The 229,108-nt window shown below is 37.4% G+C and overlaps 5 protein-coding genes and 1 non-coding gene across 10 annotated transcripts in view; 2 read left to right on the forward strand and 4 right to left on the reverse strand.

Annotated features, from left to right (window-relative positions):
* Positions 1-10,598: 10,598 nt before the first annotated feature.
* Positions 10,599-10,670, reverse strand: Trnae-uuc (transfer RNA glutamic acid (anticodon UUC)). Its single transcript has one exon. It is a non-coding gene; the product is annotated as a tRNA-Glu (tRNA).
* A 10,069-nt stretch (positions 10,671-20,739) lies between these two features.
* Positions 20,740-31,237, reverse strand: LOC106067682 (5-hydroxytryptamine receptor 4-like). Of its 2 annotated transcripts, none has more exons than XM_056023059.1 (2): positions 31,084-31,237; positions 20,740-23,103 (listed from the first exon to the last, which is right to left on the reverse strand). In XM_056023059.1, the coding sequence occupies exon 2, from the start codon at positions 23,077-23,079 to the stop codon at positions 21,427-21,429; it is 1,653 nt and encodes a 550-aa protein (XP_055879034.1). In that variant the 5' UTR covers positions 23,080-23,103; positions 31,084-31,237; the 3' UTR covers positions 20,740-21,426. The 2 variants fall into 2 exon arrangements, with proteins under 2 accessions (XP_055879034.1, XP_055879033.1); XM_056023058.1 differs by having other exon boundaries at positions 20,740-23,446.
* Positions 31,238-46,868: 15,631 nt separating this feature from the next.
* Positions 46,869-185,846, reverse strand: LOC129925029 (calmodulin-beta-like). Of its 4 annotated transcripts, none has more exons than XM_056023063.1 (7): positions 185,692-185,846; positions 132,679-132,804; positions 130,820-131,023; positions 74,651-74,681; positions 51,511-51,654; positions 50,486-50,725; positions 46,869-47,343 (listed from the first exon to the last, which is right to left on the reverse strand). In XM_056023063.1, exons 3-7 carry the CDS (start codon positions 130,835-130,837, stop codon positions 47,270-47,272), a joined length of 507 nt encoding a protein of 168 aa, XP_055879038.1. In that variant the 5' UTR covers positions 130,838-131,023; positions 132,679-132,804; positions 185,692-185,846; the 3' UTR covers positions 46,869-47,269. The 4 variants fall into 4 exon arrangements, with proteins under 4 accessions (XP_055879038.1, XP_055879036.1, XP_055879039.1 ...); XM_056023061.1 differs by lacking the exon at positions 185,692-185,846 and adding an exon at positions 147,164-147,372; XM_056023064.1 differs by lacking the exon at positions 132,679-132,804.
* Positions 159,278-178,727, forward strand: LOC106069723 (calmodulin-A-like). The gene is made up of 6 exons (XM_056023066.1): positions 159,278-159,444; positions 167,313-167,340; positions 169,172-169,315; positions 170,764-170,870; positions 174,977-175,112; positions 176,662-178,727. The coding sequence occupies exons 1-6, from the start codon at positions 159,442-159,444 to the stop codon at positions 176,694-176,696; spliced, it is 453 nt and encodes a 150-aa protein (XP_055879041.1). The 5' UTR covers positions 159,278-159,441; the 3' UTR covers positions 176,697-178,727.
* A 4,759-nt stretch (positions 185,847-190,605) lies between the features above and the next one.
* LOC106055346 (calmodulin-like) lies at positions 190,606-202,714 on the forward strand. The gene is made up of 5 exons (XM_056023067.1): positions 190,606-190,855; positions 197,356-197,386; positions 198,018-198,161; positions 200,593-200,835; positions 202,355-202,714. The coding sequence occupies exons 1-5, from the start codon at positions 190,853-190,855 to the stop codon at positions 202,381-202,383; spliced, it is 450 nt and encodes a 149-aa protein (XP_055879042.1). The 5' UTR covers positions 190,606-190,852; the 3' UTR covers positions 202,384-202,714.
* Positions 202,715-205,316: 2,602 nt separating this feature from the next.
* LOC106055362 (calmodulin-A-like) overlaps positions 205,317-229,108 on the reverse strand; it is a 49,005-nt gene continuing 25,213 nt past the window's right edge. Inside the window, exons 2-5 of the mRNA XM_056023065.1 lie at positions 217,492-217,522; positions 212,917-213,060; positions 211,473-211,715; positions 205,317-209,591 (exon numbers count right to left, since the gene is read on the reverse strand). Of these exons, the coding sequence (XP_055879040.1) occupies positions 209,563-209,591; positions 211,473-211,715; positions 212,917-213,060; positions 217,492-217,522 (447 nt within the window). The 3' untranslated portion in view covers positions 205,317-209,562. The remainder of the gene's footprint in view (positions 209,592-211,472; positions 211,716-212,916; positions 213,061-217,491; positions 217,523-229,108) is intronic.

The following is a 229,108-nucleotide window of genomic DNA, read 5'->3' on the forward strand; positions in this document are numbered from 1 at the left end:
ACTGACGACATAAACTGATTGTTAAGCAAATATCTTACTCACAACAAACACACGTCTTTACCCTTTCACGTCTCCAGATCGTCTGCCGTCCTTAACATAAATGATGACAGACCCTGTCGTGATTTCATCATTCTCCAAAAAAAAAAAAAATGAATGCTCCCTTTCTTCACCTTCACCTTGGACACACAGACACACACAGACAGACACACACATTCCACAACACCCCTTCCAAATGGATGCGCCACTGAAAGTCTAAATTCGTGCTTCTGCCACTAATTGTTTTCAAACCCCCCCCCCCCCCCCCCCACAGATTTGTTCTACTCCCCACAGCCAACAAATACACACAGTCAGTTCTTTTTCGCAACGAAGCCAAGCATGCATATATGTTGTTTGACCACTTGTATATCTACAACACACACTGAGAGCACAGGTCAACCCCACCCTTCTCTACCTCACTCCCTAGCCGAACACACACACACGCACTCATTACGACAGCATCACACACATTCAACTTACTGCGAGATCAAAGGGAGCTTATCTGAAATTACTGATAATTATTTCCTTCCCCCTTTCGTGCGTTTCTTCTCTCGATTTGATCCCCACTAAGACTTGGGAGCTGATTACATGTCCAGCAACCAGGTGAAGACACGGAGTTAGTTTTGTTTTTTAACTCAACAGCATTCAGTGGCGAAAGTGGAAGCAAATAAATCACAGCACAGAGCTGCCTCTGCCTGAACTAATGTTCAAATGAACACAAACACGTCTCAACACCGAACCTTTTGGGAAACACTGTTCGGAGTTACCAAAAAAAACTTTCCTAAATGATGAAAATATATCAAAGAAGACTTTTTAGTCAGTGTGTCTTTGTCAATTCTCTTTGTTATGTGTATTTTTCATTATGTTATTTTTGTTATGAGTCAATTGTCATGTTATCTTAAATATGTTATCTTTTATATTATCTTTCTTATGTGTTACTTCTTAGGTTGTCTTTGTTATGCGTTATTTGTTATGTTATATAGATATATATAAGTCGATTGGCACATTGCCACTTTCCAGACAGTGTCGTGTCTATTCAACCGTGTCAAATCCTTATCGCAGGTATCCACCGAGACACTATTCTAAGAGACACTCTTCTTAGAGATGCCCTCGCATGTATCCATCGAGACACTCTTCTAAGAGACACTCTTCTTAGAGATGCCCTCCTAAGAGACATTCTTCTAAGAGACACTCCCCTAAGAGACACTCTCCTAAGAGACACTCTCCTAAGAGACGCCCTCCTAAGAGACACACTGAAATAATGTTTAAACGAAGCACTGGGAAACAAAGTCCTAAATTCGTGCAAAGCAACGTGGATTACCTCCCATGTTTACTTTCAGTTGGAAAATAAGCTTAAAAAAAAACTTCTTGTTGTTCCAAAAGTGCTCTCGTACTTCAGTGGCATTCAGTGCACCTCCATTCTGTTATACACTCCTATAACATACTCATTCATCCATGGCCGCACACCTATCGTATTATACTTTCCAAACAAAAAATTTAAAGAAAATTTTTATTTTTAGAAAATTATTAAACAATGACTTTAAGCTAAATTGGCATCATTTTTCAAAACTGAATCTCGTAATATAACTGTAATGCCAACAACTCAACCGATGCTATGGCTTAATAAAAAAATCATTTGAATTAATATTTAAAAAAAGAGAAGAAGAATGGTCCAGTATTTCCCATCACGCTTAGTCTCCACATCTTGCGGCTTCCATCCGTCATATTTTTACCAGAAGCACCTATTCCCGGAAGGCGGCGTGATGCAATACTTGTTGCCAACTCTCTATTCAATAGCTCTTCTTAAAAAAGTAGTTAGAAGTAGCAATAAATGATATTATTACTAAATGTGCACTGACACTACACGAAAAGCGCTTTAGATACAAAAATTTTTTTTTTTCAAAATGATGACACATTGAAACAGTGAGTAGAACAGAAGAAAAATAGAAGAGACACCTAATCGGCTATAAAAATCTGTGTAGTTGGCATCGCTGCACTACAGTGAGGTTACAGAAGTGGGGTAGATGTCTGGCTACGTTTACGACTAGCTCAGGTAGAGGCGGCTATAGTAAAGCTCTACACTCACCAACATTTGCTCTTTATTTACTGTACAGTCAGGGGCGGAAACCTCTCCCTGCACACTGCATCTGTCTGTCTAGCCGATGTTTACAACAAAAACAAAAAGAAAATAGAGAAACAGACAGGTTCTGGTGACGACGACATGACGAAAGTAGGCCTACAACAAACTTTGAGCCCATTTATCTCTAGGATATGAGGTTCTTTTTGATTATCGGAGATGGTGCTACAGATGAAAGTGGAAGAAAAAAAAATTGTTTTGTTAATTTAATGACAAAATTATAGTGTATTTCAACTAACGTTTCAAAATCTGTAAAAAAAAATGTATTACAGATATTAGAATATACCAAATATAATACAATACAAAATACACACACCCAAACAAATCCTTCACACATACAAACAAGTTTTCACACACACTCAAACTAGTCTTTCACACACACACACAAACTAGTCTTTTACAAACACACAAACTAGTCTTTTTGCACATATACACACAAAATCTTTCACACACACAAAGTAGTCTTTCACACACATATACAAACAAGTCTTTCACACACACATACAAACAAGTCTTTCACACACACATACAAACTGGTCTTTTACACATATACACACAAAATCTTTCACACACACAAAGTAGTCCTTCACACACGTACAAACAAGTCTTTCACACACACATACAAACAAGTCTTTCACACACACATACAAACAAGTCTTTCCCACACACATACAAACAAGTCTTTCACACACACATACAAACAAGTCTTTCACACTCATACGCACATTTTCTACAACCACACAATCACAACCAGCCGCAAAGGAGCGAGCCTAATTCTTAAGTAAGTGAAACTACGGCCCGTGGGCAACATTCGACCCGTGACATAGTCCAGCCTTCAATACCTTCTGTCCACATAACAGTGTGACTCCATAAAGAATCGGTGCCATCGTGACCTTCGTGATTGAAGACGGCCTCAGATCCATTCGACTCACTGAAATTTTTTTGTCTGTGATGTATTGGAAACGTATATGCCCCCAGAGGACCTGATTGGTTGGACGCCACTATTCTAGTCCAATAATTTTTAGTTATTCAATTTCAAACATTTTTTTCTTGTCGACTTCAAGGGTCTAGTGCAAACGTACAGTCGGCAACGCCAGGAGGTATCTCAATGTTATCTCTTTGACAAATATTTACAAACTTGTACATACTTATGGGAAGCTGGGGGGGGGGGGGAGTGGAGTAGACCAGAATCGTTCCCAGCATTCCTAGTCATCTCCTGTTATCATTCGAGTACATGGGTGCACCAGGTCTGTTTGTCTACAACAGCGGTTCTCAACCTTTTAAGCTCGGCGACCCCTTTTTACAATCCCCACTCTGCGGCGACCCCCATCCACACAGTAATAGAAGAATAGACAAAAACCATCCATATTTTCGATGGTCTTAGGGCGACCCCTGGCAAATCGTCAATCGACCCCTGAGGGGGGTCGCGACCCACAGGTTGAGAACCCCTGGTCTACAAGGATATAGATCAGGTCAGCGTGTGCATAGACAATGATAGAACTTCCTATGTTCTTCAGGAAATAAATCAAGTCATATGTTTCGAAAAGTTCCCTGCACTCCCAGCACTTTGAGGGAGCGGCCTGTTGAGAAAGTGAAATGAGAATTTCTTTTGTGTTTGTTTGTTTGTTTGAAGGATTCCTAACATTGATATGACGTGAAGAATAAAAAAGGGTTAGGGTCTATCACTTTCATGAGTGTGGATTCAGGGCCGGCCTTAGACAATTGGAGGCCCTAGGCGAAGTATATTAGGTGGACCCAAATGAAATAAAACAAACAAATAAATTTAAAAAAAAACAGCGAAAAAATAAAATTACGCAATTTAGAAAAAAAAACTGCTTGTCTATAAGTAAATCGATAAATACCAGAAATTCATATATCGCAATTTCCATAGTAGCTACACGAGTAAACATAGTCCTCGTGCTCTTCTGTGTTTGAGATCTGATCCAAGAATCACAATTTTTTGATATGTTAAAAATTAACCTTACTGGTGGCAAAGTGGTAAAGCGCTTGGTTTCCCGACCGGGTTCAAATCCTGGTAAAGACAGGGATTTTTCATTTCTGGATCTATAGGACGCTTCTGAGTCCTGACATTTTTGGGGGAAAAGTAAAGACGGTTGGTCGTTGTGCTGGTCATATCACACCCTCGTTAACCGTGGGCCAGTAGAACATGACTATAGTTCTTCGCAAGGTCTGAAAGGGGGACTTTACAGTGGGAGCCCTAATAAAAAAATATAACAAATAGACTGGATCACTAGTCTGGGGATGTTGGACTAGATCTGGTATATAACATCTCTCTCTCTTTATCTAGGACTTAAAAAACGGGTTTGACAAATCTTTTGTGAAATCTACGCGAGAATTTATTCGATCTAAATAGAGCCTAAATAGTTTGTTACTTTACAGCTGCAAGTAACTGCAGCTTTGTGGGGCCCAAACTTGCCATTTTGATAGTATTAATTTGTTAAACGCGGACACATGGCACCAAACACACAATGAGGTCATCGTATTATTTTATTTAGGCTTATTAAAATGTGTTCTGTTTTACCTTACAAGAATTAAAATGCCTAATTATAGTACTTTTGAAGCGGTTTAAATTTTAATTATTAAATTCTCGTATTTAGTACACACAGTGCACAGCTACATTCCAGTGCGACACTATGAACTAATTCGGACTGGTCACAAGTGGTTATTAGCGACACGGTTGACAGATGGCTGCCTGGTCGTGCGGTTTGCGCGCTGGGCTGTCGTTCGGTGGTACCCTGCCCGCTCCCAACCCCTGTTGTCCTATGGGAGGTTTCGACTAGGAAGTAAATTATCTTTCAACTCTGAAGGAACATCTTAAACATGTAAAACATTTTACAGCGTACAATAGGATGACCAGTTGGGGGTGAACTGTATGTTAGGTCAGATCACAATAGGATGACCAGTTGGTGGTGAACTGTATGTTAGGTCAGATCACAATAGGATGACCAGTTGGGGGTGAACTGTATGTTAGGTCAGATCACAATAGGATGACCAGTTGGAGGTCAACTGTATGTTAGGTCAGATCACAATAGGATGACCAGTTGGGGGTGAACTGTATGTTAGGCAGGTCACAATAGGATGACCAGTTGGAGGTCAACTGTCTGTTAGGTCAGATCACAATAGGATGACCAGTTGGAGGTGAACAGTATGCTAGGTCAGATCACAATAGGATGACCAGTTGGGGGTGAACAGTATGCTAGGTCAGATCACAATAGGATGACCAGTTGGGGGTGAACTGTATGTTAGGTCAGATCACAATAGGATGACCAGTTGGAGGTCAACTGTATGTTAGGTCAGATCACAATAGGATGACCAGTTGGAGGTCAACTGTATGTTAGGTCAGATCACAAAAGCGCGGGAGTCAATATTCAAGTTCGATAAAATATTTAGTGGGTCACTATTAGTTGTACACGGTTGTTTAGCCTTTGATCATTGTTATTATTATGGTTCTTGTATCCACTCTATATCTACACTTCATATTTGTTTCATGTTTGCGTATAAAAGTATTAAACTCTAGAAAATCATAACCAACACTGTGTTATTTCATTGTGTACTTGTAGTAATTGAACTATATTAACGGCACCTCCGAATCAGCATATGCCAGATGATTGTGGAGAAAATGCAACATAGCTCTCTCTCTTCAAGCGCAAGTGTGAGATTTAAAAAAAAAAATCCACCCAGTATTTTTATTTTTAAACTTAAATAGACCGCCGATGGACAACGGCTTTGTCTGCACGAGATGCTGAAAAATATACAGGTAGCAATTGGGTCTGCGTAGCCATGTGAAGCACTGCAGTAACTGCACTCCTCCTTAACCTTTGGAATCGGAGACATTGCCATCATTACTTTACTTCCGTTTTTGTTTGCCGATTGAACAATGAGACGGTGCAAAGGTCAATTTGATGGCTCTAGAAACAAAAAGTATTAGAAAAAGGGGGGGGGGGGATGTCACTTGTAAGCACGGCCTTTGGCATGCGGTCGTCCCTCATACGGACATGTGTCCTGCCCAGACTGCCCACTGTAGCTGTCGAACTTTAAGAAGTCCCTCACACTGTCCATACCAGCATTCAGTGGCGTCACTAGAGTTGGTGTCACCCGGTGGGGAGATAGAGAAAGATAGAGAGAGAAAGTTATATATATATATATATATATATATATATATATATATATAGAGAGAGAGAGAGAGAGAGAAAGTGCAGGGTATCTCATGGAGGTTCCTGTTTTCCTGTCGACAAAAGACTGAAGCCTGGAGCTGCTCACTTAGACATCGAGGCACCCGACAACCACCCAGGGGCAACACCTATGTTATGGCAGTTTGTTCCAATGACAGAACAAAGTAAATTAAATTGACAAGTCTTGGTGGTGCCCTTATTGACACGATGAGCCTCAACACAGACAAGTCTTGTGATGCTCTTATTGACACAATGAGCCTCAACACGGACAAGTCTTGTGATGCCCTTATTGACACGATGAGCCTCAACACGGACAAGTCTTGTGATGCCCTTATTGACACGATGAGCCTCAACACGGACAAGTCTTGTGATGCCTTTATTGACACGATGAGCCTCAACATAGACAAGTCTTGTGATGCCCTTATTGACACGATGAGCCTCAACACGGACAAGTCTATGTTCGTACACTGAAAGTCTGCATTCTGAAACCTTAAAGGCAACAGCTTGATATGTAAAATACTTTCCTCCTTTTCTCTTGCCTAATATCAGCTAAGTTAATAATTACTTGTTAATTGTACATCCGAAATCTGGATAAAAATGTGTATTTCTTTTGCTCTCGTGATTCAAGAAAGGGAAGATTAATCTCACAAACAAAACGAAAAAAGTATTGAGGAGTTAAGGTACTTGTTCTAACTCTGTTATGTGAATAGTTTCAAATCTAATTTATACGAGGCATTGTATCTAACTTGTCAATGTAATAGATTAACATGCGTGCCAGCGGATGGAATGGTTGTGGTTAGGTCTGGAGCATGTTATAAAGTGTTAGTGGTGTTAGTTATCTTGTTGTTATTGTTGCTATTATCCTTGTTTTTTGTCGTTGTTGCTATTGCTGTTGATATTTTCTTTTATTATAGTTATTACTTACCATCTTGTTGTTATACTAGTTCTTATTGATATTGTTGTTACATTGTTGTGGTCCCCACATATACTGTCAATATCACTGTAGTTATTGTTCATTATTTTCGTAGTTGATATAATATCTGTTGTAGTTTTTGTTGTTATTATTGTCGCTATTGTTTCATTGGCGTTCTTATTGTTTCGCCCTGTCGTCATTACACACACATTTGAGTTTTATTTTTGTTTTATTGCGTGACGGACATCGACGAGCTCAAAGGTGGGGTGGGGGGTGGGGGGGACTTGAGAGAGGGGAGGGGGTTGATTATGGAAGAAATGGGTTGTTACATAGATTGTAAAATATTTGTCACAGATCTGAAAGAGAAGAGAGAAGGAAAGAGAAAAGAAAGAGAAAGAGCAATTTTTTTTACATGAGAGAGAGAGAGAGAGAGAGAGAGAGAGAGAGGGAGGAGAGAAAGATTGGGAAACGTCAAAGAATAATAAAAGGAGAGGTTAAAAATTGATAGACGGAGAGAATGTCAGAGAGAAAAAGAGAGACTCTCCTAGGATAAGTAGAAAGAGAACTATAAATAGTAACTTTTAAAAAGAGAATAAGAGAGAACAAACGTAAGAGAGTGACAGTCAGAGAGAGAGAGTCAGAGAGAGAGAGAGAGAGAGTCAGAGAGAGAGAGTCAGAGAGAGAGTCAGAAAGAGAGAGACAGAGAGAGAGTCAGAGAGAGGGAGTCAGAGAGAGAGAGTCAGAGAGAGAGAGTCAGAGAGTGAGTCAGAAAGAGAGAGACAGAGAGAGGGAGTCAGAGAGAGAGAGTCAGAGAGAGAGTCAGAGAGAGAGAGTCAGAGAGAGAGACAAAGAGAGAGAGACAAAGAGAGAGAGAGAGAATCAGAGACTGAGAGCCAGAGAGAGAGACACGCAGAGAGAGACAAAGAGAGAGAGAGTCAGAGAGAGAGAGAGAGTCAGAGAGAGAGACAGAGAAAGAGAGAAAGAGAGAGAGTCAGAGTGAGAGAGAGCCAGAGAGAGAGACAGAGAGAGAGACAAAGAGAGCGAGTCAGAGAGAGAGACAGAGAGAGAGAGAGTCAGATAGAGAGAGAGACAGAGAGAGGGAAAGAGAGAGAGAGAGAGGAAGTGAGTTTGTTAAAAGGAGAGAGAAAAAAGAGAAATGAAAAGAAAGCACAAGAAAAGAGAAGGAAAGATAATATTTAAACAGCAATAAAAGAAAAATAGAGAGTTAGAAAAGAGAATAAAGAGAGAAAGTGTATAAAAAAAAGGGAAAATTCGAAATAGAGAAGAGAAAGAATAAAAGTGGAGGAGAAAGAAATGGAACTAGAAAGTAGGAATGTGCTTGAGAAAGAGAGAAAGAGAGAAAAAGAGAGCGACATGCGGTAAAAAAATAAAACTAGAAAGAGAGAAAAGAGAAAAGAATGAATCGGTTCAACATTCATAGAATGGACGAACGAACACTCTCCTTGTGATCCGCCATCTTGGTTTCACTATTTCAGATCGTCTGCTATGAGACCTCGCTACGTAAATTCCCGCCGAGACGATAATATCATCATTTACTAGGTAAATATAACCAGTTCCAATAACACCACACTGTGGTTATCAAATAACACTGACATTTATAGCTTTGTTCCCCACCTTGGGATTTTTTCCCGCCTTTCTAGAACTCTCCAACAGACAAAAACCAGAAAAAAAAAAACCCAATCCCGAACTAAAAGGCGTCTTGGCATCGCTTGTAACAAGGGCATTTATCCTTCTCGAGCCTACGTGATTAATTTTCATTACCGGAGAGTGGCTCCCCCTGCGAGACGAGTGGACTGTAAACGGGTTTCACTAGGCCGGCCGGCCAATGTTACTGAATCAATAGAAAGGCATCAATTTGTTGTGGCTTACTCCGAGATCCTTATCGCTGTGTTGGATAAAGGACTGCGCTGAATGGGTGAACTTTGAACTGAACATGTGATGTCATGGCTTTTTGGGTTCTTTATATATATATATATATATATATATATGGTTCGGTTTTTATTTATTTATTTTTATTTTCAAAATTTTCATTTATTTATACAAAATCATCAAACTGCAACGAATTCAGAACAACGCCCCTCGAATAGTCCTAAGAAAAATAAGACGAGATTCTGCTATGAGAGCGAGAATGGACTACAAGGTGGCCACACTTTGTCATCAATGTATTTATTTAAAAAAATGCCCTTGTACCTTATAAATAGGGAACTGATCACTCCATATGTCCCTCAAAGAGCCCTGCGCTCAATGGACTTCTAATGGTGCCGCGTTTCTCCCTCAAAAGCTACGACCTGCGGGCCTTTTCAGTGCACGGAGCAAAGGTCTGGAACTCACTCCCCCATCGATCTCAGACAGACAACATGCTACACTACATTCAAGAAGAACATTAAGTTGATTAAGACCTATCTGTTTGAAACTTTTTTTAAAGATCAGTTTGTCATTTTGGCTCTCGTATTTATGTTGGTAATGTTATCACAGCGCCTTGAGCCTAGCCTTTGTTTGTTAACAGAGCTCTGTAAATTAAATTAAATTATTATTATAGACACATAGAAAAGTAAAGAAAAGAAAGATATAGTTTAAAAACAAGTACTGAAGTACATAAAACTTAAATGTATTTAACTGTCTAGACTTATGTTACAATATGCGTCTTCGGTTTGGGCCCCTCAACGCAGGTATAAAGAAACTAGAACCGATACAAAATATAACTGTCAATTTATAACAAATGGAAATACACATTTGATTAGAGTAAAACTATTTGTAGCATCACTGATTTCAGAGACAATTTGGGCAGAAGACTAACATTAAAAAAATGAAATGCAGCAATAATACATAAAACACAGAACCCTAATTTACAAATAAAAAAAACAAAACAAAATCTAATATAATACTCAAAAAGAAAAAAAAAAGGCACATTTCTTATTTCATATGCTATGATATATTCATAAAAGTGCTCCTTCTTGCCTAGTACTATAAGAGCATGCAACGGGTTGCTTTAGTCAGCCAGGAAATCCAAAGACTCTCCAGAGATTTCGTCTCTAACACACAAAGGAACGTCTGAATTTTATAAGGTAAGAATTTGTAAAAAATTTCTCTCAATAATCTCATTTCAGATTTATTCCGCCATCACTCCTACCACCCTATAGACCGGTACAAAGAGAAGACCTTTCTAGCTGCTTTCCTCAATCAAAAGTTAACCTCAAAGGAAAGAAATTATTTTGTAATGATGATACCATTATCTACCTTTTTCTTATGTAGTGAAAGATGCTAAAAATAATTTTAAGCTATGAAGAAAAAAATTATGTTCCCATGCCGGGAATCGAACCCGGGCCGCCTGGGTGAAAGCCAGAAATCCTAACCACTAGACCACATGGGATTGAATGTGTGGTCAATGTCATTAGTATCCTTACTTGCGTGAACAAACTTTTTACTTCACTTTTAAACAGCAGTCGCAACTATTGAGCTATTGAATGGACTAGCTCAGTCACCACTCAGTGCGACATAGAGATAAATATACTAAGCGCTTATCTGAAACTAAATACGTCTGAAGTTAAAAAAGAGATGGTTTGTTAGTTAATTGGTTAGTGTTAGTGTGAACCTATTGGGATGAATATGTAAAGGGATCAACAACAACTTTCCCTGATGTCATAAAAGCATGGAACGGGTTGCCTGAATCAGCCAGGAAAACCACTGACTTAGCGGAATAGTCTCTAATTAATACGCACAACTAAATTAATTCATGGATACGCGTAGGAAGTAATTATCATATATTTTGAAAAAACGTGTAAGATATATAAGATATAATGACAATATACTCCTTCTTCCATAGCGGTATCAGAGCATGAAATGGGTTGCCTGAATCAGCCAGGAAAACCAACGACCTGCAGAATTTTAGTCATTGATTAACATGCATGACAAGATTGACGGCTAGGGACATGTGTATTACGTAATCATCTCCTTTTTTCAAAGTAACGTCTGTCTGTAAGAAAAGATAAGACTTAACAAAAGATAACAAATATTCAGCCATTTTAAATGCATTGAACCGAGACCAAGCGTCACAGTAGGCCTCAACTCTGACCTGTGACGTGCCAATCTGTGGTCAGTGTAAACCATGAAGCTTGTTGCCAAGTCACAGATCAGTACGTCAGACCTGTGATGTGGCAACGGGCTATTGGTCGCCAATACTTCGCATAACTTTCTCATTGGTTATTTTATCTGAATGAGCTGGTTAAGAAATAAAGGCCCGAAGCTTGAGGACCTTTATCTGCTAAAAGGCTTTCACCCAGAGATGAGAACTTTGACCCTTCCATTTAGCTTCAAGGATCTTTAAAGGTCGAGATATTCACAATATGGGAGGACACCATTGTTAGGGAAGTCTTGTCACCTTGTTTGCTCTTACCGAAGTAAAGGTGGAAAACAACAGCTTTATGACCTTGAACTAGTGCACCTTTGTGCACCATATCAACAATGGTCTTTCAATGGTCAGAGTTTTGTAAATAAACTTGAGGGCTAGTTTCAAAGGATGCTAGAACAGTCTGTAAAGTTCACATAAGAAAGAAACATAGTTTTTATCTGTTTATTCTGAGCTTATTATACGAATGTGGAGGCGCGGTGGCAGAGCGGTAAAGCGCTTGGATGTCCCTGGTTCGAATCCTGGTGACGACTTGGATTTTTTATTTCCAGATCTTTGGGCGCCTCTGAATCCACCCAGCTCCAATGGGTACCTGACATTAGTTGAGGAAAATGAAATTTAAATTTATTATACGAATGTGGCGGCTGAGCGGTAAAGCGATAGGCTTTAGAACCGGATGTCCCGGGTTCGAATCCTGGTGAATACTTGGATTTTTAATTTCGAGATCTTTGGGCTCCTCTGAGTCCATCCAGCTCTAATGGGTACCTGACATTAGTTTAGTAAAAGTAAAGGCGGTTGGACGTTGTGCTGGCCACATGACACCCCCGTTAACCGTAGGCCACAGAAACAGATGACCTATCATCATCTGCCCTATAGACCACAAGATCTGAAAGGGGAACTTTACTATTATACGAATGTCGCAAAATCTACTTCAGATAATAATATACGACGTTATAACTAATATTTACCCCCTGAAATGACCGACACCCATTCCCACACTGAGTTTTAGTACAAATGGAAGAAAGGGCCAGAATAAAATGGCTTTGTCAGACACCTCGATCAATACTCAGCACTGCTATTGGACATGTCAGATTTAGCTGACAGGAGTAGCCGGGCTCAATGCTCTACATTTTATCACAATTAAAAAAAAAATCTTTTATACATGTTTTTTTTTTTTTCTTTTCATGCTCCAGGATATAGAATAAACTCAATGACGTCATGGATCGTTGCGTATTTCAAGGGTAGTAAAAACAAAAGTTGTCCTAGAGTTATCTAACTTAGCTATTGACAAACAGATACGAACATAGTGTAGTGTATAATCAGATTTCAGTAATAGATGAAGAAATGATTGAAGCAGGTGTTTCTAAATTGTTCATTGAGTCGTGATCCTACAAACGTATGAGGATGTTTATATATAGCAGTATTTATGTGTTGTGCAGATGTGGCACACAAGCACATAATCGTAACCAACATTTGCAAATCATCTAGAAAAAACGAGTGCTTGTAATTTACATAAATATTTGATGTTTATCTTTAATACATTTTTGACAGCGTAGAGCTGTACAAGATGGTAATAGAGCAGATAATATGAAAAAAAATATGGTATAGAAAATATAATAATAAATAAATGTCTTCGATTCCGAACATTAATGATCAGTGCACTGTTTCAAATGCCTACGCACACAGGGCCGGCCTTAGGCATTCACAAATTAGGAAGCCTCATAGTGCCTCCGATTGGTGGGGGCCTCGAAACGGACTCAAATAATTTTTTTAGAGAAGAATTAAGAAACTTATGCCCAATGGAGTGCACTAGGTTTTAAATTTTATCATTATAAATTCTTTTTTTATGTTTATTTTTTACTTTTCTATTTCATTTCGCCTAGGGCCACCAATTAGGCCTACGTAAGGCTGGCCTTCCTGCAGGTTTTAAGGCCCCTCGTGCAGACAAAGCCATTGTCCGGCGGCGGTCTATTAAATTTTTCTTTTCGTCTTCTGCGCCTGTCTTCCATCAGGGTGTCTCTGTGGGTCTCAAATGTGTCTTGCAGCTTTTGTAACGTGATACAGTAAAAAAAAAACAAAAAATAGGTATATTTCCAGGAGAAATTAAAGACGTAAAATAGACTCGAGACAAATTACGACAATGATGCAATGTTTAATCCTGGGTAGGTCCAAAGCGTTGTAAGACAACATGGAGTCTGGATCTGCATAGATCTCAGACAATATTTTTAAATGCAGCATTATAAAATTATGATCACATTTCCTTAGAGTAAAGAATTAAATTTTTTTTTCTTTTGTTCATTCGCCTCTTTCTCCCCTTTCACTGCTTATTGGTTGTCTTACTTGGGTTTTAATGTAAGTCTTGATTAGATCGTCGTCATTCTTGTCTTGTTTTTAAAAGTAACGTCAATATTTTATAAGACAAGATAAGAGTTCATATCTTGAAGTTTGTGGTTTGGACAGTTCTACATGCAGCCATATGATCATTTAATATGTCCACGGAGAACTTCGAGCCAAAGAAAAAAAAAATTTTTTACCCAGAAATCTGGCCAGAACCTTCCACCTAAACGTTGCTATCTCATCGCGCCCCTTGGGGGTTTTGACATCAGTTTCGTCGCGAGCGCCCTAATCGATAGTCGCTATTGTCCACTGCCCTCATCTTTTCATAGTTGTCCCTGTCCCTCCCTTCGTTGCCCCCACTCCCACTTCACAAACCACTCCCCCCCCATCCACCAAAAAAAAAAAACCCACTCTGTTCCCAACCGCACTGCGACAATCGTGGTGACGTCAGCACTTCCCACAGCGCGGCAGTTTCTATGGCAACACGAGGGAATGCAGAAGTGGATTGGAGGCAGCTGCCCTGGCCGCACCCCCCCCCCCCCAAACGCATCCCCCGAAAAATCCACCTACCCAGTCAATTTAGTATGATTATGATTAGAGTTGATTTCTCTCGCGCGCAGGCCGCGTGCTCATTGATTTCCGCAACGGACTTGCTTCAGGGGGGGAAAAAATAATATCAAACAAACTAAACGGAACGCGCGTCACGTGATTGAAACGAGATCTCATTAAATAAATGTGTAAGGGGAGAGAGACAAGAGAGAGAGAGGGGGGGGTGCTGTGTATGTGTGGTGGGAGGGGAGGTGGAATTTAGTTACATTTATCGGCGTACGGTTTCGTTGTATTGTTCTACACTCCTACAAACAAAAAACGACCTAACATTGTGACGCGTACGTTGCTGTAGAGAAGGGGGACAACCGCTTGCTAAACATACCACAACCGCAGCGTTTTACCAAAGCTGTCACAATGGCTTCGCTGACGTCATAAAGAATAAGCACTAGGATGTGAAATTGCGAGCAAGGCTTAGAGTTTAAAAAAAAAATCAATGTATGACCTGGACACAGGCCTTGGACACTAGCACCGGACACAGGCACTGGTCACAGGGTTCGGATGAAACCTTTTTCTTTTCTAATAAATGTATCAGGTATCCTTAGAGCATTCTGTTTGTGAGTTCTGCTAATGCAGTATTTTTTATCTACAATATTTATAAAACTATTATATAAAAGATTTATATCAGACATTGCGATCTATGGGGTCAGATGATGTGAAGGTCATCTGTTTCTATGGCTGACTGTTAACTTGCGTGCAGGGTTACCAGATGTCCGGCAAAAGGAGGACAAGCCATCCTTTATGAGGTCGTGTCCTCCTTCCGGCAGGCATCAACATAAGATTTACACTTAAAAGACATTAAAAATTACAAAACAAACAAAAAAAAAACACCTTCTGAATAAAACTTTAAATAAAAAACAACACACCGTAATGAAGTCAAAAGGTGAATAGGTTATAACAACATTAGTGGTGTCAGAAGGTGCGCGAAAATCATACTACAAGGAACAATACAAGAAGAAGAAAGGCTGGCCGACAAAAAAACAGACAATCAACATTTCATTGTATTGCCATTAGCTTCCGGTTGATTGAACGCTAGAGAGTAATGGAAACAACTGATTGACAAATGACTTCTGGTACCGTTCCTTAAATGTTCCCTTGACTCCAGGATATGTAAAAGGTCAAATAAAGGTGATAGTGGTCGACTGATCCATCTAGATGGCCTTGATGTAAATAAAAATTACTTTTAGAAATATTTAGAAGTAGATAAAAGGTCAAGGTGTAAGTTTAAGAAACTTCAAGAACATACTATTAATGACGTAACAATCCAGAAAAGTGTTTTAGTGGAACCATACAAGGAGCGTAGACCTAGCTAGCGGGGGTCATAGTTCCATTTAGTCATTGTTCATTATTCTGTATTCTGTAATGGATAGTTATTAATCGTCAGTATCTTCAGTATGCTTTATTTATTCAATGATACTAAACACAACATGCCAGTCAAGTTATTATTCTTTTTTGCACAAGTGATCTATCTATCTATCTATCTATCTATCTATCTATCTATCAACCTCTCTATATTTATCTATATATAAATATATAGGTTCCGGTACTCAGTGATGAATTGTCTAACTTTTAACTATTAATAAATTTATAATAAACGTTAAATGTTAAAATACAAGAAAAGTAATATTTTTTCCCCACATTGAAACAGGTGCCGGTACGCCGTACCCGTGCGTAGGCCTACGTCACAAAAAATCCATGTATATATATAGCGTAGCTAGGGTGGCGGGAGGAGGGAGGAGAATTTGAAAATCCCCTGAGAGGTCCCCATACTAGGGATTCCCCCCCCACTCCAAATGAGTGTTTTTTTGCATTAAAAATTAAATATTAAGCAAAATGCAGGGGCCCCCAAAGAAGTCAAGCCCCACCCCCGGCTCCCAAACGATGGAAAATTCATAGCTACGCCTCTGATATATATATATATATGGCTTACAATCAAGCTCAGTTCAGTCAACAAATAATCTAGTGATAAACAAACATTTTATATATATATATATGATATATTCATCTGTTTGTTTCTTTTCGTGTGTTCCAGTAGCGGTATAGAGGCATTTACAGACTCGCGTACACAGGGCCGGTCCTATCAATTGCGGGGCCCTATGCGAAACGGATTGCGCGGGGCCTATTCTGGGTAGGGATAAAGATAATAAGTGAAAATTAAGATTTTGCATTAATAAATAAATTCGTATTTGCATTTTATACATTCTTAACTAAGTACAAAATCACGATCAAATTAGCTTTACTTTACGAGTCTTGTGTGTAGCGAAGTCATACAGTAGATCATAGAAATTCTGTTTCCTACATAGATCACGCTCAATAGCAAGAATTGCCACATTGTTCAATCTCTCTTCGTGAATTGTTGACCTTAAGTAATTCTTGATTAGTTTAAGACGCGATAAACTTCTTTCACAAGATGCCACAGTTACAGTTCAAATCTCAGCTGCAAGGAGTAAATTGCAGTGGTCACAATTCTGTTGAAACATTTTATCCTGTAGCCATCTTCAGCTTTTCGATGTGTGAAGTTTTCCACAGATTTATCATGCTGCCTTTTCTTTTGACTTTTGGCTGGAAAGATTGCAACAACATCCATGTTTCCAGCCAACTTCTTTTTTGCTGTCACAAGAAGAAACAACAGGAAGAAACTTAAAACGTTCATACACAACCACAAGCTCTTTCACATTAACCCTTATCTGAGAGATACCGATAACATCTGCTCGTTGTGACTTATGCCTGGAGTACAATCCAATATCACTGCATTCTTGATGTCTCGAAGGATAGAATTCACAACAGCATCAGCTACTACAGTAACGAGTTCGTTTTGAATCTTCTTTCCCAGGTAACAATCATGAATTTCTGCATTGGTAACTCGTCGAAGTTGTTCCCCATTACTGGATCAAACTATGCGAGCAATTCTACTAGACCAGGAAATTCCCATTACTTGGCTCTTTAAGTCTTTCAATGGTCCATCTGAAAGCTAAATTACAATCGCAACTAGTCTTTGTAAAACTTGGCTCCAACGTTTAGTCTCAGACTAAAGCATCTCCTGGTGAACTTTGTCAATGACTGCTTTTTTTTTTTTTTTTACTTAGTCTTGCTCCAGCTTCACAGCAACTGGTCATGGCGTCTACATGCCTTTGCGATTTTTCATGCTCTGCTAGCCTTGTGGTACAGCTTTGCCACTGGTCAAATCCTTCGTTTAAAAAGGAACTTTTTTCTTTTTCCAGTAGACGACAATAGAAACAATAGATCTTGTCTGTTGACACAGAATATATCAGCCAAGGACGCAAAACACTTTCACCATTACTCAGGTTTGGTTTGCAATGCACTTAAGAGAAATGTCTACCATCCTTATTTTTCGGAAAATTCTCCAAAGTAATCTCAGGTGGACCTTTATGTAATAAATAGTCAATACAAGATCTTTCCATTTTTTCTAGACACATGGCAGGATAATCCAGATTTCTCAATGAATCGACCACATTTAGCTCATTATCTATAACTACATGTTGATCAGTTATTACATTATTGCCTTTATTTCTTACAACATGTTGATCAGTTGTTAGTGTTACATAATTTTCTTCTTCTCTTAAGTCATTCACCACTGCAGTTTTTGCATTCTACATAGAATCTGTTTCAGTTGTCTCACTAGAAGTGATTATTTTCGAGTTTTTGATCGTTTTATTGGAACTATCGTTTCATTTAAAATTCGCACTATTATTATATTTTTATTTAAATATGAAAACTGACAATGCTTTTTTTTTTTATTAGTGTAAGATTTGTGCTTTCCATATAACAGTTTTGTCTAATTTTCAGGAGATTTTAAAAATAATTTCCACGACTTATTCGTATATTTGGCTTCATTATGCAATTACAGATATACTTAGCGCGGGGCCTATGAAAGCGCGGGGCCCACTGCGGCCGCATAGGTTGCAGTGGCTTAAGACCGGCCCTGCGCGTACATCATGTACTTTGAGCTTTGGGTAGACAATACTACTCCTGGAAGTGGTAACACCCTGAATCATCCCAAAATGCAAAGAAATATTCTTCTATACTGATTCGATTTTCTATCAGTCTTAGTTTCATTAAAGCTTTTAGGAACTTATTGTCTATCAAAGTATTCAACAATTTTTCTAAATTTTAGCGACCCTCAGAATGTCGAATTCTCTATGACTTCAGAAACCACCTTTAATCTCCGTATCCAACGATAAATTGAGTACTTGGCAAGGGGGCATAATTCAATTAAACCTTGTAACACTCGCTGCTCTTCTGAATTCAAAGATTAAAAAGAAGTCATGTTTATAACAGCAAACTGTGTAATTACAATGAAGACTAGATCAGTGAGACAAGAAGTCGTCTTCTTCCAATACGAGGTAATTTATAGAGGGCCGGCTTTGGGCTTTACAAGCAAGAACTTTGCGATTTCATCCATATGGGAACACACACACGTAAAATATATCATCACAGAACTGGAAGGATGTCGGATTACCAAAAAAACGTCGGATTATCAAAGGTTCGCTGTACTTCAAACAGTATAAGTGTAGGTGACAAGAAAATTATATTTATGATGTTATAAGATATGCTCTGAGACTTTCATGGGCAGAGAATCAAGAATAGAAGAAAAAGAAAATATATTTATTTAAAAAAATATAAACAACAATATACAGCTTTCACACGCGGTACTAAATGACAATTTAAGCCTACCGACATCCTATACAAATATACGTCATACATTGTAGGCTTACGTCATCTCACTCTGTATGATACAATTTAGTTATTTCTCCCACGCCCATGCACAGATCAAGTTGAAACTTTACACAATTTTTTTTTGTAACTTACAAAATATGAGCCAATAAAGAAAAGTGAGCCAGTGCGTTAATCAATTAGTAGTAATTGATTAATTGTGTTTTATATAGAAAAGGGAGTATATTCCTATAGTATTGAGATATATGGCAGTGATTTTACGGTTCTTTCCTATAGAAAAGCCTTTTTAGAAAAAAAAAGATATTTAAAATATTTTGTTGCTTGTTTTTTTTTTAAATTGCGTTCTGTGCATTGCTCCGTTCTGGACAGAGCCCCCCCCCCTTCTTCTTTTCTCCATTAACCCTTAAAACGCGTGTGGTAGTTTAGCCTGTAAACATCATACTTGTAATTTCATTTTGTATGCACTACTTGTAAAACTGCTCAGCAATTTAAAGGTTAAAACAGCCCGCATTTCGACGCTTGCCGAACAAAGTTGTGGCCCGCAAAGACTAGGCCGAGCTACTTTAGCAGCTTCATTCATTTGTATTTGTTCAATGTGCTCCTTTCCAGGGGCGGACTGGGTGTTAAAATAGGCCTAGGCATCTCTATACAATCCGGCCCTTTAATTGTATATCATATGATGGACATCCAATTCTAGGTCAACCTGTCCTCAAAATCATTCTGTTAAGTTTGATAATGTATCGATAACTGAACGCATGCATACAATGAACTTTTTATCTTTTTAAGAAATATAGTAGGCCTTATGTTGCTTTTTAATCGCTAAAAATGTGGGCCCTAAAAAGGATGAGGCCTACTAGCAGCACTGTCTATCGATGCAGACTATTATATTATTTCGGAAAATGTGTTACATTAAATTAACATTACACTGTAGAGTAATTTTTTGAACACAACGCTCAGAGTGCCCCCTTTACAAGAGAATATTATAAAACCTTAAATAATTTAAAACGTTCTATAGTGGTATTCTAGGTGACCCTACCGGCCCATTTGGGTACCGGCCCACCGGGCATTTGCCAGAATGCCCATATAGCCAGTCCGCCCCTGAGTCCTTTCTCTGCTTCATTCCCCCTTTCTCAGTCGTTCGTGTTTGTCTGTATGTTTAGCAGGGTCGTCATCACCAACTCACAGTTTGATTGGGGGGCTAGCCGCCTTAACAATAAACGTGATGAAAGCATGGGTACCCGGACTCCGACTGAAAGCACGGGTTAACGTTTTGAAGCTAATATAGAGTTTAGGATATTTTGATGGAATTTTTTTTTTTTTAATCGGCTTCTACAACAAAGGGTCTCAAGTGGGCCCTTATTGGTCATAAGTCACGGGCCCTGGAGCAATTTATTAACCCTTACGGCAAAGTCAGTGGGCGCCTAATGGTCTAAGCCCTGGGTTCACTTAACCCCTTCGCGCCATAGATTTCACGACACTATTGTTGAAACTGGAGATATACTTAAAATCGACTTCTTCAGCATTGATTATAAGGTGAAAAAAACGTGAGATTTATTTTTGTTCTTGTCATAGTTTTTACACTATCGTCAAACTCAAAAATATATATTATTGTATAAGATAAGATAAGATAAGATAATTTTTAATGATCCAATCAAATGGAAATTCAGTTTGACTACAATTGATAACTTCAGCGTAACTACTGTAACAATAACATTATAGATGCAAATACGAACGACATTCACACACGTAACACATACACACATACACAAGTAATGAATACCAAATGTATACTTCTTTAAAAATTAAAAATAAATCAATAGACAAATCACAATAAATACGAAATGAAATTAACAAGAGAAGCAATTGAGGAAACATTTGTAATGTCATTTTAAAAGGTTGTCTTCCTTAGAATAAAAAAACCCCACTAAGTTTTTGACAAGACTCTATTAAACTGATCAAAGCTATAAACAGATATATAATAAATTATTATTATTATGAGAGAATAATTGAGTGGTGAGGACCATTAATTTTTATATTGTAGAGAGACCACAGAGCAGCATTTCCAAGGCTGTAGGGCTCTAGTACTTTAAGTGTAGTTATAAATTCATGTTTGAACCAGTGGCGTCACTAGAGTCGGTGTCACCCGGTGCGGTTTGCTCAGGGAAACGTCATTAGATCCACGAGGTAGGATATTTAACTAGCTCCCGCAACATTATCAACAAAACTTAAGAACAAAAAAACAACAACAAAAACAACAACAACAAAAAAAAAACAAAAAAAAAACAAACAAACAAACATGAAGATAAAGGAATCACTTTTGATAGAACTTTGCCTCTTCGTTTTAGACGCCATCTTTATCAGATCATCTCCGTGGTTTAGACAACCTCAACATGGCTAAAATTGCTTGCCGCACAGATCTCGTAAAGCAATAAAAAAAGGGATTCATGGCCGAGTTCAGGTAGCCCATCCACGAGAACAGCAGATGCGGCCAAGTAGCCATCTTGTAGCCACTGTAGGCATGCGCAAAGTTGTAAACGCTGAACGGAAGCCAGCAGACGGTAAAACATACAACCACGCATCCAATCGTAGTGAAAGCTTTGCTTGTTTTAATATGCTGGTTGCTTCTCAGTCCTGACGAATAAGCTTCCGGCTTGTCACGTGACTTTCGTTTCGCGCTCTCAGCGGAAATGACGTATTTAAGGCGACTTCTGCCATTTACTGCATCACTGCTGCCCGGGCAGATGTAATTAGGCGAAGACACTGTAAAAATCGCTATATCCGACTTGGTGAATGATAACCCCTCGTCATCACTGGCATCTACACAGCTCGGGGCATGTTTCGCATTTTTAAAGCCTTTCCTCATTTCGCAAATTAAGTTTTGATTTTTAGATTTGCTGTTTCCAGTTCTCAATGCTTTGAAGTTGTGAGCAATGGAATCGAAAATAATTGTATCAGTATCCATCTCCCCAGACTCCTGCTCATCTGAAAGAACAATCTCTTGTTTACTTTGTTCCACTGTTTTTTTTGTTCCCAAACCATACGACAAAGATGTTGAAGTTCCATCGTTTGCTTTAAGCGGTTCATCGGTGTTCCCAATATTTACAGATTTGAGAATTCGTTCTAGGGTAGCGCCTTTAGCGTCATTACATTTATCACCGTCTGTATTTTCTTTGCTTGGTAACCTTCTTTGTAGTTCTATACCATCCCCTGAATGTGCTCTCTGTGTCATGTGACCTAATCTCTGGATAAACCCCACACGCGATTTTGGCTTGGCTTTGGAGCTTGTACTCACTGTTCCACGAGAGATGGGCTTTTTGTCTAGTCGACAAATTTCTACCGTCACGAGAAAATACAGCACGAAAATAACGAGAAACGGCATGAAGAAGTCTAATATGGACACAACAATCAGGTAAGACCATTGGTAAATTGGTGTGCAGATACCGACCAGTTCTGCGCAGCTGAGCAGCCAGTCGATGTCGCTATGATGCCAACCCCCTGACATCAGAATTGTGCTAATTGTAGTTGGGAATAGCCAGGACAGGGCAACGAGAGTCAGTGTTGCTTTTTTAGACATCAGGCGGTACAAAAGAGGTTTGCAGATGGCAATGTATCTGTCCAGAGCCATTAAAGCCACGTGATAGATGGACACCGTGCATAGCACCTTGTCCAGCCAAATATAGAAGAAGCAGAGCTCCTTGCCCAGCACCCAGCTTCCGTTCTTGCCGATGACGTAAATCCCGATAGGAATGTTGATGAATCCAATAATGGCATCGGTGACGGACATGGAGACAATGAGAATGTGACATGGCGGGCTGTTACTTCTGCCGGAAGTGTGGAGGCCAGTTCTCGGCGACTGGGCACTAAGACGACAGAGCGCCAGAATAACTGTGAGATTACTGATACACGTGCAGGCGGCCAGAACACTACAGGTCACGGCCAGTGCAATGGTCACAATTCGACTACTGGTGATGTCCACTTGTCTAACCCCTTCTGGACAATAGGTAGAATTGTTCATTTCTTATGACGTAAATGAACACATCTGGAACAAAAAAATAGTTCGTGTGTTATGAACATGTTCAGGCTTTCACTGTTTGTAACATCATCAATTGTTAGAATTGTTTATAATGTTGAAAGTCTAAGCTGCTGACAATTGATTTAATTTTGTTCAGCTTGTAATCGAATCTCCCAATTCGTTTTTCTTACAACGTTTTAGGAGAAATCGTATCGAAGGATCATCCATTGTTAATGGAGTCGACTCTTTTTTTGTTGTTGCAACACTTGCAAGTATCGATACCTTATAAAATTGTAAAGAATGGATAAACTATAACCCTTTCTTTAGGTGTTGGGGCGTTGTGTACAAAGATTGAATTTGATCCATCGACCTAGATTCAGGAAATGAAAAAAAAAATATAACATAAAATGTGTATATTATATACATCTTCATTTCTGCAAATACAGACTCTATAAAATGTAAGAAAGCTCTGAAATATAATAAATGCAAAGATCACTTCACCCATGGGCGTAGCTGGGGGGATCTTGGAGCCACACTTTAATCATGGAGGACCTCAGAGCAGTGGACATTAGGTGTGAAGAGGCTTGACACATTGCCATAGACAGATTTTTGTGGAAACAGATAGCCGCCCAATGCGCCGAACGATGTGGGAGGATCTAAGTCCTAAGTAAGTAGGAATAGCAGATTAGGTTTTGGAACTAAAATTTTGGTTATAGTAGGATAATGCACTGTAGACACCTTAGAATATGCATTTTTTTGTGTTTTAATTACCGGAAATAGTGCCTGGCTCCGACCCGAACCCCGCTGGGGGAGCTCACAGAGGCGTGTCTACCGTTTTTCCACTAACTCCTCAAGGGTACATAAACGTCTTCCGAAAGAATGAAGGGTCAGAATGTAAGTAAGACTAATTATTTACACACACACACACACACAAAATCTAGCCATCAAGTATGCATCAGTACATTTAAAAACAAAACAAAACATTCTTTTATCGGTACTACTTTCTAGAAGTCATTACATTCAATGCACTTCTGAGGCGCTTATTTAGACTTAGTCCTCCCGCGCCATTCCACTCAGAAGTCGATCTCAATAGTAATCATTACATTACCATTCATTAGTTATATCGCTTTTTTGTTATATTTCTGTTAGAACTATAATAACAATAAGTAAATCATATAAGGATTTCATACACTTAAATTCTTACAGTCATTAGCTTTTGTTTTCCATTTTTTAGTGTACCTTTGTGGGGCCCCTATTCGTCATGGCTAGTGTTCATTGAGCCCGTTCGCACCATGGATGCTACGCCACTGAATATAGGCCCGTCCCAGCCCTCCTTACTTCTGAGCTGGGCTCCAAAAAGTGTATTGTAAACGTCAGGGAAATGCATTTCAGAAGAACTCAACACTGGGGCTCCTCTCAGAGGCTTCACAAAACATAGAGAGATTATATGTGAACTGATAGAATAAGATGAAAAAGAAAGGTATGTCTCGCGTTATGGTTCCACACATACACACTAGCAAAAATAGACGAATGACAACAAGATTAAGCTGAATATTCACAGATTGTGACAGATGGTGACCTGATTTTACTCGTGGTTGCCTAAAGGTTTCTAGGCAGAACAAGGGGAGATTATAGAAATGTTGATAACAGAAAATGGAAACGTACAATGTTATTTACAGAGTCAAGAAGTTTGATTTAAATGTGTACTTGTACAGAAAGACAAGTTTTGACATGCGATAACACCACATACTATAGATGTGATTAATACTAGACTGACATTTTGTGTAAAAGCGAATCGCAATCACCGAGTATGGCTGGATGTGATTTAAAAAAAAAAAAAAAAAAACAACAACAACAAAAACTATTTAATGCATTCACTTGATTTACTTGATTCAGCCATTTAGAGTCAAAGTGAAGCATAGGGCCACATCAGTACTTCGCCCTCGTACACTGTTCACTGTCTCTCGGGTCCATGTCCACCTTGTTTTCTTTTCTTTATGTTGCTCTCCTCCATGTTTACTTTGGTCTCACAGACTTTTTCTTCCCATGTGTGTGTTCCAGTTCAGAGCCGACATTGCAACATTTTCCCTTATCCTCCAACATGGTCTGCCCAATCCGGTTCCATTTGCATCATATGATTTCCTGCTCTATTGGTGTTTGCTGGGCTGTTTCCATTAGATAGTAGCTTGACAATAGTTTGGGCCATTTAACACCCATTATATGTCGTAAGCATTTGTTGGTGAATGCCTAAAGCTTGTCTGCATAGCTACTTGATACTCTCCATATATTTGCGCGAGGCCCCCCACAAACCACGTGGCGGTGGGTGGCTTCTCACTTCGCCTACGCTTTGCGCCGCCTCTGCACTAGCGAAATATTTATACAAGGCGCAGGTTTCTAGGATTTAATTCAAAATGTGTATGTGTGATATGCTCACGAAATGTCAGGATGGACGCTAGGTTAATTAAAAAGAAATCTTTAACTGCCTTGTTCGTAAGCCGTCTCCATCTTTGTTTCTCTCTTCTATGTAAATGTAAGCAAGATGGCGCCTAAGCTGGTCTTTAAACGTTTTGGAGAGTCACCTATGTTACGCTTATCAACTATCAGCTTGCCAAAGTAATTGCCCGTGCGCAAGGTCGTTCCTAATGCAGGATATATGCTCTGCCTAGCGCAGCGGTTCTCAACCTTTTATGCTTGGCGACCCCTTTTTACAATCCCCCACTCTCCCTCGACCCCCCCCCCCCCCGCAAATACACACAGCAATAGAAGAATAGACAAAAACAATCAATTTTTTTCGATGGTCTTTAGCGACCCCTGGCAAATCGTCAATCGACCCCCAAGGGGTTCGCGATCCACAGGTTGAGAGCCCCTGGCCTAGCGTAAGTGTAGAAATATAAGCATCTTTTTACGCCACTGATTAGGAAGGAATGCATTTTTGCCTTACTTCTTTAGATATCTTCTATAAGTCTATTTAAAATGAATTTGAACTTAGATGAAATAATCGTTGGCAAGTGTACAGAAATCATTTTCTCATCAACCAAAAATGTTTCAAGACATATGGAGAGGTACAAATACTGCAAGGTTGGCAACAACATCACACTGACTGTCCAAAAGCCTAGCCTTGCTCTGGACTTCACACACCGTGCTGTTTCTGACTTCGCCCTCGAGCTGGTCACATTGCGAGGTAACGTAAAGTGAAGGGATTCTGACACACTCGCTCTTACATAGTGTCTCTACTGGCCTTCTCGAACCTTCTTGACAACTCCGGTTGATCTTTTTCGCCGCGTGCGTAATATTTACGACATTGGTCCTTGCCGAACTGGCGTGTACTGTCACTGGTCACGGTTGACCGCTCGTCCTGCGCTGGACTGTGGCGATTTGGGTAGGCTAAAAACAAACAGCACTACCCCCATCTGTGTCACCACCAGGTTTATAACAAAATTATAATGTTTGTTTTAAAATTCATTCCCCCCCCCCCTAACAAATTGAACGAAATAGTGAAGAATAGTGGTGCATTTAATATTTTAGTGAAGGATACATCTGTTTAAACTAAATTTCTTTGATGCCTTATAATGAGAGGATATACAATGAAAAATTTTTTTTTATTAAAATAGTACAAGCTTAAACATTTTATTATTGTGTTTTAAATACATAAATTATATATAATTTGTTTGTTACAATTTTTATAATATGTAATGCTAAAAATAGAATTTATATATGTTCTGATAATTTTTCTACTTACTTTAAATACATTTTTTTTTTGACGAAAAATGCAAAAATTTGCTATTAAATTGTCCATAGAGTTCTCTATATCATTGTACTACGAAAATAATCTACCGAAAGGTCATCGTCAAAGGCTGATAACTGATGGAAAAAGGATGTCATCTATTTATAAATTAGATAAAAATTACCAGTGTTTCAATTTTTAGCGGCTCCCGTAAGGGGAAAAAGCCGCTATTAGGTTTGTGCAAAATGTCCGTCTGTCCGTCTGTCACACTCAGATCTCGAAAACTAGAAGAGATATGAAAAATATTATTTCATCATTAAATGCGGCTTGAAAAGTTTAGGTGCAACGGCTACTTTTGGTTTTCTAAAAGCAAACCGTTTAATTTATAAAATTAATTATGCAAGCGATTTTTTCATAAAAATACACCAATTCTAAAACAATTACGTAAATGTAAGGGAGGCAATGTTACAATATGCTAACAAAGATGGACAATTTTTGTGTATTTTCAGTATCACAAAGTCAAATATATTTTTAAAATGTACAGGAAATGTTCACAACAAATATAAATAATAGTTAACAATGTTTTTCTGGTCAACTAGCTGCTAAAATTAAAAGAAAACATTTCTGTTTGTTTATAAAGGCTAATAATGCACTTTGTATGTAAATATCACGCACATTTTTTTAAATGGACTTTAATGCAGCGATTTTCGTGCAGTAGCGTAACGTCGCAACATGGTCGCCTGCTACACCAATTCCTTAAACTTTTTTAAAAAATCAGATTTTATTTATTTTTTGTTTAGTGCCCCCATCCGAATAAAAGAAGATTATTTTTGTACGTTTTGTCTGTTGGTCGGTCTGTCCGTCACGATTAGATTAAAAAAACTAGAACTCTAAAAGCTATTGAAAATCTGATTTACCCTTTAATGTTCCTCCCGTAACATCTCAATATTTTTAAGTATCTAAAAATTGATTGTTCCGGATTTTTTCTTTTGCAAAACTAATCAACCCCAACAAATGTTTGTTTGCTCTTCTAATTTATATTACATTCAATTTCCATGCTTAAACGTTGCAAAAACACATTATCAATAATATGTTGTTCCGTTTTTTATGTAGATCCACGGGCTTCTAATCAGTTTCGGGTCTAATTTCATTTCGTTTCTGTAACTCTTCGTTCATATGGCCCGCGACACGAATGTCGGAAATGAAAATGGCCCTCAGGTGGAATTAGGTCGGGCACCATTGCTCTAGAGTGTTTCGTTCTGTGACAACGAAGGGAAGAGGTTAGCACTTTGAAAGATGCAAAGGAAGCTGCATTGTCTTCAAAAGTCTCGTTTACAACAGATGACTCCAGATTTCTCAGAGTGGTGATGGGGCCTTATCGTAGTAAGTTAGATTTCGTTTAAAATACCATTTGACACTGTGTCACTAAAGTCTACTATAGGTATTGCATTTCAACTCAATTTAATGTTGTTAATATTGTAATAAAAGTTATATTTAGTTGTTTTTTTTTGTTCCCCAAAAAAGCTTATTTAACTTATCTCACGTTTGACAGATTAAAATATGATACGACAACAGCGGCTTAGATTGTCTACCAGCAGTTTGGTGCTACCAGCTATAGGCCGTCCATAACACTATATAGTTGTATATAAAGTGTTCATGCCGTGGTCATGTTTCGATTGATAAAACTAATATAGTAGCGATGTGATTGTATAATATCATAAATCCTTAATAACACCAACCACTATATTTTTTTCTGTAATTAACAAGATTGTATGTGCTAATGTAAAAGAAAAAAAACTTCATTCCTAATATGAACCACTCTTACATAGATGTATTGCATCAAAAAGTGGGGGGGGGGGGGCTGTATTTTAATGAACCTTTTGCTTGCACATTTTATTTTAAAAACAATGATTCCCAATAAAAATTGGCTGTTGCTCAAGAAGTTTTCTAGATTTAACATTTCATGTCATCGGAATTTCAATATATTTTTTTTGGTAGTCACTGCAATATAAACTGGACAGAGTGACAACAAAGACAGACAACACTAACCTAATAGCTTTTGCCACTTTCGGGGACCGCTAAAAAAATCTACAACAGAATATTTAAATTTCAACTTTTATTTATTATTTTTTTTTTTTGATAAAACACCCATTTGAAAAATGATTTTATCACTTAGAAATATAGCTTTGCATTGAAAATAAATAGCGATAAATTAAATTCATGCATAAAATCTTTACATTTAAAAGTCGATATACTTACATTTAAAAGTCGATCTACTTACATTTAAAAGTTGATCTACTTACATTTAAAAGTCGATATACTTACATTTAAAAGTTGATCTACTTACATTTAAAAGTCGATATACTTACACTTAAAAGTCGATCTACTTACACTTAAAAGTCTATCTACTTACACTTAAAAGTCGATATACTTACATTTAAAAGTCGATCTACTTACATTTAAAAGTCGATATACTTACATTTAAAAGTCGATATACTTACATTTAAAAGTCGATATACTTACATTTAAAAGTCGATATACTTACATTTAAAAGTCTATCTACTTACACTTAAAAGTCGATATACTTACATTTAAAAGTCGATCTACTTACATTTAAAAGTTGATCTACTTACATTTAAAAGTTGATCTACTTACATTTAAAAGTCGATCTACTTACATTTAAAAGTCGATCTACTTACATTTAAAAGTCGATCTACTTACACTTAAAAGTTGATATACTTACATTTAAAAGTTGATCTACTTACATTTAAAAGTTGATCTACTTACACTTAAAAGTTGATCTACTTACATTTAAAAGTCGATATACTTACATTTAAAAGTCGATATACTTACATTTAAAAGTCGATATACTTACATTTAAAAGTCTATCTACTTACACTTAAAAGTTGATATACTTACATTTAAAAGTCGATCTACTTACATTTAAAAGTCGATCTACTTACACTTAAAAGTCGATCTACTTACATTTAAAAGTCGATATACTTACATTTAAAAGTCGATATACTTACATTTAAAAGTCGATCTACTTACATTTAAAAGTCGATCTACTTACACTTAAAAGTCGATCTACTTACATTTAAAAGTCGATATACTTACATTTAAAAGTCGATATACTTACATTTAAAAGTCGATCTACTTACATTTAAAAGTCGATGTACTTACATTTAAAAGTCGATCTACTTACATTTAAAAGTCGATCTACTTACATTTAAAAGTCAATCTACTTACATTTAAAAGTCAATCTACTTACATTTAAAAGTCTATCTACTTACATTTAAAAGTCAATCTACTTACACTTAAAAGTCGATCTACTTACATTTAAAAGTCGATCTACTTACATTTAAAAGTCGATCTACTTACATTTAAAAGTCGATATACTTACATTTAAAAGTCGATCTACTTACATTTAAAAGTCGATATACTTACATTTAAAAGTCGATATACTTACATTTAAAAGTCGATATACTTACATTTAAAAGTCGATGTACTTACATTTAAAAGTCGATCTACTTACATTTAAAAGTCGATCTACTTACATTTAAAAGTCGATCTACTTACATTTAAAAGTCGATCTACTTACATTTAAAAGTCGATATACTTACATTTAAAAGTCGATGTACTTACATTTAAAAGTCGATATACTTACATTTAAAAGTCGATGTACTTACATTTAAAAGTCGATCTACTTACACTTAAAAGTCGATCTACTTACATTTAAAAGTCGATATACTTACATTTAAAAGTCGATATACTTACACTTAAAAGTCGATCTACTTACATTTAAAAGTCGATATACTTACATTTAAAAGTCGATATACTTACACTTAAAAGTCGATATACTTACATTTAAAAGTCGATCTACTTACACTTAAAAGTCGATCTACTTACATTTAAAAGTCGATATACTTACATTTAAAAGTCGATCTACTTACATTTAAAAGTCGATGTACTTACATTTAAAAGTCGATGTACTTACATTTAAAAGTCGATGTACTTACATTTAAAAGTCGATCTACTTACATTTAAAAGTCGATATACTTACATTTAAAAGTCGATCTACTTACATTTAAAAGTTAATCTACTTACACTTAAAAGTCGATCTACTTACATTTAAAAGTCGATATACTTACACTTAAAAGTCGATCTACTTACATTTAAAAGTCGATATACTTACATTTAAAAGTCGATATACTTACATTTAAAAGTCGATCTACTTACACTTAAAAGTCGATGTACTTACACTTAAAAGTCGATTTACTTACATTTAAAACTTGTGGCTATCAGAGTAACACAGCAGTTGAACAACACTTATCCAATTTTTCAACCTTCGCTAGAGTTGATTTTTATAATTTTACAAAGTGACAGAAAAAACCTAAGCTCCAGGGGAAATCACCCGAGGGGTAATTAAATCGTCTGCTTGTCGTTCTTCTGAATACAAATAACCAGTGTCCAGCTCACACACACCGTTGTATATTTTTTTGGGTATGGGAAGGCGGGGGAAGATGGAGTGCTCAGAGATTATTGCCAAAGTCTACCAAAGGGCGATGGTAAATTATTCATGTTCTATGTTATAGTTATATCCAGAAGAACGGCAGCATTAAAAGTGCAATGGGACACAATCGGCAGTGTTAATCGCTTGGTATCAAAGATTGCATGATTTGATATTCAATGGGGAATGGACACTTTCTGTAATGTCATATACAAAATGACATGCACATATGTATATATGTATCCTACATTGTGATTTATAGGGCAGAGGATGTAATGATCATCTGATTCTGTGGCCCACTGTTAACTAGGGTGTCATGTGGCCAGAACAACGACCACCCGCCTTTACTTGCCCAAACTAATGCCAAGTATCCATTAGAGTGGGGTGGACTCAAAGATCCCAAAATTAAAAATCCTAGTCTTTACCAGGATTCGAACCCGGGATCCCTGGTTTGGAAGCCAAGTGCTTTACAACACAGCCACCGCGCCTCCATACACCTATGTATATAGACATATTCAAAATGATATACTATGACTTCTAAAATGGTCAAATATAAATACACACACGTAAAATGACTTCTGTATGTTTAGATTGGATATATCGACATTAGGTACCCAGAGGGCCGCCCCCCGAATAAATAGACTGAGATATGAGTCTTGTACTTAGAGTAAAACATTTGTATAAATATTCTCTCTTATAAAGAGATTATAGTCAAGGCAAAAGACGAATGACGGTCGACTGATCATGAGTGGTTCCCCAACGGTTCATCAGACTAAAGAATAGGTGAGGATGAATATCAAATAATTTCAAACCATATGAACAAAAATATAAAGAAAAGGTATATATAAAAAGAATAAAGTTACTTACCTACTTTTATGGATGCAATAGGTTACGTAAACCCAGTCAGACTTCTTATCTTATCTTATCTTATCTTATCTTATAAAATACAGACGTTACTTCTAAAAAAAAAAAATGATTGCGTTTTACGCATGTTCCTAGTCCATCTAGTCATGCATGTTAACCAATGACTTAAATTCTGCCAAGTCACTGGTTTTCCTGGCTAGCTCAGGCAACCCATTCCATGCTCTAATAGCACTAGGAAAGGAGTATTTGTACAAATTTGTCCTAGCATATGGAACGAGGAATGTGCCTTTATCTTTGTGTCTTTCAGAGTATTGTATTAAATTTTGTTTTTGTATTTGTTTTATATCTAATTACTTATTACTACTTTACTTTTGAGTCTTCTATCCTGAAGGCTTTCTAAATTTAGTGATTTTACTAAAGGTGTTACTCTAGTCAAATGTGAATATTCGTTTGTTATGAATCTGACTGCTCTATTTTGTGTCTGTTCCAGTTTTTTTTTTTTTTTAAGGAAACCTCAGCATTTGTGCTATTTATTTTTAGCTTTTTCTTCCTAGGAATCCTTGAGCCCTAGGCCTCTTTTTTCTTGCATCTTTTAGTGTATTTCTTTCACCTCCTTTTTGGGCTCATTCCTCTTTTTTTGGGCCTCTTGTTGTTTTTTTTTTGCTTTTTTTTTTAAATTTTATTCAAAAGAAAACACTTAACATATTATTTTATATTAAATAATAATACAAAGAATATTTTTAAAAACAAATTGTATGAAGGAAATAGTTAAAAAAAAACACATTCCAGGATTTCCATCATGATCATTTAATAACTTACGCTAATCAAAAGCGACACATTGTAAGCATAGAGCTCGTAGTTTATCAAAAATAATAAGATAAAAAATTACATGGAAACGATTTCAATACTGGCTGAAATAGGGCATACAGCTAGGGTCCAGAATACAATACTGGCTGAAATAGGGCATACAGCTAGGGTCCAGAATACAATACTGGCTGAAATAGGGAATACAGCTAGGGTCCAGATTACAATACTGGCTGAAATAGGGAATACAGCTAGGGTACAGAACACAATACTGGCTAAAATAGGGCATACAGCTCGGGTACAGAACACAATACTGGCTGAAATAGGGCATACAGCTAGGGTCCAGAATACAATACTGGCTGAAATAGGGAATACAGCTAGGGTCCAGATTACAATACTGGCTGAAATAGGGAATACAGCTAGGGTACAGAACACAATACTGGCTGAAATAGGGCATACAACTAGGGTACAGAACACAATACTGGCTGAAATAGGGCATACAGCTAGGGTCCAGAATACAATACTGGCTGAAATAGGGCATACAGCTAGGGTCCAGATTACAATACTGGCTGAAATAGGGAATACAGCTAGGGTCCAGAATACAATACTGGCTGAAATAGAGCATACAGCTAGGGTCCAGAATACAATACTGGCTGAAATAGGGCATACAGCTAGGGTCCAGAATACAATACTGGCTGAAATAGGGAATACAGCTAGGGTACAGAACACAATACTGGCTGAAATAGGGAATACAGCTAGGGTCCAGATTACAATACTGGCTGAAATAGGGAATACAGCTAGGGTACAGAACACAATACTGGCTGAAATAGGGAATACAGCTAGGGTACAGATTACAATACTGGCTGAAATAGGGAATACAGCTAGGGTACAGAACACAATACTGGCTGAAATAGGGCATACAGCTAGGGTCCAGAATACAATACTGGCTGAAATAGGGTATACAGCTAGGGTCCAGAATACAATACTGGCTGAAATAGGGAATACAGCTAGGGTACAGAACACAATACTGGCTGAAATAGGGAAAACAGCTAGGGTCCAGATTACAATACTGGCTGAAATAGGGAATACAGCTAGGGTACAGAATACAATACTGGCTGAAATAGGGCATACAGCTAGGGTCCAGAATACAATACTGGCTGAAATAGGGAATACAGCTAGGGTCCAGATTACAATACTGGCTGAAATAGGGAATACAGCTAGGGTACAGAACACAATACTGGCTGAAATAGGGAATACAGCTAGGGTACAGAACACAATACTGGCTGAAATAGGGAATACAGCTAGGGTACAGAACACAATACTGGCTGAAATAGGGAATACAGCTAGGGTCCAGATTACAATACTGGCTGAAATAGGGAATACAGCTAGGGTCCAGATTACAATACTGGCTGAAATAGGGAATACAGCTAGGGTACAGAACACAATACTGGCTGAAATATGGAATACAGCTAGGGTACAGAACACAATACTGGCTGAAATAGGGAATACAGCTAGGGTCCAGATTACAATACTGGCTGAAATAGGGCATACAGCTAGGGTCCAGAATACAATACTGGCTGAAATAGGGTATACAGCTAGGGTCCAGATTACAATACTGGCTGAAATAGGGCATACAGCTAGGGTCCAGAATACAATACTGGCTGAAATAGGGAATACAGCTAGGGTCCAGATTACAATACTGGCTGAAATAGGGAATACAGCTAGGGTACAGAACACAATACTGGCTGAAATAGGGAATACAGCTAGGGTCCAGATTACAATACTGGCTGAAATAGGGAATACAGCTAGGGTACAGAACACAATACTGGCTGAAATAGGGAATACAGCTAGGGTCCAGAATACAATACTGGCTGAAATAGGGAATACAGCTAGGGTCCAGATTACAATACTGGCTGAAATAGGGAATACAGCTAGGGTACAGAACACAATACTGGCTGAAATAGGGAATACAGCTAGGGTACAGAACACAATACTGGCTGAAATAGGGCATACAGCTAGGGTCCAGATTACAATACTGGCTGAAATAGGGAATACAGCTAGGGTACAGAATACAATACTGGCTGAAATAGGGAATACAGCTAGGGTCCAGATTACAATACTGATTGAAATAGGGAATACAGCTAGGGTACAGAATACAATACTGGCTGAAATAGGGAATACAGCTAGGGTACAGAACACAATACTGGCTGAAATAGGGAATATAGCTAGGGTACAGAACACAATACTGGCTGAAATAGGGAATACAGCTAGGGTACAGAACACAATACTGGCTGAAATAGGGAATACAGCTAGGGTACAGAACACAATACTGGCTGAAATAGGGAATACAGCTAGGGTACAGAATACAATACTGGCTGAAATAGGGAATACAGCTAGGGTCCAGATTACAATACTGGCTGAAATAGGGAATACAGCTAGGGTACAGAATACAATACTGGCTGAAATAGGGAATACAGCTAGGGTACAGAATACAATACTGGCTGAAATAGGGCATACAGCTAGGGTACAGAACACAATACTGGCTGAAATAGGGCATACAGCTAGGGTCCAGATTACAATACTGGCTGAAATAGGGAATACAGCTAGGGTACAGAATACAATACTGGCTGAAATAGGGCATACAGCTAGGGTCCAGAATACAATACTGGCTGAAATAGGGCATACAGCTAGGGTCCAGAATACAATATTGGCTAAAATAGGGCATACAGCTAGGGTCCAGAATACAATACTGGCTGAAATATGGCATACAGCTAGGGTCCAGAATACAATACTGGCTAAAATAGGGCATACAGCTAGGGTCCTGAATACAATACTAGCTGAAATAGGGCATACAGCTAGGGTCTAGAATACAATACTGGCTAAAATAGGGCATACAGCTAGGGTCCAGAATACAATACTGGCTGAAATAGGGCATACAGCTAGGGTCCAGAATACAATACTGGCTGAAATAGGGCATACAGCTAGGGTCCAGAATACAATACTGGCTGAAATAGGGCATACAGCTAGGGTCCAGAATACAATACTGGCTGAAATAGGGCATACAGCTGGTCACTCCTGGTTTAAAGGCAATTATTTTATTTGTTTCTTTTCGTTGACTGTTTCTATTTCGAATGACGATCCCCCATTTTTTTTTCACCGTATGTCACTAGCCCCATTATTCTATTTCTAATGCTTCTAAAGGACTTCTACTAACAGTTTGAGGAGTAGACAATCCTAAATGTAATGATCTGTTTTAGATACAATAGAATGAAGTGTATTTGTTAAGGTTATTTCAGCCGATCACGTTTAAAAAGACCTTTAAAAGGGAGATAATTCGTACCAATCTTCTGAAATAAAAATAATTACACAGTTTTCTCCCCTTACACAGACATGTTATGCAATTGTTAATAAATGTCATTAGAAACAACAAGCAAAATAGATTTTCATACATGGCGGAAAATCTAAAAGTAGCGAGCTTTCTGGTGCATCCGGAGTACAAAATAAATAGAAGCGTTGATCAGTTATCTTTTTACAAAGTTATTTGATTTTTTTTTTTCTGTACAGTTTAACATAATCAAGAATTTTGGACTTATTGTGTTTGTGACTATGATTTAGTTGCCAATATCTAAGTTTTATTTAGCGTCCTTGACATTGTATAGTTTATCGTGCGTGTCAGTGTTTGTCCAATGTAAAAAATATATATATAAAAAAAAAAGGATTATATAAGGTGAAATTGCATAAATTATTTTGAATCCAGTTATGTGATGTTTTGGCACTATTGGGAATTTGGCGGGAAAAAGTTATTTGTTTCATAGAAGAGGGAAAGTTTTTTTTGATTTAGAGTTTAGAGGTAATGACGCGACGAATTAAAAAACAAGACTAGGTTTTTAAGAAGAATAGCGAAATGTCCACAGACTACTTTAGACGGCTTTAGAGAGAGGCTGGTTTTATGAACGTAGAGATTCCGCGCGTTATTATGAAACTTCTTGTTCGACATTCGCTATCAGCCTCGACTATCTTATATTGTTGGCCTTTCGCCTGTGTTATTTAATTTCGATATTTGATTGTTACCTCCGTTTTACGTATCTGCATAAGACACAGCACGGTAGCGCCTAACAGTAATTAATTTTTAATAGGTTTAAGCTAACAATAATACATTTGCGCGATTGGGAAATACATTTTTTTAAAAAGTTACAAAGACAGTTTGTGTGGAAACACAAACTGAAAATCGGCCCCCGAAGTGGTCCACCCAGGCAGGTAAAAAGGCAGGTTTCAGAAAGAACATCAGAATGAAATTCTATCAAAGGCAAATGACAGAGAAGAATGGAGAAAGAAGGTTGACAGATCTTGTGTGGTGCCCAAGCGGTCTAGCAGACCAAAGGATAGGTGAAAGTGAATGTGAAGTCTGATGTGAACCTTGCCTAACTGATGTCTTATAAGGAATATCTAATTGATCTAATTGTTTTGTAAAGGATCAAGCACTTATTCAAATCCTCAAGAAAAATACATTTCCGTAAAGAAAAAAAAAACAATTTTCTGACAAAAATTTAAAACCGTTTGCATAAATGTGCTAAAAATATGGTAAATAGTCACCTCCCTTACTAAACTCCTTCCGTGTTTGTTACTATTAATAGTGAATAGTTGTAAAATGGTGTATTTTTTTAATGAAAATGCTGCTTGCATGGTATAAACTATCATGATGTCGCATTTTCATATCTTTTCTAGTTTACGAGATCTAAACAGGACGGACGGACGGACAGAAAAATCACACAAACCTAACAGCGTCTATTCCCCTTTCGGGTGCCGCTAAAAAACTTCTGTTTATTGCAATTTTTTGTTTCTCAACCATTTTAGTGGATCAGTTGGGACAGGGGGAAGAATTCTAGTGTCAACTCGAGGAAAAATCAGAAGCCAGCTACCTTCAAGCAGGGTGCAGCACACACGGAGACACAACTTTCGATTTTAAACTGCATTGGTGCCGTAACAATTGTATGAAGTGGGCGGAGGGGAAATGATGATTAGTCGACAAAATTTCGACCAAAGCCCAGGCGTTTTTTTTTAATCATCCCACCTAAAGTTCTATGAGATGAATCAACGTTGTTTTACTACAGAAGGTGACCAACCTATATATTATCTTCAAAAGTGAGATTACAAAAAGGAGATAATTTGTGCATAGCTTTATGGAAAGACAAAATACAGAGTTTGTTTCCGTTAGTAAGTTTCCCTTTCAGACCATGCGGTTTATATGGCAGATGATGTAAAGGTAATTTATTTCGTTTAACTAGGGTGTCATGTGGCCAGCACAACGACCAACATTTCCCAAACTGATGTCAGGTACCCACCAGAGCTGGGTGGATTCATGGGCGCCATAAGGATCCCGAAATGATAAAATTACAGTATTCACCAGGATTGGAACCCGGACCCGGGTTCGGAAGCCAAGCGCCTTACCACTCAGCCACCGTGCCTCTTGTTCCCTTGTGTCCCATTTAATAACGTACGCTAATCAAAAGCGACACATTGTAAGCATAGAGCTCGTAGTTTATCAAAAATAATAAGATAAAAAATAATACATGGAAATGATTTCAATACTGGCTGAAATAGGGCATACAAATAGCAGTCTTAATAATAATCTTAAAAACAGTTAATCAAACCAAAGTCAATCTGCCCCAGCACACACCGCTGTACGTTTAACAATTAAAAATGGTCTTCAATAGTAACATTTCTGTTCACTTCGAGGCCACTATAGGGAGTCGCGGTGGCTTAGCGGTAAAGCGCTTGGGACCGGGGTTCGAATCCTGGTGAAGACTGGGATTTTTAATTTCGGGATACCCAGCTCTAATGGGTACCTGACATTAGTTGGGGAAAAGTAAAGACGGTTGGTCGTTGTGCTGGCCAAATGACACCCTCGTTAACCGTAGGCCTCAGAAACAGATGATCTTTACATCATCTGCCCTATAGACCACAAGGTTACTATAAGCAATATATATACTATATATTACTCATGCACTGAGGCACGTCTATAAATAGCAAAGATTTTGGTGTATTCAGTGAACAGAATATTGACTCCCTAGTGCTGTCTTTATATATATTGTGATATGCAAGCATTACAGTTTATACCATATACAATTCAGCCCCAATCTGTCCATTAAAAAAATATTTTTTTTTCTAAAGGTTTTGACTTTTTCATGATAGGTCAGACCCCGACGTGCTTTTCCCAAATAAATTAAAGGAGTGGTGTGCGAAACGCTTAACAAAAAAAAACGCACCACAAATGCAAAGATTAGAAACAGGATTAATTCAATAATTGGACCCCACTGTCAAAAAAAACAAAAAACCCAAAAAACTCTATGACAATATCACAATGTCCACAGGGCTCGCAAAGACATTCCTTCAGGGAACAGAACCTGGAAAAAGAAGAATAGACAGACAGAGAAAGTGATGGGAAGAAAAACATAAAAGATTGGACGGTTCTGTCTTTTAAAGAGATTCTATCCAAGGCAAAAGACAGACAGCAATGGAGAAAAACAGTCAGCAGATCTTGTGTGGTGCCCCAACGGTTCAACAGACTAAGGGATAAGCGGAGTGAAAAGCGAGACGCGCCGAGTGGCATTCATCGTACGTCTACATTTGGTCACATAGACATTCACATTCATCCATACCTACATCCACATTTGGTCACATAGACATTCACATTCATCCATACATACATCCACATTTGGTCACATAGACATTCACATTCATCCATACCTACATCCACATTTGGTCACATAGACATTCACATTCATCCATACCTACATCCACATTTGGTCACATAGACATTCACATTCATCCATACCTACATCCACATTTGGTCACATAGACATTCACATTCATCCATACCTACATCCACATTTGGTCACATAGACATTCACATTCATCCATACCTACATCCACATTTGGTCACATAGACATTCACATTCATCCATACATACATCCACATTTGGTCACATAGACATTCACATTCATCCATACATACATCCACATTTGGTCACATAGACATTCACATTCATCCATACCTACATCCACATTTGGTCACATAGACATTCACATTCATCCATACCTATATCCACATTTGGTCACATAGACATTCACATTCATCCATACATGCATCCACATTTGGTCACATAGACATTCACATTCATCCATACATACATCCACATTTGGTCACATAGACATTCACATTCATCCATACCTACATCCACATTTGGTCACATAGACATTCACATTAATCCATACCTACATCCACATTTGGTCACATAGACATTCACATTCATCCATACCTACATCCACATTTGGTCACATAGACATTCACATTCATCCATACCTACATCCACATTTGGTCACATAGACATTCACATTCATCCATACCTACATCCACATTTGGTCACATAGACATTCACATTCATCCATACCTACATCCACATTTGGTCACATAGACATTCACATTCATCCATACATACATCCACATTTGGTCACATAGACATTCACATTCATCCATACCTACATCCACATTTGGTCACATAGACATTCACATTCATCCATACCTACATCCACATTTGGTCACATAGACATTCACATTCATCCATACATGCATCCACATTTGGTCACATAGACATTCACATTCATCCATACATACATCCACATTTGGTCACATAGACATTCACATTCATCCATACCTACATCCACATTTGGTCACATAGACATTCACATTCATCCATACCTACATCCACATTTGGTCACATAGACATTCACATTCATCCATACATGCATCCACATTTGGTCACATAGACATTCACATTCATCCATACATACATCCACATTTGGTCACATAGACATTCACATTCATCCATACATACATCCACATTTGGTCACATAGACATTCACATTCATCCATACCTACATCCACATTTGGTCACATAGACATTCACATTCATCCATACATACATCCACATTTGGTCACATAGACATTCACATTCATCCATACCTACATTCACATTTGGTCACATAGACATTCACATTCATCCATACCTACATCCACATTTGGTCACATAGACATTCATCCATACCTAAATCCACATTTGGTCACATAGACATTCACATTCATCCATACCTACATCCACATTTGGTCACATAGACATTCACATTCATCCATACCTACATCCACATTTGGTCACATAGACATTCACATTCATCCATACCTACATCCACATTTGGTCACATAGACATTCACATTCATCCATACCTACATCCACATTTGGTCACATAGACATTCACATTCATCCATACATACATCCACATTTGGTCACATAGACATTCACATTCATCCATACCTACATCCACATTTGGTCACATAGACATTCACATTCATCCATACATACATCCACATTTGGTCACATAGACATTCACATTCATCCATACATACATCCACATTTGGTCACATAGACATTCACATTCATCCATACATACATCCACATTTGGTCACATTGACATTCACATTCATCCATACATACATCCACATTTGGTCACATTGACATTCACATTCATCCATACATACATCCACATTTGGTCACATAGACATTCACATTCATCCATACATACATCCACATTTTGTCACATAGACATTCACATTCATCCATACATACATCCACATTTCCTTATACAGACACCAACAACATCAACCATAGTTTATATTTCTGTCGATACACAGAAAGCAAAAAAAAAAAAAAAAATTAAAAAATTAATAATAATAAATACCCCAAAACGCATACACAAACAAAATACAAATATAAAAAACACACACACGCACAGTTTCAACAAGAATAAAACTCAGATTCTGTGTCTGTATTTTAAAAAAGTGTTTAATCATGAAAATCTTTTTTTTAATATGTGAGAGTAAAAATCGAAGAAAGAAATACAATAATAATTTACAAGCGAACATATTTCCAATATTGACCAATGTACACATTGCGAACACAACAACGTCGAAGTCACATCTACATTTGTAGGAGCATATAATCCAATGTCCCGAAAAGCACACAAATATCTATTGCGTCATCGTTTCATTTTTACCAGTCAATATTTCCACGTTAGTGTGTTTGGGTACTCTCAATCAATTCAACTTCCATCTTGCGCTTTAAAAGTAGTTCTATTTAATTTACTAGTAAACTTAAAACGACTGGTGTTCTAATCACTTGTGGATCCAGTGACTGGGAGGGGGGGGGGGCGGGCGATGGCCTCCTACTCGACCAACCCCCATGCAGGAGGGAAGGATTTTTTTAATTTAGAGAAATCACATTTGTGTATAGTTTTGTTCCCTATCTAAATAATATTTACTTATTATTTATATAATAACAAATCTTTATATTCCCCCCCGCCCCCTTTTTTTTTCTAGTTTCTTGGCCGATTCTGTAGGGTGGGATGGGGGCGGAAGATTGTATCTATACTCCGCCACTAGACCCTGACCTTTTTGCGTGGGTGGTACTGTTTAAATTTTGTTAAGAAATCACAGTTTGTGAATAACAAAAATATTCATATATCTGTATAATAATAAGGCTTGTCTTCTAGATCTATTGGGTTTCATATGTTTTCGTGGCCCGCGGTTAACGAGGGTGTCATATGGCCAGCACAACGACAGCAGCCTTTACTTTCCCCAACTAATGTCAGGTACCCATTAGAGATGGGTGGACTCAGAGGCACCCTAAAGATTCTGAAGGTAAAAATTACCAGGATTCGAACCCGGGACCCCAAGTTCGGAAGCCGATCGATTTACCATTCAGCCACCGCACTTCCTAATCATTAGTAATAATTTAATAAATATAAAATAGAGTGAGGATCCTAAACTGATTCATCGTTTTCATTCTACCGCCTTATCTCCCTTTCTAGTGGTTAAAGTCCTGGGAGGAATCCGACAGAGCCTGTGCTGTATGGCAGCGACGATCTGTTGGAGGTTGAGGAGGTCAGACCAAGCAATCATTGGGCAGTGTTGGACGGAGCACTGACCTGTTGATGCATACCTTGCCCGGTTCCGTCCGAACTACGACTCCCCGATGCTGTAAATGTAAACAAGTGCGCCGGAGCAGTGTCGCATATTTTGCAGGAGTGTCCCCAGATCATGCAGTTAAGGGGGGACGTGTCTGAGCAATCACTCGATTGGTATGGAGGCTACTAGGTATTGAGCCGTACTACCCAGTTTCTTGCCATACCACTGCGGGAGTATTGGCCCTTCTTGCTCTGTATCCTTTCGGAGCTCATCTCAGGATGCGGTAGTGGTTCTAACCCCACATCTCGGAGCTCATCTCAGGATGCGGTAGTGGTTCTAACCCCACATCTCGGAGCTCATCTCAGGATGCGCTAGTGGCTCTAACCACATATCTCGGAACTCATCTCAGGATGCGCTAGTGGTTCTAATCACACATCGTTAGCTTCTTTTCATTGGGTATTTTAATATGACCCTGTACTTAGAGTTCATCTACTAGCAGTCTAATTGTCTTTTGGAAGTAAGGTCGGCCCTCTTGGTGTAGAATGTAGAGCCTTAGTCTAAATTTCAAGATAAAATCTACAGTCTTTCGAGTATATTTAGTAACACATATTTAATTTCATTGACATTAACATAAGCTAACAGAAATAAAGAGAGACACAGAAGCACTTAGATTGCGCGAGGTTAGAGGCGGAATATCTATAAAAATCTGAGCTTAAGTTTTTGTTATGTTATGTTGTTATTAATGTAAAAAAAACTCAAAGCTGAAACATTTACTTCTTGAATGTTTATGCTTTAACTCTTTCTCTCCTAACTGACGATACCAGCGTTGATTCCACCAGAATGTGGTAAATAATTACGGAGAGAAAGAGTTAAGGATTTTACATAAATCAATTACACTCTTATCATGCCTACTGCTATACACAGTCATTTTTTTTTAAAATTAATATATTTTAATAACCAGCATTTTTTTTTTCAATTCATTATGCAATGAAATTAATGAGATCCCAATAATAACGTGGAAATTTAGTTAAATATATATTTTAAATAATACGTTTTTGTTTTGGTAAATTAATGTTTGCATATTTATATTACAACCACTCGCATCATCACATTAAACTAGCCGCTAGGTTGTGAACTGAACAAAGATTGTTTGACTTTTAAGACATTATGATTTCCTATAAATGATAATACTATTGAGATACATCGGGCCGCGTGACTTAATACAATTACACATATTTTATGAATCAAAAACATTGTTTAATGAAAGAGTCAGTACACTGATGACTACAAAGTAAATTAAATGGTAAAACTAAAATGTTCGCTTAAAAAAAAGCGATATTTCAATCTAAATGAAATTCAAATGGAAGTGACTATCCAGGTTGATCAATAACACCCATGTAATTGTTTCTAATCACATCTAGTAAGTATGTCGATTCTTCAAAATAGAAGACACAGAAGTATTCCTACCACTGATCTCAAGGTATCTCACAGTATAATCAGCGTGCATCAAGTTTATACTCCATTGATCAGCCAGGACTGGGGGTCTCATGGGTGGACTTCAATAGGTGCATCAAATGGTCAGCCAGGACTGGGGGTCCCATGGGTGGACCTCAATAGGTGCATCAAATTGTCAACCAGGACTGGGGGTCCCATGGGATGGACTTCAATAGGTGCATCAAATGGTCAGCCAGGTCTGGGGGTCCCATGGGATGGACTTCAATAGGTGCATCAAATGGTCAGCCAGGACTGAGGGTCCCATGGGATGGACTTCAATAGGTGCATCAAATGGTCAGCCAGGACTGGGGGTCCCATGGGATGGACTTCAATAGGTGCATCAAGTTTATACTCAAATGATTAGCCAGGACAGAGAGTCCCACGGGATGAACTCAATGGGTGCATCAAATGGTCAGCCAGGACTGAGGGTCCCATGGGATTTCTTCAATAGGTGCATCAAATGGTCAGCCAGGACTGGGGGTCCCATGGGATGGACTTCAATAGGTGCATCAAGTTTATACTCAAATGATTAGCCAGGACAGAGAGTCCCGCAGCGGGTGCATCAAATGGTCAGCCAGGACTGAGGGTCCTACGGGATGGACTTCAGTATTTGTGGAATTCAGTACTGAACCAAAGGGACGAAGTTTGATGAGTTAGAACTGGTATTACATTCAAGCCAAAAAAAAAATAAATTGTTCACTTCTCTTCAAATGTCCCACACTTTTAGTTGTAAAATTGGGCACGTAATTCTTTCACGTCTGAAAATCTAACATATTTTTGATATTATTAATCTTATTTAAGAAATCCTATACTGTTTAATTCAATAAGAATTTGGTCCCATCAACGTTGTCATGGCAACTAGATCTAAATATATCCAGTTTGTCATGGTAAAGAACGTGTATATATATATATATATTATGAACATTTTTGCAATATAAAGACACAATAAAAAAAGCTTTCGGGAAACATATATATATAGTAAACAGGGATAGAATTGTATATTAAATGTAATATATAAATATAAATTTGGGATAAATGTTTAAAAATATTTTTAAAAATCTTTGAAAAAGTTATGTACATGAAGATTTAAAAAAGTGATGAAAAGTTGAATTGTTTGATGCTATGACTTATTTGAAGTCTGATGTAATGAGCTATTTGATGTCTGATGTAATGAGCTATTTGATGTCTGATGTAATGAGCTATTTGATGTCTGATGTAATGAGTTATTTGAAGTCTGATGTAATGAGCTATTTGATGTCTGATGTAATGAGCTATTTGAAGTCTGATGTAATGAGCTATTTGATGTCTGATGTAATGAGCTATTTGATGTCTGATGTAATGAGTTATTTGAAGTCTGATGTAATGAGCTATTTGAAGTCTGATGTAATGAGCTATTTGATGTCTGATGTAATGAGCTATTTGATGTCTGATGTAATGAGTTATTTGAAGTCTGATGTAATGAGCTATTTGATGTCTGATGTAATGAGTTATTTGAAGTTTGATGTAATGAGCTATTTGAAGACTGATGCAATGAGCTATTTGATGTCTGACGCAATGAGTCAGTTCTTTGATGCCTGATGCAATTGATGTCTGATGTAATGAGTTATTTGAAGTCTGATGTAATGAGTTATTTGAAGTCTGATGTAATGAGTTATTTGAAGTCTGATGTAATGAGTTATTTGATATCTGATGCAATGAGCTATTTGATGTCTGACGCAATGAGTTATTTGATATCTGATGCAATGAGCTATTTGAAGTCTGATGCAATGAGCTATTTGAAGTCTGATGCAATGAGCTGTGTGATGTCTACCTAAAATAATGTTAAAATGATTGTTTGTTAGCTGAACTGTTGATGAAGGTGCACTATTGTTTGGCGGTAGTCACAAGGCCAGAAGGAAGTAGAAATCAATGTTAAAACTGAAGCGCTAGACACACGTGTAAACATAATTTAAAATAGATTGTTGGTGGTTCTCTTAGATGACTACGCTGGCCCCGATGTCATGGTGGAGATGATATTTCAGGATCCCACGTCTCTGATCAATATGTCAGTGGGTAGGTGATCCTTCAGGATCCCACATCTCTGATCAATATGTCAGTGGGTAGGTGATCCTTCAGGATCCCAAGTCTCTGATCAATATGTCAGTGGGTAGGTGATCCTTCAGGATCCCAAGTCTCTGATCAATATGTCAGTGGGTAGGTGATCCTTCAGGATCCCACATCTCTGATCAATATGTCAGTGGGTAGATGATCCTTCGGGATCCCAAGTCTCTGAACAGCTTGCTGTGAGTCATTGGAATGACCTTTTTTAAAAATTGTTAACTGTCTAATTAAACACACTGAAAGACACTAACAGCCGAAATAAAAATACCCCGACCCCCCCCCCCCCACAATATAAGATTAATGACATGGATGTAGAATGTCTGTCGTTCATTTAAAAAAAAATGAAAAGACTCCAATTTGTGTCCAGCCTGCTTTTTTTTTTTTTTTTTAACTTTGAGATAATATGATAGTTTTATAACATCGAAATTTACGGATTATTGCTTTAAAAATCAAGGGGTTGATAACTTTAACTCATTTAAAGAGAAATACGGATACCGTTAAAAGAACCCCAAGAATCTCTCTCTATATTACTGCCCTTACAGTTATAACTAAAACAATAAAAAGCGGTTACTCCCTTTAGAGAGTAGCATCTTAAGTCAGAAGGAATTGTTTTACAAAGAAAACATTGTAAAAGTTACAAAGATACTGGAAAAAAGTGCCTAGAATGTACAAAGGCGGACTACAGTGGGTTAACTTTACTGGCGTCCTGGTGACTTGTGTGGTGGTCATCTGAGGTCATCATTCGAATGAATTCTGGGAAGAAGAAAGGAAATAAAGTATTAGTGTTGTTTTCTTTTTAATCATTGGTTAAGTGGTAAAGCGCTTGGTTTACGAACTGAAGGATCTATTGTTCGAATCTCAGTGAAGATTGGTATTGTGAAATCCATATTTTAAGGTCACCCCAAACTGACATCCGTAAGGGCGGTTGCTGATTGGCCTCGCCTTACGACACCCTCGTTAATCGTCAACCATAGAAACAGTAGAGCTTTACATTGTCCGCCATACAAATCTCGAAAGGTCTAAGAAAAAAATACACTGACACTTTTCTAATATCTTTGAGGTACAGAGAAAGCTACAGGGTCGCCCAGTATGGATATAACAAAAACATCAACTATACGAAGTCTTTTAGATTATGTCTATTTGTTATTAAAAAGCTTTATCTGTCCGCCTGGTAAAAACTTTGTGTACATGTTATTTCTCCCACACCCAATCTCGGATCAAGCTGAAATTTTGCACAATTATTTATTTTATCTGACAACACAAGAATAAAAAATAAATAACCTATTAGAATTTCAAACAAGGAAAAGAAATTGTACTTGTCTGCAGTGGAGGTATAAGCTAAATTAGTCCCCTTTACAGGACGTCGTCTGAGTCTTAGTGAACATAAATATGAAAACTAGGACGAGACTATAGAAGCAATTAATAACTACTCGTCGACCCGCGGCGTAGCATACGCGCTATTTTGCAGGGCTAGTCTTAGGCCACTGCAACCTATGCGACCTCATTTTCATAGGACCCGCTCTAATTCTAGGTGTAAATTATTAAATTAAACTATTTTATAACTTATAACAGATTTCCCGAGGCCTCCTGATTTACCAGGAGCTCCTAGAAATCTCATGAAATTGCAAAATATACGAAAAAGTCCTAGAAATCTCCGAAAATTATTAAAATCTTTTGAAAACTCATACAAATCTCATGAAATATATAGACGAAAATTTTCATTTTGGGGTGTCATCCACTATGGAAAACGCCAATAAAAAAACGGCACTATGCAGTACCCGTAATTGTAGAATCTGGTAAATGAGGCTTATCGCACCTCAAACTGATGAAGAATTAATTGAGGTTAACTATTCTCGTAGATAGATAGAAATATGGTAAATCTTGCTAATGAGCGTGATCTATGTAGGAAATAGAATTTTTATGATATACTGTATGACTTCGCTACACGCAAGGCTCGTAAAGTAATTCTGTACGTAGTAAAGAATGAATAAAATGCCAAGACGATTTTATTTTCTTTTTCTATTTTCTAACCCAAACTTGGCCCCGGCGAAATCCGTTTGGCATAGGGCCCCACAATGGTTAAGTCCGGCCCTGCTATTTAGTGACGGGTGAATACACAGTATACACAGTTCTCCCCCACCCCCTCCTTTTTTTTTCTCTTAGTCCTACTTGCATAATTAAAAGAGTGATCTTTCCATGACTTCTTGGTGGTGTCCAGACAGTTGAGCCATGAAGAGAACTATATATACAGAGAGATGTTTTTAAGCTCTCCAATAGCAGAGTGGTTACAGTGCTGGCCAGAGAAGGCTTGAGCCATGAGTAAGAATTTAGGTCGTTTTCCTTTTTTTTTTTGTTTGAATAATAATCATTTTTATTGTTGGTCAAGATCTGTTACAAATTTAATTACATGATTGATCCAAACTAATTGATACAACTATGCATAATATAAGTTTTGTCTTTGTATATATATATATATATATTATATACATATATGCAGGGCCTTTTTGTGACGGTACGCACCGGTACGGCGTACCGACACGTTTTTGAAAAAAATATTACTTTTCTTGTATTTTAACGTATATTATTAATTTTTAGTAGTTAAAAGTTAGGTAATCAACTACTGTGTACGGGCACCTATTTATTTTTACAAAAGACAGTACACTGTGTATGTATTATTCTTTTTTAAAAAATATTAATGGCTACTCCGTTCTACTTCGAGTTTGAATATATCTGAATATATTTGACGTTTTCTTCCTAATGTTTCATACATCACACGCCACGCCAAGTATCCAGCACTCCAGACTCTCATCTGCATAGAATATTTTATGGATGGTCATCCACCTGACTAAACTGGTCACTTGACTTCTGGTGAGTAAACTGCTAGTACTTTACCAATTTTATCAATCTGTGGTGGGTATATACTACAAAATCGAGTGATGTTCATCTGTAATTATACGATTATTAAGAGCGCTTTGTAGTAAGTTTGAGTTTGTTACTGTTGATTTGTTCAACTCCCCCCCCCCCCCAGCTAAGTGTGTGTGTCTATTGTTTGGTGTAATGAACAAATTGTAAGACAAATTTCCATACGGACAATAAAGATTATTAATATTATTATTATTATTATTATTATTATTATCGCCGTGTTTATGACTCGGAGCAAGTTTCACCGTGCAGTTACGCCCCTTGTTGTACACCTCTTTTTGTTCTATGGTGCAGCGTGGTGCGCATGCGGGCATGAACGCGCTGACGTCACAGGAGAATGAAGTCAGAGAGGTGCAGAAATCAATGCACGAAGGCCAGACTCTAGTATATTCATGGTTGTATTCTTGTTTTCTAAAGTGTTTCACATTTTAATTAATTTATTCACGTATTTTTTTCAAGAATGAATAATTCTGCTAAGTTTCAACTTGATCCGAGATTGGAAAATGATAGAAAGGCGTGTACCAGACAGACGGAAAGATTTTCTATAAGCTTTGTAAGAAAAGTATTCATACCACCACCAATACCTGCTTTCAAATAGCTTATTTCAGCATTTCTCACCTTGATACTGCAACCAAAGCATGTCTTCAAATAGCTTATTTTAGCATCTGTCACGTTGATACCGCTAACAATCGAGAACAATCTTTATAGAAGGCCTCAATACAGACCTGCAGCTTCAAAACATGCGAGCAGTTGAGACCAATAGCTTTTTGGCACGGCGAACAGATCTGTGATGTGGCAACGAGCTATTGATCTAAACTGCCCACAGTTTGTGACGTTGCAAGTCAGTGGTGAGGCCTTCTATAACCATTGGTCTCGCACCACTGCCTGCCTTAAAATAGCTTAAATCAGCATCTCTCACCTTGATACCGCCACCACTGTCTGCCTTAACAAAGCTTATATCAGCATCTCTCACCTTGATAGTTGATTCGCCCATCCCCGTCCATATCTGCCTCCCGGATCATGTCCTCCACTTCCTTGTCGCTCAGCTTCTCCCCAAGGTTCGTCATCACGTGTCGCAGCTCAGCAGCGTTGATGTAGCCGTCTCCGTTCTTGTCGAAGATCTTGAAGGCATCAGTGATCTCTTCCAGTTCGTGTTTCTCGGACTTCTTGGACATCATGGACAAAAACTCGTTAAACTCAATAGTTCCGTTCCCTGAAGATGGAACAGAATAATTCTGGGAATGTTGTGAAAAAAGAATTCTGGGAATGATGAGACAGAAGAATTCTGGGAATGCTGGGACAGAAGAATTCTGGGAATGCTGGGACAGAAGAATTCTGGGAATGCTGGGACATAAGAATTCTGAGTATGATGGGAAAGAAGAATTCTGGGAATGCTGTACAGAAGAATTCTGGGAATGCTGTAACAGTAAAATTCTGGGAATGATGTGAAAGGAATTCTGAGAATGATGTAACAGAAGAATTCTGACAATAATGTTTTCTCAATAGTCTTAATTATTCAATTACAATAATTCGCAGCTCAGTTGAAATTTACTTTATACTTTATATATATTTTAATTAAAAAAAACATTAATAAAATACCTTTTTAAAAATTTAACAAACCACCTTTCGTTTAACTTCGTTTTTTTTTTTACACCTTTTCGAGTTCTCCGTATTCCCACTTTTATTCTCTCATCCACTTCCTGTTTCACTTTTATTCTCTCATTCACTTCCTGTTTCACTTTTAGATGAATCCCTAACGCCAAGGGTGTTAATGTAAATTATTTCAGACGACAGGTCACAGCAACCAAGTTAAGAAATAATTGTAAAGATATTAATACTAGGAGGATTATTAACCAGAAATTCTCCAATAGTTTGTACTAAAACTTTTTAAAAAACTTTGCTTTATTTTTTTTTAATGTTTTGTGTGCAGACCGATGCCCCTTTCATGTTTAATTAGTCACATCCTCCCTCACAGTAATTGTCTAACCTTCAACTTACCATCTGCGTCTACTTCGTTGATCATATCTCTCAGCTCTGTTTCCGTGGGGTTCTGCCCCAAAGACCTGAGGACCGTCCCAAGCTCTTTAGCAGTAATCCGTCCGTCCCCATCTTTATCAAACATGTAGAAGGCTTCTCTGAACTCTGGGGACACACACACAATGGAGTCAATGTGCTGGACAGTTAGGACACACACACAATGGAGTCACTGTGCTGGACATTTAGGACACACACACAATGGAGTCAATGTAATGGACATTTAGGACACACACACAATGGAGTCAATGTGCTGGACATTTAGAACACACCCAAAGACACAATGGAGTCAATGTGTTGGACATTTAGGACACTCACACAATAGAGTCAATGTGCTGGACATTTAGGACACACACACAATGGAGTCAATGTGCTGGACATTTAGGACACACACACAATGGAGTCAATGTGCTGGACATTTAGAACACACCCAAAGACACAATGGAGTCAATGTGTTGGACATTTAGGACACTCACACAATAGAGTCAATGTGCTGGACATTTAGGACACACACACAATGGAGTCAATGTGTTGGACATTTAGGACACTCACACAATAGAGTCAATGTGCTGGACATTTAGGACACACACACAATGGAGTCAATGTGCTGGACATTTAGGACACTCACACAATAGAGTCAATGTGCTGGACATTTAGGACACCCACACAATGGAGTCAATGTGCTGGACATTTAGTACACATCCAAAGACACAATGGAGTTAATGTGCTGGACATTTAGGACACTCACACAATGGAGTCAATGTGCTGGTCATTTAGGACACACCCAAAGACACAATGGAGTCAATGTGCTGGTCATTTAGGACACACCCAAAGACACAATGGAGTCAATGTGCTGGATATTTAGGACACACCCAAAGACACAATGGAGTCAATGTGCTGGACATTTAGGACACACCCAAAGACACAATGGAGTCAATGTGCTGGACATTTAGGACACTCACACAATGGAGTCAATGTGCTGGACATTTAGGACACATACAAAGACACAGTGGAGTCAATGTGCTGGACATTTAGGACACACCCATAGATACAATGGAGTCAATGTGCTGGACATTTAGGACACTCACACAATGGAGTCAATGTGCTGGTCATTTAGGACACACCCAAAGACACAATGGAGCCAATGTGCTGGATATTTAGGACACACCCAAAGACACAATGGAGTCAATGTGCTGGACATTCAGGACACACCCAAAGACACAATGGAGTCAATGTGCTGGACATTCAGGACACACCCAAAGACACAATGGAGTCAATGTGCTGGACATTTAGGACACTCACACAATGGAGTCAATGTGCTGGACATTTAGGACACATCCAAAGACACAGTGGAGTCAATGTGCTGGACATTTAGGACACACCCATAGATACAATGGAGTCAATGTGCTGGACATTTAGGACACTCACACAATGGAGTCAATGTGCTGGTCATTTAGGACACACCCAAAGACACAATGGAGCCAATGTGCTGGATATTTAGGACACACACACCTGGAGTCTGGATTTCAAGGCCTATCACTAGAATTCTATATATTTGAGTAGATGTATAAATCCGCTTTATCATGAGTTATTTCGTGGGTAGGGGGAATCGAGGTGGGGTAAAAAAATGTTCCGTTTTTGTTTAAATCTATCACTCATAAATTATCCAGAGCAAAATAATCGCTTTAACTAAATAGTCACTAACTTCTTTTTACAAGTAATCTTAATATTTCATTAGTTTTAATTGTTTTGTTAATTTAAAAAAAAAAATTGTTATAAAAATTATTTGTTTAACGTGGAGCCTTTTCAATGGAAGATTAATTTTTTTTCTTAATTCTCTTTTTCTTGATTAAAAGGAAGATCAGCTTTCTGATATCCATATGGGCAATGTGACTGACCAACGGTTTGTGAGGGCATGAAATCTTTATACCTTTGCGCTTGAAATGATCCACCTCAGGGCATTTAACATCCACTGGTCAACGCTCCTGATGTAAAAAATCATTTTAATATGTTGTCTGTCCAACCTGAGCTGTCACCCAGGAGCTCGGAAGGGGGGGGGGAGGGGAAATCCCCAGAGGTTGATATTTTTAGCTTCGATGAAGTGTCCAGAAGATGTTTACGATTCATTACGCGGACAAATGATAAATTCCTTTCTAAGATGGACTTTGTCAGGGCAGTGTGGGGGAATGGCTGACAGGAATTAGATGGGCCCAAGATAAAGTAGAGGACGGGAGAAGAAATATTCGTTGTGTCCTGTTGCTTTAAATAGATGACAACTCAAAGGGAGGCTACTCTACACAAAACAAGCAAAATATTGTTGTTTTTTTTAAATACCTTTTGAAAAAAAATGAAAAAGGCTTATCTAATGAGAAGAACTCCACATTTAAAGCCACATGTCTCAATGCTGTAAGATTTATTTCCCTTATTCTATGTTAGACATCATTAATTAATTAATTTCCACAATTTGATTAAATAGTTGGTTAAATTTTTCAAAAATTGGTTAATGTTTTATTGTAGGACAATGGATAATTAAACTAAATTTCAACATAATCCAAGACCTGCTAACTATTGTAAAAAAACGCAAACTTAAAATATACGACCATATTTCAAGATCCACGGGGCTCGCAAAGACCTTCCTTCAGGGAACAGTACCAGGAAAAAGAAGAGGAGGCAGACAGAGAAAGCGATGGGAGGACAACATAAAAAAAATGGACGGGCCTACCATTGATAGATGTTTTAAACAAGGCAAAAGACAGGGAGGAATGGAGAAAGACGGTCGACAAATCTTGCCTGGTGCCCCAACGGTCCAACAGACTAAGGAATAGGTAAAGGTAAATCCAAGAATAGGGGTGGGAGAAAAAACGTGTTCAAAATATGGACCAGAGTTAATAAAAGCTTTGTAATAAACGTAACTCTTTTGTCCTCCAGAAAGAAAAATGTAAATGACCTTGACACTCTGGTCTAATTGTTGGAACAACTTTGCATAAAATGAAAATAGAATGACCACGTGTTTTCGGGTCACGATGGGTCAGCCAGTTAAAAAGGTCAGAACGAACGACATCATTCTTGCAATTTATATAGATAGCTTGCACAGTCTTGCACAGTTGCACAGTCTCAACGGTCTCAACCTTTTTAGCTCCGAGACCCCCTAATACAATTTTTCACAAGGAGGCGACTCCCAACAGTAAATTTTTTCTGGTCATAGGTCTAGGTAAATGTGATTTAGCTAATGATATAAAATGGTTTCAATTTAAAAAAAAAAACATGTATACTTTCAAACAAAGATGCTACATTCACTAAAAGTGACCTCAGTATCCTCTGGCAGTATGTCCTTTATTTGTCACAGCCTCTTTACTTATTTTTTTTTCATTGAAGCTTGACGATCGTTTCATAATTATTTTTTTGGGTAATAATGTAATTTGAGTTATGTTCTATTCTTTTACCATAACTAATGTAAATCTATATCCACTATGGTACAAATACGTTTGTTACAACACATTAAGTAGAAAAAATAAATTCCGATAAAAAATCCCCCCCCCCCATTTTCCAATGGTTCTTAAGCGACCCCTGGCAAATGGTCATTCGAACCCCATAGGGGTCGCGACTCACAGGATGAGAACCCCTGCTATATACTATGTTGCCTAAGGGTACATTGTTCTACCAAGTACTTCCTCTTGTGCTGTATTCTATTTTAACCAACAAATCAGACACATTTATTATATCACCTCATTTTTTGTTTATAACATCAAGATAAATAAAATCATGATGAAAATATAAATATCATGGCTAACGCTTGGCTTCCGAGCTTGGGGTCCTGGGTTCCAATCTTGGTGAAGACTGGGATTTTGAATATTGGAATTTTTAGGGCGCCGCTGAGTCCAGCCAACTCTAATGGGTAACTGACTTTAGCTGGGGAAAGTATAGGCGGTTGGTCGTTATGCTGGCCACATGACACCCTGCTCGTTAACTGTTGGCCAAAGAAATACATGACCTTTGTATCATCTGCCTTAGAGATCGCAAGGTCTCAAAGGGGAACTTAATTTATTTCTAGTAAATCATATTTTTAAAACAAAATTTAATTAGACAAATTAAAAACTGTCACACCTGGAGACAGGGGCGGCCTTAGCACTGCGCGGGGCCCTGGGCGAGTGTCATGTGCGGGGCCTTGTGTGAGTGTCATGTGCGGGGCCCAGAGCCATAAGGGTAGACTATATATACCGTACCGCATCACGCTAACGTGATAATCCGTCATAAACGCTGTAACAATAACAATTCAGAATATCCGCCTTGAACGCTGTGGGCCTTATTTTTGTAACAAAACATAGAAAATTACGTAGGCACTGTTGGCCTACTATTGGCCGCGTGAAGTACAATATATACTGTATTGTAATAGTTCTGCATTTTAAAAAAATTCTTTGAACTAAAAAAAGTTTTTAAAAATACTCCCATGGCCGCACGCTGTCTAGGTACAGTAGCCGATTGGGAAAACAACAAACACATAGGCTGAAGCAAACAATTTCAAATCGTTTATTTCGTATATAGACATCGATGTCCAATTGGATTTTATTAGAACAATGTGTAGTGCTACCTCCTAAGGCCTCTCTAACGCCTGGATATAAAGCTATATGATTAGTGGATAAAATAATTAGGTAGACATGTCTTTACATCTTTGTAATTTGTTTCACAGAAAAATGGGGGGGGGGAAGTACACAGCTAAAGGACTTTAATAATATGTTTGGGGTTCTGAATAAACATACAATTATGGTACTGCATGATCGTGTAATAATTTAGTGGACTTTCCTTAAAATATGTCACAATCTATGTAAAGATGACATATAATAAACACTCAAGAGTATAATGGAGACGAATGACACGTTTTTTGGTGTCATTTTTCAGACATAGGTTGAGAGAACAAAATGTCATTTGCATAATAAATTTTCAATAAAAACATAAGCTGTTCTGAATAATAGCGTCCGAGAGAAAGGGAAATAACTGCCTTCATCCAAGAGCAAGGGAGATAATTATATTAGTGAGGCGCATAATAAACAAAATGTTTTGACCAGGAAAACGCTATCCACTGTGACGCACTCTACACGAGAAAGCACGCATAGATATCTGAATATTCTGCTGGCTAAATGAGTCGGTAAATCAGCTTGGCTTAACGACTATGTTAAATCTAGTCTCTGGCGACTATGTTATATCTAGTCTCTGGAGCACCGACAAGTGCCGATGACTGAATGATGCCATAGTCACGAGCTCGGCAAGAGTATTTAAATACAGAACTTTTTATTGTGTTAGGACGCCAGAAAAAAGTAGATAGAAAAATTACCATATGCCCTATGAGAATAGAGCGTAGTGTTTAATCAATACTCGGAGGGAGAAAAATTTTTAGTCAAGAAATAAACAAGATGAAAAGATTAGTTTCGTGATCAAGTATTGTAACGCTAATCGCACGAGGGTGGTCTAAGCATAGACCTTACTACAAGAACACTGAATTCGAGTTGTTGTTGTTTTTAACAAAGCCGTATAGAAAATAGTGCCTTTGCGCATTTTCTCGCGCATCATGCACTGCCGATGAAAAAAATTATAAACACAAAGAAGGATTATACGCCTCGACCGCTCGCGTGTTACTAGGAAACTTGTTTTGGCTCTTTTCAAACAGATTTGAACAAAACTCATCTGTTTTCAGACATGCTGCTCGTAATGCGAATTTCGTAGGAACCGTGCAATGGATGGAGTGCCTTGTTCGTGCGTTATGCGCACTGGGCTGTCGTTCGGATGGTCTTAAAGGTCCCGGTTTCGTATCCTGACAGCTGCCCGCCCCTGTCGTCCTGCGGGAGGTTTGGACTAGGATGATATTGTCTTCAAATCTGAAGGAGCATCCGATACATACGAGTAGCCAATTACTCCCATTTGAGTTTGTAAATGAATTGTAAATATTAACAAATGCCATTCTTATATATTGCGAGGATAATTGGTCAACAAAATAAATCACAATGTTAGGGAAACTTTAGGCTCAATTAAATTAATTTCTGGGTTTCTGATGTTATTATGTACTATAAGCTAAAAACAAATTAACATAGACCAGGAGAAACTATATTTCATTATTAAACTTTTGTTTGAAGTATTTTTTGTGTGTGCCCAAAGTAGACATCTTTGTAATTTAACTCTTTCTCTCCTAACTGACGATACCAGCGTTGATTCCACCAGAATGTGGTAAATAATTACGGAGAGAAAGAGTTAAGGAATGGTTATAAATCGATTCATATTTACCGCACGCCAAGGGAGGTCGTTTTTGGCCCGCTTTAAAAGGACGGCTAAGAGACACATACACCCATAATGTTAATTTAGTTCAAAGAGATGTAAATGATAACAATGTGCATGATAATAAGATAAGATAAATTTATTGGCCCAAACAAATGGAAATTCCGTTTGACTGCAGTTGTCATCCTTAGCATTAGTACTATTCTCTGAGGCATTTTTGCAACTTGCTGGGGGGAAAGGCTGGGCGGAAAATTTGCGAGAGCTGGGCTGCCCACACGTCAACACGCGCCTCTCTTCCATACTGACCGGGTCGAAAGGGATGGCAAGCCATCGCAATTTGGGGTCAGGTGGCTGCATTAGTTTGCCAGAGAGCAGTAGTCTTACCATTGTCTCCCCGCCTACGGGGCTCCAGGACCGGATTTTCTGTTCGGGTTTACTCCCTTAGTCTTAGACCTTGAAGGGACACACACAAGGCAGTGCGACTATTGACCTAAAGCTAGGGGTTTGGTTTGTGGGCAGCAAGGCATGTCCGCACGCCGACGGGCCATGACTGCCTCACATCTTGGGGCCAAACCTCCTCCGAGACCCTTGCAGATTCACCTGAGGCTTTACAGCCTCAGTTTCCCTTTGACATCACGAGGAGGTACTGCATATGGGACCTGCTGTGGAGAGGCTATGTACTGGCAAGAGAGACTTACAAAATTGCTCCCCCTTTCACAGATGCTAGCCAGCGGTGGCAACAATTTCAGCTACCACACTAGACGCTTGACACAGCCTTTGGACTGACACCACGAGGAGGTACTGCATAGTACTTGCTGTGGAGAGGCTATGTACTGGCAAGAGAGACTTACAAAATTTCTCCCCCTTTCACAGATGCTAGTCAGCGGTGGCAACAATTTAAGCTACCACAATAGACGCTTGACACAGCTTTTGGACAGCAATTAGTACTATAACAATAACATTATAGATGCAAACACGAACAACGTTTATATATGTTGTTGTTGTCGTTTTGTTGTTGTTGTTGTCATTTTGTTGCTGTTGTTGTCATTACCAACACACTTTTCCCTCTCCTGGTTAATTCACTTGTAGTCTACAAATAGTGAAGTTGACTCAAAGCACAGTTCAAATAAATATACAAGTTTCACATACAAAGAGATGCAAAAGGGAGTTTGTGTTTCGCACAAACTTATGGGCGTCCCTTGAGGGCGGGTCAGTGGTACAGAAGATGCGGATTAACCAGAAATGCCTATTATTAAATTTAGTCTCAAGCAAAATGTATATCTGTGCATAGAGATTGCCTGCTTTGTTTTAAAACCAAGGCACACACTCTCATAGGCATTTTTTTAAACATTGAAAACATCATATTTGATATATACCACTTTGACTAAATGCAAAATGGTGTAATTAAAAAAAAATCTTTTAATTATGGAATTCATAAGTTAGAAAACATTTGCAAGAAAGCAATAAAAAAAAACACATGACATGCAGTCAGAGGCGTAGTGAGCTAGGTACATTATTGATGCCCCCTCCCATTTTCAATAACTATCACATAGAAATATAGGCTGCGTGTGGCGCCCCTCCCCCTTCGAGGATGGCGCTCGGAACATCCCGCCCCCTTGCCCCCATCACTACGTCTCTGCAAGCAGCAGCCGGCGCCTTCGACATACACGGGTCACGGAGGTCACGCTGCAGCACTCCATCGGTGTACTCAGAACGAGGACATCGGATTATGATCACTGAGTATTTAAAGTTTGAGTCACTAATCTGTCATGAAAATTTTTTCGAGACTCGAGTCCCGCAACATGCAAGTATAATAAGGTGTATACTAAGGTGTATGTGTGCTAATAATCATCATTTAAAAGCAAAGATTCAGTAGATAGGTACTGAAACCATCAGATGTGATGGATTATTCACAAAAAATGTGATCTAAGAATAGCATATCAAAAACTAGTAAATAACTAACCGGGAATAAAAGTAAATACACAAATATACTTGCACATTAATACATGCATAACCATACACACCTACTCTTCATACATATTTAAACACAAATTTCTTTCCATCTACCTTACACCGAATATCGCACTATCACATATCTTTAACACCATTTTAGGATTACTGATTGAGTACTGCACAACCATTTAGAAAATCAAAATAAATATTTTTACACCCTAGAATCAGTCAGAACAATTTTAGTTATATATTAATTCTATTTAACATTGTTTTCATTATGGAATCTAATATTTGGGTCTATTTAAAAAAAAATTGTAACTTCCTCTATATAACAATTTAAAATTGTGTTCTAAAAATGGTGTATACTTATGAAAAAACAACAACAAAAAAACTATGGTTTCTAAAGTTAATTGTCAACTACACGTACAAATTGTTTATAAAGACTTCCTCCTTTCGTAGTTGGAGATGTAACAATAGAAGAGTACTGTACCCTTTATATGTAAAATTCAAAACAGGTTCTAGTGTTTGTGACAGACTTTAAAACGATGCGCAAAATATTCCTGAACGTCAATTAATTAATTTCATTCTGTAATAAAGATGTGCGGGAATACCCGCTGACGTGTCTTCAAGATAGAGATGGTGTAGATCTCCAAGCCAAATTTCATTACCAGATTGATATACTTCAACAAATTTATAGAGTTTTCATCGTGTGGCCAATCAGCTAATAATTCGTTTCCCAAAGATATACATAAACTTTCAATTTCTAAGAAAATCGTTATAGCCATATCGAAACCCTTGTAAGCCCAGGATTTTTCAAAGCTTATGTCAACTCCCTCTGTCTGTCTGTCTGTCTGGTAAAAAGCTTGTACACGTTATTTCTCCCACACTCAATCTCGGATCAAGCTGACATTTTGAACAATTATTTTTTTTACATGACAACACAAGAATCAATAAAAAATTAACCAATTTGTTAATTTACTATTGGTAAATAATTATTTTGTTTGGTATCGAACAAGCGTGAGAAATCGTGTTTCACAGATGTGGTGAATTAGTCCCCTTTATAGGTCGCCGCTCTAAATTGAAACAAACAATATTATAACTATACAATCTTCTTTAGTCGTAAGTACCTCACTAGCAGAGTGGTTAGCACGTCTGCCCGAATATAAGTGATAGGATCATGGCGTATTGAAAAAGCTAAAAGCATGAAATATCGTCAAACAAAAACAATTGGTAAAAATATTATTAATCGCACAGATTAATTGTTGTTGGTTTAGATCTATTAGAAATTTAATTACATGACTGATCCAAACTAATCGATACAGCCACATTTCGTATAAGCTTTGTTTTTTTTTTTTATAAAAGTATTTTAACTCTTGTTCTTCTAATTGGCGATACCCTCGTTGATTTGAGATCATTAAATTAAATTAATGGTTGTTGTTTTTTTTTTTTAAACTTTAGGCTATTTCTTTTGTGTGTAGAGCGTACACTCCCCTTGATTTTAAACCAAATAAAACAATATCTGAAACGAAACAAAAAAGGTATTGAAGCTTAATCATAACAGGGGAGTGAAATACTACTGAGCAAAATAAAGAATCCAGTCGAAACGAGGAAAATAGTTACGGAGAGAAAGAGTTAAGATGTTTTTTCTTGTTTCAGTAAGAGAACCACATTTTATGAATCTGTCTGTGGGTATTGAATGCTATAATTGACATGACGCTGAAATTAGACCTTAGACCAGCGGTTCTCAACCTTTTAAGCTCGGCGACCCCTTTTTACAATCCCCCACTCTGCCGCGACCCCCCTCTCTCCACACACACACACAGCAATAGAAGAGTAGGCAATAGCAATCCATATTTTCGATGGTCTTAGGCGACCCCCTGGCAAATGGTCAATCGACCCACAAGGGGGTCACGACCCACAGGTTGAGAACCCCTGCCTTAGACTAATGACGCACACATCATAGAGTGTGAGGTCTCACTTTTTTTTCTCTCTTGTTTCTATGGAGACGTAAACATAAATATTACATATGGCGGTGATAGAACAATGTCCATAGCGCTGAGGATAAAGTCTATGTGGACATAGGCAATCCCGTGAGGTATTTGCCATTTGGAGTCCTTCCATACTGGATGGTCAATGGCCCCTTAGGACTCGAACAGAGATCACAGCAGGAGAACTGAGAGCTGGGTCGAAAGAGGATGATGATGTATGGCAGCGGTTCTCAACCTTCTAAGCTCGGCGACCCCTTTTTACAATCCCCCAATCTGCCGCCCCCCCCCCCACACACACACAGCAATAGAAGAGTAGACAATACCGATCCATATTTTCGATGGTCTTAGGCGACCCCTGGCAAATGGTCAATCGACCCCCAAGGGGGTCGCGACCCACAGGTTGAGAACCCTAACGAATGGGAACAACAGATAGGAAGTAAACAGAATAGCTCAGGCGGGTGGCCAATATGCAGGAAACGTAGAGCATGTGGCACGCCGAGAAGTTTTAGAGGTCAAAAAATAAATTTTGGGGGACATTTTCTGTCGGAGATGAAACGAGCATAAGAAAAAACAATGACATTTGGCTGCTGTGTTTTTCTCAAGTCAAGTCTGGGTTTTGTTTTGATGTCATGGAGCGTGTGTTCATATTTCTGATGTGACTGCAGTTGAATCTAGGGTGGATAATTTGGTCGTATAGGATGCTGTGTTTTTCTCAAGTCAAGTCTGGGTTTTGTTTTGATGTCATGGAGCGTGTGTTCATGTTTCTGATGTGACTGCAGTTGAATCTAGGGTGGATAATTTGGTCATATAGGATGCTGTGTTTTTCTTAAGTCAAGTCTGGGTTTTGTTTTGATGTCATGGGGCGTGTGTTCATGTTTCTGATGTGAGACTGTAGTTGAATCTAGGGTGGATAATTTGGTCGTATAGGATAAACATATTCTGATGTAACCACGAGGAAGTCTGTAGTAGTTAAGGTTATTAATGCAGAAGTGAAAGTTGAAGGAGAGTTGGAGAGAAGAGACAGAAAGAAATGTATTTTTACTAAGTTTTTTATGAACTCACTCAGTCTGTCTGTCTGGGTAGAATCTTGTACACGTCATTTCTCCCACTTACCCATCTCGAATCTAGTTTAAACTTGGCACAATCACTCAATATCGATGACAACAAGTGAATCGATGTAAATAATAACTAATTAGTTAATCAATAAGTCTTAATTTATTAATTTTGTTTGATACAAAGACGGTAGGGCCTACTAAGCTAAGGGGAGATAAGCCTTGTGTAGAGAATAAGGTCATCGCTACTTTAAAACCCCCCACAAAAAAAAACAATAAGCTTTAAAAAGAGGCGCATTGGCTGAGTGGTACAGCGCTTATATTTTATTTATCCGGTGTCAGGTCTTTGTTTATTTCATTATTAAGTATTAATCTGTAGTGTATTAAAAGTGTAAATTGAATTACAATGTGTCTGTGTATTATAATTAATTTCTAACTTGTAATATTTTAGGCCCAAGTTTAGCCTGACAGCCACACCATACACACCCAGTTGTACATATACTAATAAACGATGTGTATGATGATTTAAATAAAAACTATAAATTTAATCCAATAGTATTTATACAATGAATATGAGATATGATCAATGATAATGATAACAAATACAAGTACATATAATTTGATATGAGAACTTCAATACTTGTAATAGGATTACAATAAATACTTCTTAATTAGTATTTAAAGGAAATAATATTAACCTTATCAATGATCCACTTCAAGACAAAGATTCATTAATCAGGATCATTACTATACAAATGTTCATGACAATCCAAATATTCAAGACACTGTTCACCGACAATCAAACATACAAAGTTCATAGAAGCATCACAACTTCACAAAGCACCACCGGGTCCACATGTAGTAGCCCGTAATCTGAAACCTCAGACTCGAACGTCAGTCCCGAAACTTAAGATGAAAACCTGTAACCTAAAACTGAGATCTCACTCCTGAAACCTGAGACCCTATAGAAAGATAAAGAACAGATTCTTCTAATCTTCTAATCTATGTACAAAATACGAATACAATCGAATCCAAATAAAAATAACTATACAATGTGAAATAAAACTCACCCTAAGCAGGGGTCAAGATAATCCCTTAAGATTATCTACCAAGGACAACGATAAGGTTATCCAATAGCAAATCCAAGGAGAAATTCAAGAGCTGACCAAAATATAGCTTGCTTTAGTCTAGCAACATGGCGTGAATGCACCAGACGAGCTAAGACAAAAGACTACGTCATAAAAAAAATATGACGAAGCAACAAGGGGAGATCACTTACTGCACACAAACAATACCCGTGAAAATGACGTCATAAATAAATGATGTAAACAGCGCTATTAAAATGTGAACATATTTACTATGCAACTAATGCAATAGGTGCGACATCCGGTTTCAAATCCCAATAAAGACCCGGATCTTAATTTTGGGATTTTTAGGTCCTCTGAGTTAACCTAGCTCTAATGGGTGTCATGTGGCCAGCACAACGACCAACTGCCTTTGCTTTTCCCCAACTAATGTCAGGTACCGATTAGAGCTGGGTGGACTGACAGGCGCCCAAGGATACCGAAATTCAAAATCCTAGTCTTCACCAGGATTGGAACCCTCGGGACCCCCGGCTCAGAAGCCAAGCACCTTACCGCTCAGCCACCGCGCTTCAAGACTGTTTATATACTGGGTATAGATGATACTTTCAAATCAAATATGAACCATATCGTAAACAATGAACTTTCTTTTGTTCCAGAGCCATTTTCAAGGCTTAATTCACTCTGAGAATGTTACCTCAATATCAAGGGCTTTTAAACGATGGCGTATTCTTAATTATTGAACGGAAGTGCTTGACAATGACGTCACGACGAGAGTACATCTTCAATACAAATATATCAAGCTACGATACCCAGAAGTACAACATCGGACAATAATTACAACTGCTTAAAAATGTGTCAATTCAAGCCTATTCAGTTCTCTTCTACACCTAGATCTACCCATAACGAAAGTTATAGTAAAAGAAATTGTCACTATCGGTATCAATAGAAAAAAACAAAATACACCTGAGAATGTCTAATTTAACACGTTAGAATAGAATCACACACAACATATTTCAATAAAAAACAAAGTTTATCTATGAAGTAGAACCGCAAAATCGCTGCCATATATCTCAATACTGCAAAAACAAATAAAACAAAACTAATTAACTGATTCACTAATTTGTAAATTTTGTTTTTATTGATTCACGTATTAGGAATGGGAAGTAGGAGAAATAACGTGTAAAATATTTGTGACAGACAGATAGACGGAGTGAGCTAATACAATCTTAGGCGACCCCTGGCCAATTGTCATTTGACACATAAAGGGGGTCGCGACCCATGGATCGAGCACCGCTGCAGTAGATCAATAATCCTAATTGTACTTTACCCAGATCAAACAAATACTTCTAGATAATCAGTAAATGCTTCTCACTTTAAAGTTTATCATGCACACATAAGTAACATTGTTACAGGTAAACAAGGAAGTAACCCCCCTTCCCTCCCTCTCCACTCACAAACCATATCAAGCGTGACTAAACCAGTCATGACACTGGCCACGTGATCTGCGTCACGCACGTTGCGCCCCCCCCCCTACTCTTTCCCCTACATAGGAGAATGTTGACCATTTCAAAGGGATATAATCCTGGCATCAAGGATCAATATATCACGGCTGACAGGTTTCGTTGATAGTTGATGACTGTTGTTTGGTAAGCTCATTGTTCACATAGCCTATAGTGTGTGTCTCACAGCAAAAGGCAAAGGTTCAGATTCCTAATAGGAAATTTTAACAGACTGGTTCATAGTTGTAGTTAACAACCTTTGAGAACTCCCCCCCCCCTTTTTTTTTTATTCCCATTGCCCAGCAATGGCTGGTCAGAGTTTGGCTGTGAATATATCAACATTTAATTTGAATGGTATAATGTGTGTGTCTCTGCATAGGTTCTCATTTAGAAGTTATTGGCCAAAAGCTATGGTACCATTAGAAGAGATTGGTTAAAAGCTGTTATACTCTTAGAAGAGATTGGTCAAAAGCTGTTGGACTCTTAGAAGAGATAGGTCAAAAGCTTTTGAACCCTTAGATGAGATTGTTCAAAAGCTGTTGGACCCGTACAAGAGATTGGTCAAAAGCTGTTGGACTCTTATAAGAGATTGGACAAATGCTGTGTTACTCTTAGAAGAGATTGGTTAAAAGCTGTTATACTCTTAGAAGAGATTAGTCAAAAGCTGTTGGACTCTTAGAAGAGATTGGCCAAATGTTGTGTTACTCTTGGAAGAGATTGGTCAAATGATGTGTTACTCTTAGAAGAGATTGGTCAAATGATGTGTTACTCTTAGAAGAGATTGGTCATATGCTGTGTTACTCTTAGAAGAGATTGGTCAAATGGTGTGTTACTCTTAGAAGAGATTGGTCAAATGATGTGTTACTCTTAGAAGAGATTGGTCAAATGCTGTGTTACTCTTAGAAGAGATTGGTCAAATGATGTGTTACTCTTGGAAGAGATTGGTCAAATGCTGTGTTACTCTTAGAAGAGATTGGTCAAATGATGTGTTACTCTTAGAAGAGATTGGTCAAATGATGTGTTACTCTTAGAAGAGATTGGTCAAATGATGTGTTACTCTTAGAAGAGATTGGTCAAATGATGTGTTACTCTTAGAAGAGATTGGTCATATGCTGTGTTACTCTTAGAAGAGATTGGTCAAATGGTGTGTTACTCTTAGAAAAGATTGGTCATATGCTGTGTTACTCTTAGAAAAGATTGGTCATATGCTGTGTTACTCTTAGAAAAGATTGGTTAAAACTGTTATAATCTTAAAAGAGATTAGTCAAAAGCTGTTGGACTCTAAGAAGAGATTGGTCAAATGCTGTGTTACTCTTAGAAGAGATTGGTCAAATGATGTGTTACTCTTAGAAGAGATTGGTCAAATGATGTGTTACTCTTAGAAGAGATTGGTCAAATGATGTGTTACTCTTAGAAGAGATTGGTCAAATGATGTGTTACTCTTAGAAGAGATTGGTCAAATGATGTGTTACTCTTAGAAGAGATTGGTCATATGCTGTGTTACTCTTAGAAAAGATTGGTCATATGCTGTGTTACTCTTAGAAAAGATTGGTTAAAACTGTTATAATCTTAGAAGAGATTAGTCAAAAGCTGTTGGACTCTAAGAAGAGATTGGTCAAATGCTGCGTTACTCTTAGAAGAGATTGGTCAAATGATGTGTTACTCTTAGAAGAGATTGGTCAAATGTTGTGTTACTCTTAGAAGAGATTGGTCAAATGTTGTGTTACTCTTAGAAGAGATTGGTCAGATGCTGTGTTACTCTCAGAAGAGATTGGTCAAATGATGTGTTACTCTTAGAAGAGATTGGTCAAATGCTGTGTTACTCTTAGAAGAGATTGGTCAAATGATGTGTAACTCTTAGAAGAGATTGGTCAAATGTTGTGTTACTCTTAGAAGAGATTGGTCAAATGATGTGTTACTCTTAGAAGAGATTGGTCAAATGATGTGTTACTCTTAGAAGAGATTGGTCAAATGTTGTGTTACTCTTAGAAGAGATTGGTCAAATGCTGTGTTACTCTTAGAAGAGATAGGTAAAATGATGTTTTACTCTTGGAAGAGATTGGTCAAATGATGTGTTACTCTTAGAAGAGATTGGTCAAATGATGTGTTACTCTTAGAAGAGATTGGTCAAATGATGTGTTACTCTTAGAAGAGATTGGTCAAATGATGTGTTACTCTTAGAAGAGATTGGTCAAATGTTGTGTTACTCTTAGAAGAGATTGGTCATATGCTGTGTTACTCTTAGAAGAGATTGGTCAAATGGTGTGTTACTCTTAGAAAAGATTGGTCATATGCTGTGTTACTCTTAGAAAAGATTGGTCATATGCTGTGTTACTCTTAGAAAAGATTGGTTAAAACTGTTATAATCTTAGAAGAGATTAGTCAAAAGCTGTTGGACTCTAAGAAGAGATTGGTCAAATGCTGTGTTACTCTTAGAAGAGATTGGTCAAATGATGTGTTACTCTTAGAAGAGATTGGTCAAATGTTGTGTTACTCTTAGAAGAGATTGGTCAAATGTCGTGTTACTCTTAGAAGAGATTGGTCAGATGCTGTGTTACTCTCAGAAGAGATTGGTCAAATGATGTGTTACTCTTAGAAGAGATTGGTCAAATGCTGTGTTACTCTTAGAAGAGATTGGTCAAATGATGTGTAACTCTTAGAATAGATTGGTCAAATGTTGTGTTACTCTTAGAAGAGATTGGTCAAATGATGTGTTACTCTTGGAAGAGATTGGTCAAATGATGTGTTACTCTTTGAAGAGATAGGTCAAATGATGTGTTACTCTTAGAAGAGATTGGTCAAATGTTGTGTTACTCTTAGAAGAGATTGATCAAATGCTGTGTTACTTTTAGAAGAGATTGGTCAAATGCTGTGTTACTCTTAGAAGAGATAGGTAAAATGATGTGTTACTCTTGGAAGAGATTGGTCAAATGATGTGTTACTCTTAGAAGAGATTGGTCAAATGATGTGTTACTCTTAGAAGAGATTGGTCAAATGTTGTGTTACTCTTAGAAGAGATTGGTCAAATGATGTGTTACTCTTGGAAGAGATTGGTCAAATGATGTGTTACTCTTTGAAGAGATATGTCAAATGATGTGTTACTCTTAGAAGAGATAAGTCAAATGTTGTGTTACTCTTAGAAGAGATTGATCAAATGCTGTGTTACTTTTAGAAGAGATTGGTCAAATGCTGTGTTACTCTTAGAAGAGATTAGTCAAAAGCTGTTGGACTCTAAGAAGAGATTGGTCAAATGCTGTGTTCTCTTAGAAGAGATTGGTCAAATGTTGTGTTACTCGTAGAAGAGATTGGTCAAATGTTGTGTTACTCTTAGAAGAGATTGGTCAAATGCTGTGTTACTCTTAGAAGAGATTGGTCCAATGCTGTGTTACTCTTAGAAGAGATTGGTCAAATGCTGTGTTACTCTTAGAAGAGATTGGTCAAATGTTGTGTTACTCTTAGAAGAGATTGGTCAAATGCTGTGTTACTCTTGGAAGAGATTGGTTAAAAGCTGTTATACTCTTAGAAGAGATTAGTCAAAAGCTGTTTGACTCTTAGAAGAGATTGGTCAAATGCTGTGTTACTCTTAGAAGAGATTGGTCAAATGCTGTGTTACTCTTGGAAGAGATTGGTTAAAAGCTGTTATACTCTTAGAAGAGATTAGTCAAAAGCTGTTGGACTCTTAGAAGAGATTGGTCAAATGCTGTGTTACTCTTAGAAGAGATTGGTCAAATGATGTGTTACTCTTGGAAGAGATTGGTCAAATGCTGTGTTACTCTTAGAAGAGATTGGTCAAATGTTGTGTTACTCTTAGAAGAGATTGGTCAAATGTTGTGTTACTCTTAGAAGAGATTGGTCAAATGCTGTGTTACTCTTAGAAGAGATTGGTCAAATGATGTGTTACTCTTGAAAGAGATTGGTCAAATGATGTGTTACTCTATGAAGAGATTGGTCAAATGATGTGTTACTCTTAGAAGAGATTGGTCAAATGTTGTGTTACTCTTAGAAGAGATTGGTCAACTGCTGTGTTACTTTTAGAAGAGATTGGTCAAATGCTGTGTTACTCTTAGAAGAGATAGGTAAAATGATGTGTTACTCTTGGAAGAGATTGGTCAAATGATGTGTTACTCTTAGAAGAGATTGGTCAAATGCTGTGTTACTCTTAGAAGAGATTGGTCAAATGCTGTGTTACTCTTAGAAGAGATTGGTCAAATGATGTGTTACTCTTAGAAGAGATTGGTCAAATGTTGTGTTACTCTTAGAAGAGATTGGTCAAATGTTGTGTTACTCTTAGAAGAGATTGGTCAAATGCTGTGTTACTCTTAGAAGAGATTGGTCTAATGCTGTGTTACTCTTAGAAGAGATTGGTCAAATGCTGTGTTACTCTTAGAAGAGATTGGTCAAATGTTGTGTTACTCTTAGAAGAGATTGGTCAAATGCTGTGTTACTCTTGGAAGAGATTGGTTAAAAGCTGTTATACTCTTAGAAGAGATTAGTCAAAAGCTGTTGGACTCTTAGAAGAGATTGGTCAAATGCTGTGTTACTCTTAGAAGAGATTGGTCAAATGATGTGTTACTCTTGGAAGAGATTGGTCAAATGATGTGTTACTCTTAGAAGAGATTGTTCAAATGCTGTGTTACTCTTAGAAGAGATTGGTCAAATGCTGTGTTACTCTTAGAAGAGATTGGTCAAATGATGTGTTACTCTTAGAAGAGATTGGTCAAATGTTGTGTTACTCTTAGAAGAGATTGGTCAAATGTTGTGTTACTCTTAGAAGAGATTGGTCAAATGCTGTGTTACTCTTAGAAGAGATTGGTCTAATGCTGTGTTACTCTTAGAAGAGATTGGTCAAATGCTGTGTTACTCTTAGAAGAGATTGGTCAAATGTTGTGTTACTCTTAGAAGAGATTGGTCAAATGCTGTGTTACTCTTGGAAGAGATTGGTTAAAAGCTGTTATACTCTTAGAAGAGATTAGTCAAAAGCTGTTGGATTCTTAGAAGAGATTGGTCAAATGCTGTGTTACTCTTAGAAGAGATTGGTCAAATGATGTGTTACTCTTGGAAGAGATTGGTCAAATGATGTGTTACTCTTAGAAGAGATTGGTCAAATGCTGTGTTACTCTTAGAAGACATAGGTCAAATTCTGTGTTACTCTTAGAAGAGATTGGTCAAATGATGTGTTACTCTTAGAAGAGATTGGTCAAATGTTGTGTTACTCTTAGAAGAGATTGGTCAAATGTTGTGTTACTCTTAGAAGAGATTGGTCAAATGATGTGTTACTCTTAGAAGAGATTGGTCATATGATGTGTTTCTCTTAGAAGAGATTGGTCAAATGCTGTGTTACTCTTAGAAGAGATTGGTCATATGATGTGTTTCTCTTAGAAGAGATTGGTCAAATGATGTGTTACTCTTAGAAGAGATTGGTCAAATGTTGTGTTACTCTTAGAAGAGATTGGTCAAATGTTGTGTTACTCTTAGAAGAGATTGGTCAAATGATGTGTTACTCTTAGAAGAGATTGGTCAAATGCTGTGTTACTTTTAGAAGAGATTGGTCAAATGCTGTGTTACTCTTTGAAGAGATTGGTCAAATGCTGTGTTACTCTTAGAAGAGATTGGTCAAATGCTGTGTTACTCTTAGAAGAGATTGGTCAAATGTTGTGTTACTCTTAGAAGAGATTGGTCAAATGCTGTGTTACTCTTAGAAAAGATTGGTCAAATGCTGTGTTACTCTTAGAAGAGATTGGTCATATGCTGTGTTACTCTTAGAAGAGATAGGTAAAATGTTGTGTTACTCTTAGAAGAGATTGGTTAAATGCTGTGTTACTCTTAGAAGAGATTGGTCAAATGCTGTGTTACTCTTAGAAGAGATTGGTCAAATGATGTGTTACTCTTAGAAGAGATTGGTCAAATGTTGTGTTACTCTTAGAAGAGATTGGTCAAATGTTGTGTTACTCTTAGAAGAGATTGGTCAAATGCTGTGTTACTCTTAGAAGAGATTGGTCTAATGCTGTGTTACTCTTAGAAGAGATTGGTCAAATGCTGTGTTACTCTTAGAAGAGATTGGTCAAATGTTGTGTTACTCTTAGAAGAGATTGGTCAAATGCTGTGTTACTCTTGGAAGAGATTGGTTAAAAGCTGTTATACTCTTAGAAGAGATTAGTCAAAAGCTGTTGGACTCTTAGAAGAGATTGGTCAAATGCTGTGTTACTCTTAGAAGAGATTGGTCAAATGATGTGTTACTCTTGGAAGAGATTGGTCAAATGCTGTGTTACTCTTAGAAGAGATTGGTCAAATGTTGTGTTACTCTTAGAAGAGATTGGTCAAATGATGTGTTACTCTTAGAAGAGATTGGTCAAATGCTGTGTTACTTTTAGAAGAGATTGGTCAAATGCTGTGTTACTCTTTGAAGAGATTGGTCAAATGCTGTGTTACTCTTAGAAGAGATTGGTCAAATGCTGTGTTACTCTTAGAAGAGATTGGTCAAATGTTGTGTTACTCTTAGAAGAGATTGGTCAAATGCTGTGTTACTCTTAGAAGAGATTGGTCAAATGCTGTGTTACTCTTAGAAGAGATTGGTCAAATGCTGTGTTACTCTTAGAAGAGATAGGTAAAATGTTGTGTTACTCTTAGAAGAGATTGGTCAAATGCTGTGTTACTCTTAGAAGAGATTGGTCAAATGCTGTGTTACTCTTAGAAGAGATTGGTCAAATGATGTGTTACTCTTAGAAGAGATTGGTCAAATGTTGTGTTACTCTTAGAAGAGATTGGTCAAATGTTGTGTTACTCTTAGAAGAGATTGGTCAAATGCTGTGTTACTCTTAGAAGAGATTGGTCTAATGCTGTGTTACTCTTAGAAGAGATTGGTCAAATGCTGTGTTACTCTTAGAAGAGATTGGTCAAATGTTGTGTTACTCTTAGAAGAGATTGGTCAAATGCTGTGTTACTCTTGGAAGAGATTGGTTAAAAGCTGTTATACTCTTAGAAGAGATTAGTCAAAAGCTGTTGGACTCTTAGAAGAGATTGGTCAAATGCTATGTTACTCTTAGAAGAGATTGGTCAAATGATGTGTTACTCTTGGAAGAGATTGGTCAAATGATGTGTTACTCTTAGAAGAGATTGGTCAAATGCTGTGTTACTCTTAGAAGAGATTGGTCAAATGCTGTGTTACTCTTAGAAGAGATTGGTCAAATGATGTGTTACTCTTAGAAGAGATTGGTCAAATGTTGTGTTACTCTTAGAAGAGATTGGTCAAATGTTGTGTTACTCTTAGAAGAGATTGGTCAAATGATGTGTTACTCTTAGAAGAGATTGGTCATATGATGTGTTTCTCTTAGAAGAGATTGGTCAAATGCTGTGTTACTCTTTGAAGAGATTGGTCAAATGATGTGTTACTCTTGGAAGAGATTGGTCAAATGCTGTGTTACTTTTAGAAGAGATTGGTCAAATGATGTGTTACTCTTTGAAGAGATTGGTCAAATGCTGTGTTACTCTTAGAAGAGATTGGTCAAATGCTGTGTTACTCTTAGAAGAGATTGGTCAAATGTTGTGTTACTCTTAGAAGAGATTGGTCAAATGCTGTGTTACTCTTAGAAGAGATTGGTCAAATGCTGTGTTACTCTTAGAAGAGATTGGTCAAATGCTGTGTTACTCTTAGAAGAGATAGGTAAAATGTTGTGTTACTCTTAGAAGAGATTGGTCAAATGCTGTGTTACTCTTAGAAGAGATTGGTCAAATGCTGTGTTACTCTTAGAAGAGATTGGTCAAATGCTGTGTTACTCTTAGAAGAGATTGGTCAAATGCTGTGTTACTCTTAGAAGAGATTGGTCAAATGCTGTGTTACTCTTAGAAGAGATTGGTCAAATGCTGTGTTACTCTTAGAAGAGATTGGTCAAATGTTGTGTTACTCTTAGAAGAGATTGGTCAAATGCTGTGTTACTCTTAGAAGAGATTGGTCAAATGATGTGTTACTCTTAGAAGAGATTGGTCAAATGCTGTGTTACTCTTAGAAGAGATTGGTCAAATGCTGTGTTACTCTTAGAAGAGAAACATAAGGCTAAAAGTTTTTGTTTGTGCTTTTAACAGCTGACACGTCAGCATGAATTTCTATTGTAAATGTTTTTATGTCCAACAATGTATACTTAAAACTGGGCTATTCAACGCAACCAATGTTCCTGGACATCATGTTGTGCATAAGACGTGTGTTCTGAGACAAGGTTTAAAGGCTGAAGGGTCCAAAGGAACTTTATTAATATAACCGTTTTTTTCTACATTATTGTTTTCCAGATACTAACTTTTTTTTTAGGAATGATACAAAATTTTAAAATCTTTAACTTCAAAATAATTTCATCTTTAAATCACAAGTATTTCAAAATACAAGAGGTTAGAAGTTTGATATATCAACCGGATTGCCTCCACACACACTGGATTAGGCTTAATGTTATGCTCTTTAAAAAGTATAAGGGTACTAACTTTAAAAAAAAACCAATCTACATGTTGTGCTATAATAAAATGGTGTATACTTCTTGAAAATACGTGTCAAGTTTAAGTTTAGGTAATGGTTAACATGTTTGTGCATTCAATTTTATGGATTAATAATGGGGATGTCGAAGATTAAGGATAAGTAAAGTGTTTCACATGACTACGCAAACCCAGTTGCAACCTGCATATTTCCCCGCAATTATTTGGTAAGAGAGGGTTATCTTACGCTGCGCAGGGCACGTATCCCGTATGTGCGAGGAACGTATGCAAAAGTCTTTTTTGGTGAGCTAAAACGGAAATGCTTTAAAGACCAGCTTAGGCGCCAACTTTCCTTAGCTGACATAAAAGAGGTCACCTCGGAAAGAGACAGCTGGAGGTCACTCACAAAGGCCGCGGGATACACATTTGAGACCGAAAGAAAAATAGCTGCTGAGGACAGACGCAGACGGCGAAAAGAAAATCTTAATCAACCATCGGCAAACAATGGTTATACTTGCCCTGGATGACGCAAAAAATGTAGGTCACAGCTGGGGCTGCGTTGTCACGGGAAATACTGCAATCCTCGTTAATCTTCGGACTCGAACTCAAGCCTTATATTTTAAGATGGTATAATGTACGTTAAACCTTAGACTTGGGTGAACTCAGGAGCTCCCTCAGTTTCCACTTTAAAAAAATAATAATTTCAGCTTAAAACAGGATTCGAACCCAGAACCAAAAATTGGCCACCGCAAACCACTAAAGATATTGCTGTAAAAATATACATGCATATTGCTATCAATAGAACTAACCTTCGATTTGATCCGCTGACAGTTGAGCAACCTGCGAAAGAGAAAAAAAAAAGTCTTTGATTACAACATTGACTGCAAAAGTTGATCTAGACGAGAAAGCCACGGCTAACGCGCCCCCCTTACCCGAAGAGTACTGGTTTAGGCGCCAGTTACTCCCTTCGCTCCTTCTCCCTGTCAGTGAAAACTGTTCCGCCGGAACCATTATCTGAGCCACATGTGAAGGCCAGGAGTTGGGCTCATTTCATGATGTCTCTGTCTATCTGTTAAATGACTTTTTAACATATAATTTCTTTTTTTTTAATTTATTATTTTATTAATTTTAACTATTTGAAAGAAAAATTCTAGATATTTGCAAAAGCATGAACTTTTTTTTGTTATTTGACCCCTACCTCCTACCCAACCTATGCGCACTTCCCCCTTTTTAAAAATTTAATTAAAGTATTTATCTATGGTCAAATAGATAGACAGATTTTTGTTTTCTTTTGAATCAAGAGAGTATTGTTAACGGAACGGTTTTAAACAGTCGAACTACCCTAAAATCATCTCCTGATCCATTGCTTTCATCAGATCTAGGATCGGCGTGTGTTGTGAGTTCAGCTTCACGCGTCAACATCACGTTGCCACGGCAACGTCACGACAACTACAATGGACAGCTGCAGTGGAACACGATGCAATCCCCACGCGACGGCAGCAACGTTATGGTCAGGCCGTCTCGCCCCCCCCCCCCCCCATGTGTGCATTCGGGTATAACGGAAGTCCGGAAGAGGGTGAAGGACGCTGTCAGCCGTGTCTGATAGGATTTGATAGAAATCGGCTTTTGGGCCGGAAGTACCCTTCCAGAATGCGCGGGCAGATATTTAATTAAAAATTCCTACTTGTTGGTATTAAAGACACAGCATTTGAAAATCTGAAATATTGGATGACCCAACAATCCATTGATAAGAGGATTTAAAAAAAAAAAAACACACACAAATACATAATATATATAAAAGTATATATAAAATATCGCCGTCATAGTCGAGCAATAGGAATGGCCATTCTTACACGATACTGTGGCTGCTACAGAATAGAAATATGAAGAATTTGTTCGTAAAAAGCACGGCTTTTGGTAGCGCTAATAGCAATTGGGCCGTCTCCTGAACACTGCACACATCATGGTCAACCCAAGGGTAGCAATGGACGCTGCCATCGAGGAGCCTTTGGGAAGAACTTGGCGTGAAGAGCTCGCGGTCTATTCATTTCCGTTACAAGAAATCCTCCCTTACGGTCAAGGGGATATTAAGGACGTCTTAGGCGATTTGATTTAGAAAAAGACTTTTTTCAAGGCGAACCAGATCCATCAACTGTTTAAAGAAGAGGTTCTGAGCATATAGATCGAGTAGGGACTAGGATCTACATCTTGTTTGAAAGAGGACATTCGAAAGTATTACTTAGAATAACGAACTAACATTTATGGATAAAAAAAGAAGATAAAGAGAGAGAGAGAGAGAGAGAGAGGGAGAGAGAGAAAGAGAGAGAGAGGGAGAAGGAGAGAGAGAGAAAGTTAAAGGGAGAAAGAAAGAGAGAAAGTTAGAGGGAGAAAGAGAGAGAGAGTGAGAGGGAAAGAGAGAGAGAAAATGAGAGAGAAAGAGAGAGAGAGAGAAAGAGAGAGTGAGAGAAAGGTAAAGGGAGAAAGAGAGAGAGAGAGGGAGAAAGAGACAGAGAGAAAGAGAGAGAGAGAGAAAGAGAGAGAGAGAGAAAGTTAGAGGGAGAAAGAGAGAGAGAGAAAGTTAGAGGGAGAAAGAGAGAGAGAGAGAGAAGAAAGGAGAAAACAAATGTGTAAAAGAAATAAACAAGTCCATATTAATTTATAAATGTCATTCTCGTTCAAATATTTCAACAATAAACAGAATTATGGAAACAGCTTTTGACCTTGTTAATAAAAAATGACGTACGATATGTAGGTTCAAAGATTTATATTTTTAACTACAGTGGACTTCATTGTAAAAGAAAAAAGCTCCACTCCTTGAGTGACCAAATACTTGGTCAAGCTCCCTCTTTCTCCCTAACACCCAGGACACACCAATCCAACATAATTTGAAATGCTCCCTTGATTTGACGTTAACACCCAGGACACACCAACATTTTGAAATGCTCCCTCGAGGGCAATGAAGACTTCAAACTAACGAGGCGAACACGACACTTGCTGTGTCTCCAAACTACGAGACAAAACACTAAACACTAATCTTCGACTGAACATGACTTCACCTACATATTCTATAAGTCTTTTTTTTAATTTGTGGCTAACAACACCATTCCCCACTTCCCACTGCTTATTACGTAACCTAATTCCAAGACAATATCGTCACCCACTCAATTTACAATTGAAATAAAGTCGTTAGACATCTTAACGTGAAAAAAAAATAATTGGCATTTTCTCTATATACAAAACTCTATTATTCTCTTGTACCGGGTTATTAAACGATCATATATCAGTCCAAGGACGAACGCTTACAACACTATATTACGTTTGGTTGCAGGAAAATAAGGAAAGGATCAAGTATAAACCCAATTTCCCATTTCCCCACTGCAAACAGAATGCGCTGTTTTATTAGAGAAGATCAATATTTAGTATGTCCGTTGCGTGCCTGTTGGTTCTCAAATCACTGATCAGCCCAAACTGGCATGTTACAGCGACCCACCATGGAAAGCAGGAATGTCCGTGCTATTAAGAGAGTTAAGAGGATCTGACCATTAAACGCCCACGTAAGTCTTTCAGGCCTGCATCAAGGTCAGACCGTAAACAGAGAGATTACAGAAACTAAGGTCACAATTATATAACACTTGACCGAGAAAAAAAAACGCGGGGGGGGGGGGATGAAAATCATTGCTTGATTCTCCTGGGCAGTAATACTGAGGCTTGATCATTTTCACTAGATCTGGGTATTTCGAGTGATGACGTTGTTCTTTAAAGGAGGGAAACAAAAGACTTATGTGGACCGGGACTTATGTAGGCCATTGGAGCGAGTGGGCTGTGGGGTATATGGGAGAAGGTTTCAGGGTTGCCTTTCAAAAACAATTATTAATAAAAAGCTGCTTGAATCGGACTTTGAAATCCATCCTCCATCACCTGCGGAAGGCCGACTTGTTGGCCACTGAGCTATTCAACTACTTATAAAAAGTAGGTTTTATAGTCTATTGTTAGTTAAAAAATTTTACTGTACAACCTAATTCTCTACACAAGGCTTACCTCCTCTTAGCTAAGTAGGCCTTACTGTCTCTAGATAAAACAAAATTATTTTAACTAATTGATTAAAACTAATTATTTTTTTTAATTAATTCATGTATTGTCATCGAAAAGGCATAACGTTTCGACTTTATCCGAGAATAGGAATTAGAAATAGCATGTAAAAGATTCCACCCAGATAGACAGAAGAAGTTGATATAAGCTTTGAAGTTACAATGAGTTGATAGAAGCTTTGAAGTTACAATGAGTTGATAGAAGCTTTGAAGTTACAATGAGTTGATAGAAGCTTTGAAGTTACAATGAGTTGATAGAAGCTTTGAAGTTACAATGAGTTGATAGAAGCTTTGAAGTTACAATGAGTTGATAGAAGCTTTGAAGTTACAATGAGTTGATATCAGCTTTGAAGTTACAATGAGTTGATATCAGCTTTGAAGTTACAATGAGTTGATATCAGCTTTGAAGTTACAATGAGTTGATATCAGTTTTGAAGTTACAATGAGTTGATATCAGCTTTGAAGTTACAATGAGTTGATATCAGCTTTGAAGTTACAATGAGTTGATATCAGCTTTGAAGTTACAATGAGTTGATATAAGCTTTGTAATTGCAATGTTTGATTGTCTTATAAAGTAAAACAATGTAAAAAAAAAGGAAACATTGTCTCGATAATTTTTTTTTGTTTTAAATCAAAATGTTCAGTTTATTAACTGCTGATAAATGCAACATATGAATAAATCAACATAATAGCCCCTACTATAAACAGCTAAATTTGACATAAAAAAAATATATTGGGAGAAAGTAATTGATAAAAACCAGATTAATTAGGCACAAAGTCTGTGTCGTTAGTAAGCTCTTGGTGAATTTTGTTGAGACTCAGTTTAAAGCTAATATTGTTGTCCTTTTAGTTTGATTTCAGATATTCCTGCACAGGACGTGCGAATGGCGTGTGACCGAGATGAGAACAACAACGAGCGAGGAACAGTGCACAGAACAAAGGTCACATCAAAAGCCTGTGATAAATCGCGATGGATGCGTGTCTCTCTCCTGCCTGTTCGACTTCCAGAGAACACTGATTCCCCCCAGGTCCGTGGTAGTGTCTTCTGTGTGGGGAAATAGCCTACATTAGATTGAAAGTCTATGACAGCTTGGAGAAAGGGGTGAGGTGGGTGAAGAAAGGTGTAAACGAGTGACGTCAATTATAGTGTGATGTTTCGTGCCAGAACTAATAGATCCACACTTTTGTATCAAACTTGGCATAGAGAAAGTATAAGAGTACAAAATCTAAGAACAATAATATAAAAAAAAACTTTCTTTTTTAAAGAAAACAAAAAATTTTATCAAGTGTAATTGTATCAATTAGTTTGGATCAGTCAAGTAATTACATTTGCAAACGCGACACGAAGCTCTTCAAATAGCAGCTGGGAAGAGGTGGCACTGGATAGATCCACATGGAGAGAGAGCATAAAGGAAGGGTCATGGATTGCAGATGTCATACCCACAGATGCAGAAAGAAGGGTGAAAATGCAACGGCGCCTGGTGATTACATATGCCCAACCTGCGATCGCAGCTGTGTATCAAGGATTGGTCTCTTTAGTCACACAATAAGTTGCAAAGGGAAAAGATCGTCTCTCGAGACGTAAAATGCCACAGAGAGACTAACAATAATAAATCTGTAAACATTTTTACGAATTGTTTTTGTTTAGCGCAATTTCATGCTTTTAGTTTTCTCACTATGTTAGGGCTCTATCACTTGTCTGGACAAGTTGTGAAAACAGGGAGGGGAAAGAAAGGGGGGTATCTGTGTGAATGTAACCGTGATGCATCTTATATTTAATAAGAAACGTTGTACGACTTTACTTCTAAATCTAGGACTCAAGCCTTCGCACGCCAACTCATTAACCACTGTGCTTGTGAAGTGCTTATGAAAATCAAAGGTTTTATTTTTATTTATTGTTAGTTTCAAACTTTTGAAACGACGACCGAAATTTTCTGCACAATGTATAAAAGAAACTAATTCAACTTATACCACCACATCTGTTAAGTACTATTTCTTTCCCGTGTTCGATACAAAAAAAAAAAATATATTACCAATAGTTAATCAACTAACTGGTCAAATATTTTTAATTGATTCTTGTTTTGTCAGATACAAAGAAAAAAAAATTGAAAAAATTTCAACTTGATCCGAGCTTGGGTGAGGGAGAAACAACATTTGCAAACGTTTCACCTGACAGACAGACAAACAGACAGAGTGAGTTGATACAAGCTTTGTAACAAACAGCTGCAAGAGCTGTTGGTAGAAGCGTTGTAAAAGTACGTAGTATGCTAGTTGATTTAGTACTAGCCAAGATTTCGAAATCAGCTTTCAGCTTGACAAAACAGGAAGTGTATAGGAAGGTTTTGTTTTCAATTAAATGTGTCTGTTTTTATTTTTTTTACTAAGAAAATCTTTATTTACAAATCTTAATCACGTGACAAGGTGACGCGTTTAGCTCAAATCTTATCTTTTAATCTCCCTTTGCTTTAACATACTTCATGTATGTCTTTTTCACAGTGGTCAAACGGTAAACGGTACCCCCCCCAACCCCGGGGTGACATTTGCCCCCCCCCCCCCCCCACACTTTCCATGATTCCTCACATTGGTATACAAGATGCGAAACCATTAGCGTGAAGGTTCCCGCCCCTGAGTTTTGTTTTTTTCCTCCTGGCGGCGGACCTGTTCCTGATTCAGAGTGAAGCAGCAACCTACAGAAACCTAAAAGAAAATTCCTGCCAGGCCAACATCAAACAGACAGACGTAGTGAATGAATATAAGCTTTGTAAAAAATATGTGCTACAATTGAAATGCTGAAAAATAGAGTAAAGGTCTCTTATAACTTTATAATAGACGAAGTTTAGTCATCGGTTACGACAATTAGATCCCAGATTTATCAGTATATAGACCTACTCTTGTTTTAACATTTCAAGATGTCCTAAAAGCAATTCCTTTAACATTCGAAAATGAGCCCATCTCTGTCAATCCCTGCCACCTCTGTCAATCCCTGCCACCTCTGCCAATCCATGACATCTTTCTCAATCCCTGCCATCTCTCTCAATCCCTGCAATCTCTCTCATCTCTGTCATGCTTTTCATCTCTGTCATGCTTTTCATCTCTGTCATGCTTTTCATCTCTGTCATGTTTTTCATCTCTGTCATGTTTTTCACCTCTGTCATGTTTTTCATCTCTGTCATGCTTATCATCTCTGTCATGCTTTTCATCTCTGTCATGTTTTTCACCTCTGTCATGTTTTTCATCTCTGTCATGTTTTTCATCTCTGTCATGCTTTTCATCTCTGTCATGCTTTTCATCTCTGTCATGCTTTTCATCTCTGTCATACTTTTCATCTCTCTTGTTCCCTGTCATCTCTGTCATGTTTTTCATCTCTGTCATGCTTTTCATCTCTGTCATGTTTTTCATCTCTGTCATGCTTTTCATCTCTGTCATGCTTTTCATCTCTGTCATGCTTTTCATCTCTCTTGTTCCCTGTCATCTCTGTCATGCTTTTCATCTCTGTCATGTTTTTCATCTCTGTCATGCTTTTCATCTCTGTCATGCTTTTCATCTCTGTCATGCTTTTCATCTCTGTCATGCTTTTCACCTCTGTCATGCTTTTCATCTCTGTCATGCTTTTCACCTCTGTCATGCTTTTCATCTCTGTCATGTTTTTCATCTCTGTCATGCTTTTCACCTCTGTCATGCTTTTCATCTCTGTCATGTTTTTCACCTCTGTCATGCTTTTCATCTCTCTTGTTCCCTGCCATCTCTGACAACCAATGACTTTTCAATGACAATGACATTCAGTTGAATGTATCTACGGAAATCTAGCGAGTATTCTAATCGATAAAAGTTTAACAATGACTCAATACCACAAGAATCACATGCCTGTTCCGTTGGGCCTGATCTGTCCCGCGAGTCCAAGTTGGCTGACCTCTGTCCTGGACTATCATTATTGTAGTCTCTTTACGTCAAATGTAACAAGGATTTATTGCCTGAACCCAGGACACTCATGTCATTTTATATGCAAGCCACAGAGCTCTGCTACGCAGACACACGTACACAAATGAACTGACACTCAGAACAAACACACACAGCTAAAAAAAACCACACCTACACACATACAGATAACAGAAAAACACTGACACAAAGCTGAAAAATCATACACCCAGAACTCAACAAATAAATAAATAAACGCTTACATAAAAGCATTTACAAACACTCAAAAGAGTTAAACTTATAGAAAACTGAAGTAAACACTAACGCACAGAATCGAACACTCTCTCACAGAGAACTGAACAGACAAAAAACTGAACCACTCATACACAAGACAAAATTGAGCTAAACATTTAGCGTTAAACACAAAATATGCACAAACAGACCTAAACAAACACATATTGCAGAGTATTAAACAAACACAGAGAACCGAACATATACACAGAACTGGCTAAACACACACAGGTAACTGAACACGCACACGGGTAATTGAACACACATACACAGGTAACTAAACACACACACGGGTAATTGAACACACATACACGAGTAACTAAACACACACACGGGTAACTAAACACACATACACAGGTAACTAAACACACACACAGGTAATTGAACACACACATAAAGAGCTGGACAAAAATACATCCAAAACTGAAGAAACAACGATACAGATCTAAGCCAAAACAAATATAGATTTGAACTAGGTCTATCCCCAAAATAGATTGTATGGTGGTCTACTAGAGGGCAGGAGAGCTACAGATCGTCCACTCCTAAGAGACATTGATGTAGGTGTTGTTACCGGTCGTTGACTTGTAGCACCAAACTGCTGGTAGACAACTAAACCGTTGCAGGCGTTATGAATCTTAACTAGTAAAACTTCAAATAACTTCCTTATGTTAACAAACTAAATAAAAATTGATTTTAGACAGAATGGAAGTTGTAGGGAATCAAATAAATGTAGGCTACTAGATTTTAGTAATAATATTTTGTAACCAAATCTAACACACTACAATAACACCTTTCAGTCTCACGTTCTGGAGTCGTCTCCTCTAAGATCAAGTGACGACAACGCCACTTTTGTTGCATCATTCACAACCAATCGCTATACTCTTGCCATTGTCACCATAGAAACACACACACACACACACTCCATAACAGTATGTCAGCGTGACATGAAGCTCTTGAATATCAACACCAAAGATAATGGATGGTGAACACAGCAGAAGTATGAAACAGGATGTATCAAGGATTGGCCTCTTTAATCACGTGACAAGTTGCAAAGAGAAAAAAAAACAACTCGCCAGACGCAAAAATGCCACACAGATCTATATCTAGATCAAAACCCATATGTCCGTTTTTTTTATATTTTAACCAGAATGTTTTACATTTCAACAGTGTTCAATCTTGATATAGATTCTCTATAGCCTATCATATTACACAGCTTATCATGCTACACAGCTTAACATACTACACAGCCTATCATAGACAGCTTATCATAGTAGACAGCTTATCATACTACACAACCTATCATACTACTTAGCGTATCATACTACTCAGCGTATCATACTACACAGCCTATCATACTACACAGCCTATCATACTACACAGCCTATCATACTACACAGCGTATCATACTACACAGCATATCATACTACACAGCCTATCATACTACACAGCGTATCATACAACACAGCGTATCATACTACACAGCCTATCATACTACACAGCCTATCATACAACACAGCGTATCATACTACAAAGCCTATCATACAACACAGCTTATCATACTACACAGCCTATCATACAACACAGCGTATCATACAACACAGCTTATCATACTACACAGCTTATCCTACGATGATGTCAAACGCAACGCTTTATTATCTTATCAGTGCAATGCCGATGGAATGATGAGGAGTCAACATAAAAGTCAAACAACGAATGACCCGATGAGGTCATTGTGACCTAATGACAACGCTTCCATTATATTTTTGCCGGATTGAATTACCAGACCGAGAGGTCAAGAGAGGTCAGGAAAGAGAATTTCTAAAAACTAGCGGATATGCTAAATGGAACAAAAAAAGATGTTTATTATCTTAAGAGATATTTCTTGCAGACCACTTCAAAAAGAAAAAAAAAAAGACTCCGTGGACTGGTTATTTAAGGCTTTCTGTCGTGCCCTTCTTTGAAATGTTATCTTCTCCCAGGTGACCTGAGCGGGTTATCAGCTGTGATGTTTCCTCCAGGACTGACATAAGAGCAGACACAAAAGTTCATTACACACAGGCGTTAAGTTCCAGCGTTCTCTGAAGACATCTCCCATGGCTTGGTTAAAAGCGAAGTCTTCCTGAGTGAAAGAGAAGTCTTCCTGAGTGAAAGAGAAGTCTTCCTGAGTGAAAGAGAAGTCTTGCTTTTTGGCTGGACTCACTAATTCTTCGTTTATAATATCTATCTATCTATCTATCTATCTATCTATCTATCTATCTATCTATCTATCTATCTATCTATCTATCTGTCTGTCTGTCTGTCTGTCTGTCTGTCTGTCTGTCCGCCTGTCTGTCCATCCTCTCTCTTCCTCTTTATCTAGTCATTATATATGACTAGTGAGAAATATATATATATATATACATGGGTGTAGCCAGTTCAACCCCAACACTCCCGAAGTGAAAGTCCCTCCCACGCAGAGGGGGGGGGGGTACGAATTTAGTAACTAATTTAGTAACTGATTTTTTGCTTTGATTCTGTTTATTTTAGGAGAGATTTTAATACTAAACCATCAGTTGCCCCAGCGCAGCTAAGGAGGTTTTGAGCTTAAAACCCCCTACCAGGGGGTTTTGCAGTCAAATTCCCCACTTCTATAAAAAAAAAAAAAAAAAAAAAAAAAAAAAAAAAAAAAAGATTGCAAACGATAATTCCCAAATTCCAAGAGCATAGCTATGGAAGATTTTGATTTTAAAACCCCCTCCCAAATTAACGATAAAACTATCCATGCACCAGTCACCAGATTCTATGAGCGTAGCCAAGAGGGGTTTTGTGTTTAAAACCCCCTCCAGGTGGGGTTTAGAGCTAAAAACCACCTCTTCAATATAAAAAAAAGCAAATTACACACCCAAAATTCTATGAGCGTAGCCAAAGGGATAGAGTTTCAAATCCTCTTCAGCTGGGTTTGATGCTTAAAAATACCTCATCAATAAAAAAAAACAACAAATTACACACTCAAATTTATAGAGCGTAGCCACGCCAAGGGGTGTTTTGAGTTTAAACCCCCCTCCTCCAGAGAGCTTTTTTAAAATTTTAAACCCCTCCTGATGGTTTTGAGTTTAAATACCCCCATACAGAGAGTTTTGAGATTGAAAACCTCTCTCTTCAATTCTATTTTAAAGCAACTACAGAGCGTAGCTAAATGGGGTTTTAAATAAAAAAAAAACAGAAAAACTTCACAGATATTTTACTTTAACCACCACCCCCCCCCCCCCCCAAAAAAAAAATGATTTTGACGATAAAACTTCCCTTTTCGATATAAAATCTAAAACAAACTATAGTCACCTAATTCCAAGAGTGTAGCCAAGAGAGGTTACAAATTTCTACCAGTGGCTGGGCTCCATTAATAAAGTGCAGTGAATAGTCATCAGCCGAAATCGAAAAACACTAAATGTGGCTCAACAAAGATGGCTAAGACGGATTTTAGGAGTCAATTATAGAGATCGGGTCTAAATCAAGGAAATCCTATGCCAAACTGGGAGTCGACCCCTTAGTAGGGTTGTGAAAGAGCGTCGCATGAGGTTTTCGGGACATGTTCTCAGACAAAATGAATTACGCATAATAAGAGTTGCGATATCCTAGTACAACTTGGCGCCACACTTTAATGGAGGTCCTTAGAGCAGGTGGGAAGAGGCTTCAAACATTGCCAGTGACAGATTTTTGTGGAAGCAGCTTGCCGCCCAATGCGCCGAACGACGCAGGAGTATCTAAGTCAGTAAGAATAGCACAAAAGGTTTTTGAAATAAAACTTTTTAATAGCAGGATAATATACTGTAGATACCTCAGAATATACATTTTATTGGCTTTCAATACCGAATATAGTGCTTGGCGGCAGGGCTCCGCCCCGCGCTGGTGGAACTCACAGAGCTCCCCCAAATCCCCTTGCTGGTAAGGTCGGGGAGTCTTCAATTTTTTTACTAACTCCAGAAAGAACCTATTCTAGGGTACATTAAACGTCTTCAGAAAGAATGAAGGGTCAGAATGTAATAAAGATTAATTATGTACACACACAAACACACACGTACGCACGCACACACACACATATTTTTTTTTGCCCGGGGGGGGGGGAGAAATCCCCCAAACCTTACCCCCCCCCACCTCGAAAAAAATCTTGGCTACGCCCATGTATATAATATATATATATATATATATATATATATATATATATATATATATATATATACTGTTACCTAAGATATTGAAATTGATGTTGTTAGTTTAATTTGAGATACTCATATTCCGAAGCGTTTCATATTTCGAGGCATCTCCTAATCTGTGGCACATTCAGCAGACAGTCGAGGGATCTCACATTCTTGGGCCTCCGCAGCAATGGTCAATTCAATGCTTTTAACCAAATGTTTTCCAGCTGTTGTCTTCCAATACCTTTGAATTCTGTTGAATTATTTCGTGTCATTGTATACGGAGATCTAAGTTTTACAATTCCTTCACGTCTCGTTCCTAGTCTCGTTCCTAGTCATAGGTGTTATCAATCTTCTTGGGGAATACATTTTTTTAGCTTAGAATTTATAACAATGAAAATGACATTATTTTTTAAAATTAACACTTTCTCTGCCAATAAAACACATGAATAAAATATTCTGATAGCATTCCGGTGTTTCATAAGCCGGAGAGCTCTCATGAGGGTCGCGGGACAAACTTTGGGACCCAAAGAAGAGCACTTGTCGAAGAGAGGCGCTGACTACGAAAAGAAAATTTAAATAGACCTCTGGCGGACTAGGGCTATATCAGCATTCCACGTGGCGAAATATGAAGGTCACAACTGGGCTTGTGTGGTCACGTGCAATACTGCCATAGTCCTTAAACAGCGGACTCGAAGACAATGCTTAATCATTAACTATTTAAAAGCAACAATATGTATCGACTTTTATAATGTCCAGGTATATAAAATGCATTGTTCTGTTTACTATTAAAATATACAAGTCACGTGGTAATAAGAGTCAGGGCTAACAAAATGCAAAAAGATTTATTTTGATCCACCATTTTTCCAGAACAAACTGAGAGTGTGATGAGCTAAATATAGCTTTTAAATCCCCAGGGGAAGTAAAAAAGACAGTCACGAGAATCTAGTAATTTTGTAGAAGTATTTTATATAACAAAGTAAAAAAAAAAGAAAGGGGGCTAAAATGACAATCCAAAACATTGAGTTAATTGATATAATGTCTCGGTGTATTGGTTATTTTAACTGATTTATATAATGTCTTTATACGTGTACTAGAGTGTTAGTTTATTTATTTGACGACTGACGTTTGTAATATTAAAATAGGTAAATTCTCCAAAGCCTATTTATATTGATTATATACATCTTCATAGCTCTCTAGCATTCGCTAGAGTATGCTCCACTCTTTACACTATGTAGCTTCTTTAGCATTATATAGCAGTACAATCCATCGTGAACATCTCCAATAATCCCCAGGCAAGACCAGCGTCACAGCACACACACACACACACACACACACACACACACACACACAAACACACATATATAAATAGAGTGTCTCTTTATTTTCCAACTTGTTTGGTTCTTTGTTGTGTTTAAGCAGGACACAAAGTACTCTCCCTTGAAGTGAAGGAACTGATCAAAAACACACCAAAAAAAAAACAACACATGAATATTTTGAGAACCTTTGTTTCAAGTTTGTATCATTGTCTGCAAAATACCAAAGTGCAATGACATCATGTTCTATTTTTATTGACACCAGAAACTTAACTCTGTGAATAGATAGAAAACAACAACAACGACAAATAACAAACAATCATGAAAGTATTAGTGTCATGTAGCTAGATATGAAATCATGTATAGTGTAGATTTTTATTGAATCACATAAGTTCTTCTTTCATTCATCTAGAAGAGCATAGAACACTATATTTTATAACTACAGTTACAAATTGTTATGTAAATTATGTATGTATATATATATATATATATATATATATATATATTATACCTTGACCTACTGATTTCTTCACTCTAATTCAATCTGAAATTTAAATATTCAGAAAGCTGAAACAATATGTTGTTTTGTAAAGCAGTTACAAAAAGTAAAGTATTTTTTTAACCCTAACCTATATAACATATAATACTAATAATCACAATAATGTATAGTCCGAGTAATTGAATATCGAAAATAAGAACACACTCGTCTCAAAATTATTATTTTCCAGTATTAGATCCAGAATCTGGGTCTAGAAAGATCTAGGTAATTAATCTATTTAAATGTAGAATTTTAAATCAACAGGGTAGAATTATCATTATATTTCGTCCTCCCAATGGAAACTAGAAGAAGAATGACTTTGTTTAATAGATTTGCTTTATATATTAGATTTGTGTGAATATGATTAATTCTGTGATTACTAGCCTATTCTATTTAAATTCCTCAAAATGGGTTTGCATTATTTCTTAACTTTCAAAACTAAAGATCATTACTTTTGTAACACAGAGCGACTTTCTAATATAAAGGGCGACTTCATTTACAGCTTGAAAAATAACAAAAGTTGCGTACATAGCAATCGGATATGAATTTGTCTTTCTTGTCCAGTCTATGTATAATATATTTAGGTCTGTGGTTTGACGTCTTTTAAAAAATTGTCTCCCTTTAAAATGTTTTTAAATTATTTTTTGATCCTCCGTTGTTTATTTTATCTTTTTGTAAGTCTCAGAGAATGCAACATAAACCAAATGTTTTTGACATGTTTGGGTCAAGTCTTTAAAGTGCTGCTAACCTTTGGTGAAGAATAGGATTTTTAATTTTCGGTATCTTGGGCGCCAGCTCTAATGGGTACCTGACATTAGTTGGGGAAGAGTAATGGCGGTTGGTCGTTGTGCTGGCCTCATGAACCCTCTTTAACCGTGGGCCACAAAAAAAACCAACAACAGATTGCCTTTACATCATCTGCCCTATAGAGCGTGGACCTTTAAACGTGGAACTTTTCTTTACTTTTTAGCGGCCCCCGAAAGGGGAAAAGACGCTATTAGTTTTGTGCGAAATGTCTGTCCGTCTGTCCGTCCGTCCCGTTTAGATCTCGTAAACTAGAAAAGATATTGAAAATCAGACATCACAATATTTTAGACCATTCAAAGTTCTGATGCAACGGCTACTTTTTTTTTCTCTGAAAGCGAAAAATCTAATTTTTAAAATCAGTTAGGCAAGCAGTTTTTTTAAAGAGAAAAAGCGAATTAGTATGAATTATAAGTAAAACCTAATTTAAAATGAATAGTAATCTTATAAACTTCATTTTTCTAAACATTTTTTTTTATTGCGGTATTTTTTTTTTTTTTTTTTTTTTTGAGTATTCGAATAAGAGATTGAGCCTTTTCAAAACAATTAGATCAATTATAAGACATCAGTTAGGCTAGGGGAGCGCGGGGGCTGAGCTGTAAAGCGCTTGGCTTCCGAGCCGGGTGTCCCGGGTTCGAATCCTGGTGAAGACTGGGATTTTCAACTTTGGAATCTTTGGGGGCCTCTGAGTCCACTCAGCTCTAATGGGTACCTGACATTAGTTGGGGAAAAGTATAGGCGGTTGGTCGTTGTGCTGGCTACATGACACCCTCGCTAACCGTAGGCCACAAAAACAGATGAACTTTACATCATCTGCCCTGTAGACCGTTGGGGCACTACACAAGATCTGTTAACTTTCTTTCTCCATTCTTATCTCTCATTTGTCTTTGATATAATTTCATTTGGATTTTCTTTCTGAAAATATTGAAGCCTGCCTGGGTGGACCTCTTCGGGGGCCTATTTTGAGTTTGTGTTTCCACACAAACTGTCTTTTGTAACCTTGTTATTTTTTTTTTTTTTTACTTTAACCATTGGCACTAAGAAATCAGAAATCCGACATTCCCCTACCCCTCCCTTTCCAGTTCCGAGTTAACGTCGGATTACCGAGAGTCAACTGTATAAGCATTTTAAATAATGAGGGGGAAAAAAACACGTTTGAAAATTCTACGTGTTAAATTTGATACTGAAATAGTTTCTTTTTTTTAGGTGTTAGTTTTATATACATGTAAACATTGATCATTTATTATACACACGCCTTACAGATAGTCAGAAAATGAGAGAGAGAAAGAGAGAAGAACAAAAAGAGAAAGAGAGTAAGAAATGGAGAAAAAACAGAAAGAGAGAGAGAGAGACAGAGACAGAGAGAGAGAGAGACAGAGACAGAGACAGAGAGAGAGAGACAGCGAGAGAGAGAGACATCGAGAGAGAGAGAGACAGCGAGAGAGAGAAAAGGACAGAAAGAATTGATCTGGATACACAATTAGAAAGTTCTTTCTGTTCTATAATAAGCTTGATGATTCTGACATAAATAAAAGTCAATAGTGGATCTCAATCTTTTCCCTAAACGGCCACTATGTCAATATATTCCAAGTTCTCATCTACTTTAACCACCACATCACTGTCTGCAGCTCCACCACATCACTGTCTGCAGCTCCACCACATCACTGTCTGCAGCTCCATCACATCACTGTCTGTAGCTCCACCACATCACTGTCTGCAGCTCCACCACATCACTGTCTGCAGCTCCACCACATCACTGTCTGCAGCTCCACCACATCACTGTCTGCAGCTCCATCACATCACTGTCTGGAGCTCCACCACATCACTGTCTGCAGCTTCATCAAATCACTGTCTGCAGCTCCATCACATCACTGTCTGCAGCTCCACCACATCACTGTCTGCAGCTCAACCACATCACTGTCTGCAGCTCAACCACATCACTGTCTGCAGCTCCACCACATCACTGTCTGCAGCTCCACCACATCACTGTCTGCAGCTCCACCACATCACTGTCTGCAGCTCCACCACATCACAGTCTGCAGCTCCACCACATCACTGTCTGCAGCTCCTTCCATCACTCTCTCTGTACATCCCCCAAGGGAAGACCACCCCAGTCTCATTCCCCATTCCCCCAGATCTTCAGTTTTCTCAATTTGAGAATGCTCAGCTCCGCTCACTGCACACATATTTCTCTCTTCCCACTCTCTACTCACTTCTAATCCATTCCTCTGTAAAACATCTCAGTCCGTGGATCAGAATGCCACAGCGCACTGAGATAGAATTTAATGAATCAAAATGCCATAAATGCAGCTTATTCTAACGGACGCTTTCAATCCTTCCAGGAAACGAAACGGAGACATCCTGACAAGTTATTTCCACGATGGATGGATCACTTGTACCTAGAATATCGATTTTTCAAAAGAGTAGTTCTCTCTTTTTCTAAAACACTACAACAAAAAATTTTTAAATGTATTTTTTAAATGCGTTGCAATTTATTTTACTGGTCAAATAAAATTAGTAGGTTTCAAAAGAATTGGACACAAAAGAATAATTAATTATATAATAGCGATCACTCAAGTTTTACTAATTTTTTGTTTCATTAATTTCCTAATGACATTATCCTTTGGACAAAGCAGACGCAAATCACCCTACGAATTCACATTTAAACAAAGCAGACGACATTTAAACAAAGCAGACGACATTTAAACGAAGCAGACGACATTTAAACGAAGCAGACATTTAAACAAAGCAGACGACATTTAAGCGAAGCAGACGACATTTAAACAAAGCAGACGACATTTAAACGAAGCAGACGACATTTAAACGAAGCAGACGACATTTGACAAGTTTAAACGAGACATATTTAGACAGAATTTAAACAAAACAGACGACATTTAAACGAAGCAGACGACATTTAAACGAAGCAGACGACATTTAAACGAAGCAGACGACATTTGACAAGTTTAAACAAGACATATTTAGACAGAGTTTAAACAAAGCAGACGACATTTAAACAAAGCAGACAACATTTAACAAAGCAGACGACATTTGACAAGTTTAAACGAGACATATTTAGACAGAATTTAAACAAAGCAGACGACATTTAAACGAAGCAGACGACATTTAAACAAAGCAGACGACATTTAAACGAAGCAGACGACATTTAAACAAAGCAGACGACATTTAAACAAAGCAGACGACATTTAAACAAAGCAGACGACATTTAAACAAAGCAGACGACATTTGACAAGTTTAAACGAGACATATTTAGACAGAGTTTAAACAAAGCAGACGACATTTGACAAGTTTAAACGAGACATATTTAGATATAGTTTAAACTAAGCAGACGACATTTAAACGAAGCAGACGACATTTAAACAAAGCAGACGACATTTAAACGAAGCAGACGACATTTAAACAAAGCAGACGACATTTAAACAAAGCAGACGACATTTAAACAAAGCAGACGACATTTAAACAAAGCAGACGACATTTGACAAGTTTAAACGAGACATATTTAGACAGAGTTTAAACAAAGCAGACGACATTTGACAAGTTTAAACGAGACATATTTAGACAGAGTTTAAACGAAGCAGACGACATTTGACAAGTTTAAACGAGACATATTTAGACAGAGTTTAAACAAAGCAGACGACATTTGACAAGTTTAAACGAGACATATTTAGACAGAGTTTAAACGAAGCAGACGACATTTGACAAGTTTAAACGAAACATATTTAGACAGAGTTTAAACTATGCAGACGACATTGGAACGACACTAGCTTCTAACGGTATTTAAAATATATATGGTAGTTAGAATTTGTAAAATAAAACTGAATTTTAAAACAAAATATAACAAAATATTATCAAATGGTTTAAAAACAATATCATCATATATTTTTACAATATCTTTAACCCATCTTATACTGTTTTCAACGATATCGGACTAGACTAGAGCCCTATTTGTGTCTCCTCTTTCCCCAGCCCTGTCGGCGGGGCTTCCCCTTCTGTAAATCAAAGTTTAAATATTGAATACACTTTTTTAGCCAACCTTCACAACTGATGCTTACAATCAAGGACAAATCCACTAAAATAACTATAATCAAATTAAGCATGGTGTCCTTAAGAAAGTTATTGCAACTCTAAAGACAGGCTCTTTTGAAAGTTGGTTGCTGTTTGCGATTTCTGCTAAAAAGGTCAACCTCTGATGATTATATTGCCCAATTTGATAAGAAGCATTTCGAGCTCTGAACTTGTTCAAGGGTTTCTTCCAAGAGCAGAAACTCACATCATGTTTAGAAGAAGAGGACATGTGTGGCACCAAAGTCCTGTTCCTACAACATACCGCCACTTTAGTAGAAGCATCACTAGGCTGCTCATTTAACTAAGTATTTTTGAAATCTAGACAGTCGAAGGAAAAAACGATAATCGACCAATATATTTCTCTCTTTCTCTCTGTCTGTCTGTCTGTCTGTCTCTCTCTGTCTCTCTCTGTCTCTGTCTCTCTTTCTATGTCTCTCTCTGTCTCTCTCTGTCTCTCTCTCTGTCTCTCTCTCTATCTCTCTCTGTCTCTGTCTCTCTCTGTCTCTCTCTCTATCTCTCTCTGTCTCTCTCTCTGTCTCTCTCTGTCTCTCTCTCTCTGTCTCGGTCTCTCTCTCTTTCTATGTCTCTCTCTCTCTCTCTCTCTCTCTGGAGAAAAAAGAATGAGCATGCGCAGTGACGAAATACATTTTATTATTGTGAATCACCCGTTTTGATATTATAACCTTGTAAAGAAATTGAGCTACAATTATTATGGATGTCACTGGTCTAGCACGTATTAATGTTAAATAAAGCAAAACAATGTGCCCTATGCATCTATGTATCAATCTTGTGTCCCTTTAACCCTTAAAATGCGTGTGGTAGTTTAGCCTCTAAACATCAAAATAGTAATTCCATTTTGTATGCACTCATTGTAAAACATCGCAGCACTTTCGGGGTTAAATATGATAGCAATGCGAATGTCAAATTTATGTAACAATATGTTGGTTATAATATTGGAAAAAACATTCTCAATAACATCGACTTAATATTGTTAAACAAATAAAGTATACTCATCCATCCATTGTAACAGAAGTACAAATAGCCATGACATATACAATAGACACATACACTTCTCGCAGACACACTCACACAGACACATTAGAAGTTGAAGGGGAAACAACAACTAATCAATATCTATTGTCTCCCTTGTTATTTGCACGCCATTGCTGACGAGTTAGCTGTCCTGTTTCTTCTATTTTTCACTTTCAGCTCATTCTGAATGACTGCCCACAGGTCAACCTAAGGAAAGCAAGGTACACAACCGAAACACTCGTTCGTTAAAGCCTCGTTTTAAATGCTACAAGTCATTGCCCTTTCTGTCACGTGATGTATTGCGCTACTTCCCAGCATGCAGTACTCACAGCAGTGCCGGATCTATGAAAGAATTTTGTTAAGGCGACTGACCACACAATAGATGTAAAAGTTCCGTTTCACACCTTGCGATCTATAGGGCAGATGATGTAAAGGTCATCTGTTTCTGTGGCCCACGATTAACGAGGGTGTCATGTGGCCAGCACAACGACCAACCGCCTTTACTTTCCACAACTAATGTCAGGTACCCATTAGAGCTGAGTGGACTCAGAGGCACCCAAAGATACCGAAATATAAAATCCCAGTCTTCACCAGGATTTGAACCCGGGACACCGGCTCGGAAGCCAAGCGCTTTACCGCTTAGCCACATCACTTTCGATGACTTAAATACTTAAACATTTTTCTTTTCACTTTCGATGACTTACATATAAAATAAACATTTCAACATTTTAGTAACATAATTATAATAATAGCTTGAGGGAATGTGTCTAACAATCGTGTGTTACACAAAACCGAACATTTTAACACTAGCCAACGAAATTCACTTTCATAGCACAGTCTCACTCCAAAATAATACGTGAAGTGGACATCAGAAACTTGGACTGGATTCAATGATTTAATTGCCTAGGGAGCAAAAGCGTTTTCTTGTGACTGATTTTGTGATCGCTGTCTTCTATATTATCTGTGAAGGAAATGTTAAAATCGTGATCCAATTGTATTTCTCTACGTTGAAAATCCTTTAGCTTTCTCATATAAGCATACTATATTGGTGTAGGAAGTAGGCCTTGACTTTCGTGTAAAAATAGTATCATGGACTGCAGACCAGCTTTAAAAATATTATTGGTAATAAAACAAGTCACGCATGTTTGAATAAATCGAATCAATACCTAGACAATGGAAAGAAAGGTGCTGTACTCATGTGTAAAAAATATATTTATGGACCAGATAGCTCTTAGTAGTAATGTTAATAAAGAACTTGTGGATGTAAATTTATATTGTATTTTTTTACTTTGTTACTCCCTGTAAGGGGCCGCTATTAGTTTTGTTTACTTTTCCATCCGACCGTTTTTTCTCTTATTACTTATAGATATTGAAAACAAGAGAAGCTATTAAACTCTTATTGCAACATATGTTGTGGCTTGTTAGGTTTAGGTGCAACGATTACAAGCACATTCCGAAAGCGAATCGTTTTATTTAAAAAATTAATTATGCAAGTCGTTTTTTTTCCCCCCATTAAAATATAGTCTACCCCTTTTAAAACAATACGTAAATGTAAGGGAGACCATGTGTCAAAGAACGATAACTTCGTATGGCTTGCCTAACATTTATCCATTAAGTCGTGAAAATAATGTCACTGACCCCACCATTGTCATATTTAGACTGATTGCTTCTAGAAAAATTTAGGTAATTTGTGTACATGATGCGCACTTCAATGAACAATATCAGCTTGTCTAATAGACTCGTAATGGGGAAATAAACTCAACAATCTTGTATTGACCTACCTTCTTAACTACCTAACCAGCCATAGGGCCCCCCAACCCTCAACTCTGTATAAGCGTTTCTTTGAATTGTAATACTTCCTATTAAGTACGAAAGCAACTTCCTATTAAGTACGAAAGCAATCTTATAGGAAGTAATGGCAAAGGTTAAAAGAGATACCACGTGATTCTACATGGATATTTATAGACTTCAATTAGTCTATCTATCTATGTCAGTGATGCCCATAATACGGCCCGCGGGCCAGATCCTGCCCACGATGTGCTTCCATCCGGCCCACCGAAACTTCGGCACAAAATATAGACATTTTCCCTCCTCCCCCTCCCCCCCCCTCCCCCGAAAAAAAAATTAAAATGTATCTTTACCTAAGTTAGGGCCCTCGCTTTTTTCTAATGGATTACTACCAAGGCATTTAACATTTGTGGGTTCATGAAATAGGACTATAGAATCTACAAGCAAAGTGAAAGAATCTTTACTTTTTGTAGAACATGATACCATTGCTAGCCAACATGTTTGTTTTTATAAAGAAAGTCTGAGGCGGTTTAAAAAAAACAAAACAAGAACAACAAAATATAAACAGAACTGGCGCCATTTTTTTAAGTGTAAAGAGAAAATCCAAATATCCCAATAATTCAATGTAAGTACTAGATCCTCGGTTTAAAATATAAGAGTTTCAGGTCAATTTCATTAAGTTTTTGTATATTTTCCATCATGTGGCCCTCGACACTAGTGTTGGAAATTAAAATGGCCCGCAGATTGAATTGTGTTGGGCATCGCTGATCTATGTAATATATTATTATATTTAATAATTTTTATACATATGTATGTATATATGTATATATCTATATTTGAGATTCCAGGACGACCTGGCGTTATATAAGAGTTAAATTTATTCCTATTTATTTCAAATTTTGTTGTTTTTGATATGGTTTTGACGATTGCATTTACTTGTCACTGAATAAGAGTTTCTAAAGATGTGCGTGGGAATGAAGATTATTATTACAGGCTTAAATTACTTTTTAAGCTTATATGAACACACGACATCGCATCGGTAAACACAGTCAATGCCGGATTTTAGCAAGTCGAGGCCCTGAACCGATTTTTGTTTTTGGTGTATAATGACGTTGTTCTCATCAATATTCAAAATAAATGCACTTTCTAAAGATGACAACATCTAAATTCACATCTTTTTTTAAAAAAGAAAGAGAGCACATTAGACTTTCATGTTGTGTCTTTAAATTAATAATAATAATAATAATCTTTATTATCCGTAAGGAAATTTGTCTTACAATTTGTGCATTACACATTTAAAGGGTGAGCACCTGGGCGGAGGCAAGCCTTGCAACATAGTACATCCAGCCCTAAACATCCTGCTAGGCCGGCCATAGGCTATTGGAGACCCAAGGCGAAGTGAATTTTGTGGCCCCCAAATAGAAAATAGAAAAATACACAATTGAAAGCGAAACAATTAAATAAAATCACATTTTTTAAAAATAAATCTTGTGTAACATTGGACCACATTTTTGCTACTTCTTCTTTAATACAATGTTTGAGTCCTTTGCGAGGCTAATCAGTAGGCAGCTGCCTAGTCTGTCTATGCCTAAGGCCGGCCCTGTAACGTGATCCAGATCATCGATTTCTCCCGACCCTAGCCACAAACTACAGTGGTTAAGCGCTTGGCTTCAGAACATGGGGTCCTGGGTTCGAATCTTGGAGAAGATTGGGATTTTGAATTTTGGAATTTTTAGGGCGCCCCTGAGTCCATCCAATTCTAATGGGTACCTGAATTAAGTTAAAGAAACTAAAGGTCGTTGTATTAGCCACATGGCACCCTGCTCGTTAACCATTGGCCAAAGAAACAGATGACCTTAAAATCATCTGCCTTATAGATCGCTAGTTCTGAAAGGGGAACTTTTACTTTACTTTTATCCAGACACACACACAGATATGTCCTTAATGCTGAGTGGTTGAGCGCATGGCTTCTGAACCCGGGATTCTGGGTTCGAATCTCGTTGAAGACTGGGATTTTGAATTTCGGGATTTTTAGGGCGCCCCTGAGTCAACCCAACTCTAATTGGTACCTGACTTTAATTGGGGAAAGGAAAGGTGGTTGGTCGTTGTGCTGGCCACATGACACCCAGCTCGTGAACCGTTGGCCAAAGAAACAGATGACCTTAACATCATCTGCCCAATATACCTTTTACTTCAAATTTTTATTGTATCCAATATTGATTCATTTTTGTAAGTCTACCCGATCCACCTTGTTAGACTATCATGTAGGCCGTAGGCTGATAGCACATTTTTTTCCACCTGGGGAGGGGTATTATAAATTACTGACACCTTGTCACGTGCCACATCTAAAATAAACGTGTCACGTTTCCAACGGAGTTCCAACCTCGGAGACTTTATTGTGCTCAAGAGGTCGGAAAGTACCAGGTCAAGGTCCGGACATGGCCCGCGGACCGTAGTTCGGACATCACTGATGTAAACGATAAATATACTCAGTATTTCTTCCCCCTCCCCCCATTTAATATGTTCATAAGTCACAAGATTTTTGTTTAAAATACAGTCAAGTCCGGTTTATCGGAACCCACCGTGACGAGATCGTATTGGTCCTCATAACCGGCCTGTTAGATTAACAGGATCCATTTAAATAATAAACAAGAAAAACATTTTAAAAAAAAGACTTTAACTCTTTCTCTCCGTAATTCTTTACCACATTCTGGTGGAATCAACGTTGGTATCGTCTGTTAGGAGAGAAAGAGTTAAAAACAGACACACAAAAACACAAATCTTATACAAAGTGTCATTGTATCAATAAGTTTGGATCTGCCTTATAATTACATTTGTAATACTTATAGACTAACAATAATGAATCTGTGAAATTAGAAATATTTTTTACCAATCGTTTTTTGTTTAGAGCAATTTCATGTTTTTAGCTTTCTCACTACGTTATGATCATAACACTTGTCTGGACCAGTTGGGTAATGGGGAAGGGGTGGTAGAAAGAACGGGATAGGCCTATCTGGATAAGTCTGGGATAAAAAATTTCCCATTTTTAAATGCATTTATTTTTTTTTATTTTTTTTTTAAAGTTGTTCGACTTGATTTCCAGCTAGAGGGCACAAGTTTCCTCCAGACTAACCACTTTGCTAGCGAAATGCTTATGAAAATAGTATGTTTTATAGTTATCTAATGTAAGTTTACAAACTTTTAAGCAAAGTATAAAGGGGACTAATTCAAACTATACCACCACATCAGTCAGTACAGTTTCTTCCTTTGTTCGGTACCAAACAAAATAATTAATTACCAATAGCTAATTAAATCGTTATTTTTTTTTCTTATTGATTCTTGTTTTGTCATGTACAATAAATAATTGTGCAGAAGTTCAACTTTGGAGAAATAACGTGAATAAACTTTTTACTAGACTGACAGACAGAGTGAGTTGACATAAGCTTTATAAAAAACATTTCTGGACTTTTGGATTCGCTTTAAGTAGGCGGCCTGGCCCGATTAACCGGTGTTCCGATTAACCGAGTGTTCCGATTAACCGGGTGTTCCGATTAACAGGAGGTCCGATTAACCGGATTAGACTGTTTTGAACACAGGAACAATGTTCTGTCTCGTACTTTATCATTGCAAAGTTTTTTAAAAAATATTTGAATTGAAGTACAGACGGAAGCTGATACCTGAAACTAGGTCAAAGTCTTCAATCGAAATAAAAAAGTTTTCTTTCAACTTTGAGTGAAATTGAATTAGTGATGAGAATTGAAACAAAATGAAATCAAAACATCAATAGATAAAACGACGAGCTACACATCAGAGAGAGAGAGAGAGAGAGAGAGAGACCGAGACAGAGGCAAAGAGACAATGTAAAGAAAGTGAATCAGTGAGTGAAAGAGAAAGACAAGAAGGGGAAAATCATGAGAGAAAGCACAGGGAGGGAGAGAAAGATAAAGATATAGAAGAGAGAGATAGAGAGAGAAAAGAGTGAGGGAGGAGAGAAAGAGAGAGAAGTATTAGACAGAACTTTTGAGACAGAACGCGCGCTATCCACTATATGATATGGTGAAAAAAATACGCCACTTATTATTAATTCAGGAACCTGAAGGCGAAAGCGAGGGCTTTTATGACGAATGTTTCAAAATCGATTTGATTGAAGTTTAAATTAATTATGGCGTATGAAGAAAAAAAAAAGTTAAAAGGCGAATTAAACTGATTAAAAAAGACGAAACATCTAAACATTTCAAAGGGTAGACGTAAGAAAGGCATCTACTGAATCGATATTGGATTAGAGCAGGGGTTCTCAACCTGTGGGTCGCGACCCCTTGAGGGGTCGATTGACGATTTGTCAGGGGTCGCCTAAGACCATCGAAAATATGGATTGTATTTAGTGTATTCTTCTATTGCTGTGTATGTTATGGGGGGGGGGGGGGTCGCGGCAGAGTGGGGGATAGAAAAAAGGGGTCGCCGAGCTTAAATGGTTGAGAACCGCTGGATTAGAGAAAAGAGATGTCCAATGTTCTTTTGACGGCAGAAGAAATCAAGGAATAACATCAGAATAGAAACACAAGGGACTGTGGAGCGAGAGCTATGGGTCTTAGAGCAGGGTCTTAAATGGTGGGGGTATAGGGTAAAGTGGGGTAATATGAGATGGTGGGTAATATGAGATTATGTGGGTAATATGAGCATTTGTGGTATTGTTTTCATAGGTCGGTACTATATAAAATTTGGCGAAGCGGAAACGAGGCTTAAGCTAAGAAACAACATTCGCAATTTTAATTCACATTTTGGATTGCAATATTAGTCTAATAAAATGTTTTTTTTTTGAAAATTGGTGGTTATCTTTACATTAAATCACAATTTTTTAAAGGTTTTATAAATGCTTAAAAAGTAAGCTATCATACTACATTTGGTATATAATGAATACATGAGCCAATATTAAGTATAAAACAGTTCTACAAATTCTGATCAGCACAGCGATATGGTTGTAATAACAAACTTTTCAGTGTTCTACCCTGTGGGTAATATGGGATACCAAGTTGGGGGTAAATTAGGGTACGATATTTTTTATATGTTTAAGTGCTCAAATATTACATCTAGATCTTAATTGGTGGTAAATTATCAAGCAGAAGAAAACCCAAACTAATCAGCTCATATAAAAGCTGACTTAAACAATAATATTAATTACAATGAAGACAATTATATATTTTCATCAGCTCAGGTGCGCGCACGGTTCACCTTTCATAGCCACTTTTTTTATTGACTTTTAACAGAAAATATTTTTTTAAATATTATAATCTCTGTGACGTTTAAAACTGTTTGTTTTGTTTACTTGATTTTACAGAATTATATTTTGTTTGTATTAGTTAGCAGTCATGTTGTAATTTTCGTAATTTTTAACTAATATTTAAAAAAAAATAATTGGACACTACGTTGTCTATAAACGGTTATTCTTGCAAAGATTGTTTAAAAGAATCATTTTCCCTCTCATTTAGTTTGAGTTGTTTTTGTTTTTTTTAAAAAAGGAAATCCTGGTCACGTGATAGAGGTTGAATTTGAAATATTTCATCAAAGAATGCAAACAAAAGCCGTAAATCTAATTGACGTTGAATTTTTAAACCTGGTCCAAGAGAGGAAAACGTCGTGGGGTCGAGGAGGCATTAGGCTTGAAGCATTGTGACATTGTGACATTTCCTTTAGACGTGTGTATTTTTTTTATAGCTCGGTCATACATAAGCTCCAGATAGACCATAGATAGCCATAGATAAGCCACCGATAGAGAATAGATAAACCATAGATAAGTCACAGATAGACCATAGATAGACCTTAGATGAGCCACAGATAGACCGTAGATAGACCATAGATAAGCCACAGATAGACTATAGATAGACCATAGATAAGCCACAGATAGACAATAGATAGACCTTAGATGAGCCACAGTTAGACCATAGATAGACTATAGATAAGCCACAGATAGACCATAGATAGACCATAGATAAGCCACAGATAGACCATAGATAGATCATAGATAAGCCACAGATAGACAATATAAAGGGCATACCCGCCATGGAAAAGTCCAAGATGACAGGACAGCCGGAAAAGGAAAAGCTATCCTAAACTTACAGAACACGCCTGGACCAGAAGCATAGCACTGACACGTATAGGTGAGAATGAACCTTGCAGGTGGGTCACGTCACGTGGTTAGAGTAAAAAGCTACATGCCCATACAAAGACGCAAAACAAATACATTTTAAGACCTCACACCTTGCACTGGAAATGAGTCTCTATCTCCCTGCGACACCTCCCTCTAAGACGCTAAAATAGAAAGGATGAATAACCTTATGTCTACTGCCAAAATAAATCAGATCGATATATAGTCGAACAAAAATTTGAATAAGCTGTCACGTATAGAGACCCTCAAACATTAATTAATTCCCCAGCATATTTTAATTTGACTTAGACAATCTAAACCTTTATTTAAATTCTGACATTTTTTAGTGCTTCTGTATTCACCCGTCACTAAATAGCGACGTATGCTACACCGAGGGTCGACTAGTCTGTTTTCTCATATACCTTATGAAGCTCAAATGTCTAAAATTATTTGCGGCCATTGAATGATAAGCGAGAGAACTCCAACCGGCAACGTAGTCGTTATATTTATTCTCTCCCCTTGGGTCATCTACCAAATACTTGAATTACAAACAACATAGGGAAAATGAAGAAATGCAGGTTTGATCCAAATGTGTCAACTAATGAAGATTCCTTACAAGACGTCTTCAATGAAGTTTCTTTGTCGATTCAGTCAGGCTATAAATAGAATGGAGTCTTGTTCGGTTTTCTTACTAATTGGTCCCTTTGGGAGAATCACAAGCTAAACAAAAGTCAAGTCCCTTTAAGATCGAAGTAGAAGTGTAATGTGGCTACTTCCACAACAAGGATATTTTACCGGCCTTAATATGGCATCCATTTGGAAATAGACGTGACGAGAACCCCCACCCGTCCCAACACTATGGCTTAAAATGCAAAGTGTATAATGAGTCCGGAGCGCCCCCCTCCCCCCCCCCCCCCCCATGTGCTGTCTCCTGTTGTTCTCCTCATATGTATAGCCTGCGTCCTTGTTTCATTCGAAAGAGTTGCGTGGTTTCAGGGGGTTGGGTGGAGTCAAATGATATCCAATGACCATCTAGTTGATAAAGAGGTCAGTGAAACATTATATCATCATCGTCATTGTCATCGTCAGGCTCCATTGGAGTGAAGGTTCAAATCCGCTCTGGACAGAAATGCTGCTGTTGTGTGTAATGCACGTATGCCGCCATACAGGTCAGGAGAATGGAGGCTGCCGAGACCTGTCCAGATGGAATTCAAGAAGTCGGGGGTCAGTTTTATCTTCGTTCCAGCACTGGGGTGGGGGTGGGGGCGAACCATGAGTTGCTGTTTGCCCTGAACCAAACGATATACGAACCAACGGGACAGTGGTCAGTCCTGCATTGTGTTCTAGGTCAGTAAAATAAAGTATTTCCACTGGTTGAAGTACAGCAATGGACTTTAGTGGTGGGCAGTCTTACTAGTTCATGAGCACTTACAGAGGTGCAGTACTTACAAGCACTTACACATGAGCACTTACAGAGGAGCAGTACTTTACAAGCACTTACACATGAGCACTTACAGAGGAGCAGTACTTTACAAGCACTTACACATGAGCACTTACAGAGGAGCAGTACTTTACAAGCACTTACACATGAGCACTTACAGAGGAACAGTACTTTACAAGCAATTACACATAAGCACTTCTTTATGGGACACTTTTGAGGTGCAGCTTCTAAAAGACACGTTTAAATAATCACTTCAACTCTAACATGAGTGCTTTGACACAATAATAAGGGAAGTTGACACTTTCACATGAGCACTTTGACACAATCATAAGGGAAGTTGGACACTTCAACAATAGCACTTTCCTAAGGACACTTCTTTCTGCTACACTTTGACATTTCTAAGTGTACCAAACATCTGACATACTGTAAGCTCATAAAGTTCACTTGACTAGGATATAGATTATCTTAAATTCTGAAGAAACATTATTCAATTCAGATGTTCGTTAAGAAAATGTATAGTTCACACTTATAGTTTATAACTTCAAATACAAATCTAAGAAATAAATGTCCATCTTTAGCAATAAGAGTAAGTCTCTGTGGCATTTTACGTCTCGAGAGACGATCTTTTCCCTTTGCAACTTCTTGTGTGGCTAAAGAGGCCAATCCTTGATTCACAGCTGCGGTTACCAGAAATGTAGATCTATCAAGTCTAATACATAATTGGTTGACAAATTAAATTAATGTTTAGGTTCTCAGAAAACACGAGCTCCTGAAAACACTTTTCTAAGGAATCCGTTTGAATATAATGAAAAAAAAAATGTCATGAAAAGAATCATTTTTAGCGGCCCCCGTAAGGGGAAAAAGCCGCTATTAGGTTTGTGCAAAATGTCCGTCTGTCCGTCTGTCCGTCTGTCACACTCAGATCTCGAAAACTAGAAGAGATATGAAAAATATTATTTCATCATTAAATCCGGCTTGAAAAGTTTAGGTGCAACGGCTACTTTTGGTTTTCTAAAAGCAAACCGTTTAATTTATAAAATTAATTATGCAAGCGATTTTTTCATAAAAATACACCAATTCTAAAACAATTACGTAAATGTAAGGGAGGCAATGTTACAATATGCTAACAAAGATGGACAATTTGTGTGTATTTTCAGTATCACTAAGTCAAATATATTTTTAAAATGTACAGGAAATGTTTACAACAAATACAAATAATAGTTAAAGACGTTTTTTCTGGTCAACTAGCTGCTAAAATTAAAAGAAAACATTTCTGTTTGTTTATAAAGGCTAATAATGCACTTTGTATGTAAATATCACGCACATTTTTTTAAATGGACTATTTATGCAGCGATTTTCGTGCAGTAGCGTAACGTCGCAACATGATCAGGTGCTAAACCAATTCCTTAAACTTTTTTTAAAAATCAGATTTTATTTATTTTTTGTTTAGTGCCCCCATCCGAATAAAAGAAGCTTATTTTTGTGCGTTTTGTCTGTTGGTCGGTCTGTCCGTCACGATTAGATTTAAAAAACTAGAACTCTAAAAGCTATTGAAAATCTGATTTACCCTTTAATGTTCCTCCCATAACATCTCAATAGTTTTAAGTATCTAAAATTGATTGTTCCGGATTTTTTTGTGCAAAACTAATCAACGCCAACAAATGTTTGTTTGCTCTTCTAACTTATATTACATTCAATTTCCATGCTTAAACGTTGCAAAAACACATTATCAATAATATGTTGTTCCGTTTTTTATGTAAATAGCATATTAATGCTAAATCATAATCTCTATACTGACTTATATTTCATTAAGTGTAAAAATGTTCCGGATATTGTTTTATAAAACATGAATTATGCCTAATGATTGTTTGAAATCGCTTTAAGGCTTTTAAAAAAAGTAATTTACTAGAATTGATTACTGAAAATTACTTTTTAGACATTTAATTTTCTTGTAAAACATAACATAGAAGTTTTGTAATCGATAAAGAAAGTTCCGGATTTTGTTTCTTACAAATCGTCGCCAGAAATTTCCGAATTTATTTAAAATTCTACTAACGCCAAATAATTGTTTGAACTCCCTCTTCTAATTAATAAACAAATAATCTTCTCATTTACGAAATAATGTTTTTACGGATTTTTATGAAAAATATTTTAACTCACTACTCTCTTACAGTACATTTAACTTTCTACCTAAAACATTAAAAAATCTAATTATCGTTAATATTATGTTCCGATTTTTTAAGGAAAACAGAATCCAAACACCAAAGTAAGGTATGAAAATCTCTCCACGTGGCTGTAGTACATCTAATTTTTATACGAGACCATCCAAAAAATTTAATTAACGGTATTACATTTATCTGAAATTCTCTTTTTCTTTTACTATTTATACAAACATCCGGAACAATCTATTATATAAACTTTTCAATTGTGTTCATACCTAAAAATTATTGCGATGTTTTGAAACGTAGAATAAAGGTTAATCAATTTTTAATAACTTTTAGTTGTTTTTTTATATCAAGATAACGGACAGACCGACTGACAGACAAAACGCAAAAACAATGTGGCTTTGATCCTTTTTAAATAATATCTATTAGAACTCAGTGCACCAATGTCTATGAACCCTCGTTAAATATCTCGTGTAAATAAAGACATTTTTTTTTATGGTACCGGTACTAGCCTATTGTGAGGTAATGGAATTTTTTTTCTTTTCTTTTCTTTAAATGTAATGTTAAAAGAACGCACTCGGTGCACCAATGTCTATTAACCCTCGAAAAAATTGCTTGTATTAATGAAAACATATTTTAGTCTAACTAAGCCGTGTGACGTAGTGTTTTTTTTTCCTTTGACGTCACATGGAATGAATTCTTTAAATGAAATGCTAAAAGAACGCACTCGGTGCACCAATGTCTATGAACACTCGAGAAATGGCTCGTGTTGATAAAGGTGATTTTTAGTCTAGCTAGGCCTTGTGACGTAGTGTTTTTTTTCCTTTGACGTCATATGGAATGAATTCTTTAAATGAAATACTTAAAGAACGCACTCGGTGCACCAATGTCTATGAACACTCGATAAATGGCTCTTATAGATGAAGGCGATTTTTAGTCTAGCTAGGCCGTGTGACGTAGTGTTTTTTTCCCTCTGACGTTATATGGAATTAATTCTTCAAATGAAATGAAAAAAGAACTCGGTATAGTAATGTTTATTAAGCCTCGTTATGTGACTCGCGTTTAAAAAAGGAATGATATCTTGATTTAGATCTAATCTAGATTTTTTAAACTAGATCTAGATTTTTATTACAGTATATCTAGATCTGGATTTATATTCTAATTAAAATTATTTTAGAGTCTAGATCTAGAATTTCTAGATCTAGTTTAGACTAAAATAGACTAGATTAAGATGTAGAATTTCAATTTCTAAACTTAAAGTGTAAAAAAAAAGTGTAGATTTTCATTTCCAAACGTTTTGATCAATATTGTAATGTTTTAATATACTAAAACTAATCTACTATTTTTTTTTATTAAATTTAAATTTAAATTTACGGCAAATGAATCTTTGAAACATTATTACTTTTGACCATCGGATGGCTGCCTGGTCGTGCGGTTTGCGCGCTGGACTGTCGTTCAGATTTATGGATGGCCCAGGGTTCAAACCCTGCCCTGTCCCATCCCCCGTCGTCCTGCGGGAGGTTTGGACTAGGAAGTAATTATCTTCAACTCTGAAGGAACATCCGAAACGTGTAAAACATTTTACATCAAAATTAAATCACCTCTTGAATATTATTTGCGAATATGCAGATCCGACAGGGATCCGACTTCGACGGGGGCCGCCTCTGAGTTTGTGTAACACAAACTCTCTTTGTAATCTTGTTATAATATATTTACATGTATATAATCGATGTCACAAATAGTTGATACTTTAATGTCCTGTTGTACTCATTGATTGATCAAACCAACAACCCCCTTTTTTTTTTTCCCCACCTCTTGTTTTATAGGAACTGTTACCAGCAAATCATCAGCTAATGTAATCACGGACCTGTTGTCAGGTTATAAAATCAAACTATGTGACGTTTATAAGCTGTGCTGGTCGAATGTCCAGTGTTGTGTGAATGTCAAATGGCAAGCCAAAAAAACAGATACTGAAGTCCTTCGAAGAGTGGGTCTGCAAAGCATCCACACTATCCTGATGCAGTCCCTGCTGCGATGGCCAGGGCGCGTCTGCAGAATTGAAGACAGCCGCATCCTTAAACGACTCTTGTATGGCCAACTAAGCGAAGGAAAGCGCTCGCAAGGTGGTCAAAGAAAACGCTAACGGACACCCCCAAAGCTTCTCTGAAGGCGTTCAGCATAAACACCGCCACCTGGAATACAGAGGCAAATGACAGAGCATCATGGTGACGCGCTGTGAAAACTGGTGCACAGGTCGCTGAGGAAAAGAGAACAACGCTGGCAGAAGAAAAACGCCACAAAAGAAAAGCAAGGCCAATGACACTAGCTCAAGCTGGAATAACCTGCCCAATGTGCATTCCGGGCTCACATAGGTCTCATCAGCCACATGAGGAGGCATAAAACCCCAGTGCAAAGTCCTCAACCCCCTGGATGACAAAGTGGTCATCATCGAACCACGATGGACGAACTATATATGGGTGTATGTGTGTGGCCAGTGTTGTGTGTATGTGGGTGTATGTGAGTGTGTCTGAGGTTCAATGCTGGATTAATGACGCTAAAAACAAGCAAAATATTTTTTTTTTCAAAATCTTATTTAAAAAACAAAGCTTATCCCAGGGAACGAGCCGCAACAGTACTGCCATAGATTTCAATACTGCAGGAAAAAGTTCCCATTTTCTAAAAAAAACATTAACAGTTCTGGATTAGCTAATTACTTATTCTTCTTTTTGGTTCATGTGCTATCATTGAAATGGGAAGTGGGAGGGGAAAAAAACGTAGCAAAACATAGTATGGGGAATAACTCCACATATACAGCCACATCTATAAATGAATAGCATTTATTTCCCTTTAAATTGATTAGCTAAATGGTAAATTATAGATTGATTCATGTTTTGTTAGGTAAAAAAAATAATTATGTAAAGTTTCAACTGAGAACAGGACTCAATATACACAGATGTTGAACATTGTACAAACAATTGTACCAGACAGACAGATTGAGTTGATATAAACTTTGTAACAAACAAAACTATGTGGCGAAAACGTATAAAACCAATGCAACTATTGAAACTGTCTATAACACCTGAGCCCTATGGAATTTTTAGCGGCCCCCGAAAGAGGAAAAGAGGCTATTAGTTTTGTGTAGAATGTCTGTCCGTCCTTCCGTCCGTCCCGTTTAGATCTCGTAAACTAGAAAAGATAGTGAAAATCCGACATCATAATATTTTAGACCATTCAAAGTTCTGCTGCATCGGCTATTTTTTTTCTTTTCTGAAAGCGAAAAATCTAATTTTTAAAATCACTTATGCAAGCAGTTTTTTTCACAAAATACACCACTTTTACAACTATTCACTATTAATAGTAACAAACACGGAAGGCTCTTTAGTAGGGGAGATGGATATGTACCATAGTATTAACACATTTATGTAAACGATTTTAGTCTTTTTTTTTTTTAATTCTTTATTTTACATTTGTATTTGTAAGTTAAGTAAGTTTTGTCATACTTACAACTACATTTACACACAAAAATGTTGACTTTTTTTTAAAGAGAAAAAAAATTATTTAGTACGCATTGGACAAAATTTAAAACAACAATAATGAAGTTGTTTTTTTATATTATCGCGTGAACTGCTATGACAGGACACACCACGTAACACTCAACTAAAGGACTTTTTTTTCTTTACGGAAATATCTTTTTTCTTGAATATCTAATTGATCTAATTGTTTTGTAAAGAGTCGAATCTTTACAAAACAATTAGATCAATTAGATATTCATTATAAGACATCAGTTAGGCAAGGTTCACATAAGACTTCACATTCACTTTCACCTATCCTTTTGTCTGCTGGACCGCTTGGGCACCACACAAGATCTGTCAACCTTCTTTCTCCATTCTTCTCTGTCATTTGTTGTTTTTTTTTTTTTTTTTATAGAATTTCATTCTGATGTTCTTTCTGAAAATATTGAAACCTGTCTTTTTACCTGTCTGGGTGGACCACTTCGGGGGCCGATTTTGAGTTTGTGTTTCCACACAAACTGTCTTTGTAGCCTTGTTTTTATACCTTCTGTGTATATTGAGCCCTGTTCAACTTTCCATAACATCTGTGTAGGTTGAGCCCTTTTTGAGATGTAAAACAATTTTTGCAGACAATATCGTCCATCTGAACCTACTGACCTCTCTAACGCGCATACATAAATTATGCAGTCATCTAACGGTCCAGAAAACAATCCTCAGTGCTCAGGACGGGGCCCGTGGCCAAGTAGTCCCAAAACGATCACGTGGTTGTCAGTGATTAATGAAGTGTATCAGACTGGCCCGCGTCCAGCGTTACGTTCCCCCGAGGATGTCACGTGCTCCTAACTAAGGGGAGACTACGGCTTGTGCGTTTGGTCGCAATGTGAAGGACGCCTGCAGTTCATTCTGAAACTGCAAGAGCGCTTTTAACACACACACACTGTCTCCTCTCTCCCCTCTATCTCTCTCACTCAAACGCACACACATTCACACACACACACACAATGACGTTCACACATACACTCATGCATATCAACACACATGTAGACAAACAGTGATGACTAATAGAGGACTAACTTGTACAGCTCTAGCATTGTTTCCTAGTACAGTATTGTACATGCGTTGGAAGACCTGTCTCCTACATATTTTGTCGCTCCTAACGCATACAAAGCCATTTTCTACTAGGAATATAAGTTCTTCTTTTTTTCTGTCTTCGGTGGCAGCTTTTTTTCTGTGCGTCTCAAATGTACTTATGAATCATGAATGAATTATGAATCAAATGGCCTTTGTCAGAATTTTCTAGCCGCGTCTTTCTAAATCCAGTAGCTCTCAGGTTATGTCAGAACAGTGGTTCTCAAGCTTTGTTTGAGCTACGGATCACTTTTCATAGTCAAAACTCGCCCATGTGAAAAAGTACATTAATACATACAATAAGAATTACATATTTAAAAAAAACAAACTTTTGCTGACAAAGTATTAAATAAAAACATATGTATAAAAACATAAGCTGCTACTGTTTTATGTATACATATTACATATATAACCGGAACTAGCATTAAGTGATTGTCTGAAATCCCCTGGAGAGCTAAAGAAGCCGTCAAGATGGTCAGGGCTATATTTTCTTCTTCTTCTTTTTCTAGCCAGCTTTATTGCTGCTGAGCTGCTGAACTCTTTCGCAGACAGTACCAAGAAATACATAAAAAACATTTGCTTAAAAAACTATAAAGATTTTAAGCATAAACCATCACCCTCTTCATGATTGTAACATTTGACCATACATAAAACACTGAACCATAATCTTCAAATACAAAAACAAAATTTAATAAAATACTCTGAAAGACACAAAGATAAAGGCACATTCCTCGTCCCATATGCTAGGACAAATTTGTACAAATACTCCTTCTTCCCTAGTGCTATTAGAGCATGGAATGGGTTGCCTGAGCTAGCCAGGAAAACCAGTGACTTGGCAGAATTTAAGTCATTGGTTAATATGCATGACTAAATGCATGACGCGTAGGACGTAATCATCTTCTTTTTTGAAGTAACGTCTGTATTATATAAGATATATAAGATAAGATAAGACCCATTACAATTCGCGTACCAAAAGGGAAAAGGTGTAGATGATGCTATACTAAACATTTTAAATTCTATTTACAAACACCTCGACTCACACACAACACTTATGCAAGAATGTTGTTCATTGATTTCTAATCTTCTTTCAACACAATTCAAATCCATATCCTTATTGAAACAGTGAAAGCCATGAAGATAAATACATGTATAATTCTATCTGATAATGAATTCTTGACACTGAGACCTCAGAGAGTTAGCAGCACAGTATCTAACACACGTTTCGTTAATACAGGAACACCCCAACGGGGCCGTGACATCGCCTTTGCGGTACTTTCTATATACCAATGATCTTCAAGCAGGTAGTCCTTTTTGTTCGTGAACAAAGTTTGCAGATGACGACCTTGACCTGCTCTCAGAGAGCGCGAACGTAAACCAGCATTAAAGAGAAATAAACAATGGAAAATACTGGAATGACCATTTTTTAAATATTGAATGTAAAAAAAAAAAACAACGAAAGTAATGATTATCGAGTTCTGAAAGCAAAAGAAAGAAAGAGATATTGTTTCAGTTGCTGGGGAGAGCGTAGATATAGTTCAAAGCGTTAAGTAACTTAGACAATAAATGAACTTTTATTTCAAAGATTATAACAAAGATTAAGACTACTGAGAAAAATGTCATCCTTTAATGTTATCGAAAAGGGCATTATCAATGTTTTACCATGCTCACATCTGCAGCATTTTAAGTTTCAACATCACTGCCTGAGCATCTGCGTATATCTGAACATAAAAAAATAAACAACAAACTTTATACAATTGTAAATGCTGCTGCCACCCAGTTCTAACGAGCACTTGACTTCTTAAGTTGGGGGAAAGTAAAGGCGCTTGGTCGTTGTGCTGGCCACAGGACACCCTGCTTGTTAACCGCTGGCCCAAAAAAATTACCGATGACATTAACATTATCTGCCCTATAGATTGCAAGGTCTGAAAGGGAAACAAATGCTGCTAGTAAAATCGTAGGCATACAAACCGCAACTTGGACACCTACTTGAGAAAAAACATTTGCTTAAAAAACTATAAAGATTTTAAGCATAAACCATCACCCTCTTCATGATTGTAACATTAGACCATCACAAAGAAGATATGACACTGATCACAAAATCAGATACAGATACTCTTTAGTTCCTTTGATAATTAAATCGTTGAAACACTGTAACTTACTGTTGTGTTAATTTCGCATGTAATGTTTAAGAGAAGCTGGGCTAGGAACGTACATGTCTTGAACTATTGTACAAATATTAGCTCTAATTATGCTTTTTTTTTTTGGTAATGCACAATTGTAAAACTAATTTCCTCACAGCTACTTAAGATTATTATTATTAATTATTATTAGTTGTACTAATAATGACATCAGAAACGCGCACGTCTTAACACTCACTTAGCGTGGCTATCAATCAATAAGCATTGAAGATTCTCTACTTTAAGTGCGAGTCAAGAATAAACAACATACGGGATTAAGCTAACGTCTAATACAGTGGTTCCCAAACTTTTTTGTCTCGTAGACCCCTTGCCATGTTTTCTGGTTATCGGTAGACCCCCTGCTTAACTTTCAAATTTTTGCAAATTCAACATTAAAAAAACCCACTAATTTCTATCTGTACAAAAAGTAAAGTTCCCCTCAGACCTTGTGGTCTATAGAGCAGATGATGTAAAGGTCATCTGTTTCTGTGGCCTACGATTATCGAGGGTGTCATGTGGCCAGCACAACGACCAACAGCCTTTACTTTCCCCAATTAATGTCAGGTACCCATTAGAACTGGGTGGCCTCAGAGGCGCCCAAAAGATCCCGAAATTAAAAATCCAAGTCTTCAACAGGATTCAAACTCGGGACCCCCGGTTCAGAAACCAAGCACTTTACCGCTCAGCCAAAACGCCTCCTAATTTCTATCTGTAGAGAGTTGAAAAGTGGAAAAGTAATTTAAAGCTACATATTAGAGATTTTAGAGATCTCTCTTTTTTATTGATAAAATTCAAAACCAATTAAAATAGCAATATGTATTGCTGGAATCTCCAAACACAATGGCCTTAAGTATCATTGTAAGAGTTTTCGCTAAGAGCAGTTTCTCGTGTATTTGTTGACGTTTCACGAGTTGCTCAAATATTGAGTCGCGAAGATGTTATCACTACCGGGAGAAAGAGCGAAGGCGAGTAACTGTCGCCTCAACCAGTAAGCTTCGAGCAGGAAGGGCTCATTAGTCTTGGCTGGCTACCCACCTAGCAGATGTAAAACTGAATTCAAAACTCTCCTGTCTTGCAACTCAAACATGGGAAAGGTTTTGTGGGTTAACCTGAGGAAAAATAAGGAGCCGGCGACCATAATGCAGTTTGCAGCACACACCACTACATCCTGTCAGAACCTGTGACGCTGCTGAGCCCAAACTTATATTTGTAGTTTGCAAAGAATTACATATGAAGCTTTTAATTTTATAACTCATGCCACCGAAGCAACCTTGAACTGTATTGTTGCTTAAAGAAATTCTTTAAATAATATCAGATGTGGGTTTGTGTAAAACAGGTTTTAAAACTACAACGGCTGGTAAAAATCAATGTTTTACCTATGGTGTTTTCCGCACTTTGCCATAAATAAGTAAATTTCCCCTTTCAGACATTGTGATGATGTTATGGTCATCTGTTTCTTTGGCCAACGGTTAACGAGCAGGGTGTCATGTGGGCAGAACAACGTCCAACCACCTTTACTTTTACTAACATAATTCAGGTACACATTAGAGATGGGTGCACTCAGGGGAGCCCTGAAAATCCTGAAATTCAAAATTCACAGAGATTCGAACCCAGGATCCCAATTACGGAAGCCAAGCGCTTAACCACTACCACCACACCCTTATTTTGCTATAAGTGAACAGATATTGTAAGACTCATAAACCACCATCTTCTCTACATGATGTTGATTAGAGATTTTGTGGGTCTATTCTTAACTTTATCTTTGAATGTTCAAAAGTTTTTCAAATCTATATCTTTTTATCTTGGTGATATTGTCGCAGATGATCCTCAAGCGTAATTATTATTATTATTATAGCTTTTATATAGCGCTACTTTCATGCTTTTAGCATGCTCAGAGCGCTTTGGTCCAATCTCATTTGTGGACCGGTGGGAGGGAGGGGGTATCTAGGAGTTGGTTTTCCGTGCTGCCTTTAGGCGCTCAGTAAGCACAACTCTGCCCGAGTCGGGTGTTGAACCTCAAGCCTCCTTCTAGGTAGCCAAGACAAGCCAAGCGCACTTAGCCTCTCGACCACGCTTAGTTTCATATCGCCATTGGGAAAGAATTAACAATATTATATAATCAACGCTAGACAGTCTACATTTCTTTTGTTAAACATTATTTACATGAAGACAAAATTAAGTTATTTTAATAAGTATTGAAATTAAATACAACAATTTTTCGTTTGAATAGCAGGATAAATATTTAAATGATTAACTAAGTTACAAATTATATATAGTGGGAAGAATTACATTAATGGGATGTAAAAATTAAAGTCACGACCTGCTTATATGAAATCTATTATCATAGACCCCTTTGTACATCTCATGGACCCCCAATTTGTTTTTTCACTTTCGTAGACCCCTTGAAAGTCTTCGTAGACCCCTGGGGGTCTATATAGACCACTTTGGGAATCACTGGTCTAATACAAGCTATGTTCAACACGTGAAGCGATAAATTAAAGGGAGGTAATGAAAAGTTTGTTACTTTTCAATATCTTTGAACTGCATTTTATTTTTAGCGAATTCAATTTTGTTCAATGTTATTTTTTATTTTGAAGGTTCTAGCTATTTATAACTGTATTGTTTTTTTCTGTTATATTTGTTTTTTTAAATTATAATTTATTAATGATTAATTATAAAATAATAGGGCTTATTGATTACTAATATTTTAAATATATATATTTCCAAAATGTAATATTTTGTATTACACCCGCACCACTCTCTTTAACATCGTTAATCTAATGGAAAATCATAAACCAATGCTGAAATACCATAAATTCCTCTCCTACTTCCAATTAAGTAATCATTGATATATTTTTTTTTATATGTAATTGAAAATATATCATCTCTGTACACCAAAATGGACAGTAACCAGTTCTATAATAGTAACCGAAATTGGTTAGCAAGTCCGTCTCTTCTGATATATATTGTTGTAACTCCAAGGTAGGCAGTCAACGAAATGCAAGAGGTAACAATAAACTGGGTATTTATTTATTTACAGTACAAACAGGCATGGACTTCAGCCATCAAGTCCCAGAGTGTCCTATCTCAAGTGACACCAGTCCTATCCTACCTAAATACCAATACAGACCACCGACACACTTCCCAGTGCCGCCCCAGGTCCTCAACACAATTCATAGATAGCACAAAGGACGTTCTTTCGAGTCAAGACAGCTTAGACCTCCATCACTCCAGCCGGAACCACAACAGTCCTTCTTCCTGTCTAAACACGTCTTCTGCTACTTGTGTTGAACGGCGCTCTAATGCGCACCATCAGTGTGGCTCGGAAGCGGAGTTACAACAATATTAAAGACAAAGTGCGGGATCCGGCATTCTATGCAAGGCCTAAAAAGTTTGGGAAAATTACGAAATCTCCAACTTTGCCTAGACTCTAGACAATACATTGAATGACTAGAACTGCTTTAGGTAATGTGTAAAATGTTAATTTAAATTAGTTTATTAATAGTATCAATTACTCAGAAAAATATTTCTATTCAATAAACTGGTCTTGTTCTTTCAAGTGTGGAGTTTAATAACGACTGTGCCCCATTGTACTAGGTAAAAAAATAAAACAACAGATTTTTCGTATGGCTTTGTATGAAATGTGAAGAAAATATGCCTACTTTGAATTACGAACACAGCACCCGAACTTTAAAACTTCTCGGTACGAATCGAACCGAACGAACTGTCCTTTACCGTAACCGAACTGAATCGAGATTTGCAATATTTTCCAATTGTGCAATTTGCACATCCCTAAATTAGGCTTACATTTCACATCACTATCACAAGTTTTGCCTAAGAACAAGTGTATTAGAAATTTGATTGTTTGAGTTTACTGAGTCAAGACTGTCGTAGCCGTAACGGAACAAAAAAAAAACAGCTCACTGCGGGCTCAACGTGGCACCTCAATGGCTCGGTGGAAATGTCCGCTAATGAAAGCAGAGAGTAGAACAACGGGGAGCGAACCTTGCCCCAGTCAGCTTACTTAAGTGAGCGTAAATACTTGATTTTTCCACTCGCTGAGATGGGGATGAAATAGAGGCCCGATGACCTAGTCCAACCGGCACCTTCGACATAGGGGTCGCGGAGGTCGCGGTCCAACAAGTCCACCACGCTGTTACCAAAAGGAGGAAGACTTGGGGTGAACAGTTCCTTGACCACGCCTGTCCATTAGGAGAAATCCTTCCTAACGGCCAACGGGATAATGAGGACACTCCGATCCCTTAATGGACTTTTTCAAAGGCGTAGCCGTAAAAGCAAAAAAAAAAAAAAAAAAAAAAAAAAAAAGCAGAAATTCTTAAAAAATCTTCTTCTTGTGACTATAAAGGGTGATAAACAAGGTATTTGTTACTGATAATTAAAGTAATATGAAGTTCGCTTAATCGAAAAGGTCACTATTAGCTGTCCAGGTCATGATAGGAACGTAATGTTAAAAAGTTCTAAAATGCCCTGGTGCAGATTTACACCACGATATGATCAAGACTTGAAAAAAAGTGATGGAATATTTTATGCTTTGTGAAAACATAACAGGAACCAAGAACACCCTAAGCGACCTTAGGGCTAGGCTAAACCAAGAAGCATTAGAAATGCTAACATTTCTCTAATACTACATAAAAGCCTGATTGTTGGACTGGGAGTCGCCTACTTAAGCAACCATTATCTCGCTCAATGGGAAAATCACGTCACTGCAAGAATGTTTCCTTTATTTGTCTTATGTTCGTTCTGTCAGAACCGTTTAATGTGCAAGCAGCCTTTTTTTTTTACAAAACATATATCAAATCTTTCTGGCTGTCTGGTAAAAAGTTTGTACACGTTATTTCTCCCACACCCAAATTCGGATCAAGCTGAAATTTTGCACATCTATTTCTTTTACCTGACAACACGAGAATTAATTTAAAAATACCTATAAGTTAATTAACTATTGGTGATAATTGTCTTTTAATTATTATTATTTATTTATTTTTTTTTTTGGTATCTCAAACATAAATGTGTACTTGACAGATGTTGTGGTATAATTGATCGTCTAAACTGAATTAGTCCCCTTTAAAGGTCGTCGTCTGAGTTTTAGTGAACACAACATGAAACATAGGACAAAACTATAGAAACATGTTCGTTAGCGCTCCACTAGCAGAGAGGTTACCGTGTTGGCTTGGGAAGCCTGAGAAGGCTTGAGCCATGAGTTTGAATTCAGGTCGTTCCACTATTTTTATAAATGCTTTTTTAGTGTTAGTCTAGAGCTATTACGAATTTAATTACATGACAGATCTAAACTAGTTGATACAACTATGCTTAATAAAAGCTTTTTTTAAAAGTATTTTTTTGTTTGTTTTTTCTTGTTTAAGACATAGCACAGCAATCGTTTAACTGAGTTAAGTCTGAGTTACAAAAAAAAACAACACAGTATTGACATTTTTTCTTCTCCAGAAATCCCCAGCACAAGAGTATGAGGATGTACAGGATATTAATTTCAATTGGTTCTTTGTCGTTTCACATTGGATGTTTGACTGTAGGAGGGGGGGAGGAGGAGTTATAAAGGTCAAGGTCATGACTTGAAAATTATCTGTTGAAAAGGTTCTTGAAAGAAAATATGAAAGAGAAAGAAAGAGAAAGAAAGAAAAAAAAAGATAAGAAGATAGAGATACAGAAAAAGAGACCAATAACAAAGTAAGAGAGACTAGATAGAGACTAGATAGAGACTAGATAGACTTGAGAGAGTCTTTGTTTTTTTTTCTTCTTGTAAAAGTTCGTCAAATTTTGTGTACATTTGATCAAAAGATCTTGGAAGCAGGAAAGTTTAAGTTAAACGGAGTAAAAAAAAGTGGGAAAAAAAAAAAAGAAAGAGAGAGAAAAGAGAGAAAGAAAGTGAGCAGACAAAGGAGAGACAGAAAGAAAGCCAGAAAAAAAAAGTAAGGCAAAAGAGAAAGAGCGCAACAGCGAGAAAGGGGAAGAGAGAGTGGGAAAAAGAGATAGAGAAAGAATAAAAAAAAAAAAAGAAATAGTAATCGAAAGAGAAAGAATCTAAAAGAGAAAGAGAGAAAAACAGAGCAAACGAGAGAGATTAAAAGAGAGGGTAAAGAGAGAAAAAAGAAGAAAGCAAGAGAAGAACAAGAGAAAAAAAAGAAGAAAGAAAGTGAGGAACAAGAGAAAAAAAGAAGAAAGAAAGTGAAAAACAAGAGAAAAAAAGAAGAAAGAAAGTGAAGAACAAGAGAAAGTGAAGGAGCGAGAAATAGAGAAACAGAGTGAAGGAGTTAGAAAGAAAAAGCGAGGAAAAATAGAAAAGAAAAAGAGAAAGAAAGAAAGAAATAGAGACTTGAGGATGGGGAGAGAGATCTTTCTTATTTCTACATCATTTCTACCAGTAGTTCACAATTTTGTATTAGTGAAGACCCGGCGGCCCAACGATTCCCTGCATACCGAGCTGAAGAAATATATCCAAACGAGTCCATCTTAGTGCCAACTACCTTCGCGATAATGTTTATTTTAAAAGCCCGACATCAAAGATGAAAAAGAAAGTCTCTAAAACTTTTAAATAAATCTTTATTGGAATTCGAAATGATGTCGTTATTTAATATTCAATACAATGAAGAAAAAAAAGGAAAATTTAAAAATACTTTTTTCAAAAGCGTATATAAGTTAAAGAACTGCACATTTACAACCGCATCTCATAACACTATAAGATATGTATTTCATTCCTATATACCACTAATTCATTAATTAATTGGTTAATTTTATGTTGATTCATGTTTCGGTGGAGACAATGGTGCAAAGTTTCAACTTAATCCCAGGTGGGAAAAGAGGAGAAATAATGTGTACACAATTTGTACCACTCAGACAGATGGAGCTTGTTATTATAGGCTTTGTAAAAATATTGGCTTTTTGGCCCCACAGGTTGAGAATCGCTGACTTAAAGCAAAACACACACACAAACACTAAATATTAGATTGGTCCTTATTCTCTTCATTGGACCAATAGCTACGTATCAATCTGCGATCGCTGTTTCAGTGCATGGGAGATGTTTGTATGGGGATTTCATGGTCTGATAACCAATGTTGGTAACACACGTGAAAAACATCATTTTGCTATTGTCACAGTTTCTCTCTGTCTCTTTCTCTCTGTCTCTGTCTGTCTCTCTCTCTCTCTCTGTCTCTTTCTTTCTCTCTCTCTTTCTCTCTGTCTATCTCTCTCTCTTTCTCTCTCTCTCTCTCTCTCTTTCTCTCTTCTTCCCTTTTTTATATTTCTGGTTCTTTCTCCCTCTTTCGCTTTCTCAAAAGCCCCGCTCTCATTCACACACACTCCCTCTCTCACTCTTTCAATCACAAGCTCTCTCATCCCATACAAACACTCACACGAGTCAGTTATACACTTACAATTGTACACAAACACGACTATGCATTCCTACACATACTCGCATACACACATAGTTTTGTACACGCACACTTATACATTCACACACAAACTTTCATACGCATACACATATCCCAGCTTATGCATTCACTATAGTTACAATGTTCTGTTCGGTGTAATGCACAAATTGTAAGACAACTTGCCTTATTGATAGTAAAGATTATTATTATAATTATTATTATATACCCTCATACACACACATTGTCATATACGCGCATACACTTGCATGCTTACACACCGAAAGTTTGTTTCTATTATTTACTAATGCAGGGTTCAATGCCAGTATGACATTTTCGCTCCTATTCCCTTTATTTACACAGAGCGTCACATCGTCTTCAAACTAAACACGTGCATTACACAACGACAGTGATAACATTGGTGTCAGAAGCGTCACCACACAGATTTATATCACAATACTTAAGTTTCTAATTTTAAAAAAATAATAAAAATTATAATAGTACTCTTTACTATGTTTTTTTTTTACAACGAATAGTCGCCACAGGAAGTTTCCCTTTCAAGAAACTCGACTCGGCCAGAGAATACAATGAATTCGTAATAATAATAATAATGAACGTATATTAAAATAAAACACACACAACCGCAGAGGCGTCGCTAAAGATGGAGTAACCCGGTGTGGTAAGCTAAAGATGCCTCCCCCGCGAAAAAAAAACAACTTTCCCTGTGGGCAGTCTAGACCAATAGCTCGTTGCCACGTCACAAGGTTGTGCCTTCTGAAACGAATGATCTTGATCAGGCCTGCTGTAACGACTGGTCTCGGATGCAATCAGTGACATAGACGTACAACTAGATGATAATTAGGCTTGTCTTCGAGTCAGAAGATAAATAAGGAATGCAGTAATTCCAGTGGATACGTAGCCCCAGCTGTGACCTACAAATTTTGCCACATCCAGGGCAAGCACAACCATTGTCCACCGTTGGTGGATTTAGATTTTCACTTCGTGATAACCTATTATATTGGGATAGAACAATTTTGACTCACACTACGGTGGTTTCAATCGCCCATATTTACTGGATTGGATAAAACAGAACACTCCGCAAGCATCATTGACATGGCCGTACCACTATCTCATACTATATGGAAAGGTGACATTTAAAAAAAACTCAAGAAAATCTGAAAACCTTAGAGACTAAGCGACTATGGAAGCTTTGTAACGTAGCAATACACCCTGTTGCTATATCACTCAAGAGGACAATGTCAACTGTCCTCGCAGACACATTTGAAGCCCTAAGCAGTCCTAGGAGGGGTCCTCGTGACCTGTGGGAGGGCAGTACTGCAGCAGAGCCGCCACATCATCAGACCATTTCAAGGTGGACACAGCTAAGGGACTACAGTAGGGGGGGGGGGAGGGGGGGTTTGTTTCCCTTTCAAGAAACTCGACTCTGCCAGAGAATACAATGAATTCGTAATAATAATAATAATAAACAGTATGTACGTATATTAAAATAAAACACACACAACCGCAGAGGCGTCGCTAGAGATGGAGTCAATCGGTGTAGTAAGCTAAAGATGCCTCTACCCCCCCCCCCCCCCCAAAAAAAAAAAAAAAAAAAAAAAAACTTTCCCTGTGGGCGGTCTAGACCAATACCTCGTTGCCACGTCACAGGTTGTGACGTTGCAGGTTAGTAATCAAGCCTTCTAAGACGAATGGTCTCGATCAGGCCTGCTATAACGACTGGTCTCGGATGTATGCCACCGGATGCAATCAGTGACATAGAGGTACAACTAGATGATAATAAAGCTTGTCTTCGAGTCAGAAGATTAAAGAGGAATGCAGTATATCCCGTGGATACGTAGCCCCAGCTATGACCTACACATTTTACCACATCCAGGGCAAAAACAACCCTTGTCCGCCGTTGGTCGATTTAGATTTTCATTTCGCCGTCTGCGCCTGTCCTCGGCAGCGGATTTTCTTTTGGTCTCAAATGTGTATCTCGCGGCCTTTGTGAGTGACCTCCAACTAGATAGTGATGCATCTAATCCCCATGGACAATTTTCGCACTCAAATGTAATGCCGGTCAACTGTTCTCTGGTTACACTTTGATTTTTGAAATCTGAACCGAAAATAAAACAAGCCATTTTTGGATTTGACTCCATATATGAAAATTTCCTATATCTTTGTCAAGTTCTTGAAAATAGATTTGTCTCCAAAAAACAAAAAAAAAAACATCTTTGGAATTTTTTTTTGTGTTCTGGGACTTTCACTTGTGCAAGGTAATGTAACATAAATACAATTCTATGTCAGATCTTTGCAATGATTTCTATGGATTTTGAGAGATGCTGGGGATTGTTTTTTTTTTTTAGTGTATTTGGTATTTGGCAACAACAAATTACTGTATTCCAGATCTGGGGTAAAATACACAAACGTGAAAGCCCTGCTGGCACAAACGATCTACACACAACTGGATCAAGTCAAGTGTTGTACAAAACTGTGACATTGACACAGCAATCTGTCTGGAAATTTGAGCGCCCCCTGAGGCGCCGCACTAAAGCTTTCAACCACCCTAATAAATGTGGTGTTTTACAGTCACTGTGTGAAAAACTTTTGGACTCTCTCTTTCTCCTTGCTACATTACTCTTTCTCTACTCGCCTTTTCTCCCCACGCTCTCTCTGTTTTACGCCCCCCCCCCCTCTCTCTCTCTCTCTTTACTCCCTCTCTCTTTCTCTCCCTTTCCCCCACTTTCTCTTTTCTCATCCCCCTCTCTCTTTTCCCCCTTTCTCTATTTCTCTCCGTCTCTGTATTTCTCTTTATATGTCTCCTCTCACGTACATTTTTCTTCCTTATTCTTTCTCTTTCCCTCTCTCTCTTTCTCTATCTTTGCCTGTCTCTTCCTTCTCTTTCTCTATCTTTGCCTGTCTCTTCCTTCTCTTTCTCTTTCTCTATCTTTGCCTGTCTCTTCCTTCTCTTCCTTTCTCTATCTTTGCCTGTCTCTTCCTTCTCTTTCTCTTTCTCTATCTTTGCCTGTCTCTTCCTTCTCTTTCTCTTTCTCTATCTTTGCCTGTCTCTTCCTTCTCTTCCTTTCTCTATCTTTGCCTGTCTCTTCCTTCTTTTTCTCTTTCTCTATCTTGGCCTGTCTCTTCCTTTCTCTATCTTTGCCTGTCTCTTCCTTCTTTTTCTCTTTCTCTATCTTGGCCTGTCTCTTCCTTTCTCTATCTTTGCCTGTCTCTTCCTTCTTTTTCTCTTCTCTCTCTCTCTCTCTCTCTCTCTCTCTCTCTCCTCAATCACACACATACACGCTAAAACAGGCTGTTGTAAAGGGAACTAATCAGGACATCCGTGCTGTATTATTAATGAGCTCTCTTAATTGTCCCTCTATGACAGATGGTATGTTCTAAGTCGAGGCTCAATGTTTACACGTTGCTTTGTCACGTTGGCAGGCACGCTAATAGGCGAACACTTAATGACTCCATACGCCAGGGGCGGCGCCAGCGAATATCAACAGCAACCGATGTTTCAACACTATCAACAGCAATCAATATTTTTATTCTAGCGTTTGGCTTTCGAACCGAGGGTTATCGGGTTCGAGTCCCGGTAAAGAATGGGATTTTGAGTCTCGGGAATTTAGGGCACTATTGAGTTTGCTCAATTCTAATGGGTACCTGACATAAGAAGGTTAAAGGGGGTTTGTCGTTGTGCTGGCTACATGACACCCTCCTTTGCCGTGGACCTTAGAAACTGATGACCTTTACATCATCTGCCACATTGATCGCAACATCTGAAAGGATAAATTTACTTTACATAAAAAGATTACATAATCCGTGAATGATCTTTAATAAATTAGACTGTCTATCTCTGTTTGTCTGTCTCTGTTTGTCTGTCCCTGTTTGTCTGTCTCTGTTTGTCTGTCTCTGTTTGTCTGTCCCTGTTCACAAAAAACGGAAAAAATGGTGGCCTTGCAAAATTAACATTATAACACACACACACACACAATATACATACATACATATATATATATATATATATATGTATATATATATATATATATATATATATATATATATATATATATATATATATATATATATATATATATATATAGAGAGAGAGAGAGAGAGAGATAGATAGAGAGAGAGAGAGAGAGAGAGAGAGAGAAAGAGAGAATTGATTTGTCTCCCGCTTAAAAAAAAACATATCTAGAAGAAAAACCTAGCTGTGAGGAGAATGTACAGTCCGTAACGCATATTCTTGAGCGAGAACCGTTTCATCCACTCTCATAATGCACCCCAGTCGTAAGGCTGTTAAGTTGTTAACCTTGAGATTGCCAACTAACAAACATATAAATAGAACATATACAAGTAGAAAATTGAGGGACTGCGTTGGAGGATACTGACAGTGACAGTGAGTGTCTATCGACCAGTGAACATTAAAGACAAAGCGTCTTCTTGTTAAACTTATTGTCACGCTGTAATGTTTCCCTGTGTAACTTTGTCACACTGCATTGTTTCTCTATGTAACTTTGTTACACTGCATTGTTTCTCTATGGAACTTTGTTACACTGCATTGTTTCTCTATATAACTTTGTTACACTGCATTGTTTCTCTATGTAACTTTGTTACACTGCATTGTTTCACTATGGAACTTTGTCACACTTTATTGTTTTTCTTTTGTCTATGGAACTTTGTCACACTGTATGGTTTCTGTAAGTAACTTTGTTACACTGCATTGTTTCTCTATGTAACTTTGTTACACTGCATTGTTTCTCTATGGAACTTTGTCACACTTTATTGTTTTTCTTTTGTCTATGGAACTTTGTCACACTGTATGGTTTCTGTAAGTAACTTTGTTACACTACATTGTTTTTCTATGTAACTTTGTCACACTTTATTGTTTTTCTTTTGTCCATGGAACTTTGTCACACTGTATGGTTTCTGTAAGTAACTTTGTTACACTACATTGTTTTTCTATGTAACTTTGTCACACTACATGGTTTTTCTTTTGTCCATGGAACTTTGTCACACTGTATGGTTTCTGTATGTAACTTTGTCACACTGCATGGTTTCTGTAAGTAACTTTGTTACACTACATTGTTTTTCTATGTAACTTTGTCACACTTTATTGTTTTTCTTTTGTCCATGGAACTTTGTCACACTGTATGGTTTCTGTATGTAACTTTGTCACACTGCATTGTTTCTGTAAGTAACTTTGTTACACTACATTGTTTCTCTATGTAACTTTGTCACACTGTATTGTTTCTGTATGTAACTTTGTTACACTACATTGTTTCTCTATGTAACTTTGTCACACTGCATTGTTTCTGTATATAACTTTGTTACACTACATTGTTTCTCTATGTAACTTTGTCACACTGCATTGTTTCTGTATGTAACTTTGTTACACTACATTGTTTCTCTATGTAACTTTGTCACACTGCATTGTTTCTGTATGTAACTTTGTTACACTACATTGTTTCTCTATGTAACTTTGTCACACTGTAATGTTTCTCTATGTAACTTTGTCACACTGTATTGTTTCTCGCTTTTGGATACGTAAGTCTCAGTCCACTGGGGTATATTTCCCTAAGGATCTTTACTAAAAAAAAATGAAAAGAACCCTTTTTCAGGCCTTGCTATCTTTAGGGAGATAATGTTAAGTTCAAAGTTTAAAGAGGGTGTCACGTGGCCAGTACAACGGCTAACCGTCTTTTTTTCCTCCAACTAAAGTCAAGTACCCATTAGAGTTGGGTGGACTCAGAGGCATCCCAATCTTCACCGAGGTTCAAACCAGGGACCTCGCTTTGGAAGCCAAGCGCTTTACCACTAAGTCACCAAGCCCAATCATCTTTACTATTTATTTTTCCCTTATATAGATGCATATACATGCACGCACAGTGGCAAAACCTGCTTCTCCAGAATTAGCTTGATCAGTCACTCCAGATTCTGCCCCATCTCAAGACGTAACCAAAGCCAGTGACTGGGCACATCAATTGTCTTCCGAGACAGAAGGAGCTATATATATAGATAGATATCTTAGTTTATCTTAAATCATTATTTCAGAGTTGGATTTATTACATGGCCAGATTTTTCGTCGAGTAACTTTGAATGATTAAAATGTAAATAAGAACCGAATGTTTATCCAAATATCAAAAGTCGACTTTCAAAGAGATCTCGTTACTTTCTGTTTACCAGGCATGACGTCACAAGTCTTTGTCACAAATCATCGACCACATCTTGTGGTAAGTAAATGCATGCTGGTAATTAGCTTTGACTCACTAGCAGTGTATCTAGCAGTGGAGATGTGGTACTAGAAGTGGCACTGGATGTGGCAGTGGTGGTGCAGCAGAAGATGTGGCAGGAGTAAATGTATCATCTTGTCACACTTGTTTGTTCAAGAAATGGCTTTCAGCGCAAACATTTTCCATAGCAGACGTCAGAACACTCTGTTTGCATTTGATGAATAACATTGTCATGGCAACGAGAAATGATAAGTCAAACAAAAAGAACGTACACACCTTACGAAATATAATTTGTCGCTTATCTTATCTTATCTTTTTTTTTTCAGATACGTCAACATTGCATTAATATCAATGTATTTTTTTTATTCACTTTCCAAAAGATACATTGCATAAAAAGACAACTAATGTTATGGTATCACAACAACAAATGTAAGAACTTTGTTCAGAATTGTTCATAGTTCTCGGTTTCCTTTGCTTGTCCCTTTTCCAGCCCTTGACATACAGGCCATATGGGCTTTCATCTCAAACGAAATGCATGATCTTCGGAGTTTTGAAGGTCAGTGTCTTTATTTACTAGTAAAGTCCAACAGTTCTAGGACACATACACACACAAAAGTAGTCGCATATTTAAATAGTATTGGTGATTATATTGAAATCAAAAATTGCTCAAGTGAGATGAAATTTAAGAGAGAAAATGTGCATTGTTATTTAGGTGTAAGTATGCATGTTTATCGTTGTTATGTTGTTATTACTCTGGCTCTGTTTCTCTGTTAAAAAGTTTGTACAACCCACACCTATTCTCGGATAAATTTGAAAATTTTGAACAATTATTCTTTGGCATAGAGAAGCCGAAAAATCCAACTACAATAAACTACATACAGCTTGATAGCAACAAGGGAAACTAATTCTTCAGTATTCACAGATACGGCTAAGTATGTAGGGTTTCGTCCCCTTAGATAATTGAACAAATTTTTCTCCCACACCCTTTCTCGGATCCAGCTGAAACTTTAAACAAATTTTATTATACCTAAGAAAACATGAATCAATAAAAAAATAACCAATTAGTCAATTATTAATTGCGGAGTTCTTTCTTTTAAATAAGCATTTTTTTTTTAAATTTAAGTAGTCGACTTTCATGTATGTTACTTTTATAATGGAGACATCCTAAAAGAAAGTATCTTATGATGCATAAAATCAAGCCTAGATTCATCATTCGCTAAAGGGTTGAAGGTTTTTCTTTCCTAAATAATTAATTACACCTACTTAATAAACTAACTGATGTTGTTTTTTATTTATTAAAAAGTTGTCATCGACAATGAACATCTTGGCAAAGTTTCAACTTAATCCAAGAATGGGAAGTGGGAGAAAAAAAGGTGTAAAAGAATCTTGCCAGACAGACAGACGGATAGACTGACAGACTGACATACAGATAGAAAGACAGACAGACAGACAGACAAATAAATAGATAGATAGATAGATAGATAGATAGATAGATAGATAGATAGATAGATAGATAGAACGAGTCTGTTATTATAGTCTGGATTCTACTCTTCATAAGACTTTCTTTCAAAAAGATTTACCTCCCTGCTGAAACCAAAGCATTTGGTTATAATGTATTATAATGTATCACTTAGGCTGGCTGTCATTCAAAGAAAAGCTATTGCTACATTCTAAGAGCATTGAGTGTAGCACAAGCTCTTTGGGAATACACTGCCATGGTGGCTGCTTAGCAGTGTGGCATGCCCACACAACTGTCTCGAGGGTCCATTGCCATTTCAAAATATATAAATCTAACTTTTTTTCACATGACTGTCACGTGAGCATGAGATGGCCAGCCTTTTGTGTTCTAGCTTTACCCGAGTCAGCAAATCATTCAATAGGCTTGTGATTGAGGCTTTGAAAACGTGAATACAAGAAAATATAAAAAGTTTAATTTTGACCTGACCTATACGTGTCTGGCGTCTCTTTGGGTATATCAACATCATAGTCCGAACCCTCTGCAACACTGCGGGCAAGGTTTGAACTGGGGATCATCCTGACGACAGTCTAGAGCGCGTAAACTAGATCTGCTCGTCTGTGTCATGACTGCCAAGTTACATGTCTTCCGTTAAAAGACAAAGCCATAAAATGGCCGGTATAGTCCATTGAGGTTGAGAGGTATCAAATAATACTTCCGTTAAAAGACAAAGCCATAAAAACTTCCGTTAAAAGACAAAGCCATAAAAACAGCCGGTATAGTCCATTGAGGTAGAGTGGTATCCGATAACACTTCGAGAGAATAGTTGGTATCGATGAGGTTGGGACATTACAATAGAACATTGGCAGTAATATGAAGCAAGTTCAATATATTAGCTTATTTTTTATTCGGATTTGAGAAATGTGTGAATTCATTTGGCTGCAACCCTACAGTTCAATATCACTTTAAGTATGTCTGTCTTAAGTCCATGAGTATGTAAGTAAAAGTAAAGTCCCCCTTTCAGACATTGTGGTCTATAAGGCAGATGATGTTAAGGTCATCTGTTTCTGTGGCCTACGGTTAACGAGGGTGTCATGTGGCCAGCACAACGACCAAACGCCTTTACTTTTCCCCAACCAATGTCAGGTACCCATTGGAGCTGTGTGAACTCAGAGGCGCCCAAGAGATCCCGTAATTTAAAATCCCAGTCTTCACCAGGATTCGAACCTGGGACCCCGGTTTTGAAGCCAAGAGCTTTACCGCTTAACCACCGCGCCTCCCAGTTTTGAAATATGCTTTAAATAATAAATAAAATTATGTAGAATTAAATGGTCACAATTTTTTTGAAAAAAAAATCTTTTCCTTCACCTTTAATTCCTAAGATGATAATCACGTTTACAAATATCTGCAATAAAACAACAACAACAACAAAAAAAAAAAAACAAGATGTATATGCGTATAACAAGACTGTCAAGAACGCCAACGAGAGACTACAGAACAGAAGTTGTCCAGCATCAAGCAGTAGGCTAGTCACATACTTTCACAATAGACTGACAGCCGGAAATTATCATTTCAAATACACTACATCGATCTACAAAAGTCGATTTTATCAACAGGGGCGTTACAGTTTTTTTTTCACTCATCTGTTTGTTTTTATTGTATTTAGAACTCCACACATGGACAGCTTATTGAAGGGACGTTGGTTGTATCATATAATGGTCACTCAGAGGGGTCGAAAGGGCTGAGGCTGGGGGAGGAGACTAAATTCGAGCACTTCTATGAGCGCCCAAACCATTTACGCCCCTTTAGTCATTTTAATTGTCAATGTTTATGTAATATTTACATATCTATATAAATACATTATAAAGATTTAAAAGTTGTATTTACCATTGCGCACATACGTGCGTATCTTTGGAAGTAAATACTTATTAATAATTATTATGAATGATTTAGGTGTGGTGAATGATTGCTTGATTGATGTTGGCCAAAACTAGGCCTACGCACCCACGTAATTTTGTAAATAAGTCAACAGCAAATAAACCAAGTAGCAATTACTAAGGCGGCTTTAGAAGATGGCGAATGGAGCAACCACCTTGGGCCCCGCGATATGAAAGAATCTCATATCACATTCAGACCCTCATACAATCTAGAAATATTCGTGGCCCTGATATGAAACTCCCCCAGGGCCCCGCGCACTAATAAGAACGACTCTCTTCATTCCTTTTACATGCCTAGAAATGTTCAATCTCAAGTTAATAATAATAATAATAGGCTTCTCTTGGAGTTCGAAGATTTAATGAGGAATACAGTATTTCCGTGCTGTGACCTACATATTTCACCACATCCAACGCAGACATAACCATTGTCCGCCGGTGGTCGATTTAGATTCTCTTTTCGTAGTTTTTTTTTTTTTGGTTTCAAATTAAAATTTTAATTTTAATACAACAAAAGTAAACTATTATCTCAGTCTAGGTTCACTTATGTCTTCTTCAGTTACTTTGTAATCGACTTATCAAGACAGAAGACAGAAGGGAATGGAAGACATATCATGTGTCGTGCTCCACCGGTACAACAGACTAAGGGATAGGTGCAGGGTGAATGAAAAATGCTAGTAGACGAAACTCGAGCGTCGTTTTCTTTATTTTATAAAAATTACAAGCCGACCCGCGGCGTAGCATACGCAGCTATTTAGTGACGGGTGAATATTACCTGAAAGACACAGCTGTCCAAATGGTGTGGGTTTGTGCAAACGACTGTATGTGCATCCCTAGAGAGCGAAATTCTTATCTTCTTATCTTATATGATACAGACGTTACTTCAAAAAAAGAAGATGATTACGTCCTACGCGTCATGCATTCAGTCCTGCATTCAGTCATGCATATTAACAAATGACCTAAACTCTGCCAAGTCACTGGTTTTCCTGGCTAGCTCAAGCAACCCATTCCATGCTCTAATAGCGCTAGGGAAGAAGGAGCTTTTGTACAAATTTGTCCTAGCATATGAGACGACGAATATGCCTTTATCTTTGTGTCTTTCTGAGTATTTTATTAAATTTTGTTTTTAGATGCCATGTATGTCCAGGCAACATTAAAAGGTAAGAAAAATAATAAGTATCAAATATTAACTTTTAATTGCAATATCAAAATACATTTTTTTTTTTGCCCTTCAGTAGATAAGAAATTGTAATGGGAATCTCTGTTGATTTCTTCAAAAAGTGCCAAAGGTCACAGAGGCAGAAAAATATCCAGAAAGCATCACTAAACAGGAAACAGTGTAATCACGTGACCTACTTACCAGTTTCTTGCTTGTCATTTCCGCAAGTGGTGCGACACAATAAAACAAACTTCAGAGAACTAATGGAGCTGTCAAAACGACGTAATCCAAGTCATGTGATATTAAATAGATCCAATCAGATCCTCGCTTAGTTTGAGTTGTCGTCTGCTAAACTGTATGTTTTCAATGGCGTTTCAATTTCATAAAAAACTCAGAATTGATAAGCTGTTGATTAGAAAGATTTATCATTTAGCTTAGATGGTAACTCTTAAAATAATACTTTAGAAACTTGTAAGAATAAAAAATTAACAAAAAAGTATTATGATTTCTTTTAATGTAGACTAAAATGTTACAGATTAGCGGCTAAGTTTTTAGAGTTTCGCCATAAAGTTGTCATACCTTCGCCAAATAGTGTAAGATTGTATAGCTTAGCCATACATTTTAATTCCATATAGCGAAACAACAGAATTATAGTTATTATAGCTAAGTGATAAAGATAAATCTACTATTGTCTAGCTATGGCATTGAAATAAAACTACCCCCATTGACTTTACGCCGATGGGTCTGTGAAAAAACAAACTTTCCTTTAATAACGGGACATAGACACTGAAATTATATTTAATTCATTTTCTTTATTTACATTGAATGTGGCTGAGGAAAATACACGCTTGGCCTCCTAACAAGCGGGAATAAGTTTGAATCCAGAGGTAAACGAGGAATTTTTTTCTTCAGTATTTTAAATCGATCTGTTTGGTATTGGCTGAGCACTCAATGACAGCATGTAAACTTTCTCCCAGATCGCCCCCCCCCCCCGCTCCTAGATGTCCGTAAAAGAGACTGGACCAGACCTGAGCATGCTATTTTCATCGATGACAAAAATACTATAAATAGCTAGCTTTTTTGGTATATCCGGTGTAAAGAACAAAGTTCGGTGTTCAGAGTGTATTTTAAAAGTTCCATTTTGTGTGTGTGTGCACTTGTTGCCCCTGCACCATCAAACTTTCGAAGATCTTCGGTTTGTTTCTCATTCAGTTTTCAACATTGGCGTTTCATTAAGCGTCCTTGACATTGATTAGTTTCTCCTGGCATTCCCCATTAACATGAAAGACGCGCTATACAATAAGATAAGTTTTAAAACAAGCAAAATACAAAAACAAAATATTTTTAAAAAATTGATTATATTAAGTGTATCAATTAGTCTGGATCAGTCATGTAATTAAATTTGTAATAGATCTAGACCAACAACAATACATCTGTGCAATTAGAAATAGTTTCTTTTGTTTAGTGCAATTTCATGCTTTTAGCTTTCTCAAGACGCTATGATTCTATCATTTGTCTTGAACAGCTAGAAATGGGGAGAAAGAAGGGGGAATCTGGGTGATCGCTTTTTAAATGTATATTTTTTTTTTAAAAGAGAACGACCTGAATTCGAACGTGAGGACTAAAGCCTCCTCAGGCTTCTCAAGCCAACGGGCGGTAATCACTTGAGTCTTTAAACACGGAAGATTGTAGAGTTATCTATTGTTTCTTTTCATGTTTGTGTTCACTAAGCCTCAGAAGACAATATGTAAAGGGGACTAATTCAGCTTATACCACCACTTCAGTCAAGTGCACATTCTTTCCCTTGTTTGAAATGCCAAGCACGATAATTTAATACAAACAGTTAATTAACTAATTGGTTAATTTTATACATGGATTCTTGCGTTGTCAGGTAAAAGAAATAATCGTGCGAAATTTCAGCTTGATCCGAGATTGGGTGTCAGAGAAATAAAGTATCCAAACTTTTTACACAGACAGACAGACAAAGTTGAAGCTTTGTAAAAAGTAAAAACTAAAATGTCTACTTATAGTTACACTTGCTAATTATCTTGCGTACTCACTCTTATCTTCAAACGTCAAGACTTCCTAATAACAACATTAAAACTTCTCCTGCCGAACATCAAAGACTCAACCAACGACACTGTTATTGATCTCATTACACTAACTGGTTTCCCAATGCAAAAGAACTACAATGAAAAAACAGAACAATAAAAAAAGACACTTTTATTCTAGTCTTGTGTGTGTGTTTTTTTTTTTTTGTTGTTGTTGTTTTGTTTCGTTCTCTTTTCAAACTTTTGTATTTTCCACTTACTGCAATGTCGTCTCTCTGTGTGTAGTTCAGAATGTCCGGGGGGAAGGGGGTGGGAGGGAGAAGTGTGTTCACTGGATCCTTCAATGATTCAATACAACTTGAACTGTTTCCATGTAGTGCAGGAGGTAGACATTTTGTTTACTGGTTGAAATTATTTACACATTGTTACCATTTGTGAGGGGGAGGGGGTTGGAGAGAGAGAGGAGGGCTGGGAGAGAAGGTCACAGGTGGAAAAGAGAGGGAGGATTTGATCGATAAAAGAGCAGACACACAATTAACACAAGAATATTACACATAGACCTAGAGACACATAGACCTAGAGGCACATAGACCTTGAGCTATATAGAACTATAGACACATAGACCTAGAGACACATAGACCTAGAGGCACATAGACCTTGAGCTATATAGAACTATAGACACATAGACCTAGAGACACATAGACCTAGAGACACATAGACTTGAGCTATATAGAACTATAGACACATAGACCTAGAGACACATAGACTTGAGCTATATAGAACTATAGACACATAGACCTAGAGACACATATACCTAGAGACACATAGACCTTGAGCTATATAGAACTATAGACACATAGACCTAGAGATACATAGACCTAGAGACACATAGACCTAGAGACACATAGACTTGAGCTATATAGAACTATAGACACATAGACCTAGAGACACATAGACCTAGAGACACATAGACCTTGAGCTATATAGAACTATAGACACATAGACCTACATACACTCTCACACATAGAGACACATAGACCTAGAGACACATAGACTTGAGCTATATAGAACTATAGACACATAGACCTAGAGATACATAGACCTAGAGACACATAGACCTAGAGACACATAGACTTGAGCTATATAGAACTATAGACACATAGACCTACAGACACATAGACCTAGAGACACATAGACTTGAGCTATATAGAACTATAGACACATAGACCTAGAGACACATAGACTTGAGCTATATAGAACTATAGACACATAGACCTAGAGACACATATACCTAGAGACACATAGACCTTGAGCTATATAGAACTATAGACACATAGACAAAGAGACACATAGACCTAGAGACACACAGACCTAGAGACACATAGACCTAGAGACATATAGACCTAGAGACACATAGACCTAGAGACACATAGACTTGAGCTATATAGAACTATAGACACATAGACCTAGAGACACATAGACCTAGAGACACATAGACCTTGAGCTATATAGAACTATAGACACATAGACCTACAGACACATAGACATAGAGACACATAGACATGGAGACACACAGACCTACAGACACATAGACCTACAGACACATAGACCTACAGACACATAGACCTACAGACACATAGACATAGAGACACACAGACCTACAGACACACAGACCTACAGACACATAGATATACAGACACATAGACATAGATACACATAGACCTAGAGACACACAGACCTACAGACACATAGATATACAGACACATAGACATAGAGACACATAGACATAGAGACACATAGACCTAGAGACACATAGATCTACAAACTTTTAGACCTTGAGACACATAGACCTAGAGACACATAGACCTAGAGACACATAGACATAGAGACACATAGACCTAGAGACACATAGACCTTGAGACACATAGACCTACATACACATAGACATAGAGACACACAGACCTACAGACACACAGACCTACAAACTTTTAGACCTTGAGACACATAGACCTAGAGACACATAGATTTAGAGGCACAAAGACTTAGAGACACGAAGACCTTTAGACCCATAGACCTTGAGACACATAGACCTACAAACACAGACCTAGAGACACACAGACCTACAAACACATAGACCAAAGACAATTAGACTTAGACACACATAGACCTACAAATAGTGATGGGAACTAAACTAACTTTTAAAAGTTAAACTAAAACTAGTTTTCAACTAAAATAAAGTAGTTAAACTATTAGTTTATCATGAATTTCAAAAGATAGTTAAACTAAACTAAAGAAAGTTAATTAAACTATAACAAACTTTTTTTTTTGGGAGGGGGGGGTTGAACTAGACCTATATATCTTCTTATCTTATATAATACAGACGTTACTTAAAAAAAGAAGATGATTACGTCCTACGCGTCATGCATTTAGTCATGCATATTAACCAATGACTTAAATTCAGCCAAGTCACTGGTTTTCCTGGCTAGCTCAGGCAACCCATTCCATGCTCTAAAAGCACTAGGGAAGAAGGAGTGTTTGTACAAATTTGTCCTAGCATATGGGACGAGGAATGTGCCTTTATCTTTGTGTCTTTCAGAGTGTTTTATTAAATTTTGTTTTTGTATTTGAAGATTTTGGTTCAGTGTTTTATGTATAATTGCTACTTTACTTTTGAGCCTTCTGTCCTGAAGGCTTTCTAAATTTAGTGATTTTACTAAAGGTGTTACTCTAGTCAAATGTGAATATTCGTTTGTTATGAATCTCACTGCTCTATTTTGTGTTTGTTCCAGACACATAGACATAGAGACACATAGACCTAGAGACACATAGACCTACAGACACTCTCACACCTAGAGACACATAGACCTAGAGACACATAGACCTAGAGACACATAGACCTTGAGCTATATAGAACTATAGACACATAGACCTACAGACACATAGACCTAGAGACACATAGACCTAGAGACTCATAGACCTTGAGCTATATAGAACTATAGACACATAGACCTAGAGACACATAGACCTTGAGCTATATAGAACTATAGACACATAGACCTACAGACACATAGACATAGAGACACAAACCTACAGACACATAGACATACAGACACATAGACCTACAGACACATAGACATACAGACATATAGACACACAAACCTAGAGACACATAGACATAGAGACACACAGACCTATAGACACACAGACCTATAGACACACAGACCTACAGACACACAGACCTACAGACACATAGACATACAGACACATAGACATACAGACATATAGACACACAAACCTAGAGACACATAGACATAGAGACACACAGACCTATAGACACACAGACCTATAGACACATAGCACTACAGACACATTGACATAGAGACACACAGACCTAGAGACACATAGACCTACAAAGTTTTAGACCTTGAGACACATAGACCTAGAGACACATAGATTTAGAGGCACAAAGATTTAGAGGCACAAAGACTTAGAGACACGAAGACCTTTAGACCCATAGACCTTGAGACACATAGACCTACAAACACAGACCTAGAGACACACAGACCTACATACACATAGACCAAAGACAATTAGACTTAGACACACATAGACCTACAAATAGTGATGGGAACTAAACTAACTTTTAAAAGTTAAACTAAAACTAGTTTTCAACTAAAATAAAGTAGTTAAACTATTAGTTTATCATGCACTCCAGAAGATAGTTAAACTAAACTAAAGAAAGTTAATTAAAAATTATTAAACTATAACAAACTTTTTTTTTTGGGGGGGGGGGATGGGGGGAGGGGCGGGGTTGAACTAGACCTATATAGATATAATCATCCGACTGTTTGCTTAATGTACGGTTCGATCTTATTCTTTTAACATTCTAGTAATATTTATCTATAATGAAATAAGTATTAAGAAACATGTTTCTTACATAAACGTTAATGCACAATAAAATATAAAACGTCTAAATAAATATGTGTGCTTGTATTTTTGCCTTGAATAAAAACCTTTAGAAAATAATGGTACTCTTTAAAAAAAAATTATATTAACTTATTATATAACGGAAAATCTTACTTATTATGGTAAAGTTTAAAATCTCATTAAATAACATACATTTAGAATTTCAAATTTAGATCTAGTATCCAAAGAAATAGAGTCGCAATCGTTGGAGTTTTTAAAACATTTGACCTGTATAACTATTTCATAGTGTAAAATACATGCTTGACTATGCCGATGTGCTATTTTCTTGTCTGACCACTAAAAATACAAATAACACTATTGCATAACCGTTAAACGCGCAAGGGAAACAAAAAGGGTGATCTTGGCATTATGGACTGCACACTCAGTACACTATATAGACCTACACGTGTACGTCTATCTGGCCAGGTTGTTAAAATCAGTCGGATTTACTTTTCTGGGCAGGGAGGGTGTATAACTATTTTAGTGTAAAGATGTATCTACGAACATGCTTGACTAGCCACGCCAGTGTGTTATTTTCTTGTCTGACCTCTCCACATTCAGCAAACACTATTGTGTAACGCTTAATGCAGGGTAGTCTTACAGTATTATCGACTACACACGTACAGTACACTAGGCCTACATGTGGTCATGTGTTTGTCTAGCTGACCAGGCTGTTAAAATCAGTTGGACACAGTCTATATTTACTTTATGGTCAGAGAGGGTGTGGATTAAGATTTTTTTTCCAGAGTTGGTTACCCTAATGCTTTTAGGCCTAGCTGTTGATTTAGACTTAGATCTCAATAATAAGTCTTAAGAACATAAAATGGTGTACTTGATGTTCCTGCAGTTAAAAAAATATTGTTTGCCGCAAATGAATTGATTAAAACCACTAAATATTGACCTAACTCACTAATCAGATTTCCACTAGAAACAGAAATCAAACACCTCCACGTGGCTCACAAAAAAATTCGGAACAACCTTATTCACAATACTGCAAAAAATGTTTAACATTTTCTAATACCGCTACTTTCAAGTGCAAATATTTACTCCCATAACTTCTACCAGCATCTTACTTTACCCTCTTCAAATGCAGACTGACTAAATAGTTGTTAACTGCATCATTTATTTGATAATCAAAGTTATTGATATCACATGACCAGAAAACAGGGATGTGTGTTTCACATGTTGAAAAGTTGTACAAATTTTAATTAAACTTTTTAGTTAGTAGCTAACAAAAATTAATTAAACTACGATTTTAACTAAACTTTTTTTTTCTAGTTAAACAATGGCCTTAACTAATTTTTGTTAGTTAAACTAAAGTTTCTAACTTTTTAGTTAACTTTTGCCCATCACTACCTACAAACACTTAGATCTAGAGACACATAGGCCTAGAGACACTTAGGCCTAGAGACACTTAGACTTAGAGACACAAAAACCTTGAGACCCATAGACGTTGAGACACATAGCCCTACAAAGACATAAACCTAGATACACATAAACCTACAAACACATAACCTAGAGATACATAGAACTAGCAGGGCCGGTCTTAGGTAACTGGAGGGCCTAGGGAAAGTGAATTTGGTGGCCCCAAATGAAAATGTGATATAAAAATAAACACCGAAAAAATTAAATTACGCCATCAAAGGTCTTCTAGCCTGCAAACACATAGACCTATTAACACATAGACCTGCAAACTTTACAGACCTACATGCACATAGACCTACGAGTATAAACATTAAAAAAAAAAAAATAAATTATAGCTTTTTTATAGCGCTACTTTCAAACACAAAGAATGAAACGTGTAATGAATACATTTAAGCACAAGGATTTGAACAATCAAAACTATATTCAAAGATGCATACACCTATAAATATACATACATGCACAAACACACACATATATAAACACACATTCGCCGCAAGTATATATATAGAACACATATTTAAATTACTGAGAGGAAATGTAATAAACTAATGCTTGCATTGTGCTCCACTACAACGGGTCTAAGCATGTGGTCCGCAGGCCACCTATGGCCTATTGACATTTCTCTAATGGTTAGCCAGAAAGAAAAAAAAAATGTGTATTCAACATGAAATGAAAGTTAATACTGCGCACACAGCAACATTTCCAGAAAGGTTTTGAAATGTGAAACCCATTTCTCTCCCCTTATTAGCCTATTAAATAACATCAGCTGGGGCTCATACAGAGTTATAGCTGGCCCCTAATACTGGGGTTAGCAAAGTTTGCGACTGCACTGTCACTGCACAAGACCTCGAACCTTGAGGAGGCATCTCAATTTTTTGGAAAAAAAAACAAAAACAATAATGGGCCATCAACTTTCAAATTAAAAAGAGATTAAACATTCTTAACTCTGCTCTTGATAATGCAACAGGTCATTAGTCAGAAACTATTATAGTTTATTTCCTTATAAGTCATAGACGTTCCTTAAATGAGAGGATAGTTACATCTAGGGGTATGCAAGTGTACATCTAGTCATGCATGTTAATAGGTGACTTAAAACTCATTGATTTCCCTGGCTGATTCAGGCAAACAGCTCCACGCTCTAATGACACTGAGAAGAAAGGAGAACTTGTATGAATTTGTCCTTGCTTATGGAAGTACACATATGCCTTTAGTTTTGTCTTTCTGGGCATTTTTATTTTAAGTTATCGTTCTTTGTTTAATGTATTATTGCTACTTTTCGTATTAGTCTTGTGTCCTGAAGTGTCTTTAAATTTAGTGGTTTTACTAATGGTGTTACTCTAGTCAGAGTCTAGTCTCTAGTCCAATCTGAATGTTCGTTTTTTACAAATCCCATAGATTTATTTTTGTCCATATTTGGCTTTTTATATTTCTCTGAGTTGAGGGATCCCAAAGAAATGATGTATATTCTAATATTGGTCTAAGGTGAAATAGCATTTCTTCTCTTATCTTATATAATACAGACGTACTTCAAAAAAAGAAGATGATTACGTCCTACGCGTTATGCATTCAGTCATGCATATTAACCAATGACTTAAATTCAGCCAAGTCATTTGGTTTTCCTGGCTAGCTCAGGCAACACATTCCACGCTCTAATAGCACTAGGGAAGAAGGAGCATTTGTACACATTTGTCCTAGCATATGGGACGAGGAATGTGCCTTTATCATTGTGTCTTTTATAGTATTTTATTAAGTTTTGTTTTTGTATTTGAAGATTATGGTTCAGTGTTTTATGTATAAATGCTACTTTACTTTTAAGTCTTCTGTCCTGAAGGCTTTCTAAATTTAGTGATTTTACTAAAGGTGTTACTCTATTCAAATGTGAATATTCGTTTGTTATGAATCTCACTGCTCTATTTTGTGTCTGTTCCAGTTTCTGAATGTTTTCTTGAGTTGGACTGGGTGGTAAGACATGCTCCAGTTTGATTCCTATTTCTGTAATTCGTCTTTGTAAAATTTCTGTATCTTGTGTTGTTTTTATTGTTCTGTATATTATAGTATATATATTGTATTCCAATTTTAGTTCCTTGTATGATTTGATCTGATAAACCTTAATGGTTTGTTAATTTTTTTTTTATTTTGCTAATAATACGGGGATCTCACAATGGCTGTTCATTTGTTATAACACCTAGGTATTTTAAAGTTTGTAGTCCGACTAACAATGACTTATTACAGCTGACATGCTCTTTTGATCTTTTAGATTGACATTAGGAATGTGACATGAATGGGACAGCGCTACAGGTTAAAATAAATCTACACATTATTGGCGTTATCATTTGCTTGCAAATGTCAATGTCTCTACAGAAAGAGTAATTTTGTGGTAGCTAGACGCGCCTGTCATGACTCACACCAATCTCTAGTGGTTAGTGCGTCAATGTCATTGTGGTTCAACAATCTTTCTGCCATCAAACATGACGTCATATTTACATGCCGCACTAAGATAAAAGATATAGCTCCTGGCCGTGTGGTATACGCTTCTGACGACAGAGTGCGCCTCCTCAACCCGACATACTAACCACTCTGTTATTGAGGCGCTTATAAAAAAAATATAAGATTGTATAGCTATCTATTGTTTTTTCAAACTTACTTTCAAGCTGCAACCTATAAAGTGGAATGATTTAAGCTTATATTACCACTTCAGTCAAGTAAAATTTCTTTTCCTTATTCAAGATGCCAAACAAATTAATTAACTACCAATTGTTTATTAACTAATTGGTTAATATTTTTTCATATTGTTTCTTATGTTGTCAGGTAAAAGAAATAATTGTGAAAAAATCGGATCGGAAGGTCCCTAGTTTGTACCCTGCCCTGTGCCATCCATCGTAGAGCTACAGGAGGTTAAGGTTAGGACTTATGGTTAGGGTTATTATATTTCTGAAGGAGCTAGCTAATTATCTTCTCTATCCCAATTACCTCTGTAACTTTATCATATAAATGTACGCTTAGCAAACAACTACAAATGAAACAGGTGTACAAGATATTGCTTATGAAACATTGGAGTCCCTTGTAGAAATAGTTCAACTATTGTTTTATAACAACTGATTCTAATTTTATACTCGATAATAAAAACATTCTAATTAAAAAAAAACCAATATAGCCTTTAATACTTTTTGTTAATACATAATACGTTTCATAAGTATGCGAAATTTTTATGAGAAAATTGTGAAAGAAATTGTGAAAGAAGTTTTATAACAAATTTTCAAAGAAGTTGTTATAAGAATTTTAATGTTGATGTACAATAATATATACAATATTTTTCGGGTATCTAATGAAATATAAAATATGCAAGGGCAGGCTAAAGTAATACTTAATTGTGAAATGATTGGCAACAGACAGCTAATAGCTTTTTAATCTTGTTCAAGGTGAAGATCTTTCATGGGTTGACGTCTTGAATTTCACGCATAATAAATTCGATCTAGTCACATATAAGTGTTGTGTATAACATTGTTCATTGAATTCAATGTGAGTAATGATGTAGTAACTGTGACATTGTGTCGTCAGTTCTGTGTTTGTGTGCGTGTGTACTGTGTGTGTGTGTGTGTGTGATGTCATGAATGTCTATCTCCTGTCGTTGACAAAGCTGACAATACGCTCGTTTTTTTTTTTCTTTGCGGATTTTCATACTTAAAGTAATCAGAGTGATCTGCTCTTTGTTTACATTTTGATATTTAAGTTCCGGTTGACGTTGTTTAAGGAATAGGAGATAGCAAGAGAGATAAAGAAAAGAAAGTGAGATGTCAAGTGCTAAGAAGAGGCGTAGTGAGGAGTAGTGAGCAAAACGTGCGCCCGTGGCCAGAAACCGTATTGGCGCCCCCCCCTCCCCTTCCACCATAAATAAAAAGCATTTAATTATGATATTAACCTTAGAATGTATAAAGTATAAACTAACTAAAATATCTACAATAATTTTTCGGCGCCTTTCTGCATGTGGCGCTCTCCCCCCCCCCCCCCGAGGGTGGCGCTCGTGGCATCGTGCCTCCCCCCTTGCCCTCCCTCACTACGCCTCTGGTGCTGGGCGTGGCTAGCATGCAATAGTAAGGTTCAAATCACCTTCATCACTTTTTTTTTTATTTAGCCTCGTTATAAAATTTCTATTTTAAGTATCTCCTTTCAATCAGCATTGCCTATAAAGAGAAAAGATTTTGCTCACTTAGACTTCACAGACTTTGACAAACTGTCTTCTGCGGACTAGCCTTACATTGAGAAAAGTCGCTATATATCAAAGCTTCGTTGCCCACGACAAGCTGACCACGTGACAGGAAGCCACGAGCATAAATATTGACATCCCGATGTAATTTGTCACACTGAGTGGGTTTTTATAACGTAAGCATTGTGTTTCATTCTCTGGCTGCTTTTTTTGCAGGCTCTCTTGATCAGACGCCGCTAGCCAAGATTCTTTGTAAATAAGCAACACATGAGTACAGAAACTAGCACTTTTGGCTCTGTCATGGTGACCTTTATATATTTAGATCAGTCGTTTAAAGAACATTCAAGAAAAAAGGAAGTTATTTGGTGCGGCACTAGGTATTTAGATTTCTGGGATTGTGGAAATGAGCTCGTAAGCAAATAATGTCAAGGCTGAGGATTAAAATAATATAATAAATATAATAAATGAAAAACTGTCATGGAATCCACATATTGATGAAACTATAAAAAAAAATCCAACAAAGCATTAGGGTTTATCAAAAGAAATTTCTATAAATCGAATAAGAACATAAAACTAAAATGTTATTTAACCTTGGTTAGGCCAATAATACAATATGCATCCTCTGTTTGGGACCCCCTCAACTCAAGAAAACATTACGAAACTGGAACAGACACAAAATAGAGCATTGAGATTCATAACAAACGAATATTCACATTTGACTAGAGTAGCACCTTTATTAAAAATTACTAAATTTAGAAAGCCTTCGGGATAGAAGACTCAAAAGTAAAGTAGCAATTATACATAAAACACTGAACCATAATCTTCAAATACAAAAACAAAATTTAATAAAATACTTTGAAAGACACAAAGATAAAGGCACATTCCTCGTCCCATATGCTAGGACAAATTTGTACAAATACTCCTTCTTCCCTGGTGCTATTAGAGCATGGAATGGGTTGCCTGAGCTAGTCAGGAAAACCAGTGACTTGGCAGAATTTAAGTCATTGGTTAAAATTCATGACTAAATGCATGACGCGTAGGACGTAATTATCTTTTTTGAAGTAACGTCTGTATTATATAAGATAAGATAAGAAGATAACAGAGGTAAAAAATGTCTTGGAAAGTAGAGGACAAAAACCTCCTGGACATTTGAAGACAAAAACCTCCTGGACATTTGAAGACAAAAACCTCTTGGACATTTGAAGACAAAAACCTCCTGGACATTTGAAGACAAAAACCTCCTGGACATTTGAAGACAAAAACCTCCTGGACATTTGAAGACAAAAACCTCCTGGACATTTGAAAACAAAAACCTCCTGGACATTTGAAGACAAAAACCTTTTCGGCATGTCAGGGCAATAAATAACCTATTGGACAGTGGATAACAGTACGTGGGGTAGCTGGGCGGTCCCGGGTTCGAATCCTGGTGAAGACTGGGATTTTTAATTTCAGGATTCTCGGACGCCTCTTAGTCCACAGAGCTCTAATGTGTACCTGACATTAGTCAGTAAATTAGTAAATTAAAGGCGGTTAGTCGTTGTGCTGGCCATATGACACCCTCGTGTACCGTGTTTTACAGAAACAGATGGTCTGACTTACTTACATTGGAAGACATTTGGGATAACACTTACATTAGCTCTAAGAAAAATTCAAAATTCTTGAAGCTAGAAAGATTACAGCTTTGAAGCTAGAAATATGATAATCATTAGTTGAAGGTACATTGTCGTCGACACAAGAAAGTAATAGCTATCACAGTGGTAATGATAATAATCCTTTGAGATAAAAAGGATATTTGCCCTTAAAAATACAGAACTAGGTTATTATGGAATCCAGATAGTGAAGAATTTTTAAAAAATCAAAGCAATAGGGTTTATTAAAAGAAATGTTTACAAATCAAACAAGTACAAAGAATTAAGATCCACTATTACCTTCATTATACCAGCGTTAGAATATGAGTCCTCTTTATTTTAACCTATGATGGTGCTCACTTAAAGAAATAAGAGCAGAGAGATTTGTAACAAACGAACATTTACATTTGTGTAACGCCATTGGGCAATTTAGAGATACGTCAGGGGAAAAGACTCAAAATGAAAGTAGCAAGAATACATGAAACACTGAACCATAATTTACAAATACAAAAGCAAAACCTTATCAAATATTCAAAGATACAAAAAAAAAAAATAAAAGCACTTTCTCTAGTCCATATGCTAGGACCAGTTCTTACAAGTACTTCTTCTTTCATAGAACAGTTAGTCACAGCGGTTCTCAACCTTTTAAGCTCGGCGACCCCTTTTTACAATCTGCCACTCTGCCGCGACCCCCCCCCCCAACCAGACACACACAGCAATAGAAGAATAGACAATAACATTCCTTATTGTTGATGGTCTTAGGCGACCCCTCGCAAATCGTCAATCGACCCCCAAAGGGGGTCGTGTAAAGTTCTGAAGATCATGTCCAGCTTCAGACACCTGGCCGAGACAGAGAAACACGTAGGCCGGGGAGACCCTATATTGCTTAAACACGACATGACGCCGAATCTAGCTCCCACAAGTGAATGTAAAAAACATAAAAGTCATGATCGATAGGCTTCTGTTGATAAATTCTTGTAAGTCGTAGGCGGCATTCATCAGTCAAGTCTCTCTCTGTGACCAGAACGTTTAATTAAACAATAGAATATTGGAATATTGACTCAAGTTTTTTGTTGTTTAAGCTTGTATGTGATCCGAATGTTTTAGAATTTAAGGGAAATTAAAAGGAAATATTGATGTTTAAAAAAGTTTTTAAAAAGAAGTTGAATATTTTTTTTTTGTACAATACCTCTTTTCAGGTCACTCCTTCGTGGAGAGTGGGCGGACAGTTGAACACAAAAACGGCTCTAACGATTTTCCAACAAATTTAACGGTTGATGTATATCGCTGAGAAAAGAATTACTAGCTCGTGGGCCACATATGAGGAGCGAACTCTAGTTTGACCGATATAATTTTTCAAAGCAAAAAATAAATGTAAATTTCGCTACAGACTTACAAATCGTAATCTAGAGCCTACATGCTGTAGTCAGCCGTAGTACTGTCATTATGCGAAATAGTAAATTTTAAGTTGCTTCATTTTCATTGAAATTTATAATCGACGCATATATTTTTACGTAACTCTAATATAGATTACATCTTGATTCTAGATCTAGAAGTAAATCTAATATAGATTAGGCTACATCTTGATTCTAGATCTAGAAGTAAATCTAATATAGATTACATCTTGATTCTAGATCTAGAAGTAAATCTAATATAGATTACATCTTGATTCTAGATCTAGAAGTAAATCTAATATAGATTACATCTTGATTCTAGATCTAGAAGTAAATCTAATATAGATTACATCTTGATTCTAGATCTAGAAGTAAATCTAATATAGATTACACCTTGATTCTAGATCTAGAAGTAAATCTAATATAGATTACACCTTGATTCTAGATCTAGAAGTAAATCTAATATAGATTACACCTTGATTCTAGATCTAGAAGTAAATCTAATATAGATTACACCTTGATTCTAGATCTAGAAGTAAATCTAATATAGATTACACCTTGATTCTAGATCTAGAAGTAAATCTAATATAGATTACACCTTGATTCTAGATCTAGAAGTAAATCTAATATAGATTACATCTTGATTCTAGATCTAGAAGTAAATCTAATATAGATTACATCTTGATTCTAGATCTAGAAGTAAATCTAATATAGATTACATCTTGATTCTAGATCTAGAAGTAAATCTAATATAGATTACATCTTGATTCTAGATCTAGAAGTAAATCTAATATAGATTACATCTTGATTCTAGATCTAGAAGTAAATCTAGACTAGATCTTAAGAGTTCCAAATCAAAACTTTAGGTCTAGATGTCCATATAATAAACTTACCAATAAATAATCACATGACGTATGTCTTACACGCTGGCCGAGTCAGAAAATACGGATCAAGATGAAATTTTGCGCAATAATTATTTCTACCTGACAAAACAAAAATCAATTTAATTTTTTTTTAAATTAACCAATTAGTTATCTATTATTAATTAATAGATAAATAAAAAAAGCCTGTTATTTTCATAAGTGATTCGCTGGCACAGTGTTTAGTATATTAGTTTGAGGAGGCTTGGGCCTTTCACTTAGAATTCAAGTCATACAACTTTAAAAAAATATTAAATGCATTCAAAAAGCGATCAAGGTAACATACACCCAGAAGTCAGATATCCCCCTTCTTACTTCCAACCCTTTTCTTTTTTTCCCAACTGGTCCAGACGACAGATAGGATCATGACGCATTGAGAAAGCTAAAAGTATGAAAACTGCGCTTAAAAAAACATTAAAAATATTTTGAAACGCACAGATTTATTATTGCTTGTCTGGATCTATTACACATTTAATTAGATGACTGATCTAAACTAATTGATACAATTACTCTAAATATAAGCTTTGTTTGCTTGTTTTAAATGTTTAAAGAATTAATGAATTTTGCTATACACTTCTCTATCTTCTGTAGTATATATCTGTGTTATGTGCATCTATTACGCAATGCTCAGGTTTTATTATGATTAATATTACTTAAATGAATAAATTTCTGATATATATTTGGTGTTTTTTGAATGGCATAACGTTTAATAAAATGATAGATTATTATGTTTTAATGCATGTATCATGATACATCTATAAACTAGTGTGAAGGAGAGAAACAAAAGCACTTTAAAAAAAATATGTACAAAATAAATATGCGTGTGACTGTCTATGTGTATAAGTGGGTGAGAGTGATTCAATGAACTGTTAACTAGTCCTAAATTTATATTTTAAAAACAAATCAAAACAAAAACTGAAGAAAAAAAAAAACGGAAAAGAAATAAGAAAACATTACTCTGTTAGGCAAGTAATTTCCCTGAGTAGTTTCCCTTGAACTTTCAAACTAGAACTAGACTGAAAGATCACAAATCAACAGTGTGGCACTAAATTTACTGGCGAGTGTAAAGTCATTCCAATTAGATCAAACTATGTCACTAAGGCAGCAGCGGCAGGCACTCGCGACGCCCTGTTATCCCTCTCTTTCTCCCTCTCTCTCTCTCTTCCCCATTCCAATCTATATACATACGCGCACTCACGCACACACACACATGTCCCTTCATCCCGACTCCCGCTCCCTACCCACCCATGTTCAGAGCTACCACACAGCAGCCACCACAGCAGCTGAATGAGGAAGGATGTCACCACACCCTCCCATATCCTCCCCCCCTCCTCCCCCTTACTTTATGAAAAAAAAAACAATAATGAAAACTAAACTCGCCGCGATCACGTGACAACAGTTACAGCACGCGACGGTAAACTCGTGTTCCGTGTGTCATGGCTTATGCGATCGCCCCTCCCTCCCTCCGTTAATGTTGCTATGAAAACAATGATAGAATATCTACCTTTTAAGATAGGTCTACACCAGTGATGCTCAGCCCACGGCTCACGGATCATATCCTGCCCGTGACACTTTCTGACCACTCGAAACTTGTGACCAGAGTGCAGGAAAGCCTTATGCTAAAAAGATGAAAAAAGTATTTCCTGGTGATACACATGTTGAAAATTTGAATGGCTCCTTGGTCTTAAAAGTTTGGGGACCACTGGTCAATACTTTCTTTTTTTTTACCTTGTGTCTAGACTAATTTTGTTTTGTTTTACCTTGTTGTGTTTTGACTATTTGTTTGTATAATGCTAAGATTAAAGATAAGTAGGTGTAGACCAACGTGTTGACTTTTTAAGCAAGTCTTCTATGAGAGGCGAAGCTGGTTAGTAACAATGAAGGCCTGGGGGTCAGACAGAAGAAATAGAATGATACTCAATTGCAGTGAGGGGACAATTTGGCGTTATCGAACATCTTTATAAGGCGCCCCTTCGACTTGGGCTTAGTGAAGCCCTGATCTTGTACATCTGACTTAAATACATCCATTTTGCCGATTAACATAGAACCGTAGATCTTGTCTAAGTTTTCAGGGAACACAAGAGTTTCCTTTAGTTCTACTAGGAACTACTCTTTTGATTCGAGTGGATTTATTTATTTATAGATTTATTTATTTATTCAGTTTAAACTTCATAGAAAATAATTTCTTGAATAATTTATTCTATTTATAACACTTGTGTAGCCAATGAATTCTCCATTAAGATAAAAATAAAATCTGTTTAATTATATAATAAAACAAGGTTACAAAGACTGTTTGTGTGGAAACAAAAACTTAAAATCGGCCCACGAAGTGGTCCACACAGGCAGGAAAAAAGGCAGGTTTCCTTGCCTTCAGAAAGAATATCAGAATGGAAATTCTATCAAATGCAAATGACAGAGAAGAATGGAGAAAGAAGGTTGACAGATCCTGTGAAGTGCCCCAACGGTCCTGCAGACCAAGGGATAGGTGAAAGTGATTGTAAAGTTAGATGTGAACCTGGCCTAACTGATGTCATATAATGATTATCTAATTGATCTGATTATTTTGTAAAGGATCAATCTCTTATTCAAAGCCTCAAGAGAAAATAACTTTTCCGTGAAAAAGAAATAAAATTCCTTTAGTTATGTATTTTGTGCATATATTCCTCTGCAAGTCACGCCCTAATATGAAAAACTTACTTATTAATTTTGTTTTAAATTATGCTCCACTTATATGCATACCTTATAGATTTTTTCTCTTTAAAAATAAAAGTAAACTTTTTTTTGTATATGTAATAGTTAGTACGACAGGGCTTATTTAACTTTGTAATACAATTGTAAAAAACAAAATTGACAAAAAATATATAACGTTTGCATAAATGTGTTGAAAATATGGAAAAATAATTATCTCCTCTACTAAATAGCCTCCAGTGTTTGTTACTATTAATTGTGAATAGTTAAAAGTGAATAGTTTATGAGAAAAAAAAACTGTCTGCAAACTTGATTTTAAAAATGATAATTTTCGCTTTTAGAAAAGAAAATACTAAGATGTCGGATTTTTTATATCTTTTCTAATTTACGAGATCTAAATGGGACGGACTGACGGACAGACAAAGCACACAAAACTAATAGCGTCTTTTCCCCTTTCAGGGGTCGCTAATAAAAAAATTACGTTAGTTCTAGTAACACTACCCACCTTGCACATTTTTGTTCGTTCCGGCTAACTCCACTCTTTCGATCAAAGCAATACGCACTGAAAGAGTTAAAGCCAGTGGCATAACTTGCCATCTTAGTTGGTGTAAGTCTGAGGCTTAGCCTGTACTTAATACCAATTTACATTTCTGAAGATCATAAAAATACTAAGGCTTGTCTACGAGTCCGAAGATAAATGAGGAATGCAGTATTTCCCGTGGCTAAGCAGCCCAAGCTATGACCTACATAGTTTGCCACATCCAGGGCTAGCATAACCATTGTCCTCGGTGGTCGATTTAGATTTTCTTTTCGCCGTCTGCGTCTTTTGGTCTCAAATGTATATCCCGCGGCCTTGTGAGTGGCATCCAGCTGTCTCGTTATGGGTAGGTGGCTAAGAGGCTGGTTTCGGTTCTATTTAGTTCTAATTGTGCAGCACAGTAAGAAAGATGTTTCTTTTATGCAGGGCCGGTCCTACAGATTGCGGGGCCCTATGCGAAACGGATAGCGCGGGGCCCAGTCTGGGTAGGGATAAGGATAATAAGTGAAAATTAAGATTTTGTATTAGCAAATAAATTCGTCTTTGCATTTTATTCATACTTTACTTAGTACAAAATCACTGTCAAATTAACTTTAGGAGCCATCTACAGTAGATAGTAGTTTTCCAACAAAAAGCCGATAAACATTCAGATCTGCCTTTTAGATTTACTATCGACCGACAAAATATCGCTTTTTTTTCGAAGAGGTCGAGATAGATTTAGATCTATATTTATATGTCAGGGACTATAAAAGTAAATTAAGTATTTGAACTTCTTGTTTAATTAAAATTCGCCTTATTATTACATTTTCATTAAATGAAAGCTGACAATGCCGTTTTTTTTTTAAAATCGCGAATAGATTGGCGTTAACCATATTGAATGACACCGCGAAGCGACAATTTTGTCTGTTTTTCGAGGACATTTACTTGAGTTTTCAGAAGATTTTAATATTTTCAGGAACTTTTCATGACTTTTTCGTATATTTTGCAATTTCAGGAGAATTGCAGGAACCCTTTAATAATAAGTTAAAATGGTTTAATTTAGTAATTTACACACATAATTCGCGCGGGGCCTATGAAAGTGCGGGGCCCACTGCGGCCGCATAGGTTGCAGTGGCCTAAGACCGGCCCTGCTTTTATGTCCCTCCATGCAAGACAGTAATCCACTGTCCCACTGGATAGTGCTGTAATTCAATTCATGTTACACTTCCAGCAAATTATTTCCATTCAGGATTCCGACTTTTTCACATTCACCTACATACTGTTTAATTACTGTTTCTTCAGTGTACAAAGCCGTTCATATCATAATGACTAAAACAAACTAGTTTTTTTTTTTTTCGGGTCAACCAAAGGTAGGAAAGTAGTTCGAGCGTTTTATTGTTTATTTATTGTTGCACAAGTTTGATTTCTCCTATAGCGTCGTATCGTGTTCACCCCCCTACCCTGACGCTACGCAGCAAGATATCATGATAATCAACATTGTAATTTTCAATGCAGCTACTCCCCTCCCCTTCCACTTCCCCCCCCCCCACCTTTGTTTTGTTTTTTGTTTTTTTGTTGCAGGAAGTGCATGTCCCAACTGGCAAGTCTAGTATCGGTAAAGATGTCACAGTCTCAAAGGAAACCTGGCCTTTTATCATCGGACGCTCTATCTCTCATCAGGAGGCGCATGCGATATGATCCCCCCCCCCAGCCTCTTTCAACATGTTACCCCTCACCTCCACACCCACCTTTTTTTTTCCTCCCTCCTGCCCCACTCATCTTGTCTCGTCGATGACTCTTCGGTCAGTGTGATAACTCTCATCCATAAAACATCAGCGCAGCGAGGTTGCACACCAATATGGTATTCTGACCTTTTTGTTTCCTTGGCCGTCTGTTGGAAGATGTTTAAACATTCGCCTTCTGTGACAATATAGAGCAACAGACTGTCATTAGGAATTATATGTGCTCATAAACACATGTGTTTAAATAAAGACTTGAAACGAGACCAACTGTTATAGAAGGCTTGAACACTGACCTGCGACGTTACAACCAGGGGCGGACTGGCTATATGGGCATTTGGTCTAATGCCCGGTGGGCCGGTACCCAAATGGGCCGATAGAGCAACCGAAATGGCCTCATCAATACCACTATGGCACGTATGAAATTGTTAAAAGGTTTTATACTATTCTCTTATAAAAAGACCCACTGAGCGTCGTGTTTAAAAACAAATCTTGCACAGACTCTACAGTGTAATACCATTTTAATTTAACACATTTTCCGAAATAATGTAATTGCCTTCATCCGTAGACAGTCCCGTAGATAGTGTTACTAGTAGGCTTCATCCTTTTAGGGCCTACACACGTAGCGATTAAAAAGTAACATAAGACCTATATTTCTAATAAAGATGTAGAGTTCACTGTATGCATGCATATTAATACATTATCAAACTTGGCACAATGACTTTGAGGACATGTAGACCTAGAAATGGATGCCCATCATATGATATAGAATTTATGGGCCGAATTACATAGAAATGCCCGGGCCGATTTTGACAGCCAGTCCACCCCTGGTTGCAACCTGTGGGCAGTCGAAACCAATAGCTTCTTGCTACGTTGTACAGATCTGTGACGTGGCAATTACCTATTGGTCTCCACTGCCCATAGGCTGTGACGTTGCAGGTCAATGTTCAGGCCTGCTATACAGATTGGTCTCACTTGAAGTCAGTTGCAGGGGATCACTGGCAGAGATCTTAACTTTGCATATAGATCTAGTAACTAATCTAAATGTAACGAGAAGGTCTCAGTACTTCGCATTGAGAATGGTTCGCCAATATTGTTAGGAAAGCATCTCGTTCACCTGTCACCTATGCTGAATTCTCTTATGATGATGTTGGTAGAGTTGGTACACCTCAGGTGGTTTGCTGACATGTCACCTATGCTGAGCTATTTTATGATGAGGTTGGTGCACCTCAAGTGGTTTGATGACATGTCACCTATGCTGAGCTATTTTATGATGAGGTTGGTGCACCTCAAGTGGTTTGCTGACATGTCACCTATGTTGAACTATTTTATGATGTGGTTGGTGCAACACAAGTGGTTTGCTGACATGTCACCTATGCTGAACTATTTTATGATGTGGTTGGTGCAACACAAGGGGTTTGCTGAGAACTTAAATAGAAAATGACTTTGCATCAGATGTTAACAAATATGCAGGGCGCAACTGCGTTTACAAAGTCATGTAAAAATATACACACTCATCCTTAATCTTCGAAATTGTATTGTATTTTTTTTTTGTATCTTAGAAAGCTAAGGACATTTAACATCGACAAAACAATAAATAAACTTTTTTATACAGCAACCATCAGCAGTCTAATTAACTTTGCCATCACCTGCTGGTATGGTAATACTTTACTGTCACAAAGACATCGACTAAATAGACTAATTAAAAAAGCATCGTATATCACTGGAACACAGCTCCCCCATCTCTTGAAGAAAGTTTTCATGCAAGATGCCTTTCCAAAACATTCACGATTCTTAAAGACAACCTGCACCCATTAAACCACTGCTACATAAGATCGGAACGAAGTGGTCGTCTCCTTTCCATTTGAACTAAAACAGACAGATTTTAAAACTGCTTCATCCAACTTTCGGTTAGGATGTTACAAGATCATCTGTCGTCATCGAGAAGTACATAGAAGTCTAATTTATAAAGCGCTGGTTATGAGTGTCTATGTGTTTTCCTGTGAATGTTGTTCGTATTTGCATCTATACTGTTATTGTACTGTAGTTACGCTGAGGTTGTCCATTGTAGTCAAACTGACCTTCCATTTGATAATAAAAAATTATCTCATCTATTTCATCTTATTACCGGCAAAATATTTAAATCGTAATTGCTGCGCTCACTTATGTCCAGAAACTGATAATTCTTGCTTTATTTTCTAAGCTCCCTTTTGCTCAATTGTTTAGAGACTATTATTTTAAAAGTTAACCATTATTATTATTATTGGATTATTATATAGGCATCGTGTACATTAGTGGTATAGACATTTACCTTTAATTTCTTAATAGCGACAAAAAAAGGGCCTAATTGATTTCTATATTTTAAACTTATAACTCCCTGTACTTCTTAAAACATAAAAAGACAAGTAGCAATAGGTTTACACTAGTGGCGATAGGGTTAAAAACTGTTGACAAATGTCTTCTGAACTGCGTCCTACCAAGTGCAACACTTTTGCCATGTGTGCTTGTATTGTTGTGATTACCCCCCGTCCCCTTTTTCCCCGTTCCATTCTCGCGCTACGCTTATGGTCTCATTCTCTGCCGATACATCACCAACCCTGATCAATGACCATTAGGGAACATGATCGGACAGAGTCAGTAAAGCTAGCCAGGGGAGGAAGCAAGAAAAACCCCTGTGACGCTGACTAATCTGCGGCTGTCACATGATATTAAGTTGTCATAATGGCCGCCATGGCAGCAAAGGCTGGCTGACGTGGTGTGTGGGCATCTCCCCCACACACTCCCCCACACACTCCCCCCACACACTCCCCCCCCCCACACACACTCCCCCACACACTCCCTTCACACATTCCCACATTAACTACCAGTGCTCTCCGCCAGCGATGTGGGTTATTGTGTTCTGTGACTTCCTTTGTTCTACCTATCATCACGCCAGGCGGTTGTTTGAACGCCAGCATTGGACGACTCAACGAAGCGCCCACACGCATACTGTTGTACTGTTGTACTGTTGTACTAATTCCAACCAAGACTCTATTGTATACTGTGATAAAAAGTACTTCTAAGTTGTCAATGGTTTTCTCAATAATGCACTGAAAGCAAAATCTTAAAATTATTTTTTTTTAATAAGGTTATGTTAGTTGCTGTTAGGGGTATGTATGTCCCTCATAAAAATCAAAACCGTTTGACCAATCTTAATAAAACTTGGCCTTAATGTTCCCTGGAGACTAGCGGTGAACCTAAGGTATGTAAAAGTAGCTATAGTTTCGTTTTCATGTAAAAATTTAAAAGTGTTACTGGAACATCTCGCCATGTTTGACATAGATCTGAGTCCAATACGCTAGATCAGTGATATGCAAACGAAGGCCGCGGACCATTACGGACTATTTATTAAAATACATCAATGGAATTTTACTATTGATTTTAAAATTATTTAAAAACTAAAAAAAAAATAGAAAAGTTTTTTTGCCCCCCCCCCTCGTGTGCATCACTGAAACCAGCACAAATATGCCCTCCAAAGGCGGCGTCAGCAGTGCCCTGGGAGAGTGGCATGGCACGGTCACGAAAATTTGTATGATGGACTGACATGGACACAAGATTTTCTTTTTCGTCTCCCCTCCCCATTAAGGCGCTGCCTATGTCGGTTGCCCCTCTCGCCACCCTGAAAGGCCATTTGAATATCTTCTACCTCACCACCTAACCTTGGAGGGGGGGGGGGGGCAGGGGGGGGGGAGAGTTGCGACAATACTAACCACATTTTGTATGCCTTTTTTTAAAAACAAAATACAAACTAAAGGGAAAGAATTCTAACCAACCAATTCAGGTTACGTTTATAGATTCTTCTCCCTTGTAGTCAATTCTTCATCTCGCTGGGAAATAGTTGGGTTTCTTTCTTTCACTGTCCCTTGAGGTCTCACTCTTTCACTCACTCTTTCACTCACTCTTTCACTCACTCTATCACTCACTCTGTCAATCGTTCCCATACTCTCTCTCTCTCTCACTCTTTCTTCTGTCTCTCGTCACCACACACACACACACACACACACACATACACACCACCCTTTATCTCACATTCTGTGTGTAATCTAACTAAAACAAAAGATCCATTACCTCTAACATGAAACTTTAAAACAATTATTTAGCAATCCTGTGTGATATTTGAAATAAATTACCTCCATCGACAGCGAGTGATCCCCCGTGTTATTTATTATTTAATCACAATCCATTGCTGGCCATTCCATTATCACTTGTGTTTTTTTTTTTGTTTTGTTTTTTCACTTTCATCTTTCGCTAATGTTATCTTGTCTTATCATTCACCCCCCCCCCCATTTCAAACTGAAAAGATAATTAGGTCCTAGGCGTTTTTAATCTAAGACGTCTTGTTAATAAGAGCTTTGAATTGATTCATTGATTGCAATGTCAGGCTTAACTGTTTAAGATAATCTATTCGTTACACAGTTTTTATATTTCTGTTTGTTTTAGGACATAGGAAGTACATAGGAACTTAAAGTCATAGGGTGATTAAAATCAACAGGCTTGAATTATTTAGATCTAGCATTGTCGAAGCATTATCTCAATGGAAACTAACAGGAAATGGCTTTATGTCACAAATTTGCGTGAATATATAGTTCTGTGGTAATAGCCCGTTCTATTTAAAATCTGCAAAAATGGGATTGCATTATTTCTAAACTTTGAAAACTAAAGATCATTACTTATCTAAGACAGAAAAGAGCGACTTTCCAAGTTTCAGGGCGACTTGAGAGAGTGTTACGCACACAACGATCGGATATGTCTTTGTTTTCCAGTCTAGATATAGGTAAGTGATATTAATGGTAATAATGTGACTGCATATAGCGCCTACGTTGTAGCATTGAAGAATCACATTTTTAAAGCTATTCTCTTTGTAACTTCTATTTAGTCGGTAAATTTGAAATTTAATTTGACGCCCTTGACATTGTTTAGTTTGTAGTGAAAATCTCTTCTATCAGTTTGGTCTCGTGATCTAAATTCCTAAACCGGTCAAATGTGAGTTCTCACAATGTGCTTACAATGTGGGTAGATGTCTCGAAAACAAAGGACCCAGCCCGCGGGTTTCGCTTACGTTAATCCAAGCCTTTTAATACGTATCAAGGCTACAAACAGAATTATATAATCATAAAGCTTGGAAGCCGCAGCTGTGACCTGCTCACTTGAAACCAAACGGTCAATGCCTGGTATAATAGGTTCAATACTTAAACCAAGAAGTAGAAATAAAAATGGGAGTTTAATAAGACTGCTAATTACTTTATTGTGTCACGAGAGTTAGTAGAGATAGTTAAGTATAAAGTACGAATATTATTTAGACTGAATATTTTTTTCCTAAAGAAACTAAATGCGTTCTATTCTCTGGTAAGCCATTCATTGGCTACATCTGATAAAAATACTTAGTGTTGCTACAGTTCAACATGCTACACTTGGTTAAAAAAATCAGTGGTATTATGGCTCAACATGCTAAACCTGGTCAGAAATCATCAGTGGTGCTACAGCTAAACAGGCTACACCTAGTCAAACATCAGTGGTGCAACGGCTAAACAGGCTATGCATAGTAAAAAAATAATGGTACTACAGTTAAACAGACTACACATGCTCAAAAACAGTGATGTTGCAGTTAAACAGGCTACCCATGATGAGAAACTGTGACACTACAGTTAAACAGGCTACACATTATCAAAAATAGTGGTCCTACAGTTAAACAGCCTACTCGTGTTGAAAAACGATGGTGCTACAGGCTACACATGTTGAAAAAAAAACGGTGGTGCTACAGTTTAACAGGTTACACTTGTTGAAAAACGGTGGTGCTACAGCTAAACAGGCTACACATGTTGAAAAAAAACGGTGGTGCTGCAGTTAAACAGGCTACTTAAGATTAAAACAAGCTAGACATGGTCAAACACAGTAGTGCCCGAATAGTTGAAATAACTTTCTGACGCTCTTCACAAATACTGAATAGAGATAATGAAAGGCATCCCCTTTTTCATGAATACACAACAGGCGTATTCTGGCTTCGAAAGTCAAGCGTTTTACCACACGGTCTCCGCGCCTCCAAGTGCTGCTGTGGATTGTACAGTTCTGCCCAGTAGATCAGGGTCGGTCTCATCGTCTGTAGCTACGAAGTGTTTAAAATATCCAACACTTGCCAGCTTATGGCCGCCAATTCTGATTTAAAGCTGTTGGTCATGGAGCACATAGTAACAGAAGCGGTACTTTAAAGGTCAACCTTAGCGCCATTTTGCCCTCACTAGCATAGCTGATGGCCTCTGAAATAGTCAGCTGGGGAGCTATCGCGAAGGTTGCAGGTCAATCCTCGGAGACTCAAAGAAAAGACGTTGCCAAAGATAGAGAAGCAGACGACAAAAAGAAAGCTTACAAAATAGTAGCTTGAATAGCACAAAACTGTAATTTTGTTACATAAATATTTTTCTTTTCACTAGAGAAGAAAGCATAGATTACTATTTCGGTAATGATAAATTTACTATGCATTGCTTGTTTGCGCTATAGTCCTCCCTGTTTGTTGTTGTTTTCTATTTTACTTTTAATAGTAAATATTAGTATAAATGGTTTATTTTTTATGAAAAAAAAATAATTTTGAAACAAAAAACGGTTGTTGCTTTTTTTCATGCTAAGAGTGCAAAATATCAATATCACTGTAATAAAATGTGTTGCTTTGGCATATTCATTTCATGTCTTTCTTTTAACGTACATTTAGCTTTACACCGACAGCAAAATATGCACACAGTTAGACAGTTTTCTTAAGCTAATCACAAAATTATACAATCAAAATGGCACGAAATAGAGCATGTGAGCCATATCGGAAATACAAAAACTCATGCCACTTTGTAATTCATTTTTTAAATTCTTTTCTTTTATCTTTGAAAATCCTCATAAATAAATAAAAAGGGGGAGAGAATCTATTTATTGTGTCCATAGTTTTCTTATTTTAGTTGTCGGTATTGATAGTGCCTAAACTCTGCGTTCAACTTACCAATCCCTTATCTCTGATGTTCATGTGTGTATTAACATCTACCGGCAGCCATAGACCAGACTTATTGTAGCCAAAAGGTTTTGTTTAAGTGTTTCTTTATCTACAAAGTCGAAGGACTCTCAATCCATATTTCGAAAAGACTTTAATCAAGTTTGTTTTGAAATTAAGCAAAGTGTAAAGTTCCCCTTTCAGACCTTGCGACGTATAGGGCAGATAATGTAAAGGTCATCTGTTTCTATGGCCAACGGTTAACAAGCAGGGTGTCATGTGGCCAGCACAACTACCAATTGCCTTTACTTTCGTCAACTAAAATCCTGTACCCATCAGAGTTGGGTAGACTCTGGGGCGCCTTAAGTATCCCGAAATTCAAAATCCCAGTCTTCACCTAGATTTGAACCCAGGACTCCAGGTTCAGAAACCAGGCGCTTAACCACTCAGCCACTACGCCTCCATTTGACAGTAAAACTGTGACATCATCATCTGTCCCTTGACTTACGTCATAGCGGGGCTGCGACAGTTCGCGTAGCCAAATATCTCAGTCAGTAGCTGTTCTTAGCAGGATATCGAAAGAGTTGGGTCCATTTTTTTGTATTGTCCAGCCAGCTTCTCTTTGGATGACCCTTTGTTCGTGTTCCCTCCACTGTACCATGAAGTATGAAAGAGAGTCATGTCATGTCACTATAACCAAACCAGCTTAGCTTAGTGGTGCAAGTCTTTAAGGAATTAAAACTTAATATATGCTACACAGGATTTGGGGATTGGTTCACTCTTACTTTACATAACTAGCTATTTAGTGTCACGTTCAAGTGATCATGTTGGTTGGTCATTCAGTATAGTACTTCACTGTTCAAAGCGGCCCCTTAGTCCAAACGCAGCGACAACCCCCGGGCTCATTTGGAAACTGGCTAATGAAAGTGGTAAACGTACATTTGTAGCCCGTTATGGATCGACTTCCCCCCGCAGCCGTGTTTCCTATTCAATGCGTTCCGCATCATATGTCACCCGCAGCCGTGCCAGCCCCGCCCTCCCCACGCTGTTTTTTTTTTCCTTTTCTGTCATCAAAACTACAATACTTTTTTTTTTTTTATTTCTTCAGGTATTTTGAAGCTATAGGTGTATACATAAGTGTGTGGGTGTGTCTGTGCGTGTGTGTGTGATCGGTGTGCCCAGCGTTTACAAGTGAAGACATTTGAGTTGTGGGATTGGATTAAGACTAGGACTTAGGACTTATTTTTACATTTCGTCTTGGACTTAAGACTTTCTGTTTATTGTCATGGTAGGTACAAAATGAAACAATTTGTCTGGTTGAGTGTAGGACAGATGTGAAATGTTTGTCAAATGTTTTCCATGTTTCGGATGTTCCTTCATAGTAGAAGATAATTTACTTCCTAGTCCAAACCTCCCGCAGGACGACGGGGGATGGGAGCGGGTAGAATATGAACCCGGGACCATCGAGAAGTCCGAACGACAGTCCAGCGCGCATACCGCACGACCAAGGAGCCAGTCATACTATGTAATACATCTAAATTATATAGGGCATATATATACTATGTGTGGCATCTGTACTTTGTGGGGCATCTGTACTATGTTAAGTATCAATAATACATTGCGAATATATACTACTAGTCGACCGGTGGCGTAGCATACGCCTCTACCTTAGGCCACTGCAACCTATGCGACCTCAGTGGGCCCAGCACTTTTATAGGACCCGCGCTAATTTTAGGTGTATAAATTATTAAATTAAACCATTTTATAACTCATAACAGATTTCCCGCGGCCTCCTGTCAGGAGGTCCTGGAAATCTCCTGACATTGCAAAATATAGGCCTACGAAAAAGTCCTGGAAATATCCGGAAATTATTAAAATCTTTTGAAAACTCATACAAATCTCCTGAAATGTACAGACGAAAATTCTCTTTTTTTTTTTTTTTTTTGCTCTTAAATTACCTAGGATAACTCCCTCCGTCCGAGTTGCAAAAATGAAAGAGTGATCTTTCCATTGTGTCCAAACTCTTGAGCGTGCGCTGTCTCTTTGATAGTTACTACAGAGTAGATTACTGCAACGGTCCTGCCCTACTATTTTGTGACTACGTGTTAGGCATCTATACTAATAAGGCATCAATAAAAATGAAGGTATTTTTTAAGTTTGTTGGGCATCTATACTATGTAGGGCAACTATACTATATAAAGTAAAGTTCTTCTTTCAGACCTAGTGGTCTATAGGGCAGAGGATGTAAAGGTCATCTGTTTCTGTGGCCTACGGTTAACAAGGGTGTCATGTGGCCAGCACAACGACCAACCGCCCTAACTAATGTCAGGTACCCATTAAAGCTGGGTGGACTCAGAGGCGCCCGAAGATCCCGAAATTAAAAATCCCAGTCTTCACCAGGATTCGAACCCCGGTCCCCGGTTCGGAACCCAAGCGCTTTACCGCTCAACCACCGCGCCTCCAACTCTACTATATAGGGAATCTATATTATGCAAGGTAATTATACTATGTAAAGCAACTATACTATATAGGGCATCCATGTAGAACATCCAAACTATTGTAGGGCCGCTTTTAGTTCATCGAATTTTAGAATGACACTTAACTATCTATCAGTTCTACAGAAATAAATAGACATAGATCTATTGAAAGAGAAATACTCTCTTATCAACCTATGTCACTATGTGACACATGATCCTTGCGATACCAATACATATTAAAAAAGATGTTAGAACTGTATTTAAAACAAAAACGGATTGGCCGGATGGGGCTATAAAATACATTGCAGTACTGCCAATGGAAATGGAGTCACAGGATGAGAACCATTGATCGGGAAAGACTTTTATTACCGATTCATAATCAATGAAAGATCGCAAAAAATTTTTTAAAAAATTTTTTAAAGTTTCAAAGAAACAGACGAAGAATCGATGTAACCAGACAGATCAATTAACTCTCCGAGGATTTCAATGTAACCATTTACGTGCGCTGATGTAACAATAGAGGGGCCATTGACACCAACACACGAGATATGTGGCCGTGCGGGTCAAGAGGATAGGGAAAAAGTTCTAAACATTTTATAAGGTTATGGCATGCAATTAGTTGTCTATCTATCTATCTATCTATCTATCTATCTATCTATCTATCTATCTGTATATCTATCTATCTATCTATCTATCTATCTATCTATCTATCTATCTATCTATCTATCTATCTATCTATCTATCTGTATATCTATCTATCTATCTATCTATCTATCTATCTATCTATCTATCTATCTGTATATCTATCTATCTATCTATCTATCTGTATATCTATCTATCTATCTATCTATCTATCTATCTATCTATCTATCTATCTATCTATCTATCTATCTATCTGTATATCTATCTATCTATCTATCTATCTATCTATCTATCTATCTATCTATCTATCTATCTATCTATCTATCTGTATATCTATCTATCTATCTATCTATCTATCTATCTATCTATCTATCTATCTATCTATCTATCTATCTATCTATCTATCTATCTATCTGTATATCTATCTATCTATCTATCTATCTATCTATCTATCTATCTATCTATCTATCTATCTATCTATCTATCTATCTATCTATCTATCTATCTATCTATCTATCTATCTGTATATCTATCTATCTATCTATCTATCTATCTATCTATCTATCTATCTATCTGTCTGTCTGTCTGTCTGTCTGTCTGTCTGTCTGTCTGTCTGTCTGTCTATCTATCTATCTATCTATCTATCTATCTATCTGTCTGTCTGTCTGTCTGTCTGTCTGTCTATCTATCTATCTATCTGTATATCTATCTATCTATCTATCTATCTGTATATCTATCTATCTATCTATCTATCTATCTATCTATCTATCTGTCTGTCTGTTTAATACACTGAGAGACAGAGAAAGAGATACAGATTCGTTCCATATCATAAAGCGCTGCTACAAAAATGGCAGACTGCATGTTCATGTGGCAAATTAAGCTCATTAGTACAAGTCCATGATTAAAACATTAATTAGTAAAATAAAAATAAAGCTCCTCTTTCAGACTTGGCGGTCTATAGGGTGGATGAATTAAAGGTCAACTGTTTCTGTGGCCGACGGTTAACGAGGGTGTCATGTGGCCAACCAACAACGTTTACGTTTCCTAAACTAATGTCAGGTACCCATTAGAGCTGGGTGCACTCAAAATCCCAGTATTCACCAGGACTCGAACCCGGGACTTCCGGTTCAGAATCGTTGCTCTTTACCATTCAGCCACAGCGCCTCCGTATTTATTTAGTACATGTGTTTAATTAGTACATGTGTTTAATTAGTACATGTGTTTAAAAAGTGCATGTGTTTAACTAGTACACGTATTTAATAGAACATGTGTTTAAATAGTAAATGTGTTTAATTAGTACATGTGTTTAATTAGTACATGTGTTTAATTAGTACATGTGTTTAATAAGTGCATGTGTTTAACTAGTACACGTATTTAATAGAACATGTGTTTAAATAGTAAATGTGTTTAATTAGTGCATGTGTTTAACTAGTACATGTGTTTAATTAGTACATGTGTTTAATTAGTACATGTATTTAATAGAACATATGTTTAATTAGTACATTGTTTAATAAGTGCATGGGTTTAATTAGTGCACATATTTAATAGAACATGTGTTTAATTAGTACATGTGTTTAATTAGTGCTTGTGTTTAATTAGTACATGTGTTTAATCAGTACATGTGTTTTATTAGTACATGTGTTCAATTAGTACATGGTTTAATTATCACGTTTTGGTAAGTACAAGTGTCTGGTACGTTAAATCTATCACTTATACAGGTTAGTGATGGAATGATGTGATTTACATCTAAACATTTCTTTAGCTATTGACATTGTTGACCTAATTGTCATTTTCACTTAAACTTGAGATGCGTTTGAGCAACAAAAATATATTGTAGTCTCCCTTTGTTAGTGCTGTCCCCCCGATACATTTTCTGATTATATGGTATGTTTTCAACAATACAGGCCTCTGTCTTCCAACATAAATCTTTTCAGGTCAATTCAATGCCAATGATTAAAGTAGATGGATCCTTTAGTGGCGGACAGAATTTTTTAGACGATTAACAATAAAACAAACACATTAGATTAGAACATTCATACACAAAATAATGGATAGGTTGTTAACTCTTTCTCTCCTAACTGAAGATACCAGCGTTGATTCCACCAGAATGTGATAAATAATTACGGAGAGAAAGAGTTAATGAAAGATAGACATACATTTAAACGGACAACTTCTAAAAGAATATAATGTATATGTTTTGTTTATCAATGGTTCAAAGTTCGTCGATGTGTTCCACTAGAGGGCGTTCCAAATACGATCGCATGAATGAGTTTACTTCAGGGGTTCCAACTCTTTATCCGAATGTAGAGTTAGGTCCCTTGAGTGAATAAGCATTATTTACCTGGACTGGGAGTTTCAATATAGAAATATTTATTTAAGACGCTGGCATTGCGACAGACCAGTGACATTTTTCTTTTAATTCTTCTGTTGTCACGCACTTATTTAAAATACCTGTAACGTTAAGTCGTGTATTAAAGGACTCTTGACTACAAACCAGGCTTCATGTTAAGGTACATGCAGAAAGAAGCGGATCCATCATTTGAACGGTGTGATTGGAACCTTTTACCAATGACAGGTCACAGGTGTGATTGGAACCTTTTACATGTGACAGGTCACATGTGTCATTGGAACGTTTTATATGTGACAGGTCACAGGTGTCACTGGAACATTTTATATGTGACAGGTCACAGGTGTCATTGGAACCTTTTACATGTGACAGGTCACAGATGTCATTGGAACCTTTTATATGTGACAGATCACAAGGGTCATTGGAACCTTTTACATGTGACAGGCCACAGGTGTCACTGGAACCTTTTATATGTGACAGATCACAAGGGTCATTGGAACCTTTTACATGTGACAGGCCACAGGTGTCATTGGAACGTTTTACATGTGACAGGTCACAGGTGTCATAGGAACCTTTTACATGTAACAGGTCACAGGTGTCATTGGAACATTGTTTTGTCTTGTGCTCAGAGAAGTTCAAGCGACGTGTCTGGGACGTATCAAGTCATGTCATGTCAGAACAATTTCGAGCATTTGGGGGTGTACAAAACTTCTGGGTTCAGCAAGGGCTCGAGTTATATTTAATCCTCAGACCAGTTTCAACCATCTTAAAGCACATTTTACAAACCTACTAGACAATTACTAGACATGACGTTTTTTTTTTAAACATTAAGGCCAGCCTCGAACAACAACGATTTACAGGGAAGTCAATCTTTTGTTTACAATAGATTGTGCCTAAGAAATTTGCGAGCCTTTAGGATTGCAAAGATATTGCTTTGGGAAATATTTCTCCTCAAAAGCGCAACAAAATCTGTATCTTCCGAAAAAAATCGACAGAATGCCCCCCCTCCCCGCCCTTTTTTTTTTTTTTTTTCAAAGAACAAAGTTGTCCAGAAATTAAAATAAAACAATAGTCAAAATCGATTAGTGTAACCTACTTTTATAGAACTAGTAAAATCTTTTTTTTTATTAGCAACACGAGCGAGGATGGGGGGGGGGGTAGCACGGTGGATGGGGAGGCCAGGAGGGGGGGGTCAGTGGAGAGGATTAAGAAGCAACATGTGACTCCAAGCTTGTTGTGCTCCATAAATCAAAATTCAAAACTAGGAGCGTAAATATCAAAAACAGCTCCCAGCTCCTTGATATACTGAGGAGGGGGGGGGCGACAAAAGGGAGGATTTTTTTCTGGGTATTTCATGATACGCGTCAATTGTTAATAATTTAAAATACATGTAGTATTTAATATATTTTCTTTTTACCTATTCGTATGTTTAGTTGACCGCACCCTCAGCCGTCAATGTAAAACAAAATACAGAGAGTGGATCAGTCCCAGGCCTACAAAAGATAAAGGAATGTTAGTTCTTAAGAGTTGGTATTAACAAAGGCGGTACCGGTCTTCACCTTAAACGCGTATGGCGATAGTATAGATAGTACGTTGATAGTATGGCGATAGTATTGTTACGATCTTCTCTATCAGGCCTTCTGTAAACACTGCTAAAATACAACACAGCACATCTAAAACATCAACTGACAACAAGAGTTTCAATAAACAATGTGGTGGTTTTAATTACAAATACATCAACAGCCAATAAACACAAGTGGCCACATTAACTTGAAATGCTTTCTTGTAATTAACAGAACTGCCTAACACTACAGGTCTCTCTAGCTCGTACAGCTACATTCTAGAGGACTCAAAGGTACATCACAGTCCTTCTGCTTGCTGTCCCGGACTCAACTGTCCTTTTTAACACACTGTCTCTCGACCGTGAAGGCTTTCGGTCACATGACTATAATACTGGTCATATTTGCGTGTACTAGCAGTAATGTCCCTTGTTCAACAGCCGTTGACCCGTTGACCTGTGTGATTGGCATGAGTCGTGTGTATCAGAAGGCCGCACATACATTAACTCTTTCTCTCCTAACTGACGATACCAGCGTTGATTCCACCAGAATGTGGTAAATAATTTCGGAGAGAAAGAGTTAACCCCTTTCAGTCCGCCACTGGAGTTACTGCATTATAGATATTGTGTAGACGCTGCAGAAAGTGAGAGTGGTGGGGTAGAAGAAAGTGAATTTTTAAATGAGTATTTTAACATTCCTTGACAATTAGAAATGTTTTCTACCAAAGTAGAGAAATAAGAAAAAAAAATTTTACACTTTGTCTGTGGTATCAGAAAACATGAATCTCAACCAATCAAAACCGATGCGGAATCTTGAACCCACTCAGTTAGCACCAGTGAGTGAGTGCGCAGCCTTCCCCACCATTCTTTTGTAACCAGCTGTTACGTCACGGCACGGAAATTTTGGACAATCAAGGGAGGCAACTGATAGAATTTTATATCAGTCCGTCTTCAAGGAGTTTTTAATCAACAACCTCACTGAAGTTTATGAGCATTTTTTTTTAAAAAGTGGGTCAGAATACAACAGTGAGACCCGTGGTGTTTAGTTGTAAGTTTGAACAGACCAGTGATGCTCAACTTACGACCCGTGGTTCACAATCGACTCGTGACATGGTGCTATCAGAACTTGAGAAACTTCAGTTCTTAATAAATCTGCAGAGAAATCTTCAAAATTGGCTACATTTTCACACACACAAACACAATGACACGTCTATACTAAATCTATTTGGCTCCTTGCTGAAAAAGATTGGGAGCCGCTGGAACATATTTTTGTTCACTGGTTTGACTAGTTTCGTAGACCCGTCATACTTTATTTATGTAAGTCACTATTGTTTTGTGAGCTGTATTTGGTTTAAGTAGCGTCATTTTTACTTTACGGATACAATGCTATAGATATAGTCATGGTGAAAGTTTTATACTGTATTAGTGGCATTGAATTATCTAAGCGACGTCCTGTTGTGTCAGTGACGTCTTGTTGTCTAAATGACACCTTAATGTCTAAGGGGCGTCTTGTTATCTCAGCGACATCTTGTTGACATGATATGAGTTGTTGTCTAAGTGACATCTTGTTATGTAATGGACGTCTTGTTATTTCGGTGACGTCTTGTTGGCTGAGTGACGTCCTGTTGCCACAGTGACGTCCTGTTGCCACAGTGACGTCTTGTTGTCTCAGTGACATCTTGTTGTCTAAGTTATGAGTTGTGGTCTAAGTAGCATCTTGTTGTGTAAGGACGTCTTGTTATCTCGGTGACATCTTGTTGTCTCTGTAACATCTTGTCTAAGTGACGTCTTATTGTCTCAGTGTCTTTGATTTGTTCACGTGTCATTTTGTAATCACAGCAAACAGTGAATTGTCATAGATTGTCATAGCAATATTTAGTTAATAATCAAATTTGGTTGTCAAGGCATTTGCCTGCTACCTCCTCAGCATCCTTGCAAGCATTATGTATTTCTAGTGCCTCCTTACAGTAATGATTCTTAATTTACTTTAGTATTCTCTTTTTATTGATTTGTTTTTGGTATTGGTTCTGGAACTTTATTATTTAAATTATAAAATATAAGAAACCACTTCTCCTTTAATCTGCTCTTATTCATTTACTTATATAGACTTTATTTTTTTGTTTTTTCAACAGGCGGACCTCACAGAAGAACAAGTTGCAGGTAAGGAAAAACTAGTGTAGAAAAACTAATCGAAAAATAATGAACGCCCTTGGATCTAATGATTCTCAAACTGCACAATATTGAAAGGCGATGTCTTCGATTCTAAAGATTAATGATGAGTGCAGTGTTTCACCCAGACCCAGTAGCGACCTGCATATTTTGTCACATTTGATGCAGACTGTCACGATGTTTATATGAAGAGACACTTGCGTTGTATTTCTCCAAATGCATCGTGACGTATGCGGTTTCAGAGATGACGTAGTAATAGCTCAAAACCACTTTAACTCTTTCTCTCCGTATTTATTTACCACATTCTGGTGGAATCAACGTTGGTATCGTCAGTTAGGAGAGAAAGAGTTAAGAAACAATGAATTGACACGATGCAGATGTCTTCTTCTTCGTTCTCATTTTACATGTCACAGGGTTCAGATCAGTAATCCTATATCTGAGATGAACCGCGCAGTGGTTTCCAGATCAGGCAGTTCTCCGTATAGTTTTTCTTCTATATGAAGGTTTTGGGGCCAGAGTCTTGTTCGGGCCTCTTGATATAGTATGCAGCTTTGAATGGACATAGTCAGCATTCTCTGGTGATGCTCCAAAAGGGGAGGTTTCGCTAGTCCCGACTTTTAGCTTCCGGAACAGATGTTGTCTCATTCTGTTGTGTTCGGTTCTGGGTCGAAAAAAATATGCGTTGATCATGTCGAGATAGCTTAGAATAGGCGTCCTTTTTCTTGTCATTGCGATGTGAGCAGATGTAATTTTCTTGAGTTTAATGCTTTCAAACTCTAACATGAAAAACTATACTTACAGCTCGTGTACATACTGGATACAATAATACTGATCAGTGAACTATTTACTGTAACTAGCGCCATCTAGATCTAACTTTCTAACCAAATAAATCCAAGCTCTCATTTTCTCGTCTTTTAGACCTTCTTCGTGAGGGCATCTTTATCAAGTTTCGCACTGACGTCAGCCTCTGTTCTTTGCTTTATCAAAAAGATACTGGGCTGATAATAGACTTTTGCAATACCATAATATTAGCATACAGACTACCATAAGTAGTAACCATATCAGAAAGTTTGTACACTATTCGTAATAAAATTCGTAACCATTCCTGATTATATAATTATGTTATCTTATCTCATACTATACAGACGTTACTGCATGTTAACCAGTGCCTTAAATTCTGCCAAGTCATTGATATTCCTGGCTGTCTCAGGCAACCCATTCCATGCTCTAATAGCACTAGGGAAGAAGGAGCATTTGTACAAATTTGTCCTAGCATATGGGACGAGGAATGTGCCTTTATCTATGGCTTGATAGAGTGAAAAGAATGCATAAACAAAGTTATTCCACTTCAGTACAATTCACACTTAGCACCGCGCGCACAGTCATTCTTAATTTAAGTATTATAAACAATAAGATTAGTGGCATTTTACGTCTCGAGAGACGATCTTTTCCCTTTGCAACTTCTTGTGTGACTAAAGAGGCCAATCCTTGATACACAGCTGCGGTCACAGGTTGGGCATCTGTAATCACCAGGCGCCGTTGTACTTTCACCCTTCGTTCTACTCCTGGTGTATACGCCATCTGCAATCATAGACCCTTCCTTTAGGTTCGCTCTCCGTGTGGATCTGTCCAGTGCCGCTGGTCGTCCACTTTTAAGGTATACGGATATATGCAAACGTGACATGAAGCCCTTCAAAATCGACATTAACAGCTGGGGGAAAAAAGTGGCACTGGATAAGTTCTATAAGCGTAATAATAAAAGAAGGAAATCAAATGAGTGTAGCTGAAGTGATCACGTGCTCCATCTTTGTTTCGTTTTCAGAATATCGGGAAGCTTTTTCATTGTTTGACAAAGATGGCGACGGCACTATTACAACCAAAGAGCTGGGCACTGTCATGAGGTCACTAGGTCAGAACCCGACAGATACAGAGTTACAGGACATGATCAATGAGGTGGATGCTGACGGTAAGTTTCAGTCGGCAAGAAACTCTATTACGAAGTAATCTTAAGTCATACTTATTATTAAGTAAGATTTGAGATTTCAACTTTCAGACGTATCGAAGGTTACACAATGTTACTTAGCATCCATTGTATCTTCTTGATTTAAATAGTGAATGGCTGTCTTACTCTGATGTTTGGAGTCATTCACAGAGATCGGGTCACAAATATAATATAATATAATAATATCCTAAGCCTAAGGGATATGTGGAGGCTTAGGTGTAGGTGAATGTAGGGTCATACGACCACTTAAGGTTATGAGCCAGCTTTACACAGGGCCGGACTTATGTAACTTGAGGCCCTAGGCGAAGTGAATTTGGTGGCCCCAAATGAAAATTAAAAATAAACAACTATGAAATAAAATCACGCCATTTATTAAAAAAAAAACATATCTGTATCTATATCGAGATTAATCAGTGTTTTTGGGACATGTTCCTTATTGCTATTTGAAGATTGACATAAGCCTAGATCTTTTCAATCGAAGCAGATATGCTCACTCTCCTTTGCATTGCTTGAACCTGTATCTTCGTGTGTTCAAGACTTCTTCCTGCTATTGAGCCGGTTCATTGGCCGCTTCTTCTAAAGCCATACCGCTTTTCGTTTGCCTTTTGATGCACCAGACTCAAAATAACATCACGACCTTTTTCACTGAAAGCTCTTCTAACATATAATTAGACTAACAAGTAAATCTAACTTTTGTTAATAAACCTTGAGTCAGGGTAAACATTTGAGCTAATCTTGCAGACAACGAGCCATATGGCTTTACTATGTTTGAGATTTGATCCAAGTTTTTTTCTAAATCTCTAAACAAAATTTTTTAGTCCAATGCTAGGACCCCATCAATCAGAGGAACAAACGGCTGCCTTCTTGTCCAAGGCCGGTCCTGCTTCACATGAGGATTGCGGGACATGTTCTCCCAGAGAATAACATAACCAGGAGGCCGATACTGAGAAAACACGGGGACATCCCAGTATAACATGGCACCTCACCTTCATGGACCTAAGGGTACTGGACACCAGTTGGAAAGAGGCCGCAAGCATAGCTGGAGACAACTTTATATTGAAAGGCTGCGACTATTTAGTGTCTGATACGATTTAGTATTTGTCACACTCAACATTTGGGGTGGCTGGGGGGCGAGAGAAAAGCCATCATATTCTTGAACCCGTGCAGGGTCACATTCTAACCATCTTGTTACAGACACTAGAAAGAACTACCAAGTGCAGTTCAGTATGAGCACCGGAAAGTAAGCTATTTATCTATTGCTAGGGTACAGGGCTCCTACCCTAACCCGCTCCATTGTAATCAGGTTTTGGGGGGGGGGGGGGGGCAGGTTTTCATGTTTTGTGAAAGTAATACTTTACGTCGCAGGCAAATTGTGAAATACAAAAGTAAAATGACTTCACTATCATCTACAGGAAATGGAACAATAGACTTCACAGAGTTTCTTACTATGATGAGCAAAAAGATGAGTCCTAGTGACGCAGAAGAAGAAATCCGTGAGGCTTTTAGAGTTTTTGACAAGGTAAGAGCTACATTCTTTAGAGTCTAGATACATGAAGTTTTTAGAGTTAGAGTCTAGATACATGTAGTTTTTAGAGTTAGAGTCTAGATACATGAAGTTTTTAGAGTTAGAGTCTAGATACATGTAGTCTTTAGAGTTAGAGTCTAGATACATGTATTTTTTAGAGTTAGAGTCTAGATACATGAAGTTTTTAGAGTTAGAGTCTAGATACATGAAGTCTTTAGAGTTAGAGTCTAGATACATGTATTTTTTAGAGTTAGAGTCTAGATACATGTAGTCTTTAGAGTTAGAGTCTAGATACATGTATTTTTTAGAGTTAGAGTCTAGATACATGTATTTTTTAGAGTTAGAGTCTAGATACATGTATTTTTTAGAGTTAGAGTCTAGATACATGAAGTCTTTAGAGTTAGAGTCTAGATACATGTATTTTTTAGAGTTAGAGTCTAGATACATGTAGTCTTTAGAGTTAGAGTCTAGATACATGTATTTTTTAGAGTTAGAGTCTAGATACATGAAGTCTTTAGAGTTAGAGTCTAGATACATGTATTTTTTAGAGTTAGAGTCTAGATACATGAAGTTTTTAGAGTTAGAGTCTAGATACATGTATTTTTTAGAGTTAGAGTCTAGATACATGAAGTTTTTAGAGTTAGAGTCTAGATACATGAAGTCTTTAGAGCTAGAGTCTAGATACATGTATTTTTTAGAGTTAGAGTCTAGATACATGAAGTTTTTAGAGTTAGAGTCTAGATACATGAAGTTTTTAGAGTTAGAGTCTAGATACATGAAGTTTTAGAGTTAGAGTCTAGATACATGAAGTTTTAGAGTTAGAGTCTAGATACATGAAGTTTTAGAGTTAGAGTCTAGATACATGAAGTTTTAGAGTTAGAGTCTAGATACATGAAGTTTTAGAGTTAGAGTCTAGATACATGAAGTTTTAGAGTTAGAGTCTAGATACATGAAGTTTTAGAGTTAGAGTCTAGATACATGAAGTTTTTAGAGTTAGAGTCTAGATACATGAAGTTTTAGAGTTAGAGTCTAGATACATGTATTTTTTAGAGTTAGAGTCTAGATACATGAAGTTTTAGAGTTAGAGTCTAGATACATGAAGTTTTTAGAGTTAGAGTCTAGATACATGAAGTTTTTAGAGTTAGAGTCTAGATACATGTATTTTTTAGAGTTAGAGTCTAGATACATGAAGTTTTTAGAGTTTTTGACATTATTTAGAGTCTAGATCAGTGGTTCCCAAACTTTTTTGTCCCGTAGACCCCTTGCCATGTTTTCTGGTTTTCGGTAGACCCACTGCTTAACTTATATTGCATTTTTACAAATTCACAAAGTCCATTTTTTTTTAAACTAATTTCTAAGTGTAGGGAGTCGAAGAATGAAAAAGTAATTTAAACGAAGTGAGGCTTTCAGGTTTCTCGAAATGGTAAAAGCTACTCTGTTTAGACGTTAAATCTACACGTTGTTTTTTTTATATTAGCACAAGGTTCCTAATCTATTTAGTACTTACACAATAAAGTAGGGATGATAATAATAATCTCTGTAAAGGGTTCAATGTTATAATAAAATAATAAGATAATGCACACCAGAGTAACTATATATTTTCACACCCACGCATTCCTTGACCCCTTACATCAATTGACTATCTCTTGACCATTCATTGACCATCTCTTGGCCATCCATTGACCATCTCTTGATCTTCCATTGATCATCACTTGATAATTCATTGACCATCTTTTGACCATACAATGATCTTTCTCTTGACAGTCTATTGACCATCCTATTGACCATGCACTGACCATGATTCACTTGGGCCTAATGACCCCTATTGATCCCATATACCATAACATTTCAATTAGCTTCTTATTTTCAGTGCGACGTTTCTAACTTTATTTTCTCGTATCCAATCTTATCTTATAAATCACAGACGCTCCTTCAAGTAGAAGCCGGCTCCATTTTATTCCTCCCACCCTCCACCCACCTCACCGGACTCTTACACTAAAAGTAAACAACAACCTCTCCAGTCAAGCTCGGACAAGACAGGTTGAGACACTTTAAGACACTGGGTCTAATGCTTCCCCTTTTTTCCTCCCATGTGGATTGTCTCGCGAGTTTTTAAATGATTCCTATTTTGGCTTGTTTTGGCTAAATGTACGCCAGAGTGACTTGTTTTGTTTGTTTTAAATCTATAACGGTTAGTACCTAGGTTCATAGCAAGTATCCCCCCCTCCCCCGGTAACTTGTAAATACACACACCACAGCAGGATTGTAACACACATGTTAAACGATACCAGGCCACATCAACAGAAATAATTTATTCATGAAACACAGAGGCGTAGGCTATGTCTATTATTGTGATGCATGTATCGCCATTCATAGGGGAAAACTCGTTGTAATGTATAACAAAATAAACAAAAGAAAAGTTTAAATGTGTTATTGTGGGTAGACAGCTGTTCTGTTGATTTGTTCAATGTTTCTACTTGACAGTATAAGTTCTACCTGAGTTAAGTAATTATTGAAAACTTTCGCTATTAATTTCAAACAATTAGTTACAATATGTACAAAGTAACAATTTAATTAAGTTAAAGATGAAGTGAAGATATGAACAGAAGATTTAAAGACTATTTTGTGTGTGTGTTATGTTGCCAGCACCACGACCAACCGTATACCATGTATCCATTAGGGTTGGGTGGACTCAGGGGCGTCCGAAATATACCAAAGTTCAAAATCTCAGTCCTCAGCAAGATTTGAACTCGATATCCCTCTGTTTGCTTTACCACTTAGCCAGCGCGCTCCTTAAGAAGTAACGTGCTTGTCGAGTAACATATGGAAAAGTACAACACCTTGTTATATGGAGATTTAAATTATCTTAATTGCCATACGCCAGTAATGTAACAGAGGGTACCAGTATTGATATCACACAAATTATAATCTCACTGATAGTTTGCAGAGTTTAAGCCCGAACCCAAAACCACAACATTCCCCCTCCTCCCCTTTTTTTTTTGTGTTGTTGTTGACGGCCGTTGACTTGTAGCCCTAAACTGCTGGTAGACAACTTAAACTGTTGGTAGACAACTTAAACTGTTGGTAGACAACTTAAACTGCTGGTAGACAACTTAAACTGTTGGTAGACAACTTAAACTGTTGGTAGACAACTTAAACTGCTGGAAGACAACTTAAACTGCTGGTAGACAACTTAAACTGTTGGTAGACAACTTAAACTGTTGGTAGACAACTTAAACTGCTGGAAGACAACTTAAACTGCTGGTAGACAACTTAAACTGTTGGTAGACAACTTAACCGCTGTAGGTTTATTATAATTTAACTTATAAAACTTAAAATTACTTGAATAACTTCTTTGTAAACAAAACTAAATATACATTGTATGACAATATAGACGAAATCAACTTGAGAGGAAATTTAAATAAAATGGAATAGACTTTAGTAAATGGTACACAAACACGTCCCTTCAGTCTCACGTTCTGGAGTCGTCTGTCTTACTTTAAGACCGCTGACGACAATGACGCTTATCTGGCTTCATTCAACCAAATGCTAACCCACCGTCACCATACAAACACGCACACTCACTCCATAACACACTTTCACCTCGAGACCATATTTCAACAACCGAAATCTGAAGAGGTTTTGGCAAAGTGGTAGGGTAAGTGGTGAACGTTGACTAAACCTATTTTAGGATCAACCAACCTCCCAACCTGTTCACCCCCTTATTACATGAACACGGCGTGAAAATGATAAGAAAGAACGAAATCTTCTAGAAACACTTTCACAATAACAATAACTTCTGTCATCATCATCTTTCCTTTGCGTTCCTCATGGAACATAATACTAGTAATAAGGCTTGTCTTCGGGTTCTAGGATTAATGAGGAATGCAGTTTTTCCCGTGGCTAGGCAGCCCCAGCTGTGACCTACATAGGGCCTCAGTAACAACACTCCACTGTCTCTTGCTAGTTTCTTAATGGCGTCCCAGCTCTTTCCTGTCATCTCGGCTTCATCTAGTAGCCTATACTGCTTCGCCAGGTTCTTTTTATTTGTAATTTAATCTCTAAAAATAGATGTCACATGACTTAAGTATCCTCAACAGGATGGCAACGGCTACATCTCGGCGCAAGAGCTGCGTCACGTTATGACCAACCTGGGAGAGAGGCTGACCGATGAGGAGGTCAACGAAATGATCAAAGAGGCGGACATTGATGGCGATGGACAGGTCAACTATGAAGGTCGGTGGACGCACTATTAAAATAAAAACCTTTATTGGTCTACTTGCACCAATAATCCATAGTGAAAGTTGTCTTTACACCCAACGAAACACAATAACTATAACAAAGGAAATATAGGTTCAAACCACAGTTTTACTCATTATCATTCAACAGTTGTACTCTCAACCAGGGCCGGATTTAAGTCAGGGCAGGAGGGGTAATTCATACTTATGAGATTATTTATTGATATTATCATTATACGGACATCTAGATCTAATACTAGGACTAGACTTCTGATTCAGAACTCTTAAGATGTAGTCTAGATCTCCTCCTAGATCTAGAAACTAGATGTCATCTATATTAGATATACGTAAACAAAATTGTAAAGCTTAGATATTCTTTCAATAAAATTGAAGCCACTTTAAACTTACTTTGTTATAGTAAAACTTCGGAATACTATAGCTGACTTCGCTATGCTTTTTTTAAATTCTAATTCTAATCAAGCCAAATTTGGATTTATTTATTTTTTTTTACTTTGAAAAATTATAACTGTCAAACGAGAGTTTTCCCCGTGTGGCCAACGAGCTAGTCATTCTTTACTCAGCGATACACATCAGCTGTTCAATTCATAGGAAAATCGTTAGAGCAGTATTCGAGATAAGCGTCCGCCCTCCATGAAGGAGTGACTTGAATAGAGGTATTTTGAAAAGACTATCCTGTGAGAGGCATTCTTCTTACGAACTTCAATGTGACGAAAATATCTTTCTACGCGTAGGTTTGTGGGAGTGAGGAACTAGAACTAAAAAAAAACAATTATATCATCTGAGAAATATGTTGCTTAATATAGGCGAATAGTGTTACAGCCTTTGATTTGTGTGACATGTGACATCAAATACATTGCAAGCCTTTGCCGTATAGGATAATGCTTATTCTCTTTGTCCTTCTTTGTAAGATTTTGATTTCTCTTTGTTCTTTGGGTGGGTCGGTATCTAATTTTAACAAGGCAATCGGCATGAAATAATGCTAAAGCATTATATGTTGCGTCTGTTCTATTTATGTGAATGTTTCTGTTGTGCTGTCTTTATATGAGAAAAGAGTCCCTGACCTTGTAATCACAACAAATTTACATAAGGATCAATAAAGCAGTCTAAGTCTTAGTCTTAATGCTTCAGTATGCTTTATAATCATGTAAGTCATTTGCTGTCACACCCCCATATGGAAGAAAACATGTATATATGGAGAGCTGCCTGACCTAAATAGTACTTCGCAATTCATCCCAGTTATGGGACTAGTCCTTTGAACCCTGAAAAAAACGCTTCCGGTTTGAAAAGATATTTTTGTAACATATATTTTAATTGTTTCTGTTGTGCTGTCTTTATATGACAAAAGAGTCCTTGTAACCACAACAAATTTCCATAAGGATCAATAAAGCAGTCTTAGTCTTAAAAATCCTTTTTTTTTATTCATTGTTTGAAGAGATCTTGCAGTTTTATTTTATTTTATTATTATGTACAATTAAAAGAAAATTATTTCGATGTGTTAATTTTGATTTAATCACTTTGATCCACAGAGTTCGTGAAGATGATGGCCCATAATGTGAAATGAAATGATGATTGAAAAGATGCTATGGGAATATGTTTCTTTATAAACTCATATTTAAGGCCTCTTCACATGACAATATATTACAATTAGTTTTTTTTTAAATTTATGTCATATAAGATGACATTATATTATGACATTATTATATGAAATTATGACTTTTACGTGAGAATAAAAAATTGGCGATTCACACTTAGCCAGTTGGAATCCTAAGGAAAGATACGTTTTAAATGTGGCCATTTACCGTGGACAAAATATTGACACATGCCTAAATGTTGACTAGAATATGGACACATATAGAAGCTAATCGGATACAACATGACAGATAGATTACAGAAAGACCGTGTAAGACTTTTTAACAAGAATTAGACAGTAATAAAGATAACATGATTATAACAGGACTTGGACACAATAACAGGACATAACATGACTTCCACACTATAACATGACATAACCAGACTACAACACTATAACATGACATAAATGACAACAACACTATAACATGCCATAACTTGACTACAACACTATAACATGACATAACGTGACTACAACATGACATAACTTGACTACAACACTATAACATGACATAACGTGACAACAACACTATAACATGACATAACGTGACAACAACAATATAACATGCCATAACGTGACTACAACACTATAACATGACATAACATGACTTCAACACAATAACATGACATAACCTGACTACAACACTATAACATGACATAACGTGACTATAACATGCCATAACTTGACTACAACACTATAACATGACATAACGTGACTACAACATGACATAACTTGACTACAACACTATAACATGACATAACGTGACAACAACACTATAACATGACATAACGTGACAACAACAATATAACATGCCATAACGTGACTACAACACTATAACATGACATAACATGACTTCCACACAATAACATGACATAACCTGACTACAACACTATAACATGACATAACGTGACTACAACATGACATAACTTGACTACAACACTATAACATGACATAACGTGACTACAACATGACATAACTTGACTACAACACTATAACATGACATAACGTGACAACAACACTATAACATGACATAACGTGACAACAACAATATAACATGCCATAACGTGACTACAACACTATAACATGACATAACATGACTTCCACACAATAACATGACATAACCTGACTACAACACTATAACATGACATAACGTGACTACAACATGACATAACTTGACTACAACACTATAACATGACATAACGTGACAACAACACTATAACATAACATAACGTGACAACAACAATATAACATGCCATAACGTGACTACAACACTATAACATGACATAACATGACTTCCACACAATAACATGACATAACCTGACTACAACACTATAACGTAATCATAACTGGACTTGGACACCTTTAAAAATGGAAACTAGACCTTGTTTAGTTCTTGATAGACACTCGTAGGGGCCTAAAAGACCACCGGGTCCACTCGAACATGTTTCTACCAAGACAGAAGACTCCGTAACATCGAGTCTTTCAGTATCACTATGACTTCAATTTACATTTGTAACAATTGACTCAAAACGAGGTTTCATATTTTGAAATGCAATAAAGGAGAAGAGTTTCATGTATAACAATCAACTAGTTTTATCTGTAAGATCTTACATGTATACACACTTCTAGATTGTCAACTCAGAAATACCATATAGACTATAGATAGACGAATGACTTGAGCTATTACTATGTCATTTAGATTGACCATTTCTTTAGCGTTATACGTTACCTGTTATATTGTGTTATTTTATAAATACTTTTTATATGGTATGCGAATGTCCATTTTTATTTCTTCTATTTTACTGTTCAATGTTATACTGTAGCCTGATTAGTTTCGAAGGCATTTAAGCCCATTACTGACTTGAACGTCTTGTAGAGGATATTTGTATTGCGTTTTATTTACTTTTATTTTTACAGTAACTAAAATATTAAAACTTAAAACAGCGAGTTTGTTTTAACATATATGAGATTGGTGAGTTGCTTTCTTTCGGATTTTAGTTTTCAATTGAACTATTTTTGTTTCTTACCCATCATTCCCTCGATGCTTCTCCCTACACAGACATCTATCTCTTAATTGTATCTAGTCTGCTGTGTGTTTTTCAGTTCAGCCAAGCAATGAGTACGTAGTAGTCATGGGCGTAGCCAGGGGGGGGTTCTTGGGGTTCAAACCCCCCCCGAAATGAAATCCCCCCCCCCTTTAGGGGGGGATTCGGAATTTAGTGACTGATTTTTTGCTTTGATTTTGTTTATTTTAGGTGAGATTTTAATACTAAACCATCACTTGCCCTAGCACAACCAAAGGGGTTTTGAGTTTAAAACCCCCTACCAGGGGGGTTCGAGTTTAAAAACCCCTACCAGGGGGGTTTGAGTTTAAAAACCCCTACCAAGGAGGTTCGAGTTTAAAAACCCCTACTAGGGGTTTTGAGTTTAAAACCCCCTACCAGGGGTTTTGAGTTTAAAACCCCCTACCAGGGGTTTTGAGTTTAAAACCCCCTACCAGGGGTTTTGAGTTTTAAACCCTCTACCTGGGGTTTTCGAAGTTAACTCCCCCTCTTCTATAAAACAAAACAAAAAAAAATGCAAACGAAAATCCCCTAATTCCAAGAGCACAGTTAAGGAAGATTTTGATTTTAAAACCCCGTCTAAAATTTACGATAAACCCCCTCTTTAATATAAAAAAAAGCTAATTACGCACTCAAAATGTTATGAGCGTAGCTAAATGGGTTTTGACTCAGTTTTGGTAAAAAATACTTCTTTTTAATAATAAAAAAAAGCAAATTATACACTTAAAAATTTTATGAGTGTAGTCTATGGGGTTTTTAGTTTAAACTCCCCTCCAGTGGAGTTTGAAGCTAAAAAGTACCTCTTCAATATAATTAAAAGAAAATTACTCACTCTAAAATCTATGAGCGTAGTCAAAGGGGTTTTGAGTTTAAACCCCCCGCCATCTTCAGTGTAAGAAAAAAAGCAAATTATGCCCTCAAAATGCTATGAGGGGTTTCGTGCTAAAAATACATCTTCAATATAAAAAAAAAACAAATTACACACTAAAATTATTTGAGCGTAGCCAAGCCAATCGGGGTTTTGAGTTTCTTCTACAGATGGCTGTTTTTTTAAAGTTTAAAACCCCTCTAGATGGTTTTGAGTCTAAGATCCCCCTACAGAGCATTTTGAGGTGAAAAACCCCCAACAGAAGATTTTGACTATAAAACTTCTCTTTTCGATATAAAATCTAAAGCAAACTACAGTCACTTAATTCCAAGAGCGTATTCAAGAGAGGTTACACATTTTTACCTGTGGCAGGGCTCCATTAATAAACTGCAGTGAATAGTCATCTACCGAAATCGAAAAACACTAAATATAGCTCAACAAAGATGGCTAAGACAGATTTCAGGAGTCAGTTATAGAGATCGGATCTAAATCAAGGAAATCCTATGCCGAACTGGGAGTCGACCCCTTAGTAAAATTGTGAGAGAACGACGCATGAGGTTTGCGGGACATGTTCTCCGACAAAATGAATTACGCAAAAGAAGAGTTGCAATGATATCCTAGTACAACTTGACGCCACTCATTCATGGAGGTCCTCATGGTAGGTGGGAAGAGGCTTCAGACATTACCAGTGACAGATTTTTATGGAAACTGCTTGACGTCAAATGCTCCGAACGGCGTGGGAGGGTCTAAGTCAGTAAGAATAGCACATTAGGTTTTTGAAATAAAACCTTTTAATATCATTAAAGTGGACTGTAGATACCTCAGAATATGCATTTTGTTGGCTTTCAATACCAGAAATAGTTTTTGGCGTCGGGGCTTCGCCCCGCGCTGGGGAGCTCCTAGCGCTCCCCCAGACCCCCTTTCTAGTAATGGCGGGGAGTCCACAATTTTATGGAAACAGCTTGATGGCAAATGCGCCGAACGACGATGGAGGGTCTAAGTCAGTAAGAATAGCACATTAGGTTTTTTAAATAGAACTTTTTAATAGCAGGAAAATGCACTGTAGATACCTCAGAATATGCATTTTGTTGGTTTTCAATATCAGAAATAGTGCTTGGAGGCGGGGCTTCGCCCCGCGCTGGGGGAGCTCCTAGCGCTCCCCCAGATCCCTTTGCTGGTAATATCGGGGAATCTACAATTTTTTCCCTAACTCATGGAAGAACCTATTCTAGGGCACAATAAACGTCTTCCGAAAGAATGAAGGGTCAGAATGTAATAAAGATTATGTACACACACACACATAAATACATATAAATTTTTTTCGCGGGGGGGGGGGGGGGTCGGGGGGGGGAGAAAAAAATTCACCCCCCCAAAACCCCCCCCCGAAAAAAAATCCTGGCTACGCCCATGGTAGTAGTAGTTGTTGTTGCCCTTTCAGACCTTGCGATCTATAAGGCAGATGATGTAAATGTGGCCCACGGTTAACGAGGCTGTCATGTGACCAGTACAACGACCAATCGCCTTTACTTTCCGCAACTAATGTCAGGTACCGTACCCATTAGAGCTGGGTAGACTCAGAGGCGCTCAAAGATCCCAAAGTTAAAAAATCCCAGGATTCGAACCCTGGTTCGGAAGCCAAGTGCTTTACCGCTCAGCCACTAATCTTGACCTATTGGCTGAACAAAATATGTACAACCTTTTATATCATCTGTGTCACATACACGCATGTCATATACATGATGTCACATACACACAGGTCACTTACACATGTCATGTACAGGCATGTCAGATACACATAGGTCACATACTCATGTGTCACATACACACAGGTCACTTACACATGTCATGTACAGACATGTCAGATACACATAGGTCACATACTCATGTGTCACATACACACAGGTCACTTACACATGTCATGTACAGACATGTCAGATACACATAGGTCACATACTCATGTGTCACATACACACAGGTCACTTACACATGTCGTTTACAGGCATGCCAGATACACATAGGTCACATACTCATGTGTCACATACACACAGGTCACTTACACATGTCATGTACAGACATGTCAGATACACATAGGTCACATACTCATGTGTCACATACACACAGGTCACTTACACATGTCATGTACAGGCATGTCAGATACACATAGGTCACATACTCATGTGTCACATACACACAGGTCACACACATGTCACACACACACAGTCACACATACACATGTCACACACAAATGTCACACACACGTGTCACATACACACATGTCACACACACACATGTCACACACACATGTCACACACACGTGTCACACGCACACATGTCACACACACACATTAGTCACATTCACAGTTTCAAAATGAACTTCTTGATTTGGTGTACAGGTTTCGGACGTTCCAAACATCACGCAGGACCGCAGGGGATGGACGCGGACAGTGTTCGAACTCGGCCAATCGTGATGACAGCCCGAAGCGCCTATCTCACGACCAGGCATCCATATTGACATTTACATTGTTTTCAAAAGGTTTTTTTTTTTAAATACTTATCTATGGCGCAACTTTTGCAGACCGGTCGGGAGGGGGGTGGGGTAATTGGGAGAAGGGTTCAGTGTTGCCTTTAGGTGCTCAGCAAACACAACTCTGCTCTAGTCGGGGTTTGAACCCGACCCCCTTTGATACGTAGCTAATCGTTTTTGTTTTTTTGTTTTTTTTTTGCCTCAGATTTAACCATCCCCTAGACTTGACAGAGCGTTCAGTAAAACAATTAACTTTTTTTTTTTTTGGGTTTGCACTGAGATGGACAGTGCACCTACCGTGCGCTAAGCGGTGTACGTAGGGCACTTTGCAACCCCTGGTCTACATACGTATTTAGGTACTATGTACTTCTGTGACCGGTGACACGGTCTACGTACCATCTGCAATGCGGTATTCGCATGCGACACAGATCTTATTTATCCATCAAAATATCTTATAAGAAAGCCACGTTATCTCGCGGGACCTGCAACACCTGTCTGGCAAGTTACGGCAGGAAAAAAAACAACATACATATATATAGTCTGCGACGTCATTTGATTCAAACTTCCCCTGGCCTTAAATAGAGAACCGCATTGCGACAATGTCAAGGTTGGTATCTCAACCAGCTCCTCAAGAAAGAGCCTACCATTTCTCATAAGCGGCATTTTCAATAGTGTCCCCAATATCGAAATCGGTCGTGTGGATAGAGATAGATAAAAACCGCTGCAGTATTGTGTGACTCTGTGGGAAGGAGGGTATACGTTAGCCATATTTAGGTTGAGGAGGGGCCTGGGTATTCGTGTTAGGTAGGAGGGTGGCGGAACGGCGTAATCAGGCATGTATGGTATCGTGTTGGGTGGGGCGCTGGGGTGTGGAGCTACAGTAATAATAAAAGCAAGATCTGAGACTTTCATGGAGGTAGCTGTTTCTTTGAGATCTAGCGACACCTAGTCAGTGATTATTGTTTTGAGTTTATAGCAATAAAATAGACGCCAGTTTACTGTAGGTACAAAATACATGAAGCAGGAAAAAAAAAAGCATTAAACTATTAAGTACACCTATCTTAGAAACCTGTTCTGACGTTGACCTTATTTGCCCAGTAGAGTACATAACCAGCAGGGGAGACAAACATTTGAAAAATCGTATTAATTTTATTGCTTCTCTCCCTTGTTTGAAGTGCCAACAATGTTTAAGGTTAGGATTCAGTTTCTTACCAAACTTGGTTGATATCACTCAACTTATTGCACATTGTTAAGGACATTAGGCCTGTTTATCTGCCCCCTAGTCCCCCCCTCCCCCCAAATACTTGCCGAGGCTGTGTTATACCCTTAGACTTAATTGATATAATTATTCAGGTATGATTTTAAATAAGAAATAAAAAATATCATTCTCGATCTAAACAGACTTGTATAGTTTTGAGTGCCCATTGAAAGCCCTTGTCAAGATCCCAATAATGAAGGTCAAGAGAAATGTATTGAAACTTGTCCAAAATGTGCTGCAGTATATTGGGTCCTTCACATTAGGAGTGAGTGGTCATTGTCCTTTCTTCGACCATGTATATGTCCATCGTGTGCATTTTTTTTTTCGTTCACTCAGAACTATGTTTCGCTTTTGATAGTTTCTACACACAATGTTGTTTTTTTTTATTTCTTATAAATGGTAACATATTTTTAATGAAAGTGTTTATAAACACATTTGAGACTCAAAGAAAATCTCTTGTTGAAGAAAGGCGCAGAAGACCAAAAGAAAACTTAAATAGACCTGTGTAGATTGCGGCTTTGTCTGCATCAATGCGGCAAAAATATGTAGGTCGTAACGTGGTCACGTGAGAAATACTGTAGTTATACTTAATTTTCGGATTCACACACAATTTCCAAATTTCAAACATATAAGTAAAATACGACAAACTATTTGATACTAAAACTGTTTATTTATCTCCCCATGAAGGTGCAAAGTCAATAGAGTGAAGTAAAACTCTTCAGAAAATTCGATTCCATACTTATTAATACACTACGCTTACATTGCTTTAGTCATTACATTTCGAACATTAATAAATTAATTTTTTTAATTTTTTTTTTAATAAAAAGCTACTTTGAAGAAATACAAGGAAACAAATGTGTGAAGTGTTCTTGGAATGTGTCTCCTTTTGGTTGGTCATCTTTTGTGTGTCAGCTGTGATGACGAGGAGGAGAACGATAATTACGAGATGATGATGATATTGACGATAATGAAGTGATGATGATATTGTTGATAATGAAGTGATGATGATATTGTTGATAATGAAGTGATGATGATGATATTGGCGATGATGAAGTGATCCTCTTTTGTGTGTCAGTCGAGATGACGAGGAGGAGGACGATAATTACGTGATGATAATGATACTGAAGATAATGAAGTAATGATGATGATATTGGCGATGATGAAGTGGTGATGATGATATTGGCGATGATGAAGTGGTGATGATGATATTGTTGATAATGAAATGAAGTGATGATGATATTGTTGATAATGAAGTGATGATGATGATATTAGCGATAATGAAATGATGATGATGATATTGGCGATGATGAAGTGGTGATGATGATACTGAAGATAATGAAGTGGTGATGATGATATTGTTGATAATGAAGTGATGATGATGATATTAGCGATAATGAAATGATGATGATGATATTGGCGATAATGAAGTGGTGATGATGATATTGTTGATAATGAAATGATGATGATGATATTAGCGATAATGAAGTGGTGATGATGATACTGAAGATAATGAAGTGGTGATGATGATATTGTTGATAATGAAATGATGATGATGATATTAGCGATAATGAAGTAATGATGATGATATTAGCGATAATGAAGTGGTGATGATGATATTGTTGATAATGAAATGATGACGATGATATTAGCGATAATGAAGTAATGATGATGATATTAGCGATAATGAAGTGGTGATGATGATATTGTTGATAATGAAATGATGATGATGATATTAGCGATAATGAAGTGGTGATGATGATATTAGCGATAATGAAGTGGTGATGATGATATTGTTGATAATGAAATGATGATGATGATATTAGCGATAATGAAGTGGTGATGATGATATTGACATTTCCATTGTTCTATCCTCTTGCCAATGTGAACAGAGACTCACTACAGACTTTCAAGACCAACTTAGACTTGATTAGACAGTTCAGTTCAATGAACATTAAGGAAACAAAAATTGAAAATCTTAAAATTAATATGAATTTTTTTTTTATCGCTAATTTTTTTTTATGGGCGCAGGGGGGGAGGGATAAGAGTTATAAACAGAATTAATACAAAATGTGACTTATTATAGTTGCAAGAAATTCATATCAGCAAAAGTAGTTTCATGCTAAACAAAATGTACGCTGAAATGTCTTGCAGTAGAATACATTGCTATTGAAATACAATAAAACGACTCTAAAATGAAAAAAAAAAAAGGCTACCTGTTCATGCGATAAGGGCGTTGGACTGTAAGTTTGGTCCTCATGATAGTCCCGGGTTCATACCCTGCCCGCTTCCCTCTCTCGTCGTCCTGCGTGAGGTTTGGCCTAGGAAGTAGATCTCTCTTCAACTCTTGAGTCAACGAGTAAAACGTATAATTAATAAATTTACACTTTCACACATTGGTTGAAAACATCCCCCCCCCGGCCCCCTTTTCCTTTTTTGTGTTCTTTTCTTGTCTTGTAATGATAGAGTTTAGCCTTTGACCTTTGACCGCTAAGCTTGTAAATCACCTAGGTGACCCAGACCGTTAAGTTAAGCGTAAAGTTTACGCTAAAAATACCGGAAGCATAGCGTATAGTGTCGTTTAACTTAGCCCTATTGTGACGTACATGGTCAGGGATTCCCAAACCACCAACCCGGTGCCCAGCTCCATAACATCTGATCCTAGAGATAACTGTGATACGAATGTTACCCGCAGTATTTTTTACAGCCAATTGATTTCTTTAACTTTCTTTTCAGAAAAAAACAAACAAACAAACAAATCAATGTGTAAAAAAAAACAGTTTACTTTTTTAAAAATTAAATCAATTACATGACCAGACTTGGAAGTCTGGAGGCCCTGAGACAATGAAGGAGCCCCCTAATTATTTTCCTAATTAAAAAATATTTTTTCCGCAGTCTTTAAAAAATATTTTGCCAACAAATAAAATTATTTCATAAAAGAATGTAGTAATTGGTCAAAAATAATTCTTTAGAAGCGAAATTACCGCGTTAATTGATTAACTTTGCCGAATTTTTAATGAAAAGTCGATGAGGATTTTGCTGAAAGCTCTCTTGTGGAGGTCCTTCTCTTGTCGTGGCCCATCTCTTGTGGGACCTCTTGCGTGTGGGACCCAGTCTTGTGGGAGCCCCAGTCTTGTGAGGTCTCTCTCTTGTCAAGACCCATCTATTGTGAGGCTCTCTCTTGTCAAGACCCATCCATTGTGAGGCTCTCTCTTGTCAAGACCCATCTCTTGTGGGACCTCTTGCGTGTGGGACCCAGTCTTGTGGGAGCCCCAGTCTTGTGAGGTCTCTCTCTTGTCAAGACCCATCTATTGTGAGGCTCTCTCTTGTCAAGACCCATCCATTGTGAGGCTCTCTCTTGTCAAGACCCATCCATTGTGGGTCTCTCTCTTGTCAAGACCAATCTATTGTGGGGCTCTCTCTCTCTTGTCAAGACCCATCCATTGTGGGGCTCTCTCTTGCGGAGGCCCTCTCTTGATTAACAGATGGGAGCTCGTTAGGGTGTAAACAGCGCCTGGTAAATGAAGAAGAGGCAGACGTAGAAAGCGATGGATGGACAACATGATAAAATGGGTGGGGCCTGTACATGGCTAAAAGACAAAGAAGAATGGAGAAAGACAGTCGACAGACCAGCGGCTCAACAGACTGAGAGATAGGTCATGGCGAAGCAGTTGCAAGAAAAAAAAATTATAAAAAAATTAAGTCTCTCACAGTGCAGACATGAGCTACTTCTAAGTCAATTGACATATTATTAAACCAACACCTGAGATGAACTCCTATTGAAAATCAGAGCAGGAAGGACTAGTCCTCCCGTAGTGCTCTGGCAAGAAACTTAGCCGTCCGGCGTAGTGCCTCATAGCTACCATACAAGCCGAGTGACTGCACAGGCAAGTCCCCCCTTAGCTCGCGGAGCTGGGGACACTCGTACAAGACATGCGACACTGTTTCGACGCTCTCTCCACAGTGACGGCATCGGGAGTCAAAGTTAGTGCGGAACCGGGCAAAGTATGCCCCAATAGGACAATGTTCCGTCCTGCACTGCGCAACTATTGACTGCTCTGACCTCCTCAGTCGCGATCTGGGTGACGCATGCGCTGCCAGACACCACGTGCTCTGTCGGATTCCTCCCAGGACTTTAACCACTTCTCATGAATGAGTGCTCGGATTTGTGCCGTTGCTTGTAAGTACGTGCTTGGTGCTTCGAGGTGTGTGGCTGCCATTGCACCCTCCCTTGCGAGGGCGTCTGCCGTTTCATTGCCCCTCACGCCGCAATGTGAAGGCGCCCACTGCATATAAACGACAGCTCCAATAGCTCGGCGGATGTTATCTGCGGCGCCGATTGCCTCTTCTATTACGGGCGACCAACACCAGTTACCAGGGGCGGACTGGGTGTCAAAATCGGCCCGGGCATTTCTATAAAATCCGGCGCAAAAATTTTCTATCATGTGATGGGCATCATGGGTGTACCTGTCCTCAAAATCATTAAGTTTGATAATGTCTCGATATGCATGCATACAGTGAACTTTATATCTTTATAAGCAATATAGGTCTTTTAAAATCAGCAATTATGTAGGCCCTAAAAAGATTAAGCCTACTAGTAGCACTATCTACATTACACATTTTATTTTCGGAAAATGTGTTTGATTAAAATAGTATTACACTGTAATGTCTGTGAAAGATTTTTTTTTTAAACACGACGCTCAGAGGGCCTTTTATAATAATAATAATAATAATAATATAATTAGAATATTATAAAACAACTTGATATGCGCCATAGTGGCTTCGATCAGGCCATTTCGGTGGCCCTACCGGCCCATTTGGGTACCGGCCCACCGGGCATTTGCCCAAATGCCCATATAGCCAGTTACCTATCCAAGAAACGTGATCACTTCGACTTAAAAAAAATCAGAATTGCTATTGCAATTTGAAAACTATTTTCTGCCCTTTCAATTTCTAAACAAACAAAAACAAGATTAAAACACAAAAGGCCCGTAACTTGTAAGTTTTAAAACGTGCATGTATTAAGGCATTAGTTTTAAACAAGAGAAAACTGTGACATCGGTGTTTGGAAGTGAGCAATTTAAAAAAGAAACTATGAACATACATCTGCCACGGGTATTAGGCATTAGGTAGATCAAGTCACTTTGATGGAGGCTTTCAAGGGACATAATCAATAGGATTATCTCCAAACTATTCGATCGTGATATATTTTTCAGACTTAAATAAATCAGAAAATATGTAAGAAGAAAAAAAAAATAGAGAGACTCTTGGCTAACAAAACAAAAAAATCAAGAATGGCCCTCGAATTACAAAGTTTGGGAACTCCGGGGGTCATAGCAATGAAATCAATACTGTTACCTAGCAAGAAGGATTAGAAAGGACAAGGGAAGATAAGCACATTGGTTTTCAGACACTGTTAAGGAGTTACCGTGTGTAAGCAGGGAGAGTGTGAGAGAGAAGGGGGGGGGGGAGGTAGTGTGAAGGTAAACAACAAATGTAACGAAGGTAAAATTTTTACATTTGAATTAAATGAATCTTAACTAGGGACTTGCTGGGTCACGTCGAACTCTAGGCTTTCTCCAACTTTTCCACTTGCTAAGTTGGAATCGGAGGCGGGGTGTTTTTTTTTTGCTGTTAAATTGAGAACTTAGATTGACCAGGATGGGTGTTTTCAAGATGTATCCCGTGTGTGTGTGTGCGTGTACGTGTGTGTGTGTGTGTAGGCTATGCGTGTGTAAGTGTGTGTGTGTGTGTGTTTAAAATGTATATGACCTAGAATGAATGGATGAAAGAGAGTCCGAGAGAGAAATGTTATCCAATTGTTTAAAAATAGAAAAATGACCTCTATGCACTAATGAAAGAACAAGGAAACGAATTGTTACTGAGATGTTTTAGTGACAGGACCGCGACACCAGGGGCCGAATAAGTAAAGAAAATAAACTTTTGTTGCATGTCCTGTGGTCAGTGCAGTGGTCATTGTCTGTACATGACGAAGCATAGTCTAGAGCTGAGAGAGGGACACACAGTGATGCAGTGGTCAGTGTCAAAGTAGTGGTCAGCGTCTGTACAAGACGAAGTGAAGTCTTAAGTTGAGAGAAGCGCACAGTGATGCAGTGGTCAGTATCAATGTAGTGGTCAGTGTCTGTACTTCAGTCTTCAGAAACGCTATTCAACACTAGAACTACCTTTGAATTACAATATGTGGAAAAAACAATAAATAAAATAAACCAAGAAGACTGAGTTATTTTTTTGTAATATCGATTATTTTATCATCGAAGAAATGAACTTTAACAAATAAAAATTTACAAACGTACACAAATAATTAATTTAGCCATGATATATAAATATATATATATATATATATATATATATATATATATATATATATATATATATATATATTATTATGTTAGAAATGAACGAGTAGTCATTCTCTGGCGCTGCTATTATTATTACAAGATCTTCGCGGCTCGCAAAGACCTTCCTTCAGGGAACAGTACCAGGAAAAAGAAGAAGAATCAGACAGAGAAAGCGATGGGAGGACAACATAAAAGAATGGACGGGCCTGCCATTGAAAGAGGTTCTATACAAGGCAAAAGACAGGGAGGAATGGAGAAAGACTGTGGACGAGTCTTGCTTGGTGCCCCAACGGTCCAACAGACTAAGGGATAGGTAAAGGTAAAGGTATATTATATGATATAATTCAATTTACAAATTGAATAAAAAATTTCTGATATGATAAACGCTTTTTAGTTAACATAGAACTGGAAATGTTTCGTCAGTCTGTCGGTGTCACAAGAAGAAAAAGTTCTCTTGTGTCATAAAAAAACAACACTTTATTTATAGACAAGTTGACCTCCATGTGATAATGAGGCTTGCTTTGGTTCATTCTTATTAATTATGCCTCAAATTTAAAAATAAAACTGTTCTATATTCTCACTACCGTGCTTAGGCCACGAAGCCATTTCGTCTAACCTATCACTGTGGCATAGGTAATGACACCAAGCCACCGGAGCATGTCAAAGCCTGGTTGGTCATAAGAATGTCATGCAAAACTTTAGTAGACCACCTTAAAAAGCCCCACCCCCACCCCTTTTTTTCCCCCTTAAACACAGGCGACCCCGTTTCTTCAAGTTTCGTTTCCTTAGGACCTATCTGGCCTGGAATTCCGCCTGTTAAGTCTAGAGAGTAGTTTGTGTCAATCTATTGACAATTTTGGGGGGATTAGAGATTTTTTTTTTCTTATCTTTGATTTGCCTAAAAGTCAGAAATAAAACCCAGTGCGTTGGTCTCTGTATCTTGTTTGGACTAGAACATATTCTCACTGGCTATCTCCCCTTGAGTGACAGAAAGTTTATTGGACAAATATAAAACAAAATGGTAAGAACAAGCTTCACTTATGTTTTAATTATTTTATTTACGTAATAAAATCAAAGCACTACATTTAATCACTTCACTAAAATACTTCACTAAAGACTACACTCTAGGATTCATTACGATTTGTCTATAAATTGCTTGACTCTACAAAACACGAAATTCGCGTTGCATTTTTAACATTAATATCACACTTGTAAGTGTAAGATCAACTTCCGCTTAAGCTTCACATTTCCTCGTGAAATGGACATTTTATAACTTTGACCTCACTCGTTCAAGATCGTATTGTTCTCAAAACATTACACTATGTGTACGTTGTATGGTAACGTGCTAGTACTACACGGAGAAAGTTTCAAGACTGTATAAATAGGAATGCTGATAATTTATTATCGAAATCTGTCTGTTTAAACTAAAAAAAATTAAAAGACCACATAGCTTTGTAATAGGGATTAGAATAGGTTCATCATTTATGAATTATGAAAAAAATAAAAACGCGAAAATCAAGTTGTTTTTTTTCTTTCTGTTTTCTTTCTAAACATTTTAACCATTTAAAAATCCAAGCAGTTTACATGGTTTGAACCGTCACTGGTGTATTATTTACATTAGAGACAGGAACAATAACTAGGTTGAGAAACAATTTTGATTTTGTTCGATTGTCTACCTTTGTCAGTAATTTTAGTTTTTCAAAAAAGAAAACTTTCGACAACCATAATAGGAAAGAACAAGTATGATTTTGAGACCTTCCAGGATCTGCATATAACAAATTATATACACAAGTAATGTCACTTTCTTTCATAGTATGTTTGAGCGTAGGTGTATACTTGTGTGTGTTTTCTATGTGCATTCCATTTTTATTTTTTGAAAGGGTTAAGTCCCTTTTGTTTTTCTAGCTTTCATCCTTCGTTGCTATAGATCTGTGACAGTTTTATTTTCTTATTTTACTATTGATAGTTTGGGTGATAGCGAGTCCAAACATTTCCTCCCCAACTTGTTCCACCGCTCATGGTCTCGCCACTTCCAAACCTGTATGAAAGTAACGAATAAAATGTGACCTTTGACCTGGATCAGGGACGTAGCAACCCCTGGCGCTATGGGGCTCAATGGGCACAGGTTCAACTAACAGGCCCATTCAAAGATAGCCGTTTATTGGACTTAATTCCATTTGACGTATAAGCTTCTGAGTACTTCCTGGTATACATTTTCAGATGTGGTAGTTGAATTAAGTGTAATGCAATTGTTACTAATAAAAGATGTTGACCTACTTACATAATTACATTGGAATTCCCTTATTTTGCAAATGTACTGATATACTCAAATCATAACTTAAAAACACTTCAGGACAGGAGACTAAAAAATTAACTATCAAAAATACACAAAATTGTTGATCTATAATTTGAAAAAAAAAATTGTATGTTCATTTTACAACTTTTCGATGTTCCTACCAATTTTAAGATAATAACAAACCTTCAGCAGGACGACGCGGGGACGGCATCGTTCAGGGTTTGGGGCCGGGAGCATCATAACCATCGAACTGTAGCCCAGAGCGCATGTCATATGACCAAGTAGCCAAATAGAAATAAAAATCTATTAAAATACTCAGAAGGACACAGAGAGACATATTTCTTATTCTTATTCCATATACTAGGACAAATTCGTATATGAAGAAAAAAAGTCTTCTTCCCTAGTACGCTGAAGTATAGAACTAGGAAGCACCAATGACTTAGGACTTAGGTTCATTAACTTAATATAAGTCTTTTATTAACATGTATTACTAGACATATGGAGTAAAGAACTAGGAAGCATCAATGACTTAGGACTTAGGTTCATTAACTTAATATAAGTCTTATATTAACATGTATTACTAGACATATGGATACACGGAGGTAATGATTACCTTCTTCTTTTGAAAGTCTGAAGGCCTACTTTATAAGATTTTCAGGATGACTTTTTAGTTTTACTGTCGCTCCATCGTGGTCTTGAGTCTTGGCCCACGGGTACATCTAACTTGTTACGTCGCTGACGAGGACGTCATGTGAATGTCAACACAAGGTTTATTTAGTAGGTTTTATGATTGTCATATTTCTACTTCTTCTTCGTTCTCATTTTGCATGTCGGAGGGTTCAGATCAGTAATTCTATATCTGAGATGAACCACTCAGTGGTTTCCAGACCAGGCAGTTCTCCGTATAATTTTTGTTCTATTGGAGGGTTTTGGGGCCAGAGTCTTGTTCGGGGCTCTTGATAATATAGCATATAATCTCATGTTTTTTTTTAGTAGATTTCCAATCTATCTTATTAAGCATGATTCTTATAGAAAGTTTTATATAATCCATTATTTACATAATTTTGATCCTAACTTTTCAACTTTTACATATCACAGACTTCAATTTTAATTCTTGGGGGAGGATAGCATGAATGGGGAGTTTTGCATTGAACTGGTGAAAGGGGGGGGGGGGTCAGAATAGTAACAGATTTGTGCTGTGTGTGTTATTGTGTGTGTGTGTGGCTGTGTAGATATGAGCCAATGTGTGTACGCGTGTGTGTAGGCAAATAAAACCGAGACTCGAGGAGTTGGGTAAACATGCGTACCTTTTTTGAAATCAGCAGCAGATAATATAACCACGTGACCCACGTGACCGAGGTAGCCGCATTGCGGCAGGGATACACCGCCACTACAGCTTTATTACTTAGGACTGGGTTGTGTATGAGGGGTAACTGGGGTGGGGGGGGGGCATGGTGCGCCAGGTGTGGGTATGTGCTCGGATGTGAGGTGATGTGGGAGGGGTACTACTAAATGTTTTCTTGACTTCCTCTTTTGAAAGAGAGAGAGAAAAAAGAGAGAGAGAGAGAAAGAGAGATTAATAGCACAATTAAAGAATACAATTAGAAGTGAATCCAGTGGTGAATATCCAAAGAAAATTGAAATAATCAAAAGGTGTGTCTACGTTTTGGTGTCGAACTGAGTTTCCATTTTGTTTGGGCCAGTACAATTGTCTTTTTTTTTTTAGTTCGTTTTAAAGGACATTGTAGTCCTTTTAGAACATTTTCATAAATGGAGACAAATCCTCCAATATCAAGCATTTGTGCATTGAATAAAGCAAGTGTAGATAAACTATGTTGTTTTTTTTAAAGCTATGTGAGAATTTGTTTACAGTTCCTAGAACTGCAAAATCAAATTGTCAAAGATCTTCCATTTGTAGCTTATATTTAGTTCAACGATGAAAGTTGCATTTAGTTTCCTTGACATTGTTTCCTTGACATTGTTTTGTTTATCGAGAAAATCTCCAAGATGAGATAGTCTCATCAATGAATCCTTTAATTTATAAGTTAAAGAAACTTCGGACGTATTGAAAATTTATCATTTCAACAAGTACGTAATAAATATAGTGCTTTTCCCCAAACTCTTTCGCCTGTAAGAGAAATTAATATTTTTTGTTTTGAAGTTGGCAACAGTGTCTTCCAATATGGCGTCCTTGACTTTGTTTATGTCGTCTATCTTCATCTTGTCAATTTCTTAAATATTTCTTAAGGTTCCATTATACCACTCCTACATTTCTCTATTTCGCTCTCATTCCCACCTCTCTCTCTCTCCTTCTCTCTCTCTCTCTCTCTCTCTCTCTCTCTCTTTCTTCGTGCCAGGCAAAATGATGCCTTCCCTTTCATGCTGATGTATCAAGAGTATTTTATGACTTTTAAAGAATGTAAAAGTCGATCTTTAAAAATCCATAACACAAACAAAGAACAGACTATTCTGATGAAAATCTCCTATATCAGTATGATTGTGTGCCCCTTATATCGGACATAATTGGGTTGTCCGAATATGTCAATTTGTCATTGCGTAATTATGTCTGTGAATGTCCGAATTATTCTTCTAAGACATTTTAGTTCGTCAAATCGAGTTCGATGAAGACCACGCTATATATATATATATCGTCCTTAAAAATTCCGAATCAAATGCAAGTCTTCGCAGAAGTTCGAACTCAAGATCCTCAATTCGGAATTAAGTGCGTTTCATCACTCGACCAACACATTAGTACGTTTGCCTGTCTAGAGCAAGGGCTAAATGAAAACTAGCCAACTCATGCAGTTCTGAAAAAGAAATTAGGATTATAAATCTATTCTTATGATAGGCTGTTTAAAAAAAAATATAGTTAGAAATATTTTTAAAAAAAAATTTTCACGGGAAAAAAAAAGTTCCTGCTCGTTGCAGCCGATGTTACGTCATTTCAGTGACGTCATAGACTATTTCCCCCCCCCCCAGTCCCGTTTCTCAGCTAGGTAATACGTGTGACGTTCTGTTGGTTAACTTCTGACATTGAATTCCGGTGTCATGGTTAAAATGTGGATCATGTTTTGTGTTCTGGAGAGAAAAATGCGAAACGAAAAATCCTCCAGCCTCAGCGCTCACCTGTTTTTCCTCTTTCGGTACAGGTGAATGAATCGAAGTTAAAAAAGATTGACAAAATGGGCCCCCCTTGGGTGGTGAGGAACCTGTCAGTGGGGGCCTCACTCAAGCGAAGACTTGTCGGGCTGTTTTTGTCAATATGCCTCTGTGGGATAGTAAGAAAAAAAAAAGTCCCCCTATCTTTCTCTCTCTTTCTCTCTCTCTCTCTTTGTCTTCCTATCTTTGTCTTTTCAATATCTCTTCACCTGTCTTCTAGTTTTTCTTTCTTTTCATTTCTTTCTCATTCTCTCATCACCAATGCTTCTCGCTTTCTCTCTCTGTCTCACTCTCTCTGTCACTCTCTGTCTCTCTCTGTCTTTTTTTTCTCTCTTTTAATCTTTTTTCTTTCTATCCTCTCACTGTCCACCGTCAATTTGCTCTCTTTTTTTTCCTTTCTTTTTTTTTCATTTCTCTTTCTATCTGCTAGCCTTTTCTCACTTCTCTCTTTCCCCTCTCTCTCTCTCTCTCGTCTCTTTCTCCTCTCTTTCCTCTCTTCTTTCTCTCTCCTCTCTCTTCTCTTCTCTCTCTTCTCTCCTCCTCCTTCTCTTCTCTCTGTCTTCTCTCTTCTCTCTTTACTCTTCTTTCTCTCTTCTTTCTCTCTTCTTTCTCTCTTCGCTATCTTCTCTCCTCTCCTCTCTCCTCTTTCTTCTTTCTCTCTTCTCTACTCCTTCTTCTCTCCTCCTTCTTCTAACTGTCCTCTCTCTTCTCTCCTCTCTCTTTACTCTCTTCTTTCTCTCTTCTCTCTCTTCTCTCTCTTTCCTCTCTATCCCCCCTCACTTTTCCCTCTCTGTATTCGCCTAATCACCAGCCAGTGATACACTGAACACTATCTCAACTCAAGGTGTCACAGACTGTAATTAGCCGTGTCAATTACTGTTATTAGAAAACACCTGTATATCAAAACGACCGTTTTGTACATGTCCTACAATACTACATGTCCTACAATTCGATGTCAATCTGAGATAGATCTGTCAATGTACATTTTTATTCTGGCGGTACAGGTAACCAGATACTGCCTACACATAAATCCAGATAGTGCAGCATGTATCGATCAAGAAAGTGTTAACACATAGTAGAATCTCGATAGTGCTAGCACACATATTGAGATAGTGATAACACATAGATCAAGATATTAAATGAACGATCTTACTAGAGACCTGACAATGGCTATCACGTGGTCCTTCAGTTGAATGTGAATTTGATACGATAATATTACACTGAAGAGGAGAGAGGTAACCTTTCTCAGTCATTTCAAAAATCTTCACATTGCATCATTTAAGAATTGTTGACAACCATTTTCATTATATGACGTAATACCTGGTATGTAAGACGCTTGTGGGGGAAAAAGCAAATAAGGCAGTATGGGAGGGATGGTTGTGTATTTGCTTGAGCGACTAGTTTTAGTATTATGTCTATTGATAAACTGGGTGACGTTTTAATTCTCGTTATTCGTAGTTGTATTAAAATATTCAATGAAATCTGTCTTTACTGTGTATTAGTCTCTGCATGACAAGTCAGTGCCATTGTGTCAGGATGTTTTGTAAGCTTGTTGATACTTGAATGATGTGCCTCTGTCAACACTATCTCTCTCGTAAGCTTGTTGATACTTGAATGATGTGTCTGTGTCAACACTATCTCTCTCGTAAGCTTGTTGATACTTGAATGATGTGCCTCTGTCAACACTATCTCTCTCGTAAGCTTGTTGATACCCGAATGATGTGTCTGTGTCAACACGATATCTCTCGTAAGCTTGTTGATACTTCAATGATTTGTCTCTGTCAACACGATATCTCTCGTAAGCTTGTTGATACCCAAATGATGTGTCTGTGTCAACACTATCTCTCTTGTATGTTGAAACATGTTAGATAACTCTATCAAAACGATCTGGTGTAACCTTTTTTATGCTTCTAAGATAAATCTATGTCAACACAATCTGGTGTAAACTTGTTGATATTTGTTTGATATCTTTTTGCCAACACCATCTATTGTAAACCTGTTGATACTTGTATGATGGTAACTATATCAACATTCATTACTCGTTTGTTTCCTTCTATTTACCGCAGGCCGAACAACTGACAGAAGAGACAATTGCAGGTAAGCGCTTAATTTTAATTAGTTGGCTAATAATTGGCTATCATATCAGATCTTGACTATGTAGGCCTATCTATCAATAGTTAAGGTCTCTATATTAAGTGGCTTTTATAATATTAGTACTGAGTTTGACCGAAGCATACACCAAGATACGTGCTCCCACTTATGTGTATTTATAAACATCACTATTAAGAATCACTACAGCTAACATTGTTTTTATCATGAAAATAAAAGGAAACTACTCCAGGCATTTTCGTATGGAACCCTTTTAACACAGGATGTACACACTGGTAGATATATTAATTAATGAGGATTGCTTTACTCCATTGGATTTTAAACCAAAAAAAGTAAAGTGCCCCTTTTAGACTAAGCAATTTAAAGGGCAGATGACGTAAAGGTCAGAAAGGTCAGATATCTTTTTTAGTTGGTTGAACTCAGGAACGATCTTAAAAATCAGAAATTCTAAATCCCAGTCTTCACTGAGATTCGAACCGAGACCCTCGGTTCTGAAGCGAAGCGGTTTACCACTCCGCCACCAGACCCCCATATAGAAAAAAAGGTTTCCAACACCAAAAAAAAACTGTTAGTAGTTGCAGTTAAAAGAAACTAATCATTTTCACGTCATATGTTTCAGAGTTCAAAGAAGCCTTTAGTCTGTTCGACAAAGATGGCGACGGTACTATTACGACCAAGGAGTTGGGTACAGTCATGAGGTCACTAGGTCAGAACCCGACAGAGGCGGAGCTACAGGACATGATCAATGAGGTAGACGCCGATGGTGAGTTCTGAAACCAAGCGATAGTTTACAGAAAATACGTTACAATATTTCCTGGTGTAAGCGATTCCGAAAGTAAGCAAACAGGAGCCGTCAATTGTGATCACATAATTCGGTACCGTTTGACACGCCCAATTGAGGGGCGAATTTATTGTCAGGCTATCCAGGTTGTCGTCCATATATGAGACTTCAAAAAACTTTTAAAAGTTGCTAAACATCGAGTAGAATATTCACAATCAAGGCATAATATGTCGATAGAAAAACATTCCCACTAGATCTAAATAAAATGATAGGTTTATAGTATTTTCTTTTTTCCACATCTGATGGTACAACCATAAAAAGCTTATCTTGTGATTTGATTAATAGGTTTACCAAAGGTATCAAAACTGTAATGCAAAACCAGAAATACAACAGAAAAAAATTATTTAAGTAAATCAATAGCGCCAAACTTGTTGGTTTCTGTCCAATGAAAATGGATTTAGTTTATACTTGACAAAGACATGGGTGATTAATAAATTTACTTAGTGATTCTTTAAGTGGACCACAAGGACCTACATGGTTATACCAGAGTGAAATAATGAATAGTGAGGCTATAATAATGCAGTTTTAAAAACAAATTGTATTCGCCATTAATGGAAACAATGGAATCAACTCATATACACACACACATACCTAAGCTAATCCTTTGAATTTCAACCCTGCCATTCGATTGATTTTTTTTTATTTAAATATTGACATTATATTTAAATATCCGAATTGTGTCTGTGTGAAACTAATATTTAACACGACCGAATCCAAAAAGAAATTTTGACAGTACAGTGGCTGATTATTTGAAATTTAGTTTCATTCGTTTCATCATTGCTTATGTACCCTTTATGCAAAAATTCTTCAATCAATGACGCCATGAAGACCATCTAAGCTGGACGCTTATTTGAGACAATGACAACCTGATCCAGTCGATACAGACTTGAACTCTTTTCAGCCCAGAATAGACTTACAGTGGATAAAAGAGTAGAGGCTCGATCGTCTTACAATATCTCGACTTAGAGTAAAATGACATTGTAAGCGAAAAATATGTTTTGCCAGCCATTTAAGAAGTTTTCAGAACTGTTTTATACAAAATTCCTGTAAGCAACAATGCAGTTCGAAGGCGTATTGGAGAAATAATATGTTATGACATTGAAAGTTGCTAACAACATATTAATCTATAAATCTGGACGAGCTAACCTTGCCCGTTAATAAAGCATCATTATTGTCATATCCATCCCAGTGGCGCTACAGCGCATGGAGGGCTCTGGCCTGCTCCAACACATCCCTCCATTCAGATCTCTTCTGGGTCCTTCGTCTCCACGCCCTAACCCCAAGCTGTTGCAGATCTGCCTCCACATCATCAATTCAACTCATTTGGGGTCTGCCTTTGAATCGCCTGCCTTTTGGCTTTTTCCGGTATACAATTTTCGCTCCTCATTGTTTCAAGTTGACCTGCCCGACGTAGTCTAATTCTTTTTTATTTCTGTCACTATCGGTGGGTCTTCATACAATTGATATATCTCATGGTTAGTGCGTGTCCTCCACCCTGTTTCATCTTTTATAGATTTTCCTAAGAATGCTTCGTTCCCAAGTATTGTATAGTCTTTTTTCCGTTGTCTGTCAGTGTCTAGGTCTCACTTAAATATAGAAGTGAAGCTAAGGGCTGAAACAAAGGATGATACTTACATATTAAACATAAATAGACAGCAGCCACCAGGGACCAAGTTTTTAAATGAGAGAAAGTAGTGAGTTAAATGCGACGAAAATAAGGGACTGCACCTATCAAGGCTCGAACCAGTGACCCTGGAAACGACAACACCGCCTAGCGATAACGCTAGGACTCTGGACCAGAAGAATGTTGTGTTTTTTTTTGACAATCCGATGGTCTAGAGGTTCGCCTAGTGCGTTATAATAATTTCATTCGGATGTTCTTTCTGAAAATATTGAAGCCTGCCTGGGTGGACCACTTCGGGGGCCAATTTTGAGTTTGTGTTTCCACACAAACTGTCTAAGTAACCTTGTTTATTCGCTGTTTATTTTTATTTTTCTATTTTATTTGTGGCCACCAAGTTCACTTTGCCTAGGGCCTTCAATGATCTATAGCCGCCGGCCCTGCTCTCCTTCCTTCTGTAGTGTATGCTGAACAATGAACTGTCTCAACAAAAAACTTTGCCTCCGGTGAAGTTGATATTGTGAAGACATTTCGTCAGCAGGAGAATCACACCAAGCGAGGGCCAATAAGATATTTGTTAATGTCCTTTGCGTTATATATGGCATTTAAATTGTAATCGATATAAAAATATTTTAAAACAAAACAAGCAAAATATCTAAATACTTTTTTAAAAATAAAAAATTGATGCATTAATTAAATCATGAAATTGCACGTTTATGTTTTGACTTTTAGGAAACGGAACAATAGATTTCCCAGAATTCCTCACCATGATGGCCAGGAAAATGAAAGACACAGACACCGAGGAGGAGCTCCGCGAAGCATTCCGCGTGTTTGACAAAGACGGCAACGGGTTCATCTCAGCGGCGGAGCTGCGGCACGTGATGACGAACCTTGGAGAGAAACTGACGGACGAAGAGGTGGACGAGATGATTAGGGAGGCGGACACTGATGGAGATGGTCAAGTCAATTATGATGGTGAGTGCCACTCTGCGTCATATCACATGTTGATACTCCACTTGCCACGAGGCTTTCATCCTCCTCAACGGTCCAGCTAGGAGCATACATTATTAGACCTGTCATTCCTTTTTCATTCCTTTTATTTACGCTTTAAAGCAAATCGGTATTTCTAAGATGTGATAAGGGTGTAGAATGATTAAACAGAAAGTAAGGACAACATTTAATGGCAGGATATAGATATATAGATAGATAGATAGATAGATAGATAGATAGATAGATAGATAGATAGATAGATAGATAGATAGATAGATAGATAGAAAGGTAGATAGATAGATAAAAATAAAATAAATTATAGCTTTCATATAGCGCTACTTTCATGCTTATAGCATGCTCAGAGCGCTTTGGTCCAATCTCAGTTGTGGACCAGTGGGGGGAAGGGAGTATCTAGGAGAAGGTTATTCCGTGCTGCCTTTAGGCGCTCGGTAAACACACAACTCTGCCCGAGTCGGGTGTCGAACCTGGCGCCCCCTTCATAGGTAGCCAAGCCAAGCCAAGTTCAAGAGCACTTAGCCTCTCGACCACGCTTTCCAAAGATAGATAAATAGATAGATAGATAGATAGATAGATAGATAGATAGATAGATAGAAAGATAGATAGATAGATAGATAGATAGATAGATAGATAGATAGATTGGTTGATTGATTGATTGATTGATTGAAAAATAGATGGATAAATAGATAGATAGATAGATAGATAAATAGATAGATAGATAGATAGATAGATAGATAGATAGATAGATAGATAGATAGATAGATAGATAGATAGATAGATAGATAGATAGATAGACAGACAGACAGACAGATAGATAGATAGATAAAGAGAGAGAGAGAGAGAAGGCATTAATTAGCGCATCCTTTCGACATGTCAGCAATGTGGGTTACTAGTTGTGTCACTGGGTGGGTTACTAGTTGTGTTACTGGTTGGGTTACTGGTTAGGTTACTAGGTTACAATAACGTTAAGGGCCAGACAAAACAATAACGAGTACGCACTAATTGAAATATTCCTGTAATGATCGAACATACAACAGATCAGTTGAGAAGGGGGGTGGGGGTATCTGGGAGAAGGTTTCCATGATGCCTTTCGGCGCTCAGAAAAAAATCATCTCGAGTCAGGATTCAAACTTGATCCCGCTTGATAAGTAACCAAACGGTTATAGCCACTCTGCTACATATCACATGTTGATACTCCACTTGCCAATTATATCAAGCAACATCTATTGATACACCAATGGCAATGACCATCTGATATCAATCAATACCTGTCGATACAACAATTATCATCTGATATCAACCATTACCTTTCGATGTATCAATTACCATTTGATATCCACCAAAGATCTGGTGTCAACCAAAACATCTAGTATCAATCAACAGTTTTTAATAACCTATTTCCATCTAATAGACATTTAATGAGATTTAATATCAACCTGTTACAATGTTTCTATATTTAATTATTTTGTTTCGTTTCTTTTTTCAGAATTTGTAAAAATGATGACCACCAAGTAAACAATGTAATAAATGTATAGAGAACAAATTATTTCATTTTTAATGCATATTTCCAAACCTATCAAATGTCACAAGAATAATAATTTACTCAAATTTTACACTACCATAAAAGCAACAATAATTTTTGGTATAATTAGGTAAAAATGTAGCATTTGGTATGGTTAAAATGTTAAATGCTTTAATTCCTAAAATAGGCAAATAATGTAAAATTGTATTTCTCCTGAACTGTTAATTTCACATATGTTTATTTGTGTTTGTAAATAGTAAATTATACATCTATGTATTTTGTCAATATGCAAAATAGTCATTAAATTAAATAATAAAACCCAAAGACTTGTATATGAATTGGTGCTTTTTTAAAATTTAAGCAGACGGTAATATTGGTTTCTAGTTTTTAATCTGATACCTTATGGTATTCAACCTTCAATTGCGTTCTCGGTTGGATTGCCCTTAGCTCAATACAAATCACTAAAGAACATACATTTATAAAGTATAACTACTAGAGCAGATGTATAATGTAATAAAATAATGAATAAATAACCACATTTGACTACAGTAATACCTTTAGTGAAATTACTAGACTCAAAGACACCACATGACAGAAAGATAAAACGTAAAGTAGCAATAATACATAAACATTGAACCACAATTTACAAAGACAAAAAAAAAACAACCTAATAAAATGCTCAAAAAGGGCATAAATGTATACCGTGTCTCAGGGGTTCTCAACCTGTGGTTCGCGACCCCTTTGGGGGTTCGATTGACCATTTGCCAGGGGTCGCCTAAGACCATCGAAAATATGGATTGTTATTGTCTATCCTACAATTCTGTATTTGTGTATTGGGGGTGGGGGTCTCGGCAGAGTGGGGGATTGTAAAAAGGGGTCGCCGAGCTTAAAAGGTTGAGAACCGCTCTACAGTGTACAATGTTTATATGCACATGTATAATAGTAAAAGTGTTCTTTTTAGTGTAACTAGATTATGGTGCACGAGCAAGGTTTAAAAAAAACAACAACAAAAAACCTACGATGGAGTAGAATGTAGAAAAGCCGATGGAGTAGAATGTAGAAAAGCCGATGGAGTAGAATGTAGCCTAAGTCTCTGACGTGAACGACTAGATGGACACGTTGACAAGCATAGGACGAAATTATCTTCTGTTTCCAAGGAACGTCTGTCATTTATAAGATAAGAATCTGAGTAGCGAAAAATGAACCAAAACTTTAATTGACTCATTTTATTTTTGGTGGTGTGTGTGGTCATTCTTGATTGGTATTGATTCGTTAAAAACTACATGCGCACTTTTTTTATTCAACGAAATTAGTTCGTAGTTTGCTGCTCCAATACTATATACATCTCGTCGTCCCGATAAACAAACATACAGACAAACAGATAAACGGAACACATTTCTGTCCCCCCAAATAAAGTGTCCGACTCCCCCTCTCCCCCCCCCCTGTTTTTTTCCTCCGTATTCCTTAATTACAGTAGCAATTAAAAACTGTAGAATTCAGGCAGAGGGTAGAATTACTTCTAGCTTAGAGCAAATGTTCTTCTTGCATTGCCCTTCTACCTTATCAGGTAAAAACAAGGTAACAATAATATCATTTTTATAGAAGGGAAAGAACAAACTATCAATGGCATATATTGTACCAATAGCTGGTTAATTTTTCAATTGATTCATGTGTTGCCATTGAAAATGAAAAATTTCTCAAAGTTTCAAATTGATCCGGAGAAATAACGGGTGCAAGTTTTTACCAGACAAAGTTACAAAGTTTATAAAAACAGTAGAACGAAAGGGTCTATTTCTCTTTGGATGGCCGCATCACGTACAGCGTGGGGCTAATAATGCTTGGGTCGTGGGTTCCAATGAATTTTATTGTTATCTTTATTTAGTTTACAGTGACAAAAAAAAATAGATTGTTAAGTTTACTCTATTGTTTGAACATAGTTTAAGAACTGATTTTTTTTTTTACAAATCAACACACACAAACATATTAATCAGTACACAACTATGTAAACACACACACACAATATAAATGTGTACACATATACACAACGCGGTACTATTATTTGAAACAAGCAATCATCATCATCATCATCAAACTCCATTTGAGTAAAGGCTTGAGAGGCTCAAATCCTCTCTTGCAAAAGCCCTGGACAGAAACCCTGCTGTCTTGCGTAGTGCATAAATGTCGCCATACAGGTCGAGAATTTTGGGTTTCCCAGACCTGTCGAGACGGAGATCAGCAAGCCTGGGGCAGTCAAACAGAATATGAGGCACGGTTTCCTCTTCTTCCCCGCAGCGGGGGGCACCGTGACTCATAGCCGTGAGAAATATGAGCCAACAGGACTGCGGCCTGTCCTGCACTGTGCTGTAATAGCTTGGCCAGGCCTGGATAGCCTCCACCACAGGGAAATGCAGTCAGGGCGACTCATGCCCACTCCACGGGCTTTTTGGGACTTGTCCCAGCACTCAAACCACTTTTCCATTTCTGTTTTTTTTTAATTACAGCCAGAGCTTGATGAAAACCCACAGCCTGCCCAGTGGGTGGAACTTGCCCTTTCAGGTGAGCCAAGGAGCCTGCAATAGTGCTGCCAGTCAACAAGCGATGGAAAACACAATTTTAAACAAAGCTTTTAAGGGAAAGAACCTCTAATTACTGCCATTTTTCTGAAAATTACAGGGTTTAGCTCTCTTTCTGCTATATAAGACAAAATTAATTAATTAGTACTAAATAATGATTAACTAATTGGTTAATTTTTTAATTTATTCAAAATTATCATCGACATTGAATGATTATGCAAAATTTCAATTTGATCTGAGAGTGGGAAGTGGGAGAAAAAACATGTTCAAACTTTTTACCAGACAAACAGAAAGACGGACAGACAGAGTGAGTTGATATTAGCTTTGTAAAAAAATGAAACCAAACACGTGACTTTTAATTTAGCCATACAAAAGATTTATTCCATAAAAAGAGAAAATATTCAAGCCACCACATGTCATAGAATATCACAAAAACACGTTTTGCATTTTAAGACATTAGCCAGAGGCATAGCTAGGGTGGGGGGAAGGAAGTGGACCATTTGAAAATACCCTGGCCCCCACTTGAGGGGCAGGGGGTCTCGAGTGTTTTTACATTAAATATTAAATATGCAGGGGCCTCCAAAGAGGTCAAGCCCCCGGGCCCCCAAATCATGGTAAATTCCTAGCAACGCCACTGACATCAGCGTAAACAATGTGACAAGGATGTCAATGAGAGCTCATGAGCACAACACACTAACCAGTGAAGGTGACAGGGAGTCGTGGTGGCCGAGTGATAAGCGCATGGCTTCCGAACCCAGGAGTCCCGGTCGAATCTAGGAGAAAACTGGAATTTTTAAATAGGGTACACCATAAGTCCACCCAACTCTGTACCTAACAAGTGAGGAACGAAAGCGGTTTGTGGTTGTGCTGGCCACATGATACCCTCGTTAACTGTCGGCAATAAAAAAAGAAACATTATTAGCCCTATGGATAGCAAGGGTTACTTTTTAGTTTACTTTACATGGAGTCTAAAAATGTTTAATATTAAATTTCTCTCTCAGACCTTGCGGTGAATGGGCCAGATGATGTTTCTGTGGCGTACGGTTAACGAGGGTGTCGTGTGGCCAGCACAACGACAAATCCCCTTACTTTTTCCCCAACTATTATTAGAGCTAGGTGGACTCAGAGGTGCCCTAAAGAAACCTAAATTTAAAATCCCAGTCTTCACCAGGATCTGAACTCTGTACTCCTCAATTCGGAAGCCAACTGCTTTAGCACTCAGCCACTTCGTCTCAATACAAATGAATAAAGAATCATTGAGAGTGTTTACATGGAATCTAAAAATGTTATGAAGGTTCTGTGAATGGAAATTGTGTCTTTGATAATTATAAAAAAAAATATGTGTCATTTAGCCTTGGTTTAGAAAACAGGATGAAAATTCGTGCATAGAAAATATTCTTAGTTAGCATTTCATCTTTCAGACAACGTATTCTGATTTTATTTATTTTTTTAAATTAAGCCTCATTTTAAAACAAGATGATTCTAGACATAGGAATAACTAGAGGTGTCCTTTGTCTTCTCCTCTATTGCCAGTGGGAGACCCGCTGTTTCATACTATTGACCAAGCCATTTATTAGAAAAATCTATTTGCAAGAGTTCACATATTGTTGAAGTTTCTTCGAGGCTTCTGGGTACAATTAAAGTAAGTCACCAGTACAGTGTCAAAAGTGTCCCTTTCAGACCTTGCGATCAATCAAGCAGATGATAGGAAAAGGTCACTGGTTTATTTGACCTATGCTTAACGAGGGTGTCATGTAGTCAGCACAATGACCAACCGTTTTTACTTTCCCCAACTAAATTCAGGTACCCATTAGAGCTGGTCTGATTCGAGTGCGTCCTGAAAATCCCGAAATTAAAAAAAATTCCAGTCTTCACTGAAATTTGAATCCGGGATTACTCGTCTTGGAAGTCAAGTGTTTTAACACTGAACCACCTCACCCATGTAGCACAGAGTGCATGCAGCATTTTCGCCCAATGGATACTAGTTTCATAATTTGTTTGACCAAATAGGCCTAACCCAATTCTGGAAGAAATCTGCTCCATGCAGCACACAAAAAAATACTTTACTGTTAGATTTACCTGTTTTACAGATGTTACGAAGTTAGCATGAGCCTTGTCTGCGATGTATACAATAATGCAGTTTAGATTCACTTGTATATTCAAGTTTATAATCATGTTTTTAAACATGGTGTAGAAAAAGAAATATTTTATGATATACAAACAGGTAAAATGTAAAGAGAGATCCTGAGATCACCATCTTCAAAGAGAATTTTATATCAACAATTCCCTAAGAAAACCTCATTTTAACGAGTCCCCATAAAGAGCCTCAATAAGCCTACTTTCCAACAATAGCTATTTATAGCTATCTTTAAAAAATTAGTGTATAACGAAATATTAAGTCCTATTCCGAAATAACATTTATAGATTCAAGCATTCAATGTTCAAGGATAGTTTGCCACGTAGACTCTTAGTTAAGCCAAGCATAACTTAGATATTAATAATAATATGCGATTTTTATATATTTTTTTTATTGCTCTTATATAGCGCAATTTTCAGACTTATACCATGCTCAGAGCGATATGGTCCTATCTCATTTGTGCACCATTGGGGAGAGGGGGTATTTGGGAGAAGGCTTTCCGTGCGGCCATTAGGAGCTCAGCAAACACAACTCTGTTCGAGTTAGATGTCGAACTTCGAGCCTCCCTTGATAGATAGCCAAGCCAAGCCCAAGCGTAATTAGTCTCTCGGCCACACATCCCACAATCATCCCGTATTCAGGCTATTTCAAATTTGTTAAGAAAAAATATTTAAATATCCAAAATAATAATTATTATTGAGATATCTTGCCAGTTTAATAGTATGACATTTTAAAAACATGAGCATTTAAGAACATTGACATTTTTAAAGATCCAGGCATCTCACGGACAATAAGGAACACTTTCAAAGTGAAACAATGTTCACGTTGTGAAAACATATATAAGGCTTTTTTTTTTATTCTAACAAGACAAAAAAATATACATCTGTATATACGTTTAATATATAATCATGTCGTTATATCAGTCAAGTTGCAGATGATCAACACCTGAACTGTATTGAAACTGACCAAAAGAATGGACCAGAAAGTCCATAGTCCAAAATTACCATCGTCTTGGCAATGATATACAAGTTACAGGGGCGTAGTGAGAAAAACGTGCCCGGGGCAAGGTACCTTACTGGCGCCCACCCTCCACATTTTCCATGAACATCACAAAGAAATATAGGCTGCGTGTGGCGCCCCCCTGAGGGTGTCGCCCCTGACATAGTGCATCCCTCACTACGCCTATAGATATATTTACTAGGTAACACTACGGGTTTTGTACAATTTGTAGGAAATAAAAAAGGGGGACAACTTTCCATCCAGTAATAAAAATACTATTACAGCCAACAATGACGATGTTACATGAGACAATATTATCTTATCTTCTTATCTTATACTCGGAGGGTTTATACTCATAGACGCTTGGCGTCTTTAGGATAATACTTTAAATGTAAATTGTACTTAAAGCCAAAATGTAACATTAGATTTTGGATTGATGTAAAGGGAACTTTACGATTTTCCCCAATGCAACAGCAAATTATTTGCTATAGGCACTGAGAGTTCAGAAATACAAATCTGTACAAACTGGACGTCCACAAAGTCAAGCCATTATTTTACGAACATAATTTTCTAAGTATGCAAAACTCACGAGATGGCTTGTGATTGGTGGCAATGAGATTTTTTCATTTCCATTTATAACTCAAGCTAATTTTGAATTGAATTATCGTCCGTAGTAAAATTATTCTTTTGGTGCCAAACCAGTTTAAAAAAATACGATAATAAATTAATATGAAGTAGACATATGCACACAACAGAAGGGAGGCTACATAGACCAGCGTGGTTCAACATTAAGTCTATGAGCATCAAATATTCAAACATGTAACGATTAGAGAGAGGCCAAGTTCAAAGCAAGCATGCTAAAAATCGTATTTTTTCGAAGTATAAAGAAATAATAAAACGAAAGGCGTCTACGCGGAGGGGCAGGGAAGGTAGGAAAGCAATCTAGCAGTAGGCAAGGGGGAAAAACTCCAGGGGCTAAAATAGTTCCTAGCATCCCCCAAGGATAAATTGATCGGGGGGGGGGGTAAAGGTGATATTGGAAGTGCCAAGGAGTACCAAATATTTACAAAATACAATTGTGTAAGATCGAGACCAGTTGATGTAGAGGGCCTCAACACTGACCTGTGACGTCGCAATCTGTGGGCAGTTTAGAATCAATAGCTCTTTGACACGCCACAGGTCTGACGTCACGACTTGTGACGTGGCAACAAACTATTGGTCTAAACTTCCCACGGATTGCGGTGTTGCAGATTAGTGTTGAGACCCTCTGTCACGACTGGTCTCGGTAAGATTTACATTTCCAGAGTTCAAAACTTCAGACTGACATCTCAGTCACACTTTCCCTTGTTCTCTCAGACGTGCCACCCTCGACTACTTGTGTTCACACATGTCCCAACATGCAAATCAATAAACAGATGGGGAGAGCAGTGATGGTCTATCCTGACAGCCTCTCTCTTTCTCTCTTATTTGGTCGTCATCATTCGAACGAATTCTGAAACGACAAAAATAAATAACAATTTTATAAAATGTCTGAATGTGTTTATATAGGTCATTGGCATTAAAGTAACTAAAGAAGTTTCAGTGAATTTAACGAGCTTGACTCTAGACATTGGTCTCTGTCTGCGCATCAACCCCCAGCGGTGCCTCTAAACCAGCGGTTCTCAACCTTTTAAGCCCTGGCGACCCCTTTTTACAATCCCCCACTCTGCCGCGACCCCCCTCCCCCCACACACACATACAGCAATAGAAGAGTAGACAATAACAATCCACGTTTACGATGGTCTTAGGCCACCCCTGGCAAATCGTCAATCGATCCCCAAAGGGGTCGCGACCTACAGGTGGAGAACCCCTGTTCTAAATGGAAGCGGAAATCATGTTACAAGTTATGTAGTTATGTTATCTAAGTTTGTTTCTTGCTCTTAATCCCCGGGTTAAATTGTGACGCTACTACACTAGAGTGTTGGCAGGTTTCTATTGCTACAATCAAGTCCTCTGATGGTGCTTAGTGTCTCCTTGTGTAGAGAGATGAGATATTGGTCTGACTGGTTGAGATCTGCGCATTTTCCTCAGTGCTAACTTAGATTGAAGCGAAATCATGTCAAAGGGATGTCACAAACGTAATGACTCGACCCACCCCTTCTTAATTATATTTGATTTCCGCTCTTATTACTAGAACAAAAAAAAAGTGATGTTGACGCCAAGAGAATCCATTTCTGAAACTCAAAATGCATGAAAACGATTACCGATGGGATTTCTCCAGAACTCTTAGCTGGCTTAGAGGGTAAGCAAACTCATCCATAGGAGCAATTCAATTGCGTTGTATTCCTTTCTTAAGACACGAATAAGTATAATTGATTAAAATGATACCGTAACAGATCTACGGAAGGCGATTCAACGAAAGATCAAGGCAAAAGATAAAGAATGCTTATTACAGATGATTGTTTGCTATGCCACTGAGGCGAACATATATTTTTTATGGTTTATATGAGCGTCGTTCATTAATTGTTTGAGAAACAATGGTTTAAGGACACAGAGAGTGAGAGAGAGAGAGCGAACGAGAGAGATAGAGAGAGATAAAGGGAGACTTTAAGCATGGATTAAAGTATCTTGATATTGGTGGGACTTATCCTTATGGAAGGAACACGAAGAAGGGCCGTCCAAAAAAAAGCTAGTATGATAAGGTAAAAGAACAGACCTTCCTCTCTCTTGATATCCTGTTAAGAACAGCGGCTGATAGGGAAACGAAGAGGGATTTGGTTACGGGAACTGTCACAGCACTGCTGCGAAAGGGACAGATGATGGCGATGATATTCTAACGACAAGATTCATAGGCGTAGATCAAGGAGCTCAAATAGGAGGTTAAACCATTTTGTCTTTTAATGAGGTATTTACAAGCCTTAGAATCAGGACCAGCCTTAAGACATTGCAACCTATGCGGCCGCAGTGGCCCCTGCACTTTCAAAGACCCTGCGCTATTTCTAGGTGTAAATTATTAAATAAACCATTATAACCTATAACACGCTTTCCCGATTTTTCAGGATCTCCTTAATTTTCCTGAGATTGCAAACTATAAAAAAAAAGTCTTGGAAATTTCCCAAAATTTCCTAAAATTATTAAAATATCCTGAAAACTCATAAAACTCTCCCGAAAAATAGACCAAATTGTCATTTAGGAGTGTCATTCAATATGGAAAACGCCGATCATTCGCGTGATAAAAAAGGGGATTGTCAACTTTCAATGAATAAAAGTGTAATACAAAGGTGAATCTATTGTCTAATACAAAATCTTAATTTTCACTTGTTATTATTAAATTTTATTAAACAGTTGAATGGTAAATGGGTCCTACAGACAGTGATGTTATTTTTTTGTTTACCTTCGTAGTTGACCTGTCCGTCTCCGTCCATGTCCGCCTCCCTGATCATCTCGTCCACCTCATCGTCCGTCAGTTTCTCTCCAAGGTTCGTCATCACGTGCCGCAGCTCCGCCGCTGAGATGAACCCGTTGCCGTCTTTGTCAAACACGCGGAATGCTTCGCGGAGCTCCTCTTCTGAGTCAGTGTCCTTGATCTTTCTCGCCATCATGGTGAGGAATTCTGGGAAATCTATTGTTCCGTTTCCTAATGGAAAAAATTAAAAATTGTGAGTGTGAATTCATAACGAATAGGCATAAAAGTGAATATTATCAAAATATAAATATTAATTTTGTACTACAATCAAATCCGGATAATCGGACCTAATCATAAAGTACCGAAACAAATGTTATGATAGATATCAAGTTTTATTTTATAGATCACATCAAGTTTTATGTTATAGATCACATCAAGTTTTATCTTATAGATCACATCAAGTTTTATCTTATAGACCACAAAAAATTTTATCTTATAGATCACATCAAGTTTTATCTTATAGATCACATCAAGTTTTATCTTATAGATCACATCAAGTTTTTTAGATCAGAACAAGAATTATCGTCGTAGTTGTTGACAGACTTATCAAATACTAAATTGTTTAGAGGTTGTTTTTTTCAACTATACTAAACTACGAGTGCCTTTTTTTTTTCCCCCGTTTTGTCAGCCTTTCTCTTGCGTCACGAGAATTCAGTTAAAAATAATCATATCTGGGATTTTGTAAACGTCACCAATATTTCATTGAAATGCAAATTTAGTATACCTTAAACATTTCGAATTATTTGTTATTATTATTATTAAAGAGTGCCTATTTTCCGGTGCCCATTTTTCCGGTGCCATCATCTCCAGACATCGATTTTAAAATATGTAGCACACATGCGTTTAGATCTATGGCTTAATGTAAATGTACACAAAAAATAGTTTATAGATTCTGAGCAACATATGAACCAGTCTTTAGTTTCCTGCATTGCCAGAACATTTCTTTACGGCTTTCATGAAAAGATAGTTCACCACTAGAGCTGGGTTTTTTTTTTTCTAGTCTTTGTGGGAGATACATTTCTAAGGTTAGAGATAGGATACACACAAAGTTGCGTTTGTGCTTAGATTTAGGTCAGTGCTTTATTTATATTAGGGTATCGTGTTTGTGCATGCAGAAGTGTGCCTTTATAAATATATATATATATATATATATATATATATATATATATATATATATATATATATATGTATGTATGTAGGTGCAGAGACCGAGCTTCCCTATTATGTTGCGCACTTTAAAAGCTTCACCTCAATCTGTAAACCTGGACATGTTCGATTAAGTCACGCTTAAGTCACGTGATGAGCAGACGGAGAATACAATGGTGGAAAGTTAATTCCCCATCCACATTAAGCAACACATACACACGCTCACCGTCGGCGTCTATTTCGTTGATCATATCTTGTAGCTCCGCCTCTGTTGGGTTCTGACCTAGTGACCTCATTACAATGCCCAATTCTTTGGTCGTGATGGTGCCGTCGCCATCTTTGTCAAACAAGCTGAAGGCTTCTTTAAACTCTGGGGGGGAATAAATGCATATATAAATACAGTAAATAAATACATTGGTAACCACCGGAAATACTGTATTCCTCATTAATCTCCGGACTCGAAGACAAGTCTTATTATTATAATATATTTCTATATATCTATATCCAGTGCGTACCAGCACCTTTTTCAATGTAGGGAAAAATATAACTTTTCTTGTATTTTAACGTTTATTATTATTATTATTATTATTATATTATTATAGCTTTTATATAGCGCTACTTTCATGCTTATAGCATGCTCAGAGCGCTTTGGTCCAATCTCATTTGTGGACCAGTGTGGGGAGGGGGTATCTAGGAGTTGGTTTTCCGTGCTGCATTTAGGCGCTCAGTAAACGCAACTCTGCCCGAGTCGGGTGTCGAGCCCCCTTCTAGGTAGCCAAGACAAGCCAAGTTCAAGCGCACTTAGCCTCTCGACCACGTATTAGTAGTTAAAAGTTAGACAATCCATCACTGAGTACCGGCACTTATTTCTCTATATCGACAGACAGACAGAAAGACAAACAGACAGACAAAGCTAGTTAGCCAATTTCTTTATCGAGTACTTCAGGTCCTCAGAGTTTAGTTCACACCTGTCTATCACTTAAGGCTTACCATCAACTTGTGGACAACGACCGAATGTCATGTCCTTCTATTAGTGCTGGCTGGACACTAAAACACCCTCTTATTATGTACAAACTATAATTCATTGTGGTATTTGAACTCGGGACAATTGGCTTGTACAGTTCACTGAATGAGAAATGCTGTCCACATTAAAAAGTTCTAAGAGCTTAAGCTATGAAATGAAAGCTGAACAGAGCCTCTGTCTTTGAAATGCTTGGTTCAGGGCAAACTGGCAATGGAAACTTTATTGCTAGGAATTGGGAGGCCCTGTCAGGGTACTTTCTTCTTCTTTTTAGGTAGCGATTTGAGGAATCTCTGTTAGCTATTTCCCCCATTCTGGGCCTCAAAAAATACATCATTCAAGCAGAACAGCGTTGAGCAGGGATGAGCGAAAAGCCATTCAAATGTGATTGATGGGTTTTGAATTGCTTTAATGAGAGTGTTTGAGCTTGCAGGTAATTATAACAATAAAGAAAGCGCGTGGAAGGTCCTGCTTCACACACGCAAGGTGTGAACCGAATACAGACAGTGACTTATAACATTTCTCTGGCGAGGCCGTTACCCGAGGCTCCCAACAAGCAAGAAAGTCTGTCAAAGGAATTTAAATTTGTAAGGCTACCAACAAGCAAGTAAGTCTGTCAAAGGAATTTAAATTTGTAAGGCTACCTACAATCAAGCAAGTCTGTCAAAAGAATTTACATTTGTAAGGCTCCCAACAAGCAAGAGTCTGTCAAAGGAATTTAAATTTGTAAGGCTCCCAACAAGCAAGCAAGTCTGTCACAGAAATTTAAATTTGTAAGGCTCCCAACAAGCAAGCAAGTCTGTCAAAGGAATTTAAATTTGTAAGGCTCCCAACAAGCAAGCAAGTCTGTCAAAGGAATTAAAATTTGTTAGATGCATTTTGGTGGCCACAAGACGCCCTCGTTTTAAGCAAGGCCCAAAAATTATATGTGGTGAAAAGTATATGTTATCTATGACGCCCTTAACATTATCTGCCCTCAAGCGTCACAGTTCTGTACGACGTGGCAACGAGCAATTGTTATAAACTGCCCACAGGTTGTGACGTTGCAGGTCAGTGTTCAGGCCTTCTGTAATGGTCTCGCCTCAAGGAAACTTAAGTCTGAATGGGAAAACTGATCTCTTTTTACTTTAAGACAAAGTTATGCATTTTCTAGAGAAACAAAAACAATAACATTTGTTGTAACTAGAGTGTTTATCCAGCACTTGTTTGTGATCTAAGAGTACTAAATAGTTCTTCAGAAATCTATATCTATATATATAGTTCGCCCAACCATGCGGGACAAGACGCACGCACGCCGACTCTCTAACCCACGATGAAAAAGTAATGGAAAGATAACTCTTTTATTTCTGCAAGTCGGACAAGAGTTATCCTACGTAACTTTCGCTGCGGGCGGATCAGAAAAAAAAAGAGGATGGGGGAGGGGGAACAAGTAATCTTCTCTGTATATATATACTTCTCTACGTCGCCCAACCAGCCACCCCATTGGGACAACTGTCTCTTTCAGGAAGTGTTCACCCGTCACTAAATAGCTGCTTATGCTACACCGCGGGTCGGCTCGATAAAGGGAAACTCCGATGGTTTTTCAAATTTGAGTTATTACATATTTAAATTATGCGTAAAAAGTTGTAATAGTAAACATTTTACCATTTTTTATTTAAATGCTTAGAAACGTTTATATTTAATAAATTAGTCAGTAAATTCTTGACATCTAAACAAAAATGGGGTTCTATGAGATATTGTTTTAAACCATGTCAAACGTCACTTCCCTCAACAATACTGAAAGAGAAACATGATTTGACCAATCGTATCGCTTCATTCTTACAGTAGCTGTTAGGCTTAATGACGGCCTAGTCCAGAGCTATGATACAGTTATATAGATAGATAGATAGATAGATAGATAGATAGATAGATAGATAGATAGATAGATAGATAGATAGATAGATAGATAGATAGATAGATAGATAGATAGATATACATGTATAGATAGATAGATATACATGTATAGATAGATCTAAGCCCCTCCCTGTCCCAAGAAGTAAATAGATCGCATGTCTGATTGGTCAGTGTAAGGCTAGTCGAGACTACTTGTAGTCGGTCATGACAAGACAACCAAGCGATAGTGTTTGATTTGTGTTGAGTGGTCTGGCGAGAAAATACACACTGCCGTGGTTAGTCAAGCATGTAAATCTACTTTTAATACGCATTTTTTCTTTGCTTACAAGATCCTAGATCTAACTGCATAGACCAAGATATATTTCTTTTACGAGAATGTAAACTTTGCTGTATGGTCTCCTGTTATACAATAAGTCAATAGATTAAAACACATTTGTGACGTCACATAGAAACCCGGTGAATGTCTGACTGTTTTGGATGCGCAGGAAAATTACGTCGGAAAAACATCAATTACTAAGTTATTATTGCAAAGAAAAAAAAGAATTATATATTCATTATCTGTAAATCAAAACAAATATTATATCAAAAATTGTCAAAAGCATCGGAGTTTCCCTTTAAGATTATTTCGAACATGGGACTTTTGTGGTGACAGACAGAAGCGCATACCAAAATAAGAGATACAAATCATATCTAGATCGTAAAATAATGAATTCATTTTGTAACTGTTTGTCAGGAATTTTGGCCGGGGCGGTCTTAGCAAGTGCGGGGCCCTATGCGAAACAGACTACGCGGGGCCTAGTCTGGATAGGGATAAGCATATGTCAACATTAAGATTTTGTATTAGAAAATGCATTCGTCTTTACAATAAATTTTTATTAAATGAAAGCTGACAATAACTTTTTTTGATCGCGCCTAGGATTGGCACCCCAAACGGACAATTTTGTCTATTATTCAGAAGATTTATAATTTCAGGACATTTCCAGAACCTTTTGGTATATTTTGAAATTAGACCTAAAGAGATTTCCACTAGCCCAAGGATAATCAGGAAGCCGCGCAAAACCTGTTATTATATATATATGTTACAATGTTTTAATTTAATAATTTATATCTAGAATTAGCTCGGGGCCTATGAAAGTGCGGGGCCCACTGCACCGGTCTCAGTGGCCTATTGTCCGGCTCTGAATCTAGACCACTCTTGTTGATAATAACAACGAAAGTGGTTCCGTAAAATTACTAAACGAGAGAGCAGACGATTCTTGAAGTAAAACTTACTAGCACATGGGATGTAGTTAAAAAAACAAAAGTTCTACTTCCGTTTCTGTATGTCTCACAAATTATCTAGATTTAAACCTGAGGTGAAATAATATTTTTAAAAGGGGAGACAATAGAATTTGGAGGTCACTAGTATATTGTGATTTATTTCAAAATACTCACTTTCAATCGAATCATTCCATTTATCTATATCTTGTCGTTATATCTGAAGTATTCTTTAGGTCCTGTATAGTCTACAATTCAAGTTTGCTTGATTAAATTATTTTTTTCAAAAATTAACATAAGACTGTATAATGAAAATTCTATTTAAAAATTCTCGCGTTTAAATATATCATTTATCTATAATATTTTTAAAAAATATAAGGCAATCAATTAAAGGCATGATGATTTAATTAGTCATAAGTCTATTCTTCCATCCCCACGAATGGACGCTACCTCCATATTTGTTCTTATAACAATAGGTAAAATTTATTTTTAGGAAAAAATGACATCGTCAGCTATAAAGTGGTTCTAGAATTGAGATATCTTTAAAAGCTCAAACGCAGCCTCGTTATAAAGTTAACATTTATAGACGAGTATAAACTTCTAATCAAAAAGTAGGCTAGCTTCTCTTACCTGCCACTTGCTCAGACGTCAGATCAATTGCCTATGAAATAAGGAAAATAATAATTGTTAATGCTGGTGAAAATAAAGTATCTGACAAATTACAAGAAATAGCTTAAAAATAACACTAATTACAAGAAATAGCTTAAAAATAACACTAATTGCAAGAAATAGCTTAAAAATAACACTAATTACAAGAAATAGCTTAAAAATAACACTAATTACAAGAAATAGCTTAAAAATAACACTAATTACAAGAAATAGCTTAAAAATAATACTAATTGCAAGAAATAGCTTTAAAATAAAACTAATTGCAAGAAATAGCTAAAAAAAATAACACTAATTACAAGAAATAGCTAAAAAAATAACACTAATTACAAGAAATAGCTTAAACGAACACTAATTACAAGAAATAGCTTAAAAATAACACTAATTATAAGTAATAGCTTAAAAATAACACTAATTACAAGCAATAGCTTAAAAATAACACTAATTACAAGCAATAGCTTAAAAATAACACTAATTACAAGAAATAGCTTAAAAATAACACTAATTGCAAGAAATAGCTTAAAAATAACACTAATTGCAAGAAATAGCTAAAAAAATAACACTAATTACAAGAAATAGCTTAAACGAACACTAATTATAAGAAATAGCTTAAAAATAACACTAATTATAAGAAATAGCTTAAAAATAACACTAATTATAAGAAATAGCTTAAAAATAACACTAATTATAAGTAATAGCTTAAAAATAACACTAATTACAAAAGCCGTAGTAAGCGAAATCGTCAACAGCATTAAGGAGATTGCCATTCACATAGATTTGTGCATCTGTTGATAATTGGGACTTCTGCAGCATGACCTTCGTTGTTTTTTATTCGGTTGATGGACAGAAAAAAACAGCCTCAGAAAATGTTTTAACAACTGCAAGTTGAAGCTTCTGTTCGATGTGTGCAAAAAGGTCGCAATGGTCCGCTTTGAGCGGCTCAGCAGCGATCATCTCTTTAATTTCTGTAGGGGAGAGCAGGCGCCGTATGTTAAATTTTCTGCCATCGAGGAACTTCAAATAGGAATCGTCTCATTTTATTTAGCGCTGCTCCAGAGAATATTGCAAGGAGTGTCGGAGCAAGCCCACTACCCCGCTTCACACAATTCTCTATAGAGAGGTGAGCCCTAACCTGTACTGCGAGAATAAAGGATTAAGTCAAGTAATTCAAGTCAATCTTTACTAAACTGATCGGTGATCGAGGAACGCATGAGACCGGTTGGTCGTTGTGCTGACCATATGACATCCCCGTTAACCGTAGGCCAGAGAAACAGGTGACCTTTAGATTATCTGCCCCTTAGATCACAAGGTCTGAACTTTACTTTAGCTATATTTTAACATAGAAATAACAGAGACGCTAGGGTACACACACACACATACACATATACACACACACATACATACACACATACATACACACATACATATACACATACATACACACATACATACACACATACATACACATATACACACACACATACATACACACATACATACACACATACATATACACATACATACACACATACATACACACATACATACATACATACATATATACATATACATGCGAACACAAAACAAAACACGCGCATAGGCTACTTTGCAACATTGCATATTTAATCTATATTCTAATTGTCTATGAATATTTCTTTATAGGGCATTAAAGTACAGCTTGACTGGCGCACATCAATCGTAGGGCTGTCACTGCCCTGGAAGCTATACATGATAACGCCCTGATCACAAAATCAACTCAGACAGACCTAATGATTAACCTGAAATAAACCCAACAAATGCCCCTGTCTCAAGAAGCGAGTGTAAGTAAACACGAAAACATGAAAGAAAGAACTGGATTCTCTCCCCTCCCACACCAACATTTATCTCCCTTAAGTTATTTATATTCCTCATAAGTTCATTCAATTTTGGCTCAACGCCAGAAACCACTGGACAGAGGGAAGAGGGGGGGGGGGGGGGGGGTCCTGAATTCAGCGGTGTCAAGAAAAAAGAAAAGGTAATATTTTCTAACACTTTCATCTGTGCAGAGAAAAAAAAAAGCAGGGATTGTTGATTAAATTTTCGCATTATTATTTTATTATTTGTTAATTTTATATTAAAAATCTCAAACAGAAGAAGAAGAAAAATATATTTTTGAGGTCTATACGCGACAGAATTTAGCGACCCCTGAAAGAAAAACCGCATCGCCTAACCTAATATATCTTACTTATATTATGTATTTTGTTAAATGTATTTTATAATTATTTATAATTAATGAAACCCCCGTTAGTAGATATCCGTCAGAGAAACTGGAGATGGACAGGTCCCACCCTTTGCAAGCCTGTATCCAACATAACAAGGCAAGCTCTAACCTGGAATCCCAAAGGAAAGACGTAGAGTGGGACGGCCAAGGAATACATGGCGCCGCGATATGGAAGCAGGTGTCAAGTAGATAGGCTAGACGTAGGGACAGTTGGAGAGACTCGCCCAGAGCCGAGACGCCTGGAGGAAGCTGGATGGTGGCCTATGTCCCAGAAGGGACCACATGCAAAGATGAGACGAGATAAGCCCCTTAACAAAGTTCGTACTAATAGTTTAAACTTACTTCAAGGGTTCAAACAGTTGGAAAAGTATTTCGAAAACGGCTCTAACGATTTTTTTTTTAGAAATTCGACAATTTTATCTTTGGGGAAAAAATCACTAGCTAATTGGCAACACTGTGAAAAATCTGGTTTGACCATATAATTTTTCAGAATTTCGGCTAAAATCTTTTTATCAATGACATTGTTCCGAATGGTGTTAAAAAATAAGGATTTTTTGTTGACATTTCATTATAGTACTTATATGGCTTCAGCGGGAATAATGGAGCATTCATAGAAAGAAACAGTACGAAAAGTAAGATCCGATTCGCGTCCGATCCGATCTGTTCAGATCCAAACCTAATAGACCATTAACAGCTTCAGAAAGTAGGACTTCAAATTCACAACTTTTGTTCCGTTACCTATTTCTAAGTGTGAAACAAATGAAATTTTATAAACCCAAAATATACTGTTATTTGGTCTGAAAACGCCCTCATTTAACGTAACACGTGTGTGTAGCGTGTCTCGCGATGTGTACTCAGAGTGTGTTAAGACTGTGTAGGTTTATTCTAAGTTAGTAATACAAGTGACTTGCTAAGATCAGCATCGATAGTGTGTAGTTTTGGAAAAAACGTTTTAGGCTTAACATTGGCTCTGTAAAATTCTTTAGATCGACTTCGTTCTGAAAACAAGCGTGACAGACTGACTGACTGACTGACTGATACTTGAGAGGACAATTGATTGAACATCTTTAAAGATAGAAATACAATTTCCTGTCAAAAACGTCCGCTTTAAATGCTTAATGGGCTCAGTCAAAAACCATTGCATTAGAATCCTCGGTAATAAATAATATCTGGTTAGTGTATCAAATACCTGTGTACAAGGTATGTTAGATTGAAAACATAGTTCTATCAGGAACTTGACTTTATCAGAGTATCTCTGTTACTTGCGTTCTTGTGAATTCTCAGAGACCCAAGCCCAAATTTTGACACGAGACTGGCAGACGTCTACTGCTTTCAGATAAAAATGTAGACAGATCACGATTCAAAGAAACTTTAACATTTCTGGACATATGCATTTTTAAATTACATCTACAAGTTTAGTCAGAGAATGGCACAAATGTAACAAAAACAAATGCATTGCATTGCAAAAAAAAAAAAAAGCTCTACTACTAGGCTTAGAATTACAAAAGAAACTTTTAAAAGAATATTGCTCATTGAACACTAAATATATGTGTGGGGGAGGGGTTCTGACAGAGTCAGCAGTGATTCTCCAGCTTTCCAGAGAAGGACAAGGCAGGAGTGGACTGGACTAATTGATGTTTAGCCTTTCCCTTTGCTCGAGATTTTTATTTAGCAGAATACAGTTGATCTAGTGGCTATATTTATAGTATCATTGAACATAGAAATATAGTAAACTGTAGAGTACCTTTATTAGCTACCGTTAACTGCGGGACTAATCTTAGATATAAATAGCTTTATAGCTTGTTTATCCGTGTAACTTTATAGGGTAAAAAGGAGAATCTAAGTCAACCATCGGCGGACAACGGTTGTGTCTGCGTTTAGTGTGCCAAACTATGTAGGTCGCAGCTGGGGCTGTGATGCCACGAGAAATATCGCACTCTTCATTAATCTTCGAACAAGCCTTATAAAAAGGTAAAAAGGTTCTGGTCTGTGGCTTTCATATATGACGCAATATCTCCTTATAGAGTTTCTCAAGTAAAGTGGCCAATCCCTGATGCACATCAGCGGTCACAGGTTTGGCCGCCTGGTCGTGCAGTATGCGCGCTGGACTGTCGTTCGGACTTCTCGATGGTCCCGGGTTCAATCGTGCCCGCTACCATCCCCCTGTGTCGTTGTCCTGCGGGAGGTTTGGACTAGGAAGTAAATTATTTTCAACTCTGAAGGAACAAGTTGTGACCAACTGATGACCAAGCAATGGCCAAGTAGTAATAAAATCGTGACCAAGCGATGACCTAGCAGTGACCAAGTGGTGGCCAGTGGCATCGTCTAAACCAGGAAACCTAAAAAAAGATTTTCTTTGCTTTGCAAAAGACTTTTTTTTTTAATTACATTATCGTAGCAAAGTAAAGGCGCTTGGACGTTGTGCTGGCCACATGACACCCTCGTTAACCGTAGGCCACAGAAACAGCAGATGACCTTTACATCATTTGCCCTATAGATCACAAGGTCAGAAAGAGGAACTTTACTTTTTTTTCAATTACATCATCTTAATAAAATGTTTGGCATGTCATGTTCACTTCTGCTTGTTTTGTTTGGCATCGCCTTGCTAGAGCTCCTCAGATTTTACAAAAGCCTCCATTGTATTCCTCAAGCTCTTAAAGTGTAGGATACTTCTTTTCTTGATTTGCACTGATAACTACAAAAAGAAAGCATTTTATTGCGTTGGGAATTCCGAGAGAATATGAATTAATACATGAATGTACAAGAACGAAGCAAAAGCATCAGACGACGGAAGTGCTGGCAGAGTAGCTCCCCCTGTTCTCTCCACCTCTCTCCCTCCCCACACATCCCCACACACACATCACACACAAAGAAAGGGGTGAATAACTGACAAGTAGTCAAAGATAGGTGGCGTAACAAATAGATCGAGATCATCAGCTAAACAGAGAATGTCTCCGTGACGCCAGGTGGAGCTAGCTACAGACTTAGAAAGAGGCATTATAGTAGAGAGGGTGGGAGGGGAAAAGGAGGAGGGGGGGTTGATGGTATCACTACCAGGGGAAGGAAATACAGCAAATATTTTTTTTATGTTGTAAACGTTTTTAGTGAGTGTCAAAAAGCAGGTTCACATTAGGACTTTGATCTTTACTAGTAAAACACAAAGGGTATGTACTGGTAAAATACGAGGTCAATAGAAAATTAAATAAGAAATTTAAAAAAAAAGGTTATATTAAGCGTACTTGTATCAATTAGTTTAGATGAATCATGTAATTAAATTTGTAATAGGTCTAGACTAACAAAGAAAAAGCATTTATAAAAATAAAAAAAGGGGGAGGGTGGACGACCTGAATTCATGGCTCAAGCCTTCTCAGACTTGTCAAGCCAACGCGTTAACCACTCTGCTAGTGTAGAGCTTATGAACATAAAAAATTGTAGAGTTATCTATTGTTTCTATAGTCTCATCCTATTTCTCAGGCTTGTGTTCACTAAGACTCAGACGACGACTTATAAAGGGGACTAATTCAGATTATACCACCACTTAAGTCAATTACAATTCAATTTCTTTCCTTTGTTCGAGATACCAAACAAAATGATTTATTACCAATAGTTAATTTACTATTTGGTTGTTGTTGTTTTTTTAATTATTGATTCTTGCGTTGTCAGCATAAAGAACAAGATTACAAAGACAGTTTGTGTGGAAACACAAACTCAAAATCGGCCCTACGAAGTTATACACCCACGAAAGTAAAAAGGCTGGTTTCAGTTTTTTCAGATAGAATATCAGAATGAAATGCGAGCAGACCAAGAGTTAGGCGAAAGTGAAGTTAGATGTTAGCCTGACCTAACTGATTCCAGATTCCATATAATGATCATCTTATTGATCTAATTGTTTTGTATAGGGTCATCCTTTTATTCATAGCCTCATTTAGAAATAGCATTTCGTAAAAAATATTAATTTTTAAATCCTTAGTGACTGTATACTGTTGCACCGTAGATCATACGATGATATGAAAAACTACTTATTAATTGTTGTTTTAAATTATATTCCACTTATATGCATATTAAATAGATTTTTTATCTTTGAAAAAAAATAGTAACTATTTTTTTTTGTAAATGTAGTAGCTAGTTTGGTGGAACTTACATAACTTAGCAATACATTTGAAATTTATTTTGTTTTACAAGAAATCTAAAACCGTTTGCATAAATATGTTTAAAATATGATAGATGGTTATGTCCCTTACTAAATTGCCTCCTATGTTTGTTACTATTAATAGTGAATAGTTGTAAAAATGGTGTATTTTTATGAAAATACTGCTTGCTTGTTGATTGACCAGTCACACTCAACAGATTGATCAGTCACACTCAACAGATTGACCAGTCACACTCAACAGATTGACCAGTCACACTCAACAGATTGACCAGTCACACTCAACAGATTGGCCAGTCACACTCAACAGATTGATTAGTCACACTCAACAGATTGACCAGTCACACTCAACAGATTGACCAGTCACACTCAACAGATTGATCAGTCACACTCAACAGATTGACCAGTGTGACAAGTCAAAAACTCGCTGTCAGAGTCACTCAAATTTATCACAGCATTAATTATTATTTTTCATTATTTATTTATTTTATTTTAATTATTTCCCCATCCTACCCCTAAACTCTTCGCCCGCCCCACCTTTTCCCCTCCAGGCTAGACTTAGTCGACCACATTGGAGATAGCTAGGCCACGTCTTTCGATTTATCTTCCCTTGACCGGGGCAAAGATACACACAGACTCTTTGATCTTATCGGCAGGATGTCTGACAGCCGCAGTGGACACCACCTTGTGTGGAATGCAAGTCGCTCCTCCCCCCCCCTTTCTCCTATGTCTCTCTTTGATCTAGGAGATTACTCGAGTCAAAGCGCCTCTCGGCATACCAATGTGCGACTCCCATCTCAAGTCTAATTCACCCACGTGTAAGATAATTCTAAGCCTAGGACATTTCCTGTTTCCGCCCGCATTTTCCAGACCTATATAAAGTAGACCCAAATCAAATCGGCCCCTCTTATTTCTCATTCTCGTTGAACTGGACTATATCATTTATTCTCCCTCCTAGAGGAATACCTGGTGGTAAGCCGAACTTAATCACAAGTTCCATCTTAATAACTTTTGTGCTATTTCCATTGGATGTTATCATATGTATTTTGCTTAGTTCATTTATATTTAATTAGTGCATTGTGTATTTCTCACTGGCGTAAGTAGAAAACATAAACATGTCCTATGTATGTATTTTAGTATTGCATTAATCTATTAATGCTACGTTGCTCAATTGATCGTTGATGCAACCATGTGTATATTTGTACATCTTATTTTATTTTCTTTATCTCGGCTGACAACCGTGATAATTTTACTAGCGCACTAATACTGCGTCTAGAGAAGAGTTATGAGTTATCTCTCCTGTATTGAATTATCTCCCCTGTAGTCATTTCACTCTAACGAGAGTTGCGCCGCTTGAACGGACACCCTCTCCATTCAAGCGCGCTCCATTGTTCTCGACCGACGGTCATATGTAAACAAACCGTCTTGGTCGCTGACCACCGCCCAATTCACCCCCCCCCCCCTTTTCTTTCTCTATCCACCTGTGTTGTTTATTTGAGATTATTATTTCCCATTTTTATGTACATTTTATATTATTACTTTCCCTTTGATGTACATTTTTATATTGCTATTGTCAGCCATCTATTTTCCCAATCCCATTTGTCATCATCTCCCTATTGTGCTCTAAAGCAATTTCACCAATCTGACGAATGCACCTCAGTCGAGGGCATCGATAAGATGTATGAGAGACATGTCCTAACTTGTCTTTATTTATCCGCAGCCTCCCTCAGGTGTCTGCCTATTTATGTGCTGAGTGCTATTCAGCACTGCACTTTCCTACTGAGATCTGCCTATTTATTTGCTATTGAGAATCACCTACGGCCTATTTGCCGCTTAGTGTCTACTCGACGCTACTCAACTCTACTACTTGGCGCTATCGGCCTTGCCCGCCTATTCGACAGCCCACCTGTCAACTTATTAGGTGCGACGTCCCTAAAGACCCAGATCTGTGTGAGACGTCATAGCTACGCCAAACCCTCTGCAACTCACTGGACAAATCCTGTCAACTACGCTGCCCACGGCAGATCAGCTCTGCCCGCAGTACACTTGTGCCCACGGTAGCCGGCCACCCGCCCGACTGTGCCCACTACAGATACTAGAACTTGGGATTGAGACTCCACAAGAACTATATCACCGGCGTCCCTCTATCCGCTAGAGCGCCACCTCCAGCTGCAGAACCTCAAGCCATGACACAGCCAGCTGCGACATCAACAGGAAAACCAGCTAAGTCAGAGGACAAAGTGACATACTCTCTTATTAGGTGCAAGAGTGATGATTAAATCTAGTATTATTTAGAGATAGATGCAAACCCTCCCCCTTTTTATTCTTATATGTATATTTATGTAAATAAATATTCTTTTATTTTAACTTTTGTATCTATCTTTCATTGCTTGTCTCGTTGCGTGTCTGCTCCCGATTCATATGCTGATAGGTTGGTGTGTGATAGCTTTAAAAATAATCATCCCCTAGACATTAAACGCGCCAAACGCACGTCACATTTCCCCACCTGTCACAACCAGTCACACTAAGCCTGAGACGGCAGCCCAATATAAAGGGGACTAATTCAGCTTATACCACACTTCAGTCAAGTACTATTTTATTCCCTTGATTGAGATATCAAAAAAAGTAATTTATTAACAATAGTTAATTAACTACTTTGTTAATTTTTTTTATTGATTCTTGTGCTGTCGGGTAAAAGAAATAATTGTTCAAAATTTCAGCTTGATCCGAGATTCGCTGTCGGACAAATAACGTGTACAAACCTTTGGCCAGACAGACAGACAGATACACAGACAGACAGAGTGAGAGTGAGCTTTGTAAAAAGAACGACTGGAGTCCCATGTCTTAACACAGACACGATGGAAAGATTGACCAGTCACACTCAACAGATTGACCAGTCACACTCAACAGATTGATCAGTCACAGTCAACAGATTGACCAGTCACACTCAACAGATTGACCAGTCACACTCTACAGATTGATCAGTCACACTCAACAGATTGACCAGTAAATGATGTAAACAGGAACTAAATGTAAAGAGTGTAAACTGACACTAAATGTAAAGGATGTAAACTGACACTAAATGTAAAGAGTGTAAACTGACAAAAAAATGTAAAGGATGTAAACTGACACTAAATGTAAAGAGTGTAAACTGACACTAAATGTAAAGGATGTAAACAGGAACTAAATGTAAACAGTGTAAACCAACACTAAATGTAAAGGATGTAAACTGACACTAAATTTAAAGGATGTAAACAGGAACTCAATGTAAAGGATGTAAACTGGAACTGAGTGTAAAGGATGTAAACTGTCACTAAATGTAGAGGTTGATGTGTGTACCTCCGGTCCAAACAAGTACTGGTATTGTTGTCCAAATCAAGTTGCAGCTGCCTGGTCTAGATGGTGGTAACACAGACCAACAGTCTAACACAGGGAGATTGCTGAAGATCGTTGGAGTTTGAGAAACAAAGGGACATAATAGACTTCTGTCTCGCAATTTGAAGGCGTATTTGTTTTCAAACATTCCAGAGTTATCTTTTGGTTTCTATTTGGCTTTTTTTTTTTTTTTTAAACTAAAACATTCTGAAGATGTTTTGCAATTCTTATTGTGGACTATTTAATAAATGGAGTGAAAAATGTATTTTATGAAATGCCATACTCATGACGAACGAAACTATTCATAGAATAGAAATAACAAGGAGGATAACTCGTAAAATAGAAGTCCAGCAATAATCCACAGGAGTTCAACCTTGTCAGAGTTTTAGTATAAAAAAAAACAAAAAACATTTCATTGCCTTCAAATAAGCTTTTCACTTTTATAATATAGAAATCAGGGCCGGTCCTACAGATTGCTGGGCCATATGCGAAACGGATAGGGCGGGGCCTATTCTGGGTTGTGATAAGGATAATAAGTGAAAATTAAGATTCTGTATTAGAAAATAAATTAGTCTTTGCATTGTATTCCTATCTTTCCAAGTAAAAAATCGCTGTCAAATTAGCTTTAAGAGCCATCTACGGTTGATAGTAGTTTTTCAACAAAAAGCTGATAAACATTCAGATCTGCATTTTAGATTTACTATCCTCTAGCAAAATATTGCTTTTTTTTTAAGAGATTGAGATAGATTTTGATCTCTATTTGTATATTTGTATTTGTATTAAATTAAGACTTTGAACTTCTCGTTTTGTTTACAATTCGCCTTTTTATTACATTTTTATTAAATGAAAGCTGGTTTTTTTTTATTTCTAGTAGGATATGCGTTTTCCATATGGAATGACACCCCGAAATGACAATGTTGTCTCTTTTTAAGGAGATTGCATCAGTTTTCAGATTTTTTAATAATTTCAAGAGATTTTCATGACTTCTTCGTATATTTTGCAATTTCAGGAGATTTTCATGACTTCTTCGTATATTTTACAATTTCAGGAGATTTTCATGACTTCTTCGTATATTTTACAATTTCAGGAGATTTTCATGACTTTTTCGTATATTTTACAATTTCAGGAGATTTTCATGACTTCTTCGTATATTTTACAATTTCAGGAGATTTTCATGACTTCTTCGTATATTTTACAATTTCAGGAGAATTCCAGAAACCTTTTAATAATAAGTAAAAATGTTTAATTTTAATAATTTACACCTAGAATTTGCGCGGGGCCTATGAAAGTGCGAGGCCCACAGCGGCCGCATTGGTTGCATTGGCCTAAGACAGGCCCTGATATTAGAAATGCTTTGTTTACTTCCGGCTTGAAAGGTGTTTCGGGATTTTACTAAACGACGATAACTTGCACAGTTATTTATGCTAATAATATCAGTTCAGGTTTGTTTATTTTTGTTGTTTTTTTACATTCGTGTTTAAATCTGGAGAAGTTCAATCAACTTGTCTTGCTGACCACATTTACTTCAGGAATGAAAGACGCCTCTTTTTTTTATGTCGGCATACATGCGAGTTAAGAACATCCACTTGCCGGCTTTAAGCTCTGAGTTTGATATAACTATGAACAAAAAAATATGACACATATTCCAAGACGTTACAGATTGACATTTTATAAATAACTAACCTGATATGACCAGCGGCCTACGGGCCTTAGTTTGGCTATTACTGATCTAGTGGATTGTATTTAGATGTCAACCGTGGTGAATGTTCCCGTCACATTTTTTTTATATATTTTGCCAT

This window comes from Biomphalaria glabrata, chromosome 3 (assembly GCF_947242115.1).
Source record: "Biomphalaria glabrata chromosome 3, xgBioGlab47.1, whole genome shotgun sequence".
In the NCBI taxonomy this organism is placed as follows: Eukaryota; Metazoa; Mollusca; class Gastropoda; family Planorbidae; genus Biomphalaria; species Biomphalaria glabrata.

Bases quoted from the DNA above. Each gene is read 5' to 3' on its own strand.
- LOC106067682 (XM_056023059.1), bottom strand. From the start codon at position 23,079: ATGAACAATTCTACCTATTGTCCAGAAGGGGTTAGACAAGTGGACATC.
- LOC129925029 (XM_056023064.1), bottom strand. The intron at 51,655-74,650 runs GTTAGTTCTATT...GTGTGTCCCCAG, and splicing joins GTCAGCGGATCAAATCGAAG to AGTTCAGAGAAGCCTTCTAC. The intron at 50,726-51,510 runs GTAAGTTGAAGG...TTCCATCTTCAG, and splicing joins CAACGAAGTAGACGCAGATG to GGAACGGAACTATTGAGTTT.
- LOC106069723 (XM_056023066.1), top strand. The intron at 170,871-174,976 runs GTAAGAGCTACA...TATCCTCAACAG, and splicing joins CTTTTAGAGTTTTTGACAAG to GATGGCAACGGCTACATCTC. The intron at 175,113-176,661 runs GTCGGTGGACGC...TTTGATCCACAG, and splicing joins TGGACAGGTCAACTATGAAG to AGTTCGTGAAGATGATGGCC.
- LOC106055346 (XM_056023067.1), top strand. The intron at 197,387-198,017 runs GTAAGCGCTTAA...CATATGTTTCAG, and splicing joins GACAGAAGAGACAATTGCAG to AGTTCAAAGAAGCCTTTAGT. The intron at 198,162-200,592 runs GTGAGTTCTGAA...TTTGACTTTTAG, and splicing joins CAATGAGGTAGACGCCGATG to GAAACGGAACAATAGATTTC.